Consider the following 288,358-nt stretch of genomic DNA (forward strand, 5'->3'; position numbering starts at 1 on the left):
AATGCCAGCGAGAGACTGCAGAGTAGAGCTCATGCTTGCCAGAACAGACGACTCGTACCGGAGAGAGTTAATTAGTGCAAATGCACAGTTGTGTTATTGGGCCACTGCTGGCAATGAGAGGCATCATTAACACAAACTCCCAGTCCCTTAGATCTGAGCAGTGAAGCACTACTCATTTAAAATGAAGGTGTGTTAACATTCACTTCATTTGACACGTTTTATGCCATTTTCTTGAGGGCTTTTTTAGAGGCGGTAAATGCCAGTTCAGCCACAATCCTGCTCCAGGCAAAATGCCAAATGCACTTTTCTCTCCAAGTCCAAAAGTCCAAGTCAAATCTAGACCACACAGACAGTAGTAATGACATTTAATTAATTATTCTTTCCATGAAATTATCTTACAGATGAAAGTATGTTTGACTCTACCAAAATAAGAGTGAATAAAAAGTGTCTTAATGTATGAAACAATCAAGTGCATGTTTTTTGTTATTACTTACATTACAACGTATGAATACATAAATACAGTTAAAGATTTTACACTTTAAATAGATTGAAAAACATTATTGCATGTTGACTCTACACCTGAGCAAGTCAGTTTGCAAACTTGCACTACCCTACTAAACAACACAGATTTATTTTATACAAACCCGGGTTTAAACATTAAGATTTTAACTCTGTATGTCTTCACCCAAAGCGGTGGACACTGTGATAAGTTCATTAAAGACAATCGCTCAATCACATGCTGTATTTCTGCACCACATACTCTCAATTCTCATTCTAAATTTGCATACTCTAAAAATAAAATTTCATATACATTTTACTTGGTCAGTGTAAGGTTGCTCAAGGATACCTCCCCTGGCACTCAGGTTTTGATAACCCTCTAAATGCAGTAGTTTGCTTAGTAGTGTTACTGTAAAAATATGCTAATTTGGCTTATTACTAATTGAAGAAGGCATTAACATTCTAATTTGACTTCAGAAAATGCCTTATTTCAGCCAACTGCTGAATGGGCTCAACTGCTGATGAATCACAGTCCGCTGAGGCAGGAGAGGTTCAGCTCTGTGTTAATGCACAGAGATGACGGGGGTATAAAGAGTGCAACAGCAAATGACAAAGTAAAAATACCTCTATATTTGAGTTGGTCAGCACTGCAACACAGACAGATGAAACAAACAAATTACTCAAACTACTCAACATGAACTTTGGCGAAAACTTTGAATAGAACCTAAACATCTGAAAGTTCACAGCCCAATTGGTGGGGCCTTTTAGGAGTTTTAATGTCACAAATACTGTTTGTTTTTTACTCTTTCTTTGTTTCCTTTTTCTTTGCTCTCTCATATTGACTAACTAGTTGGTCCAGAGTGGCGTTGAAGGTCCTGGCTGTGGAACAGAGGGTGTAGAAGGGGGTGAATCTGCAGAGTGCTGGCAGCAGCAACAGCAGCAGCAGCTGCAGCAGCCATGGGCATTGGACTGAGCATGGTGGGAAGCAGAGAGGTGGGAGGCAGAGGGTGAAGAGCTAATCCAGAAACGTGATGTTGAGGGTGAACAGGGTGGAGGGATGAGGCTGAGATCAGGTGGAGGGGGTGAGCTGCCAACACTGTGGCAGGAGGTGCTGGAAAGAATGCAGCAGGAAGTGGAGGGGCGAAGTGGGGCTGAGAAAGAGAAGGATTAAGGGGATGGAGTAGAGTGACAGAGGAATGGTGAGGTGCAATGGAAGAGGGTGGAGAAGCAGGTGAGGAATGGAGTATGCTGTATGGAAGACAGGCTGAAAGTGTAGTCTGATCGGGGGGTTCTGGAGTTAGTACTGGTATATGGCTCATGTCTACAGGTATTTGCTGTAGTTCATGTTTCTCTTGAAGGTGCTGTTGCTGCATGTGTTGCTGGGCCTGGAACTGGAGAAGTTTGTACTTCTCAATCTCTTCCTCGGTGAAAGTGATTGGTTGTTCAGAAAGGGGAGGAGTGGTGCATTTTGGACAGTCAATACTTGCCACTTCTGCATTGTCCTTTTGGTCTATGAAGTGAAGTTTTTTTGACGAAGACCTGTCTTGGTCCAGAGTTGTTCCAGCAGTACAAGTGTCTGCTGATCTATCCTGGTTGGTAATTTCAAGACAAGCTTGGGATGCATTGGGATTTTGCCCCTCTGTGTGCTGAAAGTTTTCTGGAGCCTTACTATCAATCTGAGATATAACTTGTGATTTTGATGGGACAGTTGTAGATGTTTGAAACTGGTTACTAATATTGCCACTTGACTCTTTATTTAACCCAGTTTTTCTTGCTCCTTTCTTAATGGAGGGTAATTTACCAATCAGTGGAAGTGAAAGAGTGGCACTTGCTTTCTTTTCTTTAAGATCCTTCTCAAACGATGTTCTCTGATCTTTTGACTCTGACGTGTTTTGAGTTTTGTGTGTAATATCTTCCTGCTCTACACCTGATTTTAAGAAATTATGCTGAGCAGAAGTGTTACTTTTAGCTAATGGAGGTGAATGACTTCTCTTTATAAGAGGAGAATGGGAGGCCTTGGTTTTGAACAATCTCTCTGTCGAATGATTGCAATGTTTCTGGCTCTGTCCAGTGGGAGATGGCCTAATATGAGAGTTACAAGTCCAGTCCCCACTGAGGTCAGAGATGCTAGTAATACTAGAGGAACTGGGGCTACGGATGGATGCTGGCTTGTCATACCACCTGTCTATACTTCTCTCTGGACTTGACCAGGGAAGTGCTTCTCTTTCCTTTTGTCTCCTCTCTATAGGGCCAAGTCTTTCGGACCACCAGTCTCTGACATCCTCCTGAGGTTCAGGACTGTCATAGACTCTATAAAACAACTGCCTGCATCTATCTGGAATTCTGTGCTCTCTGTATTTATTTTCCTCAAGAAATCTTTTGTGCTGTATGACGCTGTACCTCTCATTCAGCTTTGAGCTGTTACAACCTGCTGAATACTGCTGTTTATTGTATATGTAAGAGTCTGAGTAATCCCAACAGTCTCCTGTATGTTCAACATCTCTGCACAGACTATCTGACATGTGCCTATAACTGTAGCGTGGAACATTATAAGAGGAATTTCTAATGCAAGACCTGGAGTGGCTGTGTTCCTTTCTCCAAGGGTAAGAATAGCTTGATCTTGGTGAGGTGGAGCATCTCCCCATGTGGTACAAAGGCCAATCTCCATCTAAGGTCAAGTCTGACAGGCCACTCCACGACCCAGATTTCTCACAGTTGGGAGTTGAGGCAGCATCCCTTTTAGACTCCAAGGCATTGTCATACCACCTATAATTATCGTCTCTTCCTGTTGTGTGGTGAACAGAGTATGGAGAAGGCCTCCGCCTCACCAAACCCAGAGCAGACACCATCCCCCCCATTGTTTGACATTTCTTCCTTTTACGTGCCGGGGCTGAAAGCGAGCTTACAACAATGCTTTTCAGGCTGTGCTCTGGGGTGTCACTTTCATTTGAAGTCTCATCTCTCACTGATCGTCTCCTCTTCCCAAGCTTGTGCCTCTTCTCGGTGTATGCTTGCTTGTTTTGTGATGTGTCGGTTGGAGCACTTTGGAATTCAAAGCGTCCTCTGGCTTCTGTCTGTGAGCATGTTTTAAATGCACAGCCCACTTTCTGGGTCCTGATAGTGTCTAATTCATGCCTACGAGTTTTCCCCTTTCTCCTGTGCTTGGGTCTCTTTGGTTTTAAAATGCCTAATTTATCTCTAAGAACATCCTGTGTTTGTGGCCCAGGTTTGTCATTCTGGCCTGTGAGCCTGTTATCAGTGCTGAGATCTTTCTCCTCAGTCTTTGTGCTTTTCTCTCTGCCCTCCCTGTGTTTGGAATAAAAATAGAGGCGGTTGCAGCTGTATGATACACGTGGCTCATAAGTGGTGTACTGCACCAGCTCAGAAGGCCATTTTAGCATACTCCCATCCTTGCTGAATACATTCAGGAAAGAAATTGGAGCCTCATTTCTCTGATGTGTATTTTCATCCTTGCAGTTTGAGTGGATGTTATCCTCCTCTGTCTCTTTTTCTGATATACAGTCCTCCCTGTTCTGCATAATACCCTGTTTGTTGACTTTCTTTGTGTGTTGGTGTGAGCTTTTGTGTATTTGAAGTTGGCTTTGGGCCACGGTACCCTGTCCATCTGTGTAAACAGTAGGGCCGGGGCACTTGAGGCATTCTCTCTCCTCTGATCCCCTATAAGCCCCCTTTGCCCTGGGCCTCTGCCCCCCATCAACCAGTCTGTCCTCTGAACCAGCTGGCTCCCTGTCTGCTTCAGGACTGTGTGAGTCAGGATGCACCAGCTTCTCTGGCTCTGTTGTGCTGTATTTTGCCTGAATTTCAAGGGCCTCCACATGTTCTTCTTGTGCTTCCATTTGCTGTGTTTGCATGTCCCCATCTGCCCAGCCCAGAGTTGGAGGATCATGGGATAGATCCTGGTCATCCTTACCTGGGATTTTGGGAGAGCTTGAGCAGGACCAGAGGGCCTCCAGGGCGAGTTTCTGCCTGTGGCGATGGAGCTCCTGGTAGTCATTGGCCTCCTCAACCCCATCGATGAACACAGATGCACAAGAGTCAAGCTTCAGTTGAGCTCGCCGGGAGAAACAGAATGAGACCCCTGCCCTGGGGCTCTGGTATCCTGCAGAGGACGTTGATGGTGATGAGTGTTTTTTGTGGCACGGCTCCAGATGTGTTGGTAAATGAGTGGAGGACAAGCCTTTCAATGAGATGTTTGTGGAGATAGGACTTGTGTCTTGGGCCGAGAATATAGTTGGTTTAGTGTTAAACTTGCTACTGCCAGCAGAGGTGATTATGACTTTATCCTTATTTTTGTTTGTTGACCTTAACTTCGGACCTTTCCATTCATCACTATTTAAAAGAACACAGGACAGTGTTGTAATTAGGCAGAATGTCAGTAGAGATGCAAGATCTTTATGTGAAATGAGTCATCGTTCTTTAAATCGAATAGATTTTGGTTAGCAATAACCCTAAATAAATGTTAAAGGAGTCATATCATACATTTTCCCCCATTAGATAAACTTTTATTGATATTAATGTTTTTCTTTTTGTGTGTCCAAACAGTCATATTTTATGACCATTTTCCACTCTCTCTGACCCTCAGAATTAAACAGACTATTTTTGTCTGCAGCACCTTTTAGAAAATTAACTTCAAATGTAAAAAAAGGATAGTGTTAACTGCTCCATTTAACTGCTCACGTCCAAATGCATGACATTGCATTTGCATTACATTGTGGCATGATACAAAACAATCCATACTGATATGTGTCTGTTAAGATTGGACTGAAATTATCAGGAACCTTATAAAAAAATAAACTTCAGCCACTCTTTCCTATAGTTGATATCTAAATGTGGATGGTCATGTATTTATTAATCTGTATGACGTCACAAATGTGCAGAAATTCAGAATGAGTTTTGTTTGCAGTTTCAATAAATGCTCTACTTAGACTGGAGAGTAAGTTTTGAGTCCTGAAAGTTACAGTATGTTTTTATAGAACATCATGTGCTTTCATCTCAAAAGATCAGTGGAAATTATGGAAAAATGGAAAACCTAATGATTTGACCTTTTACTGCTGTGTATAATCAGAAGCGATTGCCTGTGCTTTATAAGTATATCATGTTTTACCTGTCTCTCTGCTGTTTGAGTTGAGCGAGCTTGTGTAGTTGTTTTAGCGCTCTTTTCTGCTTCCTCTCATCTTTCCAGGACTTAGAGGAGACATTGCGTGCAAATTCTCTCTGCTTCAACTCCTTCAGCCTCTGTGAGACAAAACAAGCACACAAAGATGAAATGTGCTCTAGAGAAGCCATAACCCTGAACTCTGGGAGATCTAATAGAAATACCTGGGAGAATGTCAATATTCAAGTCAACAAATGTAATCAGTGCTCAATCCTGGTTATAACCACTTCTTTTTTTCCATTACTATTGTTAAAAAAGGTTATAAATTCCAATCAACTTTCCACATAAAAGGTTGCTTTCAAAAGCCACAGCCCACACCAATGGATGCCTATTATATATGTCTATTTATCCCTTTATCCCTTTAGGGCAGAGGGGGACAATCGAAACAATGTAAACAGAAAATCAGCAAAGCCAAAATACAATCACAAAACAATAAAAGTCTCAGTAGCTTCTGGATTTGTTCATCAGACATAAACAGCAAGTCACCTGAACACAGCCAAACACTTTACACTTCACTCAGCAGGGAAATAAAAGAGAAAGCCATATTTGTCTTGACTCGTGAGAGGCAATGAAAATGTAACGAGCTCACTGCATCCCCTCTATTTCATTCAGGGCTGTTGTATTCCCTTCTTACTGCCAGTGCGCAGGTGTATAATTTGCCACAGTAATCAAACACACTAACAAATAAAAGTGAGGAAATACACACTGTTGTCTTTAATTGGAATCAGTCAAAATGTGGCATTGGCTGTCAAGTGTTTGGCATGGGTGTTTTGTCATTAAGTTTCAGCACCATCATTTTCCGAAACACTTTAAGTTTTTTTGATAATGTGTGCACACACACAAGTTAAATGTTTCATGTTTGTATTACCTCACAGAGGTATTGCATTTTTACATTTTAATTATGGCATTATTTAGTCTATTTATTAAGCCGTTTTTCACGTGGGGACCTCGTGACTGGTCAGAGATTTAAGGTTTTACTATCCTTGTGGAGAGTGCCAAGAGAAGGCCAGTTCCTCTCTGCTGCATAGTGACAAAGCACACACAGGAAAAACAATGTATCTGTGAGAAGTTAGCAAGCTAAATCCCAACAGAGCCTGCTGACTTTACACAGCAAAAGACCCTATGGATGCCTGCTTCAAAGTAGCAGGGGAGCTGCACAGAAAAGAGCAAAGTACACGTACACACACACACACACACACACACACACAAACGCGTTGGTGCTCATGCTTATGAGGACTCTCCATAGACATAATGATTTTTATACTGTATGAACTATAGATTCTATCTCCTAACCCTAACCATACCCCTAAACATAACTCTCACAAAAAAACTTTCTGCATTTTTACATTTTCAAAAAAACATAGTTTAGTATGTTTTTTAAGCGATTTGATTTATGGGGGACACTAGAAATGTCCTTATAAACAAAATTTTTAGCATACTACCCTTGTAATTACCAGTTTGTAACCTAAAAAAATGTCCTCGTAAACCACCCAAACCCGTCCACACACAGAGAATACTCCTATAAAAAAACTTCACCTTACAAAACACATTTTATTGCACAAATACATACATTTCAGGACAAATTAGGGTCTAACTTAAAACTTCTGGGGGGAGAAGTTTCTACAAGCATGGCGACCGGAGCAGAGGGCCCTCTGCTCAAGGAAGACGTAGTTTGCCAAGAGGGAAACTATTTTACGGAAGATTTAACACAGGGTTACCTATGGGGAACCACCACATGCGGAGCACCTACCTCAGTACAGGGCTTAGTTAGCACATGTACTGGGCTGGCAGTGCGTTTCTCCGCAAACTCGTCTGCCACAGGGCTAAGGAGGAAATCATCCAGGGATCACAGTCTGTGAACACTACTGGGAGTCAAGAACGCACGTCTTCCCCTCAAGGGAGGGGAAAGGCACTATGCGCAAGCGGTACACCTGGCCATCTGTCCCGGAACTTACCTGCTTGTGCCTGCCACTACACAGGACGAAACCGACTCAACCCGGAGATTGTAGAACCTCGCAAAGGTGTTGGGTGTTGCCCAGCCCGCTGCTCTGCAGATGTCTGCCAAAGAGGCGCCACTGGGCAGGGCACAGGAGGCCGCCGAACTCCTGCTAGAGTGGGCTCATAACACTGCAGGGGGTGGCACGTCCTGAGCTTGATATGCCATAGCGATGGCGTCAATGACCCAGTGGGCGATCCTCTGTTTGGAGAGAGCGCTTCCTTTCCGCTGTCCACCAAAGCAGACAAAGAGCTGCTCGGAGCTTCTAAAGCTCTGCGTGCGATCCAAATAAACATAATTATTTTTATACTGTATGAACTATAGATTCTATCCCCTAACCCTAACCATACCCCTAAACATAACCCTCACAAAAAAACTTTCTGCATTTTTACATTTTCAAAAAAACATAGTTTAGTATGTTTTTTAAGCGATTTGATTTATGGGGGACACTAGAAATGTCCTTATAAACAACACTTTTAGCATACTACCCTTGTAATTACCAGTTTGTAACCTAAAAAAAATGTCCTCGTAAACCACCCAAACCCGCCCACACACAGTGAATACTCCTATAAAAAACTTCACCTTACAAAACACATTTTATTGCACAAATACATACATTTCAGGAAAAATTAGGGTCTAACTTAAAACTTCTGCACTAAATTCAGTATATACTACCTCAATCTTCTATAAGTACACAATTGTGTTTTCTATTTGGAATCATGAATAGACTCAAACAAAATTGTTTAGATTAATTCTGTGGCAGTCACACAAACTAACACATACTGTACATAAATACATAAATGGGTCGACATTAAATAATTTTAGGAAGCTGACATGTCCTGAAGTGTGATATGTTATACTCCATCTAAAACCATTTTGATCAGCAATTTGCCAATTCTTTTAAAATATTAATTTGAATAAATAAATGCAGTTTTTATGTCCATATTAATTGGGAAAGTACATGGAATATTTATCATTTTTAAAATTCATTTGTCACACTGCAGGACCTTTAAAATGAACCAGTGAAGGCAAAAAGTGATTAAAACAGTAAAAAATTGTGACCTGTTACAGGACTTAATATATACAATTTTCCTTCATATATTCATATAAAATGTAAACTAAAATATTGAGGCTGATTTAAAAATGTTCTCGGACATGTTATGTATCAAATTCCCAAATATAAATAAATCATATAAAAAAGGACACAGAAAAAGAACAAGTGTGAGAGGGGCAAGAGATTGTCCTAACCATCTCCACATCCTGACCTGTACTCGCAAAAGCAGAAAAGAGTGAATTCTGGATTATGATTTAAAATTTGAAATTGATTCTTCCTAATCCCTTCCTCTGTTCTTTTTATACACTCACCAAGAACTTTATTAGGAACACTATGGTCCTAATAAAGTGCCCAATGTGATCTTCTGCTGTTATAGCCCATCCACCTCAAGGTTCAATGTGTTGTGCATTCTGAGATGCTATTCTGCTAACTACAATTGTACAGAGTGGTTATCTGAGTTACTGTAGCATTTCTGTCAACCCGAACCAGTCTGGCCATTCTCCATTGACCTCTCTTATCAACAAGGTGTTTCCATCTGCAGAACTGCTGCTCACTGGATGTTTTTTGTTTTTGGCATCATTCTGAGTAAACTTTAGAGACTGTTGTGTGTGAAAATCCCAGGAGATCAGTAGTTACAGAAATACTCAAACCAGCACGTCTGGCACCAACAATCATGCTACATTTTCCCCCCCATTCTGATTCTGATTCTCTTTTTTTTTTTTTTTATCTGAATGGCTTTTCTGTCTATTTTAGTGTATCATAAAGTTTTGAATCTATTGGTGTGCCTGTGGCATGGACCACAAATCGTAAACATGTACTTTAACAATGAGTGTTAAGGATTGATGAGAGTTGAAGATGCTGAGATGCTCTAATTGACCTCTGACCTCAAGTCAATTATATCAATTCTGTTGTGTGCTAATGATCAAACACTGATGGATTAATCAATGTGGGAGAACAGAGGTTTGTCTCCATGAGATGTGTAAGGTTAGACCCTTTAGTGTATTATTGATGTATGTGTCTTTTCACTGCAATGTGAAAAAGCCCTTTAGGATGCATATACAGCCCTTCAGCAATAGTAGCTGTTCAGAATCTTAATTCACATGTGGCGGAGCATCTTATGTCTTTTATAGCTTAGTGCCAGGCTTTCTTTGATATCTGCTTCTCAAACACACAAAGACAGTGAAGCTGTGCACTGCGCATAGTATAACTTTTTCATTGGTACCCTTTGCCATGGCTGTCCATCTAGAAAAAAACCCCAAAACAAATGGAGATAACGGACCTCAAAGGGTTTCATACTGGTTGTAAAAATCCTAATGATAATAGACCTAAAAGTAATCCCATCAATATGTTCAGGGTAACGACCCAATATCAAACAAATAGAGACACTGTGGAAACTAAGACTGATGTGCAAGGCATTTTAAAGACAATGAAGCTGTGCACTGCGCATAGTATAACTTTCTCACTGGCACCCTTTGCCATGGTTGTCCGTCTAGAAAAAAGAAGAAAACAGCAGAATCTTTTTGTGTCTTATTCACTAACCAAACACAATACAGCTTAACAAAAAAACGTCCTGGTTATTTTCGTAACCTCCGTTCCCTGATGGAGGGAACGAGACGTTGTGTCGATGTAGTGACACTAGGGATCACTCTTGGGAGCCCGAAACACCTTTGATCTTTTGAAAAATTGCCAATGAGAATTGGAGAGTGGAATTTGCATGCCACTCCCCTGGACATACTGGTATAAAAGGAGCTGGTATGCAACCACTCATAGATGCATAAAGCTTGCACCGGACACAGCAACGCCAAGGCTGGGTCTGCCTCCTACTGGGGCAGCACTTGCAGGTTCACCACCTGATCCCTAAAAGGGGTCATGGGAACCTTGGGCACATAGCCCGGTCGGGGTCTCAGGATCACGTGAGAGTATGCCAGACGAACTACAGGCAGGTGTCGCTGACAGAGAACGCCTGCAGGTCCCCAACCCTCTTGATGGACATGAGCGCAGTCAGGAGGGCAGTCTTGAAAGAGAGTGCCTTAAGCTCAGCTGACTCCAAGGGCTCAAAGGGAGCTCCCCGTAGACCCTGAAGGACTACAGAGAGGTCCCACAGGGGAACGAGGTGTGGTCTACAGGGGTTCAACCTCCTAGCAGCTCTCAGGAACCTGATGATCAAGTCGTGCTTCCCCAAGTACTTACCATCTACTGCATCGTGATGAGCCAAAATAGCGGCTACATACACCTTCAAGGTGGAGGGGGACAGCTGCCCCTCCAACCTCTCCTGCAGGAAGGAAAGCACCGATCCAACTGTGCATCTCTGGGGCTCTTCACGTCGGGAAGAACACCACTGAGCAAACAGACGCCACTTCAAGGCATACAGGCACCTCATAGAGGGAGCCCTAGCCTGAGTAATTGTGTCTACCACCATGGGCGGTAGGCCACTTAAGTCCTCCATGTCCTGTCCAAGGGCCAGATGTGGAGATTCCAGAGGTCTGGTCATGGGTGCAAGATGGTGGCCCGTCCCTGAGAAAGAAGGTCCTTCCACAGGGGAATTCGCCAGGGGGGGCTGTCACGAGGAGTGTGAGATCTGAGAACCATGTCTGGGTGGGCCAGTAGGGTGCTACTAGGATGACTTGCTCCCCGTCCTCCCTGACCTTGCACAGGGTCACTGAGGGAAACGCATACTTGCATAGTCCAGGGGGAAAGCTGTGTGCCAACACGTCTATACCGAGAGGTGCCTCAGTCAGGGCGTACCAAAGCGGGCAGTGGGAGGATTCCCGGGAAGCAAACAGGTCTACCTGTGCTCGACCGACTCGACTCCAAATCAGCTGGACCACCTGAGGGTGGAGTCTCCACTCTCCCCTGAGGGTAACCTGATGTGACAGCACATTCGCTGCAGTGTTGAGGTCACGAGTGGCTCGTAGCGACTTGAGGCGCTGCTGACTCCAGAGGAGGAGACGGCGGGCGAGTTGTGACATGCGATGGGACCATAGACCGCCTTGGCAGTTGATGTAAGCTACCGTCGCTGTGTTGTCCGTCCGGACCAACATGTGCTTTCCCTGGATCAACGGCCGAAACCTCCACAAGGCGAGCAGTACTGCCAACAACTCTAGGCAGTTGGTGTGCCAACGCAGTTGCGGTCCAGTCCAAGAACTGGTGGATGTGTGCCTGTTGCATACGGTGCCCAAGCCCATCTTGGAGGTGTCTGTTGTAACCACGACGCATCTGGAGACCTGCTCTAGGGGAACTCCTGCCCGTAGAAATGCCAGGTCGGTCTAAGGGCTGAAGAGGTGGTGACAAATCGGTGTGATGGCCACGCGATGTGTCCCATGGCGCCATGCCCATCTCGGGACTCGAGTCTGAAGCCAGTGCTGAAGCGGTCTCATATGCATCAACCCCGAGCGGTGTGGCCATCGCTGAGGATGGCATATGCTCCAGGAGCCTCTGAAAAATTTTCAGTGGAACCGCTGTCCTCCATCTGAACGCCTTCAGACAGTTCAGCACTGATTGAGCGTGTTCGTTCATGAGACACGCTGTCATCGAGACTGAGTCCAACTCCAGACCGAGAAAAGAGATGCTCTGAACCGGGGAGAGCTTGCTCTTTTCCCAGTTGACCCGAAGCCCCAGTCGGCTGAGGTGTCGAAGAACGAGGTCCCTGTGCAAGGCCCGGTTCAGTACTCGCAGGTCCGAGATTGGTCGCAACCCACTGCCTTTCTTTGGTACGATGAAGTAAGGGCTGTAGATCCCTTTCCTCATCTTGGCTGGAGGGACAGGCTCTATCGCACCCTTGCTCAGGAGGGTCGCGATCTCCGCATGCAAGGTAGCGGCGTTCTTGCCCTTCACCGAGGTGAAGCGGACACCGCTGAACCTGGGTGGGCACCTGGTGAACTGAATTGCGTAGCCGAGCTGGACGGTCCGTGTCAGCCATCGTGACAGGTTGGAAAGCGTGAGCCACGCGTCCAAACTCTGGGCAAGGGGGACCAAGGGGATAATCGTGTCGGACATACCGGCGGGTGGGGAATTACGGCGGGGCAGAGCCGAGGTGCCACGTCGAGGGGACTTGAGCCCCGTGGCTGTGCTGAGTTGAGGGGCATCAAAGCACTTACCTGGCTCCTGTCGCCCACCATGAGATTGGGCGAGGAGGGGGCAGGAGGAGTCTCATCCCCAAGGTCCATCGGCACTAATCCCGTGTGGGGGTAGTCGTGCCACAGCTGGGCACCCAGGGGCAGGGGGTCCGCCGCTGGAACGCCAACCCTGCCAAAAAGGAACGGTGGACGGCGGTTGTGATGACGGCCGTGTACACCGGACATGTGACCCAGGAAACAAGGAAACTGCTCTTTTGCTGAACCTTTGGGTACCGCAGCATCTGGGGAATGCGGCGAAAAACGAAACAAAAGATCCTCCTCCCGGCCCTTCACCAGGGGATGGAGTGGTCTGTGCACCAGCTCCAGAGAGATGGGTGTCCTTGCCCCTGGGTTGCCCGTGTCAGGGGAGCTTCAAAGCCTTCCTCGGGTTCTTGGTGGCCGGCCGTGAGACGGGGGGCATCTGCTTCCTGTGATGGGCTGCACGCTGGAGCCGGGCCACGGGGGCGGGCTGTGGCGGAGCCGGAGATGTTGCTGCAGGGAGACGCCCTTGGCGACGAGCAGACGGGGTGAGGGATTTTGAGCCATGCCGGGGCAGGATGTGCTCTATAGCCTCCGTCTGCTTCTTCACTGTCGAGAACTGCTGGGCAAAGTCCTCGACGGTGTCGCCAAACAGGCCAACCTGGGAGATGGGGGCGTCAAGGAACTGTGCCTTGTCGGTCTCTCGCATCTCTACAAAGTTGAGCCAGAGGTGGTGCTCCTGGACCATTAGAGTGGACATTGCCTGCCCGAGAGACCGTGCTGTGACCTTCGTCACCCAGAGAGCGAGGTCGGTCGCCGAGCACAGTTCCTGCATCAATCCTGGGTCAGAACTACCCTTGTGCAGTTCTTTTAGCGCCTTGGCTTGGTGTACTCGCAGGTGAGCCATAGCGTGCAGGGTGGAGGCAGCTTGTCCAGTGGCACCGTAGGCCTTAGCCATCAGAGACGACGTAAACCTACAGGCCTTGGACGGAAGCTTCGGGTGCTTGCGCCAGGTGGCGGCGCTCTGCGGACACAAGTGCACCGCGAGCACCTTTTCCACCTGGGGGATCACCGAATACCCCCTGGCCGCTCCACCATCGGGAAAGATCGGGACCGGGCAGTAAAAGGTGCCTCCCACGACCTTGTCATCTCCTCATGCACTTCCGGGAAGAAAGGAACAGGGGCGGGGCACGGCTGTGAGCGGCGCCCCGAGCCCAGAAACCAATCGTCGAGCCGTGAGGGTTCAGGGGAGAGTGGAGGGTTCCTCTCTAGCCCGACACTCGCGGCCGCCCGGGAAAGCATTTCTGTCATTTCCGCGTCGGCCTGAGACTGGGCAACCATTCCCGAAGGAGGAAGCCCAGCCGAAGCCTCAGTGTCAGACCGGACGAGCCCGCTCTCCGATGCTGTGCTCAATAACTCATCATCTTCCGGGGCGCCAGATGAGATGTCGAACCCGCCCTGAGACGAGCCGGCGATCTTGTCTGAGCACGTGATCGGGGCAAGCGAGCGTGCTGACGAATGGAGGTCCATGGGAGGATACCCGTCAGAGGTGGTCCCATTGAGGTCCCCAAATCGACCCCAGTGCTAAACGGCACGGCCTTATACCCGTAGGTAGAAGGACCGAGGTGGGGAGCTACTGGGGTGGCTTGCTTTCTTACGAATGCAAGCTGCGACTGCAACGTTGCCATGGTCATGTTCTTGCAATAAGGACATGATCCATCCACGAATGATGTCTCTGCGTGGGCAGTGCCCAGACACATAAGACAGCGATCGTGGCCGTCGGAAGCGGAGAGATAACGACCGCAACCAGGAATAACACACAAACGGAAAGGCATCTTTAAAAAGATGCATCTTTAAAAAGACGTTCCGTGTGTGCCGCTCTTTCAGCAAGAAAATATACTCTTTTAGAATATACTCTTTTAAATGTTCTGCCGAAGCGCCCAGAGGCGTTCTCTGCAAACCAAGATGCAGAGCGGGAGAAGCCGCTGAAATGCGCTGCAAGATCCAGCAGAGAGAGATAAATGAACTCAGCAGATGAATTCAGCTCAATGAAAAGAACCGCTCGGCTCCGAAGGGAAAATCTGAAAGAGTGGTTGCATACCAGCTCCTTTTATACCCGTATGTCCAGGGGAGTGGCATGCAATTTCCACTCGCCAATTCTCATTGGCCTTTTTTCAAAAGATCAGAGGTGTTTCGGGCTCCCAAGAGTGACCCCTAGTGTCACTACATCGACACAACGTCAAGTGAGTGACAGTTAGAGAACACAAACACACCTCCTTTCTGCATGAATTAGGCTTATTATAGATATTCACAAAACTCTATTTGCGCTATTGGTCTTGAACAATTATTGTCAAGCTATTACAGGGCTGGACTGGGACAAAAAATTGGCCCTGGAACTATTCAGCCCAACCGGCCCACACGTTACCCCACAATCGATAATATTGTATATATTATTATTGAATTGCAAATGCATTTATCACTATTAATACTTCATATTTTCTGTCACATAGAAATTTACATTTGACTGTGAAGCATTCAGTTGTGAGGGAGATGTGAATTTACTGATATTAACAACAATAAAATCTGTAAACAGTAATCTAAGGCTATGGCAGAAGGACTTTTTAACTGATATTTCTCTTTCATCAGGATCTTAATTATTGAATTAACTGTTTCCATTAAAGTTCATTAGAACTGAACATATTTACAGAGGAGGAAAAACATATAGCTTCATCCTTAATTCACAGGGGTCTAGGCTTTAAAGTTCTTGTTATATTCTCCTTTGTACTTGCCCTTATGAAAATTTACCACAGTTCTTGCATAGTATCAAGAGTTTAACTGTGGAATAAGTAAGAACATGGTGATTTCAGGTAAAACCATGCTCCATATTACCAGATGTAATATGGTTTCTAAAAAAAAAAAAAATAAAAAAATAAAAAAATAAATATGTATATATATTGTTTTTATAGTCTCTACATAGATATTGATTTTCATAACTTTCAATTCCATATATATATATATATATATATATATATATATATATATATATATATATGGATATGGAATGAAAGTTATGAAAATCAATATCTATGTAGAGACTATAAAAACAATAAAAGTGACTTAGGGTATATTCCCCTATTATACAATATTTTATATAATTATAATTATAGTGACATATATTTCAAATATATAGGCTACAATATTTCTGCCAAAACACCATTTCTACAGTTAGTGTTAATAACTGAAATATAATTAGAATGGTGATGTGTAGACTGAAAAGAAAGTAATTACCATTGAATGAAACAATGTTTTCCTGTTTACCTCGTCACTGCTGTTTATAATGTCGGGCTGTTTAATCTGGTTTCAAAGAATGCATGGATCCTTAAAGATTTCCATATCTCATGCTGTGTTTACCACGGGATTGTGCGGTGCGAGCGCAGAGCAGGTTCGTCAGTGCTACGTGGGAGGGCTGGTCCCAATCGGCTCTCGTGCTGCGGCCAGTGGATGCATTGCATGGGAGGGCCGGTCTGGTCCAGTTCAGCTCTTGCGCTGCGCCAGTGGATGCGCTACACAGAAGGGCCAGTCCCGCTCGGCTCTTGCGCTACATGGTTTAATCGAGTAGCAGCGTTGTGCCATACTTTTGGAGTATTTGGTGTTTTCCATATACAGCTATAAATGGCAGCGTTTAATAAATACGAGTGGGGCAACTGACCGGCCCAATAGTCGACAAACAGATGATCAGTCCATCACTGAGCTATTACCATCCATGGAAGAGCCACAAGAAAATTGAATTTGACATTTTTTTAATCTGATCTGTGCCACTTTAATATGTGGAAATAAATCCACATCAAATCAGATATGTATCTGAAATTTTCCAGCGTGCCTTTAATGTGAACAGCCAGGTCAGATTTAATGTGATTTTTACATCAATCTAACTCAACATTTTTCATTTAAGCACATGATTTCCAGCAAATGTAGAGGTGTTATTGTTTAAAACTTTTAATTGTGAGACATATCTTTTCTAGTTAATGCATTCAGTTATTTTTTTAAGGAAAGAAAATTAAATTAAATTATAGGCTCAACAGTTGGGCTCAGCAATTTGTTTGGACTAGACGCAGAAAAAAATGTGCATGAAAAGATACAGAGATTTATTATAGATTTACAGTATGTAACAATGCTCTTTGCTTGTGTCATTCACACAGAGAACACAGTTTCCATATTTATCAAACTATATCAAAACTTGAATGCGGCAAGTAAATGGAAATCTAAAATAATTATAGATAACAACTCTTAACTTACATACAGTATATGCAATGCTGACATATTATTAGATATATAGGCATTAAGTGTCCTATCTGCTTAAAACATCTAATTACATTTTTAAATGCAATTTAATTCATTATTCATATTATAATGATGAACATGCCTGAGTTTGTTATACGCATGCTCAGGGAGTGTTGTAGGCATGCGGGTCATTTTAGGAGCATTAGCTGTTCAGATCAGTATCTGATATGGGCTACATTTAAAATGTCATGTGAGCAACCTTCCAAAAAAAAAAAAAAAAAACATTTGATTTGAGCAGAAAATCAGATTTGGGCCACACTGAGTTGCAATGTGAATGTAGCCAAAGAGATGTTGTGAACCTTGCACTCAGATCCAACCTGCAAATTGAAGATTGTGTGCATGATTGCGGCATCACCTTTATTTGCATAATTCCTTGAGTGGATCGGGGGCTAAAACAAAGCAGACAGTGTGTGCAAATAAACAGCGCTATGAGCGGGAGGAATTTATTATCAGTGAATTACCCACACACTTTCTATTTGTCTATTGCACTTACTAACTCTGATATTAAGGAACTAATCTCCAGGCAGAGGCCAGGCAGAGATATAGCCTTAATATACTGCCCTGTCTAGAGTTTGTGTCAGCTTGTACATAACATCACAACCTTGAGCAAACACACACTCCAATGAAAAATGTGATCTCAAAAAAGAGTAAATTCATGGCCACACTATTCCACACTTGCCAGATAAATGGTATACAAAAATAGTGTACAAACACAACACATGACCTGAGCAGCTTGCAGCATTCTATCACAAAAAAACTAATTTAACACACACAAATCACTCACAACACTGGCCAATGACTCGTACACACAGTGTTTGTGTGAAATCTCATTTGACAGCTGACACTGATTGTGAACTCTGTCTCACAGTAGATATTAGTAGATTTGCCGTTTTAGCATTGGGACATGAGCAGGCTGCTCCTTAATTGGCTGAAACATCTCTGTTGACCAAGCAGAGTCCAGACAAGTAAGTGTCACCTACTAACATTTCACCAAGAACAGACCCACAAAGAGCTGGGTCTGCAGCTTTAGCACTAACTTAGCTTGAAAAGTCATTGCAGTGCATCTGCTCAGTTTATTTGAGGTCGTGGAGACAGCTTTCAGAAAATACTTACAGGCATCAATGGCAATCATGTCTGCCTAGATCAATCATGTAACGTTAATGCTGATCTTTCCACAGAAGGGATAGTTACATTGCTGAAGTACTTGCATACTTAAGATGATCAAGTGGATATCAAAAATTACCATTTTTAAAATGTAAAACAAAGTGGAATTTAAAAAACATAGGTGTTAATTTGTATTAGTATCAAATTCTAGTTTAACCAGGTGTTGAATGTGCTGAAATATCGCTGTGCTGTATTTAAATCAAAGGGATAGTCAGGGCTGCTACTCCCTCTACGCAGATAATGCAGTCTGCGTAGGGCAGTAATCCCCTAGGGGCACCAAAAAGTAGACCGACTGCCCATCTTCGCAAGTTATATGTTATTCAAGGACCTGAGAGCAGTTGCTAAATGCTCTCCCCGTTGGACGATTGCCTCACGCCCTCACCACTCACCCTCATGTTGTTTTAACTCCCTAACACCTAGTCTATACCAGAAGCGAGTGTCACGTCATGTCAAAAGCAATAGAACCCATTATAATCAATGATGCTGACACTGGAAGCGTCTGTTGCTGCATGTCACGCCAACAGTAAACGGGTGTCCCTTTCCATTTTGCCCTGCATGTGCTGGTGCTACTACAGCCAACAACACAATTAAACTGTTTAGAATATTTGTGTAGATGCATCCAGTTTAGACAACCTCAAGCCGTTGCATTGCGTCGTGTCAAAGGACACGCAGGGTGTAGACAAAGTGTATGGCTTTCTTTCTTTGGTGGAACACAAAAAGAAATGTTAGGTAGAAAGTTATCCTCAGTCATCATACACTTTTATTGTATGGAAATAATATCATTCATCACCTTTTGTGTTCCATGGAAGAAGGAAAATATGTTTGGAACAACATGCGGGTGTGTAAATGATGACAGAATTTTAATTTTTCGATGTACTATACATTTAAGTAAAATCATGCCTTTTAGCGCAAACGTGTTTTCTTTCTGTGTAAAAAAAAATTTTAGGCATGTTTTAACTGATTTACATAATTACTTTAGTAAATAGGATGCTAAAACAATGCAGGCAGCATGTGCTAATGCAAGACGCTATCAGCGATCACAATTCTTTCTTAGTGAATTCCACACTCTGGCATTAGTTGCCCTGTTCACTGAGTTAACAATAAATGCCTGTGTATGCAGATGAATATGAGTGTGTGTGAGGTCTTTCTGTGTGCTCTAGTTCCCCTGGTTTAATGCACCATATTGTGACAGGCCTCTCTGGATGTCTTAAGCCACTGACCAAAGGTGAGCTATATTACTCAGCCTGCCTTTCAGTCTAGAATCTGATACAACTAACAGGTGGGATCTCTCTCTCTCTCTCTCTCTCTCACACACACACACACACACACACACACACACACGCATACAAATCACCAGGCACTGCTAAGAATCAGAGAAAATATTCTCTGCATAATGAAGCATTGAATCGGAATAGACTACACACCTGTGTCAGAGCGTGTCTTCGTATATGTGTGTGAGTTGTCTAACACCGCTCCATTTGTCTGTACTCTCCCTCGGGTATAGCTGGTCCTCTGATGCTTTCAAAATGAGTCATATCTCCCTTTCTAACTCTGTTTCTTTTTTTAACACTGTGCTCTCTTGTACCTTTATCAGGATGTGGCAGGTGGAGATGAACAGACCCACGGCTGGGCTGCTGAGACCCTGGAGAGCTTCAGGCGTTTGACAAGGGCAGAAGACAATAAAAGCCTACTCATCCTGGCATTCCGTAGAGAGAGCAGCACATCGGTTCCTCATTCTCCAACTCATACCATAGTGCACCACACTGAGGAACAGGCAGTTCCCATCTCTAGATCCTCCTAAAACCCACAACACCAATCTTTACTTTGTCATTGTGCAAGGTCAGTTTGCTAACACTCTATCAAGGGAGTATGTCTTATTCTCTTAAGGCTCTGAAAAGGAAACAGAATCCTTAAAAGGAAGACTGTTGAATGGAGATATACAGTATTGATAGTGTAGGGCTTTACTGGTTGTTTAGATCAGTGTTACTATCAGAAATAATTAATAATTATTTCTTTAGTTATTAATTCATATTTAAATAGATTCAATGAATTAAACTCATTAAAACCTCATATGGGGCTCCAGTAAATGTAGTGCGCTACGTTTAGGAGCGGGTTTGGTTATTAGCAATAATTAATAATTATCAAAAGACAATTATTAAAATCAATAGAACATTGATGAGAATCAATGTTAGCTTTTTCTAATCCTTTAAATCAACAATTATCAAAGATAATCATTAATTGTTAACATCGATGAAACATTAATTAAAATTAACACTAGCTAATTGATCATTCAGATTCAACAATCATCAAAGATAATGATCAATTATCAAAAATCAATAGAATATTAATAAGGATTAACATTGACGGGGCACCACCCTGGAATCAGGGACTAATAACCAGATAGTATAACAGTCTCAATATTAGACTGTTTTCTTACGAAAATCGACATCCGAAGAAAATCGGGGAAAAAACAATGAATGAAGGCTTGAATTCGAGCACTGACATCCCATTAGCATGACACAGGTGTATGCAAAACAAACCAAAACACTTCTCTTTGTAATATAACAAAGTTTATTTATGCAGTAATATCAATTAATAATTAATACAATGCAGTCAATAAACGTCCGACTTACAACTACAAACTAAACAGTGATATGATTAGATATGGACATCAAAATAATCCTATAACACATGAGGGTGTGTGTGTGTGTGTGTGTGTGTAAGGAGGGACGCACACAAAATGGCGGACGTGACTCTCGTGGAGAGTGTGTCACGTGAGACTTCCGGTCAGGGAATATGGCCGCGAATGTGGGCGGAGAGAAACCAGTCAATGGTAGCTTAGGGACGAAGCTGAGCTTTATCACGAAGCTATCTACTAGCCAAAAATGTGTGCCAGAATGTTTGTGAGGGGTCGCGCGCGCGTGCGTGTGGTTAGTACGAGAGAGAGAGAATAAAGTGATGGCCCCAAAGCTGATTTCACGATCGTGGGAGAGAAAGCAGCTGTTAGTTTATCACTCAGAGACGCGGTGGACGGCTCGTAAACCATCCCGCATTCTTTGATTCTTTAATGGATAAACTCAGTTTGCTGGTCTCACCCGTGATGGTGAAAATACACAACAGTCCAGTGTGGTTGGACCACAATACAGCAAATCAAATTCGTGATAATTAATACCCTGAGTATTAATAATGAGCGGACATGGCGGTTCGTAAACTGTACAAGCAAAAACCTTGGTACACAAGAATAACACTATAATATTCTATCTCTGCCCAGACGTAAACCTCTTACTTGAATCGCATGAGGATGCAGAATGTGTGTTCATCCGTCCTTTAACTCAGACTCGGTTCCTCGAGGCTCGGGTGATGACGGGAGGCCGTTTCCTCGCTCTGTCGGCGGGCAGTAGGGCTGCTGATTCTCGGCGGGCTGGCGGAGAAATTAGCAACATCGACTTGATTGAAGATGGAAGAGAATTCTTTTATCTATTCACTTCTGCAGGCAAACGGATGAAGATGCGGATTGCTCTGCGGTCTCCTTCGGATCCGTTAGAGCGTTCGGTGGAACACAGAGTAATCTCAACTCGTCCAGCGAGATGGAGATTGTATGGCCACAGTTTCAAGTCGGACGTTACTTCCTTGTGCCACGAGGCTGCACCTGAGAGCAGCATTGAGCTGCATCTACACACGGTGAGCAAAGTTGCTGGAAGCAAATCCCGGAAGCATTTCAGAGGTATTTCTACTCCTGATGATGTCATGGGTGAGGTGCGTTCTGTCGTGTGCCTCATCCAATAGGAGTTGAGAGTTTGATCCTTTAGTGAGCAAGGCTTCATGGGATTTGTAGTCTGTTTTAGACTCCCTTTGTTTGATTTTGGTGCGATTTTCATCAGTATAATTTATGACTTATGTGGGGGCCTGAGTTAGGTTTTACGACTGTGTTAGGCCTGCTTTTGTCTTCTATCTGAATACATGAGGCCCAACAATAGAAATATTGAAAGATAACAATGATTATATGACACACAGTCATATTGTTAATCAGCTTACACTTTTAGCTTGTTGGCTGATATTAGTACCTGTAATATTGTACCTCTGGCTTACATTACAAGTACATTACAAGTTCTGATATACTATAATTTACCACTGTTTCAGCACCTGAAATTATTTAAAACAGTAAAAGTGCCTTTTTACCCCTGTACTAAGAAACAAAGGCAGATATGATCAGAGCGTCCATCCACAGAGCGAAAAAAATGAATGTCATACAAATAACAATTTATGCGACCAAACTTACATTTATGAATATAAATAGCTAATCAGTGCACTATTGACAATATTGATGGTTTAAATTATTTAAAATGATTATAGTTTTTATTTCTAATCGTATCTATAGTTTTGACATCTCTGGGATGAGATCTACAACAAACTACAGACTCAAGATTAATTAATATGGACTTTAAGCAACAGCTGCAGACTGGACAGCTGCGGCATTCTATGTTCTTCTACGCTCTTCTACGCATAAACATTAACTGATTACTTCCATGTAGCCATAACTGAAGTTGTTCTAACCATCTACTACAGGAGAATTGCTACTTTGCTGTAGTCGTCAATACTATATGAAAGATTTAAAAAAGTAGGCTGTTTTACAAGAAATGACGCAAAGGGAGCACAGTAAGTATCCTACACATAGGGCTGTCACGGTTATGAAATTTAGCAGACGATCAATTGTCAAACAAATAATTGCGATTATAACAATTAACTCTCTATTTTAGGGCTCTGACGATTATGACGATCATGACGAATAGTTGTCTGTTTTAGGGCTTTCACGATTATGATGTATATTGTCATACAAATTGTCATGCTTTTGTAATAGGTGTATGTGTGCTTCATAAACCTTAAGTCATTTATTCATATTTATCTTTTACATGATTTCTTTAAGTCTTTAAAAACTTATGAATGACATTAAAATAGTATTTTTAATATCAAAATATTTCAAAATACTTAAAATATCTGTGTGTCTTCAGCACATTCTCACATTTCAAAATGTACTCCAGCCAGATGAAAAGCCTGTTACCTGTATTACGCCACCTTCAGAGCAAACACACTCTGTTGGGAGTCTGCGCCAATCACACTCAGCCTAATCTCATCACCGCTGATTCTGTGGCCAACTGCAGTTGGTGCAGAGAGGCAGCGATAAGCCTCAGGCATTTACTTGAAAAGAAAATGAAAAACTCCCTTTTTCTCTTCCTTCTCCCTGTGTGCACCATCTCTATGGACAGTTTCATGCTGAGCGAGAGCATTTTGCTCAGAAGGACATTTAATAAAATTCCTTGAAATATGATAAAACCCCATGTGTGAGAAGCACCTATCTAGCAATTTGGAATTCAAACTAAAGATTACAGAGTAATATTTGAAACAATGGATCTTCCCGACAGCTGTGAGTGAAGGAAGTATGTTATCCTTGTCCAAGATTCGGAGACTGATGTCTCTATGTTGATTATAAAATGTCACTCTTATTCTGTCCAGGAAGAAAACATCAGTGATTGGATTATCCTTACCCCAATCTGCACATTCAGAGACAGAGATAATCCACCAAAATACACTTCCTATATCCTCTACTGCCTGATGCACACAGTGCAAATCGGCTCATGTGTGGGCTGCAGGCAAAAAGCTGTCTGCAGTGACTCCTTTAGACTCTCCTCTGCAGCTCCCAAGATGACAGGCTGTCAGGTTAGGTGATCTGCAACATTGTGTGTGTTGTGTATATGTTTGAATGCTGTAATGAGTCAGTATGTTAGGTGCCTGAGAGGATCAGGAGAGAAGAAACCTTTGAAGCTGAGGGGATGTGAGCATATGTGAGGGAGGAGAGGTGATTTGGAATCAGAGATTGCAGGAAGGTGCAGTAAGGAGCTTTCAGGGGAACATTTCATCCACACAGAACCTGTTTCTTTACTATCTCCTGTGCATGCACACAGGAGGCTGATAGATGCAGTATTTCTGTTTAAGTATGTGTGTATGCTTGAGAGAAACAGAGAGAGAGAGCAAGATAACTTGTTATGTCTATATGTCTACCACGCTAGATTTAACTTGCTTGGGAGTGAGTACTTAGCAAAAAAGAGCATTACAACACATTGGTTATATAAGCACAGTGCATTTTTATGTTTTTAGAAAAAGTGGATATTCACTTGCTGGTAGATGCAAAGAGCCCCTAGCAAAGATTCTATTATTGTCTTATCTGATGCTTGCAATGCGGCTTCGAGTAAAGACTGGAATATCTAAAGTGCCTGTTTACATAAAAGTGCAGTTCTCAATATCCTCAGGCTTTTAAAAGATAATATGGCACCTTTCAAATGAAGTTTTGCACAATTATTTGTCTGAGTTTATCCCCTTGCACCTTTATAACCGTTAGCCATTCATTCATTTCAGGCTATGGCTCGTTTGTCTGCTGACTCACTGCTTTAGGCCAGAAAAGTAGCTACCACTTTTCAATTTTCTTCCTGGGCTTTTTAGAATCACTTTCTGAGTGCTAACCCACACAGGAATTGTTCAATGAAGGACAAATGAACTATTTGTGCAGTGTTACATTATCTTTTTCTTCTTTTATAGCTGCTCCCCCTCACACCGTTAAATTCCCTGAGGATAGACCTTACACTCATACACTCTCACACGTCTCTCGGCTATTTTGTAAATATTAAGCAGCCTGCTGTGCTTTTTATAGACACACAGACATGACTAGGCTTGGACTTCTTCAGATCTGACTTTCCTTTCAAAGAGAGAATCCTTCCTCGACACCCTCCAGTGACTGTAGGTTATGAAATATGGATTATCTCCTAGCTCATATCTGTAGGGCTCTATCGCTCGTAATCCACCTCAGGACATGGGAGTCTAGCAAGGGATTCCCTCCAGATTCTGCTCTCTGTCTCTGGTGGAATTGTTCAATGATGTCCTCTTGACACTTCCCCCTAATATTTGCCTTTCTTTTTACTATTTGTTCTCTCCCACACTCTCTCCATCATATAAAGACTTCAAAGCTTTGGCCTCTCTTGTTTTCTCTCTGTTGCAGTGCTGTATGATGGACATCTGAAACAAGAAAGCAAAGTCTCCTCTCTGATTTTTTTTTTTTTTTTCAGTCCAGTGTAAAATCATGTTCAATTTCCATTGGACCTTTACAATGGTGTCATTTTTAATGCTTATGGAACACTATTTACCTTACACAAGAGGTAAATAATGATTCATTTCATGATTATTAAAGTTCAAGGAACTATATGTTTGTATGGTGTAGGACTACATCTTGATTTTTAGCCGTTTTTAGCTTTTTAATTCAGTTTGATTATTTTAATGTAACCTATTTTTATATAAATTTAAGTAATCTCTGCCCCCTTAGAAGTTTTTTAAGGGCCCCCTAGTGGGCCCCAGTCACCTGGTTGAGAACCACTGCCTTACACTATCAACAAGAAACCAATACTATAATATTTTTAGTATCTCTGCACAGTATTAACAAAAACATGATGTCTGAGTGGGTAAGTTTATCCATTTCTACCAGTTTGTCCCATTCAGGCTGATTTGCAGACCGGTTGCGGTTTCGAATCCGATTTTGCAGTTACCACCTTTACATTCATGCCACATTCTAAGTCGAGTTCGAACCTGTGTCTCCGGCCTGAGCAACAAGGCTCAATATGTCTGGTGCACTAACCACTAGGCCATAGCACCAATCTTCATCTTCAGTTAGTCAGACATGTAATGCTATTACCATATAATACACATTAGTTACAATGTTATAAAGTATTACTTATTGTGTTTTCTTCCCAAAATTAATAATTTCAACCTGTTACATAGGTTGAAATGTGGTCACAATTAATTGCACAGAAACAAGAATGACATGCTAATTTCTCTGTGACAAAGTGGGGATATGAAACACTCCACTGAAAACCTCTTGATTTGATGAATATTACGGATGTTCTTGCTGAGCTGCAGCATTTATCTCTGACTCATTGACTTTGACTACCAGGAACAGACACATCTGCAAGACAAACAAGTGTGCAGTCATCCATGGCTTGATCTGAGCTATGTTTGTGCAGAGATTAAATCTATCGCAACAACGTGTGTAATTACATTCTTCTCTCAATCTCTCTCCCTCTCTATCTCTCTCTGCCTGTCTTTGATGTAACTGTCACTAAGTGTCCAATTAAAGTGATTCACAGATCTTATTGTCACTCTCTTTCCCCCTCTTTCTGTATCTCTCACTCTTTGTAGCACTTCTGGCTTTCATGTATGCATTATGCTATGCACTTCCTGTAGAGTGAACGCTGGCGTGTCTGTCTGCTGCTGCTCTCGTGGTTCTTTTCAATGTTTTAGATGCTTTTGTTTTAGTGGCCTTTTGTGTGAGCGACCTCAGGAAATTGAGTTTTATACTTCTCTTTTATGGACAATCTAATGGACTACTGACTTTTTAGTTTGTTTGAAATCTACGCTACACCTTACATCTGACTGGATTACTTCAAGAAAATTAACACAGCTGCACTCACCAATGGTCTTCGCCGGGAATGCTACGTGCAGTCTTAAATAGACCGCTTGATTCCCTGTCCATCGTCGACATCCAGTGGGGCTGGAACGCGTGGACTTTGAATTCGAGTTGTGTTGGTGGATGCATTAAGGATGTTCTGCCTTCTGTTGCCCACCTTGGCCTACTGGAGTTTTGCTGTTTGCCCTCGTCAGTTTCAGCGGAAAGCCCCCTGCTTGTTTGCAAGTCCATGCAATCATCTTGCTTCTGATATGGTTTTATTCTACTGATCTCTGGATTTACGGCATTTGAATTCCTTGGACCACCTGTCAGACAGAGTATACAACTATTGCGCTGCACTTGGAATTGCGCGTTGCCCGGTATGTCCATCGAGGGTTACGCCAACATCCCTGCAGATTACTGGCTGATTACCCTGACAGCTACCACATACCGTCACACTCCGACTGGTGAAAGTGATGTGAAGCGGGGTGTCAATTTTGATAATCTCAGCTTGCTGAAACGCACATCTTTTATTTCACTGCAAAACACAGATGTCGCCACTATTAAGATGGCCCTCATCAATGCACTTTCAATATCGAACAAGTCTTTTATTCTGAATGACTTTTTTATATCAGGATCATTGGACTGTTTATTCATCACTGAGACCTGGCTGAATCCTGGCGAACAAATTGCTCTGACGGATCTAATACCACCAGGCTGTGACTTTTTACATTTCCCACGGACTTTAGGGCGAGGAGGTGGCATTGCCACTGTTTTTAGAAACTCTTTTAAATGCAGAACACTACCTATGGACATGTATTCCAGTTTTGAGGTCCAAATATTAAAGACTGACATTTTGGGTCCTGCTTTTTGTGCACTTGTGTATAGACCTCTCAGATTTAATAAGGACTTCATCCAACAATATTCTGACTTTCTCTCTGGACTGGTGTCTCATGGTGATAGACTCCTGATTCTTGGGGATTTTAATATTCATGTATGCTGTCCATCCAAACCTCTGGTAAATGAATTTATCTCCCTCACTGAGTCTTTAAATTTTGTACGACATGTCACTGGTCCTACTCACAATATGGGTCAAACATTAGATCTTGTGTTGTCTTATGGTCTTTCTGTATCCAACTCAGAGGTCTTAGATATTGGCATTTCTGACTATTATTCAATAATGTTTGAGTCTGTATCTACGTGTCCTCTCCCTACTTTTTCTCAGCCCTTACGTTACTCCCGGTTCATTCACTCATCTACTGCCAATCTTTTTTCAGAATTTTTTATAATGTATTTTACAGATAATGTCTTTGTAACGTTGTTGGCTGCTGGCAATGATGACAATGACGAAGACGTGAAGATGAAGAACCCAAGTGCAGTTTTAATTACAGAATGTGAAATCCAATAACCCTGACTACCAAAACAAAACATGAACATGAACTTGACTAGACTAGACTTGACTACGGCTTGACTTGACTATGACTTGACTATGACTTGACTATGACTTGACTACGAAACAACATTCACATCCATCACATTCAATACTCGACAAATAGACAATGCAAACATGAGGGCTTAAATACAAGACATGGGAGAACATAAACCAATGAACAAACAGAACTGATAACAAGATAATTAAACAATAAACCAATGAAAACATGACACATGAACATGGAGGGAAAACAGAAATCACATGACTAGGGAAACAGGAACACATGACATGAAACAGGAACTAGAATTTCAAAATAAAAGACATGAATCAACAGCATACACCTGACAGTCTTAGATGGACTCGACACTGAATCACTGGTTGAAACTTTTAAAAATCTTGTACTTTTACAAGAAAATACAAGGACAGTTAAGGGTGTTTCACAGCCATGGTTAAATGACGTCACCCGCGCTCTCAGACAAGAGTGCAGAAAAGCTGAGCGCAAGTGGAAATGAGACAAGCTTCAGGTCTCTTATGATATTTTAAAGGAGTGTTTAACAAACTATCAGAGAGCTGTAAAGGAAGCGAAAGCCAAGTTTTTTCAACATTAATCTCTGATAACGCAAATTGACCAAAAGTACTGTTCAAAACAATTGATTCTGTTTTAAACCCAACTAAAAATACTTTCCTGGACGCCACCCAAGAGAACTGCGAAACATTTTTAAACTTCTTTACTCACAAAATTGAGCAGATTAAAGGTGCTATTGTACCTTCACAATTTGATCAACCACTAATTCCTTCCCTGTCCAGCTCCCTGACTTACTTTGAACCAGTTACATCAGAACAGTTAGCAGATGTAGTCTCCAAGATGAAGTGTTCCAGATACAAGCTGGATATTCTTTCTCCATGCCTTCTTAAAGAAGTTTTCATGACTATCAGTTCCAGTGTGACAGCTATAATTAACAGCTCATTAGCAAGTGGAGCTGTTCCAAGTAGTTTTAAACATGCAATTCTACATCCTTTGTTAAAAAAAAAAACTTTTTTGGATCGGCAATACACAACAATTATAGACCAATCTCCAAACTGCCTTTTATTTCCAAGATTTTGGAGAGAGTTGTTTATTCACAGCTCTACTCCTATCTAAATACATTTAACATTTTAGATACATTTCAGTCTGATTTCAGACCCTTGCGCAGCACTGAATCTGCATTGTTTTTTTGTTTTTTGTGATTAACATGTTATTGATTCCACAGAAGACACAAAAAAACAAAACCTATATACATGGAATCAACATTTAACATTTAATGTTGAATGTTAATGAGACAGGTCCACTAGGCGGCAACATGAAAATCACCAAATGGCTTACTCACTCCAGTGTTTTTATATAGGAAAATTCTTGCTGTGGGCATGTAAATATTTTGCGGCCATCCTTAGTATCTATTCTCAGATTGGCCGGAAACATCAGTGCAAAAGCGATCTTCCGTTGATTTAAGAGATTCTTGCATTCCTTGAATCGATCATGTTTCTCTCATCAAATTCGCAAAATCTGGGAACAAGAAAATGTTGTGGTTCTTCCAAGAAAGCTTTCCTTTGCTCCTCGCCTCGTGTAACACCAGATCTTTATTGGATTATCTCAGAAATTTGGCCAGAATTAATCAGGGCCTGTCTCCCTCCGCGGATCTGTGAGCCAGGACTCTGTGAGCTTGCTCGATTTCCAGCTTATGGCCTGTTATGTCGCGCAGACTTGGGAAGAGCTCGTCTAGGAATTTCACCATATTTCTACCTTCCTCATGCTCAGGAATTCCAACAAATCGGATGTTATTTCATCGATTACGATTCTCGTTCATTTTTCCCAAATGCTTCCAAATCTGTCTTGGTCGCTAGCAGATTAGCAGCTAATTCCCTCTCTGATGACTCCAGATAATCGATCCGTCTCTCGACGTCCGACAATCTTGTAACCAACTCAGAGAATTTCGTCACCATGGAAGTAATCGATCGACGTATTACAGCAAGATCCTCCATGTCTGCAATGACTTTCATCAGCATTGCCGACACATTCATCAATTCACCCCGGATTTCTTTCAGTTCACCGTCTGAACTGAATCCGGGGCTTTCGGTCTGTTGCTCCGGGAAATCAGCCCGATCACGTAAGTGTCTTTTAATATCTCCAGAGCCCGAGGATTTTGATTTTTTTTACATATTGTCTTCCTAGAACAGTTAAGAATCATGGTGTATTGAATCTCACCGGTTTATGACACAAATAGTAATAAAATTAGCAAAGTGCTCAGAGCTCGCCGCTCACACATCCGCTCCTTGCACGGCATCACATGACTCCCTGAATTTGCATTGTTGAAGGTCACTAATGATATTTTTCTCTCCATTGATTTGGGTTCACCTGTCATCTTAGTTTTATTAGATCTCAGTGCCGCATTTGACACTATCGACCATAACATTCTCCTCAATCGTATAGAATGTATGGTTGGCATCCAGGGTATGGCCCTCCAGTGGTTTTTATCCTATCTAAAAGAAAGGACGTTCTCTGTAAATTTAAGGAATTTTTCTTCTACGTCGGCTCAATTACAATGTGGTGTTCCTCAAGGGTCGATTTCAGGACCCTTGTTATTTTCACAGTATATGATTCCTCTGAGCTCTATTTTTCAGAAGTACAGCATATCTTATCACTGTTATGCTGACAATTCCCAATTTTATTTCCCAGTGAGTGAGACCCACTAGGTCTTCCGCGTCCCGTCCAGGATCCGGACGTGAAGATTCCAGAGGTCCGGCCATGGGTGCTGGAGCGTGCCTCACCCCTGAGTGAGAAGGTCCTTCCTCAGGGGAATGCGCCAGGGAGGTGCTACTGTCAGGAGCATCAGATCCGAGAACCAAGTCCGGTTGGGCCAGTACGGTGCAATGAACAGGACTTGCTGCTCGTCCTCCTTGACTTTGCACAGAGTCTGTGCAACGAGGCTCACAGGAGGAAACGCATACTTGCGTAGCCCCCGAGGCCAGCTGTGTGCCAAGGCATCCGTGCCGAGGGGGGCCTTGGACAGGGAGTACCACAGGGGGCAGTGAGAGGAGTCTTGGGAGGTGAACAGGTCTACCTGTGCCTCCACGAATCTTACCCAAATCAGCTGGACTACGTGGGGGTGGAGTCTCCACTCCCCGCAGAGCATTACCTGCCATGAGAGCGCATCTGCTGCACTGTTGAGGGTGCCCAGAAGGTGAGTGGCTCACAGAGACTTCAAGGTCTTCTGACTCCAAAGGAGGAGGTGGCAGGCGAGTTGCGACATGCGACAAGAGCGTACGCCACCCTGGCAGTTTATGTACGCTTTGGTCGCTATGTTGTCGGTTCGGACCAACACATGCTTGCCCTGAATCAACGGCCGGAGCCTCCTCAGGGCCAGCGATACCGCCAGCAACTCTAAGCAGTTGATGTGCCATTGGAGTCGGGGCCCTGTCCAGAGCCCCGACACTGCCTGCCCGTTGCACATGGCACCCCAGCCCGAGTTAGAGGCATCCGTTGTGACCACGATGTGCCTTGAGACCTGCTCTAGGGTAACACCTGCCTGTAGAAATGCCAGGTCCGACCATGGGCTGAAAGTCTGATGGCACTGTGGCATGATGGTCACATCGGGACTCGAGTCTTTAGCCAATGCTGAAGTGGTCTCATATGCATCAACCAGAGGGGGAGAACCACCACCGAGGATGCCATATGCCCCAGGAGCCTCTGAAATTGTTTCACTGGTGTTGCTACCTTCTGCCTGAAGGTCTTCAGGCAGGTCAGCACTGACTGGGCATGTTTGGTTGTGAGACGTGACCTGAGAGCGACCAAGTCCAACTCCATATGGAGAAAAGAGATGCTCTGCACAAGGGAGAGCTAGCTCTTCTCCCAGTTGACCTGAAGCCCGAGTCAGTTGAGGTGCTTATGCACAAGATCCCTGTGTGCACATAATAGATCTCACGAGTGAGCTAGGATTAGCCAGTCATTGAGATAATTGAGAATGCATATGCCCTTCTCCCTTAGCGGGGCCAGGGCAGCCTCTGCGACCTTGGTAAAGACACGAGGGGACAGGGACAGACCAAAGGGGAGGACCTTGTACTGGTATGCTCATCCCTTGAAAGCAACCCGAAGAAAGGGTCTGTGTCGAGGAAGGACCGATACGTGAAAGTTCGTGTCCTTCAGGTCGATGGCCACGAACCAATCCTGATGTTGAACTGACGCCAGGATGCGCTTCTGCGTTAACATCCTGAACGGAAGCCTGTGTAAGCTCTTGTTCAGGGCATGCAGGTCCAAGATTTGGCGCGACCCTCCCCCACTCTTCGGCACGATAAAATAAGGGCTTTAGAAGCCCTTGCGCAACTCGGCTACAGGGACGGGCTCTATTGCTCCCTTCGCCAGAAGGGTGGCAACTTCCACCTGAAGGACAGAGGCACCCTCGCCCTACACCGTAGTGGAGAGGACACCACTGAACCAGGGCATGTCTCTGGCAAACTGGATCACGTAGCCGAGGCGAATCGTCCTGATGAGCCACTGTGAGTGGCTGGAGAGCTTAACCAGGCCTCAGGAGCGGTCGCCTCATCCCTGGGCAGGCCATGTCAGGACCGCCTTGAAGCCCGTCTGGGGTTCTTGGGGGCCGGCTGACGGACAGGTGGAGCCGACTTCCCGCAGGAGGATCTTTTTCTCTGAGGCTGGCGTGCAGGCTCCGATGGTACAGGAGCCAGGGCCAGCACTGCAGGGGAACGGCTCTGGCGAGAAGCACACGGGGTGTGGGACCTCGGCGGCCTGAAGGTGGCCGGGTCGTGCCACGGCAGGATGTGTTTAATTGCCTCAGTCTGCTTTATCACCGTCGAGAACTGATGGGTGAAATCCTTGACGGTGCCACCAAAAAGCCCCCCTTGGGAGATGGGTGCATCAGGAAAGCTGACTTTCTTGGCATCATGCATCTCCGCAAGGTTGAGCCACAGGTGCCGCTCTTGGACCACAAGCGTTGACATCGTCTGCCCCAGGGCGCGCACCATGAACTTCGTCGCACGTAAGGTGAGGTTGGTCGCAGTGCGCAGTTTCTGCATCAGCCCTGCATCAGTCCTACCCTTGTGCAGGTCTTTTAGCGCCTTAGCCTGGTGGACCTGCAGGATGGCCATGGTGTACAGGGCGGAAGCGGCCTGACCCTGGCCTTGTAAGCCTTTGTCATTAAAGAGGAAGAGAACTTACAGGCCTTGGAAGGGAGCCTTGGTCGGTCGTGCCTGGTGGCTGCGCCCTGCGGGCATAAATGCACTGCTATGGCGCACTCTACCTGGGGAAGCTCGACATATCCCTTAGCCGCTCCGCCGTCGAGGGTAGTCAGAGTGGATGAGCCCACGAAGCGTGTACGGGCAGTAAAAGGTGCCTTCCACGACTTCGTTAGCTCCTCGTGCACTTCCGGGAAGAAAGGCACTGGGGCGGGGCGTGGCCGTGAGTTGCGCTTCGAGCCCAGAACCCAATCATCCAGCCGCGAATGCTCAGGGCAGGGTGGAGGGTTCCACTTCAGCCCGATGTTCGCAGCCGCCCGGGCAAGCACGGCTGCCATCTTAGCGTCTGCCTCATCCTGTGCTCTACCACCCATGGGCGGGAGCTCAGAAGATCCGTCCACTTCCGATAGCAGAAGCCCACCCTCCGATACCACGACCGAAAGCTCATCCTCATCGCGAGCTGTGAACAACACATTAAACCCGCCCTGAGGCAGACCGCCTGCATCGCTCGACAGCTCGTCCGGACAGAATGAGCGTGCTGGGGGATGGGAGGTCCGCAGGGGCTGAGCCGGCAGAAACACTCCCATGTCCACATCCAGATCGCCCGCGGTGCTTGCCGACCCGGGCGGCTGAGCGTTAGCCCAGGATGTGTTCACGAGACCGTGGATCCTGGATCTCCTTAGCCCGGTGGCAGGCGAGTTTGCGGAGAACTTAGCCTGTTCCCATTTTTTGGGCAGTCGACTTGTCCTCGAGGTGCAGGGGACCGTACGACGCTCGTAGGAGCGTAGGGGGAGGTTACATGATGGCCAGGTGCGCTGGCTATGAGGCACGCAGTGGTCTGCCCATCTCACACCACCAGTCCACGTAACACAGTTCAGCTAGTTGTGGCATTTCGTATAGGGACCCCTAGTGTCACTACATTGACACAATGTCGAGTGAGCGACAGATAGGGAACATCCTGGTTAATTTTGTAATTTCCGTTCCCTGATGGAGGGAATGAGATGTTGTGTCCCTCCTGCCACAACACTGAACTACCTGCTGAAATGACCGGGACCTTGTCTCAGCTCCTCAGCACAAAACCTGAATGAGTGGTTGCGAGCCAGCTCCTTTTATACCCATATGTCTGGGGGAGTGGCATGCAAATTCCACTCGCCAATTCCCATTGGCCTTTTCTCAAAGATCAGAGGTGTTTGGGGCTCCCAAGGGCGACCCCTAGTGTCACTACACTCCATCAGGGAACAGAGGTTACAAAAGTAACCAGGAAGTTTTTATATCACTCTGCCATTTTGTTTGTTTGATCTGTAAAGCACTTTGGGTCAACTTCTGTTGTTTTTAAATGTGCTCTATAAATAAAGGTCGACTTGACTTAAAATGTATTAAATAGTTGGTAACACTTTACAATAAGGTTCCATACGTTACCATTTGTTAATGCATTAGGTATAAAGAACTAACAATGAACAATATATTTTTTACAGTATTTTGTAAATCTTTGTTAATGTTAGTTAATAAAAATACAATTGTTCATTGTAAGTTCATGTTAGCTGATGTTGCACTAACTATTATTAACATTCAACTTTTGATCTTAAATGTATTATATGTTGAAATTAACATTAACCAAGATTAATAAATGCTGTAAAAGTATTGTTCATTGTTAGTTAATGTTAACTAACCTAGGTAAGTGTTACCAAATTAATAACATTTTGCATTAGCATAATAATTTTTTAAGTTTCATTTTGTGACTATATTCTTTAATGATGTGGCACAAGGCTTAGAGTGAATATGAAATTAGAGGCTGTGGGATTCATGGTTAATGGTTTTATTGTTCTTAAAATATCTTAAAATATCTGTGAGTCCAGTTTGCCAGACAGCATCCAGGATAACGTGATGACCCAGATTTAGCACTGCACGTAGTGTTATCTGCTGTTTGCAATACAAAACAAATACATGTTTAACTTAAGATGCCACATATATGGGCAGCAGACTTCAGTCTGGCAAGGCATCCTTAACCATCTTCTACTCCTCACTTCATCCTCTCCTCCTATCAAAATCTTCCCATCAATTCCATCAGATGTTTTTTGCTTTCTTTTGATTATTCTGATCAGATCTTTTCTCCCCTTTCATTTCCTCTTGTAATTTCTTCTCCTCTCCTCTTTGAGTTTTTAAATTAAATATATATATACAGGATTGGGGAATAACGGAATACATGTAACGGGATTACATATTTAAAATACAATATATTAGTAACTGTATTCCATTACAATTACATTCAAAAACAGTTACATTCAAAAAGTATTTTGATTACTGAATAGGTTTCTTTGCATTTTATTGTAATTTGTTTCATTTAATATTTAGTCCTTTCAGATGGAAAGCATTTATATATATAAATGATGCGATCCAAAGTGCATTTGAACAGCGGTGAAACACTTTCTTATGATGCGTTACATGCATACAAGCAGACAGAGAAGTTTGGAGCAGAAGAAATCGAAATAAACCTTGTGTAAATTGGCAGCTTTATGCTAAGCTAAAATTCTATATCTAGCCATTTTAAATGCACGTTACCAGGCACAATCATATTTTTTTTTTTGATCAAGAAAATTCATGTTGGATCATAATTTCTTTTTTTCTAGTAAGACCATATGTATTGTTTTCCTGTAAAAATAACTAAAAATCCTTAAAAACAAGATCAATTTGATTTATCTTGTTTTAGATACAACACTGCATAAGATATTTAGGTTTTTCAGAGAATGTATTTTTAACATGTGTACTTTGTTTTTATAGTCAAAACGAGTGAAAAAATCTACCAGTGCTGAAGAAGTAATCCAAAGTATTTAGAATACGTTACTGACCTTGAGTAATCTATACGTTACAAATTACATTTTACAGAATGTATTCTGTAATCTGTAGTGTAATACATTTCAAAAGTAACCCTCCCAACCCTGTATATATATATATATATATATATATATATATATATATATATATATATATATTTAAAATGCAAATGATTTCTGTATAGTACAGATCCCTATCTGTCACTCACTCGACATTGTGTCGATGTAGTGACACTAGGGGTCACTCTTGGGAGCCCGAAACACCTCTGGTCTTTGAAAAAAGGCCAATGAAAATTGGCGAGTGGTGTTTGCATACCACTCCCCCGAACATACGGGTATAAAAGGAGCTGGTATGCAACCACTCATTCAGATTTTCTCTTTGGAGCCGAACGGTCGATGCTCACTGAGCTGAATTCCAACAGCTGTTCATTCACCTCTGCTGGATCTGACGGCGCATTTCAGCGGCTTCCCCCCCCCCTCTGTACTGGTGCACTGCAGAGAACACCTCTGGGCACTTCGGCAGAAATAAAAGAGTATATTCTAAAAAAAGAGTATATTTCTCTAAAAGAGTGGCACACACGGAACGTCTTTTTAAAGACACATCTTTTTAAAGATGCCTTTCCGTTTGTGTGTTATTCCTGGTTGCGGTCGTTATCGCTTGCCTTCTGAAGGTCACGATCGCTGTCTTTCGTGTCTGGGCGCTGCCCACATGGAGACAGCATTCGTGGATGGGTCATGTACTCATTTCGAGAACATGTCCATGGTAACGATGCGGTTGCGGCTTGCCTTTGTAAGAAAGCAAGCCACCCCAGTGGCTCCCTGCCCCGGTCCTTCTACCCATGGGTATGAGGCCAGCGCGGCAAGCACTGGGGGCGATTTGGGGACCCCAATGGGACCACCACCGCCGGGTATCCTCCCACGGACCTCCCATTCCCCAGCACACTCGTCTGCCCCAGTCAGGCTTCCGGATGAGTCCGCCAGCTCATCTCACAGTGAGTTCGACCTCTTATTCGGAGCCCGCAAAGGTGATGAACTCTCGAGTGCAGCATCGGAGAGCGGGCTCGTCCAGTCGGACGCGGAAGCCTCAGCTGGGCTCCCCACTCGGGTGTGGTCGCCCAGTCACAGGCTGACGCGGAGATGACGGACATGCTTTCCCGGGCAGCCGCGAGCGTCGGGCAAGAGTGGAACCCTCCGCTCTCCCCTGAACCCTCGCGGCTCGATGATTAGTTCCTGGGCACGCGTTGCTGCTCACAGCCACGCCCCGCCCCAGTCCCTTTCTTCCTGGAAGTGCACGAGGTGCTGACAAGGTCATGGGAGGCACCTTTTACTGCCCGGTCCCAATCTTCCAGCTCTCCCACCCACACTACCCTTGATGGTGGGGCGGCCAAGGGCTATTCGGCGATCCCCCGGTGGATAAGGCACTCGCGATGCACCTATGCCCACAGAGCACCGCCACCTGGCGCGGGTGCCCAAAGCTCCCATCCAAGGCCTGTAGGTTTACGTCGTCCCTGCCAATGCCCACGGTGCTGTGTGGTTTGTGCTTTCCAACCCGTCGCGATGACCACTCTGCTCCAGACTCGAGTCCCGAGATGGGCATGGCGCCACGGGACACATCACGTGGCCATCACGCCGGTCTGTCACTGCCTCTTCAGCCCTTGGACCGACCTCATATTTCTACGGGCAGGCGTACCCCTAGAGCAGGTCTCCAGGCATGTCATGGTTACGACAGATGCCTCCAAAACGGGCTGTGGTGCTGTATGCAATGGACATGCAGATGCCGGCTCCTGGACGGGCCCGTGGCTACGTTGGCACATCAACTGCCTCGAGTTGTTGGCAATTCTGCTTGCCCTGTGGAGGTTTTGGCCACTGATCCAGGGCAAGCATGTGTTAGTTTGGACAGACAACACGGCAATGGTGGCATACGTCAACCGTCAAGGCGGTTTATGCTCCCGTTGTATGTCACAACTCGCCCGCCGTCTCCTCCTCTGGAGTCAGCAGCACCTCAAGTCGCTGCGAGCCACTCACATCCCGGGCAACCTCAACATTGCAGCGGACGTGCTGTCATGACAGGTTAACCTAAGGGGAAAGTGGAGACTCCACCCTCAGGTGGTCCAGTTGATTTGGAGTCGATTCGGGCAGGCACAGGTAGACCTGTTCGCTTCCCAAGAATCCTCCCACTGCCCACTCTGGTACGCCCTGTCCGAGGCACCTCTCGGTATAGACGCGCTGGCACACAGCTGGCCCCCTGGACTATGCAAATATGTGTTTCCCCCAGTGAGCCTACTTGCACAGACCCTGTGCAAGGTCAGGGAGGACGAGGAGCAGGTCCTCCTGGTAGCACCCTACTGGCCCACCCAGACATGGTTCTCAGACCTCACGCTCCTCGTGACAGCCCCCCCAGCAAATTCCCCTGAGGAAGGACCTTCTTTCTCAGAGACGGGGCACCATCTGGTACCCGCGACCAGACCTCTGGAATCTCCATGTATGGCCCCTGGACGGGACGTGCAAGACTTGAGTGGCCTACCACCCGCGGTGGTAGACACAATCACTCAGGCTAGGGCCCCTTCTACGAGGCGCCTGTATGCCTTAAAGTGGCGTCTGTTCGCTAAGTGGTGTTATTCCCGACGCAAAGACCCCCAGAGATGTGCAGTCGGATCGGTGCTTTCCTTCCTGCAGGAGAGGTTGGAAGGGCGGCTGTCCCCCTCCACCTTGAAGGTGTATGTAGCCGCTATAGCAGCACACCACGACACAGTGGATGGTGAGTCCTTAGGGAAGCACGACCTGATCATCAGGTTCCTGAGAGGCGCCAGGAGGCTGAATCCCTTCAGACCATGCCTCATTCCCTCATGGGACCTCTCTGTAGTTCTTCAGGGTCTACAGAGAGCCCCCTTTGAGCCCCTGCAGTCAGCTGAGTTTAAGGCACTCTCTTTAAAGACTACCCTCCTGACTGCGCTCACTTCCATCAAGAGGGTAGGAGACCTGCAAGCGTTCTCTGTCAGCGAAACGTGCCTGGATTTCGGTCCGGGCTACACTCATGTGATCCTGAGACCCCGACTGGGCTATGTGCCTAAGGTTCCCACGACCCCTTTTAGGGATCAGGTGGTGAACCTGCAAGCACTGCTCCAGGAGGAGGCAGACCCAGCCCTGATTTTGCTGTGTCCGGTGCACACCTTACGCATCTATTTGGAATGAATGCAGAGCTTTAGAGTCTCTGAGCAGCTCTTTGTCTGCTTTGGTGGACAGCGGAAAGGAAGCGCTGTCTCAAAGCAGAGGATCGCCCACTGGGTCATTGACGCCATAAAAATGGCATATCACGCCCAGGACGTGCCACCTAGTGCAGGGCTACAAGCCCATTCTACCAGGAGTGTGGTGGCCTCCTGGGCCTTGACCAGTGGCGCCTCTCTAACAGACATTTGCAGAGCAGTAGGCTGGGCAACACCCAACACCTTTGTGAGGTTCTACAATCTCTGGGTGGAACCGGTTTCGTCCCGTGTAGTGGCAGGCACAAGCAGGTAAGTCCGGGACAGCTGGCCGGGTGTATCTCTTGCGCATAGTGCCTTTCACCTCCACTGAGCTGAAGACGCGCACTGTTGACTCCCAGTAGTTTTCACAAACTGTGTTCCCTGGATGACTTCCTCCGAGCCCTGTGGTAGACGAGTTTGCAGAGAAACTCACTGCCGGCTCAGTGCATGTGCTAACAAAGCCCTGTCCTGGGGTAGGTGCTCCGCATGTGTTGGTTCCCCATAGGTAACCCCATGCGACATATATCTTCCGCTAATTCATTTTCCTTTTGGTAAACTGCATCTTCCACTCAAAATACCCCCCCCCCCACCCCCAGGGCGGGGTGTGGTCTCCGCGGTGTCTTCCCCTTGGGAGTGACACCCCCCCCCCCCGATGTAGACCTGGTGGCCCCATTCGGTTAACTCTTTTTTTTTGTGGAGAGAAAAAAAAGAGAGGATAAGAGGCCATGACTGGGCTAGCCTATCTCTATATTTTGGGCAGTCAACTTGTCCCCAAGGGGCCGTTCGACACTCATAACAGCGTTGGGGGATGTTACATGTCGGCCTGGTGCGCTGGCTACGAGGCACACAGTGGTCTGCCCGTCACACATCGCCAATTCACGTAACACAGTTCAGCCAGTTGTGGCATTTCATATAGGGTCCCCTAGTGTCACTACATCAACACAATGTCGAGTGAGTGACAGATAGGGAACGTCCTAGTTACTTGCGTAACCTCCGTTCCCTGATGGAGGGAACGAGACGTTGTGTCCCTCCTGCCACAAAGCTGGACTACCCGCTGAAATGGCCGGGACATTGTCTCGGCTCCTCAGCACAAAACCTGAATGAGTGGTTGCATACCAGCTCCTTTAATACCCGTATGTTCGGGGGAGTGGTATGCAAATACCACTCACCAATTTTCATTGGCCTTTTTTCAAAGACCAGAGGTGTTTTGGGCTCCCAAGAGTGACCCCTAGTGTCACTACATCGACACAACGTCTCATTCCCTCCATCAGGGAACGGAGGTTACGCAAGTAACCAGGACGTTTTGTGGGTTTATAAACCAAATCTTTATTTTTTATAAAAATATACGTTTCCTCCCCTAGGACTGGAGATCATTTGAGCACACAAATGTAGACACTGAAAGAGTTAAGCAGAGTGTTTGACCAAGCATATGATCCATTCTATGCATATAATTTTGTACAAAGACACTCTGGCCTAATTGCTGAAAGTAGTAATGGATTTATATACTGTCTTTATATACAATCTCTGAGTCATTATCTTTCTACTGTTATCCATACACTCATTCACCTCTGCATTCTTTTCTGTTTCCCCATCTAATGAGCTTGTTCACCTGCTGTTTGAGTTTTACCTGTTTATGTGCATGGTCATAGGAGTTGATGTGGTTGTCAAACTCCTGATGTTTATGGTACTGCTTGTCACAAAGTTCACAATAGAAGTTAGCTTTCAAATCCCCCAGGGCTTTTGCTATGGCTTTTTCTTTCTCAGCATAGTCCTAGAGAGACAGAGAGTGTGTCAGAGAGAGAGAGAGAGAGAGAGAGAGAGAGAGAGAGAGAGAGAGAGAGTGTCCGTAAGCATCTAAATTGTATGATTTTATATTTAATATGAATATATCCAAACTATGACCAAGAAGAGAAAACAATCAAGGACATAAGAGCAGTCACACACAATTGAAAAACAATATAATTTCAATTTTATATATGACTTAAAGGGTGTTGTTAGGCATGACACACAGCCCTGCAACTATTTAATTTATAAATTGTATTATAGTATACACTCACTGAGCACTTTATTAAGAACTCTGTGGTTCCCAGTGTGGTCTTCTGCTGTTGTTGCCCATCTGCCTCAAGGTTCGATGTGTTTATACATTCTGATATGTTATTTTTCTCACTACAATGGACCCTTTTCACAGACCTGTTATGACCCGTTTCCGCATTCTTTAACAATGTAAATGTAACAAACTTTTATATTTCCAATTTTAATAATAACATTGTGCTTTGTATTATACTACCCTGTAATAGGTTTTAAAAAATCAGTTACCATAGCTGCGATGAGGCTTCTAGCACAGCTGCTGAGGGAGTGACAGAAAAGTTGGCCTGTGTCTCTCTTCTTACTGCTGTCATCCGGTGCTGTATACTTTTATCTTCTTTTGTAAAGCTGTGAAAGTGTAATCGTTTATTTTTTTCTTTTGCTGTTGGAGCAAACGGGCAAGCAAAAATTTAATTGGCTGTGGTTCCCCCATTCACCAGCATTCAGGTTTAGCCAATTATGACGACTTCCACTTTGCGAACACAGACGTGTGAAAAGGGTCCACTGTACAGGGTGGTTATCTGAGTTACCGTAGCCTTTCTGTCAGCTCGAATCAGGCTGGCCATTATCTGTTGACCTCTGTCATCAACAAGGCATTTCCATCCTCAGAACTGCCGCTCACTGGATGTTTTTAGTTTTTGGCACCATTCCGAGTAAACTCTAGAGACTGTTGTATGTGAAAATCCCAGGAGATCAGCAGTTACAAAAATACTCAAACCAGCCTGTCTGGCACCAACAATTATGCCACAGTCGAAATCACTGAGATCACATTTTTCCCCATTCTGATGGTTGATGGGAACATTATCTGAAGCTCCTGACCTGTAACTGCATGATTTTATGCATTGCACTGCTGCTACATGATTGGCTGATTAAATAATTGCATGAATAAGTAGGTGTACAGGTGTTCCTAATTAAGTTCTCAGTGAGTGTATACTACAGTATTGTCCCCAAAATATAGCTAAATCTGTCAAAACCTTCCTTTGTCAACATGCAGGAATATCCTAATTTGGAAAAAACAATTAATAAATAAAGTGTTTGTTTTTTTTAATTCTGAAAATGCAAAAAGTTTTAATTTAGTGGTACAGTTAGTCTTTAGCAATTCTAACAAGCTTTATATAAAAACAATAGAAGTGTACAATATGTACCCATAACTAAGTAAATGTGCATGTGTGTGTGTGTGTGTTTGCCGAACTTCAGGTCACTCCAGAGGGACTTTCACAGTAATAAGCATAGTGTCAATTGCTTTGAATAAAAGCATCTGTGAAATGCCAGCTTTCTATTTACTTTATTACTAAATATAAATCGAACATAAACATGATATTAAACTTTGACAGAAAATGTTTAAAAAAACAGACCACTTGTGAAAGTGGTTTTGTTATTTGTGACCCACATATGCATTTCAGGGATAAAAGCATTCTTTCTTTCTTTTCTTTTTTACAGCACTCTAAATGAAAATCATGATCCAACTCAAATTTGAAGTGATGTCAAGCTCAGGTTGGGCAATGCGAGAAACAGCACTGTCTGTGTTTAAGGTTGAGTAGACTTAGTAGACCACCATTATAAAACTGCCAAAAATAAACCATTCGAATGACTGAAAAACTCTTAATCCACAGTTCCTTTGTAGGAATGATTTATTAAATTATTTAAAATGGCAAAATTTACGAATTTTGTGAGAATATTATATAGTACCATGTAGCAATGCATCTTATCCCTGTCAAAACTGTCCTTGCCAGGAAAAAAACTAAACAACCCAGCCATCATGAGAATTGTTTCTTATTACATTCATGGCTAATATTTTTCCATAGATCATTTATTTTCCAAAAACTGTTTTGTCCCTACAGCACTTTTAAGGAGAAGATAGACAGTCCTACCACTTGAACATTACCATAGCTGGGTTACTAAAATGAGTGCTAACCATTCTTAATAATTTAAAAGTCATTTGAACACAGGTCCAAGATGTATATCCTTTAGATCCTTTTTATGCAATAACATTACATGATTACCTGTACCTTTCAATTAATTAAACTTTCTTTTATTTTTTTTTAATTTATTTTTTCATCAAAACATGCCCACAGAAAATCCGTAAAACATTAAGTTTTCAAAATATGCACATAGCCACTCACACACAAACACATTCAACTCTTTCACCTTTGCAATTAATAAAGTTTCTCAACGACCACCACATAACACTCACCATTAACTTTCCATGCTCAAGAGCAAGCGCGCACACATGGACACATAAAATCTGAGTCACTCCCTCTAGGGGTGTCAACTCTTGATTTGTTGCAAACTTCACATGAAATTCAGCTAGCCAGTGACTTCAAAGGCTCCTGCTATTAATTCAGTATCAAAAGTCTGCTTACACAGACTTCAGGGACCGACATCAACCACACAAACACATTGTGCTAACTGCTACAGTACACACACACACACACACACACACACACACAAACTTGTTTTTATATCATTATGGGGACTCTCCATAGACATCCATGCATTTTATGGATTTTATACAGATCTAATGATAATTTCTATCCCCTAACCCTACCCCTAAACCTAACCCTCACAGAAATCTTTTTGCATTTTTACATTTAAAAAAAACATTGATTAGTATTTTTACTAAGCCATTTCCCTAGTTTTACTATCCTTGTGGGGACATTTGGTCCCCACAATGTAGCATAACACACACACACACACACACACACACACACACACACACACACACACACACACACACACACACACGTGTAAGCAAGCACAGAGCACAGAGCACATCTCTCTAGCATCATTACCAGAGCTTCCCCATTATGACACTCAGACAGCAAGGCTCAAAATGTATCTCAGGAAAACAAGGTGGAAAGGTCACTGTCTAACAGCTCTTTAACACTACACCTCTCCCCTCCCTAACAACTATACACTTATTAACCATGACACAATGTCTGATCTAGGACACACACAGTAGAGATGACATAAACTGTATAGGGAGAGTTTCAGGGCATAACACTGAAACAGTTTAATAAAGCTGGTTAACAAGATCCTACATAGAAACAGTTAATCTAATTGTAAAGATAATACTGATTACATGCCTAATTTGCCGGAGGGGCACTGACACCGACAGCCCTACTGTGAGTGGGAGAGGATCATAACTAAGGTAGAAGTGTTGTGGTTAATAGGCTCATCAGGGATTCTGAGACAGTCCCATTTTAAAGTCCATCCGTGAGCAATATCTGGGTTTCCATAAAAATGTTTCACATTTTTAATTCACATTTCTTAAAATTCAACTAAAGAAAATGCAAAACATTGCACGTTTCCATGAACTGTAGATGCGCATTATCTTGAGGGAGCTAGCCTTTTTTGTCATTGAGCAGCTGAACGACCTCTTTGCTTTGGTGAGATTTGTATTTGCTGTAATAAAGCAATTGCACATTATGTTAGTAAATGCTGCCAGGATACATCGCAGAATAAGTGCAATAACTCACATAATGAGGGCTCAAATGGCTATTCCCATTCGCCGACAACCTCCATATTCCTGGGAGGGTCTGCACTCAAAACACCTCTGGTGCATTGTGAGGACCCATGTTAATGACAATCTGTTGGTGAAGCACTTTCGACTAACCAGGGATACGTTTGAAGAATTGTGTGCAATGGTCTGGCCTTTCGTTAAGCCAGTCACATCATGCTCTCGCACACCTGCGTATATCATCCGATGAGCGCATTGCCATCACAAATGGTCATGACATGTCATCGTTCATGCAAATAAGCCTTTTCCAGCACTTTAATGTGCATTTTAACTAATGCGAAACTCTAGAAAATCCACCTCCTCCTAGCGCATTATATTATATGCAAATTTGGAGAGTTTATTTGCATATCAAGCGTTTCCATTCAGGATTTCTTATGCGCATTTTCAAAATGTGCATAAAAATTGTTGGATGGAAATGCAGCTAGTGACAGCATTGTATACAAAGCATAAAATGTCAAAATGTTCCAAAAGGTATGAACAGCTTTGAAGGATGATGATGAAAAATGAAAAATCTGTAATTTACTCACCCTCATGTTGTTCCAAACCGTATGACTTCCTTTCTTCCATGGAACACAAAAATATATTTTTTGGTGAACTAACCATTTAAAGAACATCCATGACTAAGTAAATAGCGATTCTCCACACACACAATCATTCTCAGGAGATATGGACCCCCCAGGGCTTAACAACTTACTCACAAAATGCATTACCTCCCCTCCCCTTTAAATTATAACTCTAAATTTAGTGTCACAGATGTGTGTCGAAGTGAAACGATAGAGTGAGAGAGCTAAGAAGAGCCACTCACTTACATCTGTCATTTTAACACGTGCCCCATCCCTGGGACTGAAAACAACAGATGTTTACTCTTAATTGCTTTTGGATGCCTTTTGCATCAGAATTAGTTACACATGTTCTTCATTTACTCACCACCATGCCAGACAGGCTTTGATGCATGAGGCGGCACATTGGCTGAGAGATCTGGCAACTAAGGGTGGACATTTTTTTTGATTCTGTGACAAATCGTGATTCTTGAAACAAACTATTTTAAAATCGTCTACCTGATGAAAAATCAATTTTTATATTTAATTAATATGCTAATCTGATGATAGATAGATATAGGAAGCTATATTTGTGCAGAGTTTCTCACAAACAGGTTTTCTTTCAGAGAAGTTTCGTCTCTCTAATTCTTTACATGTAGACCTTTAATGCACTGCTGCTACAGCCATCTAAGCACCCCTTGTTCACTGTCAGACAATGTTAATGTTATTATGCATTATCCACAGGTTTATTTGTTAGGAGGTGTGTAGAGTATTTTCCAGGAGTTGTTCTGCAGATTCTGTCTGACACTGCCTTAATAAATAGTTTAGCAGTACAAAAGGCTCATCAAACTGTTGGATACTATAAACTACATGTTGTGCCCCCCAAATATTTATAATCTAACAGCTATGTACTTTGAATACGGAGCAAAGATCGCCCTGTGACTCCAAGAGCTCTGGTAACATTGAAGCGCATCATTCTGTGTCCAGAATGCACGTAAGCAGTTTTGTGCCGCTCCTTATTGTAGCATTTTTAATTTCTTGCTCTCCTTACTTTAATAGTTTTGTTTAATTAGACATTATTGTTATTTAGCCTATTTATTTGTTGAATATCCGTTATGTAGTATATTAGATGCAGAAGAACAAACAATTGCTATGCAATATGACTTGAATCCAGAAAACCCAATCTTTTAGCCATGGAATTCCTCAATATCATAAATTAAAAGATTCTGCTCGGCTAGGTGCCAAGGAGTCTAGTTGAGGCCTGCCTTTGGACATAAAATGGTCAAGGAGACTAAAACAGCATTATTTAAAACAAAAAGGCCATTGGTCAGAGAGGCCCCTCAACCCATGGGACAGTGACATGGGGCAGACTCAGCATGACCTTCTGAACTTCTACACAGTGCTAAAGCAGGTTTTCTTGTGAGACACTCCTGAATTACAATGAACAACACAACGGCAGTTCTATGACTCTTTATTCTGGACAATAACCAATTTTCTAGGCTCCAAGTTAGTCATGAGACATCCTCTCTGATCAGTATTCTGCAAACAGCAGCTAAAAAAGAAATCCCTTTGTTTCATTTATTTAGTAACACACGAACACTTAAAAATTAGACATTTCCTGTGTCACATGCTAAAAAAACTCATTACCAAGACAGAGCTATAGACCCTCATGATTGCACGATTCTAATACTAGTCAAGTCAAGTCAACCTTTATTTATAGAGCACATTTAAAAACAACAGAAGTTGACCCAAAGTGCTTTACAGATCAAACAAACAAAATATATAAAAACAGATTGATTTAAAGTTAAATATAAAACATAATAAAATCAATAAAAACATTTAAATACAACATCATGTATTAATCCATTTCAACCTATTCAATGATCTATTCAAAAGCCACAGAATAAAAATATGTTTTTAAAGAAGATTTAAAAATGGCTAATGATGAAGCTGACCTCACATGGAAAGGGAGACTATTCCATAAATTAGGACCTATCACAGAAAAGGCACGGTCACCCTTAGATCTATAACGGCAACAAGGAACACTCAATAGAAGCTGATCAGAAGACCTGAGCACTCTGGTGGGGGAGTAAGGGTGTAGAAGGTCACTGATAGATTGGGGTGCGAGACCAGATAGTGCCTTGTAGACAAAAATCAGAATTTTAAAATCGACCCTGAATTTCACTGGAAGCCAGTGTAGAGATGCTAAAACCGGGGAAATGTGATCCCTCTTTCTTGACCCTGTTAAAAGCCCAGCTGCCGCGTTTTGAAAAAGACCAATGCACAATGAGTTGCAATAGTCTAACCTTGAAGAAATAAGTGAGTGGATCATAATTTCCAAGTCTTTATGGGAAAGAAAATGTTTTATTTTAGCGATAGATTTCAGGTGGAAAAAGCTACCCTTGACAACAGCACTGATCTGCTTATTGAAAAATAATGATGAGTCTAAAATCACTCCAAGACTCCTTATTTGATCTTGTACATTTGACAACAGAGGACCTAAATGGGCAACCAGGCCAGGTACGTGGGATATGGAGGAACCTAAAATCAGAACTTTTTTCTTTTTTTTTTTTTTTTGCTTTCATTTAATTGTAAAAAATGGTTTGCCAGCCAATGTTTAATATCTTTGAAGCAATTTAAGGTGTTCTCAAATAAACAATTCTTGTCTACACTCACTGGGATGTAAAATTGGGTATCGTCAGCATAACAGTGATAAGATATGCTGTACTTATTAAAAATAGAGCTCAGAGGAAGCATATACAGTGAAAATAACAAGGGTCCTAAGATTGACCCTTGAGGGACACCACACTGTAATTGAGCCGACGTAGAAGAAAAATTACCTAAATTTACAGAGAACGTCCTTTCTTTTAGATAGGAGGAAAACCACTGGAGGTCATCCCCTGGATGCCAACCATACATTCTAGACGATTGAGGAGAATATTGTGGTTGATTTTGTCGAATGTGGCATTGAGATCTAATAAAACTAAGATGACAGGTGAGCCTGAATCCATGGAGAGTAAAATATCATTAGTGACCTTCAACAATGCAGATTCAGTGCTGTGCAAGTGTCTGAAACCAGACTGAAATGTATCTAATATGTAAAATGTATTTAGGTAAGAGTAGAGCAGTGAATAAACAACTTTCTCCAAAATCTTGGAAATAAAAGGATGGTTGGAGATTGGTCTGTAATTGTTGTGTATTGCCAGATCCAAAAAAAAGTTTTTTTTAACAAAGGATGTAGAACTGCATGTTTAAAACTACTTGGAACAACTCCACTTGCTATTGAGCTGTTAATTATAGCTGTCACACTGGAACTGATAATCATGAAAACTTCTTTAAGAAGGCGTGGAGAAAGAATATCCAGCTTGTAACTGGAACACTTCATCTTAGAGACTATATCTGCTAACTGTGCTGATGATACTGGTTCAAAGTGAGTCAGGGAACTGGACGGGGAAGGAATTAGTGGTTGATCAAATTGTGCAGGTACAATCACACCTTTAATCTGCTCAATTTTGTGAGTAAAGAAGTTTAAAATCGTTTCACAGTTCCCTTGGGTGGCGTCCAGAAAAGCATTTTTAGTTGGGTTTAAAACAGAATCAATTGTTTTGAACAAAATTTTTGGTCGATTTGCGTTATCAGAGATTAATGTAGAGAAAATCTGTGCTTAAGCTTCCTTTACAGCTCTCTGATAGTTTGTTAAACACTCTTTTAAAATATCACATGAGACCTGAAGCTTGTCTCGTTTCTACTTGCGCTCTGCTTTTCTGCAATCTTGTCTGAGAGCGCGGGTGACGTCATTTAACCAAGGCTGTAAAACACCCTTAATTAAAATACTCTTAGTATTTAATAAAAATATTAAGAGATCTCATCTTAATCCAGGAACATTTCACACAAAGTCACAGTACTTCGCTGAGTTAACCCTATAAAATGCACGGAATGCATTTGGACCAAAATGTACACAATACCTAACCTTGCTAGATAATTCTGAAAATGATGTTATGACCTGTGATCACTTTTATAACTGACAAATTAATGATTATAGCCTGATGTACCTTTTAAAATATGTGTAGTGATTTGTAATCACTCATGACTGACAAATCGATGATTATAATCTTTAATCTTGTGTTACTCATGTCATTTTACTAAGAATGGTAACTATTCATGATAAAGCACATCATGTTTACTATCATTGAGATTCTACAGCATTTCAGGAATGTTTATGTTAATTAATTTGTGATATATTCAGTTGTATCCAAGATATAAAATATATGGTTACACATGTATTATTTTGAGCGTTAATTTTTAAGAATCCTTTACACAAAGGATTGTAAATCAGCTTTGAAAAGGACAGACAAATTGACCATGTGACTCTGAAAAGCCGCCTCTGATTGGCTTAGAACCTCTTTGGGGTGTGAACAAACCAAATGGGTTAAAAGGCAAGCCCGCAGCAACACCCTCGAGTTCGGGCAGCTCTCTTCTTCTTCTCTGCTCCACGCTTCTTCACTTTCTCTGCAGCTCCGCGCTCTGGCCCTCGTGGCTTGTAGCCTCTTGTCCCTCAAGTTCCGTGAAATATAGAAGTCCAGGATGGCTCGGAGGAAAGCTCCGAGGAAGCCCTTCTCTTCTCTGCACTACAACACACACATCTGATCTGTCTTCCATGTGGAAGGTCTCGCTTTAAAGCCTGCCTCCTCATCCATCGACAAAACAGACATCCACAATCTAACAGAGGTCCAAAACATCGACACAACAAACTTTCTACAAAGAGCCAAGCAATGCAAGGACATTTACATTTATGCATTTGGCAGATGCTTTTATCCAAAGCGACTTACAGTGTACTTATTACAGGGACAATACCCCTGGAGCAACCTGGAGTTAAGTGCCTTGCCCATGGACACAACAGTGGTGGCTGTGGGGATTGAACCAACAACTTTCTGACTACCAGTTTTGTGCTTTAGCCCACTACACCACCGCAACAACATGAAAGCGTATCTCCAGACTTTTGCTGAAAGTGTTGGTGTATTATTTAAATAATTTGGGTAATCCAATTGCAAATCGATTTAGACTCAAAGAAGGAACAATGGTTCTTAAGGCATTGTCTACAGACTCCATAAAGTTCCTTTTCTCTGTATAGATCATTTCCATCCAAGTCACTCTGTAATCTAATCTAATCTAATATCTAATAATCTAATTATTTGTCATTTATCTTTCTTATAATGGTTGTTGAATGCGATTAATTCCATTATAAATAGACATACTGTTCCCTACATAATGATGGAGGTACGCAGCACTTTAATCCGTACTGTGTACATCTACATTAACCAAATTTACCTATAGTTAGTTACCCTGTTAAATGGCTGTGCTTAGCGTCCATATATCCATAGGGAGCACGTCTGATTGGGTCACAAACAGACATAATGCAGCCACTGCAAAAAAAAAAAAAAGAAAAGAAAAGAAAAAAAAACATTTCTTAATTAGTATTTTGTCTTGTTTTCCAGTAGAGATACAGTATATAAAAATTCTTTAAACAATATATATTTACTTGACAAGCCAAATGGCATTGTTTTGAGAGAAATCTAACTAAATTTAATAAGGTTTATGCTAAAAACAAGAAAAAAACTACAATGGGTTATTTGAGTCATAGAAATGACAAAGAAAAACAAAACATATATACAATGAATCAACATTTAACTCCCACTACTACGTGGTCTCACATAAGTACACACACACAGAAAAAAATTAATAAAATAAAATAACATAAAAAATATATAATAATCATACACATCTCAAACTACGCCTCTCTTTCCACAGTCCCTCCCCGAGAGTCCCCAAAAAATGTCAAATAACTGCCCCATTTCCCATCAAATGAATCCCAGATCCCCAGCCTTCTACACGACACCTCCTCGAAAGCTGCCACCCTGCCCATCTCCTCGCACTACTCACGAAATGAGGGGGCTCCAGCTGACTTCCATCCTCTAAGGATAACCTGTCTGCCCACCATAACACCGGCCAGGATCCAATTCTTCATGTATTTATCTCCTACATCAATGACCGCCCCATCACCCAAAATACAGAGCCTGGGGCAAAAGAAGATCCGATTACCCAATACGTCGGCCATAAAATTCTGGACCCTCAACCAGAACTCCTGTATCTTATGACACCCCCAAAAACCATGGGTGGTGTCTCCATCTTCTAAATGGCATCGCCAGCAGGTGGGTGTGTCCTTAAGACCAAGCCTATACAATTTAGAAGGGGTCCAATAAAATCTATGTAGAATCTTAAATTGCATAAGGAGCACCCTTGCATCTCTAGATGCAGACTTGACATTTTTAAGAATCCTAGCCCACACTCCCTCCTCCAAAAACAAATTTAAATCTTCCTCCCATAATCTTTTGAGGGAATTTAAAGCTCCGTCCCCCAGACTCTGAATTAGCAGGGAGTAATACACTGATGCCTCATGACCTTTTCCAAAAGCAGTAATCACCACTCCCAGAGTATCTGCCACACTAAGGGGGTGCGTGCCACTCCTAAAAACAGTGCAGAGTAGGTGGCACAGCTGTAAATACTTATAAAATTGATCTGGGAATCCCACATTTTGAACCAAATTTTCAAAAGGTCTCAATACTCCACACTCATATAGGTCACAGAGTGTATTAACCCCCCTCACAATCCAATCTGACCAACAGAAAGGTGACTTATCAATGCATAGTTTAGGGTTCTGCCATATGCTCGAGGCTACGTTTAAATAAATATCCGAATTAAACACTTTGGACACTTTTGTCCATATTGAGTGTAAATGCAAAATAACAGGATGTGACTTAACTTCTCTGATTAATTTGATCGAATGGCTATGCAGAGGTGAGAAAGGGGCAAGAGCTTCCTTTTCAATACAAAACCAGGGAGAGGCTCTCTCAGGTGGAAATGAGCCAAATGTCTGAGATCGAATGCATAATAATAAAACTAAATCTTGGGTAGGCCTAACCCACCTTTGTCAATCAGCCTATGTAACTTATTGAAATTTAACCTGGCACACTTACCATTCCAAATGAAGGACTTCGCTATGCTATCAAATTGCTTGAAATAAGAGAGGGGGACGTCTATAGGTATATATATATATATATATACATACACTCGCTTGGATCTTTGTCCTTTTTAAGAATCAGACTGATCTGGGCTTGTGTCATGGTTGGAGGAAGCTTTCCATTCTTTAATGATTCAGTATAAACTTCTAACAAAAGTGGAGCCAGTCCTGTAGCATAGGATCTAAAAAATTCGGATCATACAGTATGCTTCATGGTGAATGAGGCATATTGTATGATCTGACCCCTAAGAACCGCCTTAAGTGCCTCCCAAGCCACGCCCACAGAGGATACCGAGGACCAGTTGGTCTCCATATAAACACTGATTCAGCCTTTAACATTTGTTGGAAATCAGGATTTTGCAAAAGGGATACATTAAGGTGCCAACTACAGTGGTGTGAAAAAGTGTTTGCCCCCTGATTTCTTATTTTTTTGCATGTTTGTCACACTTAAATGTTTCAGATCATCAAACAAGTTTAAATATTAGTCAAAGATAACACAAGTAAACACAAAATGCAGTTTTTAAATGAAGGTTGTTATTATTAAGGGAAAACAAAATCCAAACCTACATGGCCCTGTGTGAAAAAGTGTTTGCCCCACCTGTTAAAACATAACTTAACTGTGGTTTATCACACCTGAGTTCAATTTCTCTAGCCACACCCAGGCCTGATTACTGCCACACCTGTTCTCAATTAAGAAATCACTTAAATAGGACTTGCCTGACAAAGTGAAGTAGACCAAAAGATCTTCAAAAGCTAGACATCATGCCGAGATCCAAAGAAATTCAGGAACAAATGAGAAAGAAAGTAATTGAGAAGCCATTTCTAAAGTTTGGGACTCCGGAGAACCACAGTGAGAGCCATTATCCACAAATGGCGAAAACATGGAACAGTGGTGAACCTTCCCAGGAGTGGCCGGCCGACCAAAATTACCCCAAGAGCGCAGCGACGACTCATACAAGAGGTCACAAATGACCCCACAACAACATCCAAAGAACTGCAGGCCTCACTTGCCTCAGTTAAGGTCAGTGTTCATGACTCCACCATAAGAAAGAGACTGGGCAAAAATGGCCTGCCTGGCAGAGTTCCAAGACGAAAACCACTGCTGAGCAAAAAGAACATTAAGGCTCGTCTCATTTTTGCCAAAAAACATCTTGATGATCCCCAAGACTTTTGGGAAAATACTCTGTGGACTGACGAGACAAAAGTTGAACTTTTTGGAAGGTGTGTGTCCCATTACATCTGGCGTAAAAGTAACACCGCATTTCAGAAAAAGAACATCATACCAACAGTAAAATATGGTGGTGGTAGTGTGATGGTCTGGGGCTGTTTTGCTGCTTCAGTACCTGGAAGACTTGCTGTGATAAATGGAACCATGAATTCTGCTGTTTACCAAAAAATCCTGAAGGAGAATGTCCAGCCATCTGTTCGTGACCTCAAGCTGAAGCGAACTTGGGTTCTGCAGCAGGACAATGATCCAAAACACACCAGCAAGTCCACCTCTGAATGGCTGAAGAAAAACAAAATGAAGACTTTGGAGTGGCCTAGTCAAAGTCCTGACCTGAATCCTATTGAGATGCTGTGGCATGACCTTAAAAAGGCAGTTCATGCTCGAAAACCCTCCAATGTGGCTGAATTACAACAATTCTGCAAAGATGAGTGGGCCAAAATTCCTCCACAGCGCTGTAAAAGACTCATTGCAAGTTATCGCAAACGCTTGATTGCAGTTGTTGCTGCTAAGGGTGGCCCAACCAGTTATTAGGTTTAGGGGGCAATCACTTTTTCACACAGGGCCATGTAGGTTTGGATTTTGTTTTCCCTTAATAATAACAACCTTCATTTAAAAACTGCATTTTGTGTTTACTTGTGTTATCTTTGACTAATATTTAAACTTGTTTGATGATCTGAAACATTTAAGTGTGACAAACATGCAAAAAAATAAGAAATCAGGAAGGGGGCAAACACTTTTTCACACCACTGTATATGATTTATTTTTCTCCGTATGTGGCAACACCTCTAAACTCACCAGGGCATGATCTGAGACTAAAATGTTTCCAATTGAGCAATCAACAACAGATGAAATGAGGGATTTGGATATCAAAAATAAATCTATTCTAGAATAAATCTTATGGACTGATGAAAAAAATTTATAGTCTCTACCAGATGGGTTCAAAAGTCTCCAAATATCTGTGAGACCGAGATTTTTACACATCCTGTGAAGCGTCAATGTTGCTCTAGGGGGCTTACACACTTTTGCTTCACTATGATCAAGGACTGAATCCATCAAAAGATTAAAGTCTCCTCCCAAAACTATATCATGAGGGGTGCAATCGGCTTGCAACATCTCTTCAAGATCTATAAAAAAGCCCAGATCATCAGTGTTAGGTGCGTAAATATTAGCCAAAATCAGACTTTGCCCCTGAATTTCTGCTAAAACAATAATGACTCTTCCTAATTTATCTTTAAACTGTTTGAGAAATTTGAATTGTAAATATTTATTTACCAATATAATGACTCCCTTTCTCTTACTTGAGCAAACACTAAAGAAAACATGTCCACCCCATATCTTCCCAAAATGTTCAGCTTCCTGCGGGGAAAGATGTGTTTCTTGAAGAAACACTATATCATATTTCTTACGTTTAAGAAAAGAAATAACCTTCCTTCTTTGTATGGGGTGCCCCAACCCATTCACATTCCATGTGGAGAGAGGTAGTACACTCATATTAACATTTGACATTTTGATATAATAGAAAAAATAAATTGTGTGCCAAAAACTAAATTATGAAGACCACATTTCAACATCAATGCAACAATAAAACCCCGAACTTCCCCCCGAACAAAACAAACAGAAAAAAGAAAAACATGAGCATTTACCCCACGCACGAAAGCGCCAACCGCGTCAATCCCTTTAAATTCAAAGAGTCCATGTATGCCTATGAGAGCACCTGTGACAACTTTGCCATCGGATTGCTCAATTTTGCCTCACAAATTTGTAAGGCAAAATTACATAACATCAAATATTTTGTAAAACAAACCCCATCCAATAGGCAGAATAAACACAAAGAACGTGTAGACTCATTCACAGAACTGTCTCAAAGGTGTGTTCCTTCACAAAACAAATTCCAGCCGATATAAAGCCGTTCAGTTTCCTCTGTCAGACAAACGAATCTTCAGTGAGCCAGCTGATGAGTGCAGCAGATGACATTTTAATTCCAATGTCCCACGAAAATACTCCGCAAATCATACTCCAGCCAACAGGAGGAACTGACAGATTCACCCATAACTGTCCCAAAGTAATGTTATTTATCAAAACAAGCTCCAACCGCTAGGCGGAACCAGCACAAAGGAAACGAAACACGCATCCCGGTTCCTCGGATGGTCAAGAGTCAATTCACTCGGAGGCCGCATAAAAGTATATCCCATGATTTACACAGTCCGCCAAATTTATTAAAGACATCCTTTGTGTGGGCATGTAGATATTTTGCGGTCATCCATTCATTGTAAAAGTGATCTTCCATCAATGCAAAAGTTTCTTTAAGGAAAAGTGTTAATCCACAAAACAAAACAAACTCCAGCCGCTTGGTGGAGCCAATGCAAAAAGAAACAAAAATTTTCCTCCGAAAGCCAGAGTATGTTCAGTGAGTCAATCCATTCACAAGAAAAACACCCAATGGTTACTCACCCATTGTTTCAATAAAAGACATTGCCTAATTGGGACATGTAAATACTTTGCTGCCATCCTTGGTGTTTATTCTCAGTCTGGCTGGAAACATCAGAGCAAAAGTGAGATTCCGCTGATGTAAGAGTTTCTTGCATTCTTGAACTCTTGTCGAGTTCGCAAAGTCTGGGAACAAGAAAATATTGTAATTCTTCAAAGAAAGCTTTCCTTTGCTCCTCACCTGGCACAACACGAGATCTTTATCGGATGATTTCAAAAATTTAGCCAGAATCGATCGGGGCCTTCCTCCCTCCGCAGATCTGTGAGCTGGGACTCTGTGAGCTCGCTCGATTTCCAGCTTGTGGCCTGTTATGTCGAGCAGACTCGGGAAAAGCTCCTCTAGGAATTTAACCATATCTCTGCCCTCCTCATGCTCAGGAATTCCAACAATTTGAATGTTATTCCTGCGGCTTCTTTTCTCAAGATCTTCAAGCTTTTCAAGAACACGTTCCAAATCAACTTTGGTCGCGGGCGGATTAGCTAATTCCCTCTCTGATAACTCCAAATAATCAATTCGTTTTTTCAACATCTGTCACTCTTGTAACTAGCTCAGAGAATTTTTTTTTCCATCGCCGTAATCGATCTACGTATTACAGCGAGATACTCCAAGTCCGCAAGTAACTTCATCAACATCACCGACATGTTGGACAGTTGACGCTGGATTCCTTCTCCCGCCGTGCCATCCAAATCGAGTACCCGGTCCACAGGCCTGTCTGGGCTTTCATCTTGAACCCGTAAGTGTCTTTTAATGTCTCCAGAGCCCGAGGATTTTGACTTCTTTGCCATGTTTACCTCAAACAGTAAATGTGTAACTGGTTATATCATGAAAATAATTAAAAAAATTAGCAAAGTGCGCAGAGCTGTCTCTCACACGTCTGCCCTTCGCATGGCGTCACCACAGACCTCAAGAAAAATAAATTTAATTCAAAGGGAAAACTTGTTTATTTTTCTTACCCCATTAGCAGATTTTTTAAAGCATATAGTTAACTTTATTTTGCCAGATTTCTGTAAAATAAAGACGTAATATCTTATGCCATTTTGCATGTGAAGAAAATATATTCTGTTTAATAAATATATATGTTAAATATATATGTTTCAATATTTTTACTGGAAAGCAAGACAAAAACATCAAATAAGAAAAAAGATTTAGCAGTGTGATTATACATGGGAAAAATAGAAAAAATTGTAGTTTTGCATATCCCTACCTTTTACCTGCAATTTCTGTATTACAGAGTGAAAAGCATCGACACATCTGTTCTTCAATAAACATTTATTTTAAAAAAAATAAAAAAATTATGGAAACTGAATATAACATCAAATCGCAATATTTACAGAATCGCAATATATATATCGAATCGGCAACTAAATATTGTTGTAATACCAAATTGGGAGGTCTGTGGCAATTCCCAGTCCTACTGGCAACAACTTGCCCTTTGCTATAAACATAGAAACACCTTTACTGGATGCTTCAGGATTCTTTGTTTTTGCCAAGGGGGGAAAAAAACATCTCTTTTAGCAAGTTCAGTGACAGTTTTTACATTTAACAGAAAGCAAGAAATCTTATCTAATGCTTAAAGCATTAACCACCTTAGTATTGATTTAGCAGTCGCTGGATTGATTATTATCCAAATAGCTAAGCTTAAAGATGTTTGCTTTGATGTTTGTGTATTTGTGTCAGCTTGTTCAGTGGCACCTGCAGCTGTACAGCTGTATGCACTGTGTGTACCATGAGCACCTTGACTGACCTAAAAAACATTTTCCCTAAGAGTATTTCAGCAATCATGGTGTGTGTCCCGTATTTCTGTAGGCCATTTAAAATTAGAACAAGCAATGCCCGATTCACAGATGAATCATTCTTTTGAGTATTTTCTTTTAAGTGAATTGGCCAAATGGGTTAGCAACAGGTTAGAAAAAAGAATAGATTCGTGATTCAGTCCAATTTGTTCGGACTGCACGGTTTCTTACTTATTTAAACAATATCAGGATACTTAAGAACAAAGAGAACAAATAGATGAAGTAGATTACCTACATTCAATTGAAACAAAAGATTATGTTTTGAGAGGTAACTTTGAGAAACTTCAACTAATGATGTTTCATATGAATAAGTGACCGTTCACCCCAAACATGTTTTTGCATCCGCCCACAATGTTCTTTAATTGTTTTCCTATGTAAATGTGTGCTAGATGGATGTTCTCTCACAGGAGACATCTGTGTTCTGCTCTATTCAATCAAATCAAATCACTTTTATTGTCAGACAACAATATACACAAGTGCAATAAGCCTTGAGAGCAGTTCTGAGCAACATAGCAGTCATGACAGTGATGAGACATATACCAATTTACAATAAACATCAGATTTACACAACACAATTTACATATCTAATATACACATATTTACACACAACACAATATACAAATAATAATATACAATGTACAGTATACAATACACACAATATAGAATGCACATACACACAATACAGAATACACATTATACAATAAAAATAGTATATATAGTATATATAAAATATACAGTAGGTTGAATTGTACTGTATTGACATTCAGGCTGTCGGTTGATAGTCAGTTGCCAGTGTGTTGTTAAGAGAGAATATAATTTATGACAGTCCAGTGTGAGATAATAAGATTAATAATGTGCAGTGCTGATGTACGTATATTGATCGTGAGAGATCAAGAGTTCAAAAGTCTGATTTCTTGGGGGAAGAAGCTGTCATGAAGTCGGCTGGTTCGGGTCCTGATGCTGCGATACCGCCTGCCTGATGGTAGCAGTGAGAGCAGCCCATGGCTCGGGTGGCTCTGATGATCCTCCGAGCTTTTTTCACACACCACCTGGTATATTTGTCCTGGAGGGAGGGAAGCTCACCTCCGATGATGTGTCTGGCAGTTCGCACCACCCTTTGCAGGGCTTTGCGGTTTCGGGCGGTGCTATTACCGTACCAGGCAGTGATGCAGCCAGTTAGGATGCTCTCTACAGTGCTGGTGTAGAACCATGTGAGGATGTGGCGATTCATTCCAAACTTCCTCAGCCATCTCAGGAAGAAGAGGCGCTGATGAGCCTTCTTCAGAATGGCCTCAGTGTGAACGGACCATGTGAGTTCCTCAGTGATTTGGACAGCGAGGAACTTGAAGCTGCTGACTCTCTCCACCGGTGCTCCATTGATGGTGATGGGACTGTGTTCTCTGTCTCTTCTCCTGAAATCCACCACAAGCTCCTTTGTCTTGCTGACGCTGAGGGAGAGGTTGTGCTCCTGACACCAGTGTGTCAGAGTGTGCACCTCCTCTCTGTAGGCTGTTTCATCATTGTCAGTGATCAGACCTACCACCGTCGTTTCACCAGCAAACTTGATGGCATTGGAGCTATGTGTTGCCACACAGTCATGTGTGTACAGGGTCACAGGTGTTGTTGCCCATTCTAACCAACTGGTGTCTGCTTGACAGGAAGTCCAGGATCCAGCTGCACAGTGAGCTGTTTAAGCCCAGAGCCCGGAGTTTCACATCAAGCTTGGAGGGCACTATGGTGTTGAATGCTGAGTTGTAGTCTACAAACGGCATTCTCAAATAAGTGTTCCTTTTTTCCAGGTGGGAGAGAGCAGTGTGTAGTGTAGATGCAATGGTGTTCAGCGGTGTTCATGGCGGAGTTTTTATTCCCTTTAAAGTCTGTGATGATATTAATTCCCTGCCACATGCTTCTAGAGTTGGTGGTGTTAAACTGTCCTTCAATCTTGTCTCTGTACTGGCGTTTGGCTGCTCTGATAGTTTTGCGGAGTGCATAACTGGCTTGTTTATGCTCCTCCGCGTTCCCGTAATTAAAAGTGAAGGTCCGCGCATCAAGTGCCGCGCGAACATAGCTATTTATCCATGGCTTCTGGTTGGGGTAGATCTGTATTGTTTTGGTTGGAACAACATCCTCTACGCACTTCCTGATGAAACACATTACGCTATCAGCGTAAACCTCGATGTCATCATCAAAAGCGGACCGGAACATCTCCCAGTCCGCATGATCAAAACAGTCTTGTAGCGTAGAATCTGATTGGTCTCAGGGTGCTCAGTTTCCTGCTCACTTATACTCCCATACAGTTCCTTCAGTGCCTGGTCTGTGTCAGCTTGTGGTGGGATGTACACAGCTGTGATAATGACCACTGTGAATTCCCTCGGTAGCCAGAATGGCCAACACAGAAGCATGAGAAATTCCAGATCAGGAGAGCAGAAAGACTTGATAGAATGTACGTTCCTCTGATCACACCAGGATTTGTTGATCATAAAACATACACCACCACCTCTGCTTTTAACTGAGAGGTCTTTCGTTCTGTCCGCTCGGTGCACGGAGCACCGATACTCTGATGAGAACACCGGCTCTCCTTCCCCTTTTCCTTCTGCGTTTCCGCGGCCGGGCTGCCCAGACAAAGGGCTCTGCTGCCGTGTTTGTAAACAGCGGGTAGGCATTGAGGAATTTGAAGTCCAGTTTACGGTGTGCAATTGCAGAACCAATGTCCAAAAGTGTTTGTCTGTCATAGACAATAAGGCAGACAACATCCAAGACAAAAAACATAAGAATTGTAAACAAAACAAACAAAAAACTACAATGTTGTGTCGGAGCTCGCAACGCAGCAGCCATACTCGGCGCCATCTTGAGTCCAATGCACTGCATCTTGCTTTTTTAGTGAAAGAACATGTTTGCTCTGGACTGCTGCTCTCAAAGTCACCAGAATTGAACGCTTTGGTGTTGTTTTTGTTTTTTCGTACAATAATTCTACCAGAGGAGCATGCCCCCGGACCTCCCTTAGCAAAAAGTGTACACTCCTTTACTTGGTAAGGTTTCTGTGTGTGCCCTGAGAATAAATCCTTTAGGTGCCCATGAGATTGTTAACAGCCTATACAACTTTCTTTGCACAGAATCTGATAAAAAGGAGTCCACATATTTCCATCAATTAGCAAGATCTCTTTACTTAGACTAATGGAGCCAGAATTATAACTTGCAGCAAAAAGTCTGGTCCTCATTACAGTTGATTCTGGCCAAGAACCTGCCACTTAGACAAGAAGAGACTATCTGACTGACATGCAACTATTTGTTTAAATGTTTGTTTTGTTTTTATGTGTCATTTAGGGGCAGGTTCTCTGAAAAATATGATATCACAATAATACACTGGTGTGGGAAAAAAATCAAATAGGCAGTCTCTGTAAATGGATGTACAGAAAACACAAAAAATTATGGTAATCAAAATTTCAATCACAAACCAAAAAATGTCATGGTTACTGTCGTAACCTCCGTTCCCTGATGGAGGGAACGAGACGTTGTGTCGATGTAGTGACACTAGGGGTCGCTCTTGGGAGCCCCAAACACCTCTGATCTTTGAGAAAAGGCCTATGGGAATTGGCAAGTGGAATTATAATGCCACTCCCCCAAACATACTGGTATAAAAGGAGCTGGCTTACAACCACTCATTCAGGTTTTGCGCTGAATAGCCGAGACAGGGTCCCGGCCATTTCAGCGGGTAGTTCAGTGTTGTGGCAAGAGGGACACAACGTCTCGTTCCCTCCATCCAACGGAGGTTACGACAGTAATCAAGAAGTTCTTTATCTGTTACTCACACGAAGTTGTGTTGATGTAGTGACACTAGGGGTCCCTATATGAAACACCACAACTAGCTGAACTGTGTTACGTGGATTGGCGGTGCAGGTGCAGGTAAGCAACTGCGTGCCTCGTTGCAAGTGCACTCAGCCCTCACGTAACCTCCCCCAATGCTCCACGAGCATTGTACCGTCCCTCGCACCTCGGGGATAAGTCGACTGCCCATAATGGGGAAAGGCCACACCAGCCGTGGCCTCTTCTCTTCTTTTTTCTCCCCAAAAAGTGGAAATCGTTCAGCTGAGGCCATAAACGTCCGTGTCGGTGCTGGGGGGGAGTCCTTTCGCAAGGGGAAAGACACCACAGAGACCACACCCTGCCCAAAGGGGAGGTAATTGTGTGGAAATACGTCACATGGACTTACAGACTGGCAGTATCGCATGTGGAGGAAGTCCCCTTGGTAGGTCCTACCCGGAGGGGACGGAGCTCTACAAATACGGTGACCAGTGGCAGAGGAAACTCTGCCCAAGGAAGACGCGGGTTTACCAACGGGGAAACCGTACCACGTAAGATTCATCACACAAGGTTACTCACGGGCAACCAGCGCATGTGGAGCACCTACCCCAGTACAGGGCCTACTAGCACACATACTGGGCCGGCATCAAATTTCTCTGCTGAATTCGCCTGCCACAGGGCTAAGGAGGAAGGACATCCAGGGTCTCATGAACTCGGCTGGGGGGAAAAAGCACACGTCTTCCCCTTCAGGAGGGGAAAGGCACTGTACGTAAGCAGTACACCCGGCCAGTTGCCCCGCATACTTACCTGACAAAACACAGGACGAAACGGCTCAACCCAGAGATTGTAAAATCTGGGTGTTGCTCAGCCCGCTGCTCTACAGATGTCTGCTAAAGAGGTGCCATTGGTCAGGGCCAAGGAGGCCGCCACACTCCTGGTGGAGTGTGCTCGAAGTCCCAAGGGGGGCGGTACGTCCTGGGTGTGGTATGCCAATGCGATGGCGTCAACGACCCAGTGGGAAATCCTCTGTTTGGAGACAGCCCTCCCTTTCCGCTGTCCTCCGAAGCAGACAAAGAGCTGCTCTGAGCGTCTAAAGCTCTGTGTGTGATCCAAGTAGATGAGCAAAGCACACACCGGACAAAGCAATGACAAGGCTGGGTTTGCCTCCTCCTGGGGCAGCACTTGCAGGTTCACAACCTGATCCCTAAACAGGGTCGTGGGAACCTTGGGCACATAGCCCGGTTGGGGTCTCAGGATCACGTGAGAGTATGCCAGACTGAACTACAGGCAGGTGTCGCTGACAGAGAATGCCTGCAGGTCCCCAACCCTCTTGATGGACGTGAGTGCAGTCAGGAAGCCAGTCTTCAATGAGAGCGCCTTTAGCTCAACTGACACCTACGGCTCAATCGTGGCTCACCGCAGGCCCCGCAGGACCATGGAGAGATCCCACGAGGGAATGAGGCCTGACCTGGGAGGATTCAGCCTCCTCGCACATCTAAGGAACCTGATGATCAGATCGTGCTTCCTGAGGGACTTACCGTCTACTGCGTCGTGGTGCACCACTATAGCGGCCACATACACCTACAAGGTGGAGGGGGACAGCCGCCCCTCCAGCCTATCCTACAGGAAGGAATGCACCGACCCAACTGCGCATCTCTGGGGGTCTTCACGTCGGGAAGAACACCACTTAGTGAACAAATGGCACTTCAAGGCATACCGGCGCCTCGTAGAGGGAGCCCTGACCTGAGTAAGCGTGTCTACCACCGTTGATGGTAGGCCACTTAGGTCTTCCACGTCCCGTCCAAGGGCCAGACATGGAGATTCCAGAGGTCTGGTCATGGGTGCCAGATGGTGCCCCGTCCCTGAGAAAGGAAGTCCTCCCTCAAGGGAACTCGCCAGGGAGGGGCTGTTGCGAGGAGTGTGGGCTCTGAGAACCAAGCCTGGGTGGGCCAGTAGGGCGCCACCAGGATGATCTCGTCCTCCCTGTCTGTGCAAGCAGGCTCACTGGGGGAAATGCATACTTGCGCAGCCCCCGGGGCCAACTGTGTGCCAGTGTGTCTGTGCCGAGGGGAGCATTGGGAGGATTCTTGGGAAGCGAACAGGTCTACCTGCGCTAGGCCGAATCGACTCCAAACCAGCTGGACCATCTGGGGGTGGAGTCTCCAATCTCCCCTGAGCGTAACCTGCTCCGACAGTGTGTCTACTGTGCGGTTGATGTCGCCTGCGATGTGAGTGGCTTGCAATGACTTGAGTCACCTCTGACTCCAGAGGAGGAGACGGTGGGCGAGTTGCGGCATGCAACGCAAGTGTAAGCTGCCTTGGTGGTTTATATATGCTACCGTCACCATTGTCCATCCGGACCAACACATGCTTGCCCTGGATCAATGGCCAAAGCCTCCACAGGGCGAGCAATACCGCCAGCAACTCAAGGCAGTTGATATGCCAGCGCAGTCACAGCCCTGTCCAGGAGCCTGCGGCTGCGTGCCCGCTGCACAAGGTGCCCCAGCCTCACTTGGAGGTGTCTTGCACTAAGGGGACCCCTGCCTGCAGAAATGCAAGGTCCGTCCAAGGGCTGAATAAGTGGTGGCAGATCGGCGTGATGGCCACGCGATGTGTGCCACGGCACCATGCCCATCTCGGGACTCGAGTCTGAAACCAGTGCTGGAGCGGTCTCACATGCATCAACCCGAGTGGTGTGACTGCCGCTGAGTACACCATATGCCCCAGGAGCCTCTGAAACTGTTTCAGTGGGACCGCCATTCTCCACCTGAACAACTTCAGGCAGTTGAGCACTGACTGCACATGCTCATTCGTAAAGCGAATAGAGACTGAGTCTAACTCCATCCCGAGAAAAGAGATGCTCTGAAACAGGGAGAGCTTGCTCTTTTCCCAGTTGACCCAAAGCCCCAACCAGCTGAGGTGCCTGAGCGTCAGGTCCCTGTGCGCACACAACAGGTCTCGAGAGTGAGCTAAAATCAGCCCATCATCGAGGTAATTGAGGATGCGGACACCCACTTCCCTTAGCGGGGCAAGGGCTGTCTCTGCAACTTTCGTAAAGACGCGAGGAGACAGGGACAGACCAAAGGGGTGGACCTTGTACTGATATGCCCAGCCCTCAAAGGTGAACTGCAGAAAGGGTCTGTGCTGAGGTAAAACCGAGATGTGGAAGTATACATCCTTCAGGTCTACCACCACGAAAAAATACTGATGCTGGACGCACGACAGAATGTGCTTCTGCGTCAGCATCTTGAACAAGAGTCTGTGCAAGGCCCGGTTCAGCACTCGGAGGTCCAAGATTGGCCACAACCCACCGCCTTCCTTTGACACGATGAAGTAGTGGCTGTAGAACCCCTTCTTCATCTCGGCTGGAGGGACATGCTCTATCATGTCCTTCTGCAGAAGGATGGCGATCTCCGCATGCAGGGCAGAGGTGAAGCAGATGCCGCTGAACCCAGGTGGGCGCCTGGCAAACTGAATCGCATAGCCGAGTCGGATTGTCCTGGCCAGCCAATGCAACGGATTTGAGAGCGCTAGCCACACCTCCAAGCTATGAGCAAGGGACACCAATGGGACAATCGCGTCTGATGTACCTTCGGGTGGGGCCTCGTGGTGAGTTTCCACGTCGAGGAGCCTCACATCCCGAGCTCATGGCTGTGCTGAAAGGTCAAAGCACTTTACCTCCCCCGCGTGCACACCATAGGACTGGCAGCGACAGGGGAGGAGGGTGAACATCCTCGTGACTTGTCACAACCGCCTGAGCGTGGGTGTGTGTGTGCCGCAGCTGGGTGCGCGAAGGTGGGGAACCCGCTTCCATAGCACCGTGCCTGCCGTGAATGTTCGTTGTCCGGCTGTAGTGATAAAGACGGCAGTAAACACCGGCTGTGTGACCCAGGAAATGAGAAAACTGCTCTTTCTTTGAAAATGTGGGTGCCGCAGCCCCTCGGGCATGCAGCGAAACCAAATTCAAAGGAAACAAAAGATTCTCCTCCCAGCCCTCCACCGGGGGACAGATTGGTCTGTATACCAGCTCTGGAATTCCAGCGGGCCTCTTCCTTCCTGGGTCATTCATCTCAGGGGTGCTTGGAGGCCTTCCTGGGGATCTTAGCACCGGACTGTGAGATGGGGGCGTCAGCTTCCTGCAGGGGGCTCTACGCCGGGGCCGGGCAGTCAGTGTCGTCACCGCAGGGGGATGCCCTTGGCGATGAGCAGATGGGGTGCGGGACCTTGAGCCACGGCGAGAACTGCTGGGCAAAGTCCTTGACGGTGTCGCTGAACAGGCCAGCCTGGGAGATGGGAGCATCAAGGATGCGTACCTTGTCGGCATCCTTCATCTCAACCAGGTTAAGCTACAGCTGGCGCTCCTGGACCACCAAGGTGGACATCACCTGCTCGAGAGCCCGCACCATGACCTTTGTCGCCCAGAGGGCGAGATTGGTCACCGGGCGCAGCTCCTGCATCACTCCCGGGTTGGGACTACCCTCGTGCAGCTCTTTCAGTGCCTTGGCCTGGTGCACTTGCAGGAGGGCCATGGCGTCAGGGTGGAGGTGGCCTGTTCAGCGGCACTGCAAGCCTTGGTCACCAAGGAGGACATGGACTTACAGGTCTTGGACGGGAGTCTCGGGCGATTCCGGCAGGTGGCGGCATTTTGTGTGCACAAGTGCACTACAACCGCCTTGTCAACCTGGGGAATTGCCGTGTACGCCCTGGCCGCCCCACTGTTGAGGGTAGTGAGAGCGGAGAGGTTCAGAGGTCGGGTCTGGGCAGTAAAAGTTGCCTGCCACAACATGAGCTCCTCGTGCACCTCCTGGAAGAATGGAACTGGGGCTTGGCATGGCCATGTGCGGCGCTCTGAGCCCAGGAACCAATCATCAAGCCGCGAGGGCTCGTGGCAGGGTGGAGGGTTCCACTCAAGCCTGACGCTAGCGGCAGCCCAGACAAGCATGGCCGCCAGCTCTGTGTCGGCCTCAGACTGGGTGACCACACCTGAAAGTGGGAGCCCAGTTGAGTCCTCCGCATCCGACTGCATCAGCCCGCTCTCCGATGCTGTGATCGAGAGCTCATCCTGCTCTTGAGCCCCGAATGAGACATCAAACACCCTGGGGCAAGCTGCCTGTCTCATCCCAGAACTCAACTGGGGCAAAGGAGTGTACTGGGGAATGGGAGGTCCGTGGGGGATTATCCGGCAGAACCTCTCCCATTGGGGTCCCCAAATCTCCCCCAGTGCTAACCGATGCAGCCTCATACCCGTAGGTAGAAGGACCGGGGTGGGGAGCGGCAGGAGTGGCTTTCCTCTTTAAGGAGGAAAGCCATGACTGCAACTTTGCCATGGTCACGCTCTCGCAGTGAGAGCATGAGCCATCTGCGAACGCTGTCTCAGCGTGGCCGTCAGAGGTGGAGAGGTAACGACTGCAACCAGGAAATATACACAGATGGAAAGGCATCTTTAAAAAGACGCTCTCCGTCAGTGCTACTCTTTTAGAGGAAAATATACTCTTTTATTATTAGAATATATACTCTCTTTTAGCTATCAAAGCGCCTTGGGGCGTTCTCTGCACTTATTCGTGCATGAGGGGGAGAAACCACTGAATGTGCCGTATATCCAACAGCATACTCAGAGGTGAATGGAATGGCAGTGGAATTCAATGAATGAATTCAATGAATGAACACCGCTCTGCTCCGAAGAAAAAATCTGAATGAGTGGTTGCAAGCCAGCTCCTTTTATACCCGTATATCTGGGGGAGTGGCATGCAAATTCCACTCGGCAATTCCCATTAGCCTTTTCTCAAAGATCAGAGGTGTTTGGGGCTCCCAAGAGCGACACCGAGTGTCACTACATCGACACAACTTCGAGTGAGTGACAGATAGGGAACCATGTACACAGGACTTTGTTTCCAGGTGGACTGATTACAAATAAATAAATCTTTACTCCTGGAAGCTGCACAGAGCCAGTCAATCAGATTGGAACTGGTCATTTAAGCAAACTCTTGCCATTTTTATATGCAATATGCATCAGGAAGTCCATAAGAGTGCCATCTGAGGTTGAGACTATACTCTTTACTCAAATGCCAAACTCTTGCAAGAATGCTCCACACAATATAAAATGAATCTCTGCTATATTAACAGCAGTCTTAGCATTTGTGTTGAGTATGTCTGTGTGCCAAGCCACTGCATGTCTCTGCATTGTCTGCTGCTGAAAGCATTTCAAATGCAGGTGCTTTTGTAAAGCCACACAAGTAAACTGATGGAGCATTTTTAGGTTGTCTCCATATAATGCTGTTGTCTGGGGAGTCACAAAACACTCTCCCTTTCACATTATAGCAATTTAAATGAACACTCTCAGCCATGAAGTTCTTATTCTCTCTAATACTCTCTAATTTATTTTTCATTTCATAAGCTCTACTGACTCAAAAATCAATATGATGTGTATTGTTGCTTGTTTTCTGGTTAATCATGTCCTCTACTAACTAACATTAGTAACTAGGATAAGCAATCTATCTACAGGAGTCTGCAGTTGCGTGTAAGTGTGTTTATTTCATTGTTTTACTTTGTTGAAGAGTGGTATTCATTGCTAGACTTGTACTGTTTGTTTACTGTCTTGAACCCGCGTCGCTTATACGAAGGTTGGTGTGTGTGTGTGTGTGTGCTATGTTGTTTTTGACTTGTTCCAGGTTACTCACTGTTAGATTTAGCGTTGATTGGCCAGTGTGTGTGTAAAACTATCATGGTTTTTAGTGTTTATAAACGTCATGGTTACTGGTGTAACCTCCGTTCCCTGATGGAGGGAACGAGACGTTGGTGTCGATGTAGTGACACTAGGGGTCACTCTTGGGAGCCCGAGACACCTCTGGTCTTTGATAAAAGGCCAATGAAAATTGGCGAGTGGTATTTGCATGCCACTCCCCCGAACATACGGGTATAAAAGGAGCTGGTATGCAACCACTCATTCAGGTTTTACGCTGAGGAGCCGATATAAGGTCCGGCCATTTCAGCGGGTAGTTCAGCGTTGTGGCAGGAGGGACCAACGTCTCGTTCCCTCCATCAGGGAACGGAGGTTACACCAGTAACCATGACGTTCCCTATCTGTCACTCACTCGACGTTGGTGTCGATGTAGTGACACTAGGGGTCCCTATACAAAACGCCACAAGGCTGAACTGTGTTACGTGAACTGGCGGTGTGTGGTGGGCAGACTTGCTGTGTGCCTCATAGCCAGCGCACCAGGTCGACACGTAACCTCCCCCAACACAGTTATGAGTGTCGAACGGCCCTACTTGGGGACAAGTCGACTACCCAAAGATAGAGACGGGCTTAACCCAGTCGTGGCCTCTTTTCCCCTTCTCTTTTTCCACTCCCTAAAAAAGAAGGGGGATTATCCGACTGGGCCGCCAGGTCTAGTCGGGGGGTGTCCCTCCCAAGGGGAGGACACCGCGGAGACCACACCTCGCCCCAAGAGGGGGAGATATTTAAGTGGAAGAATACATCACATGGTCTTTCCAACCATGTGGAGAGCCTTCAAGGTAGATCCTGCCCAATGGGGGAGGAGGTACTACAACATGGAGACTAGGGCAGAGGGGCTCTGCCCAAGGAAGACGCCGTTTGCCAGCAGGGAAATGAGCTAGCGGAAGATATAGATCGCATGGGGTTAGCCTTACAGGGAACCACCACATGCGGAGCACCTACCCCAGCACCGGGCTCTTAGATAGCGCGTGTACTGGGCCGGCAGTGAGTTTCTCCGAAGACTCGACTGCCACAGGGCTCGGAGGAAATCAACCAGGGAACAACTTTTGTGAACACTACTGGGAATTAACAGCGCACGTCTTCAGCTCACAAGGAGGTGGGAGGCGCTATGTGCAAGCGATACACCCGGCCGGCTATCCCGGGCTTATCCGCTTGTGTTGCGTGCCACTACCTGGGACGAAACCGGTTCCACCCGGAGGTTGTAGAACCTTGCAAAGGTGTTGGGTGTTGCCCAGCCCGCTGCTCTACAAATGTCTGTTAGAGAGGCACCTCTGGCCAGAGCCCAAGAAGCCGCTACACCCCTGGTAGAATGGGCCCGTAGCCCTACCGGGGGCGGCATGTCTTGGGCGAGATATGCCATAGATATGGCATCAACGAGCCAGTGGGCGATCCTCTGCTTGGAGACAGCGCTTCCTTTCCGCTGTGCACCGAAGCAGACAAAGAGCTGCTCAGAGAGTCTAAAGCTCTGCGTGCGATCCAAATAGATGCGCAAAGCACGCACCGGACACAGCAACGCCAGGGCTGGGTCTGCCTCCTCCTGGGGCAGCGCTTGCAGGTTCACCACCTGGTCCCTAAAAGGAGTGGTGGGAACCTTGGGCACATAGCCCGGTCGGGGTCTCAGGATCACGTGAGAATAACCCGGACCGAACTCTAGGCACGTTTCGCTGATAGAGAACGCTTGCAGGTCACCTACCCTCTTGATGGAAGTGAGCGCAGTCAGGAGGGCAGTTTTCAGGGAGAGTGCCTTCAGCTCGACTGACTGCAAAGGCTCAAAGGGGGCTCTCTGTAGGCCCTGAAGAACTACGGAGAGGTCCCATGAGGGAACGAAGAGCGGTCTGGAGGGATTCAGCCTCCTAGCGCCTCTTAGGAACCTGATGATCAGATCGTGCTTCCCTAAGGACTTACCATCAACTGCGTCGTGGTGTGCTGCTATGGCAGCAACGTACACCTTCAAGGTGGAAGGGGACAGCCTCCCTTCCAACCTCTCCTGCAGGAAGGAAAGCACTGATCCGACTGCGCATCTCTGGGGGTCTTCGTGTCGAGAAGAACACCACTTAGTGAACAGAGACAACTTCAAGGCATACAGGCGCCTCGTAGAGGGGGCCCTAGCCTGAGTGATCGTGTCTACCACCGCGGGTGGTAGGCCACCTAGGTCTTCCGCGTCCCGTCCAGGGGCCAGACATGGAGATTCCAGAGGTCTGGGCGCGGGTGCCAGAGGGTGCCCCGTCCCTGAGAAAGAAGGTCCTTCCTCAGGGGAATTTGCCAGGGGGAGCTGTCGCGAGGAGCGTGAGGTCCGAGAACCATGTCTGGGTGGGCCAGTAGGGCGCTACCAGGATGACCTGCTCCTCGTCCTCCCTGACTTTGCACAGTGTCTGTGCAAGTAGGCTCACTGGGGGAAATGCGTATTTGCGAATGCCAGGGGGCCAGCTGTGTGCCAATGCGTCTATGCCGAGAGGAGCCTCGGTGAGGGCGTACCAGAGCGGGCAGTGGGAGGATTCTTGGGAGGCGAACAGGTCCACCTGAGCCTGACCGAATCGACTCTAAATCAGCTGGACCACCTGGGGGTGGAGTCTCCACTCTCCCCTGCGGGGAACCTGCCGTGACAGCGCGTCCGCTGTAACGTTGAGGTTGCCCGGGATATGAGTGGCTCGCAGCGACTTGAGGTGCTGCTGACTCCGGAGAAGGAGACGCGGGCGAGTTGTGACATACAGCGGGAGCGCAGACTGCCTTGGCGGTTGACATATGCTACCGCTGCCGTGCTGTCTGTCCGAACTAGCACGTGCTTGCCCTGGATCAACGGCCGGAACCTCCGCAGGGCGAGCAGAATTGCCAGTAACTCGAGGCAGTTGATGTGCCAACGCAGCCGCGGACCCGTCCAGAGGCCGGTGGCTGCGTGCCCGTTGCAAACAGCGCCCCAGCCCGTCTTGGAGGCGTCTGTCGTGACCACGATGCGCCTGGAGACCAGTTCTAGAGGAACACCTGCTCGTAGAAATGAGAGGTCGGTCCAAGGGCTGAAAAGACGGTGACAGACCGGTGTAATGGCCACGCGGTGTGTCCCATGCCGCCATGCTCGTCTCGGGACTCGAGTCTGGAGCCAGTGCTGAAGCGGCCTCATATGCATCAACCCGAGCGGGGTGGCCACCGCTGAGGATGCCATATGCCCCAGGAGCCTCTGAAAAAGTTTCAGTGGAACCGCTGTTTTCTGTTTGAACGCCTTCAAACAGGCCAGCACCGACTGGGCGCGCTCGTTCGTAAGGCGCGCCGTCAGAGAGACTGAGTCCAATTCCAAACTGAGAAAAGAGATGCTCTGAACCGGGAGGAGCTTGCTCTTTTCCCAGTTGACCCGAAGCCCTAGTCGGCTGAGATGCGAGAGCACCAGGTCCCTGTGTGCGCATAACACGTCTCGAGAGTGAGCTAAGATTAGCCAGTCGTCGAGATAATTGAGAATGCGAATGCCTACCTCCCTTTACGGGGCAAGGGCAGCCTCTGCGATCTTCGTAAAGACGCAAGGAGACAGGGACAGGCCGAAAGGGAGGACTTTGTACTGATACGCCCGACCCTCGAACGCGAACCGCAGGAAGGGTCTGTGTCGAGGAAGGATCGAGACGTGAAAGTACGCGTCCTTCAGGTCTACCGCCGCGAACCAATCCTGATGCCGGACGCTCGCTAAAATGCGTCTTTGCGTCAGCATCTTGAACGGGAGTCTGTGTAAAGCCCGGTTCAGTACTCGCAGGTCCAAGATTGGCCGCAACCCACCGCCTTTCTTCGGTACGATGAAGTAGGGGCTGTAAAACCCTTTCTTCACCTCGGCTGGAGGGACAGGTACTATCGCGCCCTTTCGTAGGAGGGTAGCGATTTCCGCGCGCAGAGTAACAGCGTTTTCGCCCTTGACGAAGGTGAAGTGAGTACCGCTGAACCTGGGCGGGCGCCTGGCGAACTGAATCGCGTAGCCGAGTCGGACGGTCCGGATCAACCACCGCGACGGATTGGGAAGTGCAAGCCATGCGTCCAAATTCCGTGCGAGGGGAACCAAGGGGACAACGTCGTCGGACGTACCGGCAGGTGGGGCCTCGCGGCGGGGCGGAGCGCGAGGTGCCACAGCACGTCGTGGCCGTGCTGAGTCTAGGGACATCGAAGCACTTACCTGGCTCCTTGTGACCACCCCCGGAACAGCCTGGGACGGGGGAGGAAGAGGCCTGTCCTCGCGACCCGTGGAGGCTGTCACATCGGGGGTGGATTTGTGCCACAGCTGGGCGCTCAGGGGCGAAAAGGGCACCGCTGGAGCGCCAATCCTGCAAGATAAAGCCCGTGGACGGTAGTCGTGGTGACGACCGTACACAGCGGGTATGTGACCCAGGGAGGAAGGAAGCCGCTCTTTTGTTGAACTGTTGGGTACCACAGCCACTTGGGCGTACGGCGAAATCAAACGAAAAGGCAACAAAAGATTTTCCACCCGGCCCTCCACCGGGGGATGGAGTGGTCTTTCTACCAGCTCCAGGTGAGTGGTTTCCCTCGTCCCTGGGTTGTCCGTCTCAGGGGCGCCTCGAAGACCTCCGTGGGTTCTTCGGTGCCGGCTGAGAGACGGGTGGCGTCGGCTTCCTGTGGTGGGCTCCACGCCGGGGCCGGGCCGGAGGGGCGGGCTGCGGCGGAGCCGGTGCAGTCACCGCAGGGGGACGCCCTTGGCGACGATCAGACGGGGTGCGGGGTCTTGAGCCGCGCCGGGGCAGGATGTGCCGGATTGCCTCCGTCTGCTGCTTTACCGTCGAGAACTGCTGGGCAAAGTCCTCAACGGTGTCGCCAAATAGGCCCGCCTGGGTAATGGGGGCAGCAATGAACCGTGTCTTGTCGGCCTCGCCTATCTCGACCAGGTTGAGCCACAGGTGGCGCTCCTGGACCACTAGTGTGGCCATCGTCCGCCCAAGAGACCGCGCTGTGACCTTCGTCGCCCGGAGGGCGAGGTCGGTCGCCGAGCGCAGTTCCTGCATCAAATCTGGGGTGGAACTACCCTCGTGCAGTTCTTTCAGTGCCTTGGCTTGGTGGACCTGCAGGAGAGCCATGGCGTGCAGGGCAGAGGCGGCTTGTCCAGCAGCGCTGTAGGCCTTGGCCGTCAGGGACGACGTGAGCCTACAGGGCTTGGAGGGGAGCTTAGGGCGTCCACGCCAGGTGGCGGCGCTCTGCGGGCATAAGTGCACTGCGAGCGCCTTATCCACCGGGGGAATCGCCGTATAGCCCCTGGCCGCCCCGCCATCGAGGGTAGTGAGAGCGGGGGAACTGTGGAGTCGGGTTCGGGCAGTAAAAGGTGCCTCCCACGACTTCGTCAGCTCCTCATGCACCTCCGGGAAGAATGGCACTGGAGCGGGGCGCGGCCGGTCTGAGCGGCGCCGCGAGCCCAGAAACCAATCATCAAGCCGCGAGGGTTCAGGGGAGAGCGGAGGGTTCCACTCTAGCCCGACACTCGCGGCCGCCCGGGAAAGCATGTCCGTCATTTCGGCGTCGGCCTGTAACTGGGCGACCGTCCCCGAAGGGGGAAGCCCAGCTGAGGCTTCTGCGTCCGACTAGACAAGCCCGCTCTCCAACGCTGCGCTCGAAAGCTCATCATCGTCGCGGGCCTCGAACGAGAAGCCAGACTCGCCATGCGACGAGCCGGTGAACTCATCCGGAAGCCCGATTGGGGCAGACGAGCGTGCTGGGGAATGGGAGGCCCGCGGGGGGATACCCGGCGGAGGCGATCCCATTGAGGTCCCCAAATCGCCCCCAGCGCCAGCCGCGCTGACCTCAAACCCGTAGGTAGGAGGACCAAGGCAGGGAGCCGCTGGGGTGGCTTGCTTTCTTACAAAAGCAAGCCGCGACCGCAACGTTGCCATGGTCATGTTCTCGCAGTGAGAACATGATCCATTCATAAACGCTGCCTCCGTGTGGGTCGCGCCCAGACACGAAAGACAGCGATCATGACCATCCGAAGTTGAGAGAAATCGACCGCAACCAGGAATAACACACGAACGGAAAGGCATCTTTAAAAAGACGCGTCTTTAAAAAGACATTCCGTGTGTGCGCTCTTTTAGAGAAATATATACTCTTTTAGAGGGGAAAAATGCTCTTTCAGAAAATATACTCTCTAGTTTTTCTGCCGAAGCGCCCAGGGGCGTTCTCTGCAGTGCACCAGTGCAGAGGAGGGAGAAGCCGCTGAAATGCGCCGTCAGATCCAGCAGAGGTGAATGAACAGTGCTATTCAGCTCGATGAGCATGACCGTTCGGCTCCGAAGAGAAAATCTGAATGAGTGGTTGCATACCAGCTCCTTTTATACCCGTATGTTCGGGGGAGTGGCATGCAAATACCACTCGCCAATTTTCATTGGCCTTTTATCAAAGACCAGAGGTGTCTCGGGCTCCCAAGAGTGACCCCTAGTGTCACTACATTGACACCAACGTCGAGTGAGTGACAGATAGGGAACAGTGCTTCACTTGTTTTAGGGTATTATTTATTGCTAAAGTGCAGCATAATTTATTTGCGGTGCACGGAAGTCGCACTTGTCACCTCACACGACCCTTAGTTTCGGCTGACCACGTGACTAGCTTTGTTTTGCTAAGTAGCATTAAGGCGTGTCCTGCCTTTTTCATTGAACGGCTCATTATCATCGCGTATATATTTGACTCGAATGCTGACGCGGAAGCGGCAGCGGAAGTGGTAGCCCTCATGTAAATCCCTCCTCGTGTGAAGACCTACTTGTGTAAAGACCAGCGAGTCTACCCGTGTGAGTCCACCGAGCAAGGACACCGACAAGGCGCCACTCACCATAGCACTTAAGTATCTTGTTATTGTATCTCTTTTCCTTCTATATACTAACATGTCTACTTCACGAATAACACATGCCTTCAAGCACATCCCTGTTATCTGTTACAGACCATTTACACAATCGATGCAAGACCAAATGCAACCCATACAACCTACGGCCACTTTGCACTTCAGCACCTGCTCCGCTCTCTTTCTCAGTGGGACTCTGGAACTGCCAGTCAGCTGTAAACAAAGCTGACTTCATTCCAGCCTTTGCCACACAGTCCACCCTCAGCATCCTGGCACTGACAGAAACATGGATACGTCCAGAGGATACAGCAACACCTGCTGCTCTCTCCAACAACTTCTCCTTCTCTCACACCCCTCGACACACCGGTAGGGGTGGGGGAACATGTATGCTCATTCATAACAACTGGACTTTTTCACCACACTCTGCACTATGTAACAATACTAATTTTGAATTCCATGCTATTACTACAATGCAACCCACAAAAATCCATGTTGTTGTCATCTATCGCCCTCCAGGTCAGCTGCCAAACTTTCTTGAGGAGTTGGATGTCCTGCTCTCCTCCTTGCCGGAGGATCGTAGGCCACTTGTGGTTCTTGGTGATTTCAACATACACCAAGACAAGCCCCAGGCCACTGAATTGAATACTCTTCTGGCCTCATTTGACTTGGAAAAACTACACACCACAGCAACTCACAGATCGGGCAACCAGCTGGACCTCATCTTTACACATAACTGTACCAACTCAAATATTCTTGTTACTCCTTTACATGTCTCTGATCACTACTTTGTTCAATTCAACATGACACTCCCATCTACATTAAAACAGACTCCACCATTGGTTTCCTTTCGCCGTAACCTTCGTTCCCTCTCACCCTCTCGCCTTTCCACTGCTGTCTCTACATCTCTTCCTACACAAAATATATTTACCACGCTTAATGTAAACACTGCCACAGACACACTAAGCTCTACTTTAACAACCTGTCTAGACAACATCTGTCCTGTCTCCACTAGGCCAGCACGTGCTACACCACCCAGCCCCTGGCTGTCTGACGTCCTTCGTGAACATAGGACTGACCTCAGGGCAGCTGAGAGGAGATGGCAGAAATCTAAAGATCCAGCAGATCTAGGTAAATATCAGTCCCTGCTTGCAACTTTTTCAGATAATGTCAAATCTGCAAAAACCTCCTATTACCAGAACAAGATCAACAGCACCACAGACACTCGCAGCTTGTTTAGAACATTCAACACACTTCTCTGCCCTCCCCCTCCTCCGCCTGACACATCACTGACAGCAGATGTCTTTGCCACATTTTTTACTAATAAGGTTGCAGCCATCAGCAATACATTCTCAGCACCACACCTTGTCAAACACCTGTCTCCTGTATGCAACTCTTCTGTCTCCATGTTCTCTCCTCTGACTGACACTGAGGTCTCTAAACTCCTCTCCAACCACCCCACCACCTGTTCCCTTGACCCCATTCCTACCCACCTTCTCCAGGCCATTTCTCCGTTCATCCTACCTGCACTCACACACATAATTAACACATCTCTACTTACAGGCACTTTTCCCACTACATTTAAGCAGGCTTGAGTAACCCCGCTGCTGAAGAAACCCGCACTTAATCCCACACAAATAGAACACTACAGACCAGTCTCTCTCATACCATTCATGGCAAAAACACTTGAAAGGGCAGTTTTCAATCAAATCTCTGCCAATCTCTCACAGAACAAGCTGCTGGATGACAATCAGTCAGTCTATAAAAGTGGACACTCCACTGAGACCACCCTGCTGTCTGTCACCGAGTCGCTGAGACGGGCGAAAGCTGAATCCAGATCATCAGTCCTGATTCTGCTGGACCTTTCTGCAGCCTTTGACACAGTCAACCATCAGATATTACTCTCTACCCTTTCCTCGCTGGGCATCACAGGAACTGTGCTTGATTGGTTTAATTCCTATCTCCCAGGTAGGTCCTTCAAGGTAGCCTGGAGAGGTGAGGTATCCAAGCCACATCAGCTACTTACTGGGGTACCTCAGGGATCAGTGCTTGGGCCACTTCTCTTCTCTATATACACAACATCACTGGGATCCATCATTCAAGCACATGGTTTCTCTTACCACTGTTACGCTGATGACACACAACTCTACTTGTCTTTCCAGCCCAACGACACCACAGTGACTGCTCGAATTTCTGCCTGCCTGGTGGACATCTCGGCCTGGATGAAGGAGCACCACCTGCAACTCAACCCAGCCAAGACTGAACTCCTTGTCTTTCCAGCCAACCCTGATGTTGAACACAACATCACCGCGCAGCTGGGTGCAACTACAGTAACACCTTCCAAATCGGTCAGAAATCTAGGGGTAACCATCGACAACAGACTAAATTTCACAGACCACATCTCAAAGACCGCAAGATCATGTAGAATTACACTCTACAATATCAGGAAGATAAGACCCTTCCTCTCTGAACATGCCACACAACTGCTTGTCCAGTCACTTGTCATAACTAGACTGGACTACTGTAATGCTCTCATTGCAGGCCTCCCTGCATGTGCAACTAGACCCCTCCAAATGATCTAGAATGCAGCAGCACGTTTGGTCTTTAATGAACCAAAGAGAGCGCATGTTACACCACTCCTTGTCTCTCTCCACTGGCTACCGGTGGATGCACGTATCAAATTCAAGGCTCTGATGCTGGCATACAGAACAGTTACTGGGTCTGCTCCAGCATACCTAAAATCATTTATGCAGAGCTACGCGCCCACTAGAAGTCTGCGGTCGGCTAAGGAATGTCGCCTTGTTGTACCAACACAAAGAGGCACCAAAACACTTTCCCGGACTTTCAGCTTCATCATACCACGTTGGTGGAACGACCTTCCCAACTCCATCCGTGAAGCTGACTCACTCTCTGTCTTCAAAAAATGACTAAAAACACATCTTTTCCATGAGCACTTAACCAGTCATTAAAAAAAAAAAAAAAATTCTGTTGCACTTTATTCTATTTTGAATACTATTATGATGCTAGTGATACTTTGTAATACAGCACTTTTCATACCACTGTCTCCTAAGATGATTCGCTTCCTCTCTTGTAAGTCGCTTTGGATAAAAGCTTCTGCCAAATGAATAAATGTAAATGTAAATGTAAACTAACTAATTGTGTTTACAATTGTGTTTATTAGTTAGAACTAACATTCCCAAATAAAATGTTACGTTTGAACCCTTATTTTGTATTCCGGTCATTCTGACCCGGACAATTTATTTATTTATTTATTTATTTTAACAATGATTTTATTTGTATTTGTATTTTTATTTTTTAAATTTTTTTTTTACTTAATCCCAATCCTTCAGAAGAGCACATATGTGGATGCATGTTTGCACACACAAAGTCCTCAGACATGCACACACACACACACACACACACACACATATATATATATATATATATATATATATATATATATATATATATATATATATATATATATATATATATACAGGTGCATCTCAATAAATTAGAATGTTGTGGAAAAGTTCATTTATTTCAGTAATTCAACTCAAATTGTGAAACTCGTGTATTAAATAAATTCAATGCACACAGACTGAAGTAGTTTAAGTCTTTGGTTCTTTTAATTGTGATGATTTTGGCTCACATTTAACAAAAACCCACCAATTCACTATCTCAAAAAATTAGAATATGGTGACATGCCAGTCAGCTAATCAACTCAAAACACCTGCAAAGGTTTCCTGAGCCTTCAAAATGGTCTCTCAGTTTGGTTCACTAGGCTACACAATCATGGGGAAGACTGCTGATCTGACAGTTGTCCAGAAGACAATCATTGACACCCTTCACAAGGAGGGTAAGCCACAAACATTCATTGCCAAAGAAGCTGGCTGTTCACAGAGTGCTGTATCCAAGCATGTTAACAGAAAGTTGAGTGGAAGGAAAAAGTGTGGAAGAAAAAGATGCACAACCAACCAAGAGAACCGCAGCCTTATGATTGTCAAGCAAAATCAATTCAAGAATTTGGGTGAACTTCACAAGGAATGGACTGATGCTGGGGTCAAGGCATCAAGAGCCACCACACACAGACATGTCAAGGAATTTGGCTACAGTTGTCGTATTCCTCTTGTCAAGCCACTCCTGAACCACAGACAACGTCAGAGGCGTCTTACCTGGGCTAAGGAGAAGAAGAACTGGACTGTTGCCCAGTGGTCCAAAGTCCTCTTTTCAGATGAGAGCAAGTTTTGTATTTCATTTGGAAACCAAGGTCCTAGAGTCTGGAGGAAGGGTGGAGAAGCTCATAGCCCAAGTTGCTTGAAGTCCAGTGTTAAGTTTCCACAGTCTGTGATGATTTGGGGTGCAATGTCATCTGCTGGTGTTGGTCCATTGTGTTTTTTGAAAACCAAAGTCACTGCACCTGTTTACCAAGAAATTTTGGAGCACTTCAGGCTTCCTTCTGCTGACCAGCTTTTTAAAGATGCTGATTTCATTTTCCAGCAGGATTTGGCACCTGCCCACACGGCCAAAAGCACCAAAAGTTGGTTAAATGACCATGGTGTTGGTGTGCTTGACTGGCCAGCAAACTCATCAGACCTGAACCCCATAGAGAATCTATGGGGTATTGTCAAGAGGAAAATGAGAAACAAGAGACCAAAAAATGCAGATGAGCTGAAGGCCACTGTCAAAGAAACCTGGGCTTCCATACCACCTCAGCAGTGCCACAAACTGATCACCTCCATGCCACGCCGAATTGAGGCAGTAATTAAAGCAAAAGGAGCCCCTACCAAGTATTGAGTACATATACAGTAAATGAACATACTTTCCAGAAGGCCAACAATTCACTAAAAATGTTTTTTTTTATTGGTCTTATGATGTATTCTAATTTTTTGAGATAGTGAATTGGTGGGTTTTTGTTAAATGTGAGCCAAAATCATCACAATTAAAAGAACCAAAGACTTAAACTACTTCAGTCTGTATGCATTGAATTTATTTAATACACGAGTTTCACAATTTGAGTTGAATTACTGAAATAAATGAACTTTTCCACGACATTCTAATTTATTGAGATGCACCTGTATATATATATATATATATATATATATATATATATATATATATATATATATATATATATATGCATAGTTTTTCCATGAACACTCTGAGTAATAATTCAAAATGTACTTATTATTATTATTGGGCTAGTTTGAATCGGGATAGTCTGTTGTAAGTTACTACACAGGCGGCCAAAAGTTTGGAATAATGTACAGAGTTTGCTCTTATGGAAAGTAACCTGGTACTTTTATTCACCAAAGTGGCATTCAACTGATCACAATGTAAAGTCAGGACATTAATAACATGAAAAATTACTATTACAATTTGAATTTTTTTTTTTTCAGTACTTCTTAAACTTCTTCAAAGAGTTCTCATCAACAAACCCTCCACATGCAGCAATGACAGCTTTGCAGATCCTTGGCATTCTAGCTGTCAGTTTGTCCAGATACTCAGGTGACATTTCACCCCACACTTCCTGTAGCACTTGCCATATATGTGGCTGTCTTTTGGGGCACTTCTCACGCACCTTACAGTCTAGCTGATCCCACAAAAGCTCAATGGGGTTAAGATCCATAACACTCTTTTCCAATTATCTGTTGTCCAATGTGTTTCTTTGCCCAGTCTAACCTTTTCTTTTTGTTTTTTCTGTTTCAAAAGTGGCTTTTTCTTTGCAATTCTTCCCATAAGGCCTGCACCCCTGAGTCTTCTCTTTACTGTTGTACATGAACCTGGTGTTGAGTGGTAGAATTCAATGAAGCTTTCAGCTGAGGACATGTGAGGCGTCTATTTCTCAAACTAGAGACTCTGATGTACTTATCCTCTTGTTTAGTTGTACATCTGGCCTTCCACATCTCTTCCTGTCCTTGTTATAGCCAGTTCCCTATCTGTCACTCACTCGACGTTGGTGTCGATGTAGTGACACTAGGGGTCACTCTTGGGAGCCCGAGACACCTCTGGTCTTTGATAAAAGGCCAATGAAAATTGGCGAGTGGTATTTGCATGCCACTCCCCCGAACATACGGGTATAAAAGGAGCTGGTATGCAACCACTCATTCAGATTTTCTCTTCGGAGCCGAACGGTCATGCTCGCTGAGCTGAATACTACTGTTCATTCACCTGCTGGATCTGACGGCGCATTTCAGCGGCTTCTCCCTCCTCTGCACTGGTGCACTGCAGAGAACGCCCCTGGGCGCTTCGGCAGAAAAACTAGAGAGTATATTTTCTGAAAGAGCATTTTTCCCCTCTAAAAGAGTATATATTTCTCTAAAAGAGCGCACACACGGAACGTCTTTTTAAAGACGCGTCTTTTTAAAGATGCTTTTCCGATTGTGTGTTATTCCTGGTTGTGCTCGTTATCTCTCGCCTTCTAACGGTCACGATCACTGTCTTTCGTGTCTGGGCACTGCTCACGCGGAGACAGCGTTCGTGGATGGTCACATTCTCATTGCGAGAATGTGTCCATGGCAACGTTGCGGTCGCGGCTCGCCTTCGTAAGGAAGCGAGCCACTCCAGAGGCTCCCGCCTCGGTCCTTTTACCCACGGGTTTGAGGCCAGCGCGGCTAGCACTGGGGGCGATTTGGGGACCCCAATGGGACCGCCTCCGCCGGGTATCCCCCCACGGACCTCCCATTCCCCAGCACGCTCGTCTGCCCCGATCGGGCGCCGCTCAAAGCCATGCCCCGCCCCGTTCCTTTCTTCCCGGAAGTGCATGAAGAGGTGACAAGGTTGCGGGAGGCACCTTTTACTGCCCGGTCCCGATCTTTTCAGCTTCCCCACTCTCACTACCCTCGATGGTGGGGCGGCCAAGGGTTATTCGGCAATCCACCGGTGGATAAAGGCGCTCACGGTGCACCTATGCCCGCAGAGCGCCGCCACCTGGCGTGGGTGCCCAAAGCCCCCGTCCAAGGCCTGTAGGTTTACGTCGTCTCTGACGGTCAAAGCCTACGGCACTGCTGGACAAGCCGCCTCCGCCCTGCACGCCATGGCTCTCCTGCAAGTCCGCCAAGGCGCTAAAGGGACTGCACGAGGGTAGTTCCGCCCCGGGATTGATGCAGGAACTGCGCTCGGCGACCGACCTCGCTCTCCGAGCGACGGAGGTCACGGCGCGGTCTCTCGGGCGGACGATGGCCACACTAGTGGTCCAGGAGCGCCACCTTTGCCCAGCAGTTCTCGATGGTAGAGCAGTAGATGGATGCTAGCCGGCTTGTCCTGCCCCGGCGTGGCTCAAGATCCCGCACCCCATCTACTCATCGCCGAGGGCGTCCCCCTGCGGTGACTGCACCGGCTCCGCCGCAGCCTGCCCCTCCGGCCCGGCCCCGGCGTGGAGCCCACCGCAGGAAGCCGACGCCACCCGTCTCACAGCCGGCACCGAAGAACCCACGGAGGTCTTCGAAGAGCCCCTGAGACGGGCGACCCAGGGACAACGAAACCTGCTGCTCTGGAGCTGGTAAGCAGATCTTCTTTTTGTTACCTTTTGCTTTTAATTGCGCTGCATGCCCAAGTGGCTGCAGTACTCAAGAGCTCCGCAAGAGTGGTTTCCTTGTTCCCTGGGTCACATATTCGGTGTGTACGGCTGGCATCACGACCACCGTCCACCACTCCATTTGGTAGGTTGGCGCTCCAGCGGCGGTCTCCCGCCCTGAGCGCCCAGCTGTGGCACAAATCCGCCCCCGATGTGACAGTCTCCACGGGTCATGAGGACAGGCCTCTTCCTCCCCCGTCCCAGGCTGTTCCGGGGGTGGTCACAAAGAGCCAGGTAAGTGCTTCGATGTCCTCGGACTCAGCACGGCCACGATGTGGTGTGGCACATCAAGCTCCGCCCCGCCGCGAGGCCCCACCCGCCGGTACAGTACCGAAAAAAGGTGGTGGGTTGCGGCCAATCTTGGACCTGCGAGTACTGAACCGGACCTTACACAGACTCCCGTTCAAGATGCTGACGCAAAGACGCATTCTAGCGAGCGTCCGGCATCAAGATTGGTTCGCGGCGGTAGACCCGAAGGATGCGTACTTTCACGTCTCGATCCTTCCTCGACGCAGACCCTTCCTGCGGTTTGCGTTCGAGGGGCAGGCGTATCGGTACAAGTCCTCCCTTTCGGCCTGTCCCTGTCTCCTCGCATCTTTACGAAGATCGCAGAGGCTGCCCTTGCCCCGTTAAGGGAGGTGGGCATTCGCATTCTCAACTATCTCGATGACTGGCTAATCCTAGCTCACTCTCGAGACGGGTTATGCGCACACAGGGACCTGGTGCTCTCACACCTCAGCCGACTAGGACTTCGGGTCAGCTGGGAAAAGAGCAAGCTTTTCAAGCGGTTCAGAGCATCTCTTTTCTCGGTTTGGAGTTGGACTCAGTCTCCTTGACGGCGCACCTTACGAACGAGTGCGCCCAGTCGGTGCTGGCCTGTTTGAAGGCGTTCAAACAGAAAACAGCGGTTCCACTGAAACATTTTCAGAGGCTCCTGGGGCATATGGCGTCCTCGGCGGTGGCCACCCCGCTCGGGTTGATGCATATGAGGCCGCTTCAGCACTGGCTCCAGACTCGAGTCCCGAGACGGGCATAGCGCCACGGGACACACCGCGTGGCAATTACGTCGGTCTGTCACCGTCTTTTCAGCCCTTGGACCGACCTCTCGTTTCCACGAGCAGGTGTTCCTCTAGAACTGGTCTCCAGGCACATCGTGGTCATGACAGACGCCTCCAAGACGGGCTGGGGCGCTGTTTGCAATGGGCACGCAGCCACCGGCCTCTGGACGGGTCCGCGGCTGCGTTGGCACATCAACTGCCTCGAGTTACTGGCAATTCTGCTCGCCCTGCGGAGGTTCCGGCCGTTGATCCAGGGCAAGCACGTGCTAGTTCGGACAGACGGCACGGCAGCGGTAGCATATGTCAACCGCCAAGGCGGTCTGCGCTCCCGCTGTATGTCACAACTCGCCCGCCGTCTCCTCCAACGGAGTTAGCAGCACCAAGTCGCTGCAAGCCACTCACATCCCGGGCAACCTCAACACTTCGGCGGACGCGCCGTAACAACAGGTTACCCTCAAGGGAGAGTGGAGACTCCACCTTCAGGTGGTCCAGCTGATTTGGAGTCGATTCAGTCAGGCACAGGTGCACCTGTTCGCCTCCCAAGAATCCTCCCACTGCCCGCTCTGGTACGCCCTCACCGAGGCCTTCCTCGGCATAGATGCGCTGGCACACAGCTGGTCCCCTGGCATTCGCAAATATGCGTTTTCCCCAGTGAGCCTGCTCGCACAGACCCTGTGCAAGGTCAGGGAGGACGAGGAGAAGGTCGTCCTGGTAAGCACCCTACTGGCCCGCCCAGACGTGGTGCTCAGACCTCACGCTCCTCATGACAGCTCCCCCCAGGCAAATTCCCCTGAGGAAGGACCTTCTTTCTCAGGGAAGGGGCACCATCCGGCACCCGTGCCCAAACCTCTGGAATCTCCATGTCTGGCCCCTGGACGGGACGCGGAAGACCTAAGCTGTCTCCCACCTGCGGTGGTAGACACGTTCACTCAGGCTAGGGCTCCCTCTACGAGGCGCCTGTATGCCTTTAAGTGGTGTCTGTTCGCTAAGTGGTGTTCTTCCCATCAGGAAGACCCCCAGAGGTGTGCAGTCAGATCAGTGCTTTCCTTCCTGCAAGAGAGGTTGGAAGGGAGGCTGTCCCCTTCCACCTTGAAGGTGTACGTTGCTGCCATAGCAGCACACCATGACGCAGTCGACGGTAAGTCCTTAGGGAAGCATGATCTGATCATCAGGTTCCTAAGAGGCGCCAGGAGGCTGAATCCCTCCAGGCCACGCCTTGTTCCCTCATCAGACCTCTGTAGTTTTTCAGGGTCTACAGAGAGCCCCCTTTGAGTTTTGCAGTCAGCCGGGCTTAAGGCACTCTCCTTGAAGACTGCCCTCCTGACTGCGCTCACTTCCATCAAGAGGGTAGGTGACCTGCAAGCGTTCTCTGTCAGCGAAACGTGCCTGGAGTTCGGTCCGGGCTATTCTCACGTGATCCTGTGACCCCCGACCGGGCTATGTGCCCAAGGTTCCCACCACTCCTTTTAGGGACCAGGTGGTGAACCTGCAAGCGCTGCCCCAGGAGGAGGCAGACCCAGCCCTGTCGTTGCTGTGTCCGGTGCGCGCTTTACGCATCTATTTGGATCACACACAGAGCTTTAGAATCTCTGAGCAGCTCTTTGTCTGCTTTGGTGCACAGTGGAAAGGAAGCACTGTCTCCAAGCAGAGGATCGCCCACTTGCTCATTGACGCCATAACTATGGCATGTCTCGCCCAAAACATGCCGCCCCCGGTAGGGCTACGAGCCCATTCTACCCGTGGTGTAGCGGCTTCTTGGGTCCTGGCCAGAGGTGCCTCTCTAACAGACATTGCAGAGCAGCGGGCTGGGCAACACCCAACACCTTTGCAAGGTTCTACAACCTCCGGGTGGAACCGGTTTCATCCCAGGTAGTGGCACGCAACACAAGCGGATAAGCCCGGGATAGCCGGCCGGGTGTATCGCTTGCACATAGTGCCTTCCACCTCCTTTTGAGCTGAAGACGTGCGCTGTTAATTCCCAGTAGTGTTCACAAAAGTTGTTCCCTGGTTGACTTCCTCCGAGCCCTGTGGTAGTCGAGTTTTCGGAGGGACTTGCTGTCGGCCCAGTACACGTGCTAACTAAGAGCCCGGTTCTGGGGTAGGTGCTCCGCATGTGGCGGTTCCCTGAACTACCCGCTGAAATGGCCGGACCTTATATCGGCTCCTCAGCGTAAAACCTGAATGAGTGGTTGCATACCAGCTCCTTTTATACCCGTATGTTCGGGGGAGTGGCATGCAAATACCACTCGCCAATTTTCATTGGCCTTTTATCAAAGACCAGAGGTGTCTCGGGCTCCCAAGAGTGACCCCTAGTGTCACTACATCGACACCAACGTCTCGTTCCCTCCATCAGGGAACGGAGGTTACACCAGTAACCATGACGTTTTCCTTTGTCTTTGAAGACTGTAGTGTACACCTTTGTACGAAATCTTCCGTTTTTTTGGCAGTTTCAAGCATTGTTCATTCCTCAAAACAATGATTGACTGATGAGTTTCTAGAGAAAGCTGTTTCTTTTTTTGCCATTTTGACCTAATATTGACCTTAAGACATATCAGTTTATTGCATACTGTGGCAACTCAAAAACAAACACAAAGACAAAGTTAAGTTGCATTTAACAAACCAAATAGCTTTCAACTGTGTTTGATATAATGGCAAGTGATTTTATAGTGCCAAATTAGCAGTTTAGCATGATTACTCAGTTATAAGGTGTTGGAGTGATGGCTGCTGGAAATGGGGCCTGTCTAGATTTGATCAAAAATAATTTTTTCAAATAATGATGGTGCTGTTTTTTTACATCAGTAATGTCCTGACTATACTTTGTGATCAGCTGAATGCCACTTTGGTGAATTAAAGTACCAATTTCCTTCCGAAACAACAAAATCTGTACATTATTCCAAACTTTTGGCCGCCAGTGTATTTGTCATTGTCTATGTTATCTGTATCTTTCAGTAAGTAATAAGGAAAAACATGACAAAAAGACTCTTGTTTATTATATTTATGTGGTCAGTGGGAATTTCATACACTAATACTCACTGCAGATTGGCCTCTGAGTGAAACAAATTTGCTTATTGCATTTTACTAATTGAGACCTTTCCAATGACATGGTTATTTAATCTTAATTATGTTTTTACTAACTCTGAATTGTGATAACAGTTGTTGTGAACAGTTATAATTTGTCAGCAAATTCTAAAGCGTTATTTAATTGTTTAAGAATTGGTAGGATGAGGATCAGCTACATGCATTGTACAGTGCAGATTCTAAGCTTTAAAATGAAGCTTATTCAGCCAACTGAAAGAGACAGTAACAGTAATATTATTCCAAAAATTTATTAAAGCATTGTGCCATGCTGTACAGCCATAGATTAGAAATGTAATATTGCACTGTATGATGCCATCTGTTGGATGACTGTAGTTCGTATCACTGTGTAACCCCTGCAGAGCTCCCTGCGTGTGGCCAAGAGGCTGTGCGGTTGGCTGTTGAGTGTGCGAGACATGCTGATCTCACACTAACAGTCTAATTTCCGGAATTCACCTCAAGAGCACTTGAGAGTCTAGCTTCATTGAATGCCTTTTCTAAGACCATGAGAACTTGCTCGCTCAGCTTTAAAAATCATCACCTCTTCTCTCCATCTCTTTTCCAATTACTTGAAAACCCTTAATAATACAGCTCCTTATACTTCATTAATCAATGCATGAGGTAAACACAATGTCATAGTTTGAGACCTATCTAACATTACTAAAAATGTGCCAGTTTTTGAACATTTCCTAGAATATCATTCACAGGTGCCAAGTATGTTGATCGCTAAATGCCCATGAAAAATTAGGAAAGCAGATTCTAAATATATGATAAGAGCACGTGTGGAGAGAGGTAAGGGAGGATGGAGAAGGGGCTGAATGTCTAATTAGGCATGTCGTGGGTTGAATGGAGGAAGGGGTGGTTCAATGCTGGACTGTTCAACCTTTGTGGAGGAGAGAAGAACACCCACATCCATAAAACAACTACTTAGATCTCCCACTTTAATTCGTCAAGGCTTTTTATCTGGGAGCTCACTGACCTTTACAGTGCTAACATTCAGCACATTAAACACAGGTTGATGGCAAACAGAGTGCCAGGTCACACAGTTCACACATTAAAACAAATTCTCTCTCATTCTCTTTTGCCACTCTCTCTCTCTCTCTCTCTCTCTCTCTCTCTCTCTCTCTCTCTCTCTCTCTCTCTCTCTCTCTCACTCTCTCTCTCACTCACAAGCACAAACACCTGGACTAGAGTGAAACTAACAGGTGGACTCAAATGTTAACACATTTAATTTCTCTGTCATTTACTGAGCACTAGTGACAGAAATTAACCATGTCTTGAACTAAAATGCCACTAAAAGTGACACAAATGCCCCAGATATTTAAAATGTGTTGCAAAAAGGCCCCTATAAAGATTGTCTTTGTTTTTAATCTAACATTTGTCAGTCTAGTCTGGGTTTAGTTTGAATTTAGTACCTCCGCAGAGTGCTGTGAGAGTTGAATGTGTACATGTAGCTAATACGAAAACTAAAATCAGTCCTGACATCTCAGAATCTGAAGAAAACACTCCCAACAATTTCAATCTTTTATTACAACAAAACAGTAATTGTATCAAAAATCTATAATCTAACATAGTGACAGGCTAATTTGTAAAATGTATACTAGCAAAGTATTTACTGAATAGTGTCATTGTGCTACTTTATCTAGCTACTGTCTTTGTTGTTTATTTAATCTTATAGGTAACCGCCTTAACTGTTCAGATTGAGAATTTATTTTAATTACATGATTCAATTCAATTATTTGACATAAATTGACAGTGTGTCTGTTTTATAGGGTAAGAAAAATGCCCTCATTGAAGTAAAAACTGCACCTGTGCAATGTGCTGAAATAGCACTGTGCCACGAGTATATAAATTAAGTCATTGTCATTCTTTTCAGTTAAAAAACCCCACCTCCTTTCTATGTAAGCAGAGAGAGAGAAGAGAGAGAGAGAGAGAGAGAGAGAGAGAGAGAGAGAGAGAGAGAGAGAGAGAGAGAGAGAGCAGCTCTCCCTCGACTGAGAGTTCCCACATTGAGCGAGACAGACAGTCTGGTATGTTTAGATCAAGGATATTTTCTCATCTCCTCTCTCTAATGGATATCCACTCTCCAGCTCTCCCACAGTTAAACCACTATAGGAACCCATTTCATCCCTTCCACTGAAACACTCTCAAACAGCTCACACCAACTCCCTGTCGGCACCTTCTGCAATTGGGTGCCATGATCGATATCCTAACACAAGCAGGAGACGGGGCTCCTGCTCTTCACGCTGGGCTTTTGCAGGAAGATCATTACAAAGCAAAACATTCTATGAAAACTTGAACAAGTTGAATCAAGGCCACAACACTAACGCTTCTATGCAAGTGTATGAGTGTCAGAGGGGCAGTGTTTTCAGATACCTGCCAACATGCAGTGTTTATGTGTGTGTGTGTGTGTGCTCGGCTGCGGACAAGGAATTTCAATCATTTTCTCTCTTTCTTTCACTGCCCATGCAAACATCCACAACACAGAGAGGGGCAGTGTTCCAGTGAAGCAGACAGACAGAGACAGAGAGAGAGAGAGAGAGATATCCCTGTTGGTCTCAAATTAAATTCCTATCATGTCAGTGCAGGAACAGGATTCAGTAGTGTTTATTGGCATCTCTTGACTGGAGAGAAATTAAATTCCACTGACTTGTTTCATCATGGACAGCAGGTTCAGCCCTCTGCGTTCTCCCTGCATCCCTCACTCGCTCTCTTTCATTGGCTTAGGGTGAAGTTGCGAGGACCCAGAATTGCCCCTAATTTGCCTGGTAATATGCCTCTGTGTGTATACACTGTATGTGTGTGCATGTGTCAGCCAGCTGAACCTCCATGAGAGCAATGACCTAGGTTGCCAAAATCATATAACAGTATCATCTTCTTAAAGGAAAAATTCACCCAAAATTGAAAATGTTATCTTCATTTACTAACCATTATGTTGTTCCAGATCTGTATGACTTACTTCTTTTAGTTGAACATTAACGTAGATTTCCATGCAATAAAAGTGAAGGGGACTGTGGCTGTCTGCTCTAAAAAGGACAAAACAAGCACCATAAAAGTGCTATTTTCCAAATCTTCTGAAGCCATTTAACAGCCATGTGTGAAGAACAGACAAAATTTCCAAGAAAAATTATTTACTAAAAATCTTGCTTCACAGCCATGGTGACCATTCACTGTCTGGAAAAGAGCACCTGGGACATGCTGCTGTGGTAGCGGAGGCATGGTCAAGCATCTCTCCGGAGAGAGAGAATGCGGTAAGGGCGCTTACACCTGAGCTAAATTATGTCTAACACCTGTCTCTAATTTCAGTGAGCACGGGGAGAGCGGCATAAAAGGAGCCACACCGCCAGTAGAGAGAGAGAGAGAGACCAGCATAAGAAATACAATTCGAGCACGAAAGTGACTGTGAAATTGTGTGTAGCTAAAGTCAACGAGAGTTCCTGCAAAGCTGTAAAAACTTTAAACTGGATAAAGGGAATGAGACTTGTATCAATGTAGTGACAATAGGGGTCACTCTTGGGAGCCCCAAACACCTCTGCTTTTTTGAAAAAAGGCCAATGAGAATTGGCGAGTGGAATTTGCATGCCACTCCCCCGGACATACAGGTATAAAAGGAGCTGGTATGCAACCATTCATTCAGGTTTTGTGCTGAGGAGCTGAGACCAGGTCCCGGCCATTTCAGCGGGTAGTTCAGCATTGTGGCAAGAGTTACACAACGTCTCGTTCCCTCCATCAGGGAATGGAGGTTACGAAAGAAACCAGGACGTTCCCTATCTGTCACTCACTCGACGTTGTGTCGATGTAGTGACACTAGGGGTCCCTATACAAAACGCCACATCTAGATGAACTGTGTTACTAGCGGTGCGAGACGGGCAGACTTTTCTGTGCCTCGTAGCCAGCGCATCAGGCTGTCACGTAACCTCCCTCAACGCTGCTATGAGCATCAAACGGTCCTTCAGGAACAAGTCAACTGCTCAACAAATAGGGACAGGCTAGCCCAGATGAGGCCACTTTTCCCTCTTTTTTCTCCCCAAAAAGAGTGGAATTTTGTTAACGGACTGGGATACGCAAGTGTCCACGTCGGGGGGGTTCTCTCCCAAGGGGAAGACACCGTGGAGACCACACCCCGCCCAGAGAAAGGGGGAGGGGGTACTTCAAGTGGAAATACATCACATGGTCTTACTGAGTCTTGTCGGAAGTATGTCATGTGGAGAGTCGCATGGTAGGTCATACCCAAGGGGTGAGGAGTTTCCACAAGCATGGTGAGGGGAGGGGTAAGGCGCTATGCGCAAGCGGTACACCCGGCCAGCTGTCCCGGAACTTACCTGCTTGTGCCTGCCACTACAAGGGACAAAACCGACTCAACCCAGAGATTGTAGAACCTCGCAAAGGTGTTGGGTGTTGCCCAGCCCGCTACTCTGTAGATGTCTGCCAAAGAGGCACCACTGGCCAGGGCCCAGGAGGCCGCGACACACTCCTGGTAGAGTGGGCTCCTAACCCCGCAGGGGATGGCACGTCCTGAGCTTGATATGCCATAGCGATGGCGTCAATGACCCAGTGGGCGATCCTCTGTTTGGAGACAGCGCTTCCTTTCCGCTGTCAACCAAAGCAGACAAAGAGCTGTTCGGAACTTCTAAAGCTCTGCGTGTGATCCAAATAGATGCATAAAACTCGCACCAGACAGAGCAACGCCAAGGCTGGGTCTGCCTCCTCCTGGGGCAGCACTTGCAGGTTCACCACCTGATCCCTAAAAGGGGTCGTAGGAACCTTGGGCACATAGCCCGGTCGGGGTCTCAGGATCACGTGAGAGTAACCCGGACTGAAATCTAGACACAATTCGCTGACAGAGAATGCTTGCAGGTCCCCTACCCTCTTGATGGAAGTGAGCGCAGTCAGGAGGGCAGTCTTGAAAGAGTGTGCCTTAAGCTCAGCTGACTCCAAGGGCTCAAAGGGAGCTCCCCATAGACCCTGAAGAACTACAGAGAGGTCTAGAGGGGTTCAACCTCCTAGCGCCTCTCAGGAACCTGATGATCAAGTCATGCTTCCCCAAGTACTTACCATCTACTACATCGTGATGAGCCGAAATAGCAGCTACATACACCTTCAAGGTGGAGGGGGACAGCTGCTCCTCCAACCTCTCCTGCAGGAAGGAAAGCACTGATCCGACTGCGCATCTCTGGGGATCTTCCCATCGGGAAGAACACCACTTAGTGAACAGACGCCACTTCAATGCATACAGGTGCCTCGTAGAGGGAGCCCTAGCCTGAGTGATCGTGTCTACCACCATGGGCGGTAGGCCACTTAAGTCCTCCGCGTCCCGTCCAAGGGCCAGATGTGGAGATTCCAGAGGTCTGGTCGTGGGTGCCAAATGGTGCCCCTTCCCTGAGAAAGAAGGTCCTTCCTCAGAGGAACTCGCCAGGGGGGCTGTCGTGAGGAACGTGAGATCCGAAAACTATGTCTGGGCGGGCCAGTAGGGTGCTACTAGGATGACCTGCTCCCCGTCCTCCCTGACCTTGCACAGGGTCTGTGCAAGTAGGCTAACTGGGGGAAACGCATACTTGCGCAGTCTAGGAGGCCAGCTGTGTTCCAACACGTCTATACCGAGAGGTGCCTCGGTCAGGACGTACCGAAGCGGGCAGTGAGAGGATTCCCGGGAAGCAAATAGGTCTACCTGTGCTTGACCAAATCGACTCCAAATCAGCTGGACCACCTGAGGGTGGAGTCTCCACTCTCCCCTGAGGGTAACCTGATGTGACAGCGCATCCGCTGCAGTGTTGAGGTCGCCCGGGATGTGAGTGGTTCGTAGCGACTTGAGGTGCTGCTGACTCCAGAGGAGGAGACGGCGGGCTAGTTGTGAAATGCGATGGGAGCGTAGACAGCCTTGGCGGTTGATCTAAGCTACCGTAGTTATATTGTCCGTCCGGACCAACATGTGCTTGCCCTGGATCAATGGCCGAAACCTCCGCAAGGTGAGCAGTACTGCCAACAACTCTAGGCAGTTGGTGTGCCAACGCAGCCGCAGGTCAGTCCAAGAACCTTCGGCTGTGTGCCCATTGCATATGGCTCCCCAGTCCATCTTGGAGGCGTCTGTTGTAACCATGACGCATCTGGATACCTGCTTTAGGGGAACCCCTGCCCATAGAAATGCCAGGTCGGTCCAAGGGCTGAAGAGGCGGCGACAAATCGGCATGATGGCCATGCTATGTGTCCTGCGGTGCCATGCCCATCTCGGGACTTGAGTCTGAAGCCAGTGCTGAAGCGGTCTCATATGCATCAACCCGAGCGGTGTGGCCATCGCTGAGGATGCCATATGCCCCAGAAGCCTCTGAAAAAGTTTCAGTGGGACCGCTGTCCTCCGTCTGAATGCCTTCAGACAGTTCAGCACTGACTGAGCACATTCATTCGTGAGACATGCTGTCATCGATACCAAGTCCAACTCCAGACCGAGAAAAGTGATGCTCTGAACCGGGGAGAGCTTGCTCTTTTCCCAGTTAACCCGAAGCCCCAGTCGGCTGAGGTGTTGAAGCACGAGGTCCCTGTGTGCACATAGCAACTCTCGAGAGTGAGCTAAGATCAGCCAGTTGTCGAGATAGTTGAGAATGCGGATGCCCACTTCCCTTAGCAGGGCAAGGGCGGCCTCCGCAACCTTTGTGAAGACGCGAGGGGACAAGGACAGGCCGAAGGGGAGGACCTTTTACTGGTATGCCTGGCCCTCATAGGAAAACCGTAGGAAGGGTCTGTGTCCTTCAATTCTACCACCGCGAACCAATCTAGATGTCGGACGCTCGCTAGAATGTGTTTTTACGTCAGCATCTTGAACGGGAGTCTGTGCAAGGCCTGGTTCAGTACTCGCAGGTCCAAGATTGGTCGCAACCCACCGCCTTTCTTTGGTACGATGAAGTAAGGGCTGTAGAACCCTTTCCTCAGCCCTTGCTCAGGAGGGTCGTGATCTCTGCATGCAAGGTAGCGGCGTTCTCAACCTTCACCGAGGTGAAGTGGACACTGCTGAACCTGGGCGGATGCCTGGCGAACTGAATCACGTAGCCTAGTCGGTCGGTCAGGGTCAGCCATCACGATGGGTTGGAAAGCGCGAGCCACGCGTCCAAACTCCGGGCAAGGGGGACCAAGGGAATAATCATGTCGGACGTACCGGCGGGTGGGGCCTCGTTGTGGGGCGGAGCGCAAGGTGCCACGTCAAGGGGACTCGAGCCCCGTGGCCACGCTGAGTCAAGGGACATTGAAGCACTTACCTGGCTCCTGCTGCCCACCATGAGATTGGCCGAGGAGGGGGGAGGAAGAGTCTCGTTCCCAAGGTCCATCGGCACTAATCCCGTGTGGGGGTATTCGTGACACAGCTGGGCGCCCAGGGGCGGGGGTCCACCGCTGGAGCACTAACCCTGCCAAAAAGGAACGGTGGATGGCAGTCATGACGACGGCCATGCACACCAGACATGTGACCCAGGAAACAAGGAAACTGCTCTTTTGTTGAACCTTTGGGTACCGCAGCCTCTGGGGCATGCGGCAAAAAAAGAAACAAAAGATTCTCTTCCCGGCCCTCCACTGGGGGGTGGAGTGGTCTGTGCACCAGCTGCAGAGAGATGGGTCTCTCTGGCCTTGAAACCTACAGGCCTTGAATGGGAGCTTCAGGTGCCTTTTCCACCTGTGGGATCACCGAATACCTCCTGGCCGCTCCACCATCAAGGGTAGCAAGAGCGGGGGAGCTGAAAGATCGGGACCAGGCAGTAAAAGGTGCCTCCCACGACCTTGTCAGCTCCTCATGCACTTCCGGGTAGAAAAGAACATGGCTTTGAGCGGCTCCCCGAGCCCAGGAACCAATCGTCGAGCTGCGAGGGTTCAGGGGAGAGCGGAGGGTTCCACTCTAGCCTGACGCTTGCGGCCGCCCGGGAAAGCATTTCCATCATTTCCACGTCGGCCTGAGACTGGGCGACTGTTCCCAAAGGAGGAAGCCCAGCCGAAGCCTCAGCGTCAGACGGGATGAGCCCACTCTCCGATACTGCGCTCGATAACTCATCATCTTCCGGGGTGCCAGACGAGATGTTGAACCTGCCCTGAGACGAGCCGGCGATCTCGTCCGAGCATGCGATCGGGGCAAGCGAGCATGCTGGGGAATGGGAGGTTTCTGAATCGCCCCCAGTGCTAACCGGCACGGCCTCATACCCGTAGGTAGAAGGACCGAGGCGGGGAGCCTCTGGGGTGGCTTGCTTTCTTACGAATGCAAGCCGTGACCGCAACGTTGCCATGGTCATGTTCTCGCAATGAGGACATGATCCATCCACGAACGATGTCTCCGTGTGGGCAGCACCCAGACATGTAAGACAGCGATCGTGGCCATCGGAAGTGGAGAGATAGCGACCGCAACCAGGAATAACACACAAATGGAAAGGCATCTTTAAAAAGACGTTCCGTGTGTGCCGCTCTTTTATGAATAGAAAATATACTTTTTTCAGAATACACTCTTTTTTTGCTCTGCCGAAGTGCCCAGGGGCGTTCTCTGCACTGCACAGGCACAGAGTTGGAGAAGCCGCTGAAATGCACCATCAAATCCAGCAGTCTTTAGCGAGGTGAGTTTTTCTAGAGGAATTGTATTCAGTGCACTGAATGCAACTGCTCGGCTCCGAAGAGAAAATCTGAATGAGTGGTTGCATACCAGCTCCTTTTATACCTGTATGTCTGGGGGAGTGGCATGCAAATTCCACTCACCATTTCTCATGTTTGGGGCTCCCAAGAGTGACCCCTAGTGTCACTACATCGACACAACGTTGAGTGAGTGACAGATAGGGAGCTATCACTTATGGATGCATTGAATTACAAAACTTATTATCATTAACTCTTCTCATAATCTCTGAACCAGATCAAACCAACAAGCACAGTGACACAGTGACAGTGATTTATTTTCAACAGCTTACTGTCATTTCTCCTGCACCTGATCTAATCTCATCCTGAAAGCTTAGAGAACAGATGTGAGAAAACTATTTGCATGCCACCATCAATGACAGCTTTTCAAAAAGAAGATATTGAACAGCAAGCATGAGCACAGTCAGAGGATAAAGAATGACGAAGAGCTGAGTAGAGAAAACAGCAAATACAAAGATGAAGAGGCCAAAGCAGTGGTGCAGGTTCAATTCTGGCATGCAGCATTACCTAATCCCATTCCCACTCTCTCTCTATCCCCAATAATTTACTGTTGGTACCTACTATTTCTATAAAAAATTATGCAATAATTCCCCCAAAGTTAACAATATATTACAAAAGGGGAAGAGATGAAAGATGAGTGTAGTGCTCAACAAATGCTTTCCATAAAGGGCTAGATTAATCAACAATAAATTCTGTCATCATGTAATCACCCATATGACTTCTTTTTTTTCTGTGGAACACAAAAGTAGATGCAAGGCAGAATGTTAGAGACTGATAGTCTCAGTCACCATTCACTTTCTTGGCATCTTTTTCTAAACAATGACAGTGAATGGTGACTGAGACATTCTGCATAACATCTCCTTTTGTGTTCCACAGAATAATAAAAAAGTCATATGGGTTTGGAAAAACATTAGGATGTGTAAATGATGACATAATTTTCATTTTTGGGTGAACAATCACTTTAATGTACCCTAATGTATCAGTTTAATAGTGAAAGAGGGAGAGAGCGAGAGATATGGAGGGGAACTAAGAGAGCCATAGAAAGAGAGAGAGAGAGAGAGGGAGTGTTTAAGTAAGATGTAGCGGATCAGTTGGCCCACATGCCTGGATCTGTGATGTACTTACTGAGTGGCTTGCAGAGGCACGACCATCTGGCCCTAGCTACAGGCAGACTGATGACTACTGCACTAACATACACCCAGATGGGCTTCACCCGGCCTGCACAGGCATCCACACATACAAACGCAAACACACACACACACACACACACTTGTTTTATATCATTGTGGGGACTCTCCATAGACTTCCATGCATTTTATGGATTTTATACAGATTTAACGATAATTTCTATCCCTACCCCTAAAACTAACCCTCACAGAAACCTTTTTGCCATTTAATAAGCCATTTCCCTCGTGGGGACTGCTGGCTGGGCCTCACAAGGTAGGTGATCTCATGTTTTACTATCCTTTTGGGGACATTTGATCCCCACAATGTAGTATAAACATGTACACACACACACACACACACACACACACACACACACAAACAGATCAGGCTGAAATGAATCAATGCTCAAATACGTCTTGGTTACTGTTGTAACCTCCATTCCCTGATGGAGGGAATGAGATATTGTGTCGATGTAGTGACACTAGAGGTCACACTTGGGAGCCCCAAACACCTCTGATATTTGAGAAAAGGCCAATGAAAATTGGCGAGTGGAATTTGCATGCCACTCCCCTGGACATACGGGTATAAAAGGAGCTGGCTTGCAACCACTCATTCAGGTTTGTGCTGAGGAGCTGAGACAGAGTCCCGGCCATTTCAGTGGGTAGTTCAGTGTTGTGGCAAGTGGGACACAACGTCTCGTTCCCTCCATCAGGTAACGGAGGTTACAACAGTAACCAAGACGTTCCCTATCTGTCACTCACTCGACATTGTGTCAGTGTAGTGACACTAGGGGTCCCTATACAAAATGCCACAACCAGCTGAACTGTGTTACGTGGATCGGCGGTGCAGGTGCAGGCAGGCCACTGCGTGCCTAGTAGCAAGTCCACTCGGACCCAACATAACCTTCCCAACGCCCTACGTACGTCGCTGCTTCTGCCTTTTCTCTTTTTTTATCCCACAAAAATGAGAATTCAGCAGGGGCCAGATATATTTGCATCGGGGAAGGTGTTTCCCTCGGGGAAAAGATACCACGGAGACCACATCCTGCCCGAAGGGGAGGTTAACATGTGGAGAATACATCACATGGACTTACCAACCGGGAAGTACCACATATGGAAAGAAGCCCCCACGGTAGGTCCTACCTGGAGGGGAGGAATTCTACAAACGTGTGACTGGTGGCAGAGCAGGCTCTGCCCAAGGGAAGACATGGGTTTGCCATCAGGGAAACCGTACCATGGAAAATACGTTATATGGGGTTACCAACAGGCAACCAACACATATGCAGCACCTGTCCCAGTACAGGGGCTGACCTGATAGGGCATACTAATGCAAGTACTGGTCCTGGCATCGAATTCCTCTGCTGAATTCGCCTGCCGCAGGGCTGAGGAGGAAAGAAATCCAGGGTTCACCGGTCCTGGGAAAAAAAGCGCATGTTTTCCCCTTGGGGAGGGGAAAGGCACTGTGTGCAAGCGGTACACCCGGCCAGCTGCCTGCACACTTACCTGTTCGTACCTGCTAACACATGGGACAAAACTGGCTCAACCTGGAGATTATAAAATCTCCCAAAGGTATTGGGTGTCGCCCGACCCGCTGCTCTACAGATGTCTGTTAGAGAGGCGCCATTTTTCAAGGCCCAGGAAGATGCCACACTCCTAGTGGAGTGTGCTCGTACTCCCAGGGGAGATGGCACACCCTGGGCATCCACAATCCAGTGGGCAATCCTCTGTTTGGAGACAGCCTTCCCCTTCTGCTGTTCCCCCAAAACAGACAAAGAGCTGCTTAGAGCATCTAAAGCTCTCCGTGCAGTCCAAGTAAACATGCAAAGCACGTACTGGACACAGCAACAACAAGGCTGGGTCTGCCTCCTCCCGGGGCAGTGCTTGCAGGTTTCACCACCTGATCCCTAAAAGGGGTAGTGGGAACCTTGAGCACAGAGCCCGGCCGGGGTCTCAGGATCATGTGAGAGTATGCCGGACCGAACTCTAGGCATGTATCGCTGACAGAGAACGTATGAAGGTCCCCAACCCTCTTGATGGAAGTGAGCGCAGTCAGGAGGGCCGTCTTCAATGAGAGGGCCTTTAGCTCGACTGACTCCAGGGGCTCAAGCGGGGCTCTCTGTAGGCCCAGCAGGACCACAGAGAGATCCCACGAGGGAATGAGGTGCGGCCTAGGAGAATTCAACCTCCTGGCACCTCTAAGGAACCTTATGATCAGGTCATACTTCCCCAAGGACTTACCATTCACTGCATCGTGGTGTGCTGCTATAGCGGCCACATACACCTTCAAGGTAGAGGGGGGCAGCCGCCCCTCTAACCTCTCCTGCTGGAAGGAAAGCACCGACCTGACTGCGCATCTCTGGGGGTCTTCACCAATTTGCGAACAGATGCCACTTCAAGGCATACAGCTGCCTCATAGAGGGAGCCCTGGACTGAGTGATAGTGTCTACCACGGTGGTGGTAGCCCACTTAGGTCTTCCACGTCCTGTCCAGGGGCCAGAATTGGAGGTTCCAGAGGCCTGGGTGTGGGTACCAAATCATGCCCCGTCCCTGAGAAAGGAGGTCCTTCAGCCAGGGAGTACCACAGCGGGCAATGGGAGGATTCCCGGGAAGCAAACATGTCTACCTGCCCTTCGCCGAATTGACTCCAAATCAGCTGAACCGCCTGGGGGTGGAGTCTCCACTCTCCCCTGAGCGTCACTTGCCATGGTTGAGTTCGCCCAGGATGTGAGTGGCCCGACTTCAGTCGCTGCTGACTCCAAAGGAAGAGATAGCGGGTGAGTTGCGACATGCGATGTGAGCGTAACCGCCTTGGTGCTTTATGTATGCTACTGTCGTCCATCTGGACCAACACATGCTTGCCCTGGATCAATGGCCGAAGCCTCCGCAGAGCCAGCAATACTGCCAGCAACTCGAGGCAGTTGATATGCCAATGCAGTCAAGGTCCTGTCCAGGAGCCCGAAGCTGCGTGCCCATTGCAAATGGCACCCCAGCCTAACTTAGAGGCGTCTGTTGTGATGATGGCATGCCTGGACACTTGTTCTAGGGGAACCCCTGCCCGCAGAAATGCAAGGTCTGTCCAAGGGCTGAACGTGCAGCGACAGATCGGCGTGATGGCCATGCTATGCGTACCACGGTGCCATGCCCATCTCGGGACTCGAGTCTGAAGCTAGTGCTGAAGCGGTCTCATATGCATCAACGCCATATGCCCCAGGAGCCTCTGAAATTGTTTCAGTGGGACCGCTGTTCTTCCCCTGAATGACTTCAGGCAATTCAGCACCGACTAAGCGTGCTCGTTCATGAGGCGCACTGTCATGGCGACTGAGTCCAACTCCATCCCGAGAAAAGAGATATTCTGTACCGGGGAGAGCTTGCTCATTTCCCAGTTGACCTGAAGCCCCAATCGGCTGAGGTGTCTGAGCACCAGGTCACTGTGTGCACACAATAGATCTTGAGAGTGAGCTAGAATCAGCCAGTCGTCAAGATAATTGAGGATGCGGATGCCCACTTCCCTTAGCGGGGCAAGGGCTGCCTCTACGACATTTGTAAAGATGTGAGGTGACAGGGACAGACCGAAGGGGAGGACCTTGTACTGATATACCCAGCCCTCGAAGGCAAACCGAAGGAACGGTCTGTGTCGAGGCAAACCGAGACATGAAAATACGCGTCCTTCAGGTCTACCGCCGGGAACCAATCTTGATGCCGGACGCATGACAGAATACGCTTCTGTGTCTTGAATGGGAGCCTGTGCAGGGCCCGATTCAGCGCTCGCAGGTAAAGATTGGCCGCAACCCACCGCCTTTCTTTGGTACGATGAAGTAGGGGCTGTAGAACCCCTTCTTCATCTCGGCTGGAGGGACAGGCTCTATCTGCACACAGGACAGCGGTGTCCTCACCACCTACTGAGGTGAATTGGACGCCATTGAACCTGGGCAGGCACCTGGTGAACTGAATCACGTAGCCGAGTTGGATCGTCCTGGCCAGCCAGTGCGATGGATTGGAGAGCCACCAAACTCTGAGCAAGGGGCACGAAGGGGACAACCGCATTTGACATACCTGCGGATGGGGCCCCTCAGCAGGGCGGAGCAGGAACTGCCACGTTGAGAAGCCTCACATCCCGAACCCATGGCTGTGCTAAGCTAGAGCACTTACCTTGCTCCGCATACCCACCATAGGATCGGTCAGCGATGGGGGAGGAGGCTGAGCGTCCACGTGGCTCGTCACAACTGCCTGAGCGTGGGTGTGTGTGTGCCACAGCTGGGTGCGTGAAGGCAGGGAAACCAGGTCCGCAGCACCCCAGCAGTGAATGTTCGATGTACGGCTGTCGTGACAAATTCTCATCCCAGAACTCGACTGGGACAAATGAGCATACTGGGGAATGGGAGGTCCGTGGGGGTTCACCCGGTGGAACCGCTCCCACTGGGGTCCCCAAATTGCCCCCAGCGCTAACAGCAACGTTGCCATGGTCATGCACTCGCAGTGAGAGCATGAAACATCCACGAATGCTGTCTCAGCATGCCTACGGCTCATACATGTGAGGCAGTGATCGTGGCCATCAGAGGTGGAGAGATAATGATCGCATCAAGGAACTACACACAAACGGAAAGGCATCTTTAAAAAGACGCTTTCCGCCAGTGCTCACTCTTTTCGAGAAAATATACTCTTTTAGTATACTCTTTTAGTGTGGCTGCTGAAGCGCCCAGGAGCATTCTCTGCACTTATCTGTGCAAGGGGGGGAGAACCCGCTGTAATGCACCATATGTCCAACAGCGTATAACACTTCGACACCGCTCGGCTCCGAAGAACAAATCTGAATGAGTGGTTGCAAGCTGGCTCCTTTTATACCCGTAAGTTTGGGGGAGTGGCATGCAAATTCAACTCGCCAATTCTCATTGGCCTTTTCTCAAATATCAGAGGTGTTTGGGGCTCCCAAGCGTGACCCCTAGTGTCACTACATCGACACAACTTTGAGTGAGTCACAGATAGGGAACTACGCTACACATATTTTAAACAAACAAAAAATTAAGTGGGATATACATACATATACTGATCCCCCTGTTGTTTCCAACCATAGCTGAGGGTATGCATTTTTAATGTGTTTAGGTCGATCGATTACTGAGAAAAACCCAAGACCCAGGAAATGAGCCAATTATTCACCAGCTTAATCTGCCTCACAGGGGTGGCATGGCGTGTGTGTGTCTGTGTGTATACAGCAGGCTTACTGGAGTTTGACCTACCCTGTTACTGATCATATCTGAACATAATAATGCACAGTGTTCACACACAAACAGATCCGATCAGTAATTTACCACAAAAACACACACATGGATTTGACCAGAATTCAGCACACCTGTGCAGACAGGTGGCTTCAGTTGACTTCAGTTAACCACATGACCACACATCATCCTTTTCTCTCTGGACCTACTATTTGAGGCCTTCAATGGAGGCAGTACTCCTTGAACTTTGCTCCTGTTGCACATGCACCTCTCTGTCAGTAGTTATTGAATTAAGGCCCTTTCACACCAAATGTGAATTCTTGCTGCAAATACTTGCTGCGATGAAGACTGAATAGAAACAATGGATTCCTATAGAACCTTTTGTGAGTATTCGTGAGGCGACAAGCTCTCTTTTTTTTCTGGTATGTCGATTTTTTTCTTTGCCCCACAATGGAACCCCGCTGACCAATAAGATGTAAGCTTTGTTAGCACTCTTAGGGGCAGATTCACTAAGAATGAATTGCACCCGCTAAAAGCGCCGTTTTTTTTGCACGCACTAACTGCGCTTGTTCAGCGGCCGATCTACTAAAGGAATTCTGAAGATCAGGCAACTACGCAAACGCGCCCACAAAATCGCTGCTGAACGCAATTTGCACACGCAGTTCTTATCTTGCAGTCCAATTGCACAATATAGCCGAGGATGCCGCAGACCACAGTATTTGACCCACCCTGCCGGGACTGAACAGCATCACTTTGATCCAGACACCTGGATCATCTCTAAACATGCAGAATGTGCGCTTGACAACACCACACATCTGGATATATGCCAGGTTATAATGCTCTTCAACACCATTTGATGAGTATTTGATTAATTACTGCTCATATGATCGGTTGAAAATGTTCATTAACATCTCTTTTAAATAAAATTCATTTTATCGCCTACTTTCATTTGCATCAGTGGTGGAAAGAGTTTTTTTTACTTAAGTTAAAGTACTGCTACTGAAGAAATAATTCATTTAAGTAATGAGAAATATTATGACTTAAGTAAGAGTAAATACAGTTGCAATAGAAATTATTCAACCCCCCCCCCCCCCAAGACAGTAAAGATTTACAAAGGTAAGCTTTTCTGATGACCCAGAATTTTTAAACTTTACATCTATATCAGTTGAGTGACACATTCAAAGTCATAGTGTGAATATATAACCTAATATTTCTAAATAGCAGGATTTTCTTTTTTTAAATACAGCCATGTCATAATTATTCAACCCCTATTGCATGTAGCTGTTTCTTAAATATATAAGGCTACACAAGTAGTTGTTTTAAAACAAAATTAAGTCAATCTGCAATGGCACTTATTTAAGTTTTAAAATTTAAGTTTAGCGTTGTAAGCAAAAAAGTATTTCTATGCAAAAAATGCAATTAAAAATAAGCTGTCTCAAAAGCTAATAGTGGAGATTATTTCATTACACAAGAAAGGTCATGGCTAAAAGTACATTTCCAAGGCACTTCAATTTCCAATAGACAAAGTTGGCAGCACCATTCATACATTTTTTAAATATGGTACAACAGCAGCCTTCTTGGGGTGTGGAAGAAAGCAAAACTTCACCAAGTGAAATGTTGACTTGAATATTCAAGAAGTAATAGGAAAGAAGTAGGAAAGACCTGTGGAGTCCTGGAAGAAGGTTTTATAGACGTATGACACTAAACTGAAAATGAGTTTTAGACCCATGGGTCAGCTGTACGTCTGGAGTAAGATTACAAGATGATGACAAGAACGACACCATCCCCCCAGTCAAGCATGGAGGTGGGTCAGACACTGGTGTTTTTGGTTCTTAGTCTTTTATTTACCGTTATTACTGTAACTTTGCTATAGTTGAGTAGTTCTTTTGCGTTGCACCATCTTTTGTATCAACATGAATTTGCTGACAAAAAATATTCATGTTGCTTTTCATGTCAGCAATTCGTCTCGTTTTTCTCACGTCGCGTTTAGTGTGAAAGGGCCTATTAACTTGCCGGGTAAAACTTAATGGAAGCCTCTTAAAGGAAGATCAAAACAGTGATTCTTAACTACACTTTGTACTCTTGACTTTGAGAGTACTTTTGCTTACTTATAATTAGAGATACAAATTAATGAATAAGAAGAACAAAGACAGAGTGGGTGGAGGTGGTCTTTAAGGGTCTCTTTTAAGAGGCCTATTATTTTTCCTAACTTAATCTGACAGTGGGCTTATGTTCCTTATTTGTAAGTTGCTTTGTATAAATTACTTAATGTAAATGTCTCTACTAATATCTGCATACAGATGTTCTTATTTATGTGCACAGAAAAAATGTCACCCTTATTGTCTTTCATACACAGATACACTTGTTGTTCAATTTACCATCGTTCTAATATTGATGAATCTATACTATTCTAAATAAGGAAGCACATGCCCCCAGTTAGTAATTAGCATAATACTTGTCCAGATCATCTCCATATAAGGGCTTTCCACACACCCTCACCTGTAAAACCATCCGTCACTCTTTGCAAAAGTATCTTTACACTCACTAAAGGTGGAAATCTCACCAGAGAGCACGTGAAACAAGTCTTTGAGTAAATTCAAGTGTTCTCAAATTCTCAAAAGCAGCTGAAACACAATAAATGGCTTTTATATTTAGACTACTAATATTTAGATGTAATTAAATGAATTTTTAGCAAAACCACAGATTTAGGTACTGTAAATGCACAGCATTTTTTTGAACTGTTGAAAAAATTTGCAAATCAATGTGAGTAAACGAGATTACAGGCACAGACACAAACTCAGCATGTCTACATTTCCTAAAACCCTGTCATCTGTTGTGATAAAAGATGTGCAGTTGTCAAGCACTGCCCATTTGATAAAGATGATTCCTGTTGCCCACATGCTTGATGTTCTTTGTGCAGTTGTTCCTATTATATTTTTACTGCTAATACCTCTTGTGCTGATACTCTATTTATACTTCTGCTGAATATATTTGTACTGCTGCTGGTCTTGTTCTGGCTGACATTCTCTCTTCTGATCTTTCTCTGGCTTATATTACTAATGCTGCTCTCTCTGTGGCTGAAAGTCTTATTGCTGCCCTTTCTGGGACTGATCTTCATATTGCTGATATTACTGAATAAAATTAATACAATATATTATAACAAGAGAATGAAGAAGACACAATCAGGCACACACAAACCTGTTAGTCTGCTTGTGTGTGATATGAATGATGTGGGAGTAGATTCTATTGGCTTATTTATCATGTGAATTACTTTATTTGCTGCCATGCTTATGATCATTCTAAATATGGTGATAATCCAGGCAAGCAGTCATGGATCAGACCAATAGCTTTAATCTGAACCAAATGATTAAGTTAGGGGGCTTTTCCACCTGTTAACAGGACCTGCTATCATCAAAAGAGTTATTACTCACCTAGAATATAATCATCTGTGTTTCTTCCTGCTCTGCTCTCTTTCTCTCCCTTACTTGTCCTTTATAGAGACAAAATATGTGGTCCTAAGTAATAGGATTTCTGATTAATTGCTTGCCTCAGCTGTGTATAAAAAGATTGATATGTAAAGGAAAAAATACAGGCCTCAGAAATTATTCTAGTTATCAAGGTCTAGAAGAAAGGAAAATAATTCACTACCTAAATGATACAGCAGAGCATAAGCAATGAGTTTTGTTTTAATCATACTTAGATGGCACTGAGTCATCTGAGCTGTCAGATATCTTTATTTGGCTTCTCCACTCTGAGAACAAAAAGAGTCAAGCCTCAGGCACACTGCCCCAAAGGACAGAAGCTAAATCTGGGTTAACTTTCTTAGTGCCCTCTCTTCCTGTCAAAACAAATCACAGAGTCACTATGAAATCACTATGAAATCTTTAAAGCACTCATTTCTTTAGCTCTTAGTGGGTGAGAACATATCCCATATATTCAGAAATGGAGCTTGAACTACCTGCAATGTTCTCTGTAGCCATCCACTAAATCACTTGGAAACGTTTCTTTCATATTTCACTGAAAAAAATGGGAGAGTGAGACAGCCTATTAAAGGAATAGTTCACCCAAAAATAAAGAAATCAGTCATAATTTACTCACCCTCATGTCGTTCCAATCCCCTTTTTTCTTATAGGTTATCACAGCCCATATTTTCAATAGAATGGCAGTGGATAGTGCCTCAATTTAAAACTTAAAAAATGACCTAATCATAAAAGTAGCATCATAAAATTTGTTTATTCCTTAAAGCACATTGGTGGGCTCTCATCTCTGTATAAGAGAACAAAATTAAACTTATAAATGGACAATTTGTGATTACACATATTGAAGCTTTTTCCGATTCAAAAGATATGCATTATACAGAACAGAAAAATTTAAATGTGAATGATGGACAGTTCTTCCCAACAATACAAATTCTACAGCAGTATTCCTGTGAAGTCTACTATAAATGATTACTGAAGGTGATGAATGCCCTGCATTTGAATGAATGTGAAGCCTAAAATTCTACATTTAAACCTGTTCTTACATACTATATGCAATACACTTTCACAATGAAATGTCACTGAATATTTTTCTGTGCACCACCAAAACATTTTAACCTCATTATGGAGAATTCCATTAAGTCTCCATTAATCTCAGACTTCGTTTAGGAAGACTCCGTAAAGCCAGGGTTTTCTTCAGATAACTTTGACAGCTGTGGCTTTTTACATCTTGTGGATATAATTTTCATTAAAAAAATTGAAGGTGCTTGTTTGTTTTGGTTTATTTGTTAATAATTAATTAATTAAATGCATGATGTTGAAGGATAAGATAATTGCTCTGTTCCAAAACCTACCGAGACAGCATTTTAAAGCATCATACAGTGCCAATAAAAAGTATTCACCCCGCTTGGATGTTTTTATATTTTATTGTTTTTAAATATTAAATCATAGTGAAATTAATTTGGCTTTTTTGACACTGATAAATAGAAAAATATTATTTCATATCAAAGTCAAAACACATTTCTACAAATTAGTCTACATTTATAACACATATTAAACACAAAATACTTGGTTGCATAAGTATTCACCCCCTTCAAGTCAGTATTTATTAGATGCACCTTTGGAAGAAATTACAGCCTTGAGCCTATGTGGATAGGTCTCTGTCAACTTGGCACATCTGGACACTGCAATTTTGTGTTGAATTTTCATCAGAATCACACAATGCACACAGAAGATATAAGGCACCTTCTGTTTCCCATTTTTCACCTTACATTTATTGCTTTGCCATGGTGACACCATTCAAAATATCAAAAATCTATGTGCAAATTAGCATCTACAATGTCTTGGCATGATGTTGCACAAATTTTGTGCCAGTCACATGAATCCCCTAGAAGAGGTATTTAAAAGTTCAGAGCCTGCGATTTTCAGAAAATCCAAAATGGCTGACTTCCTGTTGGGTGGAGCTAATGACTGTGAGTATGAAAGTTGTTCAGTTTGATGTGAACTATATATGTGCCAATTTTGGTGACTGTAGCTGAAAATGGGTCTGCTACAGAGCCCCCCCTTACATGCCCATTTTCAAGGGGGCACTACAGAGCCCCCCCCCCTCCATCCCCATGCCTCTGCATCATACAGCCTCCGCACTTTCAGTGCTTGTGCCCTAATAATAATAATCATTTGAAGAACAATATGGCCTCCAAACTTTCAGTGCTTGGGCCCTAATAATAATCCTTACAAGAACAATAGGGTCTCCGCACAACAGGCAACAGGCAGCAAGGCATCTCATTAGGTTTGGGAACAGAGCTAATCAAATAATCTGTTAAAATATTTAAACAAATAAACATCATCAGGTCCTACTTCTTAATGACAATTAAGACATAATTTCCTGTTGAATGTGTGGGTGGCAGGCATATATCTGAAATTTGTTCCTGTTGTCAGTTCTGTTGTTCATCGTCAGAGCCTCCATTCTCTGCTCAATGTGCTCCAATAAATGTTTGTTTGAAGATGTGTCAAGATGTTTGCGTGAGTGTGCCATCGTGTTCCTGTACAAATGAAACCTTTCAAGTCTAATTACTTTGGTTGGAGTAAAATGGTTATCTGCATGCTGGAGCTGTCACATTCACCCTGACACTGAGAGCACGCTGAGCTATTTAAGTGCTTTAGCATAATACACAAGACAGCTGGATGGGGAATGAGACCTGACTGGCAAAAGTGTTGTACAAACCTTCCCACTCCAAAATACACATTCAGATTGATGCTTTCTCTCAACTTTAATTTGCCTGCGTGATGCTTGATGTTTTCTCTGGCCTTCCTATTCACTCACATCATTTCTTTGCTCCCTATAGCCTGATTCAAGCAACTAACTGCATAGATGTTTTGGTTTATCAAAAACTATAGTGAATATCAGTTTGTCTCACAACTTCAGAGGCACCTTTAAAGTTTTAAAGGGTTAGTGCACCCTGAAATTAAAAGCCTATCATTATTTATTCACCTTAATGTTGCTCCAAATCCATATGACTTTTTTTCCTTCCCAAATCAACTAAAACCTTGTTTAAAGCACCCATATTAAATATGGCAAATATGCGCAAGTGTTAAATTTTGTTATGTCCATTACACAGTTGTTGTGATCATAATCGGAAGACTTTAATTATAGCACACAAATCATATTGATCACTTTTACTATGTTTTTTTTTTTTTGTAGCTTGACAGTCTGGAGTCACTATTCACTGTCATTATATGGCAAAAAGCTGTGTGAAGATTTTTCACATTTTCCTTTTCATGTTCCATGGTAGAAAGTACCATGCCTAGTGGTATGGTATGGTAGCTGTAAGGTTGTAGTGGGCATTCCAACTCCTGGTTACCCTACCCGTTATTAATAGGCTGCACAACCAGCCACATATACTGAACATCTGACCAAAAATTTGATGCATTTGCCAGTAAAAATAAGATGTCATTCCATTTTGACAACAAATCATTTTCTTGCTGCTTCAAATGAACATTTTGGAGGGACATATATAACTTGCATCAGTACATAATGCATCATATTTTGAATGAGATGAATGGTTATCAAAACATGAATCAAACTCTCTTGAAATGCACAAGAATTCTGACTTGGTTTCCACACATAATTATGTGGGCATAAAAAACATATTGAACCGAGAAATTGCTCACGGTCACTACAGACCTCACAGACACATCCTCATCTCATTGCCAACAGTCCCTGTCCCCTCAAATCAGTGGTTCTCAAAGTGTGGGGCGTGGAGGTATTGCAAGGGGGTTGGGTAGGCGAGGAAGACTGCCCAGTTTTTAAATCTCGTTCACTTTGACTAAGTTAGGAATTAAATCCTACCTATACTACTCTTACTACTTCTGCCATATCTACAGTATATATTGCAGAAATAGTAAGAGTAGTATTGTAGTTCCCTATCTGTCTCTCACTCGACATTGTGTCGATGTAGTGACACTAGGGGTCACTCTTGGGAGCCCCAAACACCTTTGCTTTTTTGAAAAAAGGCCAATGAGAATTGGCTAGTGGAATTTGTATGCCACTCCCCGGACATACGGGTATAAAAGGAGCTGGTATGCAACCACTCATTCAGATTTTCTCATCGGAGCCAAGCGGTTCTATTCATTGAAGCTGAATTCATCCGTGAGTTCATTCACCTCATCTGCTGGATTCTACGGCGCATTTCAGCGGCTTCTCCCCCTCTGCACCCGTGGAGTGCAGAGAACGCCCCTGGGCGATTCGGCAGAACAAAAAAAGAGTATATTCTAAAAGAGTATATTTTCTTTCTAAAAGAGCGGCACACACGGAACATCTATTTAAAGATGTCTTTCCGTTTGTGTGTTATTCCTGGTTGCGGTCATTATCTCTCCACCTCTGACAGCCACGATCGCTGTCTTATGTGTCTGGGCACTGCCCACGTGGAGACATCTTTCATGGATGGGTCTTGTCCTCATTGCGAGAACATGACCATGGCAACGTTGCAGTCGCGGCTTGCATTTGTAAGATAGCAAGCCACCCCAGTGGCTCCCCGCCTTGGTCCTTCTACCTATGGGTATGAGGGCATGCTGGTTAGCACTGGGGGTGATTTGGGGACATCAATGGGACCACCTCCACCGGGTATCCACCCAAAGACCTCCCATTCCCCAGCACGCTCGCAGACGAGATCGCCGGCTCGTCTCAGGGTGAGTTTGACCTCTTGTTCAGAGCCCGGGAAGAAGCCGAGTTATCGAGCGCAGCATCGGAGAGCGGGCTCGTCCAGTTGGACGCAATGGCTTCGACTGGGATTCCTCCTTTGGGAATGGTCGCCCAGTCCCAGGCCGATGCGGAAATGACGGTCATGCTTTCCTGGACAGCCGTGAGTGTCGGGCTAGAGTGGAACCCTCCACTCGCCCCTGAACCCTCGCGGCTCGACGATTGGTTCGTGGGCTCGGGGCACCACCCACGGCCATGCCCCGCCCATTCCTTTCTTCCCGGAAGTGCACGAGGAGCTGACAAGATTGTGGGAGGCACCTTTTACTGCCCGGTCCCAGTCTTTCAGCTCCCCCACTCTCACTACCCTTGATGGTGGAGTGGCCAGGGGGTATTCGGTGATACCCCAGGTGGATAAGGCACTCGCGGTGCACTTGTGTCCGCAGAGCGCCGCCACGTGGTGCAGGCACCCGAAGCTCCCGTCCAGGGCCTGTAGGTTTACATCATCCCTGACGGCTAAGGCCTACAGTGCTGCTGGACAAGCCGCCTCCACCCTGCATGCCATGGCTCTCCTGCAAGTACACCAAGCCAAGGCACTAAAAGAATTGCACGAGGATAGTTCTGACCCGGGATTGATGCAGGAACTGCGCTCGAGGACCGACCTCGCATTCCGGGTGATGAAGGTCACAGCGCAGTCTCTCAGGCAGGCGATGTCCACCCTGGTGGTACAGGAGCGCCACCTTTGGCTCAACTTGGTTGAGATGCGAAAGGCTGACAAGGCACGGTTCCTTGACACCCCCATCTCCCAGGTTGGCCTGTTCGGCGACACCGTCGAGGACTTTGCCCAGCAGTTCTCGGCAGTGAAGCAGCAGATGGAGGCCATACAACATATCCTGCCCCGGCGTGGCTCAAGACCCCGCACCCCGTCTGCTCGTCGCCAAGGATGTCCTCCTGCAGTAACAACACCAGCTCCGCCGCAGCCCGCACCCATGGTCCGGCCCAGGTGTAGAGCCCAACGCAGGAAGCAGACACCACCCACCATGAGACCCAGGGGCAAGGAGACCCGATCCTCTCGAGCTGGTGAGCAGACCACTCCATCCCCCGGAGGAGAATCTTTTGTTTGTTTTCATTTAATTTTACCGCATGTCCAAGAGGCTGCGGTACCCAAAAATTCAACAAAAGAGCAGTTTTCTTGTTCCCTGGGTCACGTGTCTGGTGCACATGGCCATTGTCAAGACCACCGTCCACCATCCCAGCAGCGGACACCCTGTCCCTGTGCGCCCAGCTGTGGCACAAACACACCCACACAGGATTGGTTCCGGTGGACTACATTGACGAGACTCCTCCTCCCCCCTCCTCAGCCAATCTTATGGTGGCCGGCAGGAGCCAGGTAAGTGCTTTGATGTCCCTGGACTCAGCACGGCCACGGGGCTCGAATCCCCTCGACGTGGCACCTCGAGCTCCGCCCCCTGCCACGAGGCCCCACTCGCCGGTACATCCGATGTGATCATTCCCTTGGTCCCTCTCGCCCGGAGTTTGGGCTCGTGACTCGCGCTTTCCAACCCGTCGTGATGGCTGACCCGGATCGTCCGACTCGGCTACGCGATTCAGTTCACCAGGCGCCCGCCCAGGTTCAGCGGTGTCCGCTTCACCTCGGTGAAGGGCGAGAACACCGCTACCTTACGTGCGGAGATCACTACCCTTCTGTGCAAGGGTGCGATAGAGCCTGTCCCTCCAGCCGAGATGAAGGAAGGGTTCTACAGCCCTTACTTCATCGTACCGAAGAAAGGCGGTGGGTTGCGACCAATCCTGGACCTGCGAGTACTGAACTGTGCTTTGCACAGACTCCCATTCAAGATGCTGAAGCAAAAACGCATTCTAGCGAGCGTTTGGCATCAAGATTGGTTCACGGCGGTAGACCTGAAGGACGCATACAACCAAGTCTCGGTCTTACCTCGACACAGACCCTTCCTGCAGTTTGCCTTCGAAGGCCAGGTGTACCAGTACAAGGTCCTCCCCTTCGGCCTGTCCTTGTCCCCTTGCGTCTTCACGAAGGTCACAGAGGCAGCCCTTGCCCTGCTAAGGGAAGTGGGTGTCCGCATCCTCAACTATCTCGACGACTGACTAATCCTAGCTCACTCTCGAGAGTTGCTGTGTGCACACAGGGACCTCGTGCTCCAGCACATCAGCTGACTGGGGCTTCGGTTCAACTGGGAAAAGAGCAAGGTCTCGAGGTGCGTCGTAGTTACAACAGATGCCTCCAAGACGGGCTGGGGCGCCGTATGCAATGGGCACACAGCCGCCGGCTCCTGGACTGGCCCGTGGCTGCGTTGGCACATCAACTGCCTAGAGTTGTTGGCAATACTGCTTGCCCAGCGGAGGTTCCGGCCGTTGATCCAGGGCAAGCACGTGTTGGTCCAGACGGACAACACAGTGACGGTAGCGTACATCAACCATCAAGGTGGTCTACACTCCCGTTGCATGTCACAATTCGCCCGCCGTCTCCTCCTCTGGAGTCAGCAGCGCCTCAAGTCGCTACAAGCCACTCACATTCCGCGCGAACTCAACACCGCAGCGGACACGCTGTCACGTCAGGTTACCCTCAGGGGAGAGAGGAGACTCCACCCTCAGGTGGTCCAGCTGATTTGGAGTCGATTCGGTCGAGCACAGGTAGATCTGTTTGCTTCCCGGGAATCCTCCCACTGCCCGCTTTGGTACACCCTGACCAAGGCACCCCTCGGTATAGATGCGCTGGCACACAGCTGGCCCCCTGGACTACGCAAATATGCGTTTCCCCCAGTGAGCCTACTTGCACAGACCCTGTGCAAGGTCAGGGAGGACGAGGAGCAGATCATCCTAGTAGAACCCTACTGGCCCACCCAGATGTGGTTCTCGGATCTCACGCTCCATGCTCCTGTGCTCTACGAGGTGCCTGTATGCCTTGAAGTGCCGTCTGTTCACTAAGTGGTGTTCTTCCCGACACGAAGACCCCCAGAGATGCGCAGTCGGATCGGTGCTATCCTTCCTGTAGGAGAGGCTGGAGGGGCGGCTGTCCCCCTCCACCCTAAAGGTGTATGTAGCTGCTATTTCGGCTCATCACGATGCAGTAGATGGTAAGTACTTGGGGAAGCACGACTTGGTCATCAGGTTCCTGAGAGGTGCTAGGAGGTTGAATCCCTCCAGACCGTGCCTCGTCCCCTCGTGGGACCTCTCTGTAGTCCTTCGGGGTCTACAAGGAACTCCCTTTGAGACATTGGAGTCCGCTGAGCTTAAGGAACTCTCTTTGAAGACTGCCCTCCTGACTGCGCTCACTTCCATCAAAAGGGTAGGGTACTTGCAGGCATTCTCTATCAGCGAATCGTGCCTGGAGTTCGGTCTGGGTTACTCTCACGTGATCCTGAGACCCCGACCGGGCTATGTGCCCAAGGTACCCACGACCCCTTTTAGGGATCAGGTGCTGAACCTGCAAGCGCTGCCCCGGGAAGAGGCAGACCCAGCCTTGGCGTTGCTGTGTCCGGTGCGAGCTTTACGCATCTATTTGAATCGCACGCACAGCTTTAGAAGCTCCAAGCAGCTCTTTGTCTGCTTTGGTGGACAGCGGAAAGGAAGTGCTGTCTCCAAACAGAGGATCGCCCACTGGGTCATTGACGCCATCACGATGGCATATCAGGCTCAGGACGTGCCACCCCCTGCGGGGTTACGAGCCAACTCTACCAGGAGTGTGGCGGCCACCTGGGCCCTGGCCAGTGGCGCCTCTTTGGCAGGCTGGGCAACACCCAACACCTTTGCGATGTTTTACAATATCTGGGTTGAGCCGGTTTCATCCCGTGTATTGGCAGGCACGAGCAGGTAAGTTCCGGGACAGCTGGCCGGGTGTACCGCTTGTGCATAGCACCTTTCCCCTCCCTTGAGGTGAAGACGTGCACTCTTGACTCCCAGTCATGTTCACAGACTGTGATACCTGGATGACTTTCCTCCTTAGCCCTCTGGCAGTTGAGTTTGCGGAGAAACCCAGTACGTGCTCAAATGAGACCCTGTACTGATATAGGTGCTCCACATGTGCTGGTTCCCCGAAGGCGACCCCATGTGATATCTTCCGCAAAATTGTTTCCCTGTCAGTAAACTGCGTCTTTCTTGGGCAGAGGCCCCTCTGCCCCTGGTCGCCATGCTCTGTAGAAACTCCTCCCCCTTCGGGTAGGACCTGCCATGGGACCTCTCCACATGACATACTTCCGACAAGACTCGGTAAGACCATGTGACGTATTCCACTCAAAATACCCCCCCCTTTTTGGGTGGGGTGTGGTCTCCGTGGTGTCTTCCCCTTGGGAGGGACACCCCCCGACGCAGACACTTATGGCTCCCAGTCGGTTAACAAATTCTACTCTTTTTGGGGAGAAAAGACAGGGAAAGAGGCCTTGGCTGGGCTAGCCTGTCCCTATCGTTGGGCAGTCGACTTGTTCCTGAAGGACCGTTCGACGCTCATAAGAGCATTGGGGGAGGTTACGTGACGGCCTGGTGTGCTGGCTACGAGGCACACAGCGGTCTGCCCGTCACACACCACCAGTTCACGTAACACAGTTCAGACAGTTGTGCCTTTTTGTATAGGGACCCCTAGTGTCACTACATCGACACAACGTCGAGTGAGTGACAGATAGGGAATGTCATGGTTACTTTCGTAACCTCCGTTCCCTGATGGAGGGAATGAGACATTGTGTCCCTCTTGCCACAACACTGAACTACCCACTGAAATGGCCGGGACCTGGTCTCGGCTCCTCAGCAGAAAACCTGAATGAGTGGTTACATACCAGCTCCTTTTATACCCATATGTCCGGGGCAGTGGCACGCAAATTCCACTCGTCAATTCTCATTGGCCTTTTTTCAAAAAAGCAGAGGTGTTTGGGGCTCCCAAGAGTGACCCCTAGTGTCACTACATCGACATAACGTCTCGTTCCCTCCATCAGGGAACGGAGGTTACGAAAGTAACCATGACGTATTCCAATCTGAACTCTGCCTCTCTCACATTTAAATTTTCTGCAATGATGGAAGAACCAATGTGCGCAATTTCTTTTCCTCCGCGTTTTTCTCCCTATGTGGTGTCAGGTGCGCTCAATGAACTGCGCTGATGTAAATAATGATGTTCTCGCGTGCGCACCAGATTTGAATGGGTGAAAAGGAACATTTCAGTAAATTACCACTTACATGTTTGGTTTGTTTTTCACACAGTGTTATCGAATAGCTTCAGTAGATTTGAAATCTAGCGCACAAGTGATATGGACTTTTATGGTGCTTTTATGTGCTTTTGGAGCTTGACAGTCACAATCACGATTCTCTCTTCCCTCAATCTTGTGTTTCACGAAAAAAGAAAAAAAAATGTACTGGTTTTAAAAAAGGAGGGTGAGTAAATTATAACATTTTATTTTATTGTGAGCTACTGTATTATAAATTAACATTGCTCCTGTAAGATAGGCTATCCCTTTTGTATTTCTTTTATTTTTAGATGTTCTGTAAGTATATAAACCTAGTTAAAATGTTTTATTAATTATTTAAGAAAATATACAGAAAATAATAGAACAATGTCAAATTCGCAAATGGTTTTCTAGATTTAAAGGGAGGTGTGATCAAACAAAACTGAGAACAAATAGTCAAAACTCATGACACTGCAAATTACTGTAAGTGTGAATGCCCCTTTGCAACTTCTGGATGACCTAACCAGAGAAGCAAAACAGTATAAAAGCTTTAGTTATGTGTTATGTGTTGAATAAATTAAGCTTTAGTTATGTGTTGAATAAATTAAATGTGGTACATAAATGCGTACATGTGGCATAATTTTTTTAATAAAAAATATGATATATTTAAATAGTCAACTCTCATGTCATTTGCAATTGCTGTATAATAATAGCCCCAAACATTATTTGGATACTTTTTGATGCTTAAGCCACAATTCAAATGTTTCAATGTCATTGCATTAGATAACGAAATATCAAACCAAGTGGCATATGCAAACAAATGATGCTAGACCTTTTCTTAACTTCAACTGTCATAGCTATTTATTTATTTATTTTTGTTATTAATTTTTACCAGCTGATGCCACAATAATTTCTAATGGATTTATTAAGTTAGTTCCCCTCAAGTTCACACAGATTCCTAACAGAGTAATAGGTGTATGTTATCACATTCTCTATAGACATGTTCCAAGTTTCACAACAGGAAAGTGAAAAAGGTCTATATGTATTGCTTTATAACTTTGAAACCAACCTAACAAACTTCTTTTTTTAAATGTCCTGCTTAAAAAGTGAAAAGTTTAAAAAAAAAAAGCAACTTGCTTTGATCTTTTGTTATATAATTCAAAGACATTTGTCCATTTTAAAGTGTTGGCTAAAGAGTTTTGGGGCCACTGTATATCTTTTTAAGAGCACTTACTACTGACTCTGTAATCACTGTTTATCAAGAGCAAACATGCACTAAAACAGCAGCCAAAGGATTTAAAAATTGGCTGTGTGATTAACTGATGCCATCTGACACAGAGCTGGAACCAGACAAATGAGGACAATCTGACCTGTATGTCTGATTTTAGATTAGATCTGTCCTATCACGACAGTGCCTGCACACAAACACACAAGTGATGGAGTCATTTGTATTAGGATTCAGCCCCTGTAAGAACTTTAATGATTCTTGCCCAGCATGGTCTACTATGGCGATGGTCTCAGTGGGAGACAGATTTTGTGCTGGGCTAAATTACTTTTTTCTTCTCTGCTTCAGTCGCTTGCTACACTCTGCAGAGGTAATTAAGGCTCATCATCATTAGATATTATTATACTCTGAGAAAACAAGGCTTGTGTGATGCAGATGAAAGACAATATCGCCACCCAGGAGTCCACTTAGCCTGGGTTTATACGGCATTCTAAATCATTGCTGCACCAACAGCACCAATGCATATTAAAGTGTATGAGCATGTTTGTGTCTAGGTATGTTCTGTATGCGTGATTTCTGGGTGGTCGTGCACACTGTAGCTCTCCGTGGTCCTGAAGTTGAAAATTTAGAGATAGATAAACAGTGATAAGCCACCGGAATTGGCCCTGTGTGAACATTGTAAACTCAATGCAGATACAAATGCAATACTATAATAATGGTCTTGTACAGACCATATGGAGCAAATGGAACAAATAAGAGTGAATCTACTCTACTCTGCATGTGTGTTTCCAAAAGGGACTGTGGTTACTGGTGCGTGGGTGAGGTGTTGATGAGGGGTGTGCACATTTGCATGTTATTTTACGGGTATGGCTGTCAGGTGCCAAAGGCATTTTGAAGTTTTTAATGTTTTAAGGAAACTTTCACTTTCTTCAAGGATCACTGGCAGTGACAACATTTCTCCCCCATCATAAGAGAAATCACTGTTATAAAGTGACTGAAAATAACACTTTTAATAGCTCTGCCATATTTCTGCCCTAGCTTTTCGCTTAACTGCACTCTCAAATGGAACAAAAGCAATTCCGAGAACAGATGACAGTTCAAGCATGAATGAGATTACTTGTTATTCTGTGAAATGTAAAACTCCCTTACAAAAATCCAAAAATAAAAACCCAAAAAAGACAAAAATGAGGGTTGCTGATGAAGGCAGGGCCCAACAATGAGGATGGCCCAATAGTCCAGGGTCAGTGTATAAGAGTTTTGGGCCATTTGACGGAACTAACTTACTTATCGGGCCAGATATACAGTATATATATACACTCACTGAGCACTTTATTAGGAACACTATGGTCCTAATAAAGTGCCCAACATGGTCTTCTGCTGTTGTAGCCCATCCGCCTCAAGGTTCGACATGTTGTGCATTCTGAAATGCTATTCTGCTCACTACAATTGTACAGAGTGGTTATCTGAGTTGCCATAGCTTTCTATCAGCTCTAACCAGTCTGGCCATTCTCCATTGACCTCTCTCAGCAACAAAGCATTTCAGTCCGCAGAACTGCCGCTCACTGGATGTTTTTTGTTTTTGGCACCATTCTGAGTAAACTCTAGAGACTGTTGTGCATGAAAATCCCAGGAGATCAGCAGTTACAGAAATACTCAAACCAGCCCATCTGGCACCAACAATCATGCCATGGTCGAAATCACTGAGATCAGCTTAGATAATCACATACATAAGTAGCTGTACCGGTGTTCCTAATGTGCTCAGTGAGTGTATGTATTAGGGCAGGGAACATTAATGTGTGAATTTCTGTGATCAATAGTTGACTGTTTAACTTTATTATTTAAGAAAATTAATGCAATTAATGTACATCCTAGCACAGAAACTGATTTTATTAATTATGTGCAACACATGTCCCGGGCATAATAAACACAGGAGCGGATTTACTAAGTGCACAGAGAATGGAGGCTTCACCTGCAAGCGATGAGCCAGGTGTGGGAGAGATATGGGCTTCCAGCCATATCTCTTTGCATCGCCTGAAAACGCTCACTCACGTGCCATCTGAACCAGTGTCAAAAGTGAAATCGTGTGAAAGAGACTCAGAATGTGCATGAAAGAGACTGAATGGCAGCCAGAGAAAATAATTTAAAAAAACATTTTTGTGGTGGGGCCCAGTGGAAATGCTGGCAGAGCAAGTTAGAATCGACAAGGCAAGCAGAAAAGAAAAGAAAACACTAACTGTACTATTTAGCTTGCAAGATGTTCTCCACAGACATGCACCTCTATGGCCTGAGCAGAATATTCTTCCTTCTGCTTAATATATGCACTCTATCAATGTGTACTACAACTTTCAAATAAGAAGTATAAAACATTGTTTTTAGGAGGTTATTCTCCTTTGCAGGTTTTTTATTTTTATTTTATTTGAAATATTATCCATTCTCCCTCAATACACAGTATGAAAGGCTTTCAAATTTTGGAAAATATTCACTGACATGCTAGGTTCATTTAAGGTCACACTCACGTTCTCTTAAGTCAAAAATATTTTACAAAACAGAATGGCATCTTCCAAGGTAAGAAGAGCCCAATAAATAGAGGATTCATTTTAAATAGGCAGAGCTGACACTACATTCTTGCTGTAAACTTTGAGTTGCCTTTGCATGTGTGAATGCTACAGTTTCATTACTGGTGCAGTGGGCAGCACTTGCTCTCGGCTGGAGAAGAGCGTGGCATTCATAACTCGTCTTTATAATGCTTCAACATCTCCAAATTTACGTACAAAACAATCGCTTTGCAGAGCACTTAAAAACTTTTAGAACTGAAGTTTTTAGGAGTATTAATGTATTGATAGTGATACTGATAGTGATTTAAAATGGCCTGGTGCTTAAAACATGCAGTTTAAAATACATTCTTTCTGAACAATGCTCTAACATCATCTTCTTAGACCCAGCAGATTGGAAGGATTCTCTACAAGCTGTGATAATGACACATTTAGTCCCATTGAGGGCTCATGCTTGGAGCATCACAATTCTTCATCACTCTGTTTCTGACACAAGTGCAACTGGTAACGTATGCTTTAAGGCACAGCGTTTGGAGAGGAAATGGTTTAATTGATAAAAATACAAAATAATGCTGTCAGCACCCTGTGGTTGGGTCTTCTAGAAACAAAATGACAAAGTTCATTGGTAACCAATGTATTTACTTTTTTTTTTTTCTTTTTCTATTTTTACATCATAACAAAACTGCTATACCAGTGAGAGCTATAGATTAATTCTGAAAATTGGCAGGTCTAGGTGAATCTCGCAATGGAAATTTGCTTTGACCACTTTTTCAATTTTAACAAGAATAAAAAGGCATTTCAATTCTAGGTTTTTCATCACCTGCTAAATTAAACATAATGAAGTGTGCCATTTAAATTATGGAGCACCTTAGCAAAAGAGCTGAATGGCTACATTAAGTTGTAATGTCATTAAAATGCACACTTTGTTGTTAGCTAGACTGATGTTTACTTGGATTGCTCAGGTTATGTGATGTTGTATGGGAGAAAGAAACAGATTAATCGATTACATTAGGATTATGGTCCTCAAATGTCCATTTTTTTTTTCTGCTAGGCCAATTTATTCTGCTAAGTGCTGAGCAAAACAAATATAGAAGGGATTTATTTAGCAAGCAGGAAGCAGCTGTCCTCTGTAAGTAATGGCTACATCTGCATATGACTGGTTGCCTCCTCAAACATTTGCAGCAAGAGCTTTTCTGTAGTTGCCATTTGACCTAGCATAAGAAATTCTGCATGATTCTACCTGTTGTACGAAGTGTTTATTTTCTGAGCTGATGCAGATCCCTTAGTTTAAAAGTGTCAGGAGGAAATCACACTTTTAAAAAAGCAGCGTGATCTCATTAGTATTCATGTATAACGTATATTTTTGTACATTTAGATAGACTGATACTGAAATGTACAATATCAATGCACTGACAGCATCTAATTCATACACTGACTGAACACTTTATTAGGAACACCTGTTAGGTACACTTACTTATTCATGCGATTATCTAATCAGCCAATCATGTGGCAGCAGTGCAATGCATAAAATCATGCAGGTCAGGAGCTTCAGTTAATGTCCACATCAGAATGGGGGAAAAGATTTGCTCTCAGCGATTTCGACCATGGCATGACTTTTGGTACCAGATGAGCTGGTATGAGTATTTCTGTAACTGCTGTTCTCCTGGGATTTTCACGCACAACAGTCTCTAGAGTTTACTCAGAAAGGTGCCAAAAAAAATAAAAAATAATCCATTGAGTGGCAGTTCTGTGGACGGAAACTCCTTGTTGATGAAAGAGGTCAACGGAGAATGGCCAGACTGGTTCGAGCTGACAGAAAGGCTACAATAACTCAGATAACCACTCTGTAAAATTGTAGTGAGCAGAATAGCATCTCAAAATGCACAACACATCGAACCCTGAGGCGGATGGGCAACAAAAGCAGAAGACCACATCTGGCACTTTATTAGGACCATAGAGGTTCCTAGTAAAGTGCTCAGTGAGTGTAAATGTATGAACATGCAGGGTTGAGAGGGTTACTTTTGAAATGTATTCCACTACAGATTACATGCTGTAAAATTTAATTTGTAACGTATTCCGTTAGATTACTCAAGGTCAGTAACGTATTCTAAATACTTTGGATTACTTCTTCAGCACTGGTAGATTTTTTTCACTTGTTTTGACTATAAAAACTCTGCCAGTACAGTAAGACAAAACACACGTTATAAATACATTCTTTGGAAAACCTAATTATCTTATGCAGTGTTGTTTCTAAAACAAGATAAATCTAACTGATCTTATTTTAAGGATTTTTAGATATTTTTACAGGAAAACATAACAAAAATTATCATCAAGAATACGATTTTTGCCCTAATATCAAAGGTCTTACTAGAAAAAAAAAAAAAAAAGAAATTATTATCCAACGTGAATTTTCTTGATAAAAAATATGATCGTGCCTGGTAACATGTGCATGTAAAATGGCTAGAAACAGCATTTTATCTTAGCATAAAGCTGACAATTTACACAAGGTTTATTTCTATTTCTTCTGCTCCAAACTTACTTCTCTGTCTGCTCGTATGAATGTAACACATCATAAGAAAGTGTTTCACCGCTGTTCAAATGCACTTTGGATCGCATTATTTATATGTATAAATGTTTTCCATCAGAAAGGATTAAATATTAAATGAAACAAATGACAATAAAATGCAAAGTAATCTCTTCAGTAATCAAAATACTTTTTGAATGTAACTGTATTCTAATGACCAATGATTAAAATTGTAACTGTAGTGGAATACAGATACTAATATTTTGTATTTTAAATATGTAATCCCATTACATGTATTCTGTTACTCCCCAGCCCTGTGAACATGTACTGTGTGTATGTATGAACAATGCATTGAATATTTAGGGCCGAATTTAAAGTGTGTAAATAAACCTACTCTGAGAAATATTTATTGGAGTAAAAAGTGTACCAACTAGCCCCGGTTTCCCCCATTGTTGACAATTCATGACCCCACCACCCCATCCCCACACACACACCTCCACCTCAAACCCTACCCCCTCCTGCACAGACTTTTGTTGTTCTGATCTCTGATCAGACTATAGTGATTTCAAACACACCTACAGATGCTACAGACAGACTTTCATACTGCAACACACAAAGAAGAATCTTCATTAAAATAATCCAATAACCAGGTAAAACAGATTATAGTGTATTAAATACCAATATTGTATATAACTTCATCTCATTTTTATGGCATTATAATCTCTCACCAAATGATTCCTCTTTTGCACAGAATAATTTTCCCACACAACCAGACTCAACTAATTTTAAGAGATTATATAAGGTAACATTCAAACTGTTGTTGAAATCTTTTAATATCGTCCTGGTTACTTGTGTAACCTCCGTTCCCTGATGGAGGGAACGAGACGACACATGACCTCCCCCAACACTGTTATGAGTGTCGAACGGCCCTTTGGGGGGGGGGGGGGATTTAGTGGAAAAACGTCACATGGTCTTGCCGAGCTTTGTCGGAAGTATGCCATGTGGAGAAGTCCCATGGTAGGCCCTACGGGGGAGGAGTTACTACAAGCATGGAGACTGGGGCAGAGGGGCCTCTGCCCAAGGAAGACGCAGTTTACCAACAGGGAAACGAATTTGCGGAAGATATACGTTGCATGGGGTTACCAACGGGTAACCACCACATGTGGAGCACCTACCCCAGTACAGGGCTTAGTTAGCATGTGTACTGAGCCGGCAGCGAGTTTCTCCGCAAACTCGTCTGCCACAGGGCTCAGAGGAAATCAACCAGGGAACACAGTTTGTGAACACTACTGGGAGTCAACGGCGCACGTCTTCAGCTCAGGGGAGATGAAAGGCGCTATGCGCAAGTGATACACCCGGCCAGCTGTCCCGGACTTACCTGCTTGTGCGTGCCACTACACGGGACAAAACCGGTTCCACCCGGAGATTGTACAACCTCGCAAAGGTGTTGGGTGTTGCCTAGCCAGCTGCTCTGCAAATATCTGTTAGAGAGGCGCCACTGGTCAAGGCCCAGGAGGCCGCTACACCCCTGGTAGAATGGGCCCGTAGCCCTACCAGGGGCGGCACGTCCAGGGCGTGATATGCCATAGTTATGGCGTCAATGTGCCAGTGGGTGATCCTCTGCTTGGAGACAGCGCTTCCTTTCTGCTGTCCACCAAAGCAGACAAAGAGCTGCTCAGAGACTCTAAAGCTCTGCGTGCGATCCAAATAGATGCGTAAAGCACCCACCGGACACAGCAACGTCAGGGCTGGGTCTGTCTTCTCCTGGAGCAGTGCTTGCAAGTTCACAACCTGGTCCCTAAAAGGGGTCGTGGGAACCTTGGGCACATAGCCCGGTCGGGGTCCCAGGTTCACGTGAGAGTAGCCCGGACCAAACTCCAGGCATGTTTCGCTGACAGAGAACGCTTGCAGGTCTCCTACCCTCTTGATGGAAGTGAGCGCAGTCAGGAGGGCAGTCTTCAAAGAGAGTGCCTTAAGCTCAGCTGACTGCAAGGGCTCAAAGGGGGCTCTCTGTAGACCCTGAAGAACTACAGAGAGGTCCCATGAGGGAACGAGGCATGGTCTGAATGGATTCAACCTCCTGGTGCCTCTCAGGAACCTAATGATCAGGTTGATCTTCCCTAAGGACTTACCGTCCACTGTGTCATGGTGTGCCACTATAGCGGCTACATACACCTTCAAGGTGGAGGGGGACAGCTGTCCTTCCAACCTCTCCTGCAGGAAGGAAAGCACCGATCCGACTGCACATCTCTGGGGGTCTTCGCGTCGGGAAGAACACCACTTAGTGAACAGACGCCACTTAAAGGCATACCGGCGCCTCGTAGAGGGGGCCCTAGCCTGAGTGATCGTGTCTACCACCGCAGGGGCCAGACATGGAGATTCCAGAGGTCTGGTTGCGGCTACCAGATGGTGCCCCGTCCCTGAGAAGGAAGATCCTTCTTCAGGGGAATTTGCCAGGTGGGGGGCTGTTGTGAGGAGTGTGAGGTCTGAGAACCATGTCTGGGTGGGCCAGTAGGGTGCTACCAGGATGACCTGCTCCTCATCCTCCCTGACCTTGCACAGGTTCTGTGCAAGTAGGCTCACTGGGGGAAATGCATATTTGCAGAGTCCAGGGGGCCAGCTAGCGTGTCAATACCGAGAGGTACCTTGGTCAGGGTGTACCAGAGCAGGCAGTAGGAGGATTCTTGGGAGGCGAACAGGTCTACCTGTGCCTGCCCGAATCAACTCCAAATCAGCTGGACCACATGAGGGTGGAGTCTCCACTCTCCCCTGAGGGTAACCTGCCATGACAGCACATCCATTGCAGTGTTGAGGTCGCCCGGGATGTGAGTGGCTTGCAGCGACTTGAGGTGCTGCTGACTCCAGAAGAGGAGATGGCAGGCGAGTTGTTACATACAACAGGAGCGCAGACCACCTTGATGGTTGACATATGCTACCGTTGCCGTGTTGTCTGTCCAAACTAACACATGCTTGCCCTGGATCAACGGCCAAAACCTCCGCAGGGCAAGCAGAATTGCCAGCAACTCGAGGCAGTTGATGTGCCAATGCAGCCGTGGGCCCGTCCATATGCCGGCGGCTGCATGCCTGTTGCATTCAGTGCCCCAGCCCGTTTTGGAGGCGTCTGTCGTAACTACAACGCAGCTGGAGACCAGCTCTAGGGGAACGCCTGCCCATAGAAACGTGAGGTCGGTCCAAGGGCTGAAGACGCGGTGACAGATTGGCGTGATGGCCACGCGATGTGTCCCTTGGTGCCATGCCCATCTTGGGACTCGAGTCTGAAGCCAGTGCTGAAGCAGTCTCATATGCATCAACCTGAGCAGAGTGGCCACTGCTGAGGATGCCATATGCCCCAGGAGCCTCTGAAAGAGTTTCAGTGGAACCGCTGTTTTCTGTCTGAATGCCTTCAAACAGGTCAGCACCAACTGATGCTCTGAACCGGGAGGAGTTTGCTCTTTTCCCAGTTGACCCGAAGCCCTAGTTGGCTGAGGTGCGAGAGCACCAGGTCCCTGTGTACACACAACACATCCTGAGAGTGAGCTAGGATTAGCCAATCATAGAGATAGTTGAGGATGCGAATGCCCACTTCCCTTAACGGAGCAAGGGCTGCCTCTGCGACCTTCATGAAGACGCGAGGGGACAAGGACAGGCCGAAAGGGAGGACCTTGTACTGATACACCCGACCCTCGAATGCAAACCGCAGGAAGGGTCTGTGTCGAGGTAGAATCGAGATGCGGAAGTACGCGTCCTTCAGGTCTACCGCTGTGAGCCAATCTTGATGCCGGATGCTTGCCAGAATGCATTTTTTCGTCAGCATCTTGAACGGGAGTCTGTGTAAAGCCCGGTTCAGTACTCACAGGTACAAGATTGGCCTCAATCCACCACCTTTTTCGGTACAATGAAGTAGGGGCTGTAAAACCCCTTCTTCATCTCGGCCGGAGGGACAGCTCTATCGCATCCTTCCATAGGTGGGTAGCGATCTCCGCGCGCAAGGTAGCAGCGTTCTCGCCCTTCACCGAGGTGAAGTGGATGCCACTGAACCTGGGCAAGTGCCTGGCAACTGAATTGCGTAGCCGAGTCGGACGGTCCGGATCAGCCATCGCGACGGATTGGAAAGCGCAAGCCACGCATCAAAGCTCCGGGCAAGGGGGACCAAGGGGACAATCTCGTCGGCCGTACCGGCAGGTGGGGCCTTGTGGCGGGGCAGAGCCCGAGGTGCCATGCCATGTTGTGGCCATGCTGAGTTCAGGGTCATCGAAGCACTTACCTGGCTCCTCGTGACCACGTGATGTGAGGAAGAGGCCTGTCCTCATGACCTGTGGAGACTGTCACATCGGGGGCAGATTTGTGCCACAGCTGGGCGCGCAGGGGCGGGGAGACCGCCGCTGGAGCGCCAAACCTGCAAAGATGAAATGGTGGATGGAGGTCATGATGATGGCTGTGCACACCAGGTATGTGACCCAGGGAACGAGGAAACCATTTAAACCGGTTTATGCATTGCACACCACTGCATAAAAGACTTTACATTTTCGATGCCACCAATATATGCATATTGTATGTTTCAGTGTATATTCAAACATACAAAATAGTGAGTGCTAGAACCACACTTAAATTGTCATAAGTTTTGTTTCTTTGTGATTAACTATCTCTCTGTGCTGTGGTAAGCACTGAATGCAAGTACTTGCAATTCTAGACAGTTTGTTTTAGAGCTATATTGGAGTACAAAACCATCAATAAACTTGCTTTTAATTGAACACAATGAATGAAAAGAGAGAGAGAGAAAAATGCCTCGTTCTGTGTGCAGAAGGGTTGTGTGCACCAAATAAATTTGTCAGGTTTATTATAGGCCTATAACAGGACCATTTTCTCTACTACTCCCCAAGCACTATCCATCACAGTAGAAATAAGCTAAAGAAGAATAAAGCAGAAGATCAGTGAGTAGAAATGAGCATAGCAATGGGAGAAAGGATAGCCTGGACAAACAAACAGGACCAATGGAATTTATGCAACTTTCATGCAACGTCACTATGTTGAGTTACAGGGATAGTTCCCCTGGAAAATCTGAGGTTATTGTTTATCACAATTGTGATATCAGGTATTAGAGTCTGAATCTGCAACTTTTTGGTTACCAGCTCAGATTTTTAAACAAAAGGCTACACAACCCTCACAGAGTAAATTAGTGCAGATATGTGTAGAGTAGAATAGTGTAGAGCAGTGTAATGTGGAGCAGAGAAGAGCAGTGTAGAAGCAGTGGCGGATTTAGGCATGGGTGACATGGGCATCTTGCTGGGGGTGGCAAGGGGGTTCGCACGGGGGTTCCCCAAACAAATATGCGATTAAAAACGTCCTGGTTACTTTCGTAACCTCCGTTCCCTGATGGAGGGAACAAGATGTTGTGTCAATGTAGTGACACTAGGGGTCATCCTTGGGAGCCCCAAACACCTCTGATTGGCGAGTGGAATTTACATGCCACTCCCCCGGACATATGGTTATAAAAGGAGCTGGCTTGCAACCACTCATTCAAGTTTTGTGCTGAGGAGCCAAGACAAGGTCCCGGCCATTTCAGTGGGTAGTTCAGTGTTGTGGCAGGAGGGACACAACGCCTCATTCCCTCCATCAGGGAACGGAGGTTACGAAAGTAACCAGGACATTCCCTATCTGTCACTCACTCAACGTTGTGTCAGTGTAGTGACACTAGGGGTCCCAATACGAAACGCCACAACTAGCTGAACTGTGTTACGTGGACTGGCGGTGCGAGACGGGCAGACCATTGCGTGCCTCATAGCCAGCGCACCTGGCCATCACGTAACCTCCCCCAACACTCCTACGAGCATCGTACGGTCCCACACACCTCAGGGACAAGTCGAATGCCCAAAAAATGGGGACAGGCTACCAGCCGTGGCCTCTTCTCTTCTTTTTTTCTCCCCCAAAAAGAGTGGAAATAGATCAGCTGGGGGCCATATGTGTCCGTGTTGGGGGGGGTGTCCCTCCCAAGGGGAAGACACAGCGGAGACCACACCCTGCCCGATAGGGAGGCAATTGTGTGGAAATACGTCACATGGTCTTACTGAGGGGATGGAGCTCTACAAACACAGCGACCAGTGGCAGAGGGGACTCTGCCCAAGGAAGACGCGGGTTTACCAATAGGGAAACCGTCTAGCGGAAGATACATCACACGGGGTTACAGACAGGCAACCAGCGCATGTAGAGCACCTACCCCAGTACAGGACCTATTAGCACACGTACTGGGCGGCATCAAGTTTTTCCACAAACTCACCTGCCACAGGGCACAGGGCCATTGGTCAGGGCCCAGGAGGCCACCACACTCCTGGTAGAGTGTGCTCATAGCCCCAAGAGGGGCGGCACGTCCTGGGTGTGATATGCCAAGGCGATGGCATCAATGACCCAGTGGGCAATCCTCTGTTTGGAGACAGCGCTCCCTTTACGCTGTCCACCAAAGCAGACAAAGAGCTGCTCAGAGCGTCTAAAGCTCTGCGTGTTATACAAATAGATGCACAAAGCACACACTGGACACAGCAATGACAAGGCTTCACCACCTGATCCCGAAACGGGGTCGTGGGAACCTTGGGCACATAGCCCGGTCGGCGTCTCAGGACCACGTGAGAGTATTCCGGATCGAACTCCAGGCACGTGTTGCTGACAGAGAACGCCTGCAGGTCCCCAATACTCTTGATGGATGTGAGCACAGTCAGGTGGGCAGTCTTCAAGGAGAGTGCCTTTAGCTCAACTGACTCCAGGGGCTCAAATGGGGCTCCCCGCAGGCCCCGTAGGACCACGGATTGATCCCACGTCTGGGAGGGTTCAGCCTCCTCACGCCCCTAAGGAACCTGATGATCAGGTCGTGCTTCCCGAGAGACTTACTGCATCAAGATGCGCCGCTATAGCATCCACGTACACCTTCAAGGTGGAGGGGGACAGCCGCCCCTCCAGCCTCTCCTGCAGGAAGGAAAGCACCGACCCGACTGCACATCTCTGGGTGTCTTCGTGTCGGGAAGAACACCACTTAGTGAACAGATGCCACTTTAAGGCATACAGGCGCCTCGTAGAGGGGGCCCTAGCCTGAGTGATCATGTCTACCATCGCGGGTGGTAGGCCACTTAGGTCTTCCATGTCCCGTCCAAGGGCCAGACATGGAGATTCCAGAGGTCTGGTCGTGGGTGCCAGATGGTGCACCGTCCCTGAGAAAGAAGGTCCTTCCTCAGGGTAATTCGCCGAGGGGGTGCTGTCGCGAGGAGTGTGAGGTCCGAGAACCAAGTCTGGGTGGGCCAGTAGGGTGCTACTTTCTCTGCACTGCACCGGTGCATGAGGGGGAAAACCACTGTAATGCGCCATAAATCCAACAGCTTTTCGAGGTGAATGGACCGGCAAGGAATTCAGCTCGCTGAACACAACCACTCAGCTCCGAAGAGAAAATTTGAATGAGTGGTTGCGAGCCAGCTCCTTTTATACCTGTATGTCCAGGGGAGTGGCATGCAAATTCCACTCGCCAATTCCCATTGGCTTTTTCTCAAAGATCAAGGTGTTTGAGGCTCCCAAGGGTGACCCCTAGTGTCACTACATCAACACAACGTCGAGTGAGTGACAGATAGGGAACACTCCTTTATTTAAAAAGTTTAATATCTATGTTAATATTAACAAATGAAACTAAAATAATTTAGTCTTCAAGTGTTTCTCCTTAATGTTGCTCAAAGTGTTTAAAGTAATTATTCAAGAGCTAGTACTAAAATAGAGTAATAAAATAGAGAACATAGTAAACAGTGTTTTAAGTTTTTTAGGAACAGCAGCAATTAAATGTAAATAAATTATGACATAAAATGTAAAATAAATAAATAATCTAATTAAAAATAGAACTACTTAAAATATTGACATACTCTTTACTGTGTGATTATTAGATTTACATTAATACAGATTCAATACATTCAGAGTTGAAAAGCAGACATGTCATTGAAATTTATTAGGCTTACAGCTAAAGTTATCAAGACAAGGACTGTGAGTGCTTTTCTCTTTTTCTTTTCAATATTATTGTTTAAATAATATTAATGATAGGCTAATAACAGCTGCAGCAGGTCTATCAGGCTGCATTTAGGGTAAGTGAACTCATTAATCCCACCAAAATCTGTTTTCAGACATTTTTAATTATATTTCCATAGTTTACATTGAAATAACATGGATACAATTAAGGATTAATCTCTCAAGTTGATTTATATGTAAATTCCTGCAATTTGTAAAATATTAAATAAAAATATTTCATTAAAATATGTCTGAAACAGGCTTAAACAGTACTTGACACAGTTTAAGCCCATGGGCGTTTCAATTAAGCCCACTTTTACATTTTGAAAAATATAAGTATTTTATTGTTTACAATTGGTAAAACATATCTAATGTGACTAGTAAACATAATTTAACATTTACAGCAACATAATAATTCATTCTATATTATCTAAAATAAATAAATCAGTAGGTGAACAGTAATTGTATTTAGTGAACAGACAAAAACAGCACTGAAACATTTAAAAGATGCATTAAATACATTTTATGCATAAATAAAACTTCTCAATTAACAATGGACTTCTAATAAAAAAGGAACATTTAATAAAGCAATAAGCCACAAGAGCAGGTCTGTTCGTTACAGTGATTTTACCAAGGTTAAAGGGGCATTATTAGGCGCTGCTCCAAATGGCACACTTGATGTGGACTTGTGGTCTTAAAGGGCTTAGGGTTCAGTCTGGGAAAGGGCTAATGGCATGATGCAAAGCGGAGTCCCTAAATCCTCACTGAAACACACAAACTCAAGTGGCTTATTGCTTTTATAAAAGGCCGCAACAGCAATGATGAAAGACACCAAGCCCTTGCGTTACAAGAATTTTTCCATGGGCAGGAGGTATTCTTAGGCATGATGAAAAGCTTGAGTGGCTTATTACTTTTATAAAATGGCGGCAACAACAATATTATGAAAGACACCAGTTTTTATTAAGCAGTTCAATGTATTTAATACAGAAAGTGCTATTCCAGGTGTGCGTTTATAATCATTTTACAGTAGCTTCGAACAAAGTTCATTCGATCAGAATTTAGGGTTGGAATTATCATTTTTATAACAAAAATGAATGGATATTGAATTGACCACAGTCTAACAGCAGACTATAGATAAAGAATTAACATTAACGGCTGTGTTTATATTCATATCATGTCAAGAGAGGCATTTTGACCAAGAAACGCATTTAAATGTTAACACAACACTACAGAGCACACGCAGACATACACCTGTAAGCATAGCAACCGGCTGTAGTCAAACAGCACGCAGGTTCAGAATTGAGCCAGTGCAGTCAATACTTTTAACCGGGGGCTACTAAAATATTAAACTGAGCAGAGATTTGGCAGCATCCACTTTGGGAACCATTGGTGTAAAGTAGTGTAGATTAGAATAGGGATTTTCAAACTGTGGTCCAGGGACCCCCAGGGGGCCACAAGGTGGTGCTAAGGGGTCTGCAAAAAATTATGAGAAAAAAAGTGTAAAGAATGTTGACAAAATTATTTGACATGATTACCGTTTAATTCTGAAAACATTCGATTAATAATTTTTATAATTATTTTTTTATTTTATTTTTATTGACAGACATTGTAAAAAATTAAAATAGAAAAAAATCTGCATATACACTAACTTAGCACTTTATTAGGAACACTATGGTCCTAATAAAGTGCCTGACATGGTCTTCTGTTGTTGTAGCCCACCCACCTCAAGGTTCGACGTGTTGTGCATTCTGAGATGCTATTCTGCTCACTACAATTGTAAAGAGTGCTTATCTGAGTTACCGTAGCCTTTCTGTCAACTCAAACCAGTCTGGCCATTCTCTGTTGACCTCTTTCATTAACAAGGCCCTTCCATCCGCAGAACTGCTGCTTACTGGATGTTTTTTGTTTTTGGCACCATTCTGAGTAAACTTTAGAGACTGTCAGCAGTTATAAAAACACTCAAACCAACCCGTCTGGCACCAAAGATCATACCATGGTAAAAATCACTGAGACCACATTTTTTCCCCCATTCTGATGGTTGATGTGAACATTAACCGAAGATCCTGTATATGCATAATTTTATGCATTGCACTGCTGCCACATGATTGTGATTAGATAATCGCCTGAATAAGTAGGTGTACAGATGTTCCTAATACAGTGCTCAGTGAGTGTAACTTCAAATATTATGAAAAAACAACAACTTATTTGTAAGAAAGAAGGGGTTTAATTCACTTTTCTTTGTAAAGCTGCTTTGATACAATATTTATTGTTTTATTGTATACTTTTACAAATAAAAAAATAATAGTAAATAATATTTTATTTTAAATATTTATATTTTGGTGAAGAACACTGTACAAATAAATTTGAACTGACTTGAAAATGTTTCACTTCGGGTCTCTACATCTAATAAAGATGCATTTTATATTTAATAAGAAGTATTAGATACTATTATTAGATACTAGTATTAGATCAATAATAAAAACTGTAGTGTAGAGTAGTGCAGTGTAAATTAGAGTAGTTTAGAGCCAAGTACAGTAGTGCAGTGTGCAGAGCAGTATAGATTAGTGTAGAGTAGTTTAGTGTTGATTACAGTACTGTAAAGAAGTGCAATGTAAAGTAGTGTAGTGTCGAGTAGTGTAGATTAGAGTAGTGGATAGTAGTATTATGTAGAATAATGTAAAGTAGTGTAGTGTCGTGAAGATCTGCTAAGTGAAAGTACAAAAAAAAGTAGAAGTACTCCCAAGTAGTGTAGAATAGTTCAGTTTAGTGTAGATTACAGTACTATAGTGTAATGTAAATAAGTGTAGTACAGAGTAGGGTACATTAAATTAGTTAAGAGCAGAGTAAATTAGAATGGAGTGTAGTCATGTAAATTAATCTAGAGTAAAGCAGTATAGTGTAAAGTCAAGTAGCGTAGTGATCCATGCTATTGAATGGTATAATTAGATACTGTCAGCAAGTAGAGGGTCACACTAGAGGCCAGAAATCAGAGCATTGCTAATCACTCACACTCAATACATGATGTGAGACATCCTGCCTTTAAGTCCAGGGCCATAAGTGTTCACATAATGATGACAGACTTCTTGAGTACAGTAAAGCTATTTAGCCGAATGAAAATGACTCACCTGCTAATACTGGTTGTTAAAAATGAACTGAACTAATCTGAATTGAATTGGGTTGAATTTAAACCTGAGAGGGAAAAGTGTTCAGGAAACCTGCTTGAACAGTCCGTTTTGTGACAATAGTGGTTCAGAAATTACACACTTAACCTTTAACAACTTCTTCTGTCCACCCCTCCCTTTGATGTTTTCATTGTCCAGCACCCTTCTATAAAATAACAAGAAATCTTCCTTATTTTCTTCTAACTGTTTTTCAGGATTTCCATATTAACCTCTTTCTCAGTCCTCTTCAGTCTTCACTCAGCAGTGTGTCTGCTTTGCTGCTAAAGATGTGTTTGCAATTTATTCCCTTGTCCACATTTCCTAAAGTGACTTTCCAGTGTATGAGAATTCTGTAGTAATTCTTCCTTAATGTATCATTAGTTGCTATTCATAATAAATTACTTTTTGTTTTTTTTCGTCTCTCTCAGGTTTGCTGTGCCTTTTCAGAATTAGAATCAGAATCAGAATGAGATTTATTGCCAAGTATGCTTACATATACAAGGAATTTGTCTTGGTGACAGGAGCTTCCAGTGTACAACCATACAAAAACAATACAAAAACAGCAGCAAGACATAGATAATAATAAAAAATAAAAAATAAAAAATAATTATACACATACGTACAGACACACACATACATACATACACACATACACATGGGTAGTGCAAATCTAATACAATCTGTTATGTACAGTGTAAATACAAATCTGTTATGTACAGTGCAAATGTTTATTTTTGTTTTATTTTTTATTTTTTTTCAAGAGGAATGAAATGGCAGAAGAGGTTGGATGCGTTGGACAAATATAAGAAAGACTAAACTGTGTATTGCACATAGTTATTGCTCAATGGGGCAATTTAACTGTTCATGAGATGGATAGCCTGAGGGAAAAAACTGTTCCTGTGCCTGACAGTTCTGGTGCTCAGAGCTCTGAAGCATCGGCCAGAAGGCAACAGTTCAAAAATGTAGTGGGCAGGGTGAGTGGGGTCCAGAGTGATTTTTCCAGCCTTTTTCCTCACTCTGGAAGTGTATAGTTCTTGGGGGGGGGGGGTGGCAGCCAATAATCCTCTCAGCAGTCCGAACTGTCCTTTGTAGTCTTCTGATGTCTGATTTCGTAGCTGAACCAAACCAGACAGTTATTGAAGTGCAGAGGACAGACTCAATGACTGCTGGGTAGAACTGTATCAGCAGCACCTGTGGCAGGTTGAATTTCCTCAGCTGGTGAAGGAAGTATAACCTCTGCTGGGCCTTTTTCACAATGGAGTCAATGTGGGTCTCCCACTTCAGGTCCTGTGAGATGGTAGTGCCCAGGAACCTGAATGACTCCACTGCTGCCACAGTGCTGTTTAGAATGGTGAGGTGGGCCAGTATTGGGGTGTTCCTCCTAAAGTCCACAATCATCTCCACTGTTTTGAGCGTGTTCAGCTCAAGGTTGTTTTGACTACACCAGACAGCCAGCTGTTTAACCTCCCTTCTGTTCTGTATTCATCATCATCTCGGATGAGGCTGATGACAGTGGTGTCATCTGCAAACTTCAGGAGACTGACAGAGGGGTCCTTGGCGATGCAGTCATTGGTGTAGAGTGAGAAGAGTAGTGGGGAGAGCACACATCCCTGGGGGGCACCAGTGCTGATTGTACAGGTGCTAGAAGTGAGTTTCCCCTGTCTCACAAGCTGCTGCCTGTCCATCAGAAAGCTGGTAATCCACTGACAGATAGACAAGGGAACAGAGTTGGCGTAATTTAGTCTGGAGTATAGCTGGGATGATGGTGTTGAAAGCCAAACTGAAGTCCACAAAAAGGATCCTTGCATATGTCCCTGGTCTGTCCAGATATTGCAGGAAATGATGCAATCCCATGTTGACTGCATCATCCACAGACCTGTTTGCTCGATAAGCAAATTGAAGGGGATCTAGAAAGGGTCCAGTGATGTTCTTCAGATGGGCCTCTCAAATAATTTCATGACCACAGACGTCAGGGCGACAGGTCTGTAGTCATTAAGTCCTGTGATTTTTGGTTTCTTTGGGATGGGGATGATAGTGGAACGTTTGAAGCATCATGGGACTTTACACTGCTCCAGCGATCTATTGAAGATCTGCGTGAAGATGGGGGCCAGCTGGTTAGCACAGGATCTAAGACATGCAGGTGAAACGCAATCTGGGCCCTGTGCTTTCCTTATCCTTTGCTGTCGAAAGACGCGGCTCACATCATCTTCACAGATCAACCTGCACTTCACAGAAAGTGCAGGTTGAGTAGCAGGAGGGGGGAGGAATGGGGTTGCAGGAGGTGTTGGTGTTTGTGTGAAGTGAAGGTCAGAGTGGGTGTGGGGTGTGAGATTGGGCCTTTCAAATCTACAGTAGAACACATTCAGGTCGTCAGCCAGTTGTTGGTCCACCACAGGGTTGGGGGCAGGAGTCCTGTAATTCGTAAGTTGTTTCATGCCACACCACACTGATGCAGGGTCGTTAGTTGAAAACTTGTTTTTCAGCTTCTCAGAGTATCTTCTTTTAGCCACTCTGATTCCCTTATTCAGTGTTTTCCTGGCCTGATTGTACAAGACTTTATCCTCAACTCTGTAATCATCCTCTTTGGCCTGACAAAGCTGCCTGGGTTCCGCTGAAAACCATGGTTTGTCATTGTTAAATGTTAAATAAGTCCTAGTAGGAATGCACATATCCTCACAAAAACTGATATATGATGAAACAGTATCTGTGAGCTCGTCCAGATTGGTGTCTGCAGCCTCAAAAACACTCCAATCAGTGCAGTCAAAGCAGGCTTGTAGTTCCAGCTCTGCTTCGTTGGTCCATCTCTTTACAGTCCTTAATACAGGCTTATTTCTGCCTGTAGGTTGGAAGAAGATGAACCAGACAGTGATCAGATAGTCCCAAAGCTGCTCTAGGGACAGAGCGATATGCATCCTTTATTGTCGTGTAGCAGTGATGTGCTGTTTGTATTTGGGCAGTTCACTTGTGAGGTTTGCTTTGTTAAAATCCCCAAGAATAATAATAACTGAGTCCGGGTATTGTTGTTCCGTGTCTGTGATTTGATCAGCCAGCTGTTGCAGCACTGTGTTCAAACACGCATTTGGCGCAATATACACAGTCACCAGAATAAACTAGGAAAACTCCCGCGGCGAGTAGAAAGGCTTACAGTTAATAAAGAGCGCTTCCAAATTAGGACAGCACATCCTCTTTAACATTGTTACATCTGTACACCAACTTTCATTGATGTAAAAGCATGTTCCACCGCCTCTCGTTTTCCCCGTTAAATCCGCAATGTGATCTGCTCTGAACAGCTGAAAGCCCGGTAGATGTAATGCGCTATCCGGAATGGCTTCACTCAGCTAGGTTTCTGTGAAGCACAAGGCAGCAGAATTTGAAAAGTCCTTGTTTGTGTGGGTGAGGAGATGTAGTTCGTTCGTTTTGTTAGGGAGAGAGAGCAGAGATTTGCTAGATGAATGCTCGGCAGCGTTGTTCGAAAGCCGCACCGACGGAGCCTGACCAGCGCGCCTGCTCGTCTCCCTCGCCTGCATCTCCTAGCGCGTTTAAACAACACAGCCACACCTCCGACTAGAATGTCAAACAAAACGTCCGAATATTGAAAATCCGGGAAAATATTGACTGGTGTATGCTGTCGAATGTTCAGCAGTTCGTCTCTGGTAAAACTGACTGAAAAAAAGATTACTAAACACAGGACAAACAAACAAAAATAACAAAACAATAGAAGCGCTCCAGACCAAGGCGGCCATCTGCGGACCATCATGATGTATCATGATGGCATTTATAATTGATGTCCCACAGGAGAAGGGTCAACCTTAGTCTTGATAAATTAGAGAACTAGGGAGAAACCATGAAAGAAATAGAAAATGTGAGGGAGGTGGATGGATAGATATCGGTCAGTGGAGGCTGAGAAAAGCATGTATGTTTCTGACTAAGAAAGAGAGAATGAGAGTGAGAGAGAGGGGAAGTGATCAAAACCAGAACATCCCTGCTCTGCATTCTGGTGAAGTTCATCTGTCACTGCACAAAGAGAGCTGAACCATCAGTCTGTTCTTGAGTACTGCTGCTGCATGGTGGGAAGTCATTACCATGCAATTAATCATGTGAGTGACAGGCTCAATCGCAGCGACCCTGGCAGCAGTTAGAGGAAGACAGTGCAGGCCAGAGATCAGAGCCATGTCAAACACTCACCAACAATCTTCCAATGACGTGTGAGGTGTTAACAGAAAGAGGACAGCCTTACAAGCTTTTCTTCTGCCTAGCCATCCTTCAAAGATACTGCTGATGTAGAAATGTAATGAGGATATCAAGAAATGAGCAGGCAGCTAATATTGCTAGATTGATATCATTGTTGATGATTCAAAGGGATTCACAAAGATTGAACTGTGGCTGCTGATAGCACCATTTATTTGCACACGCTTTGGGCATTGTTTTAGCACCCAATACACTAAAGGAGTTGTGAAAATCAGGTAAGGGCCCAAATGCATCCAAAAATTTTATTCTGAATGCAGTCAGCAGGTGCAATTACATTTAAGATTGGTTTTGAGCATTAGGCTGTGCAGACTGGCTCCAGGCACGAAGAATCAAATCTTTAAAATGCACAAAATGCACTTGACCTACACTGCGCTTTTAGATATATGCCCATTTATATGCCCAATTATACGCTCTTCTCCATCATGTCATCATCAATTGATAAATTACTACTGCCATAATCACTAGAAAATGTACACAAACGTAAAAGCAAAACATTACTGTAACTGCACCAGGCAATAGCGCTCACATTTGTGAATAAGGTGCTATCTGTAAAAGCAAATATTATACCTTACTATAAAAATCAGTAGTACATTTACTATATTTTAACCAAAATGTTGTTTACTACAGATTTTACAACAGTAATCATTGTTCAACTCTGGTATTTGTAGTAAAGCTATAGTTACCACAAGATGTACCATGATTTTATTACTGTTACCATATTTTGTATGATATTTGTTATAAAAAAAAATAGTAACAATACAGTGTTAGGCGCTTCGTTCAGGAGCGAGTTTGGTTATTAGCAATCATTAATAATTATCAAAGATAATTATTAATTATTAAAATCAATAGAACATTGATTAGAATCAACATTAGCTTTTTAATCCTTTAAATCAACAATCATCAAAGGACAATCAATTATAAAAATCAATAGAATATTAATTATTATCAAAGACAACTTAATTATTAAAATCAATAGAACATTGATTAGAATCAACATTAGCTTACGAATCCTTCAAATCAACAATCATCAAAGATAATTATTCATTATTAAATCAACAGAACAATGATTAGAATCAACATTAGCTTATTAATCCTTCAAATCAACAATCATCAAAGCTTACTATCAATTATCAAAATCAATAGAATATTAATAAGGATTCATATTACTGGGGCACCACCCTGGAATCAGGGACTAATAACCAGACAGTATAGGAGGATACCAGAGGAGACTAGAGGAGGACCAGAGGAGGATATGTATGTGTGTGTGTGTGTGTGTGTGGGGGGGGGGGGGGGGGTAAGGAAAGAAGGAGGGCACAAAATGGCGGACGTGGCTCTCATGGAGAGTGTGTGCACGTGAGGTTTCCGGCCAGAGAATGTGGGCGGAGAGACTGGATAATGGCGTCTGCCCATTTAACACGTGTCTCCGCTGGTACGATAACTTAGGGACAAAGCTGGGCTCTATCGCCAAGTTATCTGATCGCCAAATGTGTGTGCGGGTATGTTTGTGAGGGGTTGTGTATGTGCGGTTAGTACGAGAGAGAGAGAGAGTACAGAGTGACGACACTGAAGCCGGTTTTAGCGATCGTGGGAGAGAAGGCAACCGTTATTTTATCACTCAGAGACGCGGTGAACGGCTCATAATCCGTCCGCCACGGTCGTTGGTTCTTTAATGGAGAAACTCAGTGTGCCGGTCTCACCCGCGATGGCAGAAATGTACAAACATCACAACGTGGTTGGACGACAACACAGCAAATCTCATTCATGGTAACAGTAAATTACAATAATACCTTGAGTATTATTAGCAGCAATGAGTGGACTTGGCGGTCCGTAAACTGTACAAGCAATTACCTTGATACACAAGAATAACACACTATAATAATCTATCTCTGCCCAGACGTAAACCTCTTACTTGAGTCCCGTGAGGACGCGGATAGAATGTGTGTTCGTCCGTCATTTGACTCAGACTCGGTTCTTTGAAGCTCAGGTGATGAGTGGAGGCCGTTTCCTCGCTCTGTCGGTGGGCGGTATGGTGGCTGATTCTCAGCGGGTTGGCGAAGATATCAGCGAAGTCGACTCAGTTGAAGAAGGAAGAGAAATCTTCTTTCTTCACTCCTGCAGGTAAATGGGTGAGACGCGGATTGCTCAGCGGTCTCCTTCGGATCCCTTAGCATGCTCGGTGGAACACGGAGATGTCTCAGCTCATCCAGCAAGATTGTACGGCCAAAGTTCAGGTATGTACATTACTTCCTTGGGCAACGAGGCTACACCTGGGAGCAGCAGGGCTGCAACTAGACGCGGATCATACTGTCGCTGGAAGCAAAGCTTAGAAGGATCTCTGAAGTTTTTATACTCTTGATGACGTCATGGTTGAGGGACGCGTTCTGTCATGCGTTTCATCCAATAGGAGTAGAGAGTTCGATCCTTCAGAATTTCACACATAGGTGTAAAGTGAGCAAGGCTTGGTGGGATCTGTAGTCTCTTTTGGACTCCCTTTGTTTCATTTTGGCGTCGTTTGTGTTATCAGGCTTTTAGTGGTCTGAATACTTTCTGAATGCACTATGTTTTTAAAACCGTGGTACATGCACCACAAATTAATTATGATGTTACTATAGAAAAACTGAAGTGTATTATTGATTTTTATTTCCATATTTTTGGGTTTGTATTCTTACTCTATGGTTTATTACAATTATCATGGAAATATTTTGTGGTCATTGTGCTTTTACTACAAATAACATAGATGAACTGTGGTTATTGTTCTAAAACCTTAGCTATGAAGCTATACATATTTAGTGGTTCAAGCACGAAGTGCTGAAACCCTATTGTATTTGCTAAGATTTTTATTAGGGGTTCAATCAGGAAATCCCGATTGGCCTTATATCATTGGAATCCTTGACTCACGGTGAACAAAATGTATATATATATTTCATTTCCATCATTAAATTTTTTCGCAATTTGTGATTTTTTGTAAAAACATTTTTTTGCGAACTAGTCCTAGGCTGTATGACCGATCGGAACCAAAACAACGCAGAAATATTCTCTGGAGTCACAATGTCAATAATTATATTAAAAAAAAAGTTTGAACTTTCGATTCACCTTAGCAATGGTATGCCAAAACATACGAAGTGCGAATGGCCAATTTTAAGCAAATGCCTATAACTCTCGAACTGTATGAGATATTTTCACAAAACTCTGGAAACTTATGTATGGGGTCATTCTAAGGACACTTGAAAAAAATTGCACACTTCGGCCATTTGGTGGTGCTATAATGAAAAACCTAAAAATGTCTCTAAGGAGCCATTGGTTTGATCGACCTGTAATTTTAAATGCAGTGTCTTTTGCATTTGCAAAACATGGCCGCCATCGACCAATCAACATTGAGCAGCTTTTAGACAAGGTTAACAAAGACCGAACGCGGTGGACATATTTGACTCTTGGCCGTAGAGGTCTGTGCAAAATAAAAAAAATAAAAAAGGCCACTGGTTGCCGCTATCATGTTTTACCTGCATGTAAATCGCTCAATATTATGCGGTGTGTTACACAGACAAGTTAGATATATCATATGATACACTTAAACTTTCTGAACAACTTTGCCTCAAGGACCATTGGTGTCAATCAAATTGTTCATTAAATATTTGAGATTATTTAAAAAACCTACTTTCGCAAACTAGTCCTAGGTTTTTTATGTGACATCAAAAAAAACCTGTACAGTTAGAATCGTTGGACAACCTAGATCAATAATTATTAAAAAAAAAAATATATAACAGTGTAATTTAAACATATGGGTGTGGCCTAGATTATGCAAAAGCCAATAACTCATGAACAAAAAGTCTAATTTTCATAAATGTTAGTATGCATGTGCGAGATATTATTTTGACACCTCCCAAGAAGCATTTGCTGTTGGATATATGGCACATTCCAGCGGCTTTTCTCTCCTTCTGCACAGATCTGTGCAGATTAAACTCCTGGGCGCTTCGACTACGCTAAGAGATTTGATATTCCTGCAAAGAGTATATTTTCTCTATTAGAGCTAACACATTGACGTGAACGTCTTTTTAAAGATGTGTCTTTTTCAAGATGTCTTTCCGTCTTTGTGTGATTCCTGGATGCGGTCACTATCTCTCCGCTTCCGATGGCCACAGTTGCTGCCTCACATGTCTGGGTCATAATCACACTGAGGCAGTGTTCATGGATGGTTCATGTTCTCATTGCGAGAATATGACCATGGCAACTTTGTGGTCGCGGCTTTCCTTCTTACGGGGGAAAGTCACTCTAGCCGCCTCCCGCACCGTGCCTTCTACCTCCGGGTACGAGGCCGGCCCGGCTGGCACTGGAGGCGATTTTGGTGCTACAATGGGTGCGGCTCCACTGGGTAAATCCCTGCGGACCTCCCATTCCCCAACACGCTCGTTTGCCCCCAGCGAGTTCCGAGAGGAGACCAGCTCGCAACAGGGCCAGCTTAGTATCCATTTCAGAGCTCCGGAGTGGGATGAGTGCTCAATCGCTGCACTGGAGAGCACACTGGCGATGTCAGACGCCGAGGACTTGGCGCTCTCACTGCCCTCGATGGCGGGGTGGCCCACGGGTATACGGAGGTCCCTCAAGTGGATAAGGCGGTTGCGGTGCACCTGTGCCCGCAAAGCGCAGCCACCTGGTGTGATCGCCCAGCACTCCCTTCCACGGTCTGTAGGATGACGTCGTCTCTGACAGCCAAAGCCTACAGCGCCGCTGGTCAGGCCGCCTCTGCCCTGCATGCCATGGCCCTCCCTGCAAGTACACCAGGCCAAGGCACTAAAGGAACTGCACGTGGGTAGTCCTGATCCCGATGTGATGCACGAGCTGCGCGCGGCGACCGCCCTCACCCTCCAGGCAACGAAGGTCATGGCGCGAGCACTCGGGCAGGAGATGTCCACCCTTGTGGTCCAGGAATGCCACCTGTGGCTGAATCTGGTCGAGATAAGGGACGCGGACAAGGTTCGCTTTTTCAACGCCCCCATCTCCCAGATCGGCCTATTCGGCAACACCGTCGAGGACTTCGTCCAGCAGTTCTCGGCGGTGAGGAAGCAGACGGAGGCTATACAACACACCTTGCTCTGGCGCAGCTCAAGATCCTGTATCCCGTCTGCTCGCCGAGGGTGTCCCCCTGCGGCAGCGAAAGGCCAGGTGGCTCCACCTCAGCCCGAGCCCAGTTCTCGGCCCAGGCGTAGAGCCCCCCGCAGGAAGCTGACGCCCCCCGCCTCACGGGCCGGCACGAGGACCCGGAAGGCTCCTAAGCGCCCCTGAGACGGACGACCCAGGGAGAGAGAGGTCTGCTGTAAACCCGGAGCTGGTATCCAGACCACTCCATCCCCCGGTGGAGGGCCGGGAGGTAAATTCTTGGTTTCCTTTTCTTTTATGTTTGCCGTACCCCGAACGGGCTGCAGTACCCACATTCTCAATAAAAGAGCAGTTTCCTCACTCCCTGGGTCACATAGCCAGTGTTTACGACTGAGCACCTGCAACTTAGATGCCGTGAATGCGGGCCCCCCGCCTTCGCGCGTCCGGTCGCACCACACTCACATCCACGGCCAGGTGGTTGTGACGGACTACGAGGATGGTCAAAAAGTCCCTCCTCCCCCGTCACCGACCCCCCGATGCCAGGTACATGGAGCCAGTTAAGTACTTCGAGGGTCCCCTTAGCGCAGCCACGAGTTCGAGACAATCCCCTGCTCCCTCCCGCCGCGAGGCCCCACCCACAGGTATGTTAAATGCGATCGTCCCCTTAGTGCCCCTCACCCAGAGCTTGGACACATGGCTAGCGCTTTCCAACCCATTGCGGTGGTTGGCCAGGACCATCCGCAAGGGCGCGATAGAGCCTGTCCCTCCAGCCGAGATGAAGAAAGGGTTTTACAGCACATACATCATCGTACCGAAGAAAGGTGGTGGGTTGTGGCCAATCTTGGACCTGCGAGTTCTGAACTCCCGTTCAAGATGCTAACACCAAAGCACATCCGGCATCAAGATTGGTTCGCGGCGGTAGACCTGAAGAACGCGTACTTTCACGTCTCGGTTCTACCTTGACACAGACCCTTCCTACGGTTTGCTTTCGACGGCCAGGCGTATCAGTACAAGGTCCTCCCCTTCGGCCTGTCCCAGTCCCAGCTCTTGCCCCGTTAAGGGAAGTGGGCATCTGCATACTCAACTATCTCTACGACCGGCTGATTCTAGCTCACTTTCGAGAGTTGCTGTGCACACACAGGTACCTCGTGCTCAGGCACCTCAGCCAGCTAGGGCTTCGGGTCAACTGGGAAAAGAGCAAGCTTTACCCGGTTCAGAGCATCTCTTTTCTTGGCATGGAGTTAGACTCAGTCTTGATGATAGCACGCCTCACAAGCGAGCGCGTGCAGTCGGTGCTGAACTGCCTGAAGTCGTTCAAGCAGAGAACAGTGGTTCCACTGAAACTTTCAGAGGCTGAAAGTGTTTTCATATGGTATCCTCGGCACCGGTCATGCCACTAGGGTTGATGCATATGAGACCACTTCAGCACTGGCTTCAGACTCGAGTCCCGAGATGGGCATGGTGCCATGGCACACATCGCGTGGCCATCACGGCGATCTGCCACCACTTGTTCAGCCTTTGGACAGACCTTGCATTTCTACGGGCAGGAGTTCCCCTACAGCAAGTGTCCAGGCGCGTCGTCATTACGACAGACGCCTCCAAGCGAGGCTGGGGCACCGGGTGCAATGGGCATGCAGCCGCTGGCTCCAGGACAGGACTGTGATTGTGTGTTGGCACATCAACTGCTTGCCCTGTGGAGGCATTTGCCGTTGATCCAGGGCAAGCATGTTTGGGCCGGACAGACAACACAGTGACAGTAGCGTATATAAATAGCCAAGGCGGCTTATGCTCACGTTGCATGTCGCAACTCGTCCGCCGTCCCCTCCTATGGAGTCCACTCACATCCTGGGCAACCTCAACGCCACAGCAGATGCGCTGTCGTGGCAGGTGACGCTCAGGGGAGAGTAGAGACTCCACCCCCAGGTGGTCCAGCTGATTTGGATTCGGTTCAGCAAAGCACAAGTAGACCTATTTGCCTCGCAAGAAACCTCCCACTGCCCACTCTAGTATTCTCCGACGGGAGCCCCCCTCGGCCCACGTGCTGGCACACAGCTGGCCCCGGGGGCTGCGCAAGTATGCGTTCCCCCCAGTGAGCCTACTTGCACAGACCCTGTGCAAATTCAGGGAGGATGAGGAGCAGGTCACCCTCGTGGCCTCGTATTGGCCCACCCAGACTTGGTTCTCAGACCTCACGCTCCTCGCGACAGCCCCTCCCTCACGAATTCCCCTGAGGAAGGACCTTCCTTCTCAGGGACGGGGCACCATCTGGCACCCACGCCCAGACCTCTGGAACCTCCACGTCTGGCCCTTGAATGGAACACGAAAGACCTAAGTGGCCTACCACCAGCAGTGGTAGACACGATCACTCAGGCCAGAGCTCCCTCCATGAGGCAGTTTTATACACTGAAGTTCGCAAATTGGTGTTCTTCCCGAGCTGAAGACCCTCAGAGATGCGCAGTTGGGTCAGTGCTTTCCTTCCTGCAGGAGAGGCTGGAGGAACGGCTGTCCCCCTCCACCTTGAAGGTGTATGTGGCCGCCATAGTGGCACACCATGATACAGTGGACAGTATGTACTTAGGGAAGCACAACCTGATCATCAGGTTCCTGAGAGGTGCCCGGAGGCTGAATCCTCCTAGGCCACCCCTGTTCTTGGGATCTCTCCGTGGTCCTACTGGGCCTTCGTGGAGCCCCCTTAGAGCTGCTAGAGTCAGTCGAGTTGAAAGCCCTCTCCTTGAAGACGGCCCTCCTGATTGTGCTAACCTCCATCAAGAGGGTCGGGGACCTGCAAGCGTTCTCTGTCAGTGATACCTGCCTGGAGTTCGGTCTGGGTGACTCTCACATAATCCTGAGACCCCGGCCAGGCTATGTGCCCAAGGTTCCCACAACCCCCTTCAGGGATCAGGTGGTGAACCTGCAAGCACTGCTCCAGGAGCAGGCAGACCCAGCCCTGTCGTTGCTGTGTCCAGTGCATACTTTGCACATTTACTTGGATCGCACACAGAGCTTTAGACGCTCTGAGCAGCTCTTTGTGTGCTTTGGCGGACAGCGGAAAGGGAATGCTGTCTCCAAACAGAGGCTTGCCGACTGGATCGTGGATGCCATTGCTATACCAGGCCCAGGCCCAGGCCATGCCCGCCCCTTCGGGAATACGAGCACACTCCACAAGGAGTCTGGCATCCTCATGGGCACTGGCTGGGTGACACCCAATACCTTCGCAAGATTTTACAATCTCCGGGTTGAGCCGGTTTCGTCCAGTGTTCTGTCAGGTACGAACAGGTAAGTTCGGGAATACGGACAGCTGGCTGGGTGTATTGCTTGCTTTTAGCACCTTTCCCCTCCAAAGAGGCGATGATGTACGCTTATTTTCCCATGCGAGTTCACGAACCCGTGAACCCTGGATGTCCTTCCTCCCTAGCCCTGTGGCTTGCAAATTCAGTGGAGGAATTTACAGCCGGAACCAGTACGTGTGCTAATATGCCCTTACCGGTACTAAGGGAAGGAAGTCCAACAGGGGGTATCTGAACAGCCTAAAGTGCAGTCTGTGGACGCACTTTGTGGACGCTGCGTGACGCCCCCTAGATGATTTTTCTCAAAGCGCTGGACAGCCCCGGGGCCTTCAGGGCGCCCCCTCTGACCTGGCCTGAGGCGCCGCCCGGCCTCTGGGGCCCCCGGGGGTGGGGCTGTTTCCTCGCAGTTCGTCGGCTTTCCACGGGGTGGTGTCTTCCTACCCGGACAGCCTATCTTTCCCCCCTGCCACCTATTTGATGCTCCCAGTGTCTACAGACCCCCTTTGATGCCCCCTGACTGCCTATTTTTGGGATTGGCCACCCCTCCAAGGACTTCGATTGGCTGACCACAGGGGCGGGTCCTGGAGGGGGCAGGGCTGTCCATGAACAGCCTACTCTGCCCCTTACCACCTAAGTGACACCAATGCCCCCGAGGTCGAAGGACCACCCCCGACCACCCCCCCGCACCACATGCAAGGCGCTCAGGGCTTCCCATTGAAAACGTTTATGCAATTTACAATTGATAAAAATTTATATTTTGTATAAAAACATCTGTCCATGGACAGCCTACGTGGAGCTTGTCAATTAAGTTGCAGGTGGGCACTTACGGCAAAAACACAGGAAGTGCCCTCTTCTGAGCTAACTAGCTGACTTTTCTCAACTAAACCAATTGTTTTACACCCAGAACAGTCAAATAGTGGTATTTATCAAACTTGCAGTTCAGTAAAGTGCATAATTTGCAAACAAAACCACTCTGCCACAGAAAGCCTATTTGAATTAAAAATAGATTGCATGTGGGATGTACACTGGGATCACATCTGGGGGGTCATACAGACCCCAAATTTGACACGGTGACACCTTGAGAGCTCCTCGACAACATACTAAGGGGGGGTGGCCTTTTTGGTGCCGTTTTGGTTGAAAGTCAATGAAATGGGTTTAAAGGGCACTGGGTGGGCACAGCAGGCACCCACCGTGTGGTCTGGGGCAAAACCGAGTGAAAACCAGCCAAAAAATATTAAGTGCCATAAATGACCAAAAACGAACTGTGGTGACGATGGGCATCGGTGGGCATCCCAGGGGCTCTGGCATTCAAAAGTGTTATTTAGTAGGTAAGGGGACGAATAAGCATTCTGTGGACATGAGGAAGACTATGGTGAAGTTTAGGTGGCAAGGGGGCACCGTAGACACTTCATGGACATGATGAAAACCATTGGGAAGACTAGTAGGTAAGGGGACAAAATGAAACTCTGTGGACACTTATAATGGGGCTTATGGGGAGTGGACACTAGGAGACTGGGGGACAACCCCCCCGTATGCCCGTTCTAACCCCAGAGCACCTCTAGTGGTGTCCATACAGTGCCTTTGACCTCTTGGCCCTGCCTTCCAAGAGTAAGGGGGAAGATGCCAACTCATAACTTATATAGCATGTATGGGGGATCCGAATTCAACCTACAATCCATCGCACCTACTATTCGACCAATGGCAGCTTAAACGAATGGGAAACTTTCCACGAACCACCTAGGTTCCCTTACTGTGGTAGGTGCTCCACAGTTGCCGGTTACTCCGGTAACCCCCTGTGATGTATTTTCCGCAGTACGGTCTTCCTGTCGGCAGACCTGCATCTCCCTTCGACAGAGCCCTCTCTGTCCTGGTCACCGTGTTTGTAGAGCTCCTCCCCTTTCAGGCAGGACCTACCACCACACCTCTTCCATGTGCGGCTCTGAGCCCACATGACGTGCTTGCCACATGTTACCTCCCCTCCAGGCAGGATGTGATCTCCGCGGGGTCTTTTCCCCCTGAAAGAATAGGATAGGAAAAGAACACCTTCCCTGGCGCATATATTGAGCATTAAAATGGCCCCAGCTGAATAACTGAATACTCTGTGGAGAGAAAACATAGAGAGAAAAGGCCGTGGCTGGCATTGGGGGAGGCTACGTGCAGACCGGTGCATCTGCTACTACGCATGCAGCAGCTTGCTTGCACCTGCAGTCCACGTAACACGGTTCAGCTAGTTGTGGCATTTTGTATAGGGACCCCTAGTGTCACTACATCGACACAACATCGAGTGAGTGACAGAAGGGGAATGTCTCGGTTACTATCGTAACTTCCGTTCCCTGATGGAGGGAACGAGACGTTGTGTCCCCCCTGCCACAGTGCTGTACTACCCGCTGAAATGGCCGGGACCCTGTCTCGGCTCCTCAGCACAAAACCTGAATGAGTGGTTGCGAGCCAGCTCCTTTTATACCCGTATGTCCGGGGGAGTGGCATGCAAATTCCACTCACCAATTCTCATTGGCCTTTTCTCAAAGATCTGAGGTGTTTGGGGCTCCCAAGGGTGACCCCTAATGTCACTACATCGACACAACATCGAGTGAGTGACAGAAGAGAATGGAGGTTACGACAGTAACCGAGACGTTTTTGTTTGTTGTTCATTGCCTTGAGTTCTGTACTTAAACATAAAAGTATCATAAAAGCAGTCCATACAAATTTTGTGTCATATTGTTTGTCTTCTGAAAGCATGTGAAAGTTTGTGGTGAGAAACAACCCGGAATTGAAGTAAAAGTATTTCAGTGAAAGCCATTATGTCTGTTGATCATTCACATTAGAGAACACACTTGTTGTTTTCGCAGCAGTGCTATACAAAGCATGTTCTCATGTGAACGAGCTTCTCTCATGAATGCATAACAAACATCAAGATTTTCATTGAAATATGATTTTCAGGCTGTTTCTAACCAAAACCTATTGCATGACTTCAGAAGATGTGAAATATGCAGAAGTCTTTGAAGGGTTTGACAGGGCTGACTGCACACCACTGCTAAACTAAAAACGGAAAACTTTTTATGCATTTTGGCTGTCCATTTACACGACAATGGCGTTTTGGGGCCTGAAAACGCAAACTTTTGAAAACAGGTTTCAAAGTGCAAGTTTTTAAAAATGATGCCGTTATCATGTCTGTGTAAGCATACAAAAATGCGAATTTGTGAAAACGATGACGTCTTGTGCACGCATATTACGTGTTCAGTCTATAGGCATGCGCGTGAGTACTTCAAAACAACGCGCAAGATTTTCAAAACTACAATGGTGCTCAAGATTTTGAGTTTATTGATGCTTCTCCAGCAAAGTAATTGTAGTAATAAAGCAACATCATTGTCCGTCCAGAAAAAATTGCTTGATATTTTCACCATCTTCATTGTTTGCATTCACTGCTCTGTGGAAGAATGCTTATATATACATTTGGCAGACACTTTTATCCAAAGCAACTTACAGTGCCCTTATTACAGGGACAATTCCCCTGGAGCAACCTGGAGTTAAGTGCCTTGCTCAAGGACACAATGGTGGTGGCTGTGGGGATTGAACCAACAACCTTCTGCTTACCAGTTCAGTGCTTTAGTCCACTACACCACCACCACTCCATGTGGCTTATGTGCACAGGCGCGTAGTTTCTTTACAAAGTGACATCGCCAACTACTGGCCTGGCATGCATAATACAGCCTTTTTAGTCGTTTCGTGGATCCTTGTGAACGGGGTTCGTTTTGACAACGTTGTTGTCTGTACGCGAAACTTTTCAAAAACGCAAAGGAAAAACGTTTCCATTTTTAGTACATCGTTGTCGTGTAAACGTACCCTAAGTCTTAAGATTAGTACACATTCTATTCTCTTGAGTATTTTAACTCAAATAGATATATTAAACTTCCTTGATATTTATTACTTAATTTACTCAGGAAGAGTATGTTCACTTTACTTTTAGCTGATTATAAACTTGACTTCAATTTTGCCTTTAAGTTTACTTTGCAAAAATGAGGTAATCGGTTTCTATACTTTTTTTCAAGAAAATTTAACTTGTTAAAATTTACAGTGTATTTACAGTTTGCGCTGAAAAAATGGCAATGACAAAAGTGGCACAATAGTTTAGTGAATCAGTGAGTAAATTAAATTACTGACTAAAATGTTCATTGAAGAAGCTTCTTTTTTTTTACGATAACGAAGATGAGAAAAAAAAGAATAATCATGACAATAATTAAACGATGATCTGAATACCAGCTAAATTAACTACTTTACAAACATGTTAATTACCTCACTCAAACACATCTGATTTTTTTATTTTTTTATTTTTTTTTTGGACATTACCATCAACTAAAACATGTTATTTTCGTTGACTAAAACTATATGCCATTTTAGTCAGAGTAAAACTGACTAAAATAAATGAATATGACATGACGAAATATTGTGTAAATCTAAAGGACCTTTTCATCAAAAAACTTACAAAATGAACACTGAGCCACAGATACAGATAAGATACCCAACTAATATGGTGCACACATGGTGCAACTATGACAAGTAACAAGGTGCCCTTGTAAGAGCTAAAACATTAGCAAGTCAAAAAGATATTTGGTTAATTACAGTTCACTCTTTATGTGGTTTTAATGGGGGTTGTTGTTGGAACTTGTAAAATTGGTTCAATGTCAGCCTCTGATGACAAACAGTCATTTGTCAAGCTCCACTCCTGTAAGTGCGACCAGATGGTGTGCTTTGTGAGGATTAACTACATCTGAATGAACACTCAGAAATGTAAAAACAGACGAGAACAATCTATTTACCTGCAAACATCTCTCCTTCTCTCCCCCACAGCCACCATAATAGAGTAAAAAGCGGAAGGCAGAAAACATGAGCAGGCCATCACAATCTTTTTGTTCTATTTAATTCGGCAGATTGAGAAAGGAGGCTAGCTTGCATATCAAACGTAGAGGTTTCCTCCACCATGGGAATCATTACAAGCTAATTTACCCCTCGCACATGTTTTCTGCCTCTCCAACATATGCTGTTTATGAACCTTCTGAAGGAATAATGAATTTCCAGGGCACTGCACTGTCAATTCGTTAGCCTCTCTCATTATCAGAGCACTCTATTGACACGCCATTGTAGGGAATGATTGCATTTGGCAGACCAATATCTTCACATGCGCTTGGTCAGACGATAACACGTCAGACTTCCGAAGGTGAGTGCATATTATTTGGTATGCGTTAACATCATGAGGAAATATTAAAACAAAACATAGTTGCTTTTTAATATCTGAAAATGTGTATGTTGCTGTGGAAACAACCTTCAATACTAGTGAAAGAGATTTTTGTGGAATTCAGTGCGTCAAGAAAAAAAAAAAAAAAAAAGTAAACACTTTAATTCAAGAGACCTCCAAAATTAACAACGTATTCAAAAAGAGAAACCTACTGTCACGCTACTGGGAAGAACAAGACGAGAGAGTGTGGATCCAAATGCGGAACTATTTATATGTATTAAACTCAGAAGATGAAGGAACAACTATGGAAAATCAAACATTGGTACAAAATGGAAACAAAACACAACAGCAATTTGCTGGCTAACTTAGTGTGTAGCATACATCAACTAACAAGCTAACAAATGTCCAAGAACCGACCAAAACTAAGGGAAACATGAGGGCTATATATACAAATGGGAACTAAAGACATAACAAGGAACAGCTGGGAACAATGATCAGAGGAAACAGGTGTGTGTGATGAGGATGTCTGGAAGGTGCATGATGGGAAATGTTGTTCAGGGAAAAACTTCAACATAAGTCTCAGAACACAGAAAGATGACAAAAAGGGTTCACACTGTGACAGAACTTTGGGGTGTTTCAGAGTAGAATGAAGTACTGAGGTGATCCCCAGTGGAGCTGATCGCTCCCTGCCCTGGAGCACGATTCCTGGCTCCCTGTTGGATGTTTCGGAATGCCGGGAATATGGAAACAGTTCGGATATTATTTGCAGGTCTGGGAGAGTGAGAGTGGCTTGAAGGCAGGAACAAGAATGGAATATATTTGTTTTATTTAGTATTTCTGCAGGGCAGTTTGTACATGGAGTGACAGACAGGTGGGCTGCTATAATAGGCAGGTATGAAAGACAGGTGTCAAAATGTGTAGTACATATCACAACAGACAATTCGCACAGATAGAGGAGTTGTAAACATGTTTTTTTCTGAGTGCTCAAGGAGTGTATCAAATCGTTTTTTTGTTGACTAGTTTAATAGAGAGCACCACTGCAACAAAGGAAAATTATTATGATCAGAAGTTAAATAGATTTTTGAAGAAGGGGAACCCTAGCACCACACATTTCTTCCCACTTGTAGCACTTATTGCACATTAATTTGTGATCTAAAACACTGCTGATCTAGGCGAATATAGCGGACCAGGTCCAACATAGACTACACAGAAGCCTATGTAATAAACTTGAAAGGACTTTAAAGGTGTTTTAGAGAGAGTACACTCACTAAATCGAGATGGAATACATAAAAAAATAAAATAAATAAATAAATAATTGGAGTCTGACTGCAGGAAATAGAATGAAATGATGAAGATTCTGCCAATATTTTTATAATTTTTAATTTTTTGAATCTGAGGTGCCACAGTTTAACACTTGGTTATAATACAGCATGTTATGACATACCAGAGGACGTTATTGTTCAGAGGTTGCTCTTTCATAGCTCAAAAGACTTAACTGAGTTCTTAAATGAGTTAAGTTTAATTAAAGTATCAACTTTGTCTCATATGTTTCTCCTAAATATCCTTAGGAGAAATAAGTAAGAAGTTAACAAAAATGAGACAATTGTTCACATACATTAACTTCCTGAGACCCTGCATCCATTAAGTTTTGGCTTTGCTATAGGCTATGCACACTTTAATTTCATTTAAACCAACTGATCTCAGTTCAGGAGACTCTAGGTTGTCATTAAAGGGTTCAATTTTCGATGCACAGAGACACGTGACATTATCACACTGAGAATCAATGTATGCATCCAAAAGCTGGAAAATGTTGCTTTAAGGGGCTGTATATGGAGGTGCATTTCAAACTGTTCTGTGACCAGTACAGACAGACAACACACTGGAGGCTAAGTCATTCCCTAATTATTGAGCAATGAAGCATCCTATAGCTTTCCTATGCAGCCAAGTGCATTCACTCCTGACATCTGGTCAAAAGTTCAGGTTTAGGCTGCAGATGATATTTGAACCACTCAACATGTTTGGCAGACATGGGACAATGGTTATCAGAACATAGGTTCACAATTTTTCATGCAAAATTTTATTTTAACATCATTGGCAGTGATTGGATGATGCTGGCCATTACTTTGAATCAAAATGATTTATGCCAATTTCTGATGTAATGTGTGTAACATTTCAAAAACATGAATAATCAACACTCCTGGAAACATCATAAAAAATGTGATTAAACAAATATTACTTTCTATAGCTTAGTCCCGTTGTCCAAATATGCGGACATCAAATATTTGATCTTATATATATATATTATATATATATATATATTTCTTTTTTATTTTTTTATTTATTTATTTTTTTTTGTTTGTTTTTTTGCATGTTCCTTTTTTGCTACTAGTTACAAATGAAAAAGGGGTATGGAAAATGTACACAGCAGTGAGCCTTGGGTCTCAGGAGGTTAAGAGTACAGAACTATAAAATGTATGTAGATTGCATTGCTCAGATAATTTTGTGATTTTTTAAGATTAGATTAGTAATTATGAGAATAGTTGCATACTTTGGTATTCGTTAAATCTGAGCACAGCATGAAACATGGTTGAGATGCTTTTGAATCTCAAAAGGAAACACTTAAGATTATTTATTAGGGTATATTTCTCATGTGAAAAATCTGAGAAGTAGGAGACTTCAGCAAATGTCTCCATTTGCTCTCTATTAAATCCAAATGGTATCTAGGAGAAACTATTGAAATATGAAAGAGATCTCACTTGTGATTTTTCCATCTTATGGGATGCTGTTATACCATTTAACAGCAGTGTAAAATACAGAGAATTGTAATTGCCAGTCTATTTTGGCATGTGTGCAATTGTGCTGATGTTGTACATTGAATTGAAGCAATATCTTCAACTGAAAGAGGTGTTAGTGAGGCCAGCAGGGGGTGCTCACCCTGCGGTCTGTGTGGGTCCTAATGCCCTAGTGTAGTGACGGGGACACTATACTGTAAAAAGGCACCGTCTTTCGGATGAGACGTTAAACCGAGGTCCTGACTCTCTGTGATTGTTAAAAATCCCAGGGCACTTCTCGTAAAGAGTAGGGGTGTAACCCCGGTGTCCTGGCCAAATCCCCCCCACCCCATTGGCCCATATAAATCATGGCCTCCTAATAATCCCCATCCATGGATTGGCTCTATCGCTCTACTTGCTCCGCTCAACCAACAGCTTGTGTGTGGTGGGCGTACTGGCGCACTATGGCTGCCGTCGCATCATTCAGGTGGATGCTGCACATGGGTGGTGGTTGAGGAGAGTCCCCTGTTTACAATGTAAAGCGATTTGAGTGTAGTGTCAGAAAAGCGCTATATAAATGTAACGTTCATTCATTCATTCATTCACTTCCAGATCCCTTTATATTAACATTGTCATTGTAAGTTAATCAGCTCTATGATCAAACAACAGATAAATCACTATAGTGCAATCACTATCAGACTGTAAAGATGTGCACCAGTTGATTGAAATGGCAGTCTTTAAGCTTAATGTCGGCGCGAATGGTAAGAATGGGTCAGAGAGGGTATATGAGGAATGATACCGTTCTCACACGCAGCTTTGAGGTTGTGACTGAGTATGGTCATCGTAATTTAAACAGACACTGCTCTGATACCTCCTCACATCTGAATATTCATGAAACCTCGTTCAGATTTAAGTTCCGTGGCTGTAACAGGGTTCAAATATTCCCCTTCCTCAAGTTGCTGTACGATGGAAAAAAGAAAGAGAGAGAGAGAAAAGCAGAAAAATTAAAGAGCGGTTGCAGCTGCATGTGAAGCATGCCATAATGATTCATTTGAGGGTGATGCAAGCAAAGCTTTATTGAGAATGATGAAAAGACCCGAGACTCTATGGGGAACCCTGGGGAACAATTGCTTCCTACCTTTATACATTCAATACAATAAATGTTTAATGTCATCAACAGTATAAATGAATGCACATATATGCAGTCAGAGGTGCAGATGGTAAAATATGGAAACTGGTGGACATGGCAGTTGAGATATTTAGTGGAAGAGAGGTTGGTACACTGAATCTGCAAGTGGTTGGAGTGGGATTACAATCATGTTTCAGAATTTGTTAGAAGTAGATTTACTGCTGTGTTGCTGAAATCAGTTAGAGCGGGTTGTCTGTTGTGTGTCTGAACTATTTTAGAAAAGGTTTGGAGCAGTGTGCATGAAAATAGTAAGTGTTTGGCTGACATTGTTGCTGGGGATGGCATAAGCATGCCTCAACAATAAGGTCAAATTTTCAGGCCGGTTGACTGAGCTGTCCCTTGCCATATTTGGCCATTGCTGTATTGTCACTACATCTTTTCAAAACATGTCATTTGTTTTTTTGCCTTGCAGACTAAAAAATGTGGATTTATGATATATATTTAAAATAGCAATTATTCTGATTTAAATATGTCACCAATGTACAGGTATCTAAGCAAGCTAACTTTGATGAAGTGCTGAAATTGTGATAATGACTCGTGATAGTCATGGAAGCATAATTTAGAATGGGTTGGAAATTCTAACCAAATAACTAACATTTTACACCATATGCCATTTTTTCCAGAACGTGTGTGTATGAGTTTCTAAATGTCAGTTTCATTCAGCTACCGTATGTCTCAATCATTGAACCATATAATTGCTATCCATTATTGCAAATTGATAATGTATACGATCTAACATAATCTAAACATATCTAATATAATCTAATCATTTGTTGTGAATTGTTTTTATAATTTTTTTTTTCTTTCTGACACATATACAAATGTTTATATAAATAATAAAAATATATTTATATATATTTACTATATGTCAGGAAAAGAAATCTGTTAACACTTTACAATAAGGTTCTATTTGTTAACATTAGTAAACATATCAAGTATAATGAACTGACAATGAACAATGTTTTTACGGGATTTATTTACCTTGGTTAACCCTTAAACGCATACCTCGGGTCTTTAGAGACATTTTTAAAAGTTGTGCCCACACCTCTTAAGTATTCCTCAACCTATATCTTATAAATAGTGTGACACACAAAAAAATGCAAAAGAAAATGCAAAAAAGAAATTGCAAAATATATATATATATATATATATATATATATATATACAGTTGTGCTCAAAAGTTTGCATACCCTGGCAGAAAAGTCTTTTATTTAAGGATAGTGATCATATGAAGCCATTTATCATCACATATTTGTTTGGCTCCTTTTTAAATCATAATGATAACAGAAATCACCCAAATAGCCCTGATCAAAAGTTTACATACCCTTGAATGTTTGGCCTTGTTACAGACACACAAGGTGACACACACAGGTTTAAATGGCAATTAAAGGTTAATTTCCCACACCTGTGGCTTTTTAAATTGCAATTAGTGTCTGTGTATAAATAGTCAATGAGTTTGTTAGCTCTCATGTGGATGCACTGAGCAGGCTATATACTGAGCCATGGGGAGCAGAAGAGAACTGTCAAAAGACCTGCATAACAAGGTAATGGAACTTTATAAGGATGGAAAAGGATATAAAAAGATATCCAAAGCCTTGAAAATGCCAGTCAATGCTGTTCAATCACTTATTAAGAAGTGGAAAATTCGGGGATCTCTTGATACCAAGCCAAGGTCAGGTAGACCAAGAAAGATTTCAGCCACAACTGCCAGAATAATTGTTCAGGATACAAAGAAAAACCCACAGGTAACCTCAGGAGAAATACAGGCTGCTCTGGAAAAAGACGGTGTGGTTGTTTCAAGGAGCACAATACGACGATACTTGAACAAAAATGAGCTGCATGGTGGAGTTGCCAGAAAGAAGCCTTTACTGCTGCAATGCCACAAATGACAACACCTTGACACGCCTCACAGCTTCTGGCACACTGTAATTTGGAGTGACGAGATCAAAATAGAGCTTTATGGTCACAACCATAAGCGCTATGTTTGGAGAGGGGTCAACAAGGCCTATAGTGAAAAGAATACCATACCCACTGTGAAGCATGGTGGTGGCTCACTGATGTTTTTGGGGTGTGTGAGCTCTAAAGGCACAGGAAATCTTGTGAAAAAATGTTTTTTTCAAAGCTGCGCATGGGACATTCTTGGACTTTCCAGCATGACAATGACCCTAAGCACAAGGCCAAGTTGACCCTCCAGTGGTTACAGCAGAAAAAGGTGAAGGTTCTGGAGTGGCCATCACAGTCTCCTGACCTTAATATCATCGAGCCATTCTGGGGAGATCTCAAACGTGCGGTTCATGCAAGACGACCAAAGACTTTGCATGACCTGGAGGCATTTTGCCAAGACGAATGGGCAGCTATACCACCTGCAAGAATTTGGGGCCTCGTAGACAACTGTTACAAAAGACTGCATGCTGTCATTGATGCTAAAGGGGGCAATACACAGTATTAAGAACTAAGGGTATGAAGACTTTATGCTGTGCATAATCTATGAAGTCATTTCATTTTTTTCTTTTTTGCCATGTTTTGTTTTATGATTGTGCCATTCTGTTATAACCTACAGTTGAATATGAATCCCATAAGAAATAAAATAAATGTATAATGGTTTTAGTACCAAAAGTGTTTAGTGTCTCTGGAGACCTGAGGTATGTAAGTGTTGTTGTTGTTGTTGTTTTGCTCTTCCATAAATTATATTTTTTATAATTATTTCATATCTATTTAAGTTTACTATCACATGATATCAATTTTTTGGTGTATTACAAAATAAATTAGTAATATATTTATACAAATAAATACTAAATCACGTTGACTTTCTGTGCAACAATGAACTATCAACAATGGTGAATTATCAGTATCCCATATGCGTGAACACTTACATATTATGCTTGTTATTTCTTACTCAAGGTGGCTCTGATGTTTCAGTGATTGATTTGATTTAAATTTGACATTGCTAGCTGACATATAAACAACATCAAAGTAAATTTATAGCAAGTAAAACACATGAACAGTATGATATGACTATTGTCATTAGGGTGCACTTCTGAAATTATGTAAGTTGTGCATCTATTTAGAATCAACAAGTGCATGAGAAAATACACATAAGATACACATAAGCTACACATAAGTTACACATACATTATACGTGTAGATTATGTGTTATGTGTAGCTCAAAATGTGTTTGACAGACAGTTGCATCTCATGAAATTTCAGTGTGAAAATAATGAACCCTGTTCTTGATTTGTCCTGATTTGATGGATAATCTCTTTAATTTATGAAAAATAAAACATCAAAATATATCAAAACATATTTTATTTTATTGTTGTCTAATTGTCTTGAATTTTGTTTTTTTGTTTTTTTTACTCTATCTGGGCATTTTGTACATTCATTTTTAGAAATAATATGTAAGAGTGTTTGGGAAAATTACCATGCAAACCATGGTACATGGATAATGTTAGTTTTTTTTTTTAAAATACTGAAAATACTGAATTGTTCATTGTCTGTTGATGTTCATAATGCATAATGCAACTACTGTCAACTTTTATTGAAAAAAAAATGTTTTAGTACATGTTGAAATTAACATTAATCAAGACTAATAAGTGCTGTAAAAGTATTGTTCACTGATAGTTCATGTTAACTAATGAAGTTAAAGGAATAGTCCACCCAAAAATAAAAATTCTCTCATTATTCACTTACCCTGATGCTATCCCAGATGTGTATGACTGTCTTTCTTCAGCAAAACAAAAATGAAGATTTTAAGGCAGCATAAAAGTAATCCACACAACTACAGTTGGCCAATGAATGTCTTTTGAAGCAAATCAACAGGTTTGTGTAAAAAATAAACCGATAATTAAAACGTTATTAACTTTTAAAAAGCACTTCCTGCCAGCAGCTGACGTGAAGGGTGACGTAAGCGTGTCGGCGAGTACATGTGAGAATTCAGAAGCGCTGTTTGTTTACAACAGAAGAACAAACGTCATGCGAGAGTTCGGCTATTTCAGACAGCATCAGAGCCCAGGATGGAAGCGCTGATTTAAAGTTAAAAACGTTTTAATTATTAATTTGTTTCTTACATAAACCTATCGATTAGCTTCAGAAGACATTCATTGATCGACTGGAGTCACATGGATTACTTTTATGCTGCCTAAATGTTACTTTTGGACCGTCAAAGTGCTGGCACCCATGTACTTCCATTATAAGGACCTGACAGAGCTGTATCTTATTCTAAAAATCTTCATTTTGTGTTCTGCTGAAGAAAGACAGTCATACACATCTGGGATGGCATCAGGGTAAGTGAATAATGAGAGAATGTTCATTTTGGGGTGAACTATTCCTTTAACTAATGTAACAAATACAACCTAATTGTAAAATTTTACCAAAAATCCTTATTGTTGAGCCCTGATAAAGAATATTTCTTGCTAAATTAAGATTTTCAGTAGACAGGTTGTTGCCATTTGTTAGTCTGCTTTTACTGGCATAAAATGAAAAACATTCAAGAAAGTTACACACAAAAAACAAGATGAATAAACTGATATACAGCCAAAAAGAAAGAAAAAGATTGCATTTACGGAAAATATTCCCTTTATACTCCTATACTCTCCTATAATTGTATGAACATACATAGTTGTCCACCCACACATACACTGTATGACCACTTCCCTGTCTGAAAGCAGAGTCTCTTTTGATGTGTGGAACAGAAATACACAGGAAACTGAAAGAAATGTTTAATGAAAAGTTTTGAATCAGCAAATTATTTTCTACCTTCTCCAACACAAGGTCTTATAAGGGCTCAGTGTGTTGCATATACAAATGTCCCCAGCACAAAGATACTTATAGTTGATTTGAGAAAAAGTTCATTTATCCAAAACCTATTACAAGCTGTCAAAGAAGGCTATACATCATTAAATAATAATATCTTTCTACCGTATATAACTAATCACACAGACACACCCACACCCACACACACACACACACACACAAACACACACAGAGATACACACACCTTTCCAAGATAATTTCCATATTAATATCAATGTGCTGACTTGAATGGTGTGTGTATGTGTGATGGATTATTCCAGAGCCCATTAAGAATCCTCAGTGACTCTAAAAATGAATTCCCCCACATACATACACCATCAGGAACTCAGCGCCTTAACTTATTCCATCAGCGAAAATTTTTCTGCGCAAAATATATCGTTCCACATACTTATCAAATACAAAATTATTACAGCGAGTGGAATTGTCCAATAATTCACCGTGTCTGAGAATAACAGTCTAGCAGAAAGTGTGCTTAAGCAAAACATATAGCCTGTAAACAGAGGCACTTACAATAAAAGCATGGTGCCTAAGAGACTGGGAAATGAGCTGTGAACAAGCAGATGATACGCGCCAGTTATATAGTCCAGGCCACAAGAGACTCTCTCTTATAATGCTCTGTAGGGCCAGTAAACATGATGGCTGCTTTGGAACCAGCAGACCATAATTAGTATCATGCAGAAAGCCTTTGATGACAAAGATCTATGACCCACCACTGTCTAAATGCTTATAGACACAAAACACACACTAAAGTATATAGCCTGTGTGTGAGCGGGTTTGGGTGGTTACAGGGTAATTACAAGGGTATTATGCTATAAATGTGGTTTATGAGGACATTTCTAGTGTCCCCATAATAAAAATCGCTTAAAAAACATACTAAACAATGTTTTTTTGTTTGTTTGTTTGTTTGTTTTTTTATGTAAAAATGCAGAAAGTTTTTTGTGAGGGTTAGGTTTAGGGGTAGGGTTAGGTTTAGGGGATAGAATCTATCGTACATGCAGTATAAAAATCATTATGTCTAAGGAGAGTCATAGACATAATGGATAAGGATAGCCGCACCTACATGTGTGTGTGTGTGTATACAGTATTTTCTATATCATAAGCTAAAACAGTCTCCTCTGATTTAATACCAACAACACTTTGCTTTAAGGGCTCTTGGACAGCTGTTTCTAAAAGAATACACTGCCCTCATTTCATTTCATAAACACAAACCCTAACGCCCCCCCCAATTGTCTGTGTGTTTATGTTTTTTAAAGTTCAGTTATGTCATTAAAATTATGTTGACTGTTCCTTGCCCATCCTGTGAACCCTGTTACATTGGTGCCGAAACCCGAGAAGGAGTGGAGTCCTCGCAGCTGCTATCTGCCAGGGGATAGAGGAGTCACTGCCGGCCACAGGGAGTTGGAGGACTCGCCAGGGGAGGAGCGGCTGTTGTCCGCCAGAGGGCAGAGTAGTGGCTGAGGTCAAGGCGACGGCATGTCCGGGGACCGCCGAGCGAGTTTTTCTCTCTCTCTCTCCTCTCTCTCTCTCTGTCTCTACCTCTCGCTCTTTCCCTCTCCCCTCTCCCTCCCCTCGCCTCTCCAGGGCTCCAGAGAGGTGGGGATGACCTGCTGGCAGAAGGGCAGCCGGAAGGGCAACACCTCCCTTCCACATCATTTCGGAGCGCTTCTATTACACTTTCAACTCACATGCTTGGCTTGTTTTGAGCCCAGGTCTTCCGCATTCAAAGTCCAAAGCTCTGCAACTTCATCACTCTTGAATAATATTGTAAAAGTAGTTGGTTATGTGATGCAAGTGTTAAAATGTGTTTTCAAATCATGCATTATAGTAAAATTGTTACAATGTCATAATATAGCATTGTGTGAGTAACAGGGTGAAAAATAAGTGTTTATGAGGCTGCTTTACTCGTAATTTGTGTGAAAGTGAATAAAACTCTTGTTGTTGCGCCTCTAACATTTATTTCACCCGAAAACTGCAGAGTTACATAGAACGAGACATGTAAAACTGAAATAGTAATGTGGTTCTATGAGACCAGGTTGCATTTATGCATCGGCTCCAATGTGTTTACCTTCCCTTATGGTGCGACTGGAAGTGAGTTAGTCAGCACTTGGGAAACCCGTATTCGGATTCCACGTTTAAATCAGGAAGTAATTGCGTTTGCATAATCAGTGACAAGCACAATTCTGAGGATGCATTTTTTTCCTCTAACATACATTTTTTACTCCACTGATGGTTAGTTTTGGTTTAGGTTGGGGGGTACAGTCTATAAATTCCTCTTCACTGTATTACAGCCTGTAAAGCTGAAAACAAGTAGCTTCACAACTCTCTTTTGGCACCCCTCCGTGGACATTACACCCGGAAAATGGAGCTCACAGGTGCCTAAATGCCCTACAACACTTATAGCTTTGGCCACTGGGGGCAGTGTTTCGACTTTCAGTTATTACAGACTGATTTCACCAAAAGAAAAGTCAATGTACTTGTTACGAATCACGCCTCTGTAGTTCCTCCTGCTCACCACCAGAGGGCTCCATCACCCAGGTATTGACTTTAACTCTCTGGACTCCATTTCCCATAATCCCGTACCTGGCACTGATTACCTGCTCACCCGTTTCTCATTAATTCAGCTATTTAAGACTCACTCTCACTCTCTCTCATTGCGAAGTCTTGTTTTGCCCTGGCTGACATTTTTGAGTGTTACCTGTATTACTACCTTGCCTGTGTACGATCCTGGACTGTTTACCCTGTTTTGACCCGTTGCTGCCTGCCTACTGTTACGGCTTTGTTTACGTGGATATAACCTGTGATTGTCTGCCGCCTGCCCTGACCTCTTGTCTGTTTATCGACTACTCTCTGGATTGCCTTGGATATTACTGTTGCTGGTGTTTGACCCCTGCCTGTCTGTATTACTACGTTTATTGATATTAAAAGCTGCACATGGATCTCAACTCCGTTGACTCATCATTACAGTACTGTTTCCAATTTCACTGTGAGATCAGTCTGCTTATTTTCCCTCAAAAGAAACTGAAAGCGTACCTTATTTTCCTCAGCTGAAGTTATCATCCCTAGACGAGGCTGTTTAAGCAAGCGTGCAAAATGCAATACAATTTGTTAACAATTACAGAGAAAATACAGAATGAGTCTGTTCAGTTCATCTTTAAACAAAGGTGGAGTTGAATGCTCCACAATCTGTATTCTAGTAAAGATCTTGCTCAAATGTTGGAGAAATAAAAGTGAAGAAAGAAAGATAGAGTCAGAAAGAGGAAAGAGAGAAGGAAAGAGAGGAGGAGGAAAGAGGGTTTAATCTGTTCTACTCTATTGTGAGTTCTGTTACTCAGTTGCCACATTTCCTCTACAGACTCATCCATCTGTGTGAAATGGGAATGTTAAGGCTCTGGCATGTTTTCACAGTGTGTGTGCATGTCTAAATATTTAAGGCTTTCGAAGAATTTGTATTTGTACATGGCATAGATAACTGGGGAGCTGTTCCACTCTCCTACTGCCTTGTCCTTTTGCAGATACAGATTCAAGAAGCTTTACGGAGGTTGTCAAAGCATTAATACACAGCGAACAAATTATTGCTCTAAAGTTGCTCAATTACTTGTTCATTTAAGTGTCAGCTTTGTTTCAGATGTTTCTCAAAATGGAAACAAATGAGAGAATACATTGACACAGAGTAAGGGTATAGAGCTATAAAATGTAAATAATGTGCATAGCATAGTCAAGATCAGTGGTTCTCAACCAGGGTCGTGGAACCACAAGGGGGCCTCAGCAAACTTCCATGGGGGCCTCAGTGATTTAAAATAAGTTATATTTAAATAACTTGATTAGAAACTGCTAAGAAATCAAGATTACAATGTAAAATGCATTGCTTGGCATTCACTCTAACATTTTATTATTATTATTATTATTATTATTATTATTATTATTATTATTGATAGAGGGAGAGGGCCTGTGAATATTGTCTTGGTCAGTGGGGGTCTCGGAGTCGTAAAGCTTGAGAACCACTGATCAAGATGATTTGATGTCTTGAAGAGTTCATCCTGAAATCTCTGATTTTGGATAGCAGACTTTGGTATCTTTCACTTTACTGTGACATTCAAGAAGTCAAATATAAAACATGAACCAATTTAAACATTGTGGACATTGGAATTGCTTCAAAATGCAAAAATAAGCATCTAAATTCCTCTGTAAATTAATTCTAAGAAGTGCAAATTACTAGTTTTCGCATAATCACTACAATGTGTTGGTAATTATTTTTGTATTGTTATGGTATGTGGTTAAAAAGTGTGCACACTGAAACCAAACCTGTCATTATCCCTTTCATAAGCTTATTTTAAACAGGCATTTTAATCACTCTGTTTTTCACCACCATCTGTACATTTACGCATTTGGCAGATGCTTTTATCCAAAGTGACTTACAATGCATTCAGGGTATACATTTTTATCAGTTTGTGTGTTCCCTGGGAATTGAACCTATGATCTTGGCATTACAAGCATCTTGGTCTACCAGTTGAGCAACAGGAACACAAAAAGTTTTTCAAAGTCTTGATTCTTCCACACCAGAATCATACCTTCATTGAGGTGACCTGCAGGACAGCAGTTTTTGACACTTTGGAAATCAGATGAATAGTGTTTAAGTAGATTTTACAAAGAGAGCAAGAAAGCGAGACTGCATGAATTTTGAAAATAATAGCAATCCCGAATGTGGAAACGGGAGACTGGTAGGGGAAATCACTGCTCCTCTATCTGACTGTACTGGTTGAAGCCATCATTTACATTTTATTTCCTCTACACACTCTTTTGTGATTTATGTTAGTGCATGTTTGTGATGGCACAGAGGAGACACATTTAAGGAGAGCACACACGTGAGCACGGTGCATTTGTGAGTCCAGTGAGTCTTGCAATGACGACTACAGTGCCCCCTCTTTTCTCCTTTCCCTGCAAATGAGGAGTAATGTTCTTGATTTCAGCACACCTCTCTTACACCTCTCTCTCTCTCTTGATTTTACTCCTTTGTTCTTTAAACTTTTAGTACCCCTTCTTTTAGCTATGAAAACAATTTCCACCTTTCTATGACCTCATCAGTGTGGGCAGGAGTCAGGGGTTAGTAATGGTATTCCCTGCAGCTGGAGCAGGTAACATCCTTCATTATATCAGTCAAGACTGGCAGTGTATTACAGTACACACATGTACTTTGCACGCTTGAGTGTGCACATGTTCGATCTCTACAGTCTATGCAGAAAGAAAGCTTTGCGTTCGCTATTCATACATGCTCATCTGATCATTCACGTGTCATTCTGTTCGTGTTTGTGTATGTGTGTGTGTGTGTGTGTGTGTGTGTGTGTGTGTGTGTGTGTGTGTATTACAGTAATGTGTAATCGGAGGTAAGGAAGTCTCAAGTAGAGCTCCTATCTTGCAGAATAATGCTTCCTTCATGTGCTATCGGAATTATTGTAAATACGAGTTTCCCACTTGGATGTTGAACACAAATGACCCTTCAAGTCGTAATTATGACTGGGAAAAGTTTCCAAGATGGGAGGAATCCTAAACTTTCAACATGGCGGAGGAGAGAACGGTTTCTGTAGTGAATGACAGGTTTTATTCATTTTTCTAAATACAGTTAATTGTTAGCGCTTACTGTTTTGGTTATATTCATTTATGTGTATCAGCAACCATTTGATGCATGTTGTACATTTTTACACCATAAAAATAACTTGTATTTGACCAAAATTCCATTAACGTCCGCAAGCTAAGTAATTTTTTTTGATAGTGTCAAAATAAAAGTTCCTCAAGAAATATATATTATTAATATATACACTGGCGGCCAAAGGTTTAGAATAATGTACAGATTTTGCTGTTTCAGAGGGAAATCGGTACTTTAATTCACCAAAGTGGCATTCAACTGATCACAAAGTATAGTTAGGACATTACTTATATAAAAACAGCACCATCACTGTTTGAAAAAAGTCATTTTTGATAAAATCTAGACAGGCCCCATTTCCAGCAGCCATCACTCCAACACCTTATCCTTGAGTAATCATGCTAAATTGCTAATTTGTACTAGAAAATAACTTGCTATTTTATCAAACACAGTTGAAAGCTATTTGGTTCGTTAAATGAAGCTTAACATTGTCTTTGTGTTTGTTTTTGAGTTGCCACATTATGCAGTAGACTGGCACGTTTTAATGTCAATATTAGGTTAAAAATGTCAAAAAAAGAAACAGCTTTCTCTAAAAACTCATCAGTCAATCATTGTTTTGAGGAATGAAGGCTATACAGTGCTTGAAATTGACAAAAAGCTGAAGATTTCATACAAAGGCGTACACTACAGTCTTCAAAGACAAAGGACAACTGGCTCTAACAAGGACAGAAAGAGATGTGAAAGGCCCAGATGTACAATTAAACAAGAGGATAAGTACATCAGAGTCTCTAGTTTGAGAAATAGATACCTCAAATGTCCTCAGCTTACAGCTTCATTGAGTTCTACCCACTCAACACCAGTTTCATGTACAACAGTAAAGAGAAGAATCAGGGGTGCAGGCCTTATGAGAAGAATTGCAAAGAAAAAGCCACTTTTGAAACAGAAAAACAAAAAGAAAATGTTAGAGTGGGCAAAGAAACACAGACATTGGACAACAGATAATTGGAAAAGAGTGTTATGGATCTTAACCCCATTGAGCTTTTGTGGGACTGTAAGGTGTGTGAGAAGTGCCTGACAAAAATGATGATGTCACATCAAAGGCAAGTACTACAGGAAGTGTGGGGTCAAATGTCACCTGAGTATCTGGACAAACTGACAGCTAGAATGCCAAGGATCTGCAAAGCTGTCATTGCTGCACATGGAGGTTTATTTTGATAAGAACTCTTTGGAGAAGTTCTGATTTTTTTTTTTATATATAGTCATTTTTCACATTAGTAATGTCCTGGCTATACATTGTGATCAGTTGAATGCCACTTTGGTGAATAAAAGTACCAATTTCTTTCCATAAGAGCAAAATCTGTACATTATTCCAAACTTTTGCCCGCCAGTGTATATATATTTTTTTCTGGCAACAAAGCACTTGAACATGACATACTTGTAATTCCCCCTTCAGAAGTGGGAAGTAGGATAATTCTGATAGCACATGAAGGCAGCATAATGTTAAATAGGTCTGTAATACAAAATGTTATTATCAGCGATGAATAGCATGAACAGTACAAGAAAAAAGGGAACGCAATGGGGAGTCCATACATTCAAATGATATCTACATTTTCCCTTTCTCTGTAAAACGCATACTTTCACTTACTTTCTATCCTATAATCCAGGGCCTATTTACACTTAGTCACATCTTGATAGATCGGATTGCTATCTGACTAGGTACGCACGTTGCATTTACACTTAGTCACATACTGTAAATGTGTCTCAGAAAAATGGATATAACTCCAATCCACGTATAAAACTTATATGTTAATTTCCGTGATTACATAATATTTATGTTAATAGATGGCATTGAAAGTTTGAGGGACTTTCTGTTTAATGCTCTCTTCGCCCCCTAATGGCAAATTGTGTTTGAGTTTCGCAATTGCTAAAACTTCTCATGTTCACGCAGTTTTGTTTGAGAGAATTAAATCTTACATATGTGACCTCAACAATCAGATGCATTTACACTTGGCCAAATCACCTATTGTATGCATCTCAAACCACCTCCTTAGGGTTATCAGATTGTTATCGGTCACGAATGTGTCTCAGAAGATATTTAGAGTTGGTGTTTTCATGATAGGACAGCTATCTGATCTGTAAAAATGCATTAGGTGACCAAGTGTAAATGTCCCCTCAGAAATCAGCCTTTCAAACTTCACAATCGTTTTTTTATCAAAAATAATCTCATTGAGGACAAAAACAAAATGGATGCTCACATTATTGCAACACAAGCAACATTCACATCTGCTGAAAGCTGATACCCACGTCTCTGTGTTCTAATGGGCATGGTGTCCGAACATTAACAGATGATCAACTAAACAGATAATCACGATCAGTATGAGCCTTTAAATGGTGGAGAAAGCTCATTGGGGGTAATTCATATCAGTGAGCTATTTGCATGCACACCAATACGCTGATTACTCTCTAAAATCAGCTTATTTAAAAATCTGACAAGGCAGGAAATCATCTTGGTTACTGGTGTAACCTCTGTTCCCTGATGGAGGGAACGAGATGTTGTGTCGATGTAGTGACAATAGGGGTTCGCTCTTGAGAGCCCCAATCACATTAGCTTTATTCAGAAAAGGCCAATGATAAATTGGCGAGTGGAATTTGCATGCCACTCTCCGCCCTGGACATACGGGTATAAAAGGAGATAGCGAGCAGCAATCATTCAGAGTTGTTCTGAGGAGCCGAGAGAGAGTCCCAGCCATGTCAGCGGTCAGTTCAGTGCCGCGGCAGGAGGGACACAACGTCTCGTTCCCTCCATCAGGGAACAGAGGTTACGCCAGTAACCAAGACATTCCCTGTCTGTCACTCACTCGAAGTTGTGTCGATGTAGTGACACTAGGGGTTCCTATACGAAATGCTGCAGGCGCTGAACCGTGTCGCGAGGTACAGAGGAGCAGACACGGGCAGGCTGCTGCATGCCACGCAGCGAGCGCTCGACCATGTCGTGACCTTCCAGCGAGATAGGTAAGGCATCTCCCAGGTCCCAATAAGGGTGGGAGGAGGCACTTACCCGAGGAAGCTACGGGCAGTGGCTTTTCCTGATTTTTTTCCTGAAGTCATTTCCCACCGAGCACCTGCTAGAATAGCACTGGGGAAGTGCTCTTCCCTCTCCAGGAAAGAGAGCACTACAGAGACCACATCCTACCGGAGGGAGGTTAACATGTGGAAAATAAATCACATGGACTTACCGACGGGGAACTTCACATATGGAATGATGCCACTAGGGAGGACCCTATCTATGGAGAAGGTACACAGCAACAGTGGCTGAGGCATCATATGGAATTACAAAGGAGGGAATCACCACGTATGGAGCACTGAGCCCAAGTACACAGGCTTACCTGAAAAGGGGCATACCACAAGTACTGGGCCTGGCGGCGTCACTCCTCCGCTGAGTTCGCCACCAAATAGTGCTTAAGGAATTCAGTGTTCACCAGTTACGGGGAACTGTTGTGGAAAAGATAGTGCACATTATCACCTCAAAAGGGGAAAGGCACAATGCAAGCGATATACGCAACCGGCCGCCCGGCCTACCTGTTGATACCCCGTAACACTCGGGTTGAAACCGGTTCTATGCGCAGGTTGCAGAACCTCGCAAAGGTATTGGGCGTAGCCCAACCCGCTGCTCTGCATATGTCTGCTAGAGAGGCGCCCCTCGCCAGTGCCCAGGAGGACGCAACACCTCTGCGTCCGAACTCCCAAAGGGCATGGCAGTTCTTGTGATTGGTAAGCCAGAGAAATGGCATCCACAATCCAATGGGACAACCTCTGTTTGGAGACAGATTTCCCCTTCTGATGCCCTCCAAAGCAGACAAAGAGCTGCTCCGAGTGTCTAAAAAGATGTACATGGTGTGAACTGGACACAGCAACAACAAGGCCAGGTCTTCTTCCTCTGAAGGGAGCACTTGCAGGTTCACCACCTGATCCCGGAAGGGAGTGGTTGGAACTTTGGGCACATAACCGGGCCGGGGTCTCAAGATCACGTGACAGTGTGCCGGCCCAAACTCCAGGCATTCGCTGGTGACAGAGAGCACCTGCAGGTCCCCCACCCTTTTGATAGAAGTGAGCGCCACCAGAAGGGCCATCTTCAGGGACAAAGTGCTGAGCTTGGCCTGCTCCAGGGGCTCAAAGGGGGTTCTCTGTAAGGCAGGTAGGACCACAGAGAGATACCAAGAGGGAATCAGGTGCGGTCTAGGGGGATTCAATCTCCTCATGCCTTTGAGGAACCTGGTGATCAGGTCGTGCTGTCGAGAGGGTCTCCCATCCAGTGTATCGTGATATGCTGCAATAGCAGCCACGTACACCTTCATGGTAGAGGGAGACAGCCGTCTCTCCAGTCCCTCTTGTAGAAAGGACAACACAGACTGTGCATCTCCATGGATCTTACCCACGGGAAGAGACGCCACTTCAGAGCATTGTGGAGGGGGCTCTGGCCTGAGTGATCGTGTCTACCACTGCTGGCAGAATGCCTGCTAGGTCCTCTGTGTCCTGTCCAGGAGCCAGACGTGGAGATTCCATAGATCTGGCTGCGGGTGCTGGAGGGCGCCCTGCGCCTGAGTGAGAAGGTCCTGCCTCAGGGGAATGTGCCAGGGAGGGGCTACTGCCAGGAGCATCAGGTCTGAAAACCAAGTCAGGTTGGGCCAATATGGCGCAACCATCAAGACTTGTTGCCCATCCTCCCTGACTTTGCACAACATCTGTGCAATGAGGCTCACTGGGGGAAACACGTACTTGCGCAGCCCCCGAGGCCAGCTGTGCACCAAGGCATCCATGCCGAGGGGAGCCTCGGACAGGGGGTACCAAAGGGGGCAGTCCACCTGCGCCTCTCCGAATCTCTCCCAAATCAGCTGGACTTCATGGGGGTGGAGTCTCCACTCTCCGTGGAGCATTACCTGCCATGAGAGTGCATCCGCTGCACAGTTGAGGACACCCGGGAGGTGAGTAGCTCACAAGAGACTTCAATGTCTGCTGATACCAAAGGAGGTGGCGGCAGGCGAGTTGCGACATGCAACATGAGAGTACCCCTGCCCTGGCGGCTTCTGTACACCACAGTCACTGTGTTGTCCATCTGGATCGACACATGCTTGCCCTGAATCAACGGCCTAAGTCTCCGCAGGGCCAGCGATACTTCCAACAACTCTAGGCAGTTGATGTGCCATTGCAGAAGGGGCCATGTCCAGAGCCCCGATATTGCCTGCCCGTTGCACACGGTGCCCCAGCCTGAATTCGAGGCATCTGTCATGACCACGACGTGCCTCGAGACCTGCTCTAAGAGAAACACTGCCCGTAGAAATGCCAGGTCTGACCAAGGACTGAAAGTTTGACGGCACTAAGACGTGATAGTCACGCACTGGGTGCCGTGGGCACCATACCCACCTTGGGACTCGAGTCTGTAGCTAGTGCTGCAGAGGTCTCATATGCATCAACCTGAGGGGGAGTACCACCGCTGAGGATGCCATATGCCCCAGGAGCCTCTGAAATTGTTTCACCGGGACTGCTACCTTCTGCATGATGGTTTTCAGACAAGCCAGCACCGACTGTGCACGCTCGTTCGTAATGCGTGCCATCAGGGTGACCGAGTCCAACTCCATACCGAGAAAAGAGATGCTCTGCGCTGGGGAGAGCTTGCTCTTTTCCCAGTTGACCTGAAGCCCCAGTCGGTCGAGGTGCTGAAGGTCCCTGTGCACACACAATAGATGTGATTCAGGAGGATCGTCCAGGGGAGGCGTGCTGCTCCATGAGCCCGCAATGGTGACTGGTGGCTGGGGTGGGCGAGCTGCCCCATCCCAGGGTCGGCCATCTCAGGACCGCCTCGAAGCCCGTCCGGGGTTCTTGGCGGCCGACTGGCAGGCAGACGGTGCTGCCTTCCTGCAGGAGGATCTTCTTCTCAAAGACCGCCATAAGGGCTCTGATGGTGGGGGAGGCACCGCAGGAGGACAGCCCTGGCGAGAGGCAGACAGGGCGCAGGACTTTGGAGGCCTATAGGCAGTCGAGCCATGCCACGGCAGGATGTGTTTGATGGCCTCCGTCTGCTTTTTCACCGTCGAGAACTGGTGGGCGAAATCCTCGACAGTGTCGCCAAAGAGCCCCCCTTGGGAGATGGGTGCATCGAGAAAGCGGACTTTCTCGCTGTCACGCATCTCCACAAGGTTGAGCCACAGGTGCCACTCTTGGACCACCAAGGTGGACATCATCTGGCCCAGGGTGTGTACCGTGACTTTCTTTGCCCGTAGAGCAAGGTCAGTCGCGGTATCCAGTTCCTGCATAAGCCTTGGGTCGGTCCTACTCTCCTGCAGATCTTTGAGCGCCTTGGCCTGATGGACCTGCAGGATGGCCATGGCGGAGGGTTGCACTCAAGCCCGATGTTCGCGGCCGCCTGGGCAAGCACGGCTGCCAACTCAGCGTCCGCCTCATCCTGAGCTCTACCGCCCAAGAGCGGGAGCTCAGAAGATTCGTCCGCTTCTGAAAGCAGAAGCCCACCCTCCGATGCTGCAACCGATAACTCATCCTCGTCGTGAGCCCCAAACGAGATATTAAATCCGCCCTAAGGCAGACTGCCTACCTTGCTCGTGAACTCTACCAGGCAGAACGAGTGTGCTGGGGGCTGGGAGGTCCGTGGGGTTTGAGCCAGCGGAAACACATCCACATCCAGATCGCCCACGCCGCTCAACAACGCAGCCGCCTGAATTTCAATGCAGGACGGACCGGGTCGGGAAGCAGCCGTGGTGGCTCTCTGCTTCACAAAGAAGGAAGAGAGCTGCGACCGCAACGTTCTCATGGGCATGTTCTCACAGTTAGAACATGACCCCTCCACAAAAGCTGCCTCGGCGTGCTGGCGACCCAAGCACTTGAGACAGATCTCATGGCCATCCGGTGGGGAGAGATAACGGCCTCACCTAGTAGCACAAAGTGAAAGGACATCTTTATAAAGATGGCAATCGTTTGTGCAAGCTCTTTTAGAGAAAATATACTCTTTTGGAATATACTCTTTTACACCTGTGGACTCAGCCGCCGAAGCGCCCAGGGGAAGCACAACACTCGACCGTGTGAGGGCAACCACTGATATGCGCCGTAAATTCCAGCAGCAAGGAATAAGGTGACGGGACGAACACACACACACATGCGCTTGGCTCCGAAGAACAAGTCTGAATGAGTGGTGCACGCCATCTCCTTTCATACCCGTATGTCTGGGGTGGAGAGTGGCATGCAAATTCCACTCGCCAATTTTCATTGGCCTTTTCTGAATAAAGCAAAGGTGATTGGGGCTCTCAATAGTGAACCTTTAGTGTCACTACACTGACACAACGTCAAGTGAGCGACAGACAGGGAACCGCAATTACATGACATTTGAAATAATCACATTATTCTCTACTTTTGACATCAAACCGTGAAGAGTCATGCGCTCAACACGTGCGCACATTGGATGAGTCAGTAAGAGCACCAGGTAAGGTGTTTACATGGCACGCAAATGAGCAAAAATCTTGGTTATTCATAAGCCGTTTATGGCCTTTACACCTATAAAGGTACGTGGTTTATTGCGTTTACATGACCGCACGCGTTCTCTGCTTATTAAGCATAATCAGTAAAAGAATGTGCATGTAAACACACTCAGTGTTTCCTAATTTAAGGAGGATGTGTGAAAATCAGACTGAATAACAATTCAAAACAAGTCTGCCTGTCAGAACAACAACATTTAACCCACATGTTCTGCTGGGATTGACTTTACTGTGTTTATGTTTAGGGTCCCAAAGAATTGTATAAAATGTTTGTTTAATATGTTCCTCTGATATTATCAAAACCCAGTAGGCAGATATTATTGAAGCTTTATTCCATCAAATATTATTACCACAAAGCAGACATGCAATTTTCAGAAATGTTCAGAAAAGTTTATTTATAATCAGTTCTCATAAGATTACAATCATGAAAAATAAACCTGATCCTTAAATATTAACTATGTTTTTCAAGCTATTAAAATGACCATGGAGTCTCTCATACCCCAAACAGAACATATGGGTTAAAGCAAGTTAACTCTCATCCACAGCCGCCCACTGTCTGGCACTTTATGATGCACAATTTTATAGTTAACAGCACTCAGGTTGACAAGAAAGTCCTTCAGTTCACTTTTCTGTTCAGTCATTTGGCAATTTTTATTGAACAACCAATGTTGTGCAAGCTGTACACAAGGAAAATATACTTTGCATTGCCAAAGCTACAAGAAATCAGCAAGTTCTAACCCTTGCCACGAGAGTAATTTAACAGGGATTCTAGTTAAGTTGACTGTGGAGGAGTAATAACCAAGCTTATGACCTTGCATAAACTCTCATCTTCAAATCAGACTTTAGTTATAAGTCTTCTCCACAAGTAATTGCAGAGAAAGGAATGAATTAAATTAGGAAGGCTTCACAGATCTCTATGGCATTGAAAAATCTCCTGAGCCTGAGCATAAGGAATGTGTGTAATTATATAAAATATGTGTTTAATTGCCTGTGTGCCCATTATTTGAATTAGTATTTATTTTTCTCCAAAAAACAAACCTTGATTTTGATGTACAGTATAGTACATGTACATATTTTGACTTTCAGACATAATACTATAGAACACTTATGGGGTATTTACACTCGGTCACTTCATGCATTTTTATAGGATTGTAACGTAGGCTGGCAACAAGGTAAATGAAGAGACGATGACGTGTGATCGGCTCGGTGGCCATGACGTGGAACTCTGGCTCGGTGGCCATGACGTGGAACTCTGGCTTGGCGGCAGTGACGTGGGACTCTGGTTTGGCGTCCACCTCCCCCACAGTGAACGATGAACCACATATCAGTAGGACAAGGTCAATAAATTGAGTCAGGCTGTAGGTACTCCAGCCGCCTGGCATCAAGGTGGAGATTGGCTCATTCAGCCCAAAGCGAAAACAGTCCTTGAGGGCAATCTCATTAAAATCGACAATGCTGGCCAGAGAACAAAAGTCCTCTACATATTCCTCCAGGGGACAATTCCCCTGACGTAAATGAAGAAACTGAACTGCTGGGTTCATTTTGCGGTCAGGTACTCTGTAACGTAGGCTGGCAACAAGGTAAATGAAGAGATGATGACGTGTGATGAACCCAAGTGCAGTTTTATTAGCAATCATGAAATCCAAAAACTCGTACTACAAATGTGAACAAAACATAAACGTAAACTTGACTTGACTTGACTTGACTTGACTTGACTACCAAACAACGTTACATTAACACAATACCTGACAAAGGACCATGGCAAATATGAGGGTATAAATACATGGACAAGGGTAACAAGACAACCAATGAACAGACAGAACTGTAAACAAGATAACAAGACTAATAAACTTAAACCAATGACAAACTAGAACTGATAACGAGTTAACAAGACAAACCAATGAAAACAAGACATATGAACATGGAGGGAAATGGGATAATCACATGACTTGATATGGAACAGGGAATCACATGACATGGCAAGGAAACAGGAAATAACATGACATGGAACCACATGACCTGAACAGGAACTAAACTTTTAAAAAAAGACATGAAAACAAGAACAAAACACATATAGACGTGACAAGGATACTAGATGGATATAAATCAAACTACTCTAACCACCCATTTACATAGGGCTTGCATCGCGCTAGGGCTGCACAATTAATCAGTTTTAATCTAATATTCTAGTATTGTTGTGTTGCACACTTTCTGTGTATAATTTTTTCAAAATGTAAACTAAATGTGAAAACTCTTGTTTTTTATGCAATAAAGCAATTCAGGAACAATTCTCAGCTTTTTTTGGAAGTGTAGCCTACATAAAGAATATGGCATGCAGTGTTGGGCCTCATGTATTCAGATAGAAGACAAAGGCAGGCCTAGCACAGTCGTAGAACCTAACTCAGACCCACATACAAAGTCGTAAATCTTACTGATAAAAACCGCGCCAAAATCAAACAAAGGGAGTCCAAAACAGACTACAAAGCCCATGAAGCCTTGCTCACTAAAGGATCGACTCTCAACTCCTATTGGATGAGGCACATGACAGAATGCCCCTAAACCATGACGTCATTAGGAGTTGAAATACCTCTGAAACGCTTCCGGGATTTGCTTCCAGCAACTTTGCCCGCCATGTGTAGATGCAGCTCATCACTGCTCTCAGGTGTAGCTTCGTGGCACAAGGAAGTAACGTCCGACTTGAAACTATGGCCATACAATCTCCATCTCGCTGGACGAGTTGAGATTACTCTATGTTCCACCGAACACTCTAACGGATCCGAAGGAGACCGCTGAGCAATCCGCATCTTCATCCATTTGCCTGCAGAAGTGAAGGGATAAAAGATTTCTCTTCCATCTTCAATCAAGTCAACGTCGCTGATTTCTCCTCCAGCCCGCCGAGAATCAGCAGCCGTACCGCCCACCGACAGAGTGAGGAAACGGCCTCCCGTCATCACCCGAGCCTCGAGGAACCGAGTCGGAGTTAAAGGATGGATGAACACACATTCTACATCCTCATACGATTCAAGTAAGAGGTTTACGTCTGGGCAGAGATAGAATATTATAGTGTGTTATTCTTGTGTATCAAGGTTATTGCTTGTACAGTTTACGGACCACCAAGTCCGCTCATTGTGGCTAATACCCAAGGTATTTAATTATCACGAATGAGATTTGCTGTGTTGTAGTCCAACCACATTGGACTGTTATGCATTTCCGCCATCGCGGATGAGACCGGCACACTGAGTTTATCCATTAAAGAATCAAAGACCGCGGGACAGTTTACGAGCCATCCGCTACATCTCTGAGTGATAAACAGCTGCTTTCTCTCCCACGATAGCGAAATAGGCTTTGGGGCCGACACTTTATTCACTCTCTCTCTCGTACTAACCACACACACACACACACACACACACACACGCGACCACTCACAAACATTCTCGCACACATTTTTGGCTAGTAGATAGCTTCGTGATAAAGCTCAGCTTTGTCCCTAAGCTATCGTAGAAGCGGATACACGCGGTAAACTGGTAGACGCCATTGACTGGTTTCTCTCCGCCCACATTCGCGGCCATATTCTCTAGCCGGAAGTCTCGCGTGACATACTCTCCACGAGAGTCACGTCCCTCCTTACACACACACACTCTCTCTCACACACACACACACCCTCATGTGTTATAGGATTATTTTGGTTACCATATCTAATCACATGACTGTTTAGTTTGTAGTTGTAAGTCAGAAGTTTATTGACTGCATTGTATTAATTATTAATTGATATTACTGCATAAATAAACTTTGTTATATTTCAAAGAGAAGTGTTTTGGTTTGTTTTGCATACACCTGTGTCACATGCTGACGGGATGTCAGTGCTCGGATTCAAGCCTTCATTCATTGTTTCTTTTCGAAAATCGATATTCGGATGTCGATTTTCCTAAGAGAACAATCTAATATTGAGACTGTTATACTATCTGGTTATTAGTCCCTGATTCCAGGGTGGTGCCCCGGCAATATTGATCCATATTAATATTCTATTGATTTTTGATAATTGATAATTATCTTTGACGATTGTTGAATTTGAAGGATCAATAAGCTAGTGTTAATTTTAATTAATGTTTCATCGATGTTAATGATTAGTGATTATCTTTGATAATTGTTGATTTAAAGGATTAAAAAAAGCTAACATTGATTCTCATCAATGTTCTATTGATTTTAATATTTAATAAATATCTTTGATAATTATTAATTATTGCTAATAACCAAACCTGCTCCTAAACGTAGCGCACTACATTTACTGGAGCCCCATATGAGGTTTTAATAAATTAGATTCAATTAATTAATTTAAATATTAATTAATAACTAAAGAAATAATTCTTAATTATTTCTAATAGTAACACTGATTTTACACACCAGTAAAGCCCTACAGCAGTTTCCCCACAAAAAGTTTTTTAACTGAATCGAATAATCGTAATTACAATATCAAGCGAAATAATCATCAATTATGATTTTTTTGTAATAATCGTGCAGCCCTGCTTCACACAATACATAATAATAAATTTAGAAATGGATGCAAATTGTACGAGAGACAGAACTTTTTCTTAATTTATTTGATGCAGATCGCTGACAAAACTGAAACTTAACACTGACAATTAGCGCAGCTAACGCACATGATGCGTCTTACCTACGAGAAGCCCCGAGGGGTAAAATAAACAGCGCTCAAGCACACAGACACACGCACTGGGTAAAGTCACTTGGAATCAAATAATAAATCACATCTTTTAAATTCGCTGCCCTGCATTATCATATCACAGAAGTGATGTCTGTTTTATTTGCATATAGCGCAGGAATTGAAGATCGGATTTATATCCATTTTGCAGAGACACATTGATGTGGCCAAGTGTCAATGGAATGTGTGTATTCAATCAGTAAAAATGCATGAAGTGACCAATTGCAAATACCCCCGTAGAGGCAAATTCACTAAATAGTTGCGGTACAAAGCCTGTCTTATTCACTAATCATCCACAATTCAGTTTAACTAGGCACTAAACGTTAATGTTGTTCTTTTCAGCGCAAACCTGCCTCACTTCTTTGCAAATTAGGCTTATTCTATGCAAATTAGACAGCCTTATTCACAAACTCAGTCCTATTTGCCTGTGCTATTGTGCTACAAATTTAATGGGTACGTTTGTGCCGTTACTTGATTTGCATAATTCCTTTAGTAAATCGGCCACTAAAAAAACACAGACAGCGCATGCAAATAAACTGTGTTATCAGCGTTATCACTAAGCAATTGATTCTAAGTGAATTCCTCTCTTAATGTCTTAACATTGGAAGCATAGCTATTTTAACTTTGTGCTTTCACTAGAAAAACAAACAAGTGCTACATTAGTGATGTGCTGAGGAGAAAAACTAGAGTGGGTGGATTTTGGTGCAGGATGAATAGATGAGCATAGAGAAAAGGGTTGAAAAAAGAAATGTTTTATTTCACTGCTTAGATGCCAATTTCTCACATGACTGACAAACGCACCAGATTCATGGCAGTGTTTGTCTTCAGCCTATCAGAAAAGCCCACCGCTGGTCCATGGACAAATCTCTCAAGTAGGCCCAGAATTGATTGGCAGTTGATATGATGTTGAAATGCAATATAGCACTAAGATCCTTGCTGTCCAAAACATATCCATCTGCTGTCATCCCTTCCACCACAGTGTCCACCACAGAGTCCCTGGTTCTGGATCTGATGTAAATGTAAGTTGAACATGATCACAGTGCACATGCTCAATTCCTTGGCTTCCTGTTATTTATCTCCGCTCTGCTCTCTTCCCCCATTTTTATGAGAAGGGTCCTTTCCCTAAATTTAACCATGAGTGGAAGTGACGCCCCCTTTTGGAGATGGCAAGACCATATTTTGGAGTAATCCCGCCCTCTTTGGGAGATTCTGCACCCATTTGGAGGTCTAGCCAGCAGCTATACCTACTTGGTTTTTATGGCCATGCCAAGGAACTCTCATCAAGGGTATTTGTCTGAGCAGATATAAAACAGCAGCCCTGTCTTACCAGATTTCCAATGACATGGCTTCCATCTCACTGGCTGAATATAAACTAACCTCTTCTTCAACATATACATTTACATTTATGCATTTGGCAGACACTTTTATCCAAAGTGACTTACAGTGCACTTATTACAGGGACAATCCCCCTGGAGCAACCTGGAGTTAAGTGCCTTGCTCAAGGACACAATGGTGGTGGCTGTGGGGATTGAACCAGCAACCTTCTGATTACAAGTTATGTGCTTTAGCCCACTACGCCACTACCACTCCCATGCTACAATACACCAACGTTCCACACAAAGTAAAAAATCCAAACAAATCTAAAATGGTATCACAGCACTACACAGTTCACCCTAAAAAGAAAATTATCTTGTTATTTACTCATGCTGTTCCAAAACTATATGATTTTCTTTCTTCCATGGAACACAAAAGGAAAAATAGCTGCAGGCAGTGATGACGGGCCCAAGCTCCAAGGGTCCATTTCCACTCGGTGGCTTTCGGAAAACAATGCAAGGTGGACACTTGCATTTGGCATTTGACATTATTCTAAACCCCCCTACATGCCTATGCGTGAACTTTTGCCCAGCCCTAATGGCCAGCGACTCTGATGTGTGAGCAAAATTTCATGAAATTTTAAGCATGCCAATTGCCTCAAAAACAACTAAATATAGGAAGAAAGGAATTATAACAATTAATGTGTTGCCATGGCAACACTATTTAAGATATCAAATATCCCTTGACAATTTAACATCAGCAGTGTCTTGACATTATTCTAAAGAATTTTGAAGCAATTAATGTAAACATAAGAGGGCTATTTCAAAGTCTGTTAAAAGTGCCATACTTTCTGCTGCCAGTTGGTGGCACTATAACCGTGACCCATAATAGCCGCATCAATGTGATCAGCCCTTATTACCAAACATACAGCTGAATTTTCATCAAAATCACAAAATTAACACAGAAGATATAAGGCACTCCCTGTTTTCCATTTTTTGCCATAAATGCATTGCTTCACCATGGCTAAACCGTTAAAAACATAAAAAAAAAAAAAAAAAATCTGTTAGCAGTTTAGCATCTACAGTGTCTTGGCATGATGTTGCACAAATTTGGTGCCAGTCACATGAATCCCCTAGGAGGAGTTTTTAAAAGTTCAGAGCCTGTGATTTTCAGAAAATCCAAAATGGCTGACTTCCTGTTGGGCGGAGCTAATAACTGTGAGTATGAAATTTGTTCTGCTTTATGAGAACTATATGCATACCAATTTTTGGTGATTGTAGGTGAAAATGGGGGTGCTACAGAGCTCCCCTTACATGGCCATTTTCAATGGAGTACTACAGAGCCCCCCCTACAACTTTGCCCAGCCCTAATGGCCGACGACTCTGATGTGTTTTCATGCATGTTAAGTACCCCAAAATTACAGAAAACCTTGAAAAAAGAAGAATAATCCTTAGAAGAACAATAGGGCCTCCACACTTTCAGTGCTTGGCAGAGGTGGGTAGAGTAGCCAAAAACTGTACTCAAGTTAAAGTAAAATTACTTAAAAAAATAATTACTCAAGTAGAAGTAAAAGTAATGATGTTAATAATTACTTGAGTAAGAGTAAAAAATACTCAAGTAGTGAGTAACTAGTTACTTCCATATGTAACAGAATATGTTACAGAATAATTATAATTATAATTTAATAAAAAATTATTATTATTATTGTACATTCTTTCATCATTCACACTCATGTTGTTCCAAACCTGTATGCCTTTCTTTCTTCAATGCAACACAATTAAGGAGATGTCAGACAGAAGCCATATAGAGCCTTATAGTCACCATTTACTTTCACTGCATGTTTTTTCCTCCATATTTTAAAAGGGAATGGTGACTGAGACTGTCAGTCTCTAACATTCTGTCTAACATCTTTTGGGTTCAACAAAATACAGAAAGTCACACAGGTTTGGAACAATTAGGCGGGGAAATGATGACAGAATATTAATTTATGGTTGAAATATCACTTTAAAGATGCTTGTCAGATTTGGATGAATCTGTCAATTAGAAGAGAACTTTGGAAAATAGTTTCTAGTAATTATTACGGTGAAACATAAACAATATTCCACAGGTCCAATCATAAATAATGCTGAATAAAAACAAGCAAGATCATGCTTTTATTAATGGCTACATTCACTATTTCACAGCATTTAAAGTCCTGAATGGCTTCTTAGTTCAGTGTAATTACAGTATTTTCAGTGTAGAAAGAATTTAGATCATTAGTTCTGTACACTAGGGTAAACTGCACCTTATCTCTTATTTAAGTTCAGAGCTTGTTCTCTGTTGTCCATGAAAAAAACACACCACATCTGTCAAACACAAAGTTGCTGTGCAGTTTGCAAGTGCAGATATGCATTCCAGTAGTCACGCACGCACACGATAGACAGAGTAAAAGGCAATTACACTTAACGCGGATGTTTGCATGGATTTATACAGTAGGCACTGACATATTACAGCACTGATATAAAAATGCATACATAGAAACTGGTCATAAGAGCCCATAAATCAACCAACTAGTTGTTGAGTAATACCATAATTTGTTTTCAGTGCTCAGCGATCAGTGCCCCTTCTCGGCCTGGTACCAGGCCGCTCCGGGTGTAAGAAGTTAAATATATCTTTATATTTAGATATTTTTGCTTGAAAACAAAAGAAAAATACTGATTAAGAGAATAAAGTTTATTAAGAAATGTAAAAGAGTTGCAACTTTTCACACTCAAATTTAAAAGCTCACCATTCACACATACTATGGACTAATTGCAAAAAAAAAAAAGGTCTCATTTTTTTAGAGAACCACCCAAGAAAAATAAAAAGATTCCAATTATTCATAATTCGGTTAGGATGTGGTCTCCGCGGTGTCTTCCCCTTGGGAAGGGACACCTCTCCGATGCGGACTCTTAATGGCCCCCAGCTGAACAAGATTTTCATTCTTTTTTGGGGAGAAAGAAAAAGAGAAGAGGCCTGTCCTCGACGCTCGTAGGAGCATTGGGGGAGGTTACATGACAGCCAGGTGCACTGGCTACGAGGCACGCAATAGCCTGCCCGTCTCACACTGCCAGTCCACGTAACACAGTTCAGCTAGTTGTGGCATTTCGTATAGGGACCCCTAGTGTCACTACATCGACACAACATTGAGTGAGTGACAGATAGGGAACGTCTTGGTTACTTTCGTAACCTCCGTTTCCTGATGGAGGGAACGAGACGTTGTGTCCCTCCTGCCACAACGCTGAACTACCCGCTGAAATGGCCGGGACCTTGTCTCAGCTCCTCAGCACAAAACCTGAATGAGTGGTTGCATACCAGCTCCTTTTATACCTATATATCCAGGGGAGTGGCATGCAAATTCCACTCGCCAATTCTCATTGGCCTTTTTTCAAAAGATCAGAGGTGTTTCGGGCTCCCAAGAGTGATCCCTAATGTCACTACATCGACACAACGTCTCGTTCCCTCCATCAGGGAACGGAGGTTACGAAAGTAACAATGACGGTTTCCTCCCTTGTCACCTCGCACATATACTAAATCACAGTAAATCGCATACACACGCTTTTAGCACTATGCACTCAGTCTATTTTGTGTCATTTCCAATCATTCATTCTCCTATAAGTGAATATTTAAAAATAGAGGGGTTGAGTCAAAAGTCGGTTTGATGCGGGGAAATGCAAGAAAGAAACAGTCATGCTGAGGCCAGTGAAATTGCAGGTTTAGTGAGGTCAGGAGATTTGTGAATGAGGCATAATGCAGAGCCGGATCACTTGTGTACTGATAATGTGTTCGTACACCGCAGACTCGTTGTCAAGCTTTTAGAGATTCATCTGGGGCTTTCTCTGTCTGCTAATGCATCTAAGGTGTCAGTTCCTCCATCTGAGCTCCAAGGAAACATCACAAATGTTTTAAAGAGAGAGAGAGAGAGAGATAGATAGATAGATAGATAGATAGATAGATAGATAGATAGATGGGGGAAGAAAGAGAGAGAGAGAGAGAGAGAGAGAGAGAGAGAGAGAGAGACAGAACATCAAGAGTTGGCTTGATGCCAGGCACTAAAATCTTCCTCCCACACTAACAACAAATACATACAGATATAGGCTGACAAGCATCTACTGAACTGGTGTTGACACAAGTATACAGTACACACACACCAACACACAAAAACATGTTCATACATTCCACTCTGTCGAACTCTTAAAATAAAGGCTCTTCAAGGATTCTTCTTAGCATATTTGTAGCCTTCATGTCAAGAAACATTTTCATTGTATAGGGTTCCTGAGTAGGCTATATAGCTCTCTGAAGACATAAAAACATTCCTGATGTTACATTATAGGTTCATCAGAGCAGTGCATTGGTTTCTTGGTTCTTTGAAGCACTAGTACAAAGATGGTTTTCTAAAGAACCAAAAAAAAAACAAATAATTCACAATTTTCTGCAAAAAAAATTCAATTCAAACCGCTTAACATACTGTACAACACACTATTCAAACTTTGCTTTGTAGATCATTTCAGCCTTTGGTGAGTTGTTTTTTGTTTTAGTAATTTTTTTTTAATGTATTTTATTTTTTTATTTTGTAATTTAGGTTTCAATTTTAAAATTTACGAACTCTACTTACTTTGATAATCAAAATCTAACCGACAGTAATGATGTCATTGTAATATGTGCATAATATTTACAATATAAAGGCAGCACAAAAGCCATGTTAGGAGATAATTCTCATACAAGATGCATGGAAATGTCATGACAATGGCAAAGCTACTCTGGCGTGGCATTTTATTTAAGTAGAACCAAACCACAAAATTTACGTTAATCTAAAACTTATTCTGCCTTGCGAGCTGGCGTTTACTTTAGAAAATGCTAATCTTGTTTTTGAGATAATCTCACAATATCTCAAATTACAAACCTAGCGATTAAATAGCTAAACTGCATGCACACACACATATGCGCACATATCTGACTCACACACACAAGCATGATGATTAGTGATTCTGTTCCATCATCAGTGTTTTTATGGTTGTCAGCATCATAAACTGCCTCACCAGCGTTTTCATGTCTGAAATGTTTCTCCTTCATAAACCCACCTGATTGACAGACATTTTATGAGAGAATGTCTAAAGATTCTGTAACTCTCTGATTAAAATACGGGTCTCTAAAGAAATAACTGAACCTGTTCATCCATGGGAGTTACCAAGGTGAAGCATACTGCAATGAATGCCAAAAGCAAGTCTTTTTAGAACTACAGACCACAGGTGTATGCTTGATTACCATGACATACAGAATGCTCCTTTTAGTCAGCCACAAACACAGAGTACTCTAAACTAATGCCTTCTACAGAGAGCAGGCCAGGACTCAGGATGTAATCAACTGTAAGCAAAACCAAGCTGAATAAGAGCACAAAGTGCTGCATCCTCACTTTATTTGTTCAGCTGTTCACTTTAAATTGGTGTCTTGACACTGTCAACTTCATTTTTCTATTTCATAATGAATATGGCAGCCATTACATTCTTAATACAAGACCAATGACTATAAACCAAATTAGAATCTATTGACTTCTGCTTGTAGCGAATGAGAGTGCATGATGGAAGAAGAGGGGATTAGTGAATGCAGGGAGGGGGGCGCACACACGTCCACACACATACATATATCAGGATTCATATCCCGAGGTTACTAGAGCCAGCCAGATCCAGCTCCGTTCCTGCTTGGTGTCAAACTCCACTGCTACGTGTCACTGAGTGATGATGACAAACTACAGCCGGTGCTAGCCAGACATCACTTCAGTCTTTTGACTTCAGAGGATGAACTCCCACGTATGCCACTGCCTGAACCTTGGATTTAGGATGGACCCCACAAACCTCACCGAAATTACCTGCTGGTTGAACTGCGATGCACCTCATTGATCTATGCCTGCATCACCTATGTCTATTGATGGACTACACTCTTGAAATGGAATACATAGATTATCATTTAACTGCCAACAAAAACCTTCATCAGCCAACTAATGGAGTTAATTAACAGAGGTTCAGGAGGAGCATGATCATTTTAATCTGATAAATCACAGCCCACGAGCAGGAGTATATAAACCTCTGCTTACCTGCTTCCTGTGACAACTCTCCTGACATCCCACCTCCACCCCATCTCCACATTTCTCTAGATTCATTATCTAAATATCAGGACTCGAGTCGAGTCTCGAGCTCCGAGCCCTCCAGTATACGGACAGCAAGCCAAATACGTTTACTGCTTCAACACAAGATTACATTAACATACGAACTGCAGTTAATCCAGAATGGATTTCAAAGACATTAGTCATTAATCTTAAAGTTCATAAAATTAAGGGGGCCTGGGTAGCTCAGCGAGTATTAACACTGACTACCACCCCTGGAGTTGCGAGTTCAAATCCAGGGCATGCTGAGTAACTCCAGCCAGGTCTCCTAAGCAACCAAATTGGCCCCATTGCTAGGGAGAGTAGAGTCACATGGGGTAACCTCTTCGTGGTTTCTATAATGTGTGGTTCTCGCTCTCGGTGGGAAGCGTGGTGAGTTGTGCGTGGATGCCGTGGAGAATAGCATGGTCCTCCACACACGCTATGTCGCCGCGGTAACACGCTCAACAAGCCACGTGATAAGATGCGCGGATTGATGGTCTCAGATGTGGAGGCAACTGAGATTCACCATCCGCCACCTGGATTGAGGCAAGTCACTACGCCACCACGAGGATTTAGAGCGCATTGGGAATTGGGCATTCAAAATTGGGGAAAAAAAGGGAGAAAATAATTGTAAAAACAAAGTTAGGGTTAGGATAGGGTTAACGCTTCATTTAAAAATGTTAAACCATGACTTGCACTGCACACAAATAACTAATATTGGCATTATATTCACGTTGTTTAGCTAGAGGGGAACTGGCCCCCACAGTGAACCTGGTTTCTCCCAAGGTAATCTTTCTTCATTAACCAACATCTTATCAGAATCAGCTTTATTGCCAAATGACAGGAGCTTCCAGTACACAACAATACAATACAGCAACAAGACAGTGATAATAATGAAAAAATCATTAAAAAAATAAATTTAAAAAAAAACAGAATGAAATAAAAATTAAATAGAGTTTTGTGTTCCTTGCCAAAGTCACTTTCAGCTTGCTCACGGTTAATTATTTAATTTTTATACACAATTTTCAGTCATATTTAATCAAACTACACAATGATCACTCAAAGACTTTACAGATATTACAGTTTAATTTTTTTGTTAATGCATGATTTCCTGTAAAGCTGCTTTGAAACGATATGTGTTGTGAAAAGCGCTATACAAATAAAAATTAATTGCCATCCAAAAACACACACACAGTAGGGTTCAGCAGAATTTTAAAGCAATTTACAAGCTTGACAAGCATGTGGAGTATCCTGCAGTAGAAACTGCAATATAAACAGTGCTATGAAGCAGCTATTTGACAGCAATACAGGACAAATAACTCAAATTACACCCTCAATTTGTGACCATGGCACCGATGCTGATAATAGCAAATGAATGCCTCCTTAGGTCTTAATCTCATGTTGATTTGAAGCAGTGATGGAGCCATAGACTGTTTATATTATGTTGCATAACATATAATCATTCTGTGTGATTATTTTGACATATAGCAGGCCTGAATGTAGCTCAGTTGTCAGAGCAGGTGGAAGGAGGTTTTACCATCTTTCTGGTTATTATATGGCCACAGATGATCGTAGGAGGCGAGTGATGGGAAGTCATATCATGATGTGACTTTACACCACAAATTATACAGTATAATGCTACTGACACCTGCCCTGATGAGTGAGAGCGATTCTGTCAGATGAGCCATTCCAGAAAATACCATGTTCTTACTGCAGAGTGCAGCCACATTATTGACACGGTATCTCCGAGAACATCAGCATGCAATCCACACAGAGGGCTGATGAGTAAACAAACCCACAGTTCTGAATGCAAACACCTCTACATATGCACACACACACACACACATAGGAAATCTTAAGAGGAACGGGAGCATGTAATCTATGGTAATGACAGCCACCCACCCAACGAGATGGAGTATTCCCAGGTCTGATGAGCAGAGCTCCTCATCAGTCAGGATGCTCAGGCAATACTAATGGATGTGAGGGGGCAGAGAGTCACACCAGAATGATTATAAGTGCAATACTTTAGAGTGGTGTGAGAACAGAAATCTTCCTCCTCACTTTTATACAATCAAGGATGGATAGGATAAAAACACCCTAAAATCGAGTTTAAAAAAGCGTTAACTTGAAATAAAGTTATAATAAACTTTAGGGAACAGCACAATGTATTTACAGCTTAAAATATATACATTTTATATATACATACAAGTTAGGAGCACAAAACTACAGATCTCCGAAGGTGACATGGGGATGGAAAAAGGAGTTGAGAGGGGGAAAAGTACTTTTGCATTCCCCACGGGAAACTATGCATTCTCTCATCAAATGTTTCCATTCATCCAAGAAGCGCCTGCAAAGGTTTGCGTTATCCAGAGAAAGGTTTGCATTCTCTCGCAGTTTTGTTCTTTCGCAAACAGTTCTGTGTTCTCAAGAGAAACTTTTGTATTGTCTTGCAAATAGTTTTGCTCTCTCCTGAAAAATGCTTGTGTTCTTTCACAAACAGCTCTGCATTCTCAGCAGAAACTTTTACATTGTCTCGCAAACAGTTTTGCATCCTCCTGAGAGACTTTTGCACGCTTTCTCAAACAGTTTTGCATTCTCCCAAGAAATGTTTGCATTCCTTCGTAACTCATTTTGTGTTCTCCTGAGAAATTTTTACATTCTCTCGCAAATAGTTTTGCATTCTTCCGAGAAACTTTTGTGTCCTCCTATCAATGGCTGTGTCCGAAACCAGAAAAATGCAGCATTGTGGATGGAAGCAGTACAGCGAGCTGAGGGCCAGTCAACGGCATGTCTGTGGCCGGCAAGCCCGTCTCTCTCTCCTTTCTCTGCTTTCTCCCCCCATCCTGTTCCCACTCCCAGGCAGGTGCGGATCAGACCCAGAGACCATCCTGACGTGCCAACGCTCCCTCCCTAGAAAAAGGGGTGGGGGGGGGTTGTAGGTCACAGGCTGGAGAATTCCCTGACCTGACATAGGAGAGAGAGAGATGCACAAAGTTTTCTGTCTGCGTGTCAGTGTTATGCTGAAAAGCAATATGTGTTGGAGCAGCTGAAAAGCAGCAGTGTTGTAGTGTTTGATGTACACTGAAATGTGCCACATTAAAGTGTCTTACGTGTTTGTCAAGCCAGTCCCAGCTTCCTCCTTGCCCATCTTGTGAACTTTGTTACATGTAGCTATTAAATATATGCTTTGTTATTGCCAAAACTCTCTTGATTTTGTTCTACATAATAAGACCTCTGTGGTTCGGTTAGACTAAATGAATGCTGGGATACTAGCAATGATGTGACGTAATGCTGCCTCGGAAGCCTGTCCAAAACCAGTTTCTGTAGACACCTTCGTACGAAAAAACTGTCTGTTAAGTCATTGACTGAAAGGTCACCGGGGCAACAAAGCTACCTTTGTATTCGGACGCAGCCAATGAGTCTGTAACATCAATAGTATTTCACATGCTGACCATGGTGCTGACATTATGCAAACAAAATGGAGAAATTTCAGAAAATATTCCAGAAGTGACAGACAACTGAAAAGGATACTTTGTGCAAGGAGTTTATCTTGATGGAAGTTACTCTGGCTTGGCAGCTTTTTATTATTTCATTTATGACCAGTGCTCTGGACAACTTCATAGGCTCTGTACAAAACTAATGGAAATACAGAAAAATGTTTCCATCTACAAACCATGTGTGAGGGAGATAATTATTCTAAACTCTGGATGGAGGTTGGGTTTTTTATTTCCAGGTTATTTATCTCAATGAGAAAGTAGTGCACACATGAACAGCAATCAGATGGATACTTATCCACTTATCAGATGATTGAAGCACTGTTGCAATGATTCGTTGTGGGTAGTTTCACCAAAAATGCTGTTTTTATATTGAATAACCCACTGCTGCTCACGTGAACTAAAGAATATTGGTGCATGTGCATGTTTGTGTGTCTCAGAGAGAAAGCCAGGGCTGGGAGTTGATTTTCTTGTTTTTCTGGTGATGGAGTGATTTTTGCCAAAGGCAGTGTGTATTTGGAAGTAGGGCCCCTCCTGCTAGGTCTTACAAACTGAAAAAACAGAGTAAAACCAGCTGGTCTACACTCACACACACACTCAATCACAACCATTTGGTTTTAATGACTCTGTTTGGGTTTATCTGTGTGAGACTGATGACTGTATTGTGGATAACAGAATAGCTCATCAAAGGAAGTATGCACAAACACACACATCCACATGAAGTGATCCAATCAACACAGCGGCATGGGGGGAAAAGCATACACATCAAAAACCACAACACTCACATTCATTAAACTAAAGTGAGCTCATCAAAGATTATCAAAGTTGGAATGCAGCAAAGTTGGAAGATCAGACTCTCGCTCCCTCCCTTCCTCTCTTTCTCCCTCACACACACACACACCAACAGACATGTCTGCAAGCACACCCATAAATATATTTTATATTTAATTATGTTTTACCTGAAGCACTTTTCTATCTAAAGTAAATTAATCAATGAACACATACTATAAATCTCAGTGCTATTAAAATACATTTAATCATTTAATTAGATCCATTAAAACTATTAAACATATATAAAAATAGCTGCTACATATCCATATACAGCTGATCAGAACTGGCCTGGAGTCAGTGTTCATTCTCTGCCTGTAGATGTAAGGAGGGTCATATGGGATTGTTGTGAGTTGTACTGTATGTAAGAATATTTTGTACACAAACATTATCAAAGCAGGGAGCCTTGAGGCTTGTGGATGGTTGACTTCTCGCCACATATGGATATGTGTATTTTTGTGTCTCCACCTCATTATCCCGGTTAGTCATGCTGTTCAGATCAAAGAACTCACACACACTTAAACACTCATTCACATGCACACACCTATTCACTTGCACACTTAAGATTGATAAGACGCCTGCACAAACAGGATGTCATCTAAATCCGCTCAAGGCTGTAAACAAGAAAACATAAATTGCCCAAATGCCCAAATGCCATTCATATATCAACTTTCACTGAAACACCCTGATAATTTATGAAGAGAGAGTGGCTAAGGCAGGTTCTTATAGCAATCAAAATGTTATACTTTACAAGTGAAGACTTTTCCTTCTTTAAAGACCCCATGAAATAAAAATTGGAGGTTTTTGGATTTTAGTCCCTATCTATAAGCTTTGCGGCCATCTATATGCTAGTGTATTCCTAAAAGCTGACAAAATAAAACTTTTACAGTCTTTCTCTTCTGGAAAATGGACCAAAAATATTAATGACTCATTACTGGGTGTATAAAATGTTTTGTCCAATACAAATGCTCTCTAGAATGAGAACGTCCACTCCCACTAAAATGTGTCTAGTTGTCATATTCTCTTTGCACTGAAGTTTCTGTCACCAAGACAAATTCCTTGTGTGTAAGCATACCTGGCAATGAAGCTCATTCTGATTCTGAATCTGATTCTAAATACCCACTGCCACCAAAGAGGTCTAAAAAAGAGATAGCTACCATTTGCACTTCAATTCATCTCAATGGCAGGCGCTCGGCTGGTGCATGCAGCCCCACATGAATATGACCTGCATGCTAACATCTTTACTTCATGAGCACTCAGTTCCAGATTTTTTTTTTTTTTTTAAAGTCATCTGAGCAGAAAAAGTCATGTAACTGATTAAACTACACTCACTTAGCACTTTATTAGGAACACCTGTACACCTACTTATTCATTTGATTATCTAATCAGCCAATCATGTGGCAGCAATGCAATGCATAAAATCATGCAGATATGAGTCAGGAGCTTCAGTTAATGTCCACATCAACCATCAGAATAGTGAAAATGAGAAATCAGAATCTGATCTCACTGATTTCGACCATGGCATGATTGTTGGTGCCAGACGGGCTGGTTTGAGTATTTTTGTAACTGCTGATCTCCTGGGATTTTCACGCACTATGGTCTCTAAAGTTTACTAAGAATGGTGCCAAAAACAAAAAACATCCATTAAGCGGCAGAGAATGGTCAGAGTGGTTCGAGCTGACAGAAAGGCTACGTTAACTCAGATAACCACTCTGTACAATTGTAATGAGCAGAATAGCATCTTAGAATGCACATGTCAAACCTTGAGGCAGATGGGCTACAGCAGCAGAAGACCATTTTGAGCACTTTATTAGCACAGTTGTTTAGAGCCCTAGAAATTATGCCTGATGGGTTTTACTGCTGTTTAATTAGTGTTGATTGTACAGCTGACAAAACATTGAAATTACATCTTTCCAAAATCTTGTCAGTAGATAAATCCACATGAAAATTAGGTGAATGTGGAAACATTTTGCAAATTGAATAGCTCCTTACATGTATCACGGCAGTTCCAAAGATGAAATGTCCACTGAGTGGCACTAAAGTAAGTACAATTTTCTCTTAAAAAGACGAGGTTAAGGTTAATGCTCTATCAAGTTTTAAATCAACTAATCCTACCTTTCTACACTGAATCTTGTGGCACGAAGCAACCCTTTGCATTGTGATCCTTTGCATTGCAAGTGCAACGCTCTATCAGCTAAGCTACTGTGCAATTTGCGCACTCAAAAAAGCTTCTAAATGTCATTGGTTATGTAATGCACACATTAACATTTATTTTGCGAGGAACAGGGTGAAAAGTAAGTGTTTATGAAATGATAAACCTGCCCCAATTTTCAGTATCAGTAGGAAATTCATCAGCACAGGAAAGAAAAATTGCACTCATCCAGCCATTAAGTATAACATGTATGCAGACAGAAAGATTTATCTGTCAAGTAACAAACACTACCTCCAATGCCTCATGTTTGCTTCTTCATTCCATTAAGCAGTATTGTGACAGCTGTGTGCATCTCAAACAATGCACTGTTTATTTTCATGGTCAGACAATTTCTCTTCCTGTTCGCCCTTGTCTACTGACCTCAGTCCAAAAATATAGATGAACATTAATAAATAATTAAATCAACTTGGAAATGGAGGACAGAACTGAATATATGAAACACACACAGACAGACACAGGCACAAAAAAGAGAGAATATCACACCCTCCAGGATCCAGCTGTCATTTTAACCTTGACCTCGTGAGTTTGACTGTGCCTGAAGCAGCGCATTGTGGACTAGCTGATGCCTTCGAGTCAGCGTGGATAAAAAGCTGTCATTCTCATATCGCTCAGTGAACTGCTATGTATTATACTACCTAATGAAGGCTGCAGGGAAATAGCACCATGCAATAAATCAACATCACAATTAAAGTACTTCTGAGAATAAAAATATATCTGGGGAAAAAAACGGATATTGGTCCCATGAGGTGAGGAAATGCTGCTTGCTGAATTAGCTCTAATTAGACTCATAGCGACTGTATTAGCCCTGTCAATCACCAAATCTCACTAACTACTACAAGAAAAATACTTTACATTCTGTCAGAGTATTTTTCACTCCATATCCACAATGGATTGTAATGATTAATCAATGCAAGAATAAACATTGGTTGTTCACATTAACAATTTAATCGATTAATTTTGATTAATTTGAATGACAAACAACTATGAAAATTCCTGAAAATTGACATAACTAAGAACAACATTGTAGAGGTTCTAAGCATGGGTGGCAAGAAGGAAGCGGGTGCCGGCATCACAGTCCACGTGTGTATTCTTTTATTCTCAAGGCTTAACTCAAAATAGGCTTTCCTGCAAGAACTTCAATTTACACACACAGCTTCAATGCTAACAGTCAACGTAAACTCAATAATTGCATTAATCAAACAGTTTTCAGCGTACAGCTTCAGTCTGGGTGTGTGTGTGTGTGCGTCTTGGACTCTCTCTCCTGGTCTGGCGTTCCGCCGGCCTTTAAAAGCTCGTCTCCGCTGTCACTGAATTGAGACACAGGTGTTTAGAGTCAATAATCACCAGGGACCGGTTGCACCAGCTATACGTAAGTTACAACTTAGCCTAGTTGTGGCATAAATGGGTACTAAGTCACAGTTTACACACTACTAAATATTTGAGTGTTGCACCATTAAACTTAGGTAGAACGTAACCCAACGTATAAACTAAATATTTACGGAAGCCTCCGACCAGGAGTAACGGTTGGAATAAAAAAGCAGACTGATATTTTATGACATCAATGAGCTCATGTTTTGCATGACAGGCATCAATCATTTCGACTTACTATACAGTATGATGTTGACATTTACACTCATTTACATTTACAAGAGAGAGAAAAAAACGTACTTTTAAGCAGCTCTTCAGCATGAAACCGTTCTAACGGTGAAGTTTTCAGGGTGCATCGCCCGGTGTCAAGTTTCAACACATTCAAAATACATATAGGATATTAAAATGAATAAATGTCTATATTTCCAGCCTGTTGTATTAGTATTTATTTATCACCCCTTATTTATTTTAGATACCAGTTCCTATATATATTGTTATTTACACAGGGCAAATATACTATTTATCAAATGTACTTTTATTACGTATCGTATTTTAATGGGGATTTAATTTATTACAGCTGACAGTTACGTGAGCAAGCAAGGTTTTTAGCATTGCTTATCTATCTGTTTTAGCGCATCTGGTTTCCCCCCGCATTATTTTCTTACCGTGATTCAACTGCGTGCATTTTACGCGTGCATCTGCTATCTATTTTTATCACGATTAAACTACACGTATTTTAGAGCGCGCAACTGTTTTTATCCTCTGTGTTCCACAGATTATTGCATCGATCTCAAAGCACCGCTTATCAAGAACAACCATAACAACAAACAATTGCGTGAGGGATTCACATCGATCTCAAACCCTCACCACTCAGGAACAACCAAAAACAACAACAACAATAAATTGCAGTAAGTCATGGCATCTGCTCATGTTATTTCTTCCTGCATTGCATGTCACATTTACAATAGCTTCTTCCGTCAGCAGTGAGGGATTCACATGTGATAAATGTAAGGAATTAGTTAGGCTGACAGAGAAGGTTAATGAGTTAGGGACACATATCCAAACGCTAGTGGAGGTCAGTGAGAAACAGAAGCCAGTAGATACTGTTTCAGATGCGGGTAGAACAGCGAGCAACACACACACTTTGGCTCCGGCTCTAGAGCCCCCGCAGCAGGGTGTTTGGGTGATGTCTCGGCGGTATACTTGCTCAGCAAAGCGACACCACACTCCCGTTCCTGTTAGGATTTCCAATCGATTCTCCCCACTCAGTGATGCACCCACTGAGAATCATGTTGAAAGAGCCGTAATAATTGGTGATTCTATTGTAAGGAACGTGGAAATAGAGACTCCAGCCACTATTGTTAAATGCATTTCGGGTGCCAGAGCATCTGACATCAGATCAAATTTACAAGTGCTGGCTAATGCTAAATGTAGATTTTCTAAAATTGTTATTCATGTCGGCACTAATGATGTCTGGCTTCGCCAGTCGGAGGTCACTAGCGATAATGTTAAAGAGGTGTGTGAACTTGCAGAAATGATGTCAGACACTGTAATATGCTCTGGCCCCCTCCCTGCTCATCGTGGTGATGAGGTTTATAGTAGATTAGTGTCACTGAATGGCTGGATGTCTGAGTTGTGTCTGGAGAATAGCATAGGATTTATAGACAACTGGAAGAGTTTCTGGGGTAGACCTGACCTGCTAAAGAGAGACTGACTCCATCCCTCCAGGGAAGGTGCTGCTCTCCTCTCTAGTAATTTGGCTCATAGACTTAATAATGATAGTATTTGACTAACTGGGGCCCAGGTCAGGAAGCAGACAAACTGGTTAATCCGAACGTCTGCTAGCTGCCTTGAGACGTCACACAGGTCACATAAATTACAACACATAGAGACAGTATCACCTAGATATCACATAGAGACTGTGTCTGTTCCCTGAACTACCAAACACAAAACTCTCACTAAATAATTTAGAAAAAGGTTGATTAAGGTCAAATTTGAACAAAACAAAACAAAAATTAAAGATAAACATCATATGAAGGTAGGGCAACTAAACATTAGGTCTCTTTCTACCAAAGCACTAATTGTAAATGAAATTATTATAGATCATAGTTTGGATGTGCTCTGTTTGACTGAAACCTGGCTTAAACCGGATGAATATATTAGTTTAAATAAATCTACTCCCCCAGGTTATTGTTATAAACATGAGCCTTGTTTGAAGGGTCGAGGAGGAGGTGTTGCTACAATTTACAGTGAAGTTTTTGGTGTTACTCAGAGGACAGGATATAAGTTTAAGTCTTTTGAACTAATAATGCTTAATGTGACAATGTCAGATATAAATAAAAAAACTCTGTCGTCTTTTGCCCTTGCTACAGTACATAGATCACCCGGGCCTTATTCTGATTTCCTTGGTGAATTTGCTTGTATCAGATATTGTAGTTACTGTAGATAGAGCTTTAATTGTTGGTGACTTCAACATTCACATAGATAATGAAAATGACACACTGGGATTAGAATTTATCGATATTCTCAACTCTCTTGGAGTCAGACAAAATGTGACAGGACCAACTCATCGCCATAATCATACAATAGATTTAATTCTGTCATATGGAGTTGATTTTGATACTATAGAAATTCTAACGCAGAGCAATGACATCTCAGATCATTACCTCGTCTCTTGTATGCTGCGATCAGCTAATGTTACTCAATCTACACCAAGCTATCGTTCAGGTAGAACTATTCTTTCGACCATTAAAGATTGCTTCACTAATAATCTTCCAAATCTATCTCATACACTCAGTAAGCCCCAAAGCATAGAAGAACTTGATGAAATAACAGATAATATAAATACAGTCTTCTCTAGCACTCTTGATAGTGTTGCCCCCCTTTGATTAAAGAAAATTAAAGAAAAAAGCCCTGCACCATGGTACAATGATCACACTCATGCTCTCAAGAGAGCAGCACGGAAAATGGAGTGCAAGTGGAAGAATACAAAATTAGAGGTATTTCGCGGTGCATGGAAGGATAGTGTCTGTAGCTACAGACAGGCACTAAAAGCTGCCAGGTCAGCATATTTTAGCAAACTCATAGAAAATAACCACAACATTCCTAGGTGTTTATTCAGTACTGTGGCTAAATTGGTTAGGAATAAAGCCTCAACTGAGCCAGATATTCCATCGCAGCACAAGAGTAATGTCTTCATGAATTTCTATACTGATAAAATTTAAATAATCAGAAATAAAATGGGAATTATGCATTCATCTGTTACAGTACCTCAGAAAACAATGTCTGATAATTTTCCTCACGTGCAACTTCAATCCTTCACTGTCATAGGTCATGAAGAGCTAACAAAACTTATCGAAACATCAAAAGCCACAACATGTATGTTAGATCCAATACCAACTAAGTTCTTAAAAGAGGTATTCCCTGTAATCTCAGAACCTCTTCTTAATATTATTAACTCCTCGCTATCCTTAGGACATGTCATAAGAAACTTTAAAATGGCAGTTATCAAACCGCTTATTAAGAAGCCACAACTTGATCCTGGAGAACTGAATAGTTATAGACCAATTTCAAATCTCCCGTTTATATCAAAAATACTAAAATAGGTAGTATCCTCCCAACTATGTTCATTTCTACAGAGAAATAGTATATATGAACAATTTCAGTCAGGATTTAGGCCCCATCACAGTACAGAGACTGCACTTATCAGAGTTACAAATGACTTGCTCTTATCATCTGATCGCAGCTGCATTTCACTTCTAGTGCTTTTAGATCTTAGTGCTGCATTCGACACGATAGATCACGGCATTCTGTTGAATAGGCTAGAGAATTATGTTGGCATATGTGGACTTGCATTAGCATGGTTTAGGTCCTATTTAGCAGACTGCTACCAATATGTCTATGTAAATGAGGAATTGTCAAATCAAACAAAAGTCAAATATGGAGTGCCACAGGGATAAATTTTAGGGCCTCTGCTTTTCTCCTTGTATATGCTTCCCCTGGGAGATATTATCAGGAATCGTGGAATAAGTTTCCACTGTTATGCCGACTATACCCAACTTTAGATTTCTTCAAAACCTGACAAAATTTCACAATTCTCCAAATTAGCAGAGTGTATCAATAAAATAAAAGATTGGATTGCCAGAAATTTCCTTCTGCTCAATTCCAACAAAACAGAGGTACAAATTTTTGGACCAAAAACCTCTGGATGAATGTACTGTTACATTGTCTTCAACAGCAAAGAACTTAGGTGTTATATTTGATACCAATCTGTCCTTTGAAAATCAAATTACCAATGTTTGTAGAACAGCATTCTTCCACCTAAGAAATATTGCTAAATTACGACACATGCTCTCTGTTGCTGATGCAGAAAAACGAATTCATGGGTTCATGACCTCAGGACTAGATTATTGTAATGCATTACTGGGAGGATGTCCAGCAAGATCAATAAATAAACTTCAATAGGTTCAAAATGCAGCAGTCAGAGTGCTGATGAGAACCAAGAAATATGATCATATTAGCCCCATTTTATCATCATTATATTGGCTACCTATTCAATTTTGTACATACAAAGCTTTGAATGGTCTAGCTCCGCAGTACTTAAGTGACCTTCTACCATGCCATATTCCATCATGTTCATCACGATCCAAAATTCTGGCCTGTTAATAGTTCCTAGAATATCAAAATCCACAAAAGGAGGTAGATCCTTTTCATATTTGTCTGCTAAACTATGGAATAGTCTCCCTAACACTGTTCAAGATGCAGACACACTCACTCAGTTTAAGTCTAGACTAAAGACTCATCTATTTAGCCAGGCATACACCTAATTTATCCTTCAACTCACAATTAGCTTGCTTTAGTTAGGTCTGCCGGAACCAGACACCAGAAACATTGATCATTATCTATAATGTGCTTATATGCGCGTGTGTGTTTGGGAGGCTGTGCAATTGGGATGCAGGATTTGAGAGGGGTTAATAAGGGTCCAGAAAAATTAATTACCTGTGTTTACCGTTTTTAATGGAATTCTTTCTTCATCATACTAAAAAGACAGGGCTGTGATTAAGGCCATTCTGCACACATACACAGATATTGAACACACACAAATAAAAAAAAGCTTCTTATCAGTATTCCTTCATTCTTATTTAAGAAAGAAAGGAAATCAGATTGCCAAGTGAGTTGAGTGCCAAAAAAGGGCCAACAGCACAAATACGGCAGTTGTGCACTCAGTCTCTGCAGGAGATCATAAATTCAATTTATGATGAATGAAGGAGTTTAATAACACAGTGAGAAGTGGGTAAAAGGTGGCACTGTTAATCATATAGTTCATAATCAACAAACATGCTGTACACATTGAAGCTACTGCAGAAACTGTCAAAGTGTGTGTGTGTGTGTGTGTGTGTGTGTGTGTGTGTGTGTGTGTGTGTGTGTTTGTCTTAGTGCAATGTTTATTTTAGGGCAACCCCATTCACTTAAGCAGTTAACACAAACAGGATATTTCCTTAGAGAATGCATGAGTATTTTTGATTAGATCAATAAAGGCTCTTCTCATTTAGCTGCATGACCTCAGGAGAGTTCTCTCGTTAGTCATGTTCTCGCCATCTATCTTTGTAGTAAAAGTAAAAGATGGTTCCCTATCTGTCACTCACTCGACGTTGGTGTCGATGTAGTGACACTAGGGGTCACTCTTGGGAGCCCAAGACACCTCTGGTCTTTGATAAAAGGCCAATGAAAATTGGCAAATGGTATTTGCATGCCACTCCCCCGAACATACGGGTATAAAAGGAGCTGGTATGCAACCACTCATTCAGCTTTCTCTTCGGAGCCGAATGGTCATGCTCGCTGAGCTGAATACTACTGTTCATTCACCTGCTGGATCTGACGGCGCATTTCAGCGGCTTCTCCCTCCTCTGCACTGGTGCACTGCAGAGAACGCCCCTGGGCGCTTCGGCAGAAAAACTAGAGAGTATATTTTCTGAAAGAGCATTTTTCCCCTCTAAAAGAGTATATATTTCTCTAAAAGAGCGCACACACGGAACGTCTTTTTAAAGACGTGTCTTTTTAAAGATGCTTTTCCGATTGTGTGTTATTCCTGGTTGTGCTCGTTATCTCTCGCCTTCTAACGGTCACGATCACTGTCTTTCGTGTCTGGGCACTGCTCACGCGGAGACAGCATTCGTGGATGGTCACGTTCTCATTGCGAGAATATGTCCATGGCAACGTTGCGGTCGCGGCTCGCCTTCGTAAGAAAGTGAGCCGCCCCAGAGGCTCCCGCCTCGGTCCTTTTACCCACGGGTTTGAGGCCAGCGCGGCTAGCACTGGGGGCGATTTGGGGACCCCAATGGGACCGCCTCCGCCGGGTATCCCCCCGCGGACCTCCCATTCCCCAGCACGCTCGTCTGCCCCGAGCGGGCTTCCGGGTGAGTCCGCCAGCTCGTCTCACGGCGAGTTCGACCTCTTATTCGGAGCCTGCGAAAGTGATGAGCTCTCGAGCGCAGCATCGGAGAGCGGGCTCGTCCAGTCAGAAGCCTCAGCTGGGCTCCTCCCTTCGGGGTCGATCGCCCAGTCACAGGCTGACGCGGAGATGATGACATGCTTTCCCGGACAGCCGCGAGCATCGGTTAGAGTGGATTTCACCGCTCTTCCCTGAACCCTCGCGGCTCGGTGATTGGTTCCTGGGCTTGCGGCGCCGCTCAAAGCCACGCCCCACTCCGTTCCTTTCTTCCCGGAAGTGCATGAAGAGATGACAAGGTCGTGGGAGGCACTTTTTACTGCCCGGTCCCGATCTTTTCGGCTTCCCCGCTCTCACTACCCTCGATGGTGGGGCGGCCAAGGGTTATTCGGCAATCCCCCGGTGGATAAAGGCGCTCGCGGTGCACCAATGCCCACAGAGTGCCGCCACCTGGCGCAGATGCCCAAAGCCCCCGTCCAAGGCCTGTAGGTTTACGTCATCTCTGACGGTCGAAGCCTACGGTGCCACTGGACAAGCCGTCTCCACCCTGCACGCCATGGCTCTCCTGCAAGTCCGCCAAGGCGCTAAAGGAACTGCACGAGGGTAGTTCCGCCCCGGGATTGATGCAGGAACTGCGCTCGGTGACCGACCTCGCTCTCCGAGCGACGGAGGTCACAGCGCGGTCTCTCGGGTGGATGATGGCCACACTAGTGGTCCAGGAGCGCCACCTTTGGCTCAACCTGGTCGAGATGGGTGAGGCCGACAGGACACGATTCCTTGCTGCCCCCATTTCCCAGGTGGGCCTATTCGGCGACACTGTCGAGGACTTTGCCCAGCAGTTCTCAATGGTAGAGCAGTAGATGGATGCTAGCCGGCTTATCATGCCCCGGCGCGGCTCAAGATCCCGCACCCCATCTACTCATCACCGAGGGCGTCCCCCTGCGGTGACTGCACCGGCTCCACCGCAGCCCGCCCCTCAGGAAGCCGACGCCACCCATCTCACAGCCGGCACCGAAGAACCCACGGAGGTCTTTGAAGCGCCCCTGAGACGGGTGACCCAGGGACAACGAAACCCGCTGCTCTGGAGCTGGTAAGCAGATCTTCGTCTTTTTGTTACCTTTTGCATTTAATTGTGCTGCATGCCCAAGTGGCTGCAGTACTCAAGAGCTCAGCAAGAGTGGTTTCCTTGTTCCCTGGGTCACATATCCGGTGTGTACGGCTGGCATCACGACCACCGTCCACCACTCCATTTGGCAGGTTGGCGCTCCAGCGGCGGTCTCCTGCCCTGAGCGCCCAGCTGTGGCACAAATCCGCCCCCGATGTGACAGTCTCCACGGGTCACGAGGACAGGTCTCTTCCTCCCCCGTCCCAGGCTGTTCTGGGGGTGGTCACAAGGAGCCAGGTAAGTGCTTTGATGTCCTCGGACTCAGCATGGCCACGATGTGGTGTGGCACCTCGAACTCCGCCCCGCCGCGAGGCCCCACCTGCCGGTACATCCAATGACGTTGTCCCTTTGGTCTCCCTTGCGCGGAACTTGGACGCATGGCTTGCGCTTTCCAGTCCGTCACGAGGGCTGGTCTGGACCGTCCGACTCGGCTGCGCGATTCACTTCGCCGGGCATCCGCCCAGGTCCAGCGGTGTCCACTTCACCTCGGTGAAAGACGGAAACGCTGCTACCTTGCGCGGAGATCGCTACCCTCCTACGGAAGGACGCGATAGAACCTGTCCCTCCAGCCGAGATGAAGAAGGGGTTTTACAGCCCCTACTTCATTGTACCGAAAAAAGGTGGCGGGTTGCGGCCAATCTTGGACCTGTGAGTACTGAACCGGGCCTTACACAGACTCCCGTTCAAGATGCTGATGCAAAGACGCATTCTAGCGAGTGTCCGGCATCAAGATTGGTTAGCGGCGGTAGACCCGAAGGATGCGTACTTTCACGTCTCGATCCTTCCTCGACACAGACCCTTCCTGCGGTTCGCGTTCGAGGGTCAGGCGTATCAGTACAAAGTCCTCCCTTTCGGCCTGTCCCTGTCTCCTCGCGTCTTTATGAAGATCGCAGAGGCTGCCCTTGCCTCGTTAAGGGAGGTGGGCATTCGCATTCTCAACTATCTCGATGACTGGCTAATCTTAGCTCACTCTCGAGACGGGTTATGCGCACACAGGGACCTGGTGCTCTCACACCTCAGCCGACTAGGGCTTTGGGTCAGCTGGGAAAAGAGCAAGCTCCTCCCGGTTCAGAGCATCTCTTTTCTCAGTTTGGAGTTGGACTCAGTCTCCTTGACGGCGCACCTTACAAACGAGCGTGCCCAGTCAGTGCTGGCCTGTTTGAAGGCGTTCAAACAGAAAACAGCGGTTCCACTGAAACTTTTTCAGAGGCTCCTGGAGCATATGGCATCCTCGGCGGTGGCCACCCCGCTCGGGTTGATGCATATGAGGCCGCTTCAGCACTGGCTCCAGACTCGAGTCCCGAGACGGGCATGGCGCCACGGGACACACCGCGTGGCCATTACTTCGGTCTGTCACCGTCTTTTCAGCCCTTGGACCGACCTCTCGTTTCCACGAGCAGGTGTTCTGCTAGAACTGGTCTCCAGGTGCGTCGTGGTCACGACAGACGCCTCCAAAACGGGCTGGGGCGCTGTTGGCAACGGGCACGCAGCCGCCGGCCTCTAGACGGGTCCGCGGCTGCGTTGGCACATCAATTGCCTCGAGTTACTGACAATTCTGCTCGCCCTGCGGAGGTTCCGGCCGTTGATCCAGGGCAAGCACGTGCTAGTTCGGACAGACAGCACAGCAGCGGTAGCATATGTCAACCGCCAAGGTGGTCTGCGCTCCCGCTGTATGTCATAACTCGCCCGCCGTCTCCTCCAACGGAGTTAGCAGCACCAAGTCGCTGCAAGCTACTCACATCCCGGGCAACCTCAACACTTCGGTGGACGCGCCGTAACAACAGGTTACCCTCAAGGGAGACTCCACCTTCAGGTGGTCCAGCTGATTTGGAGTCGATTCGGTCAGGCACAGGTGCACCTGTTCACCTCCTAAGAATCCTCCCACTGCCCACTCTGGTACGCCCTCACCGAGGCCTTCCTCGGCATAGACGCGCTGGCACACAGCTGGTCCCCTGGCATTCGCAAATATGCGTTTTCCCCCAGTGAGCCTGCTCACACAGACCCTGTGCAAGGTCAGGGAGGACGAGGAGAAGGTCATCCTGGTAAGCACCCTACTGGCCCACCCAGACGTGGTGCTCGGACCTCACGCTCCTCGTGAGAGCTCTCCCCGGGCAAATTCCCCTGAGGAAGGCCCTTCTTTCTCAGGGAAGGGGCACCATCCGGCACCCGCGCCCAGACCTCTGGAATCTCCATGTCTGGCCCCTGGACGGGACGCGTTCACTCAGGCTAGGGCTCCCTCTATGAGGCGCCTGTATGCCTTTAAGTGGCGTCTGTTCGCTAAGTGGTGTTCTTCCCGTCAGGAAGACCCCCAGAGGTGCGCAGTCAGATCAGTGCTTTCCTTCCTGCAAGAGAGGTTGGAAGGGAGGCTGTCCCCTTCCACCTTGAAGGTGTACGTTGCTGCCATAGCATCACACCACGATGCAGTCGACAGTAAGTCCTTAGGGAAGCATGATCTGATCATCAGGTTCCTAAGAGGCACCAGGAGGCTGAATCCCTCCAGGCCACACCTCGTTCCCTCATCGGACCTCTGTAGTTTTTCAGGGTCTACAGAGAGCCCCCTTTGAGCTTTGCAGTCAGCCAGGCTTAAGGCACTCTCCTTGAAGACTGCCCTCCTGACTGCGCTCACTTCCATCAAGAGGGTAGGTGACCTGCAAGCGTTCTCTGTCAGCGAAACGTGCCTGGAGTTCAGTCCGGGCTATTCTCACATGATCCTGAGACCCCCGACTGGGCTATGTGCCCAAGGTTCCCACCACTCCTTTTAGGGACCAGGTGGTGAACCAGCAAGTGCTGCCCCAGGAGGAGGCAGACCCAGCCCTGTCGTTGCTGTGTCCGGTGCGCGCTTTACGCATCTATTTGGATCGCATGCAGAGCTTTAGAATCTCTGAGCAGCTCTTTGTCTGCTTTGGTGCACAGCGGAAAGGAAGTGCTGTCTCCAAGCAGAGGATCACCCACTGGCTCATTGATGCCATAACTATGGCATATCTCTCCCAAAACATGCCGCCCCCGGTAGGGCTACGAGCCCATTCTACCCGTGGTGTAGTGGCTGCTTGGGCCCTGGCCAGAGGTGCCTCTCTAACAGACATTTGCAGAGCAGCGGGCTGGGCAACACCCAACACCTTTGCAAGGTTCTACAACCTCCGGGTGGGACCGGTTTCGTCCCAGGTAGTTGCACGCAACACAAGCGGATAAGCCCGGGATAGCTGGCCGGGTGTATCGCTTGCACACAGCGCCTTCCACCTCCTTTTGAGCTGAAGACGTGCGCTGTTAATTCCCAGTAGTGTTCACAAAAGTTGTTCCCTGGTTGACTTCCTCCGAGCCCTGTGGCAGTCGAGTTTTCGGAGAGACTCACTGCCGGCCCAGTACACGCGCTTAGAGCCCGGTTCTGGGGTAGGTGCTCCGCATGTGGCGGTTCCCTGTAAGGCTAACCCCATGCGATCTATATCTTCCGCTAGTTCGTTTCCCTGCTGGCAAACTGCATCTTCCTTGGGCAGAGCCCCTCTGCCCCAGTCTCCATGTTGTAGTAACTCCTCCCCCATTGGGCAGGATCTACCTTGAAGGCTCTCCACATGGTTGGAAAGACCATGTGATGTATTCTTCCACTTAAATATCCCCCCCTCTCTTGGGGCGAGGTGTGGTCTCCGTGGTGTCCTCCCCTTGGGAGGGACACCCCCCGACTAGACCTGGCGGCCCAGTCGGATAATCCCCCTTCTTTTTTAGGGAGTGGAAAAAGAGAAGGGGAAAGAGGCCACGACTGGGTTAAGCCTCTCTCTATCTCTGGGTAGTCGACTTGTCCCCAAAAAGGGCCGTTCGACACTCATAACTATGTTGGGTGAGGTTACGTGTCGACCTGGTGCGCTGGCTATGAGGCACACAGCAAGTCTGCCCACCACACACCGCCAGTTCACGCAACACAGTTCAGCCTTGTGGTGTTTTGTATAGGGACCCCTAGTGTCACTACATCGACACCAACGTCGAGTGAGTGACAGATAGGGAACGTCATGGTTACTGGTGTAACCTCCGTTCCCTGATGGAGGGAATGAGACGTTGGTCCCTCCTGCCACAACGCTGAACTACCCGCTGAAATGGCCGGACCTTATATCGGCTCCTCAGCGTAAAACCTGAATGAGTGGTTGCATACCAGCTCCTTTTATACCCGTATGTTCGGGGGAGTGGCATGCAAATACCACTCGCCAATTTTCATTGGCCTTTTATCAAAGACCAGAGGTGTCTCGGGCTCCCAAGAGTGACCCCTAGTGTCACTATATCGACACCAACGTCTCGGTCCCTCCATCAGGGAACGGAGGTTACGCCAGTAACCATGACGTTATTGATTATTTTGAAATAGAGTGGGGCGTCACACATATATTAATTACTTACATGAGTGCCAGTGTAAATTGTGACCTGTTCCACCTGTCATCTGTGTATGTGACTGAAGCAAGTATAGGATTCTGCAGAACAATAATGGTGTTTTCCAATCTGTGGGCGTTTTCAAACTGGGATGGGCATTTCTTTTTCCTTTTTTTGGGGGGGGGGATTTTTCCCCTTTTTCTCCCAATTTGGAATGCTCAATTCCCAATGCGCTCTAAGTCCTGGTGGTCGCATAGTGATTTTGCTTCAGTCCGGGTGCCGGAGGACGAATCCCAGTTGCCTCCGTGTCTGAGACAGTCAACCTGAGCATCTTATCACGTGGCTTGTTGAGCGCGTTGCCACGGAGACATAGCGCGTGTGGAGGATTCGGACGATGTCCACTTTGGTGGTCCAACAGCGGCACTTGTGGCTCAACCTTGCGGAGATGCATGACGGCGAGAATGTCCACTTTCTCGATGCACCAGTCTCCCAAGGGGGGATATTTGGCGACACTGTCGAGGAATTCACCCATCAGTTCTCGACGGTGAAGAAGCAGACGGAGGCCATCAAACACATCCTGCCGTGGTGCAACTTGGCCACCTACTGGCCTCCAAAGTCCCACGCCCTGTCTGCCTCTTGCCAAGGCCATCTCCTGTGGTGTCGCCCTGGCTCCCCCACAATCGGAGCCCACACACTGGCCTCTGAGAAGAAGATCCTCCCGCAGGAAGGTGGCACCACCTGCCCATCAGCCGGCCACTAGGAACCCCGGATGGGCTTCGAAGCGGCCCTGGGACAGGCAACCCAGGGACGAGGTTGCTGACTCTGACTGGCCTGACCCATGTAAGCATATGGGTTCCACTCCCGCCCCTGAGCCAGCACGAGGTGAGTTCCCTCAAAACATCACCAGGTGCCTTCTGGGCCCCGGCACCCAGTTTGTCAATAAAAGAGCCACTGGCCACCATTGCAGCCTCGTGGGGCAGCACGCCTCCCCTGGACTATCTTCCCTGTGGGGCATCTGCTCTGCCTCACCACGAACCACCCACCCTGGGCGTGATAAATCCTATCGCCCCCCTGGCACCATTAGCGCAGAGGCTGAAAGCCTGGTTAGCGCTTTCCAGCCCATCGCGATGGCTCATCAGGATGATCCGGCTCAGCTACGTGATCCAGTTCACCAGATGGCCGCCCAGGTTCAGTGGTCTCCCTCTACAAGGCTCCTGTATGCCTTGAAGTGGCATCTGTTCGCTAAGTGGTGTTCTTCCCAATGCGAAGACCCCCAGAGATGTGCAGGCGGATCGGTGCTTTCCTTCCTGCAGGAGAGGTTGGAGGGGTGGCTGTCCCCCTCCACCTTTAAGGTGTATGTAGCCGCCATTTCGGCATATCACGATGCAGTGGATGGTAAGTATTTGGGGAAGCACGACTTGATGATCAAGTTCCTGAGAGGCGCTAGGAGGTTGAACCCCCCCCAGACCGCACCTTATTCCCTCATGGGATCTCTCTGTAGTCCTTCGGGGACTATGGGGAGCTCCCTTCGAGCTGTTGGAGTCAGCCGAGCTAAAGGCACTCTCTCTGAAGACTGCCCTCCTGACTGCACTCACTTCCATCAAGAGGGTAGGGGACCTGCAAGCGTTCTCTGTCAGTGAATCGTGCCTGGATTTCGGTCTGGGTTACTCTCACGTGATCCTGAGACCCCGACCGGGCTATGTGCCCAAGGTTTCCACGACCCCATTTAGGGTCCAGGTGGTGAACCTGCAAGCGCTGCCCCAGGAGGAGGCAGTCCCAGCCTTGGCGTTGCTGTGTCCGGTGCGCGCTTTACGCATCTATTTGGATCGCACGCAAAGCTTTAGAAACTCCGAGCAGCTCTTTGTCTGCTTTGGCGGACAGCGGAAAGGAAGCGCTGTCTCCAAACAGAGGATCACCCATTGGGTCATTTACACAATCATGATGGCATATCACGCTCAGCACATACCACCCCCCGCAGGGCAATGAGCCCATTCTACCAGAAGTGTGGCGACCTCCTGGGCCCTGACCAATGGTGCCTCTCTAGCAGACATCTGCAGAGCAGCAGGCTGGGCAACACCCAACACCTTTGCGAGGTTCTACAATCTCCAGGTTTAGCCGGTTTTGTCCCGTGTTTTGTCAGGTACAAACAGGTACGTTCCGGGACAGCTGGCCGGGTGTACCGCTTGTGCATAGTGCCTTTCCCTCGTTTGAGGTGAAGACGTGCGCTGTTGGCTCCCAGTAGTTTTCACAAAGTGGTGATCCCTGGATGACTTTCCTCCTTAGCCCTGTGGCAGACGAGTTTGTGGAGAAACTCGCTGCCGGCTCAGTACATGTGCTAACTGGGGTAGGTGCTCCACATGTTCCCCATGTTCTCTGGTTCCCCATAGGTGACCCCATGTGATGTATATCTGCCGCAAAATCGTTTCCCTGTTGGTAAACTGTGTCTTTCTTGGGCAGTGGTTCCTCTGCCCCCGGCCACCATGTTTGTAGAGTTCCTCCCCTCTCGGGTAGGAACTACCATGGGACTTCTCCACATGACATACTTCCGTCAAGACTCGGTAAGACCATGTGATATATTGTCATGTCCACTCAAAATCCCCCCCCCCCCCCCGTGGTCTCCACGGTGTCTTGGGAGTGACACCACCCTGACATAGACACTTATGGCCCCAGTTGGTAAACAAATTCCACTCTTTTTGGGGAGAAAAGAGAGGAAAAGAGGCCATAACTGGGCTAGTCTGTCCCTATTTTTTGGGCAGTCGACTTGTTCCGAAGGACCATTCGATGCTCATAAGAGCATTGGGGGAGGTTACGTGATGGCCTGGTGCGCTGGCTACAAGGCACACAGCGGTCTGCCCGTCTCGCACCGCCAGTCCACGTAACACAGTTCAGCTTATTGTGGCATTTCGTATAGGGACCCCTAGTGTCACTACATCGACACAACATCGAGTGAGTGACAGATAGGGAATGTCCTGGTTACTTTCGTAACCTCCGTTCCCTGATGGAGGGAATGAGACGTTGTGTCCCTCCTGCCACAATACTGAACTACCCGCTGAAATGACCGGGACTTTGTCTCGGCTCCTCAGCACAAAACCTGAATGAGTGGTTGCATACCAGCTCCTTTTATACCCATATGTCTGGGGGAGTGGCATGCAAATTCCACTCGCCAATTCCCATTGGCCTTTCATCAAAGATCAGAGGTGTTTGGGGCTCCCAAGAGTGACCCCTAGTGTCACTACATCGACACAACGTCTCGTTCCCTCCATCAGGGAACGGAGATTACGAAAGTAACCAAGACATTTTGTCTTCACTCTCTCGCACTCTTCCGCTTTATGTGTGTGTGTGTGCCCTGTGTTTTGCCTGGTATTAAAGATGCTTTTCGAGCGATCCGATCACAAGTGGACAGGCACCATCACCATACCTGGTTATCTGCATCTCTTGATGTATATATCAATCATTACGTCAGTGTGTTACAGCATGATAATAAAGCGCAAAAAATAACACACTTAATCTAAGTGAAAATATGACTTTAAGAGTAGAATTTTTTGTTATTTAGTGTAAATGTGGCAGCGATATGATAAGTGTTGGTGTGAAATCAATATTTAAGTCCATTTTTACCATACATTCTCCTCCTTGCCCAGTAGGTGGCAATATGCAAGAATGCAAAATCGAATGCAAATCACCAAAGAAGGAAAGATTATTGGGCTTAAATATTGATCTGTTTCTCACCCACACCTATCATAACACTTCTGAAGATATGGATTTAACCACTGTGGTTTTATGGATTACTTTTATGCTGCCTTTATGTCATTGGAGCTTCAAAATTTTGGTACCCATACACTTGCATTGTGAGGACCAACAGAGCTGAGATATTCTTCTAAAAAATCTTTGTTTGTGTTCAACAGAAGAAAGAAAGTCATACACATCTGGATGGCATAAGGGTGACTAAATGATGAGAACATTTTAATTTAAAGTGCAATTTTTTGGCTATTTTAAAACATATTGCTGTATATTGAATCTTGTTTATTTTACTCTTAATGTTGTGGCACAAGGCAGAGTATTGAGTGTGAATGTTTGCATGTTTGAATAGTTTTTTGTGCTGTCCTATATGTTATTCCATTTTGTGCAGAGCTGAAGTCAAATTTCCATGTGAGTGGACAGTAAAGATTCAGTTAAATTAAATTCATATATTCCACATGATGTCACATGTGACTGAAATAATTATGAATTGTTCACCTGCCATGCATTTCTTGTTCAGAGGGATCAGTACACTGCATTCTAGGTAGCACATGACACATGACAGCCAGGTAATAACAGTTTTTCATTCCTCGTGGTTGCAGTTATCACCAAACACACACACATACACAAACACACACACGCTCTAGCTCTGGACATTATAAAAATGTTCCTTCTCTCATTCTTACCCTACATCCATTTGAATAAAAAATTTGGTCAATCAAGACAAGAGAAGCCTTCACCTTAACCTTTGGCAATGTTATCCCCATGACAACAGACCCACTGTAGCAACTCACTGTGACAACTAGTGACTGGCCTCTCTGCTTCACTTTCACAGAGGGAGGCTTTTTAGAGAAGTCACTGAACATGTAGCCTACATGACTACACACACTAACACAAGAACACGCAACCTCAAGCATACCCACTCGCTAAAAGACAGCAAAAGCCTGTAATTCTCCAGTGTGGGCAAGATGTGGGTTGTTGTTTTTTTTCTCATACATATACACACAGAATATCAAGTAGATTGAGATGAACTTACATTAAAAATATTCTGGCTGTGCCCGCTTATCTTTTTTTATTAGCATCATAATAATTATTTAATTGTAGCCTATAATTCACAGATTTTCTGAAAGTGAGAAAGAGGGTCACTTTAGAGACAGGCAGTGAATTTGTTCCTCTTTCTCTCCCTCTCTCTCTCTCTCTCCATCATCTTTCCTATAGACTAGGGTTGCACAGTATACTGGTACTATCGCAATACCAAACAATTTTAAATGGTACGATATCATCTTGTTGTTAATTTCGGTACCATATGCTGCCATTAGCAAAATGTAATGTAATGTGAGATTTTTTAGATGAAATCAAAGACCATTTGAAAATAAGAATAAAAAAGCCTCTATATGGCCAAGTGTTATCATTAAACAGCGGAAGGATGTAATTTAATTAAATAATATACAGTCACATGCGTATACAGTATGAATAAGAGGCGCCTATGGTATTGGAGCAACCCTAATCTGGACCCATTTAGAAACACTTACAGGCCATTAACAATCATTTCCTCTGATCAGAATGGCCTTTGAGTGACCAGACAAATTGCTTTCAAACAAATCCACAAGCCATTCAGAATGTGTTTTACCCATTTTCAGGTTACCAGCAAGACCTATTCTCCATTCCCTCTCCTTCTCACCAGCCCTCTAAAACAGTATGAGGCTGAGTTACTTTCAGCAGTCAGCCTAAGGCACTCTCTCATCCTCTCTCTCTCTCTCTTGTTCTATCTTTCACCTCACCTCATTTTTTTTTATTCATTGTATAATTACAGAAATTGGGGGCCATTTATGAACATCCAATTGTTTCCACGATTTGAAAACAATGTGGTTTTTCATCTATTGTTCCTTCCTCCCACAGTTTGTCAGGCTTTTTCTTCAGATAAAAAGTAAAACTGGAGGCACTGGAGACCACTGCTCTGTGCTGGTGTGTGTCTGTGAATGTTAAATGACCTCTTTGATAAATTAAGCCCTCATAAAGCATTTAATTAGCGAATCAGGCAAATGAGTGCAAGTTGAACAAGTGCATTTAAGAGAAAATGTGCATCAATGTGTGTGTGTGTGTGTGTGTGTGTGTGGGCGGGTTTGGCTGGTTTACAAGGACATTTTTTAGGTTACAAACTGGTAATTACAAGGGTATTATACTATAAATGGGGTTTATGAGGACATTTCTAGTGTCCCCATAATTCAAATCATTTAAAAAACATACTAAACAATGTTTTTTTGAAAATGTGAAAATGCAGAAAGTTTTTTGTGAGGGTTAGGTTTAGGGGTAGGGTTAGGGGATAGAATCTATAGAACATACAGTATAAAAATAATTATGTCTATGGAGAGTTCTCATAAGGATAGCCGCACCAACATGTGTATGTGTGTGTGTGTGTGTGTGTGTGTGTGTGCTTTTATTTGTATTCTTCTGCACAGTAAGCCAAAAGGGGGGAGTGATTAATTAGCCTTCCTGTGTGATTAGAGTTTCCCAACCATGTTAACGTAAGGACCCCAACACAAAGAGTTTCAGACAGGCAAACTCAGAGGACGGCTGTGGCCAGGACTGGGACTGAATATTAAATGCTGCCTGCTACACTCCATTAGTACAGCCACAGAGCTAACCCTCCTCAAAAAAGAGCTGAGCTAAGTACAGCAGTAGCCACTGATTACCACAACTCCCGTAATCATTAGTGAGCCACTTACAGTATATATATACAAACACACACACACACACACACACACACACACACACACACACACACACAAAGAGAGAAACTAGAAGAAATAAAGAAGCCTATAAAAATTAAACCACAAACATTCAAAACACAACTCATTACCAAGCACACACCTGATGCCTACTGCTGCCAATTGAAATCTCTGCAGGTAGGATTGTTTCCAGAGGCTGACATATTTCTTATATTATACATGTTGCACTGAGCAGCAGAATCTAATCCTAATTGAGATATCAAAGCCAGTATACTGATCAAGTATACAGGGACATGCTGATTTTAATGCACTAACACACACAGACACAAAGACTCACACACATATATACTGTGTGTGTGTATATTTATACATATATATATATATATATATATATATATATATATATATATATATATATATATATATATATATATATAGTTAAAGTCAGAAGTTTACATACATTTAGGTTGAAGTCATTAAAACTAATTTTTTAACAACTCCACAGATTTAATATTAGCGAACTTTAGTTCTGGCAAGTCATTTAGGACATCTACTTTGTGCATGACATGAGTAATTTTTCCAACAATTGTTTACAGACAGACTGTTTCACTTTTAATTGACTATATCACAATTCCAGTGGGTCAGAAGTTTACATTCACTGTTAACTGTGCCTTTAAGCGGCTTGGAAAATTCCAGAAAATGATGTCAATCCTTTAGACAATTAGCCAATTAGCTTCTGATAGGAGGTGTACTGAATTGGAGGTGTACCTGTGGATGCATTTTAAGACCTACCTTAAAACTCAGTGCCTCTTTGCTTGACATCATGGAAAAATCAAATGAAATCAGCCAAGACCTCAGAAAAAAAAATTGTGGACTACCACAAGTCTGGTTCATCCTTGGGAGTAATTTCCAAATGCCTGAAGGTACCACGTTCATCTGGACAAACAATAGTATGCAAGTATAAACGCCATAGGACCACGCAGCCATCATACCACTCAGGAAGGATTCTGTCTCCAAGAGATGAATGTAGATTGGTGCGTAAAGTGAAAATCAATCCCAGAACAACAGCAAAGGACCTTGTGAAGATGCTGGAGGAAACAGGTAGACAAGTATCTATATCCACAGTAAAATTAGTCCTATATCGATATAACCTGAAAGGCTGCTCAGCAAGGAAGAAACCACTGCTTCAAAACTGCCATAAAAAAGCCAGACTACAGTTTGCAAGTGCACATGGGGATGAAGATCTTACTTTTTGGAGAAATGTCCTCTGGTCTGATGAAACAAAAATGTTACTGTTTGGCCATGATTACCATTGTTATGTTTGGAGGAAAAAGGGTGAGGCTTGCAAGCTCTGAAGAACACCATCCCACCGTGAAGCATGAGAGTGGCAGCATCATGTTGTGGGAGTGCATTGCTTGGACGGACGGGTGCACTTCACAAAATAGATGGCATCATGAGGAAGGAAAATTATGTAGACATATTGAAGCAACATCTCAAGACTGGGTCGCTTACCTCCAAAGTTGTGGCAAAATGGCTTAAGGTATTGGAGTGGCCATCACAAAGCCCTGACCTCAATCTGATAGAAAATTTGTGGGCAGAACTGAAAAAGCAGATGTGTGAGCAAGGAGGCCTACAAACCTGACTCAGTTACACCAGTTCTGTCTGGTGGAATTGGCCAAAATACCAGCAAATTATTGTGAGAAGCTTGAACCAAGTTAAACAATTTAAAGGCAATGCTACCAAATACTAACAAAGTGTATGTAAACTTCTTACCCACTAGGAATAAGTAATTCTCTCAACTATTATTCTGACATTTCACATTCTTATAATAAAGTAGTGATCCTAACTGACCTAAAACACGCAATGTTTTCTATGATTAAATGTCAGGAGTTGTGAAAAACTGAGTTTAAATGTATTTGGCTAAGGTGTATGTAAACCTCTTCAACTATATATATATACTGTGTATACACTCATTGAGCACTTTATTAGGAACACCTGTAGACAGCTGACAGAAAAGCTACGGTAACTCAGATAACCACTCTGTACTATTGTAGTGAGCAGAATAGCATCTCAGAATGCACAACATGTTGAACATTGAAGCAGATGGGCTACAACAACAGAAAACCACTCATTTTTATTATTATAATTTTTTTATTATTGGGTAAAGTGTCTAAATAAAGGTTGCATCACAACTAACAGTTTTCCTGACAGCCCTTAACTATAAAGCACAAACAATTGCATTATATAAGTTGATTGGCAGAAGAGTTTGAAAATTATATGCATGTAGCTGGAAGCAAGTGTTGTTATTTTACCACAAAATAATCCATTAATACAGAGTAGTAGTTAAATTTCCTTGTTAACTAAGGCATTAGGGTAGTCGATGGATTCAATATAGCCTGACATTTCTTGACCATAGGGTTCATGAACGAGACTAAAAGTCACCTGGCAGGATAGGGCTAAACATATGTAAAAAGGTTAGATTAAAGGAATAGCTGATCTAAAAATGAAAATTCTGTAATGATTTACTCACCATAATGTCACTCCAAATATGTATGACTCTTTCTTCTGTGGACCACAGAATCTTTTAAAGTCTTAACAGGGTGTATTTGCCATATAACAACAGTGAATAGTGTCTCTGGTGTCTGTCAAGCTCAAAAAGGACAAAAAAAAAGCACATTAAAAAGAAATCAATACAACTCACACACTTATTCCAAGTTGTAACACAGACTCCGGACACAGAGGTTAAGATCCATATGCGGTTTAATAGTAAATGTGCAACTCATAAACAGACAGGCAGGGTAAATCACCAGTAAAGGAACAGCGTAGGCAGATGAGACACGTAGTAATAACAGGCATCCTGCTATTCAGGGCAGGCTGAAAACAATCACAGTAAGAGTCCAGGTAAACAAAGTGTAAACAAGGCAGGCAGCAGAGTATCAAACGGTGGGTAACAGGCAGAAGTCGAACACAGGAAGGCAGTGTAAACAGAGGTAAATGCTCAGAAATGTTAGCAGGAGCAAAGCAAGACTTCGCAATGACTATTGTTAGAACATCGCTTAAATAGTCTATGAAATAGGGAACAGGTGTAAGTGTAATCAGTCCAGGTAGGCATGTAGTTCGAGGTGCCCTCAGAACTCGGGCAAGGGGGACCACTGGTGGTGAGCAGGAGGAGTCCTTGAGTTCGTGACAGAACCCCCTGTCAGATGAGTGTGCCCAATCTGCATGGATTCAGCTCCACCAGTGCTGGATGTGGTCTGTGAAGTGACAGTAGAGTGGACCAGTCTTCGAGAGCGGATGAGATTAGAGGCGAATGGCTAGGTCGATAAACTGGCCCAGGGTTCTCCCTTCATCACGGCATGCCAGCTCGGATTGTAGTTCCAGATTGAGTCCCCTTCAGAAAAGCAACTTGAGTGTGTCCTCTACCCATACAGTCTGTGCGGCAAGAGTGCAGAATGTAAGTGCATACTCGGCAGCGGTGTCCTTCCCCTGTTGGAGTGAAAGTAACAGCTCACCAGCGTCCTTTCCTCCCTCGGGATGCTCAAATACTTCTCAGAATCGCTGAAGAAAATCATCAAAGGTGGTGAACCTCGAACCCTCACAAAGACCATATAGCGGTAGCCCAGTCCAGAGCCCTTCTGGTTAATAAAGAGCAGACAAAATAGATGCGACTGTCATCAGTGGGATATAGCGTGGATTGCTGCTTCACAAACGTCAAACACTGCATCAGAAACCCCTTGCACCTAGCTGATGTGTCATCAAACTTCTCCAGAAAAGCAAGACATGGATTGGAGGAGAAGGAGGGTTATTCATCGGAATGGGTTGAAATGCGTGTGGCAGTTGGTCAGATGCATGAATGCGGAGGTTTTGAAATAGCTTTACTAATTCCTACGTAGAAGCAGTCAGCCGGGTGAGTTGCTGTTGGCGGGCAGCCAACACATTAGCTTGAGTGAAAACTTCAGTAGACAATTGTTGGAGTGCCGCTGGATCTGTAGTTGGCGAAGTCTTCTGTAACACAGACTCCGGAGAACAGAGGTTAAGATCCATATGTGGTTTAATAGTAAATGTGCAACCATAAACAGACAGGCAGGGTAAATCACCAGTAATGGAACAGCGTAGGCAGATGAGAGATGTAGTAATAAACAGGCAATGGTCAGGGCAGGCAGCAAACAATCACAGTAAGGATCCAGGTAAACAAAGGGTAAACAAGGCAGGCAGCAGAGTATCAAACAGTGGGTAACAGGCAGAAGTCGAACACAGGCAGAAGTCGAACACAGACAGAAGTCGAACACAGACAGAAGTCGAACACAGGCAGGCAGTATAAACAATGGTAAATGCTCAGAAATTTTAAAAGGAGCAAAACAAGACTTTGCAATGACTATTAGAACAGCGCTTAAATAGTCTATGAAATAGGGAACAGGTGTAAGTGTAATCAGTCCAGGTAGGCATGCTGGGAAGTGTAGTTCGGGGTACCCTCAGAACTCGGGCGAGGGGGACCTCTGGTGGTGAGCAGGAGGAGTCCTTGAGTTTGTGACACAAGTCTTGTAAACCATTACAATCATATTCATGAACAGAATAAATGTGTTATTCACTCTCAAATTATAACATTAATAAAGCGCTATGATCAAATATATGGCAGATATGTCGATAACGTCAAACCCTGCTGGTTTTTGCGACATGACATCATGATGTTTGGTCACAAGATGCGAGAAGAACCATATTTGATTTTAGAACTTTATTAATGATTTGATTTGAGAGTGAATAACGACTTAAATTTCTTTCTGCTCATTGCACAAGGCAATACTTCACTTTAGAAGACTTAGTACATGAGACGTATCAATTACTGTGGTGTCATGTTTTTTTTTTTTCTGTTTTTTTTTTTCAAGCTTTACAGACCAGAGTCAATATTTACTGTCATTATACGGCAAATAAACCATATTGAGACTTTAAAATTTTCACTTTTTCTTTTCTGAAAGAAAGTCAGACTTGCTTGAAGCTACATAAGGGTTAGTAAACAATGACAGAATTGTCATTTTTGGGTTAAATATTCCTTTAATATGCAGGGGCGGAGCCAGGAGTTTTTCACAGGGGTGGCTGGGCAGGGGCCAGCGATCAGTATGTGGTGGCACAGAAATTTTCGGGCAGGACATGTTAAGTCTTGTGCCCAAAAATGGCAATTGCGAGTGGGGTGGCCAATGGGGTGGCCAGGCTTCAATCCATGGTGGCCACGGCCACCCCTGGCCACCCCCTAGCTCCGCCACTGTTAATATGGACTGAAGATCTTTACAGGCAGGGAGTAAAGCACAATAGCATGTGAGACCCTGTTAATTTTAGTCACCATCTGGCTTAATAATAATAAGATTTCAACATGTTGCAAAATACAAACACATGCTTACACAGTCACACATACAGTATACAGTGCACTCATATCAGAATCATGCCTTTTATCATAGCTGCACTCAATTCAAACTGACAAGCCACTTCACTCTTAATGCAATATTGGCAATGTTTTAGTCCTAATTAAAGCTTATTGTGTCTCCACATAAATTGTGCATTTGTCTCACACTCATGCAGAACTATCAACATATGCTTCTTCAGTGGCATGCATTTTTTTTAAAATGCGGTGGGAGATGGCAGTTTGGAATGCAAAACGGGTCCCTACTGCAACTCAACATCAAACATCCACACAGCATTCTAGGAGGGGTGAGAGGGAATAACCCAGATTCTGAATGAGTTCTGCATAAGATCTGTTGGAGCCTTTCCACGTAGAGCGGAGAAGGATCCCTATAAGACAAGCATGATTGTGCTGAGTGAACCACAGGACATACAAACAATATGTTGACTGTTGTAGCGGAAAGATGATCCTAAATAAGTACTCTGGGACACCTCACTGGTACTCAATCCAGTTCAATGAGAGGATACTCTATAGCAGTGGTTCTAAAACGGTTTTACATACAGGACACAGATTTTACATTAAACATCAAATGGCGACCCAACACAGTACCCAAACTGTTAAAAGAGCCTTAAAAAATTGAAATGTATTACTATTAATATATAATTGAAAAATAATAATAATTATTAAAATAATAGTAATCTTTGCAGCCAATAATTCACCCCAGAATTGTGGTTGGCACAAACCATCATCCTACTTGCATATTTACATATTTAGTGTATTATGGGTTGTTGGTTTTTTTATCTTGTGTAGACTCGTTCATGACTTTCGAGGATGAGTGCATGTCATGCAACCTGTTTATGTTGGCATCTGCCTGCTTTGTCTAGTTTCTAAGTGCACTAAAATACTGTAGAGTTTGTTTGGACAAAAAGCCTTTGACATCCATGGTAAAAAATTTCTCCTCAGTGTTAAAAGTTGTAAAGCCTCTTTTGCTATCCTAACTATGCATTGTTATATGGTCAGTTTATTTGCATAAAGCATTGTTTTTTTCCCTGCTGTCCACCCATTTTTGGGTTGGACCCACCAGTTAAGAACCACTGCTCTACAGTTTATACAATAGTTTTGAACATTTTTGTAAGGTTGAGTTTTGATCCTAAGGAAGACACAGCTGTTTTTGTTGCTCAAATCATTTTTATAAGCAGTGTCGGCACAGAAACCCTTAAACGCATACCTAGGGTCTTTAGTGACCATCCATTTTTTGGAGTTGTGCCCACACCTCTTTAGTACTCCTCAGTCTCTCTCTCTCTTATAAATAGTTTAACACAAACAATGCCAAAATTGCAATAACATTTTATTTTTATTTTTATAATGGCTTAAGTACCAAATGTGTATAGGATCACTAGAGCCCCTAGATATGTAAGAGTGTCTTTTTCTTTCTTCTTTTTTTGCAATTCCATAATATTTGTATGATTATTTCATATCTATATAAGACACTGCTATTTGATGAAGAAACAACATGGAAGTAAATTATAGCAAGTATAACACATAAACAGTATGATATCACTATGGTCTATTGGGTGTACTACTGAAATTATGTAAGTTGTGCATCTATTTTGACTCAATAAGTGCCTGAGAAAATACTTTCGTGAAGCTTATGTGTTATGTGTAGTTCAATATACAGTACAGTGCAAAGGTCTTAGACACATAAGATGTTTCACAAAAGCATTTGTTTTAAGATGGTTATTTATATCTTCAGCTTTAGTGTGTCAATAGGAAATATAAATGTTAGACTCCCAAACATTACTTTTGCAAATAGAAAAGATTGGAATAGAAGAACAGGGAGCCCTGCAACAGATGTCATGGCCCCCACAAAGCCCCCCACTAAACATTGTGTCAGTCTGAGATTACGTAAAGAGACAGAAGCAATTTAGACAGCCTAAATAGATAGAAGAACTGTGGCAAATTCTCCAAGAAGCTTGGAACATCCTATCTGCCAACAACCAAGAAAAACTGTGTCCAGGTGTACCTAGGAAAATTGGTGCTGTTTTAAGGGCAAAGGTGGTCATGCCGAATATTGATTTAGCTTTTTTATGTTTACTGGACTTTGTATGACATTAAGTGATAAAAGTAAACTATTTATGTCATTATTTTTGAAGACATCCTCATTATGCAACATTTTTCACAAGTGCCTAAAATGTTTGCACAGTACTGGATGTGTTTGACAGCCAGTTGCATCTCATGAAATTTCAGTGTGAAAGTCATGAATCCTGTTCTAGATTTGTCCTGATTTGTTGCATTATCTCTTTGATATATTAAAAATTAAACATCAAAATATATTAAAAATACATATTTTTTATTCTATTATTTTCTAATTGTCTTGAAAATATTTTGAAACTTTTACACTATCTGGGCAATTTGTAGATCCATTTGTGATAGATATAAGTTTCGGATCTATTAAGACCTGAATATGTAAGAGTGTTAGGTGAAATTCCCATGCATTTAAGGGTTAATGACACATGTATGCTGGTCTGGAGGAGAAAGAACCCAGTTAACCCCTTTTAAGCAAAAAAAAAAAAAAACAACAACAACTTTGCACCAGGTGAGGTGCCCTCTAGTGCTGAGCTGGAGAAGTACTGGTGCCTGTTGTGCATGTGCTGGTCTGTAGAGGTGAAAATTTGTAGATGTGTGGCAAAGTGAGAGAAGGTAGGACATACAATGGGACATAGATTTACCTTTGTTAAATCTCAGTGCAACTAACCATGTTTTCTTCTCTAGTCAGAACAAAGAACTTTCTGTATAATTCCAAATTGCTTCTTTGCACCATACTGCACTACACCATGATTTCCATTTTATCTTTGGAGCTCTCTTTTTGCCTTAAATGCTATTATTAACACAGCTATTTATTATTTCAAAGCACCCGAGTCAGAATTTTCAGTTATAATGCAAGCCATCCTTAAGGTGGCATATTCACCACATTATCAATATGAACATTATTAACAACAGGAACATGTCAAGGTGTCATTAATGCTTAAATTATTTATTGCATATCTGACATTTTAACAGCACATCCCTAAAAAATGTGCAGAAGATTATTAATGAGGATGTGAATAAAGACAATGGAGGCTGTCAGTCAGAGCAGCTAAAAAAAACAAGCGTGTCATTTTGCTGTTTGTGTGTGTGTGTATGTACGTGCCTGTATGAGTGTGCGTTCTCCTCATGCTTTGAGTTAGAGTGAACATGGCACTCTGATTTAAGCTGGAGCAAATGCACCTTTCACAACAGCTGCTCTGAAATTACCCATCAAAAGCATCAGCAGCCAGACCAGCTTTATTCCAATAAGCCTGCAATGTCTGTCTGTCCTGTGGGGCTGGCCTAGCAAAAAATACACAAACACGCACATTCTCTCTCCCTCTTTCAAGTTACAAAGTACAAAAGGTACAAGTTCAATTTGCATACAGTATATTTAGGTGTAACATCTGAGGTTGTTACCCATCCTACCAACCACTAGAGGGAGCCCTCTCCCAAATACTGATCATTCACCCATTTCTTCACAGCTCATTTCCTGTTTACCACATGTATATATAGCCATGCAGTTCCATTGTTCATTGTGAAGTATTGCTAGTTTATCCTGCCTTACTGAGTGGCTTCCATTGCCACTGTTTATTGATTCATGTTATGACCATTGCCTTTTTTTCTGGATTTACTGCTTTTTGGATAACCCTTTGTTTTGTTTGCCTGGTTGGACTGTCTATTTGGTTTATTGGATTTATCTGCTTGCTTTTTGACTGCGTCTCTCTGCCTGCTGTTTTGGATTGTTTGTTTGTGTCTCTTTTAATAAACTTCCTGCACATGGATCCTAACACCGTCTCCATGGCCAGTTCATTACAGAATACTTCACCTACTATGGATCCAGCGGAAGTCTCACAGCTCCAGGCTGCATTTGCACACCAGTGCGAGGTTTTAAAGGGTTATCAAGACCAGCTGAACAACCTATGAGCTGCCAACGAATGTTTGACTCATTATATTCACTCACTGCCAGCTCCCCATGCTAAACATGTAAGCCTTGCTCTTCCTGACGAGTTTGATGGTTCTGCTGAGAAATGCCGGGGTTTATTTTTCTAATCAACCTGAATCATTTAATCAAGACACCAAGAAATGTAACTTTTATGATGGCTCTGCTTACCGGTAAAGCACTCGATTGGGCTGCCGCTGTTTGGGACAAAGATCCTCAAGTCCAGACCTCGTTTGACTACTTCATTCAACAGATCCACGAAGTCTAAGTATCCAGCAGATGGTCAAGATATCTCTGTTCAGCTACTTTGTTTACGCCAGGGCCATCGAACTGCAGCAGACTACGCAATTCTGTTCAGGATGCTAGCAGCTCAAAGTGGGTGGAATGATGTTGCTCTGAAAACTGTTTTCTGCAATCACTTGAATCACCCGAACTTATGCTAGTTGTTTACGCCCGTGTTTCTATGGAGGAACGCCAATGTCGGCGTAACAAAAAACTTTGGTATTACTGTGGTGAATCAGGTCATCTCAATGCTGCATACCCACACAAGAAATGAAGTTCCCCTGAATCAAGGCTGAAAGTGAGTACCATGAACTCTGTATCACCTATCCTTCACAGTTTTCTGTTGCCTGTACAGATCTCCACTGGTGATCATATATGTTACAGCTTTAGTGGATTCTGGGGCTGCTGTGAATCTCATAAATCAAGAGATTGTACAAGAACTCAATATACCCACCATTCAATGCATTCCAACGATTAATATCACCACAGTTGACAACGCTCCCATTGGTACTGGTATAACCCAACAAACTGTTCCCATAACCATCAAGATTGGACTATTTCATGTGGAGAACATTTCACTATATGTCAAACTCACCCAATCATGCTCTTATCCTGGGCCATCCTTGGCTGGCCATCCACAATCCTATCTCCTGGAACCAGGGTGAGCTCACGAAATGGTCAAGTTTCTGTCATGAATATTGTCTCCATGTTGCTGTCTCCATGCCTTGTCTTACCACCAGCATTGAAAGCCCTGAATTCCAAACAGTAACCATGATTCCCGAGGAATATGCAGAATTCAATGAAGTTTTTAGTAAAGTCAAAGCTACTCTACTTCCTCCTCACCATCCATGGGACTGCGCCATTGAACTTCTGCCTAATACAGCTCCACTGAGAAGCAAGGCTTATCCATTGTCACGTCCCGAGACCTTAGCTATGGAAACATACATCGAGGAAGCCCTTACCTCCAGTTACATCCTTCCCTCCACCTCTCCAGTGGCTGCAGGTTTTTTCTTCGTGGAGAAAAATGGAGGTCTACGTCCATGTATCGACTATCGAGGCCTGACCTGTCACCTTGAAATGTCACCGTTACCCACTGCCACTCATCCCCTCAGCCCTTGAACAACTCCATGAGGCTAAGATTTATACTAGGCTTGATCTAAGAAGTGCTTATAACCTCATCAGAATCAGAGAAGGAGATGAGTGGAAAACTGCATTCATCACCACCAGGGGGCACTATGAATATCTGGTCATGCCGTACGGACTTGCTAACGCCCCCTCTGTTTTCCAGACTTTGGTCAATGAGATTTTCAGAGACCTACTGAATCAGTGCGTGGTGGCCTACATTAACGACATCCTCATCTACTCTCAAAATAAAGAACAATATATCCAGCATGTCAGGACAGTCCTATCACGTCTCCAGGAACACCAGTTATTTGTCAAGGCAGAAAAATGTGAGTTTCATATCTCCCATACCAGGTTCCTAGGTTACAATATCAGCCACCAAGGTGTAGAAATGTATGTCTCTAAAATCACAGCAGTTACCGAATGGCCTCGACATTCCACAATCAAAGAACTACAGCGATTTCTGGGCTTTGCCAATTACTACCGCCATTTCATCAGAAACTACAGTATCATTGCAGCACCACTCACGTCATTGATCAAGGGAAAACCCAACAAGTTACCATGGAACGATGCTGCATACAAAGCCTTTGTGTCCCTCAAGTCAAGCTTCACGACTGCTCCTATACTGAAACACCCGAACCCCAATCTTCCTTTCATAATTTAAGTAGACACTTCTGATTGTGGGATTGGAGCGGTCCTCTCACAAAGTCATGGTACCCCAGGCAAGCTTTACCCTTGTGCTTTTTCTCCAGAAAGTTAAATTCTGCTGAATGAAACTATGATGTGGGGAACAGAGGAATTGCTTTCCATGAAGGCAGCACTGGAAGAGTGGCATCACTGGTTAGAGGGGCAGTGCACCCGTTCTAAGTTATCACTGATCACAAGAACCTTGAATACATCAAGGCAGCCAAGAGACTGAATTCACATCAAGCCCGATGGTCCTTGTTCTTCACCAGGTTCAATTATACTGTTAATTACTGCCCTGGCAGCAACAATAGCAAAGCAGATGCACTTTCACGCAGACATGATCCAGCCCACATCCAACCTCATCCTGGATCAATCCTACCACCATCTGTCATCATTGCACCGATTAGTTGGAATATCATGGAAGAAATACAATGAGCACAACAGCACAGACCCATCACCACCTGACTGCCCCCCATCCAAGCACTTTGTACCACAAGCTCTACGTCTGAGAACTATCCAATGGGTCCACACTTCTTTGAGCACAGGACACCCTGGCATCCAAAGGAAAATCGCATTGGTACGTAATTCCTTCTGTTTGCCATCTTTGATTCATGATTTTACTAACTATGTGAAGTCTTGTCAAGTGTGTGCACAATCTAAGACCCCCAGGGAACTACCCATGGGATTACTCCAACCACTGCCAATACCCCAAAGACCATGGTCCCACCTGTCTATCGATTTCATCACCGACATGCCAAACTCCAATGGATACAACACCATACTGGTAATTATTGACAGATTCTCAAAATCATGTAGACTTGTCCCTCTCAAGGGTTTACCCACAGCTATGGAAACTTCTAACGCTCTATTTCACCAAGTATTCAGAGTCACCCCCAAGCCAACGGACAGGAGGAATGTTTAAACCAGGAGATTGGCAGATATCTTCGGAGCTACTGTAGCCGTGAACAGGAAAAGTGGAGCGACTTCTTGCCCTGGGCTGAATACGCACAGAATTCCCTCACTCATACCTCTACAGGACTAACCTCCTTCCAATGCACGCTGGGCTACCAACCCCCGATGTTCCCTTAGTCAGGAGAACCTTTTACAGTGTCAGCGGTGGACGATTGGATTAGGCGGAGCGAGAGGGTGTGGGACAGCGTACATGTCCGGCTACAGCGAGCGGTTCGAGCGCAACACTTTCAGGCTGACTGGCGGAGGCACCCTCACCCCAACTATCAGCCTGGACAGAGGGTCTGGTTATCCACAAGGGATCTCAAGCTGCGGCTACCCTGCAGGAAGCTCAGTCCAAGGTATGTGGGTCCATTCAGAATTATCCATCAAATAAACACAGTTACTTACCGATTAGAGCTTCCTGCTAACTACCGCATCTCTCCTTCCTTCCATGTGTCCTGGCTGAAACCGGTCCACCTGGAATCCCGAATCCCGAGCCTCCACTGGAGGTTGATGGAGCACCTGTGTATATGGTCGGAGAGATCATGGACTCAATGCGACAAGGGAGCCAGATGCAATACTTCGTGGACTGGGAAGGCTACGGACCAGAGGAGAGATCGTGGGTAGCCGCCAAGGACATACTGGACCCGTCCCTTTTCCAAGAGTTCCACCAAGCTCATCCTAATCGTCCAGCACCACGACCAAGGGGACGTCCCAGCAGAAGAACACGAGTTGTTTGTAGAGGGGGGGGGGTTCTGTAACATCTGAGGTCATTACCCATCCTACCAACCACCAGAGGGAGCCCTCTCCCAAATACTGATCATTCACCCATTTCTTCACTGCTCTTTTTCTGTTTACCACATGTGTATATATATATATATAGCCATGCAGTTCCATTGTTCATTGCGAAGTATTGCCAGTTTACCCTGCCTTACCGAGCATTTTCCATTGCCACTGTTTATTGATTCATGTTATGACCATTGCCTGTTTTTCTGGATTTACTGCTTTTTGGATAACCCTTTGTTTTGTTTGCCTGGTTGGACTGTCTATTTGGTTTATTGGATTTATCTGCCTGCTATTTTGGATTGTTTGCTCGTGTCTCTTTTAATAAACTTCCTGCACATGGATCCTAACACCGTCTCCATGGCCAGTTTGTTACATTAGGGTACAGTATATGTCTTTGTTCACATTCAAACTTTTATCAGGATACATAAGGAGGGAGGGGGTTTGCGATTGAAGTGTTGTCTGACCTGGGGTGGGGTGCGAGTGTTACATCGTCCGACCAGGGGGTACAGAAATACTCAAACCAGTCTGTCTTGCACCAACAATCATCCATGCAATTACTTAATTAGCCAATCATGTGGCAGCAGTGCAGTGCATAAAATCATGCAGATATGGGTCAGGAGCTTCAGTTAATGTTCACATCAACCATCAGAATGGGGAAAAAAATTGATCTATGTGATTTGGAGTGTAACATAATTGTTGGTGCCAGATGGGTTGGTTTGAGTATTTCTGTTACTGCTGATCTCCTGGGATTTTCACACACAACAGTCTCTAGAATTTACCCAATGGTGCCAAAAAAACAAAACATCCAGTGAGTGGCAGTTCTGTGGACAGAAATGCCTCATTTGTGAGGAAGGACAACAGAGAATGGCCAGATTGGTTCGGACTGACAAAGTCTACAGTAACTCAGATAACCACTCTGTACAATTGTGGTGAGAAGAATATCATCTCAGAATGCTATTCTGAGAAGCAGGTTGGTGTTGTTTTGGCAGCACGAGGGGGACCTACACAATATTTGGCAGGTGGTTTTAATGTTGTGGCTGATTGTTGTATATCGACCCCAAATATCGGTTATCGGTCTCTTTGATTACTAATAATCATTATCAGCCCTGAAAAAAAAACATATCGGTCGACCCTTACCACAAATGTTTTATTTTTATTGAGCTTAGCATGTATTGAACCCGGAATATTACTTTAAAGGGGCACTCGGTAACTTTTGTCTTTGTGTCATCTTGGACTTGCACTCAGGATTCTTTCCTCACCCTGCTGTGTCTCCTGTTTGTATCTGTTCCCCATATTAAGGGTCTGTACAGTACAACCTCTAAACCTATCCTGTAATGATGCCAAGTCTCATTCCAGTCTGTCATGGATAAAGTCATATTACTTGTATTATTTTTTCTCCCATTAAATTAATTGCTGGTAAGCTGTACACTTCAGGTTGTTGGGCCTCATGTATTCAGATAGAAGACAAAGGCAGGCCTAACACAGTCGTAAAAACCTAAATCAAGCCCCCACATACCAAGTCGTAAATCTTACTGATAAAAATCATGCCAAAATCAAACAAAGGGAGTCCAAAACAGACTACAAATCCCATGAAGCCTTGCTCACTAAAGGATCGAACTCTCAGCTCCTATTGGATGAGGCACACAACAGAACGTCCCTCAAACCATGACATCATCAGGAGTAGAAATACCTCTGAAATGCTTCCGGGATTTGCTTCCAGCAAGTTTGCTTGCCCGGTGTAGATGCAGTTCATCGCTGCTCTCAGGTGCAGCTTCGTGGCACAAGGAAGTAACGTCCGACTTGAAACTGTGGCCATACAATCTCCATCTCACTGGACGAGTTGAGATTACTCTGTGTTCAACTGAACACTCTAACAGATCCAAAGGAGACCGCCGAGCAATCCGCATCTTCATCCGTTTGCCTGCAGAAGTGAAGAGATTAAAGATTTCTCTTCCATCTTCAAACAAGTTGACATTTCTGAGTTCTCCGCAGCCCACCGAGAATCAACAGCCGTGCCCGCTGACAGAGCGAGGAAACGGCCTCCCGTCATCACCCGAGCCTCAAGGAACCGGGTCGGAGTTAAAGGACGGATGAACACACATTCTACGTCCTCATACGATTCAAGTAAGAGGTTTATGTCTGGGCAGAGATAGAATATTATAGTGTGTTATTCTTGTGTTTCAAGGTTTTTGCTTGTACAGTTTACAGACCGCCATGTCCGCTTATTATTAATACTCAAGGTATTAATTATCACGAATTTGTTTTGCTGTATTGTGGTCCAACCAAATTGGACTGTTGTGCATTTTCGCCATCGCGGGTGAGACCGGCAAACTGAGTTTATCCATTAAAGAGTCAAAGAACGCGGGACTGTTTACGAGCCGTCCACCGCGTCTCTGAGCGATAAACTAACAGCTGCTTTCTCTCCCACGATTGCGAAATCGGCTTTAGGTCCATCACTTGTCGGGGCAGTGGTGGCTCAGCGGTTAAGGCTCTGGGTTACTGATCAGAAGGTCAGGGGTTCAAGCCCCAGCACTGCCAAGATGCCACTGTTGGGCCCTTGAGCAAGGCCCTTGACCCTATCTGCTCCAGGTGCGCCGTATCATGGCTGACCCTGCACTCTGACCCCAGCCTAGCTGGGATATGTGAAAAAGAAGAATTTCACTGTATATGTGCAAATGTGTGATAAATAAAGAAAATTATAAAAAAATTAATTAAATTAATTTATTCTCTCTCTCTCTCTCGTACTAACCACACACACACGCGACCCTTCACAAACATTCTGGCACACATTTTTGGCTCGTAGATAGCTTCGTCCTAAAGCTCAGCTTTGTCCCTAAGCTATCGTACAAGCGGATACACGTGGTAACTGGTAGACACCATTGACTGGTTTCTCTCCGCCCACATTCGCGGTCATATTCCCTGGCCGGAAGTCTCGCGTGACATACTCTCCACGAGAGTCACGTCCGCCATTTTGTGCGCGTCCCTCCTTACACACACACGCTCTCACACACACACACACACCCTCATGTGTTATAGGATTATTTTGATTTCCATATCTAATCATATCACTGTTTAGTTTGTAGTTGTAAGTCAGAAGTTTATTGACTGCATTGTATTAATTATTAATTGATATTACTGCATAAATAAACTTCGTTTATATTACAAAGAGAAGTGTTTTGGTTTGTTTTGCATACGCCTGTGTCATGCTGACGGGATGTCAGTGCTCGGATTCAAGCCTTCATTCATTGTTTTTTTCCCAAAAATCGATATTCTTCGGATTTCGATTTTCCTAAAAAAACAATCTAATATTGAGACTGTATTACTATCTGGTTGTTAGTCCCTGATTCCAGGGTGGTGCCCCGTCAATGTTAATCCTTATTAATATTCTATTGATTTTTGATAATTGATAATTATCTTTGATGATTGTTGAATTTGAATGATCAATAAGCTAGTGTTAATTTTAATTAATGTTTCATCGATATTAATGATTGGTAATTATCTTTGATAATTGTTGATTTAAAGGATTAAAAAAAAAAGCTAACATTGATTTTCATCAATGTTTTATTGAGTTTAATAATTAATAATTATCTTTGATAATTATTGATTATTGCTAATAACCAAACCCACTCCTAAACATAGCGCACTACATTTACTGGAGACCCATATGAGGTTTTAATGAGTTAGATTCAATTAATTAATTTAAATATTAATTAACAACTAAAGAAATAATTATTAATTATATGATAGTAACACTGATCTAAAAAACCAGTAAAGCCCTACAAGGTCCTAGCAAAATAAATAAATAAATTTAAGTTTAAATTCTTACAAGGTGCTAAATAAATACATACAAACACAATATTACCTGTGGGAATGTCCCTTTCTGCCTCCAAAATAATTACCCGCCTATGGGTGTCCTAACACCATGTAAACAGCTGTGGCAACTGAGAGGAGAATCCATACATTGTCTTACCCATACTGAAACAAATCCTGTCACATCTGGATTGGACCAGAGTTCAGTATTGTTAACATTTTACCTCAATCTGCAGGAGAATCCACGTCCTCCATCATCATGTGCATCACCAACATCAGTAGTTCTTGATGTTAAAGTTTAACATGTTCAATACCTTAGTGGAGAGCACAATTGTCTGAACCACTGCTAAAGGTCACCAGAGCAGGGGAGTCAGGAGTATGCCGTTCTCAGCACAAACCCATAAATGCCTCTTAACGAACTCATAAAGCTGTCAATTCAGAAATATGCATTTGCACTTTTGTGCACATTACATGGCCTGAAAACAAGAATCAAGCTTATATATGTCCAGATGTGGCAGTTACAGGGGTTTAAATTACATACTTTTGAACAAGGAAACCTGGTTGAAAACAACAACAACAACAACAAACGACTCAAGAGGATACCAGACAGCTGTTTTGTTTAAAAAGTGTAACAAACTTAGGACGAACGTGCATGTTAAGCTCTAATAGCACATCGTAATTATATTTAATAAAAAATCGATTGATCACATTACCGGTGATTCGCCTCCGGTGTTTTTGCAGAGCGGACCCCGGAAAACTCCTTTGATGCTCCGGTAGTGTCCATTGCTGAGGTGCGAGGAGCTGATCACAAGGTAGTAGCACGCCATCCGGTCCAGTGTCACCCATGAGCGGGCTCCAGGGACGACGAGGCGAGCAAGTTACTTTGGAGATGCTTTCTCGCAGGTTACACCGCTAGGACGAAGCCAGAGGACGGTGAGTGCTGGTTATAAAGCCCAGCTCTGGTCCACTCGCATCAGTTAGTAGAGGAGTAGCTACTGGGTGGCGTTACGAATTCCAAGCGCGCGCCGTGCTCGTGCTTTCATTAAAATAGTAATTTGCTAATGTTACTTTTAACCGTTGTCAGTCGGAAAGATTGTTCCACTCTATTACATTATTGCTACCCTATTCCTCTTTAAGAAGACGCCCAGACGTCGTAAGTCTCATAGAGAACCTCTTAAATGTTTAACATTTCTGTTGCTGTCCAATACAAAAACATATTATCTTTAAATACCCCCCAAAAAAGTCATGTCTATTAAGTGTTTCAGTGTTCATTCAGTAATGTGATACTTTCTGTCCGAAATTCTAAATCTGAGTAATGTTTCAGCCCGTCTGGGTTATTGTTTTCGTCAACACAATTGATCGCTCTCGCGAATGCTGCTGAACTCACTTGATATCCGAGTCGAATCGCAGATCCCTTCTTTTTTGTCTGCACCGAAACCAACTGCGCTCTGCGCTGAGTCCAAATGAGTGTAAACCAAATGAGTGTAAAGCAGAGAGTCTCTCTCTCTCTCTCTCTCTCTCTCTCTCTCTCTCTCTCTCTCTCTCTCTCTCTCTCTCTCTCTCTCTCTCTCTCTCTCTCTCTCTCTCTCTCTCTCTGAAAGGAAGGGTAGAGGTAGAGTAATAAAGCTTCCAACGTAACGTGGGCAGGTTTTTGGCGCTGCAATGCAATCTGTGCCAAGGAAACCAAGAGTACCAAGAGTGCCAAGAGTAGCACTCATTTACACGTTTGAATGAGCAACTGCATTACAGTGTGCTGACTTTTGAAATGAATATGGTCTTGCACACAAGTAAAGCCATTAACCGGTAATGCGGAGTTTAATGTTGGCCGCGGCCCGCGGGAAGCGTTCACTGGCGCTGTCCGCTGACTGTAGTGCTGAAATCAGAGAGATCATCAGGACGCGAGACATCCTGAACACGCAGGCCAATTTTCTTTGGCTTGTTTACACTAGGTTTTATTGTATCTGTATTGTTTATCTGTCTGTTAGTCTGAACTGGATTTTAATATCTATAATATATATTATGTAATGTATGGCACTTAGAGTAAATAACAACAAAAAACATCTTCTTCACAACACACCGTAAGAGCTAAAAGAAGCAAATAAAATAGTATGGGTATTTTGCAGGGGGTAAATCAATTTAAACAAAATTAATTCTAAAATTAGCTATTTTACAACAAAATTACACATTAAACATAACATCTAAACATAAACGACACTAATCAGTCCTTAAACCAAACTAAACTGACAGCATAGACAAGAGACACAAAAATATAAACACATACAAATAAACCTTACTAACACTGTGCCCTTATCAACCAGATGTTATATCAAAACAGAAAAACCCTAAATGTTACTTTACAACTCTATAAACTAAAATGTAGGCTCATTAACTTTCAGGTGTGTGTTGATAAAAAAAAAATCACCAATCAAATACACTTTCACATCGAAAGTGATTAAATCATAAAGTAATACAAGACAGGTTCACCTTAAACCTAAAATTGAGTTTTATTTTATTTTCTTTAGGCAGCATTAACTGTATTACCAAACGCAATACAAACACATTCGATAAGAACACACATTTGGCAGCATTTTTTGGGAACACATGGGAATTTATTTGGCTTATTTATTATGATGATTATTATAATTATTTTTACATTTATAATTGTCTTTAGTTCTTAATTTGCACCTGTTGCCGCATACTGATACTTGCGTGATGGCAAATGGGGTAGTTGGAGATGGTAAATGTTTGGATTTGGGGAGGTGGTTATATATAAGATTTTTTAATCACTTCGTTATTTTAATTGCTTTTTTCGTTTCGTGCAATTGGAATTTAGAAATGTCTTTTGTTTATTTTTTCGTGTTTCAATAAATTAATTACATTTTTAAAGCAAAATCAATACACATATCGCCCAGCCCAAAATGGAAGTTACATTTTTCATGAACAGTTGTAAAATGAAGTAATTTTATGGAGACCCGCACAAACACTTGTACTCAGTTCCATATTGCAACATGTTACCTATTAATTTTTGCATATTTGTTAGTTTTTGAGTTGTCTATGAGCAATATAAACATTTTATTTTATTGAAAATCTTTGTTTTTGAAAATAGTAAAATATTCGTTTGTGCTATGGCTCTTTCGAAAAAAATGCATCAACCAAAAACAAAAAAAATTGGCTCCTTAGTGAAAAAAGGTTCCCGACCCCTGGTCTGGCAGAACACAGAATTTGAAGACAAACTGCATCTCCAGTGCAGCTGCAATGGTGTGGCTGCAATTAACCATGGTTTTACTATAGTAATATTGTGGTAACCATATTTTTGGCAGAAGCCATAGTTTTAATGCAATGTTAACTATGATGTTGCTACTGTAATTAATATAATGTGTTAATATAGTAACCATGTTTCATTTTCTGCAAAATACCATGGTGATACTATGGTAACTGTAGTAAAACTATAGTTCATTTTGTAAAGGAATTTTAAATGAATAGTTCACCCAAAAATGAAAATTCTCTCATCATTTACTCACCCTTAAGCCATCCCAGATGTGTATGATTTTCTTTCTTTGGCAATAACACAAATTAAGATTTTTAGAAGAATTTCTCAGCTCTTTTTTTTTTTTTTTTTTTTTTTTTTTTTTATTATTATACTTTTGTTTTGGGTTTTTTTGTTTTTTTTTTGTCCATACATTGCAAGTGAAAGGATGCCAATATTTTGAAGCTCCAAAATTTAAACAGGTCATCATAAAAGTAATCCATTTGACTCCAGTGGTTAAATCCATGTGTTCATAAGCAATTTGATTGGTGTGGGTGAAAAATATAAATTATCCTCCCTGCCCAGTCAATCTCGACAATAACTTTCACTTTCACATTCTTCTTCTTGTGTTTTTGGTGATTCACATTCTTCATGCATACTGAGCAGGGAGAAGGATTTCTAGCAAATAATTTATGTCAGGATAATCTAGCAATAGTTAATAAATTGTTAGTAATTTATGGTAAAAACAGACTTAAATATTGACCCGTTTCTCACCCAGACCTATCATATCACTTCTGAAGATATGGATTTAACCACTGGGGTCTTTTGGATTACTTTTATACTGTCTTTATGTGCTTTTAGGAGCATCAACCTTTTGGCACCCATTCACTTGCATTGTATGGACCTACAGAGCAAATATATCCTTCTAAAAATCTTAATTTGTGTTCTGCAGAAGAAAAAAAAAGTCATACACATCTGGGATGAAATGAGGTTGAGTAAATGATGAGAAAACTATTTTTCATTATTGGGTGAACTATTTCTTTAAGGTTATGTTTAGGGGTAGGGTTTGGTGTAGAGTGTCTTTAGTACCCAAAATAAACACATGAAACACATTGCAGTAATGCCACTATACTGTATGTTAATATTTAAATAGGAGTGCAAATAGTACCTTCCACTATTTGCACCGGGGTGTAAACAGCATCTAACACTATTTGCACATCCTCCAATCTTTATGGAGCCATAACCCTCCTGGCCACCCATTTAGTGTTTCTCTCTTTTTACACATTTACAGAAACACACATTTTGTTTCTTTAATCTCTGGAACAACAACTAAAAATGTATGAACAGAGAAAACAAGTAAAATAGTGATGTCACTCAGTGTTTGACATTATCTCCAGGGTACAAGTTCTTCTGTGTACATTTCAAAAAGAGGTAAAGTAAATACCAATTTCCTATTTTGAAAAGATGCCCATGCCATCATTATGAAGGAAAGTATTGCCTGTAATTTAAAAAAAAGGGGGGCATTCTCTGAATTGTATTCATGAGTTACTGGATATTTAATCTTTCTTAGTTTTGCCCCCAGCTGGGTTCTCGCTCTTTCTCTCTCTCTCTCTCTCTCTCTCTCTCTCTCTCTCTCTCTCTCTCTCTCTCTCTCTCTTTCTCATGCACTGAAACCCTTTACTCTCTCTGCTCTCTCTCTCTCTCTCTGTTTATATATATTTCTCTTCTCTCATTCTCTCTTTTTCATATATCCTGATGAAATTATGAAACATTAAACAGATTTTTTGGCACATATTCCTCCCTTCAGCGGCTTCCATGTGTTTCTTACTTTGAGGCAAGAACCAGACTGGCATGACACAATAATGCAGCAAAACACACATATACTAACACACATAGAGTAGAGGGTGAATTGTAGGTGTCACAAACAGTATATTTAGATTAAAACACACCAAAGCAATGACTAGAACCTTCTCGGCCTGTGGAGATTGAGAGAAATTAAATATTCTGCAATCTAAAAGTAAATGTAAGAGAAATGTATTGTTGGGTTTTCTGCACAATTACAGTGTGCTAAATGTATTGGCTGTTCTTGATGATAGTATGAGAGAGAAAGAGCAAAATAGAGATAGAGGAAGTGATGAAGTGCAAAAGAAGCATGACATGTGTGTATAATGACATAATTATATATTTTCAGTTACTTTATACACAAGGTGAGTTCACATTTATCATTACTTTAGAACACACTCTGTCGACCTATTACTTTAGAATACATTATAAAATAGATAGTTGCGGTCCTGGATGCTTATTTTTCAAAACTGTGTTCCCACTGTACTAAATAATACTGTTGGGGGAAACAGCTGGGTCCCCAATATGAATATTAAGGAATAAAAACTCAGGTTTGCAATCAACTGAGAGAGAGTTTACTGATTGTTCTCTGCATTTCCAATAAGTATCACAAGTCAATGGGATCCAGTAGTTCAGAAAGACAGAAGGAGAAAAAGAATCACACTATCCATTCAAAAACATTCACAAGCAATTATAGTCATATGCAAATTGAATTAGAGGTATCACAGTACAACACTTTCCAAGATTCTGATAGGTCACTTACTTCAAACATTTTAGCACTTTACAAATATGGCCTGTTTCCACCTTTGTGCAAACAATAATTAGTTAGCCATAACATTAATTAAGTTCCCACCATTGGTTTTACAGAACTTATGTGCAGATATCATGGGTTAGCTACCAGTTATGACTACTCCTTTTTCTCTACATCAAGAAGGTACAATTAAAGAGCAATTAAAATCCTTTGAGGTTTTTGACTATGGCAAAGTCACATGTTAGAGGGCACCATAAACAATCCAAACGCTGAATGATTTAGACATTGCAACTGGTAGGTGTTATCTCCTTCCCAGGACTAGAGGCCTTCTCCCTAACATTGGTGGAATGCAGGGCCTCACCATCTGTGGAAAATTAGAACAGAGCATGGAGAAAGACAAAGAGCACACACAAGGCCTAATACAGCACATAGTCACCTAATATGACAATAAAATCATAACTATCCTTATAATGTCTGCAGCACATAATAATAGGTAGATATGTGATTTCATCTTTCTCTCTAATAAGAGAATTTTAATGAGTCTTGGGGGACATAATTATCACCCATTAGCAGCACATACATGTAACAGAATACCTGCAGACCCTCTAAAAACAGGTCATACACATACTTACAGACACACAACCACTAAATAGTAAATAAAGACAGACAGACACAAACACACACCAAAGACTGAAGAGTGAGACAGCAGATGAAAGGCTGGGATTCCAGCAGTTAAATTTAATTCTGGCTGCCTTTATGTACCCTGACTCTGACAGGGAATTTCATTACAGAAAACCACTCCTTTGTGAGAGATAACCCAGGTTATACATCCAATAAGGTGAGTGTGTGTGGGAGTGTATGTGTGAGAATCTGTGCATGTGTGTTTTCATTGCAGCCCCAGTGACACTCAGTAAAAGCACATAAAGTGAAGGTCAGAAGACAGCAGACCTCTCTTACACCCATGCACAGCTAGTTCACTCAACATTGCAGTGAAATGCTTTGGGGAATTCCTTTTCCACGGCCTAGTCAAAGCCCTTGTATCTTATGATTGGCAATGGTGTTTGAGTCCTTTAGGCACACATTTGCCCTATATAAGCACTCAAACACCATCTCTTCAGAATTTTCTTCAAGACCGACATCTCGTCTTGACTACGACATTCATCTCGTCTGAACAGCCCTCTCTTCACTGTTGACGGACACCTTCCAGCGGATGGGATTTCCCTGAAGACACATCAGGGCGTTCTTTGATTGACTCTAGCACATGCAGCGAATGATTCACCCGCCCCCCTCTAATGTTCCGGCAAAGAGTTTCTTCGCCTCACCACCGGCACTGGGTACTTCGCCTCAGCGAGACATCTACCCGCCTCCCGTAGCATTCCGGCAGGAGCTGTATCCTTTGAGATATATATATATATATATATATATATATATATATATACAGGGTTGGGGAGTAATGGAATACATGTAATGGGATTACGTATTTAAAATACAAAATATTAGTAACTGTATTCCACTACAGTTACAATTTAAATAATTGGTAATTAGAATACAGTTACATTCAAAAAAAGTATTTTGATTACCGAAGAGATTACTTTGCATTTTATTGTTATTTGTTTAATTTAATATTTAGCCCTTTCAGAAGGAAAACATTTATACATATAAATTATGCGATCCAAAGTGCATTTAAACAGTGGTGAAACACTTTCTTATGATGTGTTACATTTATACAAGCAGACAGATAAGTTTGGAACAGAAGAAATAGAAATAAACCTTGTGTAAATTGTCAGCTTTACACTAAGCTAAAATGCTATTTCTAGCCATTTTACATGCACGTTACCAGGCATGATCATATTTTTTTATCAAGAAAATTCACGTTAGATCATTTCTTTTTTTCTAGTGAGATCTTTGATATTAGGACAAAAATCGTATTCTTGATAATAATTTTTGTATTATTTTCCTGTAAAATATCTAAAAATCCTTCAAAAAATCCTCAAACAAGATCAGTTTGAGTTATCCTGTTTTAGAAGCAACACTGCATAAGATATTTAGGTTTTTCAGAGAATTTATTTTTAACATGTGTATTTTGTCTTACTGTACTGGCAGTGTTTTTAAAGTCAAAACAAATTAAAAAAATCTACCAGTGCTGAAGAAGTAATCCAAAGTATTTAGAATATGTTACTGACCTTGAGTAATCTAACGGAATACATTATAAATGACATTTTACAGCATGTATTCTGTAATTTGTAGTGGAATACATTTCAAAAGTAACACTCCCAATATAAATATATATATACATATATATATATATATATATATATATATATATATATATATATATATATATATATATATGTGTGTGTGTGTGTGTGTGTGTGTGTGTGTGTGTGTGTGTGTAATATTCCGTCCAAGTGACGTAAAACACTCATATAAAGAGACACTTGTGTGTATGTGAGGACATGAGTCTCAAGAAGCTCCTAGGTTCGCTCTCATTCTGAGGGAGAATTCCGCCTCCCGCGCCCTCCGAACCGCTTCCTCTGTGTTAAGTCTCGAGGGACCACATGAGGAAGCACGGTGGCCTCGCAAGGTAGAGATGGAAGAATCCGAGGAGGATCTCGCGCCGGCGCAAGCCCCACAAGCCCCTCGATCTTCCCATTCAGCGTCCTTGCCAGTGCAGTACGCACGTGACGACCTTCGGTCCTCTATGGATGAGCATGGTGTTGCCGTATTCGGCGGGTCTGACGGTGATAATGATGCCATGTCCCTTGAAGCTTCGGACATGAGAGAATGGTCCATGGAGGATGTTGCAGCCCCTCCCCCCAGCAAGGGTGAGGAGCGTGCACACGCCATTGATAAGAGCTACTCCGCATCATTGCATGGGCGGTCGAGGAGCTCGGCCTTGAATGGTTGTCTCCTGTCGAGCCAGAAAATTCTCGTCTGAATTAATGATCCCTGCACACCGTCTGCCATCAAAAGAAGGTGGTTCGGAAAGCAGTGTCGTTCTTCCCTGAGGTTCACACGGAGCTTACTGAGACCTGGCGCGCCCACTCGCGCGTTTCGCGATTGCGTGGCGTGCTTCCGGGCATCTCAGAAAAAAATCAACCCACACTCCACACAAAATGCTCCTGTCTTATAAATGCAGACCCCTCAACACACACGTGAAACTCAGCGCCCACCCGTGCATTATGTGGTCGCGTGGCACGCATTACCGAGCATTTCTCAGTGTGTTAAAAAATGGTAGTGTGCAGTTATACATTCTGGTTCACGACGTGACCACCTCACTTCAACAGCATTCTATCCTCCATGTTGCAGTGCAGGACATGCCCATTCTGCGCTCCGAGGTAGTAAATCTCCTTGTGAGAGATGCAATAGGGGTTGTTCCCCGTACGGTGCACAGAGAGAATGTCACAGCTGTTATTTTCTCATCAAAACACAGAAAGACGGTGGCCTCTGGACTATCTGCATTTGTGACATTTAAATTGAGCCCTCTTTGGCTTCAGTTCATAATGATAACATACAAACAATTCTCTCTCTTATGTTTGCATGCTCATACACCGCTTCCCAATGGTGAATCACAATTAGTGTCAAATATAAAGTGCCCCCTATCTCGTTACGTGAACGCATGGCAGGCAGTCACAGGCATGTCAGATTGATGAATGATCGAACACGGGTATTCGATCCAATTCGCACGCAGACTGCCTTGCTTCAACAGCATTTTGTCCTTGATGGTTCCATCACGGGACGTGCCTGTATTACGTGCAGAAATTCGCAATCTCCTCGCAAAAGACGCAATAGAGATTGTTCTGAGCTGCCACGCCCGCAAAGGGTTTTACAGCTGCTACAATGTCAAACTGTTAACTCAGAAACAGATCTTATCGCATATCTGCCCACAGGACTGGTTTGTGTCAACAGATCTAAAGGATGCGTACTTTCATATATGAACTGTATCACATCACAGGCTGTTCTTGAGATTTGCATTTGAGGGAACAACATATCAATTTTAGTTCTTCCCTTTCGAATTGTCTCTGGCCCCGCGCACGTTCACAAAATGTGTCAATGCGGCGCTCGCCCCTTTGAAGATGAACGGCGTGCGCATTCTGAATTATCTTGACGATTTGCTATTACTGGCAAAGGCTCTGCTATGCGAGGGACTTAATACTTCAACATTTGAACAGCCTAGGTCTCAATGTCAACAGGGTGAAAAGCACATTTTCTCCCAGCCAACAAATCTTTTTGGGGGTTCAACTCAACTCCTTGAGCATGTGTGTGCACCTCATGAGCAAGCACATTTGGACCATTCATCAGTGTCTGTCTCAGTTCAAACTTGGGAAAGCATTTCCACTGAAGTCTTTTCAGAAAATGCTGGGTTTTATGGTGGTAGCATCAACCGTCATACTGTTTGGTCTTTTACACATGGGATCTCTCCAGTGCTGGCTCAAACATCACGTACCACATCACGCCTGGTGCCGGGGGCGCATGCGTGTCACCGTGACTCGCCGATGTTTGGCTGCTCTATCACCATGGACAGCTCCAAACCTTTATCAGCAGGGTCAGGTTTTCAGACGGAAAGTGATGACCACGCATGCGTCCAACACGGGTTGGGGTGTGCTGTGCGATGGACGCCTGGCTTTTGACACTTGGACAGGTGCGAAACAGGTGTGGCACATCAACTGCTTGGAAATGCTATCTGTCTTCTTAGCTATGAAGACTTTCCATTCCGACAAAGTGAATCATCACATTCTGATTTGGTCAGACAATATTCAGTGGTATCGTACATAAATTGCCAGGGCGGCATTCGATCGCTACCAATGATGAGCCTAGTGCAACGCCTCCTTGGCCCACAAGTGGCGGACGAAATGCAAATATGTGTTTCCCCTGGTATGTCTCCTTCACTCTCTTATCAGCAAAATTCAAGAGGACAAGGAAACAGTTCTGTTGCTTGCGCCAAAATGGCCCAACCAGCCATGGTTTCTGGAAATGATGGAGATATTAGACGGCCCCCATTGGAAATACCACTGAGGAGGGATCTGCTCTCTCAAGTGCAGGGCATGATTTGGCATCCCTAGCCGAAGCTGTAGAACCTACACATATGGCCCCTGAATGGAGCACAGCGAAGCCTGAATTGGCTCAGTCTGTAATGAACACCATTTTGCAGGCAAGAGCACCATCTACGAGACTCCTCTATGAACTAAAATGGCATGTGTTTGTGGATTGGTGCTCTTCACACAGCAAAGACCCAGTGAATTTCTTCATAAAAGAGATCCTTACATTCCTTCAAGAGCAGTTGGATGCAGGTCTTACTACGTCAACGCTTAAGGTTTATGTAGCGACCATCTTGGCATTTCACACCCCAGAGGCTGGCTCCTCTATAGGCAGACATAATCTGACCATAAAGATCCTTAGGGGAGCGAGGCACTTGAACCCCCTTTCGCCCTGATACAGTTCCAACATGGGACTTAAATTTGGTGGTGAGGGCACTCACGAGCCCACTGTTCGAACCATTGGAATCCATTAAGTTGCGTGTGCTCTCTCTAAAGTCTGCACTGCTGTTGCCGCTGGCCTTGGTCAAATGGGTTGGTGATATACAGGTGCTGTCGGTTGACAGTTCATGTCTGGGATTCAGACCAGAGCTTTCAAAAGCCACCATTAAACCCAAAAAAAGGCTATGTGCTGAAGGTGCTTTTCATGCCCTTTAGGGCTCAGATAGTCCATCTACAAGCTTTCTCTTCCCCACCATCTAATTCGGATGAGGAGAATTTAGCACATTATTATGCCCTGTGCGGGCATTGCACACATATGTGGAGTGCTCCCGCCAGCTTAGACTTAGACTGGCCAAATTTCCCCCATAGGCCCTTCTCAATCATGGCCTCCTAATAATCCCCATCCATTAATTGCTGTATCACTCTACTCTCTCCTCTCCACCAATAGCTGGTGTGTGGTGAGCGTACTGACACACTATGGCTGCCATCGCATCATCCAGGTGGATGCTGCACACTGGTGGTGGTTGAGGAGAGTCCCCCTATACTATGTAATGTGCTTTGAGTGTCTAGAAAAGCGCTATACAAATGTAAGGAATGATTCATTATTATTATTAGACCGTCAGATCAGCTCTTCGTTTGTTATGGAGGATGCACAAAAGGCATGCCCGTTTCCAAGCAAGGCTTTCTCACTGGATCGTTGATGCGATCACCCTTGCTTATGAATCACAGGGTGTGAGATGCCCTATTGTCATAAAATCGCATTCAACTAGAGGCATGGCCTCTTCATGGGAATGGACAAATGGTGTATCCCTACAGGATATATGCTTTGCAGCATGATGGTCTTTGCAGAACACGTCTGCAAGGTTTTATAACCTAGACGTGGCGTCCATTGCTTCGTGAGTTCTCTCTGTCTAGAGAGCTTACTATTCCAACACCCGGCGGGTGAGACCGAGCTCCTTATTATGGGTGGGCTACCTGTTATAATTTTAATACAGCCACCTGTGTAGGCTGCTATCCAATTTACTCCCACTAGAAATCACAAGCACTTCCAGTAAGAATAAAACCTCCTTCCCTACCTCTGGTTATGAAGGGGTTAAATTATACTGTGTGTATTATATGACTTATATACATCCTCAGATTAAAATTAACTTCCCTTCGGGTTTTCACCATGTGGGGTTATTCATTTTCATACACACTTGAAGACATATTACAATAAGTCACAGCCTGACGGGCCCCTGACCTCATATACATATTCTTCTAAGTGTTTATACCCTGGTGTATCTCAGAGTATGACATTATGTAGTGCGGCGTGATGGGACTCCGTTCCCCAAAGCGTTTCACTGCAAAGTCAAGTTAACTGAATCGATAGAGAACGTCTCTGGTTACTCATGTAACTTCGGTTTCCTGAGATGAAGGGAATGAGACATTGCAAAACTTGGCCGCACTACTACTTTAGAAGACGTTGTCAGAATAACCCTGTGTCATTTTGTCCCATTGGTGGCTTTCTGAAATCACAGAGAGTATGAAAAAACATGTTTGAAATATCTCCTGCTCTCATTGATGCATAAAGTGATGCAAAAGACAATTCTGTCATCATTCATTCATGCACATGACATTCCATAACTGCATGCTGTTATTTTTTCTGGAACACAAAAAGAGATTTTTTTATTTATCTTTTCACATGCTCTTTTCCTACAATAGAGGTCTGCAACCCGACCCGGACCCAATGGGACCCGATGGGACCCGAGAACCCAACAGGTTTCGTGCGGGGTTCGGGTCGGTTTTTCAAGTAGGACTTTGGGTTAGGGTCGGGTTTGTAATTAATGAAAAATTAAGTAGGCCTACCAAACTTGTTTCGCGCACACGATCTCACTCACAGACACGTGCGAACGGACAAGGGAGGGGCAGTTCACAACAAACATGTTTTTGCGTGCATCTGTTCTGTTTTCCCCTTGTTTTCCTATGTAAACACATGCTGAACAATGTCTTTGTTGCACAGCATCTCGCTGTCTCTTCAGTGACTCAAGCAGGACCAGTACTTTTTAAACACCATGTCAAGTTAAAAAGAACTTCGAGTTGTCAAAAACGCTTGTTGAGACACCTATGCTCTGTTTCATTCTTTGTGCTGCGTCTAGATTTTTTTTAGCACAAGTGTCACAAAGATTCAACGTTCTGAACAAGTTCAGGCTGTAAAGAGGAGACTGTTGCATTGTTTCATATTATTCCAGATTGTTCTGCACCAAGCAAAGTTTCAGCACATAAACGGCAATGCTTTTTTCCCTTCTGCTTTAGTGTACTGAGGGGCTGCCGTGCCTTGTTAAAACTGTATGTTTACTGTTTCAATGTTGTTACGAATGTCGCCTATATGCTTACATAAAAAATAGCCTATTGCAACAGTACTTGTTAGAAGAAGAAATTATAAAGATTTATAAAAGTGATTTCGGGGTCGGGTTCAGGCTTATAATCTGATGGTATTGCTCGGGCCGGGGTAGATTCGGGCCACACGTCTCGGGTGTGGGTCAGGTTCGGTTTCATTTTAAGGCCAGTGCAGACCTCTATCCTACAATGACATTCATAAAGACTATGTCTGTCAAGCTCCAAAAAGGACAAAAACCACCATAAAACCATACAAGTCGACCCTATTTTTGAGTTATACAATAGCTTTGTTTGACAAACAGTCACAATGGCACCTGCAGCTGTACGACTAACCTGAGAAACATTTTACCTGAGAATATTTCAGCAATCATGACATGTGTCCCATATTTCTGTCGGCTTTGTAAAATCAGAACAAGTCATGCCTGATTCACGAATTAATAATTCTTTTGAGTCAGTTCTTTTCATTGGCCAAATGGATTAGTCAAACAGTCTGGATCTATTCGAGATTAATTCAGATTCGTTTGGACCACACATTAACTGAATCATATGGAGCGCTTTCTGACTCAAATCCTTAAGAACACAGAAAACTAACAGGTGAAGTGGATATTTACCTACAATCAATTAAAACAAAAGGCTACGTTTTGAGATTTAACTTTGAGAATCTTCAACTAGTGCTGTGTCATGTGATTAAGGGACATTCATACCAAACTTTTTTAATAGTTTTCCTATATGCATGGGCTAGAGGGATGTCTTTGACCACTACGCTGTGTTTTCCTCTGTTTTTAGCATCACTCACAGGTGCATTGCACATTTTAGATGCCTTCTCCACTTAAAAAGAACATCAGCTGTTAAAAATACATCTGAAGACACTTGCATTCTGCTCTATTCAATGCTCTGCATCTTTCTTTTTTAATACAAAAAAAAAGTTTGGTCTGAATGGCCTCTAAGTCTTTAGGAAATAATTTAGCCAATCATTATAATATGACGTCTATGGTGCAGGTTGAACGTTGATGACATCAGATAACATTGGTTCTCATGTGCCTTGAGACCAAATGTCATTGATGTAAAATCAAACATGATATGTCTAATGGCACCATATTTGTTTTGAGTGCTGCGGTGAAAATTTTTACTGCCTCTCTGGAGCCCTGGGAGAGATGAGGGGATAGAGAAAAAGAGGCGCGTGTGTCTGTCTCTCTCTCTTGAACTGGCGCCTCTGGCTCGTCTTTATCCCCCTCCCGGCTGATTAGAACTATTCAGGGCCGGGAGTGCATCCTCACGGCCCGGCCACGCCCTCCTCTCCGTCACAGGCTCAAATCATAGACAGATATAATGTGCTAATTTGCAACACAAACAACTGCCATGAAAGATAAGAGAATAAGTTGAAAATGGAAGTAAAAAAAAAAAAAAAAAGAATTCTACACTTTCATGAAATATTTCAGTAGGGACACTAATATTTAATAGTGGGAGATTATTAAATGCTATGATTACCAATAACTTCTATTGATACCTGCTATTCAGAACATATGACAGTAAAGTTCATAGCTGATTGCCAATTTTAACTACATTACTCCATGTACATTACTTCACTACATCAATACCAGCACATAAGCCCAAGCACAATTATAAAATCAAAGCATATAAACTGGTTTCAGATCAAATAATTTAAAATATCATATGCTGAAAAGATGTCAGCTGACAGTAAGCACAAGGAGACAAGTATCTTCCCAAATCACCACTATCAATTCTACTGTGTTGTCATCTGTGATAGAATGTCTTTTACAAATAATGGATAACATGACAACATTTGAGAAGAATTATATACTTTCTGTGTTTAATGTTGCAACATTAAAGCAACCCTTTGGCAAAACAGTGTCATACTGTCACGGATCCTTCTGACCCACCTACCAATTTCACTCAACCCTCTCACTCTCCTGAGTACTGATCACCCACACCTGCCTCCAATCATTGCATCAATCAACCCCTCTATATAAACCTCACTCCCCTTCCATTCTGTGTCTGGTCTCAACTTCTTGTACAGACTCACTTACCTGTATCTCCAGCATTAATGATTCCTCTCCTCTCCAGCGACTCTTCTACTCCAAACGTTTCCTCCTCTCCAGCGACTCCAGTGTCCATCTCCTCAATGCAAGCTTCATGCTGCAAACCCTCCACCTCAAGGAAAGTCACCATCTCTATCAGCATTAGTCTTCATCATGTAAAATACCACCACTGCAACCCAGTACTGTCACGTCATCACTTACCTGCTGTCTTTGTTTGTGTGTCAAATACCTGCTTGGATTCAAACATCATCTTCGTGTCTGAGTATACATTACAGAAGACCAGACCGACAAGAATCATGAACCCAGCAGGTCTGGATCCCATCCAGGAGCTGGTTGACACACTACGGCATGCACTTACTCAACCCACTAATCCCTCGGCTTCACCCACTCCCAGTACTTCCGCAATTTCTTCACCGGTCTACTCCACCAGTCCCGTGGTCAATCCAGCGCCCTTCTCAGGATCGGAGGAGGACTGCGGTGGTTTCCTACTCCAATGTACACTCGCCCTTGAGATGCAGCTGCATCAATTCCCCACTGAGCGGTTGAAGGTGGCCTACATCACCTCCTTGCTGTCCGGAAGAGCATTTCAATGGGCCAATTCACTCTGGGAACAGAAAAGTCCATTAAAACTGTCTCTTGATAGCTTCATTCAGCAATTTAAGGAGGTGTTTGGAAGTTCTGAGGGTGACACATCAGCTGCTGAACAGCTTCTCAAACTTCGTCAAGATCAGTCCTCTATTAATTACTATGCTCTAAAGTTCCTTATTCTGGCAGCCTCTAGTGGCTGGAATGAGTCCGCTCTGACCACTTATCACCATGGACTTGATCCCAAACTGCAGCTGCATCGCTCATCATATGACAATACCATGGGGCTGGAGCGCTTCATTCAATTCTCCATTAGAGTAGCCAACCGGATGAAGAGCTGCCTCAACGAATTACCCACCTTGCAGTCCCCACCTTTCCCTTCACTGAGGTTCCCTCTCCACTCTCCAGAACCTAGCAGCTTTTCGTCTTTCCACTGTAGAGCACCAACGCCAGCTGAGCCAGGGTCTGTGCCTGTACTGTGGTGGTAAGTGACACGTAATCTCTGCGTGTCCCACTCAACCTCCCCGTCCTCAGGTGAGCCACCTGACCACAACTATGGTCAGTACTTCTCCTTTAGTAACATTGTTAAACGCTTCTAACTCCTGATAGAACTCCAGCTTCAAAAACGACCCTGTGAACACAAGCTTCAAATCCACTCCATAATTGGCAAGCTCTTAGGAAGTGGTTTTATTTGTCACTGTGTGGGTCCTGTAAAACTCCAAGTGGGATGGCTGCATAACGAAGACATCACCCTACTAGTTCTGGAGAATTCCACCGCAGACATCGTATTAGGGCGTCCCTGGCTTATACAACATTCTCCAGTCATCTCCTGGGTTTCCGGCAACATCCTGAAATGGGGGCCTCAGTGTTTCCCTGCCTGCTTCCCAAACCGACTCACTCACAGACCTTGCATGCCCATCAGAAACTGTTCCCCTCTCAATGTCAACATCACCACCATTGAGAGCCCTGCCAGTACAACCCCTCTGGAGATCCCTTCCTGTTATTCACACTTCCAGGACATCTTCTGTCTTTTAAGTGCCTCACAACTACCACCTCATTGACCATGGGACTGTGTGATAGACCTCCTCTCTGGTGAGCCAGTGCCCCGTGGTAAAGTCTACCCACTTTCCATTCCTGAGCAGAAGGCCATGGAGGATTATATCAAGGAGGCTCTCAGCCAAGGTTACATCCAAACTTCCACTTCCCCTGCTGCTTCAAGTTTCTTCTTCGTGGCTAAGAAGGATGGAGGCCTACGCCCTTGTATTGATTACCGCTCCCTCAACAGGATTATGGTTAAGTTTCGGTATCCACTTCCCCTCATCCCAGCTGCCTTGGAACTTTTGAGAGGAGCCACTGTTTTCATCAAGCTGGACCTTCGCAGCGCTTACAACCTCATTCGAATACGGAGGGGAGACGAGTGGAAGACCGCCTTCGTGACTCCTACAGGCCACTACAAGTACCGGGTGATGCCGTATGGCCTGGTCAACGCCCCCTCTGTGTTCCAAGACTTCATGAATGAGGTGTTCCGTGAGTATCTCCAACGATTCGTCCTCGTCTACATTTATGACATACTGGTGTACTCTCGGAACATGACCGACCATCGTCATCATGTAGCGTTTGTGTTGGAAAAGCTGAGGGAATACCACCTGTACCTCAAGGATGAGAAGTGTCCTTTCCACCAGACGTCCCTCCAGTTCCTTGGCTACATCATCAGCCCAGAAGGCATTCGGATGGACGAAGGGAAGGTAACAGCGGTGCAATCCTGGCCCACTCCAACCACCATCAAGGAGCTCCAGCGATTTCCTAGGATTTGCCAACTTCTACAGCCGCTTCATCATGAACTACAGTGCCCTTACATCCCCGCTGACCTCTCTTCTCCGATCCAAACCCAAATCTCTCTCCTGGACCTCTGAAGCTTCACACCTTCCAACTCCTGAAGGATGCCTTCACCTCCGCTCCACTCCTTGTACACCCTGATCCGAATAAACCATTTATCATTGAGGTAGGCACCTCCACCAGCAGCGTAGGAGCAGTCTTGTCTCAGCAGCAGGAGAAACCACCGCTACTTCATCCATGCGCCTTGTTCTCCAGGAAACTCTCCCCGACGGAGCAAAACTATGACATCGGGAACCGAGAGCTGTTGGCAATTAAACTGGCCTTGGAGGAGTGGTGGCATTGGCTGGAGGGAGTGCAACATCCATTCCTGGTGCTCACAGATCACAAGAACCTGAAGTATCTCAGAGAGGCTCGTCGCTTAAACCCCCGCCAGGCTAGATGGGCCCTCTTCTTCACTCGCTTTAACTTTACCATCTCCTATTGTACAGGTGACAAGAACTCCAAGGCAGATGCCCTTTCTCACCTTTACGCTCCAGAGGAAGGCTCCGAGGAACCGCATACCATTTTACCCCCACATGTCATAGTAAGTCCCATTCAATGGTCCCTGAATGATAGCATCCGCGAAGCCTCCGCCACTGAACCAGCTCCGTCGGGATGCCCTACCAACAAGACCTATTTACCCTCCTCTCAGCGTCTCACACTCATCGACTCCGTACACTCCTCCTTGGGCACTGGCCACCCTGGGACCAAAAGGACCCTCTCGCTTATCCAGGACTGGTTCTGGTGGCCCCACATGGTTCAAGATGTCAGAAGGTTCGTCCAAGGATGCACAGAATGTGCTATATCCAGAACACAACGAAAACTACCGGCTGGCAAACTCCTTCCGCTGCCTGTTCCTCGCCGACCCTGGTCACATCTAGGGGTCGACTATATCACTGACCTTCCTCCCTCTGAGGGTTATACTTGTGTGCTGGTAGCTATAGACCATTTCTCCAAAGCCTGCAAACTGATCCCCCTCAAGGGTCTGCCCACCTCTCTGGAGACTGCAGAGTACCTCTTCAACCACGTGTTTCGGAACTATGGGATCCCTGAAGACATCGTTTCCGACCGTGGTCCCCAATTCATCTCCAGAGTCTGAAGAGCCTTCTTCTCTCTCTTGGGAATGTCCATCAGCCTCTCATCTGGTTACCACCCACAGAGTAATGGGCAGACAGAGAGGAAGATTCAGGAGGTAAGCTGTTTCCTTAGAACCTTCTGTTATCGCCGCCAGAACCGCTGGAGTCGCTTCCTGTCCCGAGCCGAGTATGCACAGAACTCCCTTTGTCAACCCTCCACCAAACTCGCACCCTTCCAGTGCATACTCGGTTACCAACCGCCTCTCTTCCCCTGGTCCGGCGAACCATCTGACATCCCAGCAGTCGACCATTGGTTCAGAGAAAGCGAGAGGGTCTGGGACTTAGCTCACCACCACCTTCAATGGGCGGTGCGCCGCCAGAGATTCCATGCCAATGCCCAAAGATCTTCTCTTCCCACCTATCAATCTGGGCAGAGGGTGTGGCTCTCCACAAGGGACATCAGGCTGCATCTCCCCTGCAAAAAGCTAAGTCCCCGTTACATTGGTCCCTTCACAATCACCAGACAGATCAACCCATTCACTTACCAGCTCCAACTCCCTCCCCAATATCGCATACTTCCCACCTTCCATGTCTCACTGTTAAAACCTTACCACCCCTCTCTCTCTCTTCACTCCTCAGAACCTGATCCTGTTGACGACCCCCCCAGCCGCTTGTCTTGGAGGACGGACCGATCTACGCAGTCTGAGACATTCTGGACTCCCGACACCACAGGGGTCGTCTCGAATACTTCATAGATTGGGAAGGTTATGGTCCAGAAGAGAGATCTTGGATTCCTCGAGACAACATCCTGGACCCGACCCTACTCTCCAGCTTCCACAATGCACATCCTGATCGTCCAGCTCGTATGTTACACATACAGTATTTAAGCTCTTATTTCTTAGAAGAGAAAAATATTAAGGTCCCTGTGCATTCCTCAATACTTTGCAAAAAAAAAAAAAAAAAGTAAAAAGAAACAGTTTAACATACTTTGCATTTAATCAATACTCCTCCACTGACTGAGGATGCTAAAGGATGCTTGTCTAGTGTCTCTTGTGCACATTTAAAGGAACAGATCTCCCAAAAATGCAAATTCTGTAATTATTTACTCACCCTCATCTTCTTCCAAACTCATATGCGGTTGTTTTTTCTATGGAACATGAAAGTAGAATTTTGAAGAGAAGTTATGCAGTTGTATTCCAAACATTGACCATTCATAGCGACCAAAGGCTTTCAAGCTCCAAAAAGGATGAATACTACGAAAGCTTGTGCACTTTATTCCAAATCTTATGAAGCCATACGAAATACAGCTCTCAAATCAAATATGGCACCTATAATGCAGGTTGGGCATCAATAACATCAAATGTCATTGGTTCTTGCAAGTCTCGTGATCAAACATCTTGACGTCAAGCCCAGGGCCATTATGATTGAAATGTTGTAGCCTACCGACCGACTTTAATTTCCAAGAGTGGATTCACCATTTGGCAAAATTCACCATTTTGAATTGAAAATATGTCATACGATATTAATTTGTCTTTCATAATTGTGAATGTGAAAACATTAACGGAGCAGTTTTCAGCGAATCAGGCTTAAGACAAAAGGTGAATGTGTGTATATTGTAAGGGAATTAAACAGTGCTTGAAATGGGGCAGTACGCAGTACCTGCACTTCTCTAATTTTGTCTACAGAGCACCGGCAGTTTTTCTTACATACCACAAATTCTCAGTCTCCCGGTAAGATGTAATGACTTTATTTAATGTAAGTCAGTGATGTAATGAGGCTAGCCAATTTATCTGACCTTCCAAATGATTTTGATAAAATCACGGCAGTAAGCATCCGACGCTCTCTGCGCAAAACTCAGCAGTGAGTTTAACAACACTTGACATGTGCAACAGCATTGGTGGCCGTCAAGCGATCCGTGGTCCAGTTCCGAAGTAGTGCGCGTGTTTAAGCTTGTCTGGCCATAGTTCAGTTACACTCTTCTCCAAAACATGAACCAGCAACTTTTGGGTGAGCGCAGTTTATTTGAGCCAGCAGTTAAAGTAGTTCACCTAAAAGAAACTCATATACTCACCATAATGTTGTTCAAAACCCATATGCTGGATTTTTCTTGGAACATAAAAATAGATATTTTGAGTCACGGGATGCCATGCGAGGATCGGACGTGTGAATGACGAGTTCTGCACACTTTTGCTAGTTATAATACCTTTTATAACATAAACTGGTGAGATTCGATACACTCTGTTCCATAACTGTTCTAGGAGGACAATATGTAAAAGAATTCAAAATCCTTGGGCTCTGGAGACATTAAAAGACACTTACATGCTCAAGCTGACACCCCTGAGCAGGCCGCAGGCCTGGTAGTCGATTTGGTCGGACACATGCGGGAAATGCGGTGAGAGATGCTGAACATGTCGGCAGTGCTGACGAAGGTTGTCGCCATGGATGCAAAGTTTACTGATGTGGTCACAATAGTGGGGGATGTCGAGAAACGGATCGATTATCTGGAGTCATCGAAGAGGGAATTATCTGCTAATCCACTAGCGACCAAGGTGGACAAGTGGCTCTTTATATGAGTGTTTTACGTCACTTGGACGGAATATTACACACACACACACACACACACACACACACACACACACACGCGCACACGCACACATTATATATATATATATATATATATATATATTGGGAGGGTTACTTTTGAAAAGTATTCCACTACAGATTACAGAATACATGCTGTAAAATGTCATTTGTAATGTATTCCGTTAGATTACTCAAGGTCAGTAACATATTCTAAATACTTCGGATTACTTCTTCAGCATTTTTTCACTTCTTTTGACTATAAAAACTCTGCCAGTGCAGCAAGAAAAACATAAATATCTTATACAGTGCTGTTTCTAAAACAAATTAAATCAAATTGATCTTGTTTTAAAGATTTTTTGATATTTTTACAGGAATATAATAAAAAAATTATTATCAAAAATATTATTTTTGCCCTAATGTCAAAGGTCTTAATAGAAAAAAATGTCTTGATAAAAAAATATGATCGTGCCTGGTAACATGTGCATGTAAAATGGCTAGAAATAGCATTTTAGTTTAGCGTAAAGCTGACAATTTACAAAAGGTTTATTTATATTTCTTCTGCTCCAAACTTACTTCTCTGTCTGCTCATATGAATGTAACACATCATAAGAAAGTGTTTCACCGCTGTTCAGATGCACTTTGGATCGCATCATTTATATGTATAAATGTTTTCTATCTGAAAGCACTAAATATTAAATGAAACAAATTACAATAAAATGCAAAGTAATCTCTTCAGTAATCAAAATACTTTTTGAATGTAACTGTATTATAAATACCAATTATTTAAATTGTAACTGTAGTGGAATACGGTTACTTATATTTTGTATTTTAAATACGTATTCCCGTTACATGTATTTTGTTACTTCCCAACCCTGTTTGCCCCAGACTCTGTATTTTAGGCTATGGGGCTGTCATTAATATAGGGGATAAATACATAAAAAATTGGGTCCTAGCTAGTGTTATGATCGGCAGACAGATTGTTCTTAGGGGATGGAAGATGGCTGGAGCACCCTCATTTCAAGAGTGGTGCACAGAGATGGGGAGGGTGGTGTCATTTGAGGAAATGTCATGTAGAAGGCTAGGCAACTTAGAATCATTTTTATTAAAAATGGGGCAGCTATTTGGCCTTCTTGGAGGTCTTTTGTGTGTGTGTGTGTGTGTGTGTGTGTGTGTGTGTGTGTGTGTGTGTGTATACTCAAGTGTGACCACAGGGATATTTGTTGAGGGTCAGGGTGGGGTTGGGGATTGGGAGGGGGAAAGGGAATAAAGGGGGTTAAATGTTGATTCTGTGAATATATGTTTTGCTTTTCTTTGTCAATTGTGTGAATCAATAAAAAGTGTTAATCAGAAAAAATAGATATTTTAAGTAGCTCTATTCCATAGAATAACAGTTTATAGTAAGCAGGAGCTGTCAAGCTTCATAAAGGACAAATACTATAAAGCACTATTAAAAGTTCAGTATAAAGACATCATAACAGTAGTCCATATGGCTCGTGCATTATATTCCAAGCTTTCTATGGCCATACAACAACTTTTGGGCCAGTTTCTACTGTAAAATCCCAGGCCGAACTTTCTTCCCAGTCCGCCCCTGATGCAGACAGTGTTTGTCTTGTACTGTGTGAACTTTAAAATACATCTATTTTCATTTCAAGCCTTTATTTAGAAAATTATTGCATTCAGCGCCTTTACTATATTAAAGGACCAAAGAGGACCATTATATTTGTGACCTCAACACCCATGACCCCCCACTGAGCTCTGAAAAAACAGGCACACTCAATCAAACTTATTCACCCTAAACTACACAATCAAGTAATTTGCTGACAGTATAGGGCTGTCATTTTAACACGTTAATTCAGTGTGATTAATTATATAAAAAATAATGCATAAAAAGGTAATACCGTATGACCGTAATAAGGAATTTTCCTACCACTGGAACATTTCAAAGGGGGTAGTAAGCAGGGGGTAGTAAGCGCAACTCCAGCTGTACAGGTAACAAATCATAGCAGACAGCTCAAGATTAGGACGCATTCTTGCATTCAAACAAAGCTGGATGGAGTGCAAGTCCGAGTAAAGGGGTCTCAAGGTGTATTTTTCTAAATGTCAAATTACGTTTAATTGACACAGCATCCAAAAAAACCAGCCTGGGCCTCGTTTCCCAAAAGCATTGTAAGCCTAAGTAGATTGAAGAAATGATCATATGAATCTTAGAATTATGGGATGTTTACCAAAACCAGCATTACTTAAAGGTGCAGTATGTAAGATTCAGAAACCCTTGTTATTAATGACACCTGTGGCTGTTAAGTGAACTGCAGCTAGCTACCTGTTGCTTATGCTCACGCTCGTGCACACACTCCACAGGGATGCGAGTGAGCGAGCATCGGCCAAAACAATGACGTAACGTACAAAGAGACTGAACATGATTCACTGGCATCATGCTGACAGATGAGGTAGCATAATTAAAATTACACAGTTATGATTGTTTTACTACAAATTTTGAGACTAAACTAAAACTACTTATCAGCTAACATAGCATACTGATACACACATACAGCTACATACTACCGAACTATACCAGACAGTTTACTGTTGCACTGCAGTTATGTTGCACTATTGTATGTTTTGTATGTCATATGTTGTATTACGATCAAGAAACCAGCGTATTTGCTTAAATTTATCCTGTATACCTGACTTTTAGAATAAAGGGAAGATCATTGAAATTATTTGAAAGTTTGAAGCAAGGTAGCTTGCAATTCGTCAGCGTTAGCAGGCAAGATCAAGTTAGCTAAAATTACACAGATCAATCCTTATGGCACTATATTTCACATGCTTTGCAGTTATGTAAGCTTACTTGTCCAATAAGAAGAATGCCAATTCAGGGTTGGTTTTGATCCCCAAAACCGAACGAAGGTCCCTCCAGGAATCAAATGCCCTACCGATGTTCACTCTAGTTTTCGCTCGACCACGATCATGTTCCCGCTTAGCCAGACGGGATTCAGTAGATAATGTTTTTTTTTTTTTTTTTTTGGCTTACTCTGAGTTTGTGTAGGAGTCGGTGTTGTGCTGGGAGCCGGATGTTTGCTGGATTCCATCTCTAAGATAACGTTACCTAATGTTGCAGTTTGTTGTCACTGTTGAATAGCAGAAAAGAAGCTATTACTGAGGCAAGGCTTGTGGGAGCGCGCATAATCATCACATCCTTTGGATTTTCGTGGCAAAACCGACCCGCTCCCTTCGCATGAAAATCAGTCTACAGGCTTTAATAGGCAACCTAGGAAGTCCGGGAAGGGCTCAATTTTTAAGTTGCGTTACAAGTTGTTCACACATTGGCAAAAAAGGCGAATATTACATGAACATTTTTACATACTGTACCTTTACATAAAGGAGCTGTAAGCGATTTTTTTTATGGAATGGTACAGAAAATTTTCCTTCTCACTGAAGGATATCACTGAAATAAATTTCCATAGATTGCTGTCACCGGTCTGTGTGACAGCACTAGACTTTGTAATCAGCAAACAAAATTGGGGACTTTAATGTGCATTCTGCCTCAATTTGCAGGTTCTCATATTATCGTAGTTGAAGCAGAACATTTAGGTTTAATATAATATTCAGATTAATTTGTCAACTGAGGGCACAATTTTGCTACTGTTGTGTTTGCCAACTGTAAGAAAAAGCACTGCTGCTATACTGCTTGTGATGGTCTCAACATAATATCGGACAGTGGCGTTTGTCTAATTCAACAGCTCAGTTTTGTGGAAGTTCCAGAACGGCTTAAATCACTTACATACTCAATCTGGTGGTACTGGAGCAATTCATCGCCCAGCTACCGAAAGGGACATTGGAGTGGGTCCAGTGCCACCGACCGGCGTCACTGGATGGGGCGGTCCAGCTAGCTGAGGACCATATGGCAGCATATTCGGGGACCGCGAGCCCCCTTTTTCTCCCCCCTCCTCGTCCTGTTCCTATGCCCCAGAAACTGGGAATTATGACCCCAAAACTGGTTCCCCGGTTCCGTGGGCAATTCTACCCACCGGTTTTCCCTAACCCCCTCCGCTCTCCCCCACAGACTGGTGAATCTGCTGCTGCGGGTGTGGGCATGAAGTCTGGGCCAGTCTGCTGGCGCTGCGGGGAACCTGGGAATTTCCAGGACCGATGCCCCATGATGGAGGTGGAGACATTGGTCCGGATCCCCGATGCACCGCCGGCCGCCTCCGATCGGACAGGAGCGTACCAGATACCTGTGAGTATTAAGGGGGGTACATGCCAAGACTTGGTGTATTCAGGTTGTAATCAAACCTCCATTCACCAAAGCTTGGTTCAGTCCGAGGCTTTGGATATGAGCTGACGGGTTAAGGTAAGGTGTGTGCATGGGGATATTCAAAATTACCCTGTAGTGACAGTCATTATTCAATTTCGGATACAAAAGCATAGTGTCGAGGCTGCAGTTAGTCCCCGCATCTCCCATCCACTAACCTTGGGAACAAATTGGCTGGTATTTACAACTTTATTAAGGGAAATGTGTTTGGATGGGTCCTGCAACAAAGATTTTCATGGTATGTGATGTATTGGCTGGGAAGGTGGTGCCAGGTCTGTCTTAGCCTGCCTGAGACCTAAGATCGAAAAGCAGGTGAGACAGTTCCAGTGGGTTTGTGCCTAATTATTCGACCATCACCAGCCTGCTAACTGATCTCACTAAAAAGGGGGCACCAGATCTGGTCCAATGGACGGAGCCATGTCAACAGATGTTCACACGGGTGAAAGCTGCAATTTGCAGCAGGCCATTATTGCACTCTTCTGACTTCTCTCTCTCTCTTTATCTTGCAGACGGATGCATAGGACAGGGGGTTGGGAGCGGTATTGTCCCAGATGGTGGAGGGGGAGGAGTGCCCCGTTCACCCTCTGTTTGGACCACGCCCCGCTCCAGTGGCTTCATCGCATGAAGGATGCCAACGTGTGGATCACCCGTTGGTGTCTAGCTCTCCAGCCTTTTAAGTTCGAGGTGGTCCACAGGCCGGGGGCACAGATGGCTGTGGCGTATTTCCTCTCTAGAAATGGGGGGGGGGGGGGTCAGTGGTGTAAGTCACAGGCTTGATGGCCTGAGTCGGGCAATGGGGGTATGTGGTGATGTGGGCATGGCCGAGCGACGTCTGTGGATAGTGAGGCAAGGATAGGAAGAATGGTAAGGACTGACACCTGTGGGAAATTATCTCTAACAACTGTTCTGTGTTGCAGTGAAAGCTGGAGAGGGATAAAAGAGGCAATCCAGAGCGCCGGAGGAGGGAGAGAAAGACGCATGCAGCAGTGTCTATGTGTGTGTTATTGGTTTTGCTGAAAAGCATTAGTTCATGTGTGTCACTGAAAAGTGTGCAATAAAAAGACTGATGGGGATCCAGCTCCCGCTTCCTCCTTTACAAGAAACTTAGAGAACTATCACAAGCATCTAAAGGACATAGGCTTATGCAGACATGTGCAGGACAATCACTTCATACAATTTTATACAGTTAAAGGAATAGTTCACCCAAAAATTAAAATTATCTCATCATTTACCCACCCTCATGCCATCACAGATGTGTATGACTTTCTTTCTTCTGCAGAACACAAACAAAGTTTTTAGAAGAATATCTCAGATCTCTAGTTCCATACAATGCAAGCGTATGGTGAGCAAAACTTTGAAGCTCAAAAAAACACGAAGACATCATAAAAGTAATCCATATGACTCCGGTGATTTAATCCATGTCGTTTTAAGCGATCTAATTAATTTTGGAAACAGGCCAAAACATAACTCTTTTTCACTGTACATCTTGCCATTGCAGTCTCTATGCACAATCATGATTTCAAACTCAATTACACTTGCGCTAGATGGTCACTACAGGATGTGTAATCGAGCTTGAGCCAAGGAGACCACTGATGTCAAGATATATAGTGACAAAGGAGTTATATTTTGGTCTGTCCTCACCCAAAATCGATTGGATCGGTTCTGAAGACAGGGATTAAACCACTGGAGTCATATGGATTACTTTTATGCTGTGTTTATGTGCTGTTTGGAGCTTAAAAATGTTGGTCATCATTCACTTGCATTGTATGGAGACATTCTTCTAAAAATCTTCATTGTGTTTTGCAGGAGAAAGAAAGTCATACACATCTGAGATGGCACGAGGGTACAAAGCCCCTTTGAGGACAGGGCGGGATTTTATTATTATTATTTTTTTTTTTTCTGAAATAGTTTTGCGTGCCTTTGAAATAAATTTACCATGTTTTTACTACAGTAACCATATTTTAACCATGATATTCGTAGTGAAACCATATTGATAGTAAAGGAAAACAAAAACTATGGTAATAAAAATCATAATTTTGTGGGCATTCAAAATTAAATTATGTGGTTCATTACACATACTGTATCACTGCAGTTTCGAGGTGAAATGTCCACTGAGGGGCGCAAGTTATATGTTCTCCCAAAAAGACCAATACCTACCTCCACAACCAAAACCTTTAACCAACCAATAGTGTCATAAAAAGCAAATGTGAGATGTTAAAGCATTAATCTTAAAAACCTCATCTGTTTTTCTAGTTTTAAACCCTAAATCGTACACCTAAACCAAGCCGATGTGATGTAGAGAAAACACACATCTCTGACCAAACCCTACATCTAAACCTAACCGATAGTGCCATAAAAGCAAATATGAGATGAAAAACGCAAAAGCTGAAACAGCCATCTCATGTCGTGGCACTTATATGACACTTTCATCTCATGTGTCAACTCCTGTGCTTTGCTGGACTAATTCCCAAGTCTTCATTGCACAAAGCCAAATGCTTTATCAGTTGTGCTACATGTAGCTAAATGTAGTTATTTATGTAATGCAAGTATTAAAAAGTGTGTTGATGTCATAAGATCGCATTGTGTGAGTAACAGAGCAAAAAAATATGTGTTTATAAACTGTTCATCTGACATTTTACCTGTGATATGTGTGAAAGGGATTAAAAGTCATTGTTTTGCAGCGCCTCTAGGGTTTATTTCACCAGAAAATTGCTGCGATACATAGAACGAGGCACGTAAAACTAATTTTGCTAAAATTAACGTGATTCTATGAGACCAGGTTGCGAAAAATGCTGTTTATGATGCGACACAACCAAAATGAGATGCTCTGCAAATATTGATTTATGCGATTAATTGTTATTATGTTAAACGATTAACATATGATGTAATTCATTCAATTAAAAATTTTAAACTATTGACAGCCCTAGCTAACAGACAATGCTGACTAAAGACCTTTAGATTGGTGATAATTTATTATTTTCCTCAAGGTGAAATGTTCAATTTCAAGGATGTGCATAGTTGTTTCTAAGAATACTAAAAGCACTTGATGCAGCAAACCACTTGACAGCTGAAAATCTATCAGAAAAACCTGCTATGATATTATAGAAAAGTGATGTGAAAGCTGGGAGCAAGTTCAAAGGATCTCCTCATTTTAAGCTGATAGTGAGAGTCACCAAAGAACCAAGGCAGAGCAGACTAGAGCATGATTTCTACATTTAAACACTTTTTTTTTCTTCAATTATTGTGAGAGTGGGTATGAATTTATAACAGTACATAACTACTCTACTCTCACTGCAAAGATGCATAAATATACACTAGGAATGAACAATGACACATTAAGGCTGAAGTCATTTTTGTAACTTTTTTAATGTTAAAATGCATAATGAACTCACCCTTATGACTTCTGAAGGCACATGTACAATACAACAGATGTCAAGATTATGACTGAAAAATTACTTAAATTCCAGATTTTTCACCAAAACCATATGACTTCAGAAGACTTGAAATGTGACTCATGGTGTGCATGGATTCCAGAGAAGACAGAAGGTCATGCAGTGTTTTGAACGAAATGTCAGCAGTTCCTTTTGACGACACTAGTGGTGCAGGAATTGCATTCTTCACCTTCAAGTTAAAGCTGTGTCTTAGATAGACCAAAGGTGTGTGATGGGATCACACTGGGCTGGAATCAGAGCTCTATTGTTCAAGCAGTTCTACTTGGATCATCAGGGTGTACAATAAGTATGAAACACATCACTAATGAATTATTACCAAAGTGATGTGTTCTGCCAAAGACTATTAGAGGGACAATTAGTCTCTAGGACTTCCTCCTGAGTTCAGTTTGGTAGGAAACCTCTGTAATAGGGTGCGTGTGATTTTATGCTGGTTCAAATAAATGAGGCAATGATAGCACAGAAAAACTGGACTGTGTCATTTAAAAGAGTTTCTTAATATAAATGTATGCAGAACAGAATGAAAATGCAAGTTAAGTTATAGTCGATCTGAATTAAAACTCCTTCAAACTGAAGAGGGACTGTATTATCATTTAATCTTTTCAGCAAGGCTCTGGCCCACATGTTCTGTGGCTTCTCAGAATAAAGTGGTACAGCAACATTATTATTCCAGGGCTCGAGTTGAGGGGGGATGCGAGGGGATGCCAACTCCCTTGTTGCAAGAAATAGCCTACCAAAAAGTTTCCCCCTTGTAAAACCACCATCCCCTTTAGATCAATTGTGTCTTGGATTACTTAGAACTAATTGTGCAAAATATTTAATTTTCGAGATTGATAAATAACAGATTTTAAATGAGGGTGATTAGACTTAGATTTTGACATGTGTGGGGTTGCCAGATTTCTATAGGTGAAATCCCCCAATTAGATCTCGACACTTGCACAGTTTGAAAATATTCTGCTAGGGAGACACTTTAGTCACGCAATCTGGCAACCCTGAGTGTGCAAGCGCTCTCTCCACTGCGAAAAGATGGCGGTTTTCTGAAAACACTGGCAAACAGGTATGTATGAGTTTAGCGATGACTTGTCCTTCCTAGTGTTCACATGAAACTTACGCCACTGAAGGCAATGCAAGTTTTCAAAAATTTCACGCACTTTCAATAATGGCCAAGAGAACAGTTCAAGAAAATATTTTGTCTTTCTTTAAAAAGAAGAGAACAGAAGGTAAGATATTGCTATGATGAGTGTACAACATGTACATGCTTTTAATTCAAAAAAATGTTCAGGGTTTTGCCCATAAAACGCTTTTGTGTGTAGAACAAATTTTTTACACCACTGTTTAAGCATCTTTCATAGAAACAGCCCAAACTTCCTTGCATGTTTGTGAAAATGACGTGTGAAAGTGGGCGAGCGATCTAGAAAAAAAAAAAAACTTTTTCATGATCATAACATACTCTCTTCACAAAATTAGTCATAAAATATAATAACAAAGGGTAACAGGTACATATTATGGCCAAGGGTTATTTAAGTGATGCTCATTTTTGTCCGGAATCTATTAAAAATGCAATTCACACAAACCATTTATGCCGCCCACACACTATACGACTTTATACGATTGCTGTTGTGTTCACACTACACAACTGTCCATTCCCTGTCTCTCACTCACTCGACATTGTGTCGATGTAGTGACACTAGGGTTCAGGATGAGGTCATGGAGGGCACCTTTCACTGCCCGATCCCGGTATTTCAGCTCCCCCTCTCTCACTACCCTCGACGGTTAGTGCTGCCAGGGGGTATTTGGCGATTCCCCAGGTGGATAAGGCGATTGCGGTGCACCTGTGCCCGCAGAGCGCCACCACCTGGCAGGGCCACCCGAAGCTCCCATCCAGGGCCTGTAGGCTTACGTCGTCTCTCGCGACTAAGGCCTACGGTGTCACTGGACAGGCCGCCTCCGCCCTGCATGCCATGGCTCTCCTGCAAGTACACCCACTGGCCTTTTCTCAAAAATCAGAGGTGTTTGGGGCTCCCAAGAGTGACCCCTACTGTCACTACATCGACACAATGTCTCGTTCCCTCCATCAGGGAACGGAGGTTACGAAAGTAACCAAGACGTCCATCCACCTTATTCCGGGGCATCTTACTGGGAAGTCATCCTGTAGCATTCGCTAATGTAGGCAGTGGTCATTTAGACCCCTTTTTCAGCTGGTATTAGGATGTGATTCAGATGATCTGATGACAAGTGATCAGCACTATATACAGGCATAAATGGGGTGCAAAACACATTCGGAGGTAGTCAAAAACGCATTTGAAACGCTGTAAACACGTCCATGATGCAGCGAAGCGCCACTCCTTATCTGTCAATCAACCGCTTTGCTAAATCAAGAGTTTAAACTGTTCATGACTCTGGTGACACATGGCTTTAAAAGGAAATATCTGTCTGATCAGGAAAAATTGAAAAAGAGCTTACATATACATGTACGAGATCTTTACGGATCTTCTTCAGTGTCTTTGTGTGCACTTACAGCAGATGAAATTTCAGCTGTACCTGGTGCGCCATTTTTCCAAGCTTCTTTGTCTTTTGTGGCATTTTTCCAGTTTATTAATTTATGATGTAGAGATGCTATATGTCACAAGTGATCACAGGATATGCATTTGTGCGATTAACAGTGATGTGTCTCATCTGAGTACATGTGATCAGATCACACAAGACACATCTTAATACTGTGATGATGTGCATTGATTACAGTATCTGTTGTTCTTCAAGAATCCAATAGATGGCACTGTGTTACAGCAAATGTTACAAATGGTTTGAGAAACAGACATACAAGACCAACATGTAATGTGCGATCAGTCAGTAAACAGAGACATGTTGAGATGTGAGTCAGAAAGTGAGTCATTTTATTTTGATTCATTGAACAAAACAAATACCAGCCATAAACAAGGTCTTAGTGAGTATTATATTATGTTTTGCTCAAGTCGTTTCACCTAGAACACGTTATGATGTTCTTACAGAGCTCAGGGATAACAGGGTTTGTAGCTCTACATACATACTGAGGCCACTTCTTTAAAATGTCCTCCCAAACCTCTATTAAAGATGGAATGGCTATCCGTATATAGTCCTTATTAAGCTCCGTCAGGCTGTGCTCACATATCTAGAAGTATGAATGAATGATCAAAACCGCTACGAAAAAAATTAATGAACGTACAATGCAACTACAACTGTGTTTATTTCTTAGCGGAAGTACCTCCCACATTTTGCGCAAGGCATCACGGGTCATAGGAATAAGGTGGATAATGGGGTATCTTGAAGTTGCTGTGGTTTGCACATTACACAAGGGATCAGCGACAGGAGGGTCACACATTACGAAACATTTCACTAGTAAGAAACCCTGACGACTAAGGATGGGTGGATCAATACTAAAGTATCGATACTTCCGATACTGATGTGGTATCAAGAATATCGATCCTTACATAAAAATATAGATTCTGAAGTTTTTTTTTAACAAGTGATCTTTTTATTTAGATTACATTAATATTAATGCATCTCATAAGCTTCTAAGTGGAAAAAAGAATTATATGAGTGAATTGTTGCATGGCCCCGGAACTATTTTTTCTTCCGCCCATCTTTACATGGCAGAAATGCTAAAATACACTAGCAGTCACAGACAGCGCTCACCCTTTCAGTAGCGCTGGTTCAAAGAGGGAGCAGTGCTTTCCTGAGGTAATGACAGAAAAACAGCATCTGGAGTTATTCACACTGACATGAATGTATTATAATGGGCTTGTTTTACCATTTTTACAGGTTTATTTAAATTCAGAGTTGTTAAAACATTGATAATGATCTTTAATCCTCGTTAATAAATGATACCCATGGATTTACTGTAGTAATATTGTATTAACCATAGTAACCATTTTTTTGTTTTGTTTTTTGTTTGTTTTTTGTTTTTGGCAGTAACGTAGGTTTTGATACAGTTAACCATGGTTTTACTACAGCATTACTGTAGTATCCATATGGTAACTTTTAGTTGTAGTAACCATATAATAATATCTAATTTTGAGGTTTTATTTGTGGCTTATACTAACAAATTTTTAAAGGGTAAACAAAGCAGCCTAATAATTTTCTGTTTAGGCCCATAAATATATACAAAAAATATAAGTAATAATAAAGTTACTCATTTTATCCAAAGAATTTGTAAAAATTCATTTTAATAGAGGTATCGGTATTGGTATCGATATCGGCGATATTGGCCTAAAAGTACTTGGTATCGGATCGAAAAGAAAATAAGTGGGATCGCCCATCCCTGAAAGAGCAGCACACACGGAACGTCTTTTTAAAGACGCATCTTTTTAAAGATGCCTTTCCGTTTGTGTGTTATTCCTGGTTGCGTTCGTTATCTTTCCGCTTCCGACGGCCATGATCACTGTCTTACGTGTCTGGATGCTGCCCACGCGGAGACATCATTCGTGGATGGATCACGTCCTCATTGCGAGAACACGGCAATGGCAACATTGCGGTTGTGGCTTGCATTCGTAAGAAAGCAAGCCACCCCAGCGGCTCCCTGCCTCGGTCCTTCTATCTACGGGTATGAGGCCATGCCGGTTAGCACTGGGGGAAATTTGGGGACCTCAATGGGACCACCTCTGCCGGGTATCCCCCCACGGACCTCCCATTCCCCAGCACGCTCACTTGCCCCGATCGCGTGCTCGGACGAGATTGCCGGCTCATCTCAGGCAGGTTGGACATCTCGTCTGGCGCCCCGGAAGATGATGAGTTATCGAGCGCAGCATCGGAGAGCGGGCTCGTCTGGTCTGATGCTGAGGCTTCGGCTGGGCTTCCTCCTTTGGGAACGGTCACCCAGTCCCAGGCCGACGTGGAAATTACGGACATGCTTTCCCGGGCGGCCGTGAGCGTCGGGCTAGAGTGGAATCCTCCACTCTCTCCTGAAGCCTCGCGGCTTGACGATTGGTTCCTGGGCTCAGGGCGCCGCTCACAGCTGCGCCCCACCCCCATTCCTTTCTTCCCGGAAGTGCATGAGGAGCTGACAAGGTCGTGGGAGGCACCTTTTACTGTCCGGTCCCGATCTTTCAGCTCCCCCGCTCTCGCTACCCTTGATGATGGAGCGGCCAGGGGATATTCGTGATCCCCAGGTGGAAAAGGCATTCACGGTGCACTTGTGTCCGCAGAGCGCCGCCACCTGGCATGGGCGCCGAAGCTCCTGTCCAAGGCCTGTAGGTTTACGTCGTCTCTAATGGCTAAGGCCTACGGTGCCGCTGGACAAGCCGCCTCTGCCCTGCATGCCATGAACGCCAAGAACGCCGCTACCTTGCGTGCGGAGATCGTGACCCTCCTGAGCAAGGGCGCGATAGAGCCTGTCCCTCCAGCCAAGATCAGGAAAGGGTTCTACAGCCCTTAATTCATCGTACCAAAGAAAGGCGGTGGGTTGCGACCAATCTTGGACCTGTGAGTACTGAACCGGGCCTTGCACAGACTCCCGTTCAAGATGCTGATGCAAAAACGCATTCTAGCGAGCATCTGACATCTAGATTGGTTCACGGCGGTAGACCTGAAGGACGCATACTTCCATGTCTCGGTCCTACCTCAACACAGACCCTTTCTGCGGTTTGCCTTCGAGGGCCAGGTGTACCAGTACAAGGTCCTCCCCTTCGGCCAGTCCTTGTCCCCTCGCATCTTCACGAAGGTCATGGAGGCAACCCTTGCCCCGCTAAGGGAAGTGGGCATCCGCATTCTCAACTATCTCGACGACTGGCTGATATTAGCTCACTCTCGAGAGTTGCTATGTGCACCCAGGGACCTCGTGCTTCAACACCTCAGCTGACTGGGGCTTCGGGTCAACTGGGAAAAGAGCAAGCTCTCCCCGGTTCAGAGCATCTCTTTTCTCGGTCTGGAGTTGGACTCGGTCTCGATGACAGCGCGTCTCACGAACGAACGCACTCAGTCGGTGCTGAACTATCTGATGGCGTTCAGACGGAGGACAGTGGTTCCACTGAAACTTTTTCAGAGGCTCCTGGGGCATATGGCATCCTCAGCGACGGCCACACCGCTCAGGTTGATGCATATGAGACCGCTTCAGCACTGGCTTCAGACTCGAGTCCCGAGATGGGCATGGTGCCGCGGGACACATCGCGTGGCCATCACGCCGATTTTTCACAGCCTCTTCAGCCCTTGGACCGACCTGGCATTTCTATGGGCAGGGGTTCCCCTAGAGCAGGTCTCCAGACATGTCGTGGCTACAACAGATGCCTCCAGGATGGGCAGGGGCGCCGTATGCAATGGGCACATAGCTGCCGGTTCTTGGACTGGCCCGCAGCTGCGTTGGCACACCAGCTGCCTAGAGTTGTTGGCAGTACTGCTCGTCTTGCGGAGGTTTCGGCCGTTGATCAAGGGCAAACACGTGTTGGTCGGGACGGACAACACAGCGACGGTAGCTTACATCAACTGCCAAGGCAGCCTACGCTCCCATCGTATGTCACAACTCGTGTCAACATGCTGTCACGTCAGGTTACCCTCAGGGGAGAGTGGAGACTCCACCTTCAGGTGGTCCAGCTGATTTGGAGTCGATTCAGTTGAGCACAGGTAGACCTGTTTGCTTCCCCGGAATCCTCCCACTGCCCACTTTGGTACGCCCTGACCGATGCACCTCTCGGTATAGACACGTTGGCCCACAGCTGGCCCCCTGGACTATGCAAGTATGCATTTCCCCCAGTGAACCTACTTGCACAGACCCTGTGCAAGGTCAGGGAGGACGGGGAGCAAGTCATCCTAGTAGCAGCCTACTGGCCCACCCAGACATGGTTCTCGGATCTCACACTCCTCACGACAGCACACCCCCCCCCCCCCCCCCGGCAAATTCCCCTGAGGAAGGACCTTTTTTCTCAGGGACGGGGCGCCATCTTGCACCCGTGACCGGACCTCTGGAATCTCCACGTCTGGCTCTTGGACGGGACGCAGAGGACTTAATTGGCCAACCGCCTGCGGTGGTAGACACGATCACTCAGGCTAGGGCTCCCTCTATGAGGTGCCTGTATGCCTTGAAGTGGCGTCTGTTCGCTAAGTGGTGTCCCCCAGAGATGCGCAGTCAGATCGGTGCTTTCCTTCCTGCAGGAGAACCATGAAGGTGTATGTAGCCGCTATTTTGGCTCATCATGATGCAGTAGATGGTAAGTACTTTGGGAAGCACGATCATCAGGTTCCTGAGAGGCGCTAGGAGGTTGAACCCCTCTAGACCGCGCCTTGTTCCCCGTGGGACCTCTCTGTAGTCCTTCAGGGTCTACAGGGAGCTCCCTTTGAGCCCTTGGAGTCAGCTGAGCTTAAGGCACTCTCTTTTAAGACTGAACTCCTGACTGCGCTCACTTCCATCAAGAGGGTAGGGGACCTGCAAGCGTTCTCTGTCAGCGAATCATGCCTGGAGTTCAGTCCAGGTTACTCTCACGTGATCCTGAGATCCCGACCGGGCTATGTGCCCAAGGTTCTCACGACCCCTTTTAGGGATCAGGTGGTGAATCTGCAAACGCTGCCCAAGTAGGAGGCAGACCCAGCCTTGGCGTTGTTGTGTCCGGTGTTACGCATCTATTTGGATCGCACGCAGAGCTTTAGAAGCTCCGAGCAGCTCTTTGTCTGCTTTGGTGGACAGCGGAAAGGAAGCGCTGTCTCCAAACAGAGAATCGCCCACTGGGTCATTGACGCCATCGCTATGGCATATCAAGCTCAGGATGTGCCACCCCCTGCGGGGTTACGAGCCCACTCTACCAGGAGTGTGGAGGCCTCCTGGGCCCTGGCCAGTGGCACCTCTTTGGCAGACATCTGCAGAGCAGCGGGCTGGGCAACACCCAACACCTTTGCGCGGTTCTACAATCTCCGGGTTGAGTCGGTTTCGTCCCGTGTAGTGGCAGGCACAAGCAGGTAAGTTCCGGGACAGCTTTCTGGGTGTACCGCTTCCGCATAGCACCCTTCCCCTCCCTTGAGGGGAAGACGTGCGCTCTTGACTCCCAGTAGCGTTCACAGACTGTGATCCTTGGATGACTTCTTCCTTAGCCCTGTGGCAGTCGAGGTTGTGGAGAAACTCGCTGCTGGCTCAGTAAGTGTGCTGGTAAGGCCCTGTACTGAGGTATGTGATCCGCATGTGGTGGTTCCCCATAGGTAACCCCATGTGTTATATCTTCCGTAAAATCATTTCCCTCTTGGTAAACTACATCTTCCTTGAGCAGAGGGCTCTCTGCTCCGGTCGCCATGCTTGTAGAAACTCATCCTCCCTTGGGTAGGACCTACCATGCGACTCTCCACATGACATACTTCCGACAAGACTCGGTAAGACCATGTGATGTATTTCCACTTGAAATACCCCCCCCCCTTCTCTGGGCGGGGTGTGGTCTCCGTGGTGTCTTCCCCTTGGGAGTGACACCCCCCCTCCCCCCTGTCGGAACAAGCTATTCTAATTGATTTTACAATAATCCTAGCATCTGAATAGGTGAAATTACATAAAAGGAAAGGCACATTGTTTAAGAAAGAGGTAAAAAAAAAGAGACACAGCTTATCTCTATACCAGCAACTTCCACAGCACAAACCAAATGTACTATGAGTAATTTCACTGACAATTGACAATAGTCGGCTAAGACTACATCGACACAACGTCGAGTGAGTGACAGATAGGAAACGTCATGGTTACTTTCGTAACCTCCGTTCCCTGATGGAGGAAATGAGACGTTGTGTCCCTATTGCCACAATGCTGAACTACCCGCTGAAATGGCCGGGACCTTGTCTCGGCTCCTCAGCACAAAACCTGAATGAGTGGTTGCATACAAGCCCCTTTTATACCCGTATGTCCGGGGGAGTGGCATGCAAATTCCACTCGCTAATTCTCATTGGCCTTTTTTCAAAAGATCAGAGGTGTTTGGGGCTCCCAAGAGTGACCCCTAGTGTCACTACATCGATACAACGTCTCGTTCCCTCCATCAGGGAATGGAGGTTATGAAAGTAACCATGACGTTTTCCATAGATGGAATTACTCCAATTCTGTTTTTATTGAATAGTTTTGAGGAAGATTTACATTCTTAAAAGTAAGTAATCTAACACTAAACCTTTATTATCGTTGTTTCAAAGAGGATTTTAATATTATTTTGAGTCTCTAAAATATGAAGGTATGAGAGAGTATTGTCCTGTACATATGCTGAGGCTAGTAAGATTGCATATATTTATTGATCTAGCAATGTTCTGTCTACCGGCGATATTTATACCTGCAGAAGTGTGTATAATGATTTTTGCAATATGTGTGGTGTGTGAGATGTACGTTCTCCTTTCTATACATTTGACTGTTTTAAGCACCTGCATGCAACCATCCAGGTGTCTTAGTTATCTTAGCCTATTTGTTCTCTAAATATTTAAAAAGATGGGGTTTTGTTGTTGTTTATATGTGTTCTTTGTTTTTCAGAGGTTCTTGATTAAATTATCTAATGCTTTATTGTCAGTGTGTTGCTTGGAATTATTTAATAAAAACAAATAATCAAGAGTTAGTTTAAAGTGTGTTCCTTTACCCTTTCTATCAATGCCGTGCCTTTTCAAGTAATAATTTGTAAAACTGCATGTATATGAAGAAAATAATATATAAAAAGTGTCATCTGATTGAAGTCTTCGTTTTTCTTTTTTTTTTTTTTTTCTTTTTTTTTTTCTGTATACAGATTAATGTGGATGCAGCCAAAGGCTGCTGGAAAAAAAACATTCTCTGACTCCTCATTCTTGTCTCAGATGTGCTGAGACACTATTGTTGTAAGTTTAATCAAGTATTGTTGTATAGCTATAAAATGTTTGTGGAAAGGTGCTAAAGTTGTATTGTCATACTACTGAAAATATTCTGTGATTCCTTTTCAATTGCTTAACTAGCGCATTTTGTAGGGAGGTGGATGCTGTTTTATTTTATTAAGTACTTTTCTTTTGTGTATGGCGTGTCAGGGATGCAAGTCTGATTATTTTTCTAAATTTCATTTAATATGAGTTGATTATTAAATTTTTCTTTTAATGCCAGGTAAGAGTGAGAAGAAATTAACAAAAAGTTTATTAATTCATTCGTCATAGTTTGGACACAAAAAATCAACGTTATTATCAAAATACATTATGAAATGAAATAGGAACAAGCTATTCTAACTGATTTTACAATAATCCTAGCATCTGAATTGGTGAAATTACACAAAAGGAAAGGCACATTGTTTAAGAAAGAGGTAAAAAAAAAGAGAAACAGCTTAACTCTATACCAGCAACTTCCACAGCACAAACCAAATGTACTATGAGTAATTTCACTGACAATTGACAATAGTCGGCTAAGACTAGAATGCATCAGAGTGTGTAAATGTAAATGTATGCCCGTGTTAGAGGCAGGCTTAATTAGAAACATTGTTCCTGTGCCAGGCGAGAGGCTTAGGAAAGGAGGACAAAGGTAGCTTGAATGTAATGATTTCACATACACTGATACACACACTCAATTCTCTCTGGCATATGACAAGCTCAGCTTCCTGTCACACACACACACACACACAGAGAGAGAGAGAGAGAGAGAGAGAGAGAGAGAGAGAGAGAGAGTTTGAGAATATAAGGGAGTGTAAGAGACTGCAGAATATGTCAGTTTAATAAAGTATGAATTTAAATGTTTGTCTGTGTTAAATGTTAAATGTTGTGTGTATAAATGCAGGATGATTGTGTTTGTTGGTCTGTACTGTTTGTACATGTTAGGAAGGGTGTTGGAATGCTGTTAAGATTTGTTAATATTAGTAGAGGAGCAATGAGGCCTAATGTGACTGGAAGTTATATGAAGTGAAAGTAAATGTCAGCCTTTGCCCACAATGCACCACTTCTCCAAAGTGACAGAAACTCATCTATAATGAACAACATATTTAATAGTTACCTTGCTCTCTTTTTCTCTCACATATACACACAGACACTCTCCTCTGTATATATTTTCCAATCAATTCAACCACTTTTAGGCAAAAATTTGGACCACGTTTCAAATTAAACTAGTAATTGAAACCAAACAATTGATATCTGATTAGATTTTTTTTCTCTCACTCTCTCACTGTCTTGCACTTTAATTTCTCTCTGTGTCACTAAAAGCAGAAATATAGAGAGTGTGAAAGAAACAAAAAGGTGAGAGAACAGAATAAACAAAAGAGCCTTTTTCCCAGTAAATCCACATGGCACAATACCAAAAAATAAATTCATAGTATTTAGTCAGATTGACAGCAAAATCAAAGTGGTTTCACCAGGAATTGCATAGTTATTTGTAACTACATAATCCAGATTTCCACTCTCCCACAATTAAGTATAATTGCTCCCAGTGTGAAATACTGTAGGGGTGCATGCATTATCAAAAAATCATTTCTGCATTTTTGGACAGAGAAATTATTAGGCCTATGTTTTCCAACATGAATGCCTCATCTAACAAATAGGGCCAAGTAGCCAATTCCCCTTGGGGCTGCTATCATGGTTATGAGAATTCTGGGACTCAAGAGAGATTGAAGTGAAAGCATTTCAGTTGCCCATTAGGAATTGCCATCTGGACACAAACCCAACACAGCTGCAAAGTCTCAGTCTGCAGAGTACCACGCTGGGGGTAGATGAGGTGAGTTTAGTGTGCATGTTGCAATTAATTCGATTTTGAATGATAAGACAGAGACAGCCAAATGAAAATAGATGCAACATGAAAAAGGATATTAAGTATCTCTCTAAAAAATTCCACTAATTCAATTAATAATTAATAATTCCACTGCGCCTTTCTTTTCCTCCACTAACATCCTATGGTGTTGGGGATTCCTTGCCACAGTCGCCTTTGGCTTGCACTCTGGGGCCCTAAAAACAAATAATTATAAAGAAATCATTTTAAGGCATAATTATCAGTGACAGTTTTCAATGAAACTGCTCAATGATGACTCATAGACCTTTAAGACATTACAGATATTTCAGCATAATTTTCTGTAAAGCTGCTTTGAAACTATGTGTATTGTGAAAAGCACTATACAAATGACTTGAAAATGACTTCGTCAATTTAGACTGATTAACTAATCTAACTAATCCATTTTCGACTGTCTGCATACTGTAGTTGCGAGATGCAGATAAATCTGTGTTAGAAAAAGAGGAAGAGCTTTTATTTGACCATAAAAATATAACTACACATAAAAATACAGTATATGCAGCGATTATCATTACCATCCGCCATAATACTTAAATCTCGTGCTCATATAAACATTCGAAATTTGCTGCCTCAAGAGGGATTACAACAGCTTTGAGTGATTTCAACTGTATATTTCAGGAAGTATAACAATAAAACATACTGGAAATATGTTTATGACTTGATTGTATTACCATTTTATCAACGTCTGATGATGATCCGGTCGCAACAGTTCTCAAGTCAACAGTACACTGATCCGGGGACAGCAGCTCTCGAGTCAGCAGTACATTGAGTCGATCACAGCAGTTCTCGAGCCACCACTGAATTGAGAATCACCTCTTTTGGTTCGAAATATTGAGAACTGACGAGTGAGCTGCTGATGAGCATGTGTGAACCGAGTACTTGAATGAGGGGGTGAAACATTTCAGTCGAGAGATGTAAATGAATTTTACTACTGAGTATTGTGCATGCAGATTATATTTGAAGTTGTTATGAGCTGGATCATGGTTAAGACATGGAGTTGACTAGTTTAAAAAAAGACTAGTTTATTCACCATATATGCTTTAGACACTTAGAACTATGGAAGCCCAGAAGTGCCATTTACAAAAGGAATAAATGAAGGATGAATGAAGGAATAAATTATCAATTTATTAATCTGACAATAAAAATGTGAATAAACCAATTTATAAATGAACAAATAAATAGTCACATTTAAATGTGAATAAACCAATTTATAAATAGACAAATAAATAGACACATTCAAATGTGTTTATTTAATTCATGTTTTAAAATGTACTTATATTTAGCAATAAAACAGCACATTAATAAGTCATTTTTAAATGCACCTTTTAAACTGCATTTTAAAAAGCATTTGGCAATTGCTTTTCTTCATCCTTTTGCCAGTTGCTTTTCTTCATCCATTTGCCAATTGCTTTTCTTTATTGTTTGCCTTTTCCTTTTCTTTTTCCATTTGTCAATCCATACCAGCTAAAGCCCCGGAGTGCCAATTAAAAAGAATGAGGGAATAAATTATCAATCTATTAATTTGAAAATTAAAACTTGAATAAATAAGTCAATTTATAAATGGACAAATAAAAAGACACATTAAAATGTGTTTATTTAATTAATGTTTAAAAATATAATTATATTTAACAATAAAATTGTGCATTAATAAATCAGATTTAATGTTTAAATTGTCATTAAATGTAGCAATAAATGATTACATTTCATGAGTCTTTTAAATGCACTTTTAATGCACTTTAAAAGCACCTTTTAAAATGCATTTTAAAAAGGTATTTCGCCATTGACTTTCTTAATTCATCTCCAATTGCTTTTCCTCATCCATTTGCCAATGGCTTTTCTTTTTCCAACTGAGAATCGAGTTAAAAAAATGCCACTGGGCTGTTGACTCATGGGAGCAACCAATTAATTTTCGACTATGTTATAAGACACACCCCCTCTCCCACGTGCCATTTGAAGAGAATGTAAGATGGCCTGTCATTGGACGATGGTACGAGCAGTTTAAGTGATATTATTGGATCTGCGAATCCCGCGCATAAGAAACGGATGCAAAGCACATCAGAAGTTAATGGTGGCTCGTTCACTGTTGCTGTGAAATGCTGAATGTGGCCCTACCTGAGCATGCACAGTGAAATGTGTCCAGGATGGGAGCTGGTAATCTTGATGCTGTCAACAGAACCAGCCTCCCAACCCATGCCCCGAACTGAAACATGTGACAGAGGTGAGCAAGGGCAGCGGCTTGAGTCGCTGGAGAAAGCTGATGGACTTTCCAGAACTTACACTGAAGAAAACACACATCTCCTTTTAGTTATATCACATTCATTTAAAAACACTGTATGATCATCTTTAAATATTGTATTTCTTTTTTTAAATAATTGCCTGTGTATGATCGAGAAAAGGCAGACTCTCGGAATGACAGTTAGCTGAGGATACAGAGAGAGCAAGCAAGCACACTTTTGTGGAACAAATGGTAGTGTTTAAACTAAAGTTGTTTATTACTTATGTGTATTATGAAAGTGTCTTTATATATATATATATATATATATATATATATATATACATACATACATACATACACTACCGGTCAAAAGTTTTGAAAGACTTATTCTTATTTTTTTTCTTCACATTTTAGAATAATAGAAAGTCATCAAAACTATGGAATAACATAAATGGAACTATGGGAATTATGTTGTGACTAAACAAAATCCAAAATAAATCAAAACTGTGTTATATTTTAGTATCTTCAAAGTAGTCACCTTTTGCCTAGAATTTGCAGACATGTACTCTTGACATTTTCTCAACCAACTTCTTGAGGTATCACCCTGGGATGCTTTTTAAACAGTATTGAAGGAGTTCCCATCTATATGCTGGGCACTTAGTGGCTGCTTTTCTTTATTTGGTCCAAGTCATCAATTTCAAAAACTTATTTAATTTTAGTTTAATGAAATTAATATGGTGGCACAATTATATTTTTGTCTACAAAACTAATTTCAAACATTTAAGCATACACCTTCAGATCAAAAGATTAAGATCATGAGAAACATTTCAGTCAAGTGTTTCAAAACGTTTGACCGGTAGTGTGTGTATACACACACACCCACACACACACACACACACACACACACACACACACACACACACACAGGGTTGGGGAGTAATGGAATACATGTAATGGGATTACATATTTAAAATGCAAAATGTAACTATTCCACTACAGTTACAATTTAAATCATTGTAATTAAAATAGTTACATTCAAAAAGTATTTTGATTACTGAAGAGATTACTTTGCATTTTATTGTCATTTGTTTCATTTAATATTTAGTCCTTTCAGATGGAAAACATTTATACATATAAATGATGTGATCCAAAGTACATATGAACAGCAGTGAAACATTTTGATGTGTTACATTCATACGAGCAGACAGAGAAGTTTGGAGCAGAAGAAATATAAATAAACCTTGTGTAAATTGTCAGCTTCACGTTTAGCTATAATGCTGTTTCTAGCCATTTTACACGCACACCTTAACAGGCACGATCATATTTTTTTATCAAGAAAATTCACATTGGATCATAATTTCTTTAGTAAGACCTTTGATATTAGGGCAAAAATCGTATTCTTGATAATTTGTATCGTTTTCCTGTAAAAATACCTAAAAATCCTTAACAAGAGCAATTTGATTTATTTTGTTTTGGAAACACTGCATAAGATATTTAGGTTTTTCGGAGCATGTATTTTTAACATGTGTATTTTGTCTTACTGTACTGGCAGAGTTTAAAAAAACAAAAAAAAAATATATTTTTTTTAAATCTACCAGTGCTGTAGTAATCCAAAGTATTTAGAATACATTACTGACCTTGAGTAATCTAACAGAATACTTTACAAATTACATTTTACAGCATGTATTCTGTAATGGAATACATTTCAAAAGTAACTCTCCCAACCCTGTATATGTAATGAACTGGCTATGGAGATGGTGTTAGGATCCATGTGCTGGAAGAACACAAGCAAACAATCCAAATCAGCAGGCAAATAGAGATAGTTGTTATGCAGGCAGTATAATCCAAAAAGACAGTCCAACAAGGCAAACAAAACAAAGGGGTATCCAAAAAGCAGAAAATCCAGGAATCAGGCAAAGGTCATAACAAATAAACAATCAGCAATGGGGAAAAATACTCAGTAAGCCAAAGTAAACTGGCAATACTTCACAATGTGAGTGGAAACAGCATGGTATTTATATAGTTCAGACAGGAAGTAACCAATGAAGAAACGGTACAGAGTTAGTATTCGGGAGAGGGCTCCCTCTGATGGTTGGTAGGAGTGGTATACATATATATATATATATATATATATATATATATATATATATATATATATATATTACACACCAACCTGCCGTGTACATCTGTTTATAATGTTGCAAATAAAGTTTGTGCTTAATCTCTTGTTGTGTCGTCTGTCAATCATTAGTTCTTAACTGATTATTCAGCTTGTGCCCCTACTTAAAAGGTCGTATTAAACGTGCTTACTAACAATAAAGAGGACAAACTCATCTTTTAAAAATAACTCTAAATAACATTCACTGAATTAAAGGGAAAAATACTTTTATTAAGTTTAATTCAGTAAAGAAATTCACTACGAAAAATCCTATTGTTAAGTGTTTTTGTATTGTTTTCCATTTAAAATTGTCTAATAATCCTTAAAACAAGATACATTTACTTGAGAAGCAACATATAAGATATTTAGACTTGCTTTAAGAGAATGTATCTTAAATATAGGTGTACTGTATTTTGTATATAAGTGTATTTTTTCACTTGGTTATACTTGTGAGTGCAGTAAAGACAAAATATACTTATACTGAAGATCTATTCTCTAAAAGCAAGTCTAAATATCTTATATGCTCCTCAGGTGAATGCATCTTTTTTTTTTTTTTTTTTTTTAAAGTAGGATTTGTAGATATTTTAAAACATTCTCAGATAAAATAAATTTTCTTCTGCAGTATAGCTGCTAAAGAAAATGTATGTTGTTTTAAAGGAGATTTAGATATTTATATTAGAAAACAAGCCAAAACAAAAACAAATCAAAAACTTATTTTGTTGCAGTGTATAATGGGGTGAAGACTACCCTCTCTCACCTTTCTGTTCACTTCAATCCATCTTTAACTCACAAAAAAACAAACTCTCTCTTATTAATAAAGCTGCGTATTGCCAATTTTCCTCACAATAAAAAATGCACAGTGACACATATATTATGACTCAATAAGTCGCAAGCCATCACGTTATAAACTAGCTGCATCAAGTGCGCGCTCGAGGGATGAGCGTCCCCGTGACAGAGTGTGCCACAGCCAAGTGCAATTTCAATCTCTCCCCCTTAAATCAGGACATTCGCACAACTCATAGAAGAGGTGCTGACCACACAGAGAAATGCCAGTTTCTGAGTTTATAGTTATTTACATGATCTGCTTTCGTATTATTTGAACTTTAACAACACAATAACACATTAAAATGCTGGGGTGTTTCCTTTAAAGAGCTCCGGCTCCGCTTATTCCACAATGAGTGTGCTTCTGTATTTACTTATTTGGTATAACTCCCACATACTTTGCGATCTACATTACCTGAAGCTGTTTGGAAAGTTTGGAGTGCATCTGGACTGTGAGCTGTTTTCTTCCTTTCCTCAGTCAGGCGCGAACTGCAGTGCTGCTCTCTCGCGCCATCATTAGTTTCCTATGAGCTCATGTTACGTTAAATGAGATCAGATGACTATTCGACAACTAATTTTTTTGTCGACAATTTTTTATTGTTGACGTTGTTGATAACGTCAACTAATCCTTTCAGCCCTAGACTGGATCTTATGGACTTTACATTTTGAATGACTATACATTTTAATTGTACCTGAATCAATTATGTTATAAGCAAAATTTTATTGGCACAGATAATGGCAATCAACATGTCAAAGATGTTTGAGGTAAAATGTCCAAGATTTAGGCCAAACATTTTCAGAGAGAAAAAAAAGCAATAACCAACCAGTGTTTTACCCCTTCACTGCTAGAATTGTGTGAAGTGAAACAGTCACTTAACATAACTTTTACTGGAAGAAAAAAAAGACCTGGTTTTGTAAATGAAAGATAACACTTTATTAAGCTTTATAAACAGAAACAGTTTAGCAAAGTTTCATCGTATCCCAGTGCTTATGGTCGATGATCTCACAGTGCAGAGCACAGAAGGTACAGTATATGGGCTTTGTTCACAAATATGGCAGAGAGAGCGGTCATACAGTAATGAAACAGGTGAATAGCTGTAAGGTCAGGCAGTGCAGAGAAGCAATTGCTTTAGTAAACTCTGTGAAGTTTGCAACCCATATAATTCAATCATTACCAAATCTATACCATTCGTTTGTGCTGATATGTGCCGCAAAAATGAACATTTGTGCTGGATCGGTGTTTGAGATATTAGACATAATTTTTTTGACTGTTTTGACTTTTATTCTCACTTTCCACCCCTTGTAGTCCAAATCGCTCCAAACCGGTGCCGTTAGTTTGTGCTCAATTTATGCTGTTAAAAGAAACACTGAAACTATTTCCCTTAGATATAGCAAGAAACTTTTCGGGAGCAGTGATGTCACTCTCCGCTCCGAACCAGTGCCGTTCGTATGTGCTTGATTTGTGCCGGTTTGTGCCGTTAAAAGAAACATAACGTTTTCCTTTCTTTGTATTAAACAAGATAGCTTTTGGGAGCTGTGAAATCGTGCAGGCTAAACCCCATATCACTCACTCTCACCGGTCTCCATCGTTTGTGCTCACTTCTGGTTTGTGCCGTGTTTAGTATCATTGAAGCATACATTTTTTGGCAAAGATTTTATCTTTCAGCCAATCAAATTCCAAATGCAACAGCAAAAATTGTCTGTGTTTGTGCTGCAAATTATGATTTGTTTATAGGCTATATGTGACACTGCAAACAAAGCTATACATCATGTTTATATAGGTTAATTGTTTTTGCAAGTAAACAGCCACAGTTTTCAGCTCTGAATTTGCTTTTTTCGTTTTAATTTAGCTAGAAGCTGGCACGACTTGCATTGACTGTGTTTGTGTAATTGCATAGTCCTATTTGTGAGCTAATATTCTATATATTTCTTTGAAATTTCAGCACAGTGTTTGAAAACATGTTAGGTGCCGTTCACATGCTGGAATGCATTGTTGTTGCACTACAATTAAACGCAGCGCCACAAAAGAACAAAACATAGGTGTCTTGACTCGAAACGTACGTTTAACAGTTTAGGTTCTTTTTTAACTTGACATGGCATCTAAAAACACAAACAAGTCATCAAAGATGTCTATCTAGCGCACATTTACATTGAAATCAATTATATCAGCGTGGACGGACACAAAAACACGCTCAGTGTGAATGGCCCCTCAGTGTAAGACTAGAACTCTTTAAAAAGTTTGATCACACTTGCCTATTCTTTATTATTTGTTACTGCACATTTTAGAATTTAGAGTAGGCTATTAAGTCATCAAAAAAACTAAGAAGTAACACAAAAGTATGGGAAATTATGCAGTGACCAAAACAAATTAAATCAGAATCATCTTATATTTGAACTTCTTCGGTGTAGCCTTTTGTCTATTCCAGCTATGCACACTGTTCATTTTCTCAATCAACTTCAGGTGCATCCTGGGATGCTTTTTAAACAGTATTGAATGATTTCATATGCTGGACACTTGTTGGCTACTTTTCTTTTAAAAAAAACAAAAAAACAAAAAACAAAAGTAGTATTAAATAAATAAAACAAATAAATAAAAGGTTTGTATAGACATCTATAATTAGGCACAATTTATTTTTGAGTACAGAAATAATCCAAAGCATTTGACCATAAACCTTTAGATCAAAAGGTTCTAAGCTTTTGAAAAAAAACGTAGTCAGTGTCCTTTTGGACTGGTTGTGTAGGTTACATTTATTTAATATTTATATGTTCTTAATATTAATTTTATTTACTAACTTTTTAAAAAACTATATTATTTGATTTGTATTGTATCTTTCTATATTTTGCTATTACTGTAGATAAATCTAGTTTTTTTAAAGCTTAAAGTAACCATTTAAAGTGATTTTAATAAGGACAATTTAGACATTTTAACAAACAATCTGGAAAAATTAGCTTCAGAAAAGGTGACTTTAGCTGAAAGGTGAGTAGTTTTCATCTCTGATTTAAATATCAGATCAAATCTGATATTTCCTGACAGAGAAAGAGAGATGTGTTTGAGTTTGATGGGGTGAAAGATTAAATCTTTGCCAAAAAATGAATGCTTCAACGATACCAAACAAGGGAAATTGCCTGCGCAATTTCACGGCTCCCAAAAGCTATCTTGTTTAATACAAAGAAAGGAACACTTAATGATGTTTCTTTTGACAGTACAAATCGAGCACAAATGAACGTCACCGGTTCGGAGTGATTTGGAGTGACGTCACTGCTCCCAAAAAGTTGCTATATCTAAGGAAGTGAAATAGTTACAGTGTTTCTTTTAATGGCATAATCCAAGCACAAATGAATGGCACCAGTTTGGAGCGATTTGGATCTCATGGGGTTGAAAGTGACATCACACAGCCAAAAAAAACGTGTCTAATATTTCAAACACCGAACCAGCACAAATGTAAATTTTTGAATGGTATAGATTTAGTAAAGATTTAATTATATGGGGTGCCAACTTCATGGAGGTGTTTTAGTACAGGATCTGGCGGTATTCTTCATCGGCTCGGTATCTCAAGCAGTGAAGTGTGAGGCAAATGGCGGTTGCTGAATGTTTCAGTTCGGAGTGCGGGTTGGTAGGCTGGTTCTATTGACAGCATCAAGATTACCAGCTCCCATCCTGGACACATTTCACTGTGCATGCTCAGGTAGGGCCGCATTCAGCATTTCACAGCAACAGTGAATGAGCCACCATTAACTTCTGATTTGCTTCACATCCGTTTCTTAAGCTTAGGATTTGCAGATCCAATAATATCACGTAAACTGCTTGTACCGTCGTCCAATGACAGGCTGTCTTACATCCTCTTCAAGTGGCACATGGGAGAGGGGGTGTGTCTTATAACTGAATCTAAAGTTCATTGGTTGCTCTCACGAGTCAACAGTCCAATGGCATTTTTCGATTCTCAATTGGAGAAAGAAAAGGAAAAAGAAAAGGAAAAGCAAAACGAAAAAGAAAAGCCATTGGAAAATGGATGAGGAAAAGCAATAGGCAAATGAATTAAGAAAAGAAATTGCCAAATACCTTTTTAAAATGCAATTTAAAAGGTGCTATTAAAGTGCATTAAAAAGTGATTTATTGCTACATTTAATGCCATTTTAAACATGAAATAAATATGATTAATGCACAATTGTATTGTTAAATATAATGACATTTAAAAAAAATATTAAATAAACACATTTAAATGTTTCTTTTTATTTCTCCATTTATAAATTGACTTATTCAAGTTTTTATTTTCAAATTAATAGATTGATAATTTATTCCTTCATTCATTTTAATTGGCACTCCTGGGCTTCAGCTGGCATGGATTGACAAATGGAAAAAGAAAAGGAAAAGTCAAACAATAAAGAAAAGCAATTGGCAAGTGGATGAAGAAAAGCAACTGGCAAATGGATGAAGAAAAGCAATTGTCAAATGCTTTTAAAAATGCAATTTAAAAGGTCCATTTAAAAATGACTTATTAATGTGCTGTTTTATTGCTAAATATAAGTACATTTTAAAACATTAATTAAATAAATACATTTAAATGTGTCTATTTATTTGTCCATTTATAAATTGGTTTATTCACATTTAAATGTGTCTATTTATTTGTCCATTTACAAATTGGTGTATTCACATTTAAATGTATCTATTTATTTGTCCATTTATAAACAGGTTTATTTATTCACATTTTTACTTTCAAATTAATAGATTGGTAATTTATTCCTTCATTCTTTTGTAAAAAAGCACTCCAGGGCTTCCATATAGCCGAATTTGTATATCAGTGTCAGTATTGGGTGCTTTAGGTGCAAAACTCGGTAACGCTTTAGAAAACTGTTTCATAATTAATAGGTAACTATGCAGGACTTAATGCAGGACAAATGAGCAGTACTACATTAACACTTCAGTCACTACCATTAACTAATATAGAAATACAATTAACTAATCAGTAAGTAATAGCGATCTGATGACTGTTAGCTAATCAATATTTACTTAATTAATAACTTGTGCATGTCACATAGTACACAATGAGTTCTTCTCAATAATTACTTAGAATAGAAAAGTAAAAATCGGTTAACCCTTAGTAATGTGTTACATGTTACCACATCCATATGAATGAATTACTAATGATCTGGAACAGTATTCTAAAGTGAAAATCATGGTAACTCACTATTAATTCATGAGATCTCATTGTGTCCTTCATTATGAGTTAATGGTTATCTTGAACAGTATCATAAAGTGAAAATCATGGTAACTAATGATTAATTAATAAAATCTTATTGTGTCCTTCCTTATGAGTTAATGGTTATCTTGAACAGTATTATAAAGTGAAAACACATTATAAACCATTAATAGTAACTGAGGTGTTACTGGTCAGTTATTAGTGAATACTCAAATATTTGGTTCAACATTTTATTAATGTATTCAGACACACACAAATCAGTTACATAAACATATATACTGCATAATAAACACTTTACTGGTGTACAATATCTTTTATCAAACCTAGAGTAGGATATAATGCTTTTACTAAAGGCATGTGCTCACAGTTGCAATTGTAATCGTACTGCAATCGTATATATAATTTTTGAAACATAAATATGTTTATCACAGGAGAGCTGTATTAAAGTCAATTTCATATGAATTGCATTTTTCTGAATTTCAATATCTTAATGAATTAAATCAAACAGAATAATCTAAACTGTAAAATTACACATCCATTAAGCCTCTAATCCAATCAGGCTTCGTGATATTCAATACTGGAGCTGAGCAAGTGGGCGGGGCTAAATCCTGACAAAGATGAAAAGCATGGTTCTGCTTGCACCGCTCCATCTGAGCGTCTCGATGAGCACATAAACACATGTAAGCATTTAAAACATAATTTTATGAGTACTCAGAAGCATTTCTGAAACACTGTTGAGTGGACTAACTGTTCATGGTGGAAGTTCACAGACAGGTGGATTTGGCCTTGGAGCAGTGCAGTTTTTCAGTTAAGTCTTTTGGAGATCAGCACACTTGTTTTCCAACACTTGATATTTATATTTATCTTAATGGTTGTTTTATTTTACGTTGTAATGTTATGTTTTTTTATTTATTTATACTAATCGCTGTTTATTACATTTATGAAAGGCCACCGGCACTCGTTTACGACTGCAACTGTGAGCACAAGCCTTTAAAAACGATGTCCACCCTGGTGGTCCAGGAGCGCCACCTTTGGCTCAACCTGGTCAAGATGAAGGAGGCTGACAAGGTACGATTCCTTGACGGCCCCATCTCCCAGGTTGGCCTATTCGGCGACACCGGCCCAGCAGTTCTTGTCATTTAAGAAGCAGATGGAGGCTATCCAGCACCCGTCTGCTCGTCGCCAAGGGCATCCCACTGCGGCAGCAACACCGGCTCTGCCACAGCCCACCCCAGGAGGCCACTAAGACGTGGAGCCACCCGCAGGAAGCAGACGCCACCCGTCTCACGGCCCGCTGCTAAGAACCCGAGGAAGGCTTCGAAGCGCCCCTGAGACGGGCGACCCAGGGAGACGGAGATCCGCTACAGACCTGGAGCTGGTAAACAGACCATTCCATCCCCTGGTGGAGGGCCAGGAGAAGAATCCTTGTTTTCCTTTTCTTATGATTTCGCCGCATGCCCAAAGGGCTGCGGTACTCACATTTTCAAGACAAGAGTGGTTTCCGCACCTTTATGGGAGGCATGGCACTCCGAAGGCGGGCCCCCCACACGCCCAGCTGTGGCACAATTGCACCCACGCTAGGATGGTTGCGGCAGGCCGCGAGGACGATTTCCCTCCTCCCCCGTCCCAGACCGGTCCTATGGTGGGTATACAGAGCCAGGTAAGTGCTTCAATGTCCCCAGACTCAGCACGGCCACGAGTTCGGGGCTCGAGCCCCCCAATCGTGGCGCCTCAGGCTCCGCCCCGTCGCGAGACCCCACCCACCGGTAAGTCCGACACGATTGTTCCCTTGGTCCCCCTCGCCTGGAGCTTGGGGACATGGCTTCCGCTCCCCAACCCGTCGTGGTGGCTGACCAGGACCGTCCGACTCGGCTACACGATTCAGTTCACCAGGCGTCTGCCCAGGTTCAACGCCATCCGCTTCACCTCGGTGATGGGCGAGAACGCCGTTGCCTTGGTGCAGAGATTGCGTCCCTTCTACGGAAGGATGCAATAGAGTCTGTCCCTCCTGCCGAGATGAAGAAGGGGTTTTACAGCCCCTATTTCATCGTACCAAAGAAAGGCGGTGGGTTACGGCCAGTCTTGGACCTGCGAGAGCAAGCTCTCCCCGGTTCAGAGCATCTCTTTTCTCGGCATGGAGTTAGACTCAGTCTCTATGATGGTGCGCCTCACGAGCGAGCGTGCGCAGTCAGTGCTGAACTGTCTGAAGGCGTTCAGGCGGAGAACGGCGGTCCCACTGAAACAATTTCAGAGGCTCCTGGGGCATATGGTGTCCTTGGTGGTGGTCACGCCACTCGGGTTGATGCATATGAGACCGCATCAGCACTGGCTTCAGACTCGAGTCCCGAGATGGCCATCACGCCGATCTGCCGCCGCCACCTGTTCAGCCCTTGGACAGACCTTGCATTTCTGCGGGCAGGGGTCCCCTTAGTGCAAGTGTCCAGGAGCGTCGCGGTTACGACAGATGCCTCCAAGCGTGGTTGGAGCCGCCGTGTGCGAAGGAACGTGGAAGACCTAAGTGGCCTACCGCCCGTGGTGGTAGACATGATCACTCAGGCTAGGGCTCCCTCTACAAGGTGCCTGTATGCCTTGAAGTGGCGTCTGTTCGCTAAGTGGTGTTCTTCCCGATGTGAAGACCCCCAGAGATGTGCAGTCAGGTCAGTGCTTTCCTTCCTTCAGGAGAGGCTCCTGGGAAGGAGGATGGATGCGCTGTCGCAGAGTCCACCAAAGGAGCAGCCGTGGCCATCTGCCTGGGGACAGAGGGGTCGCTGCCGTCCGCCGAGAGCCGGAGGAACTGCAGCCATCTGCCGAGAAGGGGAGGACTTGCTGCCATCCGCCGGGGGAGGAGCGAGCTGACATCCATCAGAGAGCGGAGGAGTGGTTAAGGACCGGGTGACAGCGCGTCTGGGAGCCGTTGAGCAAATTCTTCTCTCTCTCTCCTGCTCTCTGTGTCTCCGCTTGCCTTTTCCTTCTCCCTACGCCTCCCCTCGTCTCTCCCCCAGGTTCGCAGGAGGCGGGGTGGATCACCGGCTGACAGAATGACCGGAAGGGCAGCGTTTCCCCCCTAGAGATTGGAGGGGGGAGTTAGTCAGACCGGTGGCGCCCCGGCCTGAACTGGTGGGGGAGGAGTGTGACGAGGAGGATGGCGTGACCGGGCCATGATGGAGCACGGCCCGCGCTGAATCAGCTGATCAGCAGGAGAGCAAGATAAGGGGCAGCCGGAGATGCCAGTTCAAGAGAGAGAGAGTCGCACGCGCCGCGTTGCATGTGTGTCTGTGTATGTTTATGTTTGTTTTAAGTTCATTTATATCATTAAAGTTTATGTTGACTGTTCAGCCGGTTCCCGCCTTCTCCTTGCCCATCCTTTATCTGTTACAACGGTTTAGACCCTGTTTAGACCTGTATTTAGGACTAACCACATGTGATCGGATCACCTGAAAAATGTAGGGTAAAGAATTCATTGTAATTTTCTTTAATGTTGAACTTGCATGTGTAATAATACGAGTTGTCACTGTTAGAAATGTCATATCAACTACACATTTTAACACAAATTATTATCAAGTTGAAACCTAAAAATTAAGCAGAATTACAGGTATAACAATTAAATGCTTGTATTATGAAAAAGTGCAGTGTGTCATAGCTGTCTGAATGTGATCTGCCAGGTCCAATTTACCTCTGCAGTTGTCGGGAAAAACGAACATTTAGAGTGACAGGAAAAAAACATCTCACTAGCATTTTCATATTATAAAGGGGTGCTGTAGACTCACACCATCAACTCTTGGGGAAAAATAATTTATTTGCTCCCACACGTAATCTATTTTGATCAGCGCTTTTCAGTAGCTTCAATACAAACAGTAAGTTAGATGACAAAATTTGGAAGAGCGGAGTGCTGAAAAGGGGCAAGGCTGAATAAGGAGAATACAAAAAGGCAGAAATTACACAGTTAATGAGGCTTAAAATATAACGTAAAAACAAATAGATTTAGTTCTTGCAATTATAGCAAGTAAAACAAGGTGTTACAAAATTCAAAGATGTCTCAGACAGAGTGCACTGGACATGACACTAGAGCAGCAGCCACAAATGTTTTGAACAATGTGACCCTTAAATACCATCTCACAGATTTGAATAATCTATGCAGACATAAAAATAAATAAATGTAAAAAAAAAAAGAAAAAAAAAAGCATAATCTTTACTTTAAAGTACTGTAATAAAGACTCAATGACACTATCTGTGATATCAGAGGATAGGATATTGACCTACATTCCAACCAACAACATCTCCATTTAGTCCAAAAGATCAATAAGGCAGATCATTTATTCAGGTATTTTTATTTAAAATAATTTATTTCCCAAAGAAAATTAGTCAGTAAACAAAAGCAAGATACCCCAATACTCTTCAGAAGTGCCTAAGACCATTTACAGTAGAGTTAACAGCTGCTCATTCATAATCCTACACTGAACAGCACACCACTAGACGGCGATTGATCTACGAAAGCTGCCTTGCATGTGTGAGGACCGTGAGAGGTTCATGCTTGTCTGACATTAATGTTAACATTTGTGCATGACACGATAATCTAATTATGCGGGATGTATTTGATAAGCATAACAAGACATCCTTGAAGATGGGCACAGTGGAATTGACCAATCAAAACACACATGAGAATGGTCTGTGAATGTCAAGCAGAACCGACTGCAGAAAGTGAGCTCACCTGAAAGCAATGAGCTGCTGCTGCTCTGTGTGTGCGCGTGCGTATGTGCATGCATATGTGTGTAAGCGAGAGAGAGAGAGAGAGAGAGAGACCATGAAACATGCTAAATTCATGTTCTAATTCAAATTAGCACACAAAAGCACCTTACAAAAACTGGCATACATGAATAATAAGCTGAAAAGTCATAGCCATGTTCTGAATGGTCATAATGCAAGAAAATATGTACTCACACTTCAACATACAGAATATGGAACAAGTAAGATTTCTGCCATCTGTTTGGGTGGCTATATTAACTATAAGGCTTGCATTTAACTTTCACATCTGAAAGTGAAACTGAAAGTGGAGATTTATAGTAAAAAAGGACTATTGAACTGTTTCTCACCCACACCTATTATATCGCTTTTGGAGATATGGATTTAACCACTGGAGTCTTATGGATTACATTTATGATGCTTTTATCTGCTTTTTGGACCTTCAAAATTCTGGACACCATTCACTTGCATTGTATGGACCTACAGAGCTGAGATATTCTTCAAAAATCTTTGTGTTCTGCAAAAAAAAAGAAAGTCATACACATCTGGGATGGCATTAGGGTCTTTAAAGGAATAGTTCACCCAAAAATGATAATTTGCTGATAATTTACTCACCCTCAGGCCATCCAAGATGTATCTGAGCTTCTTTCTTCATCAAAACAGAATTTAAGATTTTTAGGATTTCATTTCAGGCCTCCTCCTTTAAACAATGCAAGTGAATGTACTCAATAAAGTTCTTCTGATTGATTTTTTTAGAAACAAAACAATAATTATATACTTTTTAACTACAAATGTTCCCTTCCATACATCTCTGTGACACGCACTCATGAGAGGGATGACATAAGCTCGTTGGTAAGGTCACGCGTCACGTGGAGGAGGAGGCAGGAAGCACATCATTGTTTACAAGAGAAACTTGCACAGATCACAGACCAAGCGCCGTTCACAAAACAAAAAAGTCCAAAACAATTTCAAAACAATATAAATTTAAAAAATCATTTCCAAATAATAATTAAAAAAAAACATTAACTGCAGTAAATAACCATCCTTTATTTCGGAGCAATGCTGTTGCGTTATCTACTTGTGCTTTTTCTTTAGGATGAATATATAGGCTATATGACTGTCAGGAATTCAAGCCACACAAGTTGTGATTAGTGAAACCAAGTGTCCTTTGTGTGAGACTTGACAGTGAAGTGGCGTGAAGGTGAGTTATTTATGCAGGCAGTGATGAGCGAGTGAATTGATTGCAGGTGCGGTGAATTAGAAATCGGGTGATGAAGAGCGGAGCACTGAGGGAGCACTGAGGGAGGTGCAGAGCCCGAGGGAGGCGTGACAATGACAAAGTTTTCACACATACCTGAGTTCGCTGGAAAAACAGCACAGGCACTGCTGATGAATTCAGATATCGACCCTTTTGTTTCTTTCGATGGTCTGAAATCCTCAGGGGTAAAATGTTTACTGCACACCCTCCAATATTCGAGAGAATGTAGGGGTATACTGATATCCAGGTTCAGCGCGATAAGCCAGAGCTTCAATCGCTCATGATCATGCATAGGCAATCGATGAAAAGTTAATATTTTTCCCAGCATGCATTTTCTTTGGGGTTTCTGAAGGTATTATCCAGGATACACATGCCAAATGACCATTTTGAACAATACACTTATACAAATACAAATCTACAGCAAAGACAATTAATTTGTACAGCGCTCCTTTTCTTGTAAACAATGACGCGCTTCCTGCCTCCTCCTCCACGTGACGCGTGACCTTACCAACGAGCTTACGTCATCCCTCTCATGAGCGCACATCACAGAGATGTACAGAAGTGAACATTTGTAGTTAAAAGTATATAAGTGTTGTTTTGTTTCTAAAAATAATCAATCGTTTGGGTTCAGAAGAACTTTATTTGTCGACCGGAGTCGTGTGAATTATTTTGATGCACCCTAAATATGCATTTTGGACCATCAAAAAATTTTGTACATTCACTTGCATTGTTTAAAGGAGGAGGCCTGAAATGAAATCCTAAAAATCTTAAATTCTGTTTTGATAAAGAAAGAAACTCAGATACATCTTGGATGGCCTGAGGGTGAGTAAATTATCAGCAAAAATTCATTTTTGGGTGAACTATTCCTTTAAGGTCTTGCCTTTAAAGGAGGAGCATACAGCATTTACTCAGCTCTGAACCTTATTAATTTCTAGCAACCATCCTGGATAGCTGTTTTACAAGTTCAAATATTCATGTAATGTGAAACTTCATAAGTAAATGTACAATTAATCAGCAGTTTCTGCTGAATCTGAAGCTCAATGTAACATTTTGAATGTCTAATTAAGCCGTCAACTTTCTCCAAAGGTCGGTCCCTACAAGGTCATAGGAAGGGGTCACAGGGTTAAAAAACCTGAAGTGTGCAATTAAACTTGTGTGAGGGGAGAAGGAGGAGGAAAAGAGAGAGCAACATATACATACAAAACAGAATGAGTGTGTGTGTTGGGGCAGGGTGGGAGTATAGCAAAAAAGGGAAATAATTACGCTAATGGAGAGGAATTAGATCAGTAGCATTTAGCAGTGGAAGCTTAATAATTCAATTAAATGGGTTTTGAATAATTCCTCTTTCATTCTACCTATTTGCTCATTAAATAGATTTGCTGTTGCTAATTTAGCCTTCTTCTCCCAAATAACTCAATAAAGACAAAACATTATGTGTCGCTGTTGTGGTACAGCCCTTAGCTGAGAAAAAAGTAAAATCTTTGTCTTCTTTTACCAAATACATAACAGAAAACAACAAAATAGAGGTGCTCCTCCTTTCTTTACCTTTCCTTGGCTCACTCCTTTGGGTTTTGTTTGTGCCAAATTCCACCCACAGCCCAATTAAACATTTTTATATCAGAATATGTTGCAAAGTTTGTAACTGTGGTGTGAGCTGGGATGGTATTTTTAGTGGCTTCACACTGTAGGTTTCTGTATTTTACAATGGCATTGATTTGGCTAGATTCCACCACCTCCGTACTTGTCTGCTATTGTCTGTGTCTTACATTGTTCTATTGTTGTTCTCCTCCGCCACACACTTGTGCGAACAGACTCACACCACGCATTTAGTCCATGCAGGAACAGTCTGATGTTACTCTTGCCCACATCTGTGATACCTTGTAAGCATGAATATTCTTTAAACACCTGACATGCCTTTCTCTTCCTTTCAATTCAATTTAAAATAATTACAATTCAGCAGCAGCAGATCATACAGTAGGCTTTTAACTTCAGGGTCATGTAGAGTGAGGCCAGGGATGCGCGCTCTCTCTCTCTCTCTAATAAACAGTTACAGACTATTACACACTGTAAAGTTTGTGTCAT

The 288,358-nt window shown here is 43.8% G+C and overlaps 1 protein-coding gene across 1 annotated transcript; it reads right to left on the reverse strand.

Annotated features, from left to right (window-relative positions):
- Positions 1-1,043: 1,043 nt before the first annotated feature.
- On the reverse strand, positions 1,044-229,437 carry LOC127454440 (zinc finger protein 804B-like). Its single transcript, XM_051721638.1, has 4 exons — positions 229,277-229,437; positions 41,167-41,310; positions 5,624-5,754; positions 1,044-4,848 (listed from the first exon to the last, which is right to left on the reverse strand). The coding sequence occupies exons 1-4, from the start codon at positions 229,388-229,390 to the stop codon at positions 1,341-1,343; spliced, it is 3,897 nt and encodes a 1,298-aa protein (XP_051577598.1). The 5' UTR covers positions 229,391-229,437; the 3' UTR covers positions 1,044-1,340.
- Positions 229,438-288,358: the final 58,921 nt, after the last annotated feature.

The sequence above is a fragment of the Myxocyprinus asiaticus genome, chromosome 16, assembly GCF_019703515.2.
Source record: "Myxocyprinus asiaticus isolate MX2 ecotype Aquarium Trade chromosome 16, UBuf_Myxa_2, whole genome shotgun sequence".
NCBI classification, from domain to species: Eukaryota; Metazoa; Chordata; class Actinopteri; order Cypriniformes; family Catostomidae; genus Myxocyprinus; species Myxocyprinus asiaticus.

Coding starts and splice junctions, on each gene's coding strand:
- LOC127454440 (XM_051721638.1), bottom strand. CDS start 229,390: ATGGCGTGCTACTACCTTGTGATCAGCTCCTCGCACCTCAGCAATGGA. Junction 41,311..229,276: donor ACACCGGAGGCGAATCACCG/GTAATGTGATCA, acceptor CTGTCTCTCTAG/GACTATGCTGAGAAAGAAAA. Junction 4,849..5,623: donor CTCAAACAGCAGAGAGACAG/GTAAAACATGAT, acceptor TCTTTTAAATAG/TGATGAATGGAAAGGTCCGA.